General features: G+C 54.0%; 8 protein-coding genes and 1 pseudogene across 54 annotated transcripts in view; 6 read left to right on the plus strand and 3 right to left on the minus strand.

Moving 5' to 3' along the window:
• Positions 1–8,151, minus strand: part of LOC106847144 (proteasome subunit alpha type-1-like) — a 12,790-nt pseudogene extending 4,639 nt beyond the window's left edge.
• Positions 8,152–16,248: 8,097 nt separating this feature from the next.
• LOC106847146 (glutathione S-transferase theta-4) lies at positions 16,249–24,412 on the plus strand. The gene is made up of 5 exons (XM_014866305.3): positions 16,249–16,773; positions 17,755–17,842; positions 22,071–22,221; positions 22,714–22,890; positions 24,051–24,412. The coding sequence occupies exons 1-5, from the start codon at positions 16,662–16,664 to the stop codon at positions 24,246–24,248; spliced, it is 726 nt and encodes a 241-aa protein (XP_014721791.1). The 5' UTR covers positions 16,249–16,661; the 3' UTR covers positions 24,249–24,412.
• A 3,898-nt stretch (positions 24,413–28,310) lies between these two features.
• Positions 28,311–37,200, plus strand: LOC106847117 (glutathione S-transferase theta-1). 5 transcript variants are annotated; one of them, XM_014866262.3, is made up of 5 exons: positions 28,317–28,551; positions 30,422–30,509; positions 32,254–32,404; positions 36,402–36,578; positions 36,762–37,200. In XM_014866262.3, the coding sequence occupies exons 1-5, from the start codon at positions 28,440–28,442 to the stop codon at positions 36,954–36,956; spliced, it is 723 nt and encodes a 240-aa protein (XP_014721748.3). In that variant the 5' UTR covers positions 28,317–28,439; the 3' UTR covers positions 36,957–37,200. The 5 variants fall into 5 exon arrangements, with proteins under 5 accessions (XP_014721749.1, XP_014721748.3, XP_070372629.1 ...); XM_070516527.1 differs by having other exon boundaries at positions 28,330–28,655; XM_070516526.1 differs by lacking the exon at positions 28,317–28,551 and adding an exon at positions 29,991–30,104.
• Positions 37,201–39,205: 2,005 nt separating this feature from the next.
• LOC123275597 (glutathione S-transferase theta-3-like) lies at positions 39,206–42,838 on the plus strand. Its single transcript, XM_044775395.2, has 5 exons — positions 39,206–39,456; positions 39,548–39,635; positions 40,184–40,334; positions 41,914–42,090; positions 42,414–42,838. Exons 1-5 carry the CDS (start codon positions 39,345–39,347, stop codon positions 42,606–42,608), a joined length of 723 nt encoding a protein of 240 aa, XP_044631330.1. The 5' UTR covers positions 39,206–39,344; the 3' UTR covers positions 42,609–42,838.
• Positions 42,839–44,281: 1,443 nt separating this feature from the next.
• Positions 44,282–46,826, plus strand: LOC106847118 (D-dopachrome decarboxylase-like). 2 transcript variants are annotated; one of them, XM_014866264.3, is made up of 3 exons: positions 44,282–44,629; positions 44,979–45,154; positions 46,574–46,826. In XM_014866264.3, exons 1-3 carry the CDS (start codon positions 44,522–44,524, stop codon positions 46,644–46,646), a joined length of 357 nt encoding a protein of 118 aa, XP_014721750.1. In that variant the 5' UTR covers positions 44,282–44,521; the 3' UTR covers positions 46,647–46,826. The 2 variants fall into 2 exon arrangements, 1 of the variants encoding a protein (XP_014721750.1); XR_011505500.1 differs by having other exon boundaries at positions 44,432–44,629; positions 44,979–46,031.
• A 2,183-nt stretch (positions 46,827–49,009) lies between these two features.
• On the plus strand, positions 49,010–198,510 carry CABIN1 (calcineurin binding protein 1). Of its 6 annotated transcripts, none has more exons than XM_014866265.3 (38): positions 49,010–49,087; positions 59,125–59,207; positions 60,770–60,846; positions 61,381–61,473; positions 62,604–62,717; positions 66,012–66,146; positions 67,272–67,452; positions 70,710–70,839; positions 72,308–72,457; positions 75,454–75,740; positions 76,810–76,978; positions 79,195–79,331; positions 79,907–80,124; positions 81,489–81,567; positions 82,165–82,352; positions 83,237–83,389; positions 84,307–84,501; positions 88,205–88,447; positions 89,814–89,970; positions 94,807–94,922; positions 101,379–101,540; positions 102,372–102,578; positions 102,792–102,937; positions 106,577–106,838; positions 112,531–112,791; positions 115,876–116,027; positions 117,783–117,961; positions 133,272–133,457; positions 138,544–138,875; positions 150,434–150,547; positions 183,688–183,851; positions 184,837–184,933; positions 185,890–186,558; positions 187,754–187,828; positions 191,153–191,435; positions 196,369–196,533; positions 197,665–197,891; positions 198,013–198,510. In XM_014866265.3, exons 3-38 carry the CDS (start codon positions 60,844–60,846, stop codon positions 198,154–198,156), a joined length of 6,573 nt encoding a protein of 2,190 aa, XP_014721751.2. In that variant the 5' UTR covers positions 49,010–49,087; positions 59,125–59,207; positions 60,770–60,843; the 3' UTR covers positions 198,157–198,510. The 6 variants fall into 6 exon arrangements, with proteins under 6 accessions (XP_014721751.2, XP_070372631.1, XP_070372632.1 ...); XM_070516530.1 differs by having other exon boundaries at positions 117,783–117,874; XM_044775392.2 differs by having other exon boundaries at positions 49,038–49,087; positions 59,125–59,349.
• A 2,000-nt stretch (positions 198,511–200,510) lies between these two features.
• SUSD2 (sushi domain containing 2) lies at positions 200,511–211,281 on the plus strand. Of its 2 annotated transcripts, none has more exons than XM_044775391.2 (15): positions 200,511–201,094; positions 202,494–202,701; positions 202,900–203,051; positions 203,504–203,671; positions 204,232–204,406; positions 204,525–204,726; positions 204,904–204,989; positions 205,072–205,340; positions 205,412–205,555; positions 205,646–205,804; positions 206,562–206,810; positions 206,927–207,199; positions 207,310–207,486; positions 207,588–207,690; positions 207,797–211,281. In XM_044775391.2, exons 1-15 carry the CDS (start codon positions 201,019–201,021, stop codon positions 207,819–207,821), a joined length of 2,466 nt encoding a protein of 821 aa, XP_044631326.1. In that variant the 5' UTR covers positions 200,511–201,018; the 3' UTR covers positions 207,822–211,281. The 2 variants fall into 2 exon arrangements, with proteins under 2 accessions (XP_044631326.1, XP_044631325.1); XM_044775390.2 differs by having other exon boundaries at positions 200,943–201,094; positions 204,142–204,406.
• Positions 211,282–229,850: 18,569 nt separating this feature from the next.
• Positions 229,851–250,910, minus strand: GGT5 (gamma-glutamyltransferase 5). 2 transcript variants are annotated; one of them, XM_014866272.3, is made up of 13 exons: positions 250,452–250,910; positions 250,001–250,184; positions 238,079–238,209; positions 237,655–237,750; positions 236,932–237,127; positions 236,142–236,299; positions 235,465–235,611; positions 234,543–234,679; positions 233,987–234,177; positions 233,477–233,583; positions 233,198–233,316; positions 232,947–233,057; positions 229,851–230,270 (listed from the first exon to the last, which is right to left on the minus strand). In XM_014866272.3, exons 2-13 carry the CDS (start codon positions 250,171–250,173, stop codon positions 230,124–230,126), a joined length of 1,713 nt encoding a protein of 570 aa, XP_014721758.1. In that variant the 5' UTR covers positions 250,174–250,184; positions 250,452–250,910; the 3' UTR covers positions 229,851–230,123. The 2 variants fall into 2 exon arrangements, with proteins under 2 accessions (XP_014721758.1, XP_070372668.1); XM_070516567.1 differs by lacking the exons at positions 250,001–250,184; positions 250,452–250,910 and adding an exon at positions 240,247–240,346.
• Positions 250,911–253,280: 2,370 nt separating this feature from the next.
• GGT1 (gamma-glutamyltransferase 1) overlaps positions 253,281–275,709 on the minus strand; it is a 33,242-nt gene continuing 10,813 nt past the window's right edge. Inside the window, exons 1-16 of one of the 35 annotated variants that reach the window (XM_070516541.1) lie at positions 270,219–270,328; positions 266,835–266,932; positions 264,743–264,903; positions 264,254–264,425; positions 263,535–263,699; positions 262,859–262,989; positions 262,624–262,710; positions 259,675–259,867; positions 259,157–259,314; positions 258,094–258,243; positions 257,475–257,611; positions 254,642–254,829; positions 254,312–254,439; positions 254,104–254,216; positions 253,916–254,029; positions 253,281–253,605 (exon numbers count right to left, since the gene is read on the minus strand). In XM_070516541.1, coding sequence (XP_070372642.1) covers positions 253,459–253,605; positions 253,916–254,029; positions 254,104–254,216; positions 254,312–254,439; positions 254,642–254,829; positions 257,475–257,611; positions 258,094–258,243; positions 259,157–259,314; positions 259,675–259,867; positions 262,624–262,710; positions 262,859–262,989; positions 263,535–263,695 — 1,707 coding nt within the window. In that variant the 5' untranslated portion in view covers positions 263,696–263,699; positions 264,254–264,425; positions 264,743–264,903; positions 266,835–266,932; positions 270,219–270,328 and the 3' untranslated portion in view covers positions 253,281–253,458. Of the gene's footprint in view, positions 253,606–253,915; positions 254,030–254,103; positions 254,217–254,311; positions 254,440–254,641; positions 254,852–257,474; positions 257,612–258,093; positions 258,244–259,156; positions 259,315–259,674; positions 259,868–262,623; positions 262,711–262,858; positions 262,990–263,534; positions 263,700–264,253; positions 264,426–264,742; positions 265,008–266,567; positions 266,974–269,214; positions 269,394–270,208; positions 270,329–275,709 lie in introns of those variants that run through there. The other 34 variants (XM_070516545.1, XM_070516542.1, XM_070516554.1 and 31 more) reach the window with 34 other exon arrangements.

Genomic DNA, 275,709 nt, shown 5'->3' on the forward strand with positions numbered 1-275,709 from the left:
TTTGGTAGAATTCCCCAGGAAAGCCATCTGGTCCTGGGGTTTTATTCTTTGGGATGCTTTTGATTGCTGTTTCAATCTCTTTCCTTGTGATTGGTCTGTTCAAATTGTCTGCCTCTTCTTGAGTGAGCTTTGGGAGATTGTAGGAGTCCAGGAATTTATCCATTTCCTCTAGGTTATCCATTCTGTTGGCATATAGTTTTTTGTAGTATTCTCTTATAATCTGTTGTATTTCTGCAGAGTCTGTTGTTATTTCTCCTCGCTCATTTCTGATTTTGTATATTTGAGCTTTCTCCCTTTTTTTCTTTGTAAGTCTGGCTAGTGGTTTGTCAATTTTATTTATCTTCTCAAAACACCAGCTCTTTGTCTCATTGATCCTTTCTACTGCCTTTTTCGTTTCAATAGTATTTATTTATGCTCTGATTTTTATTATTTCTCTCCTTCTGCTGACTTTGGGCTTCATTTGTTCTTTTTTCTCTAGTTCAGTTAGGTGTGCTTTAAGGTTGCTTATTTGGGATTTTTCTTGTTTGTTAAGATGTGCCTGTATTGCGATGAATTTTCCTCTTAATACAGCTTTTGCTGTATCCCCATATGAATTGGTATGGCATGCTATCATTTTCATTTGTTTCCAGGTATTTTTTTATTTCTTCTTTAATTTCTTCAATGATCCATTGCTTGTTCAGTAGTGTGTTGTTTAGTCTCCACATCTTTGTGCCTTTCTCAGCTTTTTTCTTGTAATTAATCTCTAGCCTTATAGCACTATGATCTCCGAGAAGATGCTTGTTATTATTTCAACTTTTTTAAATTTGTAGAGGCTTGCCTTGTTTCCCAACATATGGTCTATCCTAGAGAATGTTCCATGTGCACTTGAGAAGAATGTGTATTCAGCTCCTTCAGGGTGGAGTGATCTATATATGTCTATTAAGTCCAATTGTTTTAGTTTTTCATTCAGCTCCACTATTTCCTTGTTGATTTTCTGTCTGGATGATCTGTCCATTGATGTGAGTGGGGTGTTGAGGTCCCCTACTATTATTGTGTTGTTATTAACATCTTCCTTCAGGTCTGTTAATAGTTGCTTTATGAATCTTGGTGCTCCTGTGTTGGGTGCATAGATATTTATAAGCATTATTTCTTCTTGATGAAGTGTCCCTTTCATCATTATATGTTGTCCCTCTGTGTCTCTCTTTACCTGTCTTATTTTGAAATCCACTTGGTCTGATATGAGAATTGCAACACCTGCCTTTTTTTCCTTGCTATTTGCTTGAAGTATTGTCCTCCACCCCTTCACCCTGAGTCTGTGTTTGTCCTTGGGGCTGAGGTGTGTGTCCTGGAGGCAACAAATTGTTGGATCTTGTTCTTTAATCCATTTTGCCACTCTGTGTCTTTTTATTGGAGAGTTCAATCCGTTCACATTGAGAGTGATTATTGATGCATGTGGACTTAATGCTGTCAATCTGTCGCTCATTATCTTGTTTTCCTGTGTTTCTTTTCCTGTGTGCTTTAGACTACCCATTTAATGCTGCAATTTCTTATGCTGGGTTTCTTAGATTTTTCCTTATCTACGATTTGTGACTCTGTTCTGTACTTTATTTTAGTGTCTACCTTGAAGTTTGTATTTAGAATCTCGTGTATAATATAGTCTATTCTCTGGTGGTCTCTTACTTACTCGACCAACACTGATTTAGACCCTTTGCTCTTCCCCTCCTAAATAATTATTTTCATTTTTTATTCCAACTCGTCTTATTAATTTGTAGTTAGAGTGCTAAGATCGTCCTTGTTTTGGTAGTTTCCTTACTTTTACCTTAATGCTATAATTGAATATTTGCTATCCAGTTCTGGTTCTATCCATCGGTCTCCCTAGTCTGTGGATTGTGTCCCCTTTCTCCCTTTTTTCTTTTTTCAAGTATGAGAGCCTTCTTGAGGATTTCTTGTAATCGAGGGCTTTTAGTTACAAATTCCCTTAACTTTTGTTTGTCTGGAAAAGATTTAATTTCTCCCTCATATCTGAAGGAAATTCTTGCTGGATAGAGTATTCTTGGCTGAAGATTTTTATCCTTTAAAGCTTTGAATATATCACTCCATTCTCTCCTAGCTTGTAGGGTTTCTGTAGAGAAATCCCCTGACAGTCTGATAGGGGCTCCTTTATAGGTTATTCTCTTTTTTTTTCTTACTTCCCTGAGTATTCTTTCCTTATCATTCCTATTTGCCAACTTTACTATTATGTGCTATGCGGTGGGTCTTTTTACATTGACAAATCAAGGAGATCTAAAACCCTCCTCTACACACATTTCTCCGTTGATCCCTAGATTTGGGAAATTCTCTTCAATAATTTCATTAAGCACACTTTCTGCTCCATTTTCCTTTTCCATATTCTCAGGAATTCCTATGATCCTTATGTTCTTACTCCTCATTGAATCCATTATCTCTCGGAGATTTTCCTCTTTTTTTAAATTCTTAGTTCTCTTTCTTCCTCTGTCTGGCGCCATTCAGCCTGTCTATCTTCGATTATGCTGATTTGCTCCTCTAGATTGTCTACACGGGCATTCAGGGAATCCGTATTCTATTTTATCTGGTCCATTGTGTTTTTCATCTCAAGTAATTCTGTTTGATTCTTCTTTATGATTTCAATCTCTTTTGTGAAGTAACTCCAGAACTCGGCTTGTTTCTCTATCTTTCTCTCTGCCTCATTGAGTTTTTTGATTATAGCTGCTCTGAATTCATTATCACTTAGTTTACCTAATTCCAAGTCCTCAGGACTTAATTCTGTGTTTTTATTGTTTTCCTTCTGGTCCGGGGCTTTTATAAATTGCTGGATGGTAGAGGAGCGGTTTTTTCTCATGGTGGTAGAATTCAGTTGCAGTTACAGCCTGTCGCCACTAGATGGGGGTCGAGAGCGGCGTGTTAGCTCTCCGCCTTCGGGGCAAGATGGCTGCGCCCACTGGCTTTGTTGGGGGCAGGGGCTGTTACACGCGCCGGTCTGGGTTCAGATCAGTTCTGTTCTCTGGTCTCCCAAGGCCCTTCATTCATAGGGTCCCCGCGTATGGAAGCTTTCCCCCCGTCAGCGGGTCTCCACTGAATCAGTGGCAGGAGTCCTGGATGATCCCCCGGTCACGCGGCCCCTCCCCCACTCCTTCCCGACCGGCGCCGCAGCGATCGCAGACTCTAGGGGAGGGAGCGATGTTCTCTCCTACCGTTCCAGCGCCTCCGAAGGTGTAAGCAAGGTTTATGATCTCCACCTTCTTGGTATTGTAGGTCTCTAACGAGCTGGCATTATGTTTATTCTCTGAAATTCAGTTCTTCCAATCTTTTGTTGTATTTTGGAGGGGAGAGAATCCCGGGTCAGCTCACCCCGCCATTTTGCTCCCCACAGCAGTCAGGGCTGACCAGAAACTTTTAAGTTTATCTGCTGCCCAGTGGGTCATCTGATGGGTCATTTCATGGTCTTTGGTAAGACAGGCTTTTTGTTTGGCTCATACCATGCATTGGTTAATAGGCTGAAATACAACCGTTACCTGTCCAATAAAAACCTTTCTTTAAGCAGTGCCTTAGATGGGGCATCTTTGATCATTTTCATTAGCTCCCCTTTCGAAATATAGTCAAAATCTGCCGTAATTGCTTCAAGATTCGTGGCTCATAAGGCAGCTGTCCTTGTGACCTGATCAGCCATATTATTTCCTTTAGCTTCCTCTGAAATTGACTGAACGCCTGGGGCAATGGCTAGGCTGGTGGAAGTTGTACCAATTCTAGCAATTCATTAACAAGGGATCCGTTTTTAATTTGGGGTCCTCAAGAGATTAGAAATCCTGTTTCCAGAGCGGGCCAAAATCATGAACGACCCTGAAGCCATAATGACTGTCTATATAAATGTTTGCAGGTTTTTTTTGCCGACGTGCAAGCTCTAGCCAAGGCATGTGGTTCCGCTTGCTGAGCTGAAGTGACTGTCAGCAGTGGAGCTGCTTCGATCACCTGGAAAGGAGTTGCAAAAGCATATCCAGCGCATTATCTTCCCTTATCATTTCTTAAATAGGAACCATCAGTAAACCTTGAGAGCTCGGCATGTGTAATAGGAATTTCCCATCAATCAACCCTAGGTGTCAGTAGTTGGTCAGTCAAAGTTAAACAGTCAGGATGTGTATTGTTGGAAAGCAGAGGAAGGAGAGTTGCAGGGTCAAGATTGTTACAGCAAGAGCGTACTATGGGGAGAAGTTGACAAGGGGATCTTGTAAGAGGTAAGTCAAGTTGCAGAATGATGTTGAGAGTGATAAGAACTGAGTACGCCTTCCACAGCATGAGGAACACAGATAGTGAGGGGCGAGCCCGTAATAATTTCCTCTGTTGATTTGATATGAGCTGCTGTAGCTGATATTGCTCTCATGCAAAGGGAGACCTTTGGCTCCTGGATCCGATCGTTGACCACAGTAACCAAGCAGTCTCTGTTGTCCTCCATGTTTCTGAGTAAGGACACCAAGGCATTTCCTTCCTTCCTGCGTGTGAAAAGGAAAAAAAGTTGATCCTTTGGATGTCCCAGCACAGGTGGGCTGAGAAGCCTTCCCTTTAGTTGGCCACAGGAGCCATTTCGTTCCATTCTATGGGGTCAGGCTCAATAGACTTTAAAAAGGTGAAAAAAAGCTTGGGCTATTAGGGAAAAGCTTGGTATCCAATTTCTACAATATCCTGCAGGGCCTAGAAATCTTCTCAGTTGTCTCTTAATCTTTGGGTGGGGCAAACTTGACATGCTCTGAAGCCTGTCAGGGTCTAGAAGCAATCCCTTATCTGAGATTAAATATCCCAGATATTTAACTGGAGTTTCCTGTAGGGATCTTGGGCCCTTTGGTTGGTAGCAGTTTAAGGACGTGGAGGCTGTGGTGCTTACATGCTTCCTTACCAGGGGAGCAAAGGAGGAGACAGTCCATGTACTGCAGGAGAGTCGACCCCTCAGGACAGGTGACATCTGCCAAATCTCCCTTTAAAATCTGTGAAGAGTAGGCAGGACTTTCTCTGTAACTGTGCAGACGGCGGTGTGGCTCTGTGACCGGGTAATGAACCAGGCTGCTGAAGCAGTGACAGCAATGAACTGTAACTATTAAGTGATCAGGACTAGCTCAGATATATGCCAATTTGATGAAACATTCTGCAGCCATTCAAATTACAAATAGATGGACTTTGTAATATGAAAAGTGTGCATACAAAACAGGGATAAAAATACAAGCACACTAGAAAGAAGTGAACCTCTATTGAGGCACAGGGCTCAGAGATTTTTACAGATATTTTGAAAATTATGCCTTACAACAGGCCTGTGAGTGGAGGAATTATCATCCTATTTGAAGAGCAACATTCATCAGGACTCAGAGAAGTTAATGACATGCTGGAGGTCAAGTAACGAATGAGTGACAGCCAGGATTGAAACTCAGGTTCTATCTACCGTACCCTCCATGCTCCCAACATGCACCCCCATACATCCCCCCCCTCACCACAAGCGCCCTCACACACCACACACAAACACCCCCACACCTCTCATACATACACACCACTTACACACACACAACCACACCCCACACCACACATACACATCCCTTTCGAGCCCATAGAGGCCTAGGTGTGCGTGGCTAAGGGTCCTCAGTGACCCTCAGGACAGAGAGAAAGTTGTGCTTTCCTGACTTAGCATTTTTTGCAATCTGGATAAACTGAAAATTTCCCAAATCACCAAGTCCTGACTCTTTTTTTGCTTGACAGTTCTCCTCAGTTCATCTCTCTCCTCACATGACCGACTACAAGCAGTAAGAATTAACCAGGCCACACCTTCACCTCTTTGCTCAGAAATCTCAGCTGCATATCAAAGTTCAGGCCCTCCATGTTCTGCCTATCACACACCTGTAGGACACAGTTCAGCGAAGTTTCTGCCACTGTGTAACAAGGACCCCCTAGAAACTCTTTGCTATTTCTCAGAAGTCTTTTCCTTAGAAGGGACAGAAACTCAATATCAACCGGTTTAGGTGAAAAGAGGGATTTCCCTGAAAGCCTGCCAGTGAGGGGTGGGGGCGTGCTGTAAGTGGCTGGCAGGGAGAACTGGGATCAGAAGCTGCTTCTCTGCCCACATGTCCTTTTCTTTGAGTAAGCTCCTTTCTGTCAGGCCAGCCTGCTTAGGGAACTCTGGAAATGTGAGCGTCAGTGGTCCCAGCTCCTGACGCCCATATGTACCTCCCCCGTAGGACCTCCTCTGTCCTGAATCCTAGTTTCAAAAATCCCAGGGAAGCATTCTGATCGGCCAGCTTGGGTCACCAGCCAGAGGGATGGGCTATTCTGAAAGATTTGCTAGAGCCCGGCTGCCTAGCCCCAACCATCACTGCGGCCACTGGGAGGATGGCTGGTGGTGGGCGGGGGGGTGGGGGGGGGTGGCTGGAGGGAGATGGGGGACAGTGAGAAGAGTGCAATTTGAATGAGCTGGTTAAGCACGGTGTGTGTGCATTACTCAAGGTACTTCCTGCAGAAGAGGGCCTAATGACAAAGAATATTTCCATTGGAATTGCTGGCAAAGACTGGAGTTTATGATTTATGACGGTGATATGTCTCCATTCCTGGAAGCTCTTGAAGAAAGATAAGAGAGAAAGGCATAGCCTGCTCAACCTGCTGATGGATCTGCAGGAAAGGCTGACAAACCAACAGAACATTAAGTGATAAACCAGTCTATGTGTGTAGTATCAAGTATGCAATAATGGCTATTTGAGGTGGGTATAAAATCTTATGTGGGAAACCCATTTTCCTCAAAATTGTTTTGCTCTTCTAGCATTCCAGTTCAGGCTCATCTGAATGACCAAATATATATTTCTTATGAATCACAATATTGCACCTATACTTTCTAGAAAATGTAAAGTTTTTTAGAATTCTAAAAATCTAGAAAATTATATTTTTAGACTCTTTCAAAGAAAAATGCATCCCATTATATGGTTTTAGTGTGGTTGCTTAGAAAAAAATCACATCTGGACTGATTCTTAAAACTTACCATCCCACCACTCTGCATCTTTTGATTCAAAGTATAAATTGTTGTCATCAGTATGTGTTCCACATTCTTGCATATCTGATACTACACACATAGACCGGTTTATCACTTTATGTTCCATTGGTTCATCAGCCTTTCCTGCAGGTTCATCAGCAGGTTGAGCAGGCTATGCCTTTCTCTGTGATCTTTCTTCAAGAACTTCCGGGAATGGAGACACATCACCATCATAAATCATAAACTCCAGTCTTTACCAACAATTCCAATGGAAATATTGTCTTTAGGCCCTGTTCTGCAGGAAGTGTCTTGAGTAATGCACACACACCACGCTTAACCAGTTCATCCAAATTGCACTCCATAAATTCAGACATATGTCTCTCCAAGTCAGTACGAGCTGATTGAGTGTGGGTTCCAATGGTCATTGCTCTGCAGTCAAAATAGTTAGCATGTGGATAGGTTTGGAAAACATAGGGGCCCCTATCATCATAACCAGCAATAAGCAGCCTGACACCGTATGGTCTCCAGCCACATTGTTGCCTTGGTATCTGGATCTTGCTTCCTGTTAGAGATACAAGAAGAGACACAGGGAGAGGTCTGTCAAATACAAATCTAGAATCCAAACACTGCAGGTGCAGGGAATTACACAACAGTCTGGCATCAGCAGCAAGTCCTCCAACCGAGATACCACTGTGGTTGTCAGCATGGGGAATTTTTTTTTTTTTTTTAAAGATTGGCACCTGGGCTAACAACTGTTGCCAATCTTTTTTTTTTTTTCTGCTTTATCTCCCCAAACCCCCCCGTACACAGCTGTATATCTTAGTTGCATGTCCTTCTAGTTGTGGGATGTGGGACGCAACCTCTAAGTGGCCTGACAAGAGGTACCATGTCCGCGCCCCAGATCCGAACCCTGGGCCCCCGCAGCGGAGCACACGAACTTAACCACTCAGCCACGGAGCCGGCCCAGCATGGGGAATTTTTTTTCTGATGAGTTGCAAGCTCTGCTGGGCTCTCCTGAATGCAGCCGACCCTGTATGGGTTTTCAGTTTCAGACCAGCTGTGGCTGAACCTTGTTTGACAGCTTCCATAGCATATTCAATTTGATGAATCTTGCCCAGAGGGCTCCAAACAGTGAGGTCATTGTCATACTTGTTTCAAAACATGTTTCTTGTGGCCTCTTGCAAAACTTGGGATCAAAGTATCACTCCCATTATCTTGTGAAATTCTCTATCTTTTGAAAGATTTGCAACTGTATTTGAATTAGAAAATATCAGTGAAATATTTTGACCTGTCAAGATGTTGACACGATGAGTCAGGAGACGCCGGTGTCAGGAAGGCACTAGTTATTGGGAAATATTTTGATACATGGCCATTTCCTTAGTGAACACTTTATTTTGAAGAACTGGGGCAGCTAAGGTGTAGAGCGTGCTTTTGACTTGCCAGGTCCAGCTCTGAGCACACTGCACGTACGAACTCACTGAGTCTCCCCAACAGCCTGGCACACCAAGTGTGCCCACCCTTTGCCACAGTGCACAGCAGCCACTGCACCTACAGACCATGGTTCCCTCTGCTGGAGCGGCAATCTGTGACTTACTGTGAGAGCCCTAGTGGGTCACTGCTGAGAGCGGTCAGGGGACACTCCCACAAATGGCATTGCTGAGCAAGGGCATCATATGCTTTTTTTGACAGATATTGTCACATTGCTGTCTGTGGAGGTTGTCCTAATCAATACCCATGTTAGCGTGCTTGGGCTGCCGTAATAAAATATCACAGATGAGAGGCTTAAACAGCAGAAATTTAATTCTTACATTTCTGCGGGCTGGAAGTCCAAGATCAAGGCGTCAGCAGTGTTGGTTTCTTCTGAGGCCTCTCTCCTTGGCTCACAGATGGCCGCCTTCTCCCTGTGTCCTCACATGGCCTTCCCTCTGTACATGTGCGTTCCTGGCGTCTCTGTGTGTCCTGATCTCTCCTTCCTATAGGGACATCAGGCATAGGGTCCACCCCAAGGCCTCATTTTGACCTAATCACCTCTTTAACCCTATCTCCAAATCAGTCACATTCTGAGGTGCCGGGGTGAGGGTGTCAACACAGGACTTTAGGAGGGACTCAAGGCGCTTCTGTCTGCAGCGACCCTCCGCCAGCGGTGTCTGACAGTGACCTGCCCCCGCGCGCATGCCCACACGCCGTGCTGAGAAGCTCTCACTGTGGCAAGGTGACGGCGGCAGAGCAGATTCTCAGGCTAGATTTACTGGGGATTTTCATTTTTAGGAATCAACCTGGGTACTTTTCAAGAGTTTAGGAGCCATTTGCACTTCCTCTCCTGTGACCTTTCCTATCATTTGTGAAGGGCCCTCATGTGTTGCCTAAGGAAGGTGTTTGGGACATGGATGGAAAAGCATCTTGAAACTCCAAGGTCCTGACTTGGGAGGTCCATGTCCCTGTAGCAGCGAATGCCCTGAGCTCCCCCAGCCCCAGCTGCTGCTGGCTTCCCTGAGGCCTGAGCCCTGGGGGGCTGTGCCAGGCTACAGTCCTGTCACCTCACCGTTTGCACCCCCTCTTTCATACCCCACCCCTGCCCTGTGGGACTGGAGCCTGGGGCTCCTCCCACCCCCTGCCCCAGCTCCTCATCTCCGATGAAACTTGCCCACTGAAGCCCCCTCCCACTCTCTTTTCCTCCTGAGTGACACCTTGTTATTCCATAGCTGGCAGCTCAGCAGGGTCTCTGGAGGAAACAATCTCAAATCATCACAAGTCTATACCCTGAGCTATAATCATGGGCTCCTCACAACCAGCCATGTGCCTGAACACACAACATTTGGGAAATTGCATGTAAGCACCAGAAACAGCACAGGTCAAAGGACACCACACTTCCAAGTTTCTCACAGTTCCACTTGTCTCCCGGGCTGCCCACAGGAGGCTGGCATGGCCAGACTTCTTGGATGTGACGGTAGATGTCACCACCGACCAGTAAATGGGCTCCTTAACAGCATGCTCTGAGCCCACCTCGCCTGGGGCCTTGGTGCCCCACTGTGCTCATCCTGGGCTGTTCCCGGGAGCACCCTGCATGGCTCCCTGTTGCAGCTATCCTGTCCTGGGGTGTCTGGTGGGACCTCCCTCTTAGGTCCTGTCCTGGCTGCCTCCCTTTCAGAGAGTCCTGTACTTACTTGCTGTCCTGGGCCTTTTCCATCACCTCCTAGGGGGGTTGGGGACAGGCAACAGCAGCCTGTGCCTTCTTGATCCACACCGGCTGCTTGTTTATCGTTCACGACTGGACAGTTTTGCCTTCAGCAGATGCTCCAGTAAAGTATGAGAAGTAAACAAACAATCTAGTTAAACAGTCACTCTGAGAGCAGTGTGGGTGACAGGTAAGTCCTGGAGGGTGACCACAGCTGAACTAGCCATGCTGTGCACCAACACAGTGGGGCAAGGGAAACCACAGGTCACCTGGCAGGAGAAGTGGCAGAAAAGAACCTCTGGAAGTGACCTTGAATCCTGAACTGGTGCTCTTGGCAGAGGAAGGGACAAGCTAACGCTGGAAGCATGAAGACCTAGTGTGTTTGGGACACTTGAGCAGCCAGGCACGGCGAAGGGGATGCTGGGAGGCGAAAGCAGAGGTGAGGCACTGGGACAGCAATCACGGCGAGATGAACACAGGCTTTGGAGCCATGCTGAGGAGGGGGTGTGAGTTCCTGGGAACTACTGCCTGGGTATGTGACCGGCTGTGGGGAGATGGTCTGACCACTGGACGATGGAGTGGGATGGGAGAGCTGGGTGGAGGAGAGGGGTCTGTCAATGGTAGAGACCTCTTCTGCCACAGGCCTGCCAGCTTCTGAGAGAGGAGGGAGTGACTGGGTAACAGGGTCCTCAAGGCCACTGCCCCCACCCTGTCCACCCTGAGCTGCAAATACCAGACAGTGGCCCACGGGCATCATCCCACCTGCAGGCCTCTACCCGTGACAATGAGTGCCCAAGCTTTCATGACAACTGTGTCCAGGGCATCTTGGGCATGCCTGTGTGGACCGGGGTGAGAAGGGTGACAAGGGAAGAGGACATGACAGGGTGTGGGCAGGGCTTAGGTGCTGGGGAGGGGGCGCCACATGATGGGTGCTGGCTCTGCCCATCTGCATGCAGGTCCCCAAGGGGAAGCTGGGCAGGACCAGGGACAAACAAGTCCCTGGGGGTCAGGGATCTCCCCTCCGGCCCCAGGTGACACTGGCTGACCACACAGTGCTGCTGCAGGTGTGGGCTTGGAACAACCAGGCAGCCTCCCTCCGCTGACCCTACCCGGGGGTCCTGCGGGGCCACCTCTGTTTGACAGATGGCAACTGCACCGGCCCCCCCCCCCACCTCTTGCCTGCCCCTGGAAGGGGGCAGTAGGATCCCTCCCTCACTTCTCTCAGGTCCTGTGGCTGTCACCCTGCCCCAGGCATCAGGTGGGGGTCAGTGATATGGCTGTCCCTGCCTCCTGTGCTGGTGTCCCCAGAACTAAGGCCTCAGCGCTGGCCATTCCATGACCCGGCAGCCCGCGGCTCTTGGCTGTGATGTGTCAGGAGGGGTGGCCGTGGCTGGCGGCACGGCATGAGTGAGTGAAGTCTTTCCTGGGTTTGGAACAGCCAGGAACAGCCCTTTCCTGGGTTTCTGGTGCCAGGAGGACCCTGCCCCATCCTGAGCGTCCTGGGGCAGATAGTCATCAAAATCCCTCCAGGGTCCCCGCCAGAGCTCCATCCACAGGCCCTGCTTGGAGAGCTAGGAGACATAATAAAGACTACTCTCTGGTCACCTGTCCTTGTCCTTCTCCTGCCATTGTTCTGTCTGTCTCTGAGTCACACTCTCTGTTGAATGAATGAAGGAATGAGTGAGTGAATGAATGCAGAAATAAGTGAGTGAATGAATGAGTACCTTGCTGCTCTCCTCCCTGTCTCCTGTCTCTCTCTCTCCATCTGTTCCTCCCCTCCCTCACTCCTCCTCTTTACCGCTGAGCTGTGGCCCAGGATCCAAGATGTCAAACCCAGATGGGGACTTCCTGCCCAGAATGGGGTTGCGGGGCCAGGGCAGTGGGCCAAGGGCTCCCTGAGGGCTCTGGGCGTGCCAGGCCTGGGCCCAGCTTCCACTACAGGCTTGCTGGGCAGCAGCTGGCTCTGCCAGGCCTGCCTGGCTCCACTCCCTGGCTGCCTGGGCTCCAGGATGGCTGGTTCTGCAAAGCCTGGCTCCTAGGGGCTGCCCTGCACTGGCCCTCCCTCTCCACTGGGGAAAGGTCTAGCCAGCTGTGCACCCCCTGCAGCCTGGTGGCCTCACCAGGGAGCCTACTACCATCCCAGGACTCACTCGCAGTGGCCCTGCCTGATCCAATCAGAGTGGCCAAGGGGTACAGGGTCTTTACTGGCTGGGTTGGGCCGTGTGCTGTCCCTGGAACCAAGGGTAGGATCAGCCTTGCTCAAGTCACACAGCCTGTGAGTACATGGGCCGGGGGAGGTATGTCCCCAACAGTCCTAGCCACTAGCAAACTTCAGTTCTCCAGGCCAGATTGTGGCTCTGAGCTCCTTGGGCCCCAGAATGGGGCTGGGTGCCCAGGAGGGCCAGGTCTCCTTTGGCTTGCTGCCTGCTCCATGACCTGCCCAACCAGCACGGCCAGTGTGGAGGCCAGGTCCTGGCTGTCCTCCCCACCCACGGAGGCCCTTCCCTCAATCCAGCACCCGGTGTCCCGAGACCTGGGCCCCGAGAGAAGAGAGGTGCACAGGGCCGCTCGGGAGGAAGGCCCGTGCAGGCCGAGAGGCAAACGGACAGGGCTGGCGAGTGCAGCCCCAGCGGCTGAGGCGGTGCAAGGGTGCAGGGGTTGGGGGCTGGCCATGGAATGGTGTTGGGCAGGGAGCATGGGGTGAGATTTGGACTTTCACAATCCCTTGTAGCTTTTGGAGCCTCCCCAAGAGCTGTCGTATCCCTCCTCTCTTCCAGTTACTGTTGCAACCAACAGAGGCTGTTTGTACCACTAAAACAAAAGAAATCCCCTCTGGTCCTGTGCTGTGTGGACCAGGCCAAGGGCGGGGAATGGAGGCGGGGCAGCTGGTCTGGGAGCTGGAAAGGTCGGCCGGGACACCCAGAGGCTGGGGCGGGAAGAGGGCCGGCTCCCGGGGGTCTGGCCTGAGCCTTAGGGGTTGCAGATGCCACAGCTGAGGTGGGGGACACTGGACAAGGGCAGTTGAGAGGGCTTTATGGTTACTCAGAGTGGAGAGAGGAGAGGCCTGGGTTGGGAGGCATGTAGTGTGTGACTATGTGTGAGTGAGTGTGTGTGTGTGGCACAGGCACAGTGGGAGGGGAGACACGGAAAGCCCGAAAGACCGGAAGCCTGTGCCTGCCAGCAGGTCTCCTAGCCCGCTGGTCACCCCCACGGGAGGATTGTGGAAGCTCCCTGGCCTCCGGAAGCTGGGGTGGGGGTGGGGGACAGCCAGAGAGAGGGAGAGAGAGGGATGGACAAGTATCCGCAGGCTTGCAACACCCTGTGAAGAAGGAGGAGGGCCAGTCTGGTGACCCTGCTTTGGGGAAACCAGTGACCAACCCCCAAGAGAGGCATGGGCCAGCCCACCTCCACTCCCCAGAGCCAGGAGGGGTGGCAGCTTGGCAGGGCACCCAGCAGGTCGTGGAGGAAGCAGTCTTCCAGGCTGGAGGTTAGCCCCTCCCCAGAGGTCCCAAACATGTCCTTTCAGAGTCAGAGGAGCCGGACAGCCCAGGGTGGCACTGGGCTCTGAATCTCAGCTCCCTCCGCCCTCACTCTCTGCCCAGGGCAGGTCGCAGAACTTCACACCCAGGATTCTCCTCCGTAAAATGGGGTAATTACACAACCAACCCCCAGGGCTTGCCCCACAATGGAAACTGGGCACCAAGTGCTGGGAACCCAAGGGGGATCGAGAGAGGGGGACCCTCTGAGCCTCCCCCAGACCCTGGGCACTAGGGAGAACCGGCCCAAGAGGGAAACTTGGAGGCCCCCTGGGCAGAGAGGGCGTCCACGGCAGGTCGGCCCCCTCCCTCTGCGTAGGGACCCTGAAGCCAGAGAGCTGGGCCTGGAGGCAGAGGGCAGGCCGGAGAGCTGCAGCGGGGAGAGGAGGTTGAAACGTGGGCCCAGGGAAAAGCAGAGTTTGGAAATGGAGGAATGGAGCCGTTCAGCGGGGGAAGATGCCGCCTGGAGGGGGATGTGGGAGTAGGGAGGTCCTCCCCTGGGGGTGGAGCCGGAGAGAAACCCAGTCAAATCACCCTATTGTGGGAGATGGAGCTGCCCAGTCCTGGAGGGGTGGGGAGATCTCTGACCCCCCCACCCACAGTGTGGCCATCCTTTTATATCTCAACGGAAGTACCAGATGGAGGCACAGTGGTACCCACCTGAGCTGCAGGCCCGTGCCCACATGGATGAGTACCTGGCATGGCAGCATGTCGCCATCCAGCTGCAAGCTATCATGCAGGCTTGGGCCAGGACCCCTAGGGCTGGAAGGGACCAGTTGGCCCATATCCCACCTACCATCCACTGCCCCCGGCAGACATGGCTAATCTATCACAGCACTCTTTCCCCTGAGCCTGAACGAAACTTCAGAATCCTGAACACAGAGCCCACAGGGCACCACTAATGGGTGGTGGCTGGAGAGGGCGGAGAGGAGGCTGAGGAGGTTTGGAGGGGCCCAAGATAAGCTGCCCCTCTCTTCCCCACCCAGTCTCTCCTGCTCCACTTCTTGGGGCAGCCTGTGGACACCACAAAGCCGGAGCAGCTGTTGGGGAAGCTGACAGCTGCTCTGTAACACCTGGATCGGCAAGTCCTGGTGGCCAAGGCTTTCTTGGTGACCGAGCAAGTCTCCCCTGATGAGGATTTTAGGCTGGTTAATTTTAAAACTGCAGATGAGAAGCAGGCTCCGAGGAGTGGAATTTGCTCGCCCTTTGATGAGAGACAGTTGCATTTGTGAAGGAAATCTCCATGCCTCCCTCTCTGCACCAGGAGGAAGTAGGGATGGCCTTATCTATGAAAACTCTTAATGGGGAAGGCAAGAACTTAAGTTGTTTACTGTCTGGCAACCTCATGTAACTGCCCCCCCCCACTCCTCCCCCCCCAAAATCCTCTTTTGTGTTTAGCTGAGGATAATATTTAAGCGGTGACTTCTGCCATTTACTCAATCCGGTTTGATTCTTACCTAAAAGTTGTGGGACCGGCCAATGGCCGGGCCCTACCAGCACTGGTACCATTTTAACTTTTTTTTTTGTCTTGTAAAGAGATAACTCACATACCCATGCCTTAAATTTAGCCTTACTCTCCACCCAACTTTGCAGCAGAGGCTGCAGCAGCAGAGGCTGCAGCAGCAGCGGCTCCTCCTGCCCGTGGGCCCTGTCCCCACGTGGCAGAAGCTCTGACTGCCCATGGGTCCTGTCCCCGTGCTATTCTATACTATTCTCTAAATAAAAGAGCACTACTGCCAGATCTTGAGTCCAAGAAATCTTTCTTTCGACTCCTCAGCTCACCGACCCCGCATCATCCCTGGCGGGTCTGATGGCATTCACAGAGCTAATGCAGGTGAGGTTCTTCTGCCTGTGCACCCTCTGGGGAGCACACTGGGCACCAGGCTGAGCCAACGACCCAGCTCTCCTCTCTCCCCAGCCCACTGCCATTGGCTGCGATCTCTTCCAAGACCGGCCCCGGCTGGCAGCTTGGCGGGCCCACGTAGAGGCCACCCTGGGACCCGAGCTCGCCCAGGAAGCCCATAGGCTTGTGCTCCAGCCTCGGGACCCCCAAGAGGCCCAGTGGGACCCCCAGCTAGCCCAGAAGCTGGCGCAGCGGCTGCAGGAGTGGCTCCGCTGAGAGGGGTGTGCCCGCTCCCCGGCACTCTGCCATCCACAGGAAACATGCCATGTGCCCTGACTCGTCTGCAGCCTCTCTCTACCCCAGGAAGTGGTGCCCCCCATTTCTGAGCAGACAGGGAATCTCCCAAGATCACCCAGCATGAAGTGAGTGGCACTCAGCCCTCGCCGCGGTGTCTAGTTACCTCCCTTACCATTGGGTGCTGAGTTCCAGGTGTCCAGCCAGGCCACTGCCCGTCCCCTCTCAGTTTCTGGGGTCCTCTGCATGGCACAACCCAGCTGGCCACTCTTGACTGACTCCCTGTGGTGTTGTCCCCTACGCCCTGACATCTCCCCAGGCCCCTGTTTCTCTTTCTCCCAATCCTTTCCTAGCCAATGTTCAGGCTAGGTTGACCTGTGAATACTCTCAGTCTCTGTTCTGGAACCCTCCAGGGGTTCTCATCGCCCCACCCTCCTTCTGGACCGGCCAAGCCCATTTGGTCACATTCCACAGTGAAGGCCTGGCCCCGGGAATTCCCATGCATAAGCAGACAGGGCCATGTGCCCCGAGGGTGGGAAGGGCAGGGTCGCAGTTGCCCCAACACCATGACCCCAGGCCAGGGGCCTCTCCCCAGTCTACTCTTGGATCTCCTCAGAATCCTTGCTGCTCTGAGAATTCCAGGCTTCCTAGCCTCATGACAACACAAAGTGAAACAAGAAGTTCCAGAACATGGGGGCCTGGGTCTGGGTTGGAGAGAGCAAGCCAAGGGCTGGCTGGCGGGCACAGGGCCAGGGGCTCAGGTAGCATACAGGCTGCAGTTCAGGGCCTGCAGCCTGGGCTGGAGGGGCTCAGCACAGTCTCAGCATGGGCCTGGAGCTCTACCTGGACCTGCTGTCGGCCTCCTGCCGTGCCGTCTACATCTTTGCCAAGAAGAACAACATCCCCTTCGACTTCCAGTTTGTGGATCTGCTGAAAGGTCGGCACTGCAGCTGCCCAGGCGGCCTGGTCCTGGGAGTAGGCAGAGCACAAGGCCGGGCATTTCCGAGAAGTGGAGGCACACACTGAGGAGACCCCACCCCAAAGTCCACGGGGGGAGAAAACGTTCCCAAGGGGATTGCAGGCTGTGCACCTGTCCAGCTTACCTTCACCAGTCCCAATTATTCTGCCCGACTGTGAAGAACGGGCTTTATAGGGTAAAGTGGAAGGAAGAGCTTCAGAGGGGCTCCCAGACCCCCACCCAGCACCCTCGCCTTCTCCTTGTGGGAGTCCAGCATCTTGTAAGCTGCGGCACCTGCCGATTAGGTTGGCAAAGGTTGCCCAGTCGTGCAGTCACTCTGCATCTGAGGGTTGAGATGCAGCTTTGATCCACACCTGTCCTCCCCAGGTGCTCAGGGTGACACAGACCCCTGGGTGCAGTTTAGGGCACTGGGCTCCAGCACCAACCTGAGCGGGGAGGGGGCTGTAAAGTTCAACTTGCAGAGGCAGCAGCCTCTGGAACACAGAGGAGGAGACAGAAGCTCCAGAATCTGATGGGGTGTGAGTGGAGCCCCCGGAAATATTTCCAACTGGAGGCAGGTGGTCAAGAAAGAGTTAAAACTCCCACGTTGGGTTGATTGCGTGTGCTGGAGATTCGGGGTGGGACCCAGGCTCAAAGGGCTTCTGCTGATTCCCAGGCTGTGGTTTCAGGCCAGGAGTTGGGGGTGGGGCTGGAGGCCTCCAGCTTCTGTGAGCCAAAGGGTTGTCTTGGTCACTGAGCCTGGGGTGGGGGCAGGAGTCCCGATCCTGGTCCCTGTTCTGCCACTGACTTGCTCTGTGACCCGCGGTAAGACACAGTATCCTCCGGGCCTCTGTTTCCCCTTTTATGGAAAATGGAGAGAAAGGCACTGCTGCCTCTGGGATACCTGAATGACTCTTCCTTGACGTGCCAGCAGCCTCAGACCTTCCCTGCCCCTCTCAGGCCACCATCACAGCAAGGAATACATCGAGATCAACCCCCTGAGGAAGCTGCCCTGCCTCAAAGATGGAAAATTTATCTTATCTGAAAGGTAACAGTCTTTCCCGGGGCCCTCCCACCATCCATCCCTGGTCCTCCTGGGAGATTCAGCTGGAGCCAACCTCCTAGCACTTATTTATTTTTCCTACTATGGGAAATTTCACACTCACACTAACGCAGAACCAATATCAACTGATGAGGAGTATAACCATCGCCGGGCTAGCCACCACCGAGCTCCCACGGTGTCCACTCAGGGGCTCAATTTGCCTCATCTGTACCCCACTCTGTTCCTCTGCTTCCCAGCCGCCCCATCATTTCATCCATAAATGTTTAGGAATGTACTTCTAAGAGATAAGGGCTCTCTAAAAAAAAAGGCACCATCACGATACCATGACGACGACTAATAAAATTAACAATAATTCCTGGATTTCATCCAATATCCAGTTTGTATTCAAAAGTCCCTGGGTATCGCATAAATATTTTCTTTGCACTTTGTGCATTTGAATCAGGGTCCAAATAAGCTGCAAGTGTTGCAACTAGTCGATCTGTCTCTTAGATCTCTTTTAATCTACAGCCCGCTCCACGCCCCACCTTTTGCTTTTGAATTTTTGTTGTGGTTGAAGAAACGGGGCCCTTTATCCAGTGGAGTTTCCCACAGTCTGAATTCTGTGGATTGCATTTTCATGTAACTCGTGGCGTCATGAGTTTCTATCCCTTTATTTCCTGTAAATTGCTAGTTGGATCTAGAGGTTTGGTAAGATGCAAGGTTGATGGTTTTTCAGACTGCTTTACACGCGGTCTCATAATTTTAGCGTATGTCCCCCAAGTGGACCTTGGAGGTATGGGTGGCCCAGGGCCGGGTACTGTCCAAGGGCTGCCATAGCAAAGTGCCACGAACTGGGCAGCCTAGAACCACAGAAGTCAAGGTGTCAGTGGGGCCAAGCTCCCCCTGAAGGGGCCGGGAAGGATCTGTTCTCGGTATCTCTCCTAGATCCTGGGAGCCTCAGGCATTCCTCGGGTGGTGGATGGCCATCTTCTCCCTGCGTCTCTGCACATTGCTTTCCCTCTGTGCCCATTTCTGTGTCCAAATTTCCCCTTTCTTTAAGGACACCCGTCACATTGGGTTGGAGTCTATCCTAATGACCTCATTTTAACCTGATCACCCCTGTAAAGATCCTATTTCCAAATAAGGTCACATTCTGAGTTACTGGGGGTTAGGACTTCAAGATATCTTTTTTGGGGGACACAATTCAATGCATAACAGTCTGCCCTCTGGTCCCCCCAAATTCACCTCCTTCTCATGCACAAAATAAGTCCACCTCATCCCAACATCTCCAAAAGTCTTGATCACCCCAGCATCAACACTAAGGTCACCGTGCCAGCATCTAAATTGTCCAAATCAGGTTTGCGTGAAATCCAAGGCATGATTCATCCTGTGTCAAAATTCCCCTTCATCTGTGAACCTATGAAACCAGACAACAAGTCATCCTGCTGCCAAAGCACAACGGGGGACAGGCACAGGATGGCCATTCCCACTCCGAAACAGAAAATTAGGAAGGAAAAAGGCGTTCACACACCTCAATGGAGTCTGAAATCTAGTAGGGCAAATTCCAGTAGATTTGAAGGCTTGAGAATCATCCTGTGTGACTCCACGCTCTGTCCTCCAGGCCTATCAGGGTGCCAGGCCCACCCTTGGGAACTAGGGAAGCCAAGGCCCGGCCCCCACCCCCACTGTCCTCCCTGGGGCCTGTGGCAGCAGGACAGCCCTGCTGGCCTCTGAACCCCCCTCCAGGTCATCCTTCCCTTTTCTGGAAGGCTAACACATGTCTGCAGTTGACTCGCTCCGTCAGTCTGGTTCACAGAAGTCCCACAGCCTTCCTGCACTTTACCATGTCTCTGTCCCCTTACAAGTCCACAAATCACCTGCCCAATCTCTTTAGCAAATGGTTGTCCAGCTATACCCTCGGTGTTCTCTCCGGAACAGGGTCCCAACCTCGAGCCCCAACCTCCTCCCCTCTGGCTTTGGCCTTCTTATTACGCCATGTTGTCACCCTGGCCTCCCAGCTCCCAGTCCTGGGCCCTAGAACGAGGGCCTGGTGAATCCACTCCCATTTCCTCAATGACCCCCCCACCCCCAGCCTCCCAGGCACCTCTCCCAAGGTGTGTCAATGAGAGCACTGAGTCAGGGGCTGAGGACAATGGCTGCAAATCGCAGAAACCCAAGCCAACTAATTTGAGTTTCTTGGCAGGCTTAATAAGCCAGGGGAATCTGGGCCCCCAGCCCTGGCTACTGCCGTTTTCATGCTCTTCCCCACCCATCTCACCTGTCAGCTTCTCTGTGGGTGTGTCGGCCTCCATCCCTCAGCCTTCTGTGTATACTCACGGCCAATGGCAGCCCTGTAGCCACATCTTTGGAGCTCCTGGTCCTCGGGCAAGGAGTGACCGCTCCTTCTCAGGTTATCCGAAGTTCCCAGCAAAGGACACAGATGGGCCCAGGCTGAGTCACCCCCTTACCTGTGAACCACTCACTGGCTGGGGCACAGGGCCCTGTGACTGCCAGCACCCCACCAGAATCGCTGGATTAAAGATGGTTGAGGAGGTCCCTGCCGGAAAAGTGAGGGAAAGGTGCTGGGCAGACAGAAGGCCAGATGCCCTTTCTAGATCATCTCAGGGACTGTGATGCCAGTAGGGTGCCTTTCCCCTGAGATGAGTCTCCCCTAGTCACAGCAAGCTCTGGTCTGCTCTGGGGGCAGGAGGTGTTCGAGAATAGGCTGGTGTGCACGGGCCCCCTTTGGCCCTGGCACTCCCAGTGTGGGAGCCAGGAGGGCTGATGTCACGGAATAAGCGTTGGAGGCCCCTACCTCAAAGTGCAGGACAAAGAGAGTGTGCAGCGGTGAGCTCGTGCAGACAAACCAGGAGGAACCAGTGCGGGATGGGAGTGGCTGGCAGGTCTGCCCAGAGCAGTCATGACCCAGGGACTGGCCACCAAAGGTGGTGCTCCCAGAGGTCACAGAATGTGTTGGGGACTCTTCCTGCCTTTCAACCCTCCCTCAGTGGCTGGAGACCATCTCATCCCCTTGCTGCCAATTCAAACTCTTACCTCCCTCCCCCGAGTTCTCGAGTCTCCTGCCCCACCTGGCCAAGGTCACCAGCTATGCCAAGAGGTTGAGAACAGCAGGGCTTGGCCCGGGACCAGGCTGCTGGGGTCAAACTCCAATCCTACTGCTAATGGGCTGTGTCTTTGCCAAGTTAGTTGTATCTCTGAGCCTCAGTTTCCTCAGATGCAGATAGGGAATACACTGGGACCCATCTTGCAGGCTTACTGTGGGGTCAGCCGAGCTGATTCAGGATTTAGGATTTCCCTCCTTGATCTCTCAGCCATATTTCCCCCTTTCCTGTATAGCTCGGCCTCGGGGCCTCCCTCCCCGCTCCTCCCTCCTTCTTCTCTTCCTCTGCCTTCACCCATCTCTGCTCCCTTCTCACCTGCTGACTGTGCCCTGAGATCCGCCTGCTCCTCAGACTTCGATGTCATGTCAGACTCTGCCTCAGGACTTTCTGGGACCCACATGTCCCAGACACCTCAAACACCAGCGTCAACCCTGAGTTCCTCCTTTCCCTCCCCCCACCAGCTGGCAGCAAGTCCTGGGACATCCTCTCCAAAGGCTGCCTCTAATCTATACCCTCCCCAGCCCCCACAGCCTCTGCCCTCCCCAGACCCCAGCACCGCTTGCTTGGGCATTGGGGCGGCCGCCGTCTCTGTTGTTGCTTCTGCCCTCTCTGGCTCACTCTCCATCCAGCACCAGAGCGACCCTTCTAAACTTCAAGGTGGATCTCCTTGTCCCGCTGCTTACATAACCCATAACCTTGAGGATTAAGTCCATGGCCTCCTGCATCTCTGGGGGCCTCCCCGTGTGGCCTGCACAGCATCTCTGGCTGTCTCCCGCCGCTCCTTGCCCGCCTACGTGCATCTTCCAGTCACACTCACCACCTCCTTTCTCCAGATTTACCACTCTCCTTCTCAGCCCTGTATTTCCACACCTGTTGTTCCCGGTCTAGACTGCACTTCCTGATGCCATCTGCCAACTCCCACACACTGCAGGTCTCCCCTCCCACCCTTGCTGACTGGTGGGCTGACTGCCTTTGTCCAGGCCCTTTGGGCTCCTCCTCCTCACGAAGAAGGTCAGAGCCTGAAGCCCGCCTATGGCCAGGCCACGCTGGGGTGGTGGGTGTAGCGGCGTTGGGGAAGGCAGGAGCCGTGCTCTGACCTGCCCTTTCTGCAGCGCGGCCATCCTCTTCTACCTGTGCCGCAAGTACAGTGCACCCTCGCACTGGTACCCGCCAGACCTGCACACTCGCGCCCGCGTGGATGAGTTCATGGCCTGGCAGCACACGGGCATTCAGCTGCCTATGAGCAAGATGCTCTGGATCAAGGTGAGTGGGGCCACAGCTGGGGCTGACCACTGGTGAGCTCAAGCCAGTGTCCCTCCTGCCCCCAGCCTTGTTTCCTCTGCTCCCTCTCCTGCCTGCCTTGCAGAGCTGTTGGGAATGTGGAGTGAACCACTGGGTATGAAAGAGCTTTGTAAAGGCAAGGGGAAGGGCACCCAGGAGGGCTGGTGTTACTCAAGTCAAGGGGCCCATAGAGACTACCAATCTGAAGATGACAACTGGCACGTGTGCGCATGCTTCTTAGCGTATGCCTATGACAGACATTGCTAATCAATTACAGGATTCTTTCCTGCTGGGATCTCAAAATCCTTCTGAACATTGGCCCCAGGCAACTTCTACCAACCAGAAGAGGTGAAACCACTTTATATCCTTGGTTCTGTCCAACACCTCTCTAGCAGAAAAGGGTACTGAGGCCTGGAGGGTCAGACGGCACTGGGGTGCAGCCTCTTCTTCCCTCCTCTCCCCCACCCTGGCCAGCTGCTGATCCCCATGATCACAGGTGAGGAGGTTCCAGCTGAGAAGACAGAGCGGATGCTGGCAGAGGTGAAGAACACCCTGCAGCTCTTTGAGGAGAAGTTTCTGCAGGACAAGATGTTCATCACGGGGGACCATGTCTCACTGGCCGACTTGGTGGCCCTGGTGGAGATGATGCAGGTGTGGAGTGGAGTGGAGCGGGGGACAGAGGCCGGGCAGAGGTGGGACTCCTCTGTGACCAGTAGGGCCATAACTTAAGGATAGGCTGGCAAAGGGGGAGACATAGGGGCTGTGGGAGCCGGGTCTGGGTACACGGACTTGATCTGGGCCACAGGAAACACAGAAGGTTTGAACCTGGGAGGATCATGATCATCCGTGCTTCACAAGGAGCCTCAGTGTTTGTGGCACTGGAGGGTGTGCCTGGGGTAGCGAGAAGAACACATCATTTCTGGTCAGTCAGCCAGGATCCCGGATGCCTCCTTCTCCCGCTGGACTCTCCAGGAAGTGTCCAGATACTTCCAAAGTGTCCTTCTTGCTGACGTACCTCTTTTTCAGAGCTCCAGACACATAGCTGTACAGAGCAGCTTCCCTGGCTGTAGGACTGAGGGACATCTGCTGTGCATTTGGGGGCATACCTGAGTCTGGGACATTTATGTGGTTCCTACATGCAGGAGGGGTGGCCAGTTCAGACCTAGCTAGTGTGCCAATGTCTTGAGAGGTCAGCATAATCTCTGGCCAATATGAAAAGTGGCCACTTTGGTCCCTGATCAGTGTGCAGTGCAGACCAGCACTGGGAAAAGCCATTCCAGTTTTTCTGTCCCATGTGGTGCAGTCCTCTAGTTTCACCCTCCTCCTTACTTTTCACCCACACTCACCCCATTTTGGGCCTCCCAAATATCTTGGGCACATACTTCTTGGGCTGCCTCCTGAGTGTCCTGTTCCAGCCCCTGTGCTCGATAACAGAGGGAGGTTCAACATCAGGAAAAAGTAACCAAATTCCTCCCACCCTCATCTGGGGACAAGGGGTTTCCCTGGAAGAAGGCAGGACCCATGGGAGGTTTCATGCAGGAGAAGTAGGACCCACCTAGGCCAGGGGTCCCCTCGGAGAGGGATTCAGGAGCCCTGAAGCAAGATCAGTGACCAAGAATCTTGGGGGATTCTGGATCTTCTATCCCCACCCCGTATCTATGACATAGCCTATGACTCCTTTCCCAGGCCTCGGGGGTCAGCAGACCCACTTTTTGCAGAAGTAGACAGGGAAAGTGCTTGAGGCTATAGGAGGGGACCCAGGTGAGGCTGGTCCCCAGGCTGACTACTCCTTCCTCTGTGTCTATCCACAGCCCATGGGGGGCAACCATAATGTCTTCCTCAACAGCTCCAAGCTGGCTGAATGGCGCATGAGGGTGGAGCTGGCCATTGGTTCCGGTCTCTTCTGGGAGGCCCACGACCGGCTGGTGAAGTTGGAAGAGTGGGACTGTTCAACCCTGGACCCGCTGGTCAAGGAGAGGATCTGCGAGCTGCTGCAGAAGTTCAAATAGAAGCAGCCCCTCCTGCAGGGCCTGGGTGGCTCAGCCCTCGGAGCCTCCTTCTTAGGGGAGACGCTGAAAACACCTCTGTTTCTTTGTCTAATAAACAACAGCCACCACTGCTGCTGAGCCTGGGACAGTTGGTATGAGCATAGCGTCCGATGTGGGAGTGGGTGGTGGTCATGGGTCCTCCCAGCTTCCAAAAAGACCTTAAAAATTAAAGGTTAAATGTGATTAACTGTCAATAACAATAGTTGATGACGTCAATACTTCACTTTCAATGATGGACAGAATAATGAGACAGAAGAGCATCAAGGAACTAGAGGACTTGAAACACTATAAACCAACTGAAACTACCAGATACATACAGAGCCCGCCACCCGACAACAGCAGAATAAACATTCTTCTCAAGAGCACATGCAATATTCTCCAGGATAGACCATAAGTTAGGCCATAAAATACACTTCAATAAATTTAAACAGACTGCAATCATACAATGTATGTTCTCTGAACACAATGGAATGAAATCAGAAATCAATAACAGAAGGAAACTAGAAAACTCACAAATATCTAGAAATTAAACAATACACTCTTAAACAACAATCAATGAGTCAAAGAACAAATCACAAGGGAAGTTAGAATGCACCTTGAACAAACGAAAACAAAACCACAACACACCAAAACTTACGAGGTGCAGCAGAAGCAGAACCAAGAGGGAAATTTATAGCTGTAAATGCATACATTAAAACAGAAGACAGATCTCAAATCACTACCTAACTTTACACCTTAAGAACTAGAAAAAGAAAAGCAAACCAAACCCAACAACAGCAAAAGAAAGGAAATGATAAAGATTAGAGTGGGGAAATAGAGAATAGCCTAACAGTAGAGAAAAATTAACGAAACCAAAAATTGGATTTTTGAGAAGATCCGCAAAATGAACCAACCTTTAGCTAGAATGATGAAGAAAAAAATCAGACTTGAATTACTCAGATCAGGAGTGAAAGGGGGCCTGTCACTACTGATCTTACAGAAGTGCAAAGGATTATAAAGAAATACTATGAACGACAGTATGTGAATAAATTAGATGACCTAGGCGAAATGGAAAATTCCTAGAAACACACATCTAGGTCTGGGGTTTAGGATGGGGGCCTGAGATTCTGCATTTCTAACAAGCTCATGGGCAAGGCTGCATTTCTAACAAGCTCATGCTGCTGCAAGGACCACAATGGGAGTAGCAAGCAGCTAGGCCCTTCTTCAAAGGGAAAAATGTTTTCTCTTGAGGAAATTTGAGTGCACCCATGTTCCCTGCTAAAGACGGTTTCAGTTTAAATGTGAAGAATGTGAGATGCCACAGGAGAAGATGTGGGCCTAGGAAAGGGGCTGGAGGGCAGCTCTTAGTCAGGTGGTCCCATCGCTGCCCAGAGCAGACAGTGCCTTGTCCAGCCTTGTGAGCTCTCTGGACTCCTTGGATGGGACTGGCTACAAGTGAAAATGGGGGGCCCTTGTTCAAAATTTATTAAGCATTTCTAGACAGCAATAGCAAAGCATTAGACCAAGTGTGGGGCCCTTCTAAGTGCAGGGCCGTGTGCAACTGCACAGGTTGCAGGCCCATGACACTCTCCTGCCCTTGGAAGGTGTGAGAGACAGATTCTAAGCTGACCCAGCGATCTCCCCTTCTGGTAGTCACATCGGTGTATAATCCCCTCCCCTTTAGTGTGGCCAGGGTGACTTGCTTCTAAGCAATAGAATACGGCAAGGGCACATCATGTCCTTCTGAGATGACGTTCTGTTATACGAGACTCCATCTTGCTAGCAGACTGGCTCTAGAGACTCTCTCCCTTGCTGGCTTTGAAAAAGTAAGCAACCATTTTAGAAGGTCCAGGTGAAAGGAGCTGAGAGTGGCCTCCAGCCAACAGCCAGTAGGAAGCCAGGATGCTCAGTCCTACAACTAAAAGGAAATGAATTCTGCCACAACCCAAGTGAGCTTCAAAGTGGATCCTTCCCCAGTTGAGCCTCAGATGAGAACCCAGCCCTGGCTAACGTCTGAACTGCAGCCTTGCTGAGGACCCAGCTAAGTGCTGCCCACACCCCGACCCACAGAGAGGGTGAGATAATCAGTGTGTGTTGTCTTAAGCCATTATGTTTGAAGTACTTTGTTATGTAGCAATAGACGATTAATACAGAAGGTCTCGTCTGCACTCTCTACAGCCTCAGCTGCAAGGTGCCTTGCAAGCTGTTTGGCTCCCTTCACTCTCCGGCCCCTACCAGGCTTTTTGGGAGACGGCACTTCAAAGAGTGCTGTGAGCAACAGGTGGGAGCGTTCTGTCTGAATGCCCTTTATTTTTTCTTCTATAAATTAATAAATCCGTCAGTCTCTTGTGACTTGGTTTATGTGAGTCAGGCCCAAAGTAAAGGATCAGTCCCGGAATATGGACCAAATTAGGTTTCGAACCTTCCAGACTGAGGCTGAGCCCTAGCCCAGGATCCCGCCCAGCTCCTCCCTGGATGCTGTCTGGGGTCCGCGGGAGGTGGGGATAAGGGAACTGTCACCTCCTCTGAGTATCTAGCTGCTTTTTAAAACTTCCACATGGAAATCTGAATTTCTCAGCTTAACATTTTTTTTTCAGTTAAAACCCATTATTACCAGCCTTCCTTTTCTTTGTGGAAATGTTCCTTATTGTGTAGAACATTATGGTCCTGCTGATGCATTTTCAGCTGGACTTGTTTTAGAAAGTGACAGGTGACACTGATACCATCTGACCAGCCAGGTGGCAGGCCCTGGGGGTCTCTCAGTGGCAAGGAGCAGGCCTGGGCTTGAGGCTCAGCCGAGGAGTCCCGGGGTGTTGACTTGCAAGGGTCCTGGAGGGCGCTAGCCTCTCCATCATTTTATTTATTCTTTTATTTAAAGAACTGAGATATAATTGATGCATAACTGTGTAAGATGTACGACGATGTTGACTTGATACATTTATATGTTGCAAACGATTACCACGGTGGCATTAACTAACACCCCTATTACATCATACAATTGTAATTTCTTTTTTGTAGTGAGAACTACAAAGATTAAGTCTCTTAGCAACTGTGAAGTTTAAATACGATGTTGTTGACTGTAATCATTATGATGTGCATTAGATCTCCAGAACTTATTTATCTACTAGTTACAAGTTTGTCTCCTTAAACAACGTCTCCCCAATTTCCCCAGCCCCTGGTAACCACTATTCTATTCTCTGTTTCTACGAGTTTGGCTTTTTTGGATTTCACGTATAAGTGACATCATACAGTATGGGTCTTTCTGTCTGACTTATGTCACTTAGCATAACGCCCTCACGGTCCATCCACGTTGTTGCGAACGGCAGGATTGCTTTCTTTCTCATGGCTGATAGTATTTCCTTGTCCATATATACCACATCTTCTTTATCCACTCATCCACTGACAAACACTTAGGTTGTTTCCAAATCTTGGCTATCGTGACTAACGCTACAATCTACGTGGGGTGCAAATATCTTTTGGATATCCTGTTTTCATTTCCTTTGAACACATGCCCAGAAGTGAGATTGCTGAACCTCTCCCCATCATTTTAAAGACAGAGAAACAGAGGCCCAGAACAGGGAAGAAACAAACCCTGGGAATGTGACTGAGGCACTGGGCTGGCAGGAGCAGGGGCCAGCCTGTGGAATTCCATGGTGCCCAGTTGGAGTGAAATGAGTTACCACAAACCCTGAACACAAGACCAGAGGCTTTGCCACTTGCTAGAACCAGGGTCTCTGGAGTGTGGCGCTAAGAGCGTGGACTCTGGAGCCAGACTTTCTGGGTCTATAATCATTGCGTGCCTCAATTTCCTTATCTGTAAAATGCGGACTATAGGAAATTCCGATACACCTTTACAACGTGGATGAACCTTGACGACATTATGCCAAGTGAAAGGAGCCAGTCACAAAAGGAATGGGACTGGGGGCCCTCGGCGGGACTCTCCGAGGGGCGACCATCCTGTTGCCGCCTCGGTGGCCAGGCCCTGAGCCCCTTAGACACGCCCCGGGCCGCGCCAGCGATTGGACCAAAGTGTCCGGGCCCCGGAGCCGCCCACTGGGGAGCCGCATCCGAGAGGCGTGGCCGCGCCGCCCGGTCCGTCCGGTGTCCCAGCGCTCGGGTTCCCTGTGTCCCTTGAGTGGTTCGCCTGGTCCTGCCGCCCCCGCTGGCCCCACCATGGGCCTGGAGCTCTACCTGGACCTGCTGTCCCAGCCCTGCCGCGCCGTCTACATCTTCGCCAAGAAGAACGGCATCCCCTTCGAGCTGCGCACCGTGGAGCTGCTCAAAGGTGGGCCCGGGCAGGGTTTGGGGAACCGAGAGATCGGGAGGTCAAACATCGCTTAGCGGGACCCCTGCCGACACCTGACCGTTCCTGGGACCATCACTGAAAAGGTGAGCCACCAGGAAGATCCGAGATTTGGGAATCTCCCAAACTCTGCCAGTCCCCTGAACAGACGGTAAGGCTCAGCCGAGGCTGAATAAAGGGACAGGGGCTGGGGGGCCGAGGGACATGAGGAAAGGAGGAGAGACCTGGCCAACAGAAAAAGGCGCACCTGGGCATAGGGATAGAGACCTCAGAAAAGAGATGGGGCAGGAAGATAGAGCTTAAAGGGGCCGAGCACAGAGATGGGGTCAGAGTCCAGCCCCAAACTGCTGAATTCTGCCACAGCAGGCACTGCCCCAGGGCTCTGACTGTCCAGCCCTGCTTTCTGCACATGCCCAGTCTGCACGGGAGCCCCCTCTGTCTCCTTCTCTTCTCCTGCTTTGCCTTGGGTTGCCATGTTCTCTGGCTCTCTTACTCCTGCTGGAATGGGGCACCCCCCTAGTGTGCTGGGAGCAGGAGGGGGACTGCAGGGGTTGGTGAGCCCTGCATCCTAAGCGAGAGGGTTTGTTTCTTTGGCAGGGCCCCCAAGGACACAGCTGGCAGGCCAAGGCCTGGCACTTGGGGGGTAATAGCGAGGCAGAAGGCATGTATTGCCAGGGAGCAAGTAGGGTGACTCTGCTGGGCTCCCCCGCCAGTCGGCCCTCGCCGACCCTTGTGCCTTTGCCCTGTCCTCTGCCTGAATCATCATCTCCTCCCAGCCTCCTCTGTGGACTGCCCCCTTGTCCTGCCTAGAGGTTACCTCTGCAGAGGCTGGGGCAGGGGTGAGGGAAGGGGACAAGGGGCTGTCCCATCCAGGCTGTCGAATGGAGGGCTGCAGTTGGAGGTGTGTTTCACCAGGAGAGGAGGGAGGGTGTCGCTGGTGAAGGAAGAGTCTGAAGGGAGGGACAAGGGAGGGTAGCAGGTGTGATTGAGGCGAGAGGGTTAAGGCTTCTTTGTGGCTTTGAGGAGCTTCCATCTAATCCTGGGGTAATGGGGAGCCACTGAAGGCTGTTGCACAGGGTAGCGATCAGACTTAAGCATCCTTCACCAGCTTCTCTCTGGCTGCATCTGCAGGAGCAGAAACCTCTCAGACAAACTCAAGGAGAGGCCAGGGTTCCAGGGGACACTGGGCTGCAACCTTCAGGAGGTGTGGGTGGGACAAGAACGTGACTGTTTCATCTCCAGCAGAGCCTAGAGGCAGGGCCAGCTCTTTGTCCCCAGTGCCCAGGGCAGGGTGAGCAAGGAGACACAGAGAAGCCAGTAGAACTTGCTTGCAAATAAATAGATACCAGAGGAAGGCCACTTCTTCGTGTTTAGTGACTCTGCCTTAGAGTTCACAGGGAAAGCGGCTCTGTAGGAAGTCAGAGCTCCACTCAGGTGGCCAGCCACCCTGCCCCTGCTTTCTGCACATGCCCACATGTCCCCGGCTTGGGACACCTTGAATGGGAGCTCATGAAGCTGCTGATGGTGTAAAGGTGGTAGGTAGGGAGCATGTGAAGGTCCGGCTGGAGCACCACACCCTGTGTCTTGGGCTCTGTTGCAGAGTGGTGGGCTGTGGGGGGAGGTTATGTCCGTGGGGACTTGGCAAGGGATGTCGAGGTCTACTTTGCACCATCCAGCAGCGCAGCCTCCTGCTCCTCCCACTGAGGCCTCCGCCAGCCTTTGCCGTGCAGGAGAGCAGCAAGGGCTGGAGAAGAGTCGTAAAAGTGGGGCCTGGGCGTTGCAGAGAATGGGCACAGGCCATGCAGGGTTCAGGGTTCCCCTCCCACTAGCCACCACGATGGGCTTTCTGCAGGTCAGCACTTCAGCGCCGACTTTGCCCAGCTGAACCCCCTGAAGAAGGTGCCTGTCCTGAAGGATGGGGACTTCACCTTGACCGAGAGGTAAGCGGGATTCCGGGGCTGCTCCCAGACCTTGCTGGAACCATCTTGTTCTAACTCTCTATTTTATAGACAACAAACCAAAGTCCTCAGAGGTGAAGGATCTTTTGCCCAACATCCCACAGAGTCACAGCTGGAACCCAGGCCCCTGATTGCCCATACTCCACTTCACAGGGATGGGTGGAAAAGCAAGCATCTACTTCTGTACAATCCTGTGGGTGTTGGTGGGAGTACCCCACAGCAGGGGGGCAGCACAGAGTGGGGGATGGCAGCTTTGCTCCCTGGGGGGCAGCCCTCTGGCCAAGCTTGCATCCAGATGGCCCACGAGCATCTGGGCTCCCCAGTGGCTCCAGCTCTGGGCTGCAGCTTCGCTGCGTGGGTGGGTGATGTTTTACATCCCAACAGGTCTCAAGAAGTGGGAACGTCTTTAGGGAAGGTTAGCCTTTTCCCAGTCCTGCCCCTTTTGTCACCTAAGTCACTCCTCCCACAACAAGGAGACCCTGGAGCTGTAGAACTCATGTGTGGAATCTCAAGATGGGTATCCCCCCAAAAAGAATTCTTCTGGCATTCTGCCAGTGCCATTCGTCCTTCGTGCTGCCCACTACTGACCTGAGTCCTTGTGTTGCCCAGTGTGGAGCACCCTAGCGTACCTGCCAGGAGCGGTGTGCAGTCTCTGCATTTCTCTGTGTCTTGTCTCACCCTTGGGAAGTCTGTGGCTCCCAGGGCCCTGCAGCCTTCCTCAGAGGTGGCTTGAACAATTAGCTGGGAGCAAAAGGAGCCCAGGGTATCTTGCACAGAGAAGTGAGTTGTTAAGCTGGGGCATGGGTGCAGGATTCCTAATAAAGGAACACGGGCAGATACAGAGGTTTTCTGCCCTTGCGGCTGGGATGCCCAGACCTTGAGGTACCCCAACTTCCTCAGAGCTGTCCTATGGACCCTAATGATGCATCCCTAGTACCCTTCCAGATCCATTCCTGACCCAACACCATGGCAGCCCTTATAACCCAGGGCGGCAGGAGATCGCCAGTGGCCTAGTCTGTTCTGCTGCCCCATGATCCTGCAGCACCCAGAATGCTCCAGGGAGAACGAAGGGATGACAGGAAAGCCTTTTTGAGCAATCAGACCATCTGGGCTTGTCTTAATGCAAGACGATGAGAGTAGATGCAGGCTGGAAAGAAAGGAGCTTCTTTAAGGCTCAGCTTCAATGCCGTCTCCTCTGGGAAGCTCTCTCTGGCCCTCTGATCAGAAACCGTCTTTGAACACTTGGCAGGATGCTCTGCTGTTGGATTTTGCCTGGCGTAGGATGACCTTGGGTATTAGCCACAGAAATACTCTCAGCTCTGCCACCAAAGGCTGTGTGCCCTGGGCAAGTCCCTTCACTGTTCTAGGCCTGGCTTCCTCGTCTAGAAAATGAGGCAAAAACTTTGGCACATTGTCGGTAAGATTAAAGAAGGGACTCTGGGGCCAGCCCTGGTGGCCTGGTGTTTAAGTTTGGCACTCTCTGCTTTGGCAGCCCGGGTTCAGTTCCTGGGTGCAGACCTATGCCACCATCAGTCAGTAGCCATAATGTGGTGGTGGCTCATGTTACAAAAAAAGAGGAAGATTGGCAACAGATGTTAGCTCAGGGTGAATCTTCCTCAGCAAAAAAAAAAAAAAAAGAAGAAAGAAAGAAAAAAAGAAGGGACTCTGTATAAAGCCCCTACGCAGTGCCCTTCCCCAACCCATCATGTCCTCCCCACCCCGACAGTGTGGCCATCCTGCTCTACCTGACCCGCAAGTATAAGACCCCTGACCACTGGTACCCTCAGGACCTGCAGGCCCGTGCCCGTGTGGATGAGTACCTGGCATGGCAACACACAGCTCTTCGAAGAAACTGCCTCCGGACCCTGTGGCATAAGGTGAGGTCCAGAGGGGGATTCAGTGAGGGTGTCGCCCCCAGAGGGGCTAAGGCACCATTGCATTCTTCTTTTCAGTTTGGATGGTTTCTGTTGACCTGACTTTGATTTCACTGATTCTTCCTTCGGTTGTGCCCAGGTTACTGTTAAGACCACCCAAAACATTCTGTATTTGTGATATGTATTTTTTAGTTATAGAAATTCCTTTGTATTCTTTTTTAGGGCTTTCCACTTCTGTGCTGAAATTCACCATCTGTTCACCCATTTGGTCCATCTTTTCTTCTAAATTCTTTAAGATATTTATAATAGTCACTGAAAAGTCTTTGTCAGCTAACTTTAACACCTAGGTCCTCTGTGGGTCTGTTTCTATTGGTCCTTCTTTACCCTCTTGATTATGCATCACATTTTCCTCTTATTTTGCATGTCATAATTTATTATTGTGTGCCAGCCATTACGTATAAAAGAGAGGAAGTCCATAATAAGTACCCCTAGAAGGGGCTTGCACTTTCCTCCGTCAGGCAGCCACAGTGCGAGGTGAATTTCTTCAGCTAATCGGGAGGTGGCTGGGTTGTGGCTTTAGTTAGCTTCAGTTCATCTCTAGGTTCAGATATCTTGAGGGTGGGATCAGATCCCTCGCTTGCTCTTGCAGGGATCTGGAATCTAAGCACCGCTACGACCATGGCTGTGATCTCGGCCCCGCCCTCAGCCCCCACAGTGCTGCTTAGTTGGAACAGCCCTTTGCTGATGGCAGCCTTGCACTCCTGCCTGCTTGGAGCCCAGGGATGAAAGCAGCTTACCTAGGAGGGGCTCGCATGCGCTCCTCTGGAATTTAGTTCATTTAGTCCAGTGCCACATGAGAGAAGTATAAAGTGAGGCACATATGTAGTTTTAAATTTTCCAGTAGCCACATTTAAAAAGTATAGAAAAACAGGTGAAATGAATATATTTTACTTAATACAATATTCAAAATATTACCATTTTGGCCAATAAGCACGTGAAAAGATGCTCAACATCACTAATCATTAGGGAAATGCAAATTAAAACTACAATGAGAAACCACTTCACACCCATTAGAATGGCTATTATATAAGAAAAACAAAACAAAACAGGAAATGACGAGTGTTGGTGAGGGTGTGAAGAAATTGAACCCTTCTCCACTGTTGGTATGAATGTAAAATGGTGCAGCTGCTGTGAAAAATGGTATGGTGGGCCCTCAAAAAATTAAACATAGAATTACTAAATGATAGCAACCCACTTCTGTGTATAGACCCAAAGTCATTGAAAGCAGGCTCTTGAAGAAATATTTGTTCATGTTCCTAACGGCATTATTCACCACAGCCGAGAGGTGGAAACATCCCCAGTGCCCACTGACAGATGATGGATAAACAAACTGTGGTGGATACACACAATGGAATATTATTCAGCCGTAAAAAATGAATGAAATGCTGACACATGTTACAACATAGATGAACCTTGAAAAAACATTATGCTAAGTGAAGTAAGCCAGTGGCAAGGACAAATATTGTATGATTCCACTTATATGAGGTACCTAGAGTAGTCAAATTCATAGAGACAGAAAGTAGAATGGTGGCTGCCAGGAGCTGGGTGGAGGGGGAGAATGAGAAGTTGTTATTTACTGAGGACAGAGTTTCAATTTTGCCAGATGAACAGAGTTCTGGAGATGGTGGTGATGGTTGCACAGCAATGTGAATTACCTGATGCCATTGAACTGTACACTTAAAATAATAAATAATAAATTAATAATAAAGTTAATAAATGAGTGTGACCTCAATAAAATACTTAATTTAAAAAAATGGTTAAGGTGGTAAATTTTATGTTATGTGTTTTTAACCATAGTTAAACATTTAAAAATTATCATTTCAATATGTAATCAATAGAGAAATTATTAATGAAATAGTTTGCATTCTTTTTTTTGGTACTAAGTCCTCAGAATCTGGTGTGTCTGCTACATGTGCAGCATGGCTCAGCTGGGACCAGCCACATTTCAAGAGCTCAGTAGCCTTGTGGCTAGCAACTACCATATCGGACAGCACGGGTTTAGGCTTCGTTTTTCTCTTTTTTGTTCTTTTAATTTCCTTTCAAGAAAAATAAGATTATTTTCTTTCCAGTGTTATTGTTATGGTGGGGGCAGTGTTTTTTGGTGACTGTCGCTATCTGAATCAGAAGTGGAACACCTCGTATTTGAAAGTGTATGGCTAATTCTGGGTCATGGGCTTTATTTTCTGTCTCCTATCATTTCGTATATGAAAAAGAAATACTGGGGGCCGGCCCCATGGCCAATTAGTTAAGTTCACATGCTCTGCTTCAGCAGCCCAGGGTTCACGGGTTTGGATCCCAGGTGCAGATCTACACCACTCATCAAGCCATGCTGTGGCAGCGTCCCACATACAAAATAGAAGAAGATTGGCACAGATGTTAGCTCAGTGACAATCTTCCTTACCAAAAAAAAAGAAAGAAAGAGAGAAAAAGAAACGTTAGAGGACAAAAGGCAAAAGACCTCTTTGTTGCCCTCACTCCTTCCTGAGAGGCCACCCTCCCTCTGGGATCTGGTACATGTGCTTCCAGTTCATGATTTTATACATTATTACATTTATGTGTAGTCATTAGCAAAATCGAGCTTTGCTTTGAGTGTTTAAAATTTTATATAAATGCTCTCATACCATTCTGCAACTTGCATTTTTCCGTATTGCTATGGGTGGGTCTAATTTATTCATTTTTAACTACTCTATAGTATTTCATTATATGAATAAATCAGAATTTATTTATTACCCTATTATGTTTTTTATATTTAAAGAGAAACAAAAACACTTTTTAAGACACTAAGAACTTGGAAACCACCAAATCAGAATAGAAGGGAAAAGCAGACAGTCTCTTGCAGGGGCGAGGCAGATAATCCATGAGAGAGGCCGACTAGGTGGTGTTCGGCTGACTGGGAGCCCACTGTCCCCCGCTGAAGGGGCAGCTCCTCCCAAGCATTGGCCTTAGATGCTGGGCAGGGATACCAGGTAGGAACGCTGGCCCCAAGTGGCCAGCACCCTTTATGTTAAAAGGAAGCCAGAAATCCAGACTTTTTATGAAATGTCTCTATTTTTACCGGCCTCCAGGCAACAGTAGTGGGCTACTGCTGATCCTGTCCACCTTGCTGGATGGGGAGGAAACTGAAGCCTTAAGCCAGGGCTCGTGTATAATTCTAGTCCTGCTTACCTTGCCTGTATCCCAGGCTCCCCCAGGCAACTTCACCAAGCAAAGCACAAAGCCTCTGTCCCTTGCTTGCCGTCCACTGGGTCTCCTGGCAGCTCAGCCAAGCCTGAGGCTGTAGACAGTTTCCCCCCAAAATGCCCTCCTCCCGGAGGCTTGGACACCACTTTCCCTGGCTCCCTCCTTAGTCCCTGGTATCTCATTGGGTCAGAAGATGCTGTTGGTTCTACGCTTGGCTTAGACTTTTCTTGGCTGTGCTGTCTCCGGCAACTGACTGTCCTTCTCTGGGCCTCATTTTTCTATTTACAAGATGAGTCATGTACTATTATTCTTATATTATAGATGAAGTTGAGGTTCAGAGGATTGGAGTATTTTGCTGTAGGTCATTCAGTTTATAATTGACATGGTGGGGACCTTAAAAGCCCATTCTCCTAATTACTTACACTGTAAGAGGTACTGATTTTATATTCAGGGGAAAAGGGGTTATAAAATAGATACTTCCTAAGCCAGCTCCCCGCCCCCCCAAGTATGAAACTCATTGTTCAGCCTCTGTTTGAGTCATTCTGTCAGATGCCCCCAAGGCTTAGCCAATCAGAGATCATGGAAGCAGGAATATCTCTGGGAAAGGGGGTTGTTCGGGAATTTCCCTGCAGGCCTAGCCAGGCCATGGAAGAAAGGTGTAGGGAACCAGGAAGCAGCTCCAAGGAGGGGAAGGGGCTTACCTTCCTGTCCCTGAGGCAGGGCTGGCCCCAACCTCCCACTTTGCCTGCCCACCCACCAGTTGATGTTGCCTGTGTTCATGGGTGAGCCGGTAGCTGCTGAGATGCTGGCAGCCACACTGGCAGAGTTGGAGGGAAGCCTGCAGCTGCTTGAAGACAAGTTCCTCCAGAACAAGGCCTTTTTCGCTGGGCCCCACATCTCCCTGGCTGACCTGGTAGCCATCACGGAGCTGATGCACGTGAGTGCTGTGGGCAGTGTGGGCCTGCTAGGCAGGGGGGCCCTGGGTGGTCGCTGAAGTCCTGCTCATGCGCCCCTACCTGGCCTGTGCTTATGTGTGGAAACCTCTTCTCACAAATCAAGCAGATGCTGCCATCCTTGGCCTCACCCATCCACCCCCATCCCTACCCCTTTCTCCATACAGGCCGTGGGTGCTGGCTGCCAAGTCTTCGAAGGCCGACCCAAGCTGGCTGCATGGCGCCAGCGCGTGGAGGCGGCAGTGGGGGCAGTCCTCTTCCAGGAGGCCCATGAGGTCATCCTGAAGGTTAAGGACTCTCCACCTGCAGACCCCACCATAAAGCAGAAGCTGATGCCTAGCATCCTGGCCCTGATCCAGTGAGCCGAGAAGCCTCGCCCCTGCACTGCCCTTGGCCGTTCACCAAGCACCTTCATTTCCAGTGTCCCTTGGAGAGATTTGCCCAAGTCCCACTGCACCCAGGCCGGGTCCCTACCCCACCTTATCTTCCACAGCTGCCTGAAAACCACGATGAGAACGGCATACCCAGACCTGTCTCCTTTAATCACTGCATTTCATTTTCAGTTTGGGAAATAAACCTGGGCTCAGCCTGAACCTCTGCTTCTAACTCGGATGTGTGGTTGATTTGACCTTCTTTCTCTCCTGGCCCTGGTCTTGGTCTCTATCCAAAAGACAACTCCCCTGGCTAAGCCCTGTGGGTCCACTTCCCCAGATGGTTGCCAAGAACAAAATTAACAATGCCCACTAGACTTCTAGTTCTTGGAGAAAGAGATTTATCAGACAGCTTGGGGGTCGGCAGGCATCCCTCATGTATTGGCTGTAGACACGGTGATTGATCAGTTGGCTGGGCCAGCCCCCAGGGACATGGCCCTTTGCCATCAGGTACTGTGGATCCAGGTCCTGCATCTGTCCTGAGGAATTGCTCAGAAGGGAAAAATCTAGACAGCAACTCTCCTGGTCAGGACTCAGTCGTGCAGGGCCTTAAGTGCCATCCCAGGAGCTGTAAACCATAAGGAAGAATGGCACACTCAGATTTCGTTTTGGAATAATATTCTGGCTGCTGGGGTTGGACTGGAGGGTGGCCAGGGAGGAAGCAGGGAGCATGGATGATGCTGCAATCCCGCCAAAGGTATCTTGTCAAGGAGGGCAGGCCACTGAAGGGCGTGGAGAACATGGCCCTCCCAGCCTGGAGAGGGCTCAGCACTAGACCAGTGAGGCAGTCCCCAGGCAAGCCCGGTGACATAGTAGTTAAGTTTGTGTGCTCTGCTTCAGCAGCCTGGGATTTGCAGCTTGGGATCCTGGGCACTGACCTGGCACGGCTTGTTAAGCCATGCTGTGGCTGTGGCGGCGTCCCACATAAAATAGAGGAAGATTGGCACAGATGTTAGCTCAGGGGGCAGGGTCTTCTTACCCAGGAGGCTCTCTTAGGGAATGGGGGTGTCATAGCTGATGCGGGCTCGGTGAGGCGAGGAATTGAAAAAAAGATTTCTTAGACTCTCAAGGTCTGGCAGTGGTGCTCTTTTATTTAGAGAATAGTATGGAATAGCATGGGGACAGCATCCATGGGCAGTAAGAGCTGCTGCATGGGTTGAGGGTAGAGCTAAATTTAAGGCATAGGTATGTGAATTATCTCTTTACAAGACAAAGGAAAGAACATGTAAAAAAAAGTCGTTAAAATGGTATCAGTGCAGGTGGGGTCTGATTATTGGGTGGTCCTATAACTTTAGATAAGAATCAGATCGGATTAAGTCAGGACATCCCATGCTTCCCCATTAAGAGTTTCTAGAGATAAGGCCATCCCCCCTTCCTCCTGGTGCAGAGAGGGAGACACCCCCACAAATGGAGACTTCCTTCGCAAATGCAAATGTCTCTTATCAAAGGGCAAGCAAATTCCAACCTTCAGAGTTTCCTTCCTGTCTGCAGCTTTCAAAAATAACCAGCCCAAAATAATCCTCATCAATAGTCACAGGTTTCAGGAGCCCCAGGGCCAAAGTTGGAGGGACTTGGCCCTGTAAAGGAGGTGGGGGAGTTCCAGGCAGCCCTGCAAATTTTCAGATGGGCCCCACAGGGCTTCAGCTTCCTGGTAGGGATTAGTTGCAAGGTGATGAATAGGACCTTAGGGATTGGGAGGATGACTTATTCCTTCCTGGGCTGGGGGCCCAGCCTGTGCAGGGAGCACGGGTCCAGACACCCTCCCCAGCCTCGGGGCACCGGCCCAGGAGAGGCTGCTGCACCTCCTTTCTCCTCCCTTTGTGTTCTCGGGAACTCCGAAGGCCCACCTCTCCCACGCCCCTCCCTGGGAAGGGGAGGTGGCCTGGGACCTCTGCTGGAAGCCCAGCCCTTTTGATCTTAAATTCACTGAGGGTCTGTGCTGGAAGCACCCTTGGCGTCGTTTCCCATTGCCATTCCCCCGTCCCATTCGACGAACGTAGACACTGAGGTCCAGGGAAGGGGTATGACCTGGCAGCGAGACTCGCCCCGCCCGGGGTCAGAGCCCAGGTCTCCCTGTGCGCTCCGCACCAGGGCAGAGACCAGCGGCCCTGACCCCTAGAGAGGGAAGGCGGGAGCGCAGAGGCGCCGCTGATTGGCCCAAAGTTTTCCGGAGCCGTCCAATGGGCGGGGAGGGCGTGGCCGGGCTCGCGCCGGAGGCTGCGCGCGGCTGTACCTGGGTGCCTGGCGATTCCTGCTGGTCGTTCTTGCTCAGCGTCCTGTTCCCCGCGGCTGCCGCCCGCCGGCGCCGCCGCCCCCGCCATGGGCCTGGAGCTCTACCTGGACCTGCTGTCCCAGCCCTGCCGCGCCGTCTACATCTTCGCCAAGAAGAATGGCATCCCCTTCGAGCTGCGCACCGTGGAGCTGCTCAAAGGTGGGGCCGGGAGGGGGGGCGGGGGGGGGGGCGAGGCGGGGCTCAGAGTGCTCAGAGTTCTCCCCACCTGCCTCACTGGTCTCTCCCGCAGGCCAGCAGCACAGCGATGCCTTTGTCCAGGTAAACCCCCTGAGGAAGGTGCCAGCCTTGAAGGATGGGGACTTCACCTTGGCTGAGAGGTAACGGGTCCTGGGCTGCTACTGGGCCTTGTGGGGCCAGTCAGCCACCTGCATGTCCGCTGTTGATGGCTTGGATTGTGGCTTGTGTGTCCTGAACACCTATGCCAGCCTCAGGATAGAGAGTGGGTTAAAGTGGACAGAGGAACCCAGGGCTGGGAGGGACCCCTGGCCTTGCTCCTGGCACGTCCATGCTTTGAATTTGTTGGAGAGTGGTACTGGAGTTGCTCTCATCCTTCAGAACCATGCTGAGTAACTCTTCCTCATGGAAGCTTTCTCTGAGCACACCCCTCACCTTCTGAAACCCCACGACATTTTGTTTTTCACTTGGTCCCCTTGGTTCAGATGATAGGATGGCTCAGTGTAGAGCTGTGTGACCCTGGGCAGTCACCTAACCTCTCTGAGCCTCACATTCCTACTCTGCACCATGGAGATAGTAAAATGCTCCGCCCACTGGAGTTGGGGAAAGACATGTGAGGAGCGGGGGCCTGCCTCAACCAGAGTCCAGCCCCTGTGGAGTAGCTGAAAAGTGACTCTACCGTGTCCCTCAGTGTGGCCATCCTGCTGTATCTGAGCCGAAAGTACAAGGCCCCTGACCACTGGTACCCCCAGGACCTGCAGGCGGGCGCCCGCGTGGATGAGTACCTGGCGTGGCAGCACACAGCTCTGCGGAGTAGCTGTAGCCGGGCCATGTGGCAGAAGGTGAGCTGCAACCCCACGTGTAGCTCATGAGGGGTGGGGACTCTTTCCAGGATGCTCAAGGGATGGTGCTTTCTGTTTAAAAAGTGCCGTTCAGACCTGAGACCTTAGAACACCAAATTCCAGAGTGACAGAGACTCCCTGGCCTAACCAACTTCAGCTTGTTTCTCAGAGGGGAAACTGAGGCACAGAGCCAAGGAGTGACTCTCCCAATGTGCCTTGATTCTGAGCTTCTGGAAACTAATCCTATGCCTTTTTGCACACTCCTGGCTGCCAGGGAATACTGCCTTTTGGGGGAGAAAACAATCAAATGCTCGCTTTGCTACACATATACTTTCCAGATGGAGAGGTGAAGTTACGCGAAAAAACTCAAACTAGGAAGAAATGAGGAGACATTTCAATAAATGTTGGTCTTATTTCTGGGTATGCAAGGATTTCTAAGCCTGAGAACAGTGGCAGACTTAAAGAAGGAGTAATTGATTTTACACAAACAATGACATTTTGTGTAAGGAAAAAAGGATTAAACTTCAGGCAAGCAAAAAACTGGGGAAGATCTTGGCAAAGATATGTTAGAAAGAAGTAACGTTTTTAATATTTAAGATGCTCTTAGAAACCCATCAGACAAAGACACGGGAGAAAAGTGGGCAAAGGAAACCAGCAGAGAGTTAACTGAAGGACAGAGAGAAATGGTCAATAAATGGATGAAAACACATTTAACCTCAGTAAAAATCAAGTAGATACACATTAAAACAGCATGCACGTACCATTTTTACTTATCAAATGTGCAGATGTTTTTGCAATGTGTGCTCTGAGTTATTATTTGTAGAGTGTTTACATAGTGCCTGGCATGAAGTGGGTGCCTTGTGTGTGAGGGAGCGTGATGTGGGCATGCTCATGCCCTGCTGCAGGGAGGGTACCACTATTCTGAAGGGCCATTTGGCAAAAGGTAGTTTCCATAACCTTAACAGTGTCTTCCTTGAGCCTCTAGGGCCTGAGAGAGGAGCTCCCTCCAGCTGGTGGGGGCAGGAGCCTGATGCATTTGAGGGTAGGATGGAGAGAAGTCGAGTAGAGTGAGTGTAGACCTTTGCCACTCAAAGGGTGGTGCATGGACCAGGAGCATCAGCATCATCTAGGAGCTTGTTGGAAATGCAGAGTCTCAGGCCCCACCCGGGCATACTGATTAGGAATGTGCACTTTAACCAGATCCCAGAGGGATTCACATGCGGAGTAGGAGGTTGGGGGTGGGGAGAGGATGGCTGCTGCGCTGGTGAGGGCCTTGTGTTGAGGCCTTTGTTGTGAGGGCAGTGGGGAGCCATGGAAGGCTTTATGCAGGGAGAAGATGTAGGCAGACTGGGATTGCAGAAGGATCCCCTTGGCTGTCCTGTGTGAGGACCCAGGGAGAGGTCGAGGCTGTCCCTTTTGGAGTAGGAGATGAGGCCTGGGCTGATGGTGGCCGTGGGTAGAAAGGGATGGGCAGGAGCATAGAGAAATCTGAAGGACTGGTGATAGATTGGATGAAAGCAGGAACCAGGCTGGGTTTTGTGCAGACCCTGAGCCTTCTGTCTGCTTGCCCACCCACCAGTTGTTGGGCCCTGTGTTACTGGGTGTACAAGTGCCCCCCGAAACGTTGGCGTCTACTCTGGCCGAGCTGGACAGGAACCTGCAGTTGCTTGAGGACAAGTTCCTGAAGGACCAGGCCTTCCTCACCGGGCCCCACATCTCAGTAGCTGACTTGGTGGCCATCACAGAGCTGATGCATGTGAGTGCCCAGGGGTAGAGTGGGCCAATGTGCAGTGGGGTGTCCTAGGAGGGAGCCAAAGTACCAGCTCTTGTTGCCCTTTCTGCTCTGGGACCCTGGGTGAGTCACTTCCCTCTGAGCCTGAGCATCCTTATCTGTGAAAGGAGGCTTCAAAATCCTGCAGGGATATTGAGGAGCTTCCCACTGTCTCCTGGGAGAGAACCCACAGCCTATCACACAGGTGGCAGAAGAGGGAAAACACCCCACGGGAATCCCTAAACCAGGTCAGGCTGCCTTGTACTTGACCGGGCTCAGCCCCTCCACCCGGCTCCCTCTCCCCGTAGCCCGTCAGCGCCGGCTGCCAAGTCTTTAAGAGCCGACCCAAGCTGGCAGTGTGGCGCCAGCGTGTGGAGGCCGCGGTGGGGGAGGACCTCTTCCAGGAGGCCCACGCAGCCCTCATGAAGGCCAAGGACCTGCCTCCACTGGACCTGGCCATGAGGGAGAAGCTGAAGGCTGCGGTGCAGGTTTTGTTGCAGTGAGTAGGGAGCCAGGCCTACAGAGCCACTGACGACAAGGGAGACTCTGTCATCAGAATAAAGAGATGCCTCTCCTTGGCTGTGAGCAAGCATAGTCTCTGGTCCACAGTTCCCTCCATACATCAGGCCTGCATTCCTTCTTTTGTCTGTCTCCTCACTCCACTCTTACCCCTTCCAGTTCAATTTCCATGTGACCTCTGCAGAGAGCTTTAATAAACACATATTTGACCCTGTGCCTTCTCTGTTTTAAATTTTCCATGGTGACTCATTGCCCTGAGACTAAAGTACAGGTTATTAAACTTTGCATTCAAAGCCTTGCTCCCGCCGCTCCAGGCTGCCCGCTTCAGGTTGCACACAGTACTCCTTGCCTTGGCTCAGGCTGTTTCCACTGCTTATAGAGCCCTTCCTCACCTTATTTGCGTGGTGCCTCCCAAGGTCTTTTGGCATTTGTCACCATGTTGCTTCTCCAGGGAGACTTCCCTGACCTCCCCAGCCCCAGGCCGAGTCAGGCGACCCTTCTGGGCTCCTCAGCCCCAGCGCTTTCCTGCTCAGGCCTGGCAGGGAGCTGGTTCCATGCCTCCTGGGCTGAGCACAGGTGGGGGTTGGCCCGGTGAAGAGATGTCTGAATCAGGCCTCAGTGTCGTAGGTGTCTCTCTCCCTCTGGATGACGCTTTCTCCCACAGCTGGGGTGCCGGGCTGGTGCAGGAACCTCCTTGCAGGATGGGAAGTCCCAGGTTAGTTCTTGGCCCTCCGGGAGCTGCTGACAGGCCTTGATCTCCCATACCTACTCATAATCCCCATCACTGTCTTCTCCGTGCCCCACTGTGGGTCCCACCCTTGCCACCTGTCCCTGTCATTTCCCCTCAGAACTGTCACAAACTACCTGCCTTGTGTTCCAGATCCTCTGACACCCGAGTCATCTAATAAACTGCTAATGGACAGGGTCATGAACAGACAGAGCCTCTCGCCCGCCAGCCTGCCTTTCTGTGGGGGGTCCTTTAATGTGTGTGCTTGTGTAGAGTTTTAGATGTGTAATTGAAATTGTTCATATACACCCACACAATTATATTTTCATCTACAATTCAAACAACTTTGCAACACTGATGAGAGTACCACGTTTAGCCATATCAACAGATTTCCACGTTTTAAGTAACACTTGTTTTGCCTGTAAAGATGGAGGGTACCGGAAGCATTGCCGGGAATTCGACTGGGACCTGGCTCTCTCTCACCCCCTGGTGGACAGTACTTGGCTGTGAGGCAAGGTTGCCACAGGCAAGAGGTCACAAAAGCAGACGTCTGTGGGGACCAGGTAGGGATGCAGTGAGCCCGAGGGTCTCCGTCCAGCCCTACCCGAGCCCACACGTGTCACCAGGTCTCCTGATCCAGAGAAGCGCAGATTCCCACAGCGAACGTGAAGTTGCCTGAATTTGAAATAGTGGCAACTCATAAAAAAATTTGTTAAGCCTCTGTGACGATGTGACGTTATTAGGGTCGAGCCTGGGGAAGGCCCCTACGGCATGTGTGTTTGGTGGGTGTTCAGAACTCCATCTAAATGCGCGATAGGTAGCAGACACCGCAGCGCCCGAAAGCCACAGGGGACTGGAACCCCCGCCGGTGTGGCAGCGCGGGGGCGGGACCATGGCTCGGCTGCTGTCTCGTTGGGGGTGGGGTTGCGCGGAGTGGGCGGGGCGACAGGGCTTCCAGAAATCGGAGCCAGCGTGAGCCGAGACTGTCCGCTCAGGCCGGAGGTGCAGCCTAGGCAGCCAATTGGGGGACGCTGCGTGCCTGCCCACCCAATGAGGAGCCCAGGTTCCGCGGCGCCGCCCCTGCTCCCTCTTCTGTGACCCTTGGAACATCCGCCCGGACTGGACGCGTTCTTTCTCCGCGGTGGCCGTTTGCGCGCTCTCCTGCTAGACATGCCGTTCCTTGAGCTGGACACGAACTTGCCCGCAGATCGCGTGCCCGCGGGACTAGAGAAGCGGCTCTGCGCGGCCGCCGCCGCCATCCTGGGCAAACCCGAGAACGTGAGCCTGGGCCTGGGAGCACGGGGCTGGGGGAGGTTGGTGGACCAGGGGTCGGGCTCTGCCCACGCCCCGGCTGCCCCACCGTAACCAACTCCTCCTCCCAGGGACCCTCGCGAGCCTGCCCGCCAAGCTCTGACCTCCTGCTCTTCGTGACCTCGCGGTCCCACGCTTCCCGTCTGCTCTTTGTAGCTTTCCCCACCCATGACCCCAACGTGACCTTCAGGGACCCCGGCCCGTGTCCCTAGCCCTGATCCCGCGGGGCCCGTGCACCTCGGACCCCGCGCTGTTCGGTCCCCAGCGCGAGCCCGGCCTGCAGCGGCTTCAGGCGAGACTTTCGTGTCCCCTGCAGCGCGTGAACGCGACCCTGCGGCCGGGCCTGGCCATGGCGGTGAACGGCTCACCGGAGCCCTGCGCGCAGCTGCTCGTCTCCTCCATCGGTGTGGTGGGCACGGCCGAGGAGAACCGCGGTCACAGCGCCCGCCTCTTCGAGTTCCTCACCAAGGAGCTGGGGCTGGACCAGGACCGGTGGGTAGGGGCAGGGAGAGGACCCTCTTGGGCCTGCTGCGCGACCAGGAGCAGTGATCCTACCTCAAGACCCCTCCTAAAGTTGGAGGAAAAAAATAAATTCCTCCCACTGCAGAAGACTTGACCCTTAACCCCTCTGGCCCCTTGGTGGTGTGGGTCGACCTTCAGCGTGGTATCAGAATTGAATGAATTCCTGGCTCTGCAGCTGTCTCTCTGACACCTGGGCAAGGCGTGGCCTTTTAAACCTCAGTGTTTCCATCTGTGAAGTGGGAAGGCTCTTTTTTAACCACTCCCTCGGGGCACTGCTTGGGGTGGCAGGTTAGGATGTTGTTACCCTGACAAAGCCATAGCCATTTATCATCTGCTTACACCTTAGAAAATCACGAGTGATTTTCTAGGAGAACTTCTCGAGGCTGGTGAGGAAGAATTCTGGGTATGTCCTGAGGCTGACCTTTGGGCCTGTGGCCCAACCAGGTCCCAGGTAAGGCTCCTTGCAGGGTCACAGAGTAGTGGAAAGAGCATTGGTCTGGATGTCTGGAGACCTGGGTTCTCAGTCCAGCATAGCTGAGGAACCCCAGACAAACCTGGAAATGAACCATCTCTGGTTTGTTGCCTTCTCTTCTGTGAAGAGAGGCATGGATTAAATTACACCCCCCCCCCCCCGCCCAAGAAGCCCCTAGAGCTCCCAGACCTGGGATTCTGTGGCAAGGTTAAAGTTTCTTCCTGGGGGAAAAATATTCCTGAGCCAAGTCTGTGCCTATGAGGATCTAAGGGCATGAGAAGCTTGAAAGAACCTTCCAGAATGGAGCCTTTGTTGGCCCACAAAGTCTGATGAGGAATGGTCACTCCTGGGAGATGCGTGGACCTGGTCCTCAAGGTGAGGAGAGAGAATAATTCTAACAACCATAAGTAACATGCGAATATTTACAATGTGCTAGGTGCTCTATAGATAGCTTACATGCATCATCCCATTTGATCCTCACAAGCTCTGTCCCCCTGTCCACACCCCCTCATGCAGACATGCTATCCCCATGAGGTAGATACCTCCATCATGCCCCTTTACAGATGAGAAAACTGAGCTTGTCACACATACTCCCCCCAAAGGGGATATTGGGAGCCTGCAGTTTGGAAGAGGGAGGGCTGCCCCTCTGAGTGCATAGACAGAGCATACAGTGACCACAGAGGCCTGCTGTGTTGAGTATCCTTCCTGGGTGGGTCACAGTGACGTGCAGCCACCATCCTGCCCCTGACAGACCCACTGCTTTGTTGGAGGTTGGGAGGAGAGGCAGGTTTGTGAAATGCCTGGTGGGCCAAGGCAGGCTGGCTTAGGAGCCCATGATGGGAATGCCTAGCTAGGGGTCTTGGTATAGAAGGCTTTAGCCAAGGAGCTGATGACATCTTTTTCTTTGTCTCCTGAAGGATAATAATCCGCTTCTTCCCCCTGGAGCCCTGGCAGATTGGCAAGAAGGGGACCGTCATGACTTTTTTATGATTGGCATGGAGAGCATCCAGGGCATCTGTGAGCTGGTGGCCCCTTCCAAAGAGGCCTCCTGGCAGTGAGGGCCTGGTGGATACCAGTGTCTGGCACACCTACATGCAGACATGCCTGTGACCTCATGATCCTCTTCTTCCCCATTGTCATCCAAATAAATGAAGAGAGCTTCGTCTTTCAGACATGACTTCTTTTCCTCCCTTTACCCCTCCCCGGCATTCTGGGCCACCTGGGCAGCACCGGGTTGGTTTATGAGGTGGGGACTTTAGGGACCCTGGGAGGTGGGAGGTTTCCTGTCTTCAGGGTTGCTCTTTCATGTATTGTATTTAGACTGCTCAAATCTGAGGGTGGGGGGCTCAGCCTGGAGGCCTTGCTCTCTATGCCCATGTGCAGGCTGGTAGGGAGGGGGCGGAAGCTTGGTCTAGCCTGGGCCTCCCTGCAGACTCTGCTGACCAGATGTTCCCATTCTCAGCCTGGGCTGGTCTGGGCAGTTTCCTGCCCATGGACTGCTGTGCCCAGCAGGAGAGCAGGGCGGCCTGGGCTTCAGGGACCTTCCCTGGGCATTGCCAAACTCTTGTCTTCTCCCATGAGTCTTGCTGAGAGTTCTCTGTAGCTGTGCATCTTGTAAAATCCATGTCCCAGAATGGCAAATCCAGCAACACAGTGTCTGCCACTGGAAACTTAATGAATGGGATCCCCCCCCCCCAGCTAAATACCATATCATGCTTTTGCATTTCAGTGGATATACAGGTAGAGTGAGGGGAGCCCAAAGGAAGCCTCCTTTTCTGTTTCCTTCCAGATGTTCAATGAAGAGTTTACGTCTCTTAGACAGTGTGGTGGGCACTGCTTCCCTGCACAGTTAAAGTTTGATCATCCTTGTCTAGTGCACCAATGAAATACCAAGTTGAGGTTTTCAGTCTATGCAGCCCACCTAGTTAATAAAGTTAGTTTCCAACAGCATGTGCCTGTGCCTGCTGTGTTTGTACCTGACCATCGCTGAGGACTCCTTAAAACCTAGAGCTTGGGGTTCCTTCTCCTGGCTCCCTGTCCCAACTGTTTTCGCACTCATTCGTTCTGCCAACACGGGTGTCCTGCTTCCCAGAGGAACACGGGAAAGATTTGTGGATTGAATGTAAATGAATGGTTGAAGTGCCCAAGGAGGAATTCAGGCCTAACCCTCACCAGGACCATAAGGCAGCACCCTCCAATCTGGTCTCCTCACCTTAAATCTCTCACCCCCACCGTAGTGAGAGTAATGTTACCTGCTTGCTGTGGGAACTGGCCCCTCCTCCCTCTCCAGCATTCTCCCTCCCCATTGTGGCCCTGAGCTTTGTCCTTGATAATACTGTACTGGCCAAGGCTCCTCATGGACTGCACTGTGTCTCACCTTCAAACCCTTGCCTACACAGCTCCCTGCTGCTTGGATAGCCCTTCCCATCTTTCTTCTACTGTTTTACTCCAGAGCACCCTCCAAGATACAACTCAGAGGGGTGGGAGCTGCATCCAAGGTTGCATATTGTCCATGAAACTTTGAAACCTTCTGTTTATGCTGTTCATTGCCTCTGTCCCCCAAGGCTGTATGCCTCTCAAAATCAAGGTTGGTGACTCAATTATTTTTGTACCTCTCGTATATCAGTAAAGCTTTATTGTCCTAAACTGACTCCATGAGTTCTTCACAAGGATTTTACAGCCTTTAAAGTTAGAAAGCCATAACATTCATTCCTATTTAAATCATCCTTGCTGGACTCAAGCAGCTATGAAGTTCAACCACGGTGTGAGGCTTTTCCCTAAAATGCTTAGCTCCCAGGAGAGTAACCTCGCTCAGCCCAGAGCCGTTGTCAGCAACCCTTCAATGCTGGACCCTCTTTTTGGCTCTGGAAATGTCACTCCCTCGTTCACTGGGTCTTTGGTTGTCGCCCCACCCCCTTTGTTTCAATAGTTGATTGTATTTGTGCCTTTGGGCTTCAAATCCTTTCGGGAAAGACGTGATGCACAGGTAATATGAAGAATGCTCCTCCTCCCCCGGTCCCCTCTAAATGTTCCCCAAGTTTCCACTGCCTTCAGAGCACCTGTCTCAGGTTGTAACAACAAAGACACAGCCCATCATGTAGCGACTGCTCGGACCCAGGCACCGCGCCTGGCTTTTCGCATGTATGGAACCGAGAGTCCGAGCGCGAGCCGGCACTCCGAGCCCACAGCACTGCAGGCACCGTTTGCCCACGAAACTTTAAGACGCGCTCCAGGACCCTGCGCCGCACCCCACGCCGCTGCGTGGGCCCAGCTGGCCGGCGGGGCAGGCGAGCGGGCGGCTGCCGCGTGCGCGCTCGCTGATTGGCTGGCGGAGCCGGCACCGGAGCCAATGGGAGCGCGCCTTGTTGTCAGGCGCGCCGCCGGCCGGCGCGGGGGTCGGGGCGGACGGGCCGTTGCCGTGGAGATGCCTGGTGAGTGCGGGGGGGCGGGGGGCGGCCCCCGGGGGGCGCGACTCCGCCGATCCCCGGCGGAGGCGGGGGCGCGGGCCTGAGGGGCGGCCGGCGCAGGGGGCTCCTCGGCAGCCCCAGTGCTGCCGTTGGGGAAACCGAGGCCGGAGCGCGGGAGCGACGAGGTTGGGCTTCCCGGCCTCCCCGCGGGCCTGCTCGCGGCGGGTGCCCAGCACGGGCCGGGCCTCGGGAGTGGTTCGCAGGGCACACAGCAGGAGTCTCCATAGCTTCTGTGTCCGCCGGGGCAGAGCCGGCGCTGCCTGCTGCTCGCGTCCTTGCGCTTCACCTTCACGGCAGCCCCGCGAGGTGAGTGCGGTGATTCACGCCTTTGCGCGGTGGGAACCGAGGCCGAGAAGGTGCGGGGACTCGTCCACAGTCACCCAGCTTAGCAGTGGGTCGGGCCGGCTCCGGGCCGCCTTGAGCGCGCTGCCTCCCCGGAGGCGGCGGCCCTGGCTGGGGAGAGCTCTGCGCTCGCGGGGTCCGCGCCCCTGGCCCGGGCGCCGCCGAAGTCTGCGGGGCCTGGGCTGCTGCAGGTCGTCACCGCGGGACGGTCGCCTTCCCGGCTCCCAGGTGCCTTCCATGTGGCTCACACCGTGGCTAGAACTAAAATGTCCTTGGAGAGGACTGGTTCAAGGGCCTGCAAACTTTTGTTTCAAATATAAGACTATAATACTGTTGTAATATGTTGTGAATATAAGTATAATTATACCTTTAAGAGTATTTTAGGCTTTGTGGGCCAGACTCTGCTCAGCTCTGGTGTCTACTGTGGATACAGCCAAGACAATACGAAAGAGAGTGGCCGTTTTCCAATAAAATTTTATTTATGGACACTTGAATTTGAATTTTGTGTAATTTTCATGTGTCACGAGGTTTTTCAACCATTTAAAAATGTAAAAGCCATTCTTTGCTCCTCAGCTGTGTAAAAACAGTGGGCTAGTTAGCATGTGGACCCCTGGTCTAGTTCAAAGCCTCATGCAGTGGAGGCAACTGAGACCCAGAGAGGGGCATCTTATGCCAAGTCAGTCACTCAACCTGGTAGTGCCACACTGAACAGAAGACCTAGACGTGGCGACTTGCAGGCCCGAGCACACCAGGGAACATCGCCACTTATCGCTGGATCAGGGTGTGAGGTGCGCAGAGTGTGCTGTTCTTTATCATGTGTTCTTAAGGCCATGAAGACCACACTCTGAAGAGTTTGGAAACTTGTAGGATTTAGCTCCTGAATGTGTTGTTCTGACAAAGTGCCGCTGCTGGGCTGGGAATCTGAGAGATGAGTAGATACTTTCTTTCTCATCTTTGTAAATGGCTGCTTTTTTTTTTTCTTTTCCTTTTTAAATCTCCTTTTAGTGGGTTTTTGGTGAACAGTACAGACGGGGTCCCCATCCTCATATTGCTTACAGACGATAAATACCTAATCTCAAATGGTTATTTCTTTTTAAACTTTTTTGAAAAACTAATTTTAGAGAAAAGTTGCAACAATAATGCTACGAGTTCCAGTATTTCCCTCACCCTACTTCCCCTCGTTAATATCTTGCATAATTGTAGTATAATTATCAACAACAGGAAAGTAATATTGGTGCAATATTATTAACTCAGCTACAGACCTAGTTTGAATTTCACCTGTCTTTCCACCAGTGTTCTATTTTCATTCCAGGATCCTGTCCAAGATCCCGTGTTGCATTTAGTCATTTCTTCTTAGTCTCCTTAGTCCTTAACTGTTCCTTAGTCTTTTGTCTTTCTTGGACTTGCTACTTTTGAAGAGTAGTGACCAGTTATTTTGTCTAATATCCCTGAATTTGGGTTTGTCCAGTGTTTTCTCATGATTGGAGTGAGGTTATGCATTTTCAGGTGGAATAACAAACATTGTGTTCTCAGTTTGTCATATCGAGGAGTTCAAGATGTTGTGTCTTATTACTGGTGATATTTACTTTGATCGCTTGATTTAGTTGGTGTCTGCTGGGTTTGTGCATTGTGAAGTTGCTATCTTTCCCTTTCTAGTTGTAAGTATCTTGGGGGAGATACTTTGAGAGGATGCAGATTCTGTTTACCACTGACCTTAGCATCTACAGGATTTTTGTGGTGTTTGCCTAAAGGTAATTATCTATTTCTCTCTTTCCTTCTACATTTATTTGTTGAAATTCAATTGAAGAAGGAGCTATCCCTTCTCTCATTTATTTATTTGATTATTTATTTGTATTAGGATGGACCCCATGGATATTCATATTATTCTATGGGTTAAAATCTAATATTCTCATTATTTTGTTGAACATTATCCTGGCTGTGGCTATTTAGGATCTCCTTCAGGTTAGCTACTGTGTCCTGTCAACAAAACCCTCAGCATTTTTTTGACCACTTACTTTGTGGCACCACAAGATGTTCCAGGTTCATCTTGTATTTCCTCCGCCCCAGCCCTGGAATCACAGTTCTTTTTGTCCTTAGCCTTACAGTATCCAGTTAAGCTGCTGTTTTCCACAGTTGCTTAGGTTAGTTCTTTTCTTCCTTATGCCCTTCAGCGTGCTTATGTTATTTGCCATACAGTAGGTTCGCTGTTCGTGTATTCCATTTGGGGTTCCCCCTAGATCTTAGTTAATTTTAATTGTTTTCTTTTGGAGTGGGAAACATGACTGTGGTTCTGAGAGTCAGAGCTCTGCACAGAGGTATTCTCAGAGAAGTGTCGCTCCTCCTCAGCCCTGCCACCCTGTGCCCTTCTACCCTTCTTTTCACCCTTCCCCCTCACCCGCGGCAGCTAAGTGGTCTCTTTAGGCTTGGATTAGCCTCTCTGTGTTTCTTTTGCACAAATGAGCAGATGGTCGTGTATTTTCTTATAGCCTCTTCTTTCTTGTATGAAAGGTCCATGCAATAGATAATTGTGTTTACTTTTTTCGCTTAACAGTTTGTCTTAAAATCACCTCATATCTGTTCATAGAGATCCTGTTCATTTTTAAAAAGTTTTATTGATATATGATTTACATCCATACAATCACCCATTTAAAGTGTACAATTCAGCAGTTTTTAGTATATTCACAGAGTTGTGCAAGCATCACCACAATCAATTTTAGAACATTTTTATCACCCCCAAAAGAAACTCTGTAACTATTAACAGTCACTTCCTATTACCTCCTCCCCTAGCCCTAGGAAACCACTAATCTACTTTCTGTCTGTATAGATTTGCCTCTTCTGGACATTGCATATAGATAGGATCATGCAGTGTGTGATCTGTGACTGGCTTCTTTTACTTACCATAATGTTTTCATGGTTCATGTATGTTGTTAAAAGTTCATTACGTTTTTATGGCTGAATAATATTCTGTTGTATGGATATACCACATTTTATTCATTCATCAGTTGATGGACATTTGGGTTGTTTCCACTGTTTGGTTCTCAGGAATAATGCTGCTGTTGACATTCTTGCATTAATTTTTTTTTTTTTTTTTTTTTGAGGAAGATTAGCCCTGAGCTAACATCTGCTGCCAGTCCTCCTCTTTTTGCTGAGGAAGACTGGCCCTGAGCTAACATCTGTGCCCATCTTCCTCTACTTTATGTGTGGGATGCCTACCACAGCATGGCGTGCCAAGCAGTGCCATGTCTGTGCCCGGGATCTGAACTGGCAAACACCAGGCCATTGAAGCAGAACGTGTGAACTTAACCGCTGTGCCACCGGGCTGGCCCCCTCGCATTAATTTTTACAGCTGCATATTACTTCATTGTGTGGATGTACCATAGTTTATTTATTCACTCTACTGTCCATAGCCATTTAGGTTGTTTCTAATATCTTGCAATTACAAACAGTGCTGCAGTGAATAACCCTGTGCATGTGCATTTTCGTATTGTTGGAGGTAAATTGAATGTTCAGGGTAGATTCCTAGAAGTGGAATTGCTGAGTTGAAAGGCTGTTACGTATTGTCAAATTTCCCTCAAGAGGCATTGCTTTTTTTTTTCTGATGCTTTCATTGTGAATTGTTTATAGTACTCATATCACCAAAGAAATGTCACAGCTTTCTTTTTTTTTTTTTTTTGGTGAGGAAATTGGCCCTGAGCTAACATCAGTTGCCAGTCTTCCTTGTTTTGCTTGAGCAAGGCTGTCCTTGAGCTATCATCTCTGCCAGTCTTCCTCTATTTTGTATGTGGGATGCCACCTCAGCATGGCCTGATGAACCCTGTGTAGGTCCGTGCTTGGGATCCAAATTGATGAACCCCAGACCACTGAAGTGGAGCAAGTGAACTTAACCACTATACCACCAGCCAGCACCTCAAGTTCGGTTGTAATTGCACTCCCACCAACAATGTATAAGAATAGTGCTTGTTTCCCTACTTCCTCACCAGCAGAGTGTGCTGTCTGTCCTACCTTAATTTTTGCTACTGCGATAGCTGAGAAATGGTGTCTCAGTGCTGTTTTAATTTGCATTTCTCTAATTATGAGTGAGTTTGAACATTTTTTCATATGTTTTCATGTGTATGTCTTTTTTGGTGAGTTGTCTGTTCATATCTTTTCCCCATTTTTCTATCAGGTTTTTGGGGTTTTTTTGTCCCTCAGGTTTTTTCTCTTTTTTTTTTATTTGTGGTAAAATACACTTAACATGAAATGTACCGTTTTAACTTTTTTTTTCCCCTGAGGAAGATTGGCCCTGAGCTAAAATTCGTTGCCCATCTTCCTCTTTTTGCTTGAGGAGGATTCACCCTGAGCTAACATCTGTGCCAGTCTTCCTGTCTCCTGTATGTGTGTTGCTGCCATGGCATGGCTGCCGATGAGTGATGCAGTTCTGTGCCTGGAACGGAACCTGGGCCACTGAAGTGGAGTGCGCTGAACATAACCACTAGGCAACAAGGCCCTTAACTATTTTTAATAGTTCTATGGTGTTAAGTATATCCACATTGTTGTGCAGCGATACCAGCATCCACCTCCAGAACTTTTTTTCATTTTCCCAAACTAGCACTCTGTACCCATTAAACAATAACTCCCCATTCTTCTCTCCCTGCAGCCCTTGGCAGCCACCATTCTGCTTTCTGTCTCTGTGAAAGTGCCTGTTCTAGGGACCGCTTGTAAATAGAATCCTATGGTATTTGTCCTTTTGTGACTAGCTTATTTCGCTTAGCATAATGTCTTCAGGGTTCGTCCATGTTGCAGCATGTGTTAGAAAGTCTTTCCTTTTTAAGGCTGAATGATACTTCATTGCATGGATATACCACATTTTCTTTATCCGTTCATCTGTCAGTGGACACTGGGATTGCTTCCACCTTTTGGTTATTGTGAATAATGCTGCGTCCCTTAGTTTTTAAGAGCTCTTTATATATTAGAAATATTAGCCCTGTGTCTGTGGTATATGTTGCAAATATTTTCTTCCAATTTATCAGTTGTCTTTTCACTTTTTTCTGATTTTTTTGTCATACAAAATTTTAAAAATTTTTATGTAGTTAAATTTATTCATCTTTTCTTTCACTGCCTTTGGATTTTAAATCATAATGAGAAAGGCTTTCCCTATACCAGGATTAAAGAGAAATTCATCCATGTTTTCTTTTAGTACTTGTATAGATTAACTTTTCGTTTAGATCTCTAATCCACTTGGAGTTTATTTATGTATATGGTGTGAGGTATGGATCTAATTTTATCTTCTTCCAAATGGCTACTAATTTGTCCCAGCACCACTTGTTACAAAGTTCATCTTAATCCCAGTAATTTGAGATGCCACCTTTGCCATATTTTGAATTTCCATATGTACTCGAGTCTAATTCCAGACTGGGTTTCTCTGTCTCTGCTGTACCAGTACCACTGTTTTAATTATTAAGGCTTTGTATAGTGTGTTTTAGCATCTGGTAGTGCTCATCCCCTCTTGTGGCTTTTCTTTTTCACTATTTTCCTAGCTATGCTTACATTTTTGTTTTTCTGTGTGACCTTTAGTGTCAACTTGTCTAATATCTTGTTGGTATTGTTATTGGGATTGCATGAATTTATAAATTAACTTAGGCAGAACTGACATCTTGATAATGTTGAGTCATGTCCAAGAACAGAGTGTCTCTCTGTTTGTTCAAGTTTACTTTAGTATCTTTCAGTAGAGTTTTTAAATTTTCCATGCATAGCTTGCACATTTCTCTTAACTTTATTCCCAAGTATTTAATCATCTTCTTGCTATTGCAAATGGTATTTTTCTCTACCGTAATGTCTTCTGTTTGTTTGTGTATGTGAAAGCTATTGATTTTTGTATGTTAATTTTTTTTGGTAGGAAGATAGGCCCTGAGCTAACATCCATGCCAGTCTTCCTCTGTTTTGTATGTGGGATGCTGCCACAGCATGGCTCGATGAGCAGTGTGTAGGTCTACTCCTGGGATCCAAACTCACAAACCCCGGGACGCCAAAGCAGAGCACGTGAACTTAACCACTGTGCCATTGAGCCAGCCCTGTATGTTAATTTTATACTGTGTTACTTAACTGAGTTGTTTTATCATTGATTTTGGGGTTTTCCAGGTCCTTTATGATATTATCTGCAATAAATGCTAGTTTTACTTCTTCTCTACCCATTCTTATACCTCTAACTGGTTTCCCTTTTCTAACTGCATTGCTGGTACTCCTAGTACGATGGTGGATAGTAGCAGATGTAACGGTAACTTGCTTTGCTCTTGATATTAATGGAAATGCCTCTAGTGTTTTTCCATTAAACAAGATTTTGGTTTTAGGACTAAGGTATACATATTGTACCTTGTTGAAAAAGCATCCATCAATTTGTATTTCTCGGGTGTCAGAGGCTTTCTCTTCTATGGAGATAATCATATGATTTTTTTTCCCCTTAATTTCATTGTGTTTTCACACATGTGATGTGTGTTTTTGTTGTTAGTATTTCTTTAAATTTCTCCAATTTTAGTTGCATTTCCTTTCACCGAGAAGTTGTTTAATAGGAGGTTCTTAATTTTTTAGATAGAAGAACCTTTCTTCTGTTGTTGGTGGTGATGGTGTTAGTAAATTCTAGATGTATTGTGCTCAGGGAGTGTTGTTTTTAATATTTTTACTTTATAGAAGGTGTTTTCTTTGTGAACTAACATATGATCAGATTTTTGTGGATTCGCTGTGAGCTCTGGAGTAGAATATGTAGTCTCTGTCGTTAGGGTGTAGAGTTTGATACACATCCGTAAGATCTCCTCTATTTGTTTTCTTGTTTAGATCTTCTCTCTTCTCACTTATTTTTTCTCCACTTGATCTGTCTTGTATTGAGAGTGGTGAACGAAAGTCTCTTATTATTACTGTGTTTCTGTCTATGTCCTTGCATTTGTTGTGGTTTTTGCTGCTTAAAATTGGATGCTGTGTTATTTGGTGTAAATTCTTTTTTTTTTTTTAAGATTTTATTTTTTTCCTTTTTCTCCCCAAAGCCCCCCGGTACATAGTTGTATATTCTTCGTTGTGGGTCCTTCTAGTTGTGGCATGTGGGACGCTGCCTCAGTGTGGCTTGATGAGCAGTGCCACATCCGCGCCCAGGATTCGAACCAACGAAACACTGGGCTGTCTGTAGCGGAGCACGCGAACTTAACCACTCGGCCATGGGGCCAGCCCCTGGTGTAAATTCTTAAGTGTTATATCATCAGTGTGAATTGTGCCTTTTGTCACGTTTAATACTTTTGGGCTTGAATTGTACTTTATCTGATAGCCAGATCGCTCCCCTGCACTCTTTTAAAAAATTGTATTTATTTTTATTAAAATATTTTTATATTTATTAAATTTAATTCAATGAGTTATTTGACTTTTTTGGGGTGTACAGTTTGATGACTTTCAACATGTATATACATTTGTGTAACCAGTACCACAATCAAGATACAGAACAGTTCCATCACCCCCTAGAATGCCCTTATGCTACCCCATTATAGATGCCATTCCCTGCCCACCACTGATGTGTTCTCCATCACTATAGTTTTGTCATTTCGAAAATGTCACATGACTGGAATCATACAGGATGCAACCTTTTGAGACTGGCTTCTTTCGCTCTGCATAAGACCTCTGAGATTCATCCAAGTTGTTACGTGTATCAATTGTTGGTTCCTTTCAATTGGTCGTAGTATTCCATTGTACAAGCTGTAGTCCCTTTTTTTTTTTTAAAGATTGGCACCTGAGCTAACATCTGTTGCCAATCTTCTTCTTTTTCTTCTTCTTCTCCCCAAAGCCCCGCAGTACACAGTTGTGTATTCTAGTTGTGAGCGCCTCTGGTTGTGCTATGTGGGATGCCGTCTCAATGTGGCCTGCCAGTCCTCCTCTTTTTGCTGAGAAAGCCTGGCCCTGAGCTAACATCTGTGCCCATCTTCCTCTACTTTATATGTGGGATGCCTACCACAGCATGGCGTGCCAAGTGGTGCCATGTTGGCACCCGGGATCTGAACCGGCGAACCCCGGGCCACTAAGAAGCTGAACTTGCGAACTTAACCACTGCACCACCGGGCCGGCCCCACAAGCAGTATTTTTATTGAGCAGTTTTCATTTATATGATCTATCACAACAGTTTATCCTCTGACCTGTTGAAGGATATTTGGTTTGTTTCCACTTTTTGGTAATTTGAATGGAGCTGCTATACACATTTATGTGTAAGTTTTGTGTGAACATTTCTTTGGGGGCAAATAGGAGTGAGATTGCTGTGTCATGTGGTAAGTGCACTTTATGTCATATGGTATGTTGAACTTGATAAGAAGCTGTTTTCCAGCATAGCTGTACCATTTTCCATTCCTGTCAGCAATGTATGAGAGTTCTGGTTGGTCTGTATCCTCACTGGGACTTGGCATTATCAGTTTTTTTAAAAAATGTGGCCATTCTGATAGGTGTGTAACAGTAGCTCATCCTGGTTTTAATCTGCATTTCCTTGATGGCTAGTGATGTTGAACATCTTTTCATGCACTTTCTTGCAGTCTATGTGTCTTCTTTGCTGAGGTGTCTGTTCAAGTCTTTTGTTCACTTTTTAGTTGGTAATTTTTTAAATTGTGGTAAAATATAGACAACATAAAATTTGCCATTTTACCATTGGAAAAATATAATTCAGTGGCATTAAATACATTCAAAATGTTGTATAACCATCACGACTATCTATTTCCAGAAATTTTTCATCATCCCAAACAGAAACTGCACCCATTTGGCAGTAACTCCCGATTCCCTCTGTCTCTTAGCCCCTGGTAATTACCATTCTACTTTCTGTCTCTATGAATTTACCAATTCTGGATACCTTATGTAAGTGGAACCATACAGTATTTGCCCTTTTGTGACTGGCTTATTTCACTTAGTATAATATTCTGAAATAATATTCATGTTGTAGCATGTGTCAGAATTTCCTTCCTTTTTAAGGCTGAATCATGTTCCGTTATATATATATACCACATTTTGCTTATCCATTCATCTGTCAATGGGCACTTGGGTTGCTTCCACATTTTAGCTGTTGTGAATAGTGCTGCTGTGAACGTGGGTGTACAAATATCTCTTTGAGACCCTGCTTTCTGTTCCTTTGTGTATATAATCCAGAAGTGGAAACACTGGGTCGTATGGTAACTTTGTGTTTAATTTTCTGAGGGACTGCGTTACTGTTTTCCACAGTGGCGGCACAATTTTATATTCCCACCAGCAATGCACAAGGGTTCCAATTTCTCCACATACTTGCCTACACTCATTTTCTCTGTGAGTGTGTTTTTTAAAAATAATAGCTTAGGTGCAGAGTTTTAATGCTATAGTTTCTACTTTTCTCTCACTTTTTTTTTTTTTGTTTTCATATTGTATGGTGGTCACAGTGTCCATCGTGGCATAGCTTATGGTGAAGCAGCAGTTTCCAGACTTAATCCACAGCATTCTTTTTTTCTAATTGTAGAACCCAGGAGATAAAATAGCTGTCGGCCTGGGTGAGGTTTGAGTCTTCCTTGTCTGTGAAACAGATGATACTTCCTTCTTTATAAGAACCACTGGAGAACTCAGAGCCCATTGTGGAAGCCCATGCTCCAAGTCATTGCTGTAAACACTGTTGGTGATAGTAGTGGTTGTTTTATTTTATCTAGGTGGAGCACGTGTTCAGTCTCGCTGCCAAAGCTCATTCTCACTGCCTGCTGGGCCCTTCCAGGACCTTCTGTCAGCCTCTCAGGTGGGACTTTTTCTGGCTTCTTCCTCTGCCCTCTCTGGCTTGTTTGGTGGTGCCGCCTCCCCATCCCAGCCCCTCAGGCCAGAACCCCTGGGGTCACCGAGAACCTGTGCTGCTCCCTGCAGCCTGCCGGGCGCCGAATTCTGTGAGTCTGCCTCCAGAAGTGGGTCCCCTCCATCCCCACTGTCCCTGCCCCTGCCCCATCCAGGCTGCTGGCATCTCTTTGTTTAATCATAGCACATAATTCATACACCATACAGTTCATCTATGTAAGGTGTCCAATTCAGTGGCTTTTAGTGTATTCACAGAGTGCTGTAACCATCACCACAGTCATTTTAGAACGTTTTCATCACTCCAGGAAGAAACCCTGTGCCTGTTAGTAGTCACTCCCCATTTGTCCTTCTCTCCCGGCCCACTAACTGCTTTCTGTCTCTATAAATTTGCTTGTTCTGGACATTTCATATAAATGGAATCAGACATATGTGGCCTTTTGTAACTGGCTCCTTTCCTTTAGCGTGTTTTCAAAGTTTGTGTTGTAGCATGTACCGGTACTGTAGTCTGTTTTATGACTGAATAATAATCCATTGTATAGATATACCACATTTTATTTATCCATTCATCAGTTGACAGATGCTTGGGTTGTTTCCACCTTTAAACTGTTACGAATAATGCTGCTATGAACATTCGTGAACAAGTTTTGCGTGGACACACATTTTCATTTCTCTTGAGTAGATACCTAGGAGCGGAATTTCTGGGTTGTCTGGTAACTCTGTGTTTAACATTCTGAGCAGCTGCTAGACTGGTTTCCACAGTGTCTGCACCATTTTACATTGCTGTTAGTAGTGTATGAGGTTCTAATTTCTCCACATCCTCACCAATCCTGTTGTTTTTTGCAGACTTCAAACTGGCCTGCCCACTTCTAATTTTTTTTTCCTTTACATTTCTAGAATTTGTTCTCTCGAAAACTTGTTGCCTCCAGAATAAAGTTCCGATTTCCTGGCATGGCATCCTGCCGTCCTCCACGCCCAACCCTGCTCTGAGGCCCGGCTCTGTTGGCTGTCACTTGTCTCCCTGTTTCCCCATCACACCACGCCCTCCCTGCCTCTGCTTCACCACCCTCTACTGCAGTGCTGTGCAGTCCTCAAGGCTTCATGCAAGGGCTTACTCCTTCACCTTCCTTGATGCCTTCAAATGCATTGTTCTTCTCCACCCTTCGATGTTACCTGTATTTCTTTTTATTTCATTCAACTTTTGGAAAAAGTAGTTGTTTCTAGGCCTCTTGCTTCTGCTGAGCAATGAGCCCTGGGGGCAAGAGTTGGTTTCACCCTTCTGTGTCCCCAGCACCTGGTGTCTTTCCTGGCAAGGGCAGATGCTCTGGCCGAGGGACTGAGGGGCTCCATGGGTGACAGCACACACAGCTGTCCCGAGGCATTTGCTCACCAGCCTGTGTGCCTAGAGCTAGGGAGGCCTGTGGGTTTGGGGACTGGTTCCCGGTGGGCCCCTGGTGCTGGGACATTCCTGGCTCTTCATGGGCCCTCTCTCAGTCTGTCCTGCTTCTGCTCTAGGAGATTTGTGGAATGGCACACCCCTGCCAGTGATGGGAAGCAGTGCTGAGCAGCAGTGCTGAAGCTCTCTGAGTATGGTAAGGACTGATGCTTGCATATTTCACTTCACTCCTGGCAGGGAGGGACGTTTTCCTGGGTGGACCCTGCAGGCTCTCAATATGGGGCAGCCTTCCTCCTGGGAGAGCCGTTGGCACATTCAAGGGTGTGGATGCTTGACTTTCTGTTGAAGTGGCTTGCCGGGTATCCTCACTGTTACTGGAAAGGTACAAAGTTAATATGTCTTGTTGGAACCTGCAATTCTGCATGCCCGGGTCTTCTGCTGTGTCGGGCCATTGCTGGGTGTCCCCAGCCTCTGTTCCTTTCGCAGTGGACAGTACCCAGAACATGCTTCCTGAACAGACGTCATGGTTCCCCCAGACATGTTCTGTTCCTTATTTTTTCCTTCGATGATCATTTGTTGTTCATTCCCCACATTCTGTGAAGGCCGTAGCTGGTCGAGGCAGAATAGATTATATGATGGAGCAGAGTTGTATTTATTGTGGGTTGTTGAAGAGACAAGTGACATCGCAACTAAAGGCAACTCTTCTCTTCCCCCAAACCCTTGTTTCTAGATTCGAATTGCAGCCTTAAATGCCAGCTCCACGGTTGAGGATGATCATGAAGGAAGCTTTAAAAGTCACAAAACCCAGACAAAGGAGGCCCAGGTATGTAATCCTTGGTCTTTCTCTGCAGGTAGACCTTGCTTCTCATTTCTGTAGATGGCATCTCATTTTAAATGCATTCAGATGTCTCTTTAATGAGGCTTTAGAGGAAAATCCCATTTGGAAACATGGCCAGCTCTCTATGTCATGTTAAACTTGCTTCACTTAGAGATGGTCACACTGAAGAGAAATTCTTAATTATTCTGTGAGTGTATGTTTGGGCCAGTTCAGCCCCTGGGCCACTTCTCCGGCCAGGGCTGGCTTTCCATGTGGCCCATTCTTTGTGCAGGCCTTGGGAGTTGGCACCCCCAGGGGCTAGTAGCATAGTAATGTAGGTGCTGTCTTGACTCTCCACTCACTCTCCAGTGTGAGGAGGCCCTTGAGGATGCTGCCTTGCTTGGGTCTTCCTGAAGGTTGGTAGGGGAGCCAGGTTCGACTTCAGTTCTCTAGATTTTTGGTCTTTCCTCTCTACCATGAGGCCTGGCAATGCTTCCGTTTCAGCCTTCCTTCCTTCCATCTCTCCACCCACATCCTACCTTAATATTATAAGGGTTCACGCCTATCTGTGTTTTTTCTGAAATAAACATATACCTCCCCCTTCACAGGAGAAACCAGGACAAACCGGAGCCTTCTCAGAAGTCTACTTGTCAGCTGTCCCTGATTCTCAAGGGACGTCACTGCCCCGTCTATCCTAGAGGAGGTTGTCACCCTCCCTGGGCAATGATCAGGTTAGGGCAGAGTGGCAGATAGAAAGCAGTGGAAACCATCCATACTCTCTAGGAATCTCTGGGTTATTCTAGCTGTTGTGGCCACTCTCCAGAGTTCAACTGAAAAGGGCCAGTTGGCTCATAACCTTGGCGTTGCTCTGACTCCGTGTCCTGGGTCTATGTTTTTTGCTGTTGTTTAGACGCAGGTGAGCCTGTGTTGCTCGCATCTCCTTGAGGGGCTCCTGAGGGGTTCTTCTCCCAAGTTTGAGCTCCTGGGAGATTATAGTGTTAGGATTGTCTCCACTACAGAGGGTGCAGCTGACAGTTAACAACATGGCCTTGACTGCAGCCTCCTTTAAATACGTTTTTGGCTTAAAAAGACAAACCTTTATACTGTGTGAAAACATTTTCTGTCTTGGTTCGTAGGAGGCAGAGGCTTTTGCCTTGTACCACAAGGCGCTGGATCTGCAGAAACATGACCGTTTTGAGGAGTCTGCCAAGGCCTACCATGAGCTCCTGGAGGCGCGCCTGCTGCGAGAGGTGAGGCACCAGCAGACCAGGTGCTGCACCCTGGAGCCACGGAGCCTGGGTCTCACCTCTGCCCTCCCACTTCTTGACTGGATAACCTTGGACACCTGTTTCCCCTCCCTGTCCCTCAGCTTCCTGCCCGTGGAGTGTCTGCTTCACTGGGTTGCTGTGCCAGTTGGGTGAATCCAGCGAAGTATGTAGAGTGGTTCTTGGTGCATAGTAAGAGCTCCCTAAGTGTCAACTCTCATTATTACTTAATATTCACAGCTACTCTGCCAGGTAGGTAGGAGTATTGTCCCCATTTTACAGATGTAGAAATGGAGGCTTAGTGAGGTGTTGATGGCTCAAAGCTACCCAACTATGAAGTGTTAGAGACAGGATTGGAACCCATGGTTTTGTAATACCTAATCTGTTGGCAGCACGTTTTTGTGAACACCATTTGGATGGCGGCCCATAAACGCAGGGAGCCTTTGAAAAACATAGTTGGAGAGAAGGGTTGGGAGAGCAACACAGAGCCACCTTAGGACGTGGTGTGGCGAAGAGGGGCAGGCAGGGCCAGACCTGGATCCAGGGTAGGGATCATGCTAGTGGTGAGTGCATTAAGCCTGAGTTGGCTGGGTCATGGAGCTGTCACTTGGAGGTTCGTTGAATGAATCGCAACCTGAAATTGATTTAGGAAGTTGTGTATTTCATTAGGAGGAAAGCTTTTGTTTTCAGCTACCCAAACACCAAACACAGAGGCGATAAGCGTAAGGACAGACTCCATCACGGGCATTTTCTGGAACACAGTCCTTCAGTTGAGCAGAGTCTCCTCCAGGCCCAGGAAGGCAGACACTTGTGTCTTAAGCCTTGCCCCTGGATGATTTACATCACTGATGAGGCAATGCTAACTGAGTTTTAATTGTCAGCAGAACCTGTCTATCCCTTCTCTCACTCAAGGGATCTGTTCATATTTCTAATTGTATAGCTTGTCAAGATTCTCTGGTGCTGGTTTGGTGTCTTGGAATTAGGACCGTGGGGATTGTGACCCACTACTCTCCTGTTAGTGGGAAGTGAGTGAGGGCCCAGAGAGGAGAGATGACTTTATCCACTTTTACTGAGCTCCACCTATCAAGGGCCAGGTGCTGCACATGTTTCAGGAGTGAGTCTTCCCTCTCAGGCCACAGCGGAGGGCACCTTGGAGATGTGAGCAGGTAAGCAGAGCCCTGAGCCAACAGTCTAAATACAGAGCTGATGCCAGGTCGGCCCAGCACCTGACAGGCCAGGCACAGGCCTTCCCTTGAAGAGCTCTGGCTGTGTGTCAGCCAGTCACAGCTGTGTCCATCTCTCTTTATGGACAGAGCCTTAAAAGATATTTTAAGGGGTCAGCCCCGTGGCATAGAGGTTGGGTTTGTGCACTCCGCTTTGGTGGCCCAGGGTTTGCCCATTTGGATCCCAGGTGTGGACCTACATACCACCCATCAAGCCATGCTGTGGTGGCATCCCACATACGAAAAATAGAGAAAGATTGACGTAGATGTTAGCTCAGGGACCAATCTTCCTCAAGCAAAAAAAAAGGAGGGGCGTTGTTTTAGCACTTTCCTCCTTTGCTTATAAAAGTAAAACATGCTCGTTGTAAACAAAAAGTCCAGAAAACATACAGAAAAGTTTTCTTTCACACTCATCTGGCGTTAGTGTACCTAATATTAAACTAACTTACATAATTACGGTCTTACAAACACTTGGCATAAACAGGCCTTGGAACACAGGTGACTTCTAAGAATCGTATAGCTTAGCTGGTGAGGATGCTGGAGGGGGCTTGTTGGGGTGAACCTTTTGTCTCCCGAGGGCATCGGCGTTCTTTTTAGGGAGAATGGAGAGTGTTGCTGAATCCAGCTGGTTAGTTAATCACAAGAGCATCCACTGCTGTGTGTGGATGTATCACTGACCATCTAGTCTCTGAAGTAGACCCATCCTCTGTAACTGTTCACACAAGTTTTTGGACAGTTCTGTACCTGGAAGGGCAAAGGTACCTGGAGTCCAGCCCTGGTTAGCCCGTTCTTGGAGATATTTCTGCAGTATAAGCCAGACGACGGTAGAAGAGAGTGAATGAGGTTTGATTTGAGCTTTTCAGTCTTCTTGATGGAATCCTTAAGAGCTCTGGGGTAGATTTCTTGGGTTAGTCAAGGGGTGCATCCTGGAAGAGTATATGTCCTTTAGTCTTGCCTGTTCCAAACATGAATGACGAGTGAATGTGACCTGTCCCAGGACAAAGCTGGAATGTGGACCTGACCCTGGAAAGAACTTCTTTGAGCCAGTGAGTTTTTCTCTTAGAAAATGTTTTACTCTTTGTCGTGTGGTTAGAGCAATAGTTTTTCTTTTTTTTTGAGGAGGAGGAGGATTAGCCCTGAGCTAACATCTCTGGCCAGTCCTCCTCTTTTTGCTGAGGAAGATTGGCCCTGAGCTAACATCTGTGCCCATCTTCCTCTATTTTATGTCTGGGACACCTGCCACAGCATGGCTTGATAAGTGATGCATAGGTCTGTGCCAGGGATCTGAGCTGGCGAACCCTGGGCCACCGAAGCAGAGTGTGCGAACTTAACTGTTTATGCCACCGGGCCAGCCTTAGAGCAATAATTTTTCTAATCAGTGGTTTCTTAGAAGTCATAAGCTTTTTTAGGAGTTGTCATAAAAGCTGTAGTGAGAGAACTTTTTCTATAAAGCATGTTTACAATCTTTATTCTCTTTTGGCTCACTTTCGTTTTTGATATTTAGGGTAGGAATTGTTGTCATATGACAGAGGTCCTTGGGACACTAACTTTTTTAGATAAAGTAACTTGTCCATGGTCATGTGACGAGTTAGAGTTGGGAGCTCATCCTCCTGACTCCAAGTCTGGTGCTCTTCCTGCTGCAGGATTTGTAGGGAGGTATAAGTTGGCTGCCTGGGCACCTGCCTGCTGCCCCAAGGCAGCCTTCTTGTACCCTCTCCTCCCGTCTTCACACCTGCCATGGGGAGCTGCTGGCTCCAGGCTTGAACTCTCAGGCATGGCAGGAGCGGTGAGAGGGTTCTTCCCTCTCTCTCTTTTTGTGTCCAAACTGCCTGAAAACTGCCTCTTGGTGGTCTGGCCTTTCTTCTCTGTGTGCTCAGAGCTGGAGGGGTCCTCTAACAGCATCTGGTGTAGCACTTTGATTCTCCAATGAGGATGGCCCAGACAGGCCTAAGGGCCTGTGGCAGAGGCCAGCTCAGAAGCCAGGTGTCCTGCAGACTGCCTGCTGAGCTTCAGGGCCTAGGTGTCACTTCTGCTCCTCTGTTTGTTTTGTTCACAGGCAGTTTCATCGGGTGATGAGAAAGAGGGCTTGAAACACCCTGGGCTGATGCTGAAATATTCCACATATAAGAACCTGGCCCAGCTGGCAGCCCAGCGAGAGGACCTGGAGACAGCCATGGAGTTCTACTTGGAGGTGCGTTTTTAGCAATGCTCAGCTCTCTTGGTGTGTTTGAAGGCTCTTGCTGCAGGGGGCGAGGTTCTGGTCTTGTTGGCTGAAAAGAAGAGTTTGTAGTGGTGCATCACCAAGCTGTAGTGCCTGAGGCCCTGGTCAGTGAGTGACAACAGCAAGTTTAGAGCCTACATATGAGTTCTTTCTCTGCCACTCAAGGCACATGTAACTGTGGGTGGGTTGCTTAATCTCTCTGGGCCTCCAGGTCTACACCAATATAGTGGGAGTAATAAAAGAAAAGGATGGTTGGGGGCCGGCCCTGTGGCCAAGTGGTTAAGTTTGTTCGCTCCGCTTCAGCAGCCCAGAGTTTCGCCGATTCGGATTCTGGGCATAGACATGGCACTGCTCATCAAGCCATGCTGCGGCAGCGTGCCACACAGCACAACCAGAAGGACGTGCAACTAGAATATTCAACTATGTACTGGGGGGCTTTGGGGAGAAGAAGAAGAAAGAGAGAAAAAAAAAATTGGCAAGAGATGTGAGCTCAGGTGTCAATCTAAAAAAAAAAGAAGAGGATGGTTGTGAATGAATGAATGAAATGAATTGGTACATTTACAAGTGCTAAGAACAGAGCCTGACACTGGGTACTCTGTACTCATTCATAATAGTATTGCCATTATATTCTGTGGGCGCCTCTGATGTGCCAGACACTGTGCTAGCTGCTTTCCGTTCATATGCTCATCCTCACGCCGTCTGGCAAGGAACGTGTTTTTATCCTCATTTCAGTGATGAGATGAAGGCTCAGGATCATGCTGCTGGTCACTGTAGGAGCAGGAATGTGACCTGAGGTCTGTCTCCAGAGCCCAGAATCTTTCCAGAATCCCACAAGACCCTCATGTTTTCTTTTAATTCCACTTCTTTCGCTGTTTTTACCTGTCAAATATGTAAGGAATACAGATGTTCAGAATGACAAAATATATCAAGAAACTGTTCTGAATCAGATGAGTTGGTCCACGTGGCTTCTCTTGGCCATTTGCCTGGGTGGTTTGAGCGGCTAGGCTGATGCTGCGCCCCTCCCGTCACCATGGGACCCTGCTCAGGAGAGAGCCCACTGAGTGTGTCTGCGCTCCCTGCTTGTGCTGCTTCCAGGCAGTCATGCTGGACTCCACGGATGTCAACCTCTGGTATAAAATCGGACACGTGGCCCTGAGGCTCATCCGGGTCCCCCTGGCTCGCCATGCTTTTGAGGAAGGTCTGCGGTGCAATCCTGATCACTGGCCCTGCTTGGACAACCTCATCACTGTCCTGTACACCCTCAGCGACTACACGAGTGAGTTAGACTTGGGTGCTTTCTCCCATGTGCTTGTGTTTTTGGGACAGAAGGAGGGTGGCTTGGGTAAGTTGGAAGCCAAAGAAAACACAGAGGAGCTTTCTGCCCACTGTCAGGGAGAATGGAGTTGTTTTTGCATCCCTGCTTTATTCTGCGTGTCTTTCTTACTCAATTGAGATTTATCAAGTGTATGGTAGTAGTAAGTAGCATGTTCTCTGAGTGGTTTTCCCTTTGGTGGTTTCATTTTTATACCTGCATCATCCCATCCTGTGCCAGAACCCATTTCTATAACTTGCTGACAGACAGCCTAGCAGTTATAGCTTGACTCCTTCTGGTGCCGGGGACCTCACTACCTCTTGAGGCAGCCCATTCCCTTGCAGAGCAGCAGGGCTACTGGAAAGGTCTCTGCCAGACAGAGCCCCAGTCTGCGTTCTAGTTGCTTCAGCTCCCTGGCCCAACCTTGCCCTCTGCTCTGCAGAGAACGCATCTGCCCCTTGCATGGGCTGGTCCTGAGGCAGATACTGCTCAGGTGTTCTGGGCCTCCCATGCGGTCAGCCTCTTCTGGGTGCCCTCTGAGGCCAGAACAGAGGCTGGCTTTCCAGGAGCACTCTGAGCAGGGCTGAGTCCATGGGAGCAGGCTGTGCCTGCTGCAGACTGGTCCTGGCAGAGCCCAGTTATTCTCTTCAGGGCAGACGTGCTGACGAGCACTTACCACTTTGAAGGTTTAAGCCTGGAAGCCTGACTTGCAGAGGCTTTTTCCTTCCTTTTTTAAAGAAATAGCACCAGGATGGAGTATGTCGAAGACCACTAGGACCTGCTCACTCATCCTCACCTTCAGTTCTTGTTCTTCATAACCACTTGTTAAATCTTTTTAATTGAGGTAAAGTATATACACAATAAAGTGCACAAGTTTGAGATCCATCGCTTTGTACAAGTCAAGATGTACGGAACACTTGCAGAGCCCACAGGCAGGCTGCTTTGGGTCCTGTTCCAGTCATTACCACCCCCTGAGGTGACCTTGATTGCTCCCTTGTGTCACAAGAGATGAGCTCTGCCTGTTGTCGTTGTCGAGCCTCCTCTGGGTGGTGTCAGCTGGTGGCATGTGCTCTTCTCGGCCTGGCACCCTGGATGTGGCCGTCCTCTCTGAGTGCAGCTGTGCAGGGTGTGGCAGTCTCTGGGTTCTCTCATGGCAGCGTGGTCTGCTGTGTGCATCTACACGTCTGGCCATTCTGCGCTGCCCTTCTGCGTTCTTTCCAGGCTTGGGCTCTTGCATCATGCTGCTGTGAATGTTCTATACACTTCCTCCACTGTATGTAGGCACTTGCTCTGTTGGTTGCCCGAGTTTTCACTCCTACCAGCAGAATATGATAGTCCCTGTGGGGCACTGTTTTGTCTCTAGCAGCGTCTTCTTCCGGAGGCTGTTAGTTTCTTCTTGGACACTCTTCCCACAGTTCGAGTGCCACCTTGAGGTGGACAGTCTTGTGTTCAGCCTTCTTTCCCTGGCCACCTGGTTTAGTTCTCTGCACCCCTCTCTCATGATAGGAGAAACTGTGCTTGGGAAACTTATGTCCTTGTGGGAAAAACAGGTTTGGGGATTGGGCTGATGCATATATCTTTGAGAGTCCTGATAGATTTTACACTCATCTAAACCCAGAAGTAAAAGCAGCCTGTTAAATTGACAGCCAGTGTCACGTTCACGTTTGAGGTGAGTGGGCAGGGGTTCATGAGAAGGCCTGGGGTTCATGCCTTCTCTCCGCTGAAGTGTTGTGTGGTGCACTTAGCGTGGTGAGCTTTACTGCCGCTAAAATGCCTGCCGAGAACGAGCTTCATCCAAATGCTCAGCGCCTCCCTGCTTTTCTCTCTGGAAGTCTCTAATGGCCACTCTCTTGTCCCCTGTGGTCCCAGAGAAGCTATGACTTTGTTTGTGTGAGGCAGGAACCTCTGGGCCACCTACCTAGCCATTCAGTAGCAGCTTACTGGGCCAGCGCTGAGACTGCCGGGCCCTCCCTCCTCACGGGTTGCACAGTCTTCCTGTGCCTTGGGCATGCGGTCCCTGCAGAGCCTTGTGACCAGGCTCTGTTCTCTCCCGCATAGCACACTAGGAGGACACTGCTGCTTTCTCTTTCCCAAAGCTTCCGTGCCTGAATCTCTATTCTGCCCTGGCTTTCCTTCCTCCTCACCCCTGGCTCCTTCTTTTTCTGGTTATTCTTGAGAGGAGTGACTTGCACCCACACTTAGAAGTGGAGTAGGGCACAGTAATGGTGTGTGCCTGGGCAGAGTGGAGCTGGCACTCTGCTGCACTGTGTCGTTTCCCCGTGTGTTCACATCACCTGTGACATGCCTGGCAGCACCAAGCCTGCTGGGGACTCAGAGCAGCCACCTTTGTCAGGGGCTCTTGCCACTTGCCAGTACTAAAGGCTTTCATAATTCGTGTTCTGGCTCTGCCTCGTGCATCCACACTGTCCCATTTTTCTCTGTGCATTAGTTTCCCTGTTACCGTCTCACTCCTGGAGGAGCCAGAGTTAGCATGTGCTCTCCATGTTATTAATTTGAGAAGGCTCGTTTATTGACATGAATGAGGTCCATGTTTTCAACTGCAGGCATTAACTTTGTTTTTTTTTTAAAGAACTTTCTTTTTTTAAAAAAAAGAAAAAGAAAAGGAGAAAAATTGGAAAATACAGGTAGGCAAAAGGAATAGAAGCCAGTCTTGTGTGTACATCTGGAGTCACACTATATGGCCTGTTTGGTCCCCCACCTCTTCCCCAGGCTGTCTTGTGGTCTTCCTTCTGGTCAGTAAGCACACCCTTCAACTGTCTGTACAGTGGCTGCTCAGTAACCCAGTGTGGGGATCGGGGAAACCTTCTTACTGGGCCATATGGTGGGCACTGAGTGGTTTCCTGATTTTTTGAAGGCTCTTCCAGTTAGTCAATAGCTAATCACTGTGAGACCTGTAGGTTTTTTGCAGCAATTCCTAGAAGTGGATTATTGGGTCAGAAGTGTCTGTGTGTAATGCCTGTGGTTCTCCAGGAAGGTCGTGCAGCCTGCCCTCCGCTGGTAGCGTTTGGGTTTGCCCCGTCTACGGTGGGTAGTGGTACTTACAGAAATCTTTCCTGGTTGAATGAGTTACAGTGGTATCTTGTTATTGTTTACCATGCATTTCTTTGATTCTGGAGTGGGCACATTTCCTTGGTGTTAGCTGGCAAGGCTGGAGGTTTAGAGTGCACACTCAGAAGTCATACTGTTTCTTTCCCCGCCAGCATGTCTGTACTTCATCTGCAAAGCTTTGGAGAAAGATTGCCGGTACAGCAAAGGGCTGGTTCTCAAGGAGAAGATCTTTGAGGAGCAGCCTTGTCTCAGGAAGGACTCTCTCCGAATGTTCCTCAAATGGTGGGTCCTGCCTCTTCCCGTGCTGGGCCTGCACACACTCCCTGCCCCCGTGTGGTTGGTGACTGTCAGAAGGCGTGTGCACCTTGTTCTCTCAGGTCCTGATCTCCTGGTGGAGGAGTCCCTGCACTTCCTCCCCTGCTGCACCCCCTCATCTGGGAACTGGCTTTCATCTGCCTTCTTTATTACTCAGCTGTGTGCCTGATCTTGGTGATGCCTCCTTGGCTGTCTGCTGCCTCATTTCCCACTGCCCTGCCTGGCTCTTGGCATTCACTAGCTCTCCTCTGGATGCTTGCAGCAGTCTGCTACCCACCTTGCCACTTGCCACTCGCCATTCCCCTTTCCAGGGGTTTGCTCCCAGTGCTGCCCAAGCTCACTGTCCCAAACACGACTCTGACCCTGTGCCACCCATGCCTTGCCTCCAGGATGAAGGTCATGTTCAGGAGCATCACCCAGGAGGTCCTTTATTGTCTGACCTTCCCCCCCCCCCCCCCCCCCCCCCCCGCTTAGTTCTTCTCCTCGCCTCCTGCTTCTCCCTTCCACAGGAGAAGAGCTGTCCCCGGTCCCTGGCAGATTCCAGGCCTGGCCCCATTGTGCACTCTGGCTCCCACTGTGCCGTCACCTGGAATGCCCTCTTCCCACCACTCCACCTGTCATGCCATTGCTCCTTTTTTTGTGTTCCAGCTCCCAGGTCACCTCTTGGCAGCTTTCCCAACTCTGGCTGCCACCCTCCCTGAACCTTCCAGCTAAACCAACTCCTCTGCGGTCTGGTGTTTCCTTGGCCCCTGGAACTCACCTGTTGGGAAATTAGTGGTTACTTACCTCTGTGTCTGTCCTTTATAAGACTATGCCTCTTGTTCATATCTGTCCTGAAGGAACTAACCTTCTTTGGAGAGATAGACAAAACAGATATGTGAGACCATAAGGGAGTGACTCTGTGGAGCCATGTTGGGAGGCATCGGGGCAGTCTGGGCAGGAGGGCAGGAACTGCTGGGCCACCTCAGACAGAGCTGTGTCTGTGCGAGGGCACCTGAGGCTTCAAAGCCCCCACCGTTTCTGTAGTTTGGGGACACCATAGACTTTGGTGAGCTTGCCTGGTCTGGTAACATTTTGTTGGGATGGGCAGGATGGGTTAGTTAAATTCTTTAAAAATTTTCTATAAATAATTGAGAGCAAGATTTTATTTTTCTGTGGTTTTTCTGACATTATTAAAATACTATTAATACACATGAAAACCCTTTGCTCAATTTTGAATTATAGAAGGAACAAAGGGTATTAGTCATTTCTAGTATATGTGTGCATTAAGAATGCTAATTATTACCCTTTCAAGGCCAGACTCAAGTGGTTATTTTATTTGTAAGAAGAATTAATATAGATTAAAGGGTGTTAACTTAACTGCATCCCGTCTATAAAATTTAAGCCTCAGCTCTAGTTTTTAACATAGTAATTTCTCCTTGTTTTATGCTGTTAGTGACATGTCGATTCATGATGTGTCCGTGAGCGCAGCTGAGACACAGGCCATCGTGGACGAGGCCTTGGGGCTGCGGAAGAAGAGGCAGGCACTGACTGTGCGGGAGAAGGAGCCAGACCTGAAGCTGGTGCAGCCCATCCCCTTCTTCACGTAGGTAGTCTGGGTCTCTGGGGATGCTGGGTCGGCCAGTGGGCCCTGCAGACCCCGAGAGACCCCGAGGCCTGACCCTGGGCTGGTGGCATGGGTGGGAGCTGGATGCGTGTTCAGTAGATGGCTGGAGGCGTGCACTTACTTGTTGACTGCTAAGAAGGCCTCTGCCAAGTACATCCAGTCTAAATCCCTCTTTGCTGTGTGTTCTTGACCCCAGCTACCTACCCCATTCTTGTTAGCACCCCCTCAGTCTGCCCTACCCAGGGGGAAGAGGAACTAACATTTGCCAAGCAACTGACAGGAGGAAACCAGGTTCAGAGCAGTCACACAGTGAATGGGAGCCTGGAACTGATTCCAGTTCGGGCTTCCCTGCGCTCGAGTTCATGCTCTCCCTCCAGGACCGCATGGGGTGCCCAGGAAGCTGGGCCTCTGCATAGCCCTTGTGAATCTCACAGCGCCTGGGAGCTTCCCCTCACGGGAAGGGCAAGCTGGTATTGGCAGCCCTCTGGAGTTCGGGTAATTCAGACTCTTAGTGAGATCTGGTGTGCAGTTTCTGTTTTTAAAATTCTGACATTGAGTCTTGAATCTTTAAAGATTTGGCAGCAGCATTCCTTCCCCTTTCTCATACTCAGAGGCATTGTCACATAGTGCTCTGCAGCTGCCGCCCTGGATCAGACAGAGCTGGGTCATTATATGCCACTCTCTAAAAAAGGGAGTACAACATCCCTCTTTTGTAAGGTCGTCATGATAGTTCAGTAGAACACATGGGGGCCAGCACTCAGCTCACAGTCAGGAAGAGCTGGCTGTGCTCCATATTGTTCTCCTGTTGTCCGTTCCCTCATGCTGAGTTTCCCAGGAATATCTTCCCCGCCGTGGGCTGAGACAGGAAGATGGGGCTGTTCTCTGGGCTGCTCTCAGACTCACGTCAGGTGCCCTTCCTGTTGTTTTGTCAGCTGGGTCAGGAGCCCCATCCCGTCTGAGTGTGGGCTTCCCAACCAATAGGGTTGAGGATTTTGGAAGGGCCCTGGGTGCCTCCCTCTTACAGTGAAGGAGCCAAAGGCCTGAGGATGATCCAAGCGACGGTGGCGATGTGACTGAAGAAGAGAAGCTGTAAACTGGCCTCACGGCCACCCTCCGTAGCACAGGGTGAAGGCCAAGTGGAAGCCTGAGGGAGATAGGATCGGCTGAAGGAAGTGTTGCTTGGTGGTTAGGTGTGGGATTGAGTTATCAGAGGAAGAGTGTAGAGATTCCCTCTCTGGGAACAAAGGGTGTGTGGCCTGTAAAATAACCACCATCCACTCCAGGGCTAGGCACACTTTTCCTGTAAAAGGCCAGATGGTCAGTGCTGTAGGTTTATGGCCCAGGTACCATCTCTGTTGTATATTCTTCTTTGTATGTGTGTTTTTTTAACAACCCTTTAAAAATGTAAAACCATTCTTAGCTTGTGGGCTATACAAAGCAGGCCATGAGCCACAGTTTGCTGCCCTCTGCGTCTGTTCACTGCCCACTAGGCATGAGCAAGGCACTAGTAAATGAAGGTGTGTTTAAGGCATCTGACACACACAGCTGGCGAGCAGATTCTTCCTGTCTGAATGTAACCCTTACTGAAGGCAGGAGAAAATAGGTAAGAAATCCCTTCCAGTCCTAGGAGCCTTCACTTGGTTAGATTTTGGATTTTGAAGCACTGTCCTTTTATTCCTTGCATACATTTACTACTAGCTTCATGCCGACATGCAGTGAGGGCTCAGTGGTGGGGTCTGGTCTCTCACTGGGGGTAGTCAGTCCCCCAGTCTAAATTGATTGATCCCTGGGGTAGTCAGTCCCCCAGAAGGAGGATCACATGCACCAAGCTGGTGGCCACCCTTTGGAGAGAAGCACAGCACTCGGGGAGCTTATAATGGGGTCCACACTGCTCTGGGGCTCTGGAGGAGTGGGCATTGACCAGGTCGAGGGGCTGGGGCATGGGTAGAGGCATTGTTTCTGGGCAGAGGGAACCCTATGTGAAGGTCATATGGTATGCAGGAGTGTGATTTTGTTGGCAGAACAAACAAAAGAAAAAAGGCTAGCATGATGAGAGTACAGGGGGAGGTATGAGACGAGGCTGGGCCATTTGGCTCGGCCTGGTGGTGCAGCACCATGAAGATTTGGTTTTTAGCTTGAGGGTGTGGGAAGCCATTCAAGGATGGATAGATGGATATATCATGCCACACCATATCATCCCACAACACAGCATAACACACAACATAATATACTACAAAACATGAAACAACAGACAGCATATGATATAACACACCACACAATATTAAAACACATGCACAGTACACCACGTACCACACAACATACAATAGAACATAGGCTACACCATAACAACACACAACACACCATACCCATAATAAAACATAAATGTGACATGCAACTTAACACATGCTAGACCTGACCACAACCTAACATATAACACAAGCACACCACAACATACCACATAACAAAACATGCAACAGTCTTGGTTTGCCATCCAGCAGGCCCCAGCTCAAATGGGGACCCACTGAGATGCTGCTACTTACGGTCCCTGTCCAAGGCCCCTTTAGACCATGTCCCTGTTAGCAGCCCTTCTCCCAAAAACCAGATTAGTGGCAGCAGAGAAATGCCACAGATGTTTTAAAGATTCGGCTTTGTGGGGAGGGGTTTTTGAATTGAGTCAGTGGTTTTCATGCCTGCCTGGTTGAGTCTGAAGGTGCCTGAGGCTGAGATGCTCAGGGCTTCTGCCAGGGAGGGAGAGGGTGTGCAGCCCCTGCTCCTGCTCCTGCTCTGGCTGCTCCACCTCAGCTGTGTTAGACTCAAGACTGTCAGTAATGACAATGACAAAACTGACCCTCCCCCACCCTCGTGGAGATGGCAGCCCTGGGCTAGCTCTGCTGTGTGTCTACGGGCCAACTGGCCTATGCTTGGACTCCCCTATGATGGGGTGCTGAGCAGATGCAGGGACCCTCTCCTTGCAGTTGGAAGTGCCTCGGAGAAAGTTTGTTGGCCATGTACAACCACCTCACCACCTGTGAGCCCCCACGGCCCAGCCTTGGCAAGAAGATCGACCTGTCTGACTACCAGGACCCCAGCCAGCCTCTGGTGTCCTCTGTGGTGGTGGCACCTGTCAGCGTGATCCAGCCGAGCCCTGTCAGTGCCAACACGACTGTGCCTGTGGCGGAGCCGGTGCTCTCCTATGCCCCCGTGGCCACAGCCAGTTTCCCACTGCACAGTCCCAGCCTGCTGGAGACAGGCATTCCTGCAGGTGAGCAGGCCTCCTGGGGTCAGCTTCTGGGGACACCCTGTTTGCTGAGCAGAAGTGAGTGTTGGGGTGCCCTGGCCTCTCCAGAGGGATAGGTCCTGCTCATGCTCTTGGCTTGAGGTTTAAGTAAGAGCCCCCGGCCCCACAGGGAAGTGTCTTAGGCTGCTCATGGGGCTGTCACTCGTCAGGGCCACTTTAGTAATGAAGCCCCCACAGGGAAGGGGTGGGGGCTCAGGGGTACAGCTCCTTGGGACTACTCAGCACCAGCTGATAAGTCCTGGCCTACAGGGCACTCTTCCTGTCTGTGGTGTGGGAGCTGGCAGGTCCCTCTGCTGGTTTTGCTCTGTTGCTGGCCACATGCCACAGCACCCAGCACTGCTGTGCACTGATATCCTGAGTTCTTTGGCCTTAAAAAACAGTCAGCAAAGTTAGCACCGTATGTGGTAGTATATTTTTGAATGGTTTTATTGATTTTTGTTATCGTTGGAGTTGTACAAAATGTCAGACAATGCTCCCACGCCTTTTCTTGATTTCTGTGTCACTGAGAAAAGAATATCTGGCTGTTAAAAAGTTTCTGAATGAACATGTATGTTATTGTTTCTAACTTTTGTAGTTAATCATATGTGACACTCCTCTGCTCTCAAGATAATTCACACAGTTCTCTTGCCCACATCATGTCATTGGGTGCTCACAGGGTCCTGGGCGATGGATAGAGTCAGTGTCGCTGACACTTGCTCTGTCCCATACCAGGTACAACACTGAGGCCCCAGAGGCTCTCGGAGCCAGCCAGCTGTGAATGTGTGACTGTGAGTCCCTGGTGTTCTGTAGCTATGGAAAGCAGTCTTGAGATCTGGCTTGTGGGTTCTGTGAATTCGAGAAAGATGCAAGAGTTAGGTGGATTGAAATTAACTTTACTCAGGAGTCGTTGTGGTTAAAGAAGAGATGGGAGACTTCTTGAATGTCAAAGATTAAACGTGCCGGTAGACTTATAAAAGAGGGGGACTGACGTGCCTGTGTGGTGCATTTTCTTATGCCCCTCCCTGTAAGATTTCAATTTGCACTCTTTGTGAAGGCGATGTTTCTGGGGGAGATAAATCCAAGAAAGGAGTAAAGCGGAAGAAGATTTCAGAAGAGAGTGGAGAGACGGCAAAGCGGCGATCTGCCCGCGTCCGAAACACCAAGTGCAAAAAAGAAGAGAAAGTCGACTTCCAGGAGCTTCTTATGAAGTTCTTGCCGTCCAGGTACTGTGCACACTTTTTCTGATTTGCAAACACATGAACCTCCAGCCTACACCACCAATAACGTTTCTCATTCTCTTGCCACCCTCTCCTCTGGTACATCCTTATTTCCCATGACATCTGTGCAAACGGGTGAAGCACAGATCTCACTGGACGGGGATCTTGGCTTTTTCTCGCCTCTCCTGCTTCTGAACTTCCTGAAGGCAGGAACCATGACCTGTGCATCTTTCGAGGATCAGGCACTTCCTGTACCCTCAGGTGATGAATGGCTCCTGGAGCTGGAGTGACATGCTCATGTCCCTGTGCTCTCACAGACAACCACTTGCTGGGTGGCCTGGGGCCGCTGCTCCTTGGATGCTGACACTGGGAAACCCTGCAGAAGGGGCCCCCCTCCTGCTTTCAGGGACAGTACCTGCTTGGTTTCTCCAAGCTTAGACGGATTCCCTGGAATTCTGAGAAGGTGGAGGACGATCTCGTAAATGTTCGTTGGTTTCGCTGGTTGTTGGTGTTCCTCAGAGAAGCCTCAGGAGGAGAACCACAGCTGGGGGTCCTGGGCCCTAATGTTCCTTTCGTAGATTTTCACGAGCCCTCCGGCTTTTCATCCTTGCCTTCTCACCTCCTTCAGAGGCTCCAGGGCACTCATTTTCTGAGCTTTCCCAGGGTTTATGGTGTCAATGAATGGACATCTTGATGCTCCCCTTCCTCTGCCCTTAGCTAAGTGGAGAAAGCCATTCGGTTTCCGCTAGTCCGTCATCTTTCTGCCTTCTAACATTTGGTGGGCACATTTCTTATCTGCTGGGGCTTCCTCTCCCATCCCCTGTATCTTTGAGACTTTATACCTTTTTATACCTTCATGGTTCCTGGAGTGGAGTTTGGGAGGTAACCATGTGTGTTCAATGTATATCTTTGCCCAGAAGTCTTCAACTGGTGTTTTGGCTCATGACAGTTTTTTTCAGTGGTGACGATATCCAAGTGGAGGAGGAGCCAGAAGCTTTAGGTGGATTGTAAATCCGTTTTGTGGCAAGATTCCAATTTTCCTAATTTGTTGCCTTTCTGTCTTTCTGTGGTGAAAATGAAATGCTTAGAGATCGAGGTTGTTCTCAGTGAGTAGAGCATGCAGTCCTCTCTGATAAATCCCTCCTAAGGCACAGGACCAGGACCAGGTTTCCCTTCCAGCGGGGAGAGCTGCAGGAACATGCTGTGGTTGATGATGCCAAGAGGTCTGAGTGACCCATTTCCCCATCTTCCCCTCAGCCCTGCCATCCCACCTCAAGGTCTTGTTCCCAGCCCCCCTTTATGTGGAATGGTTTCTGCCTTCTTTTTTTAACTTTAAGTGTTGGATCCTGTGTAGTTTTCACATCTTCGAATAGTCAAGCAAGAGCAATGTGACTGCTTGCCTGGAGTAGTCACCCTGGGGGTGTGTGCAGTCGGTGAATGAAGACATTGAAAAGTGCCCTGAGTGTTTGTGCTGCAGGGCTGCTTGGTTGAGGGAGAGCTACAAGGACGCTAAACCATGGTCTTTGGAGGAGTTTGGAAGAATGGTGCCTGCTGGGAGAGACCTCCCAGGTCCAGCTCTGTGAGGAGCCATAGAGGGACCCGGCTCAGAAGGGCCCAATGTGCCTCCATACTCCACGCCCCCCTACCTTCCTCCTTACTCACTAGGCTCCTCTCAGGTGTTAGAACATACCAGGTGCTCTTCTGGCCTGTGCCTCTGTACCTGTCCTTGTCCTGCTACTTTGCATGGCCTGTCCCTTACCCTTCTCCACTGTCATTATGAACATCACCCCCTCTGAGTGACCTTCCTGACTCTGCTCTCTAAAGGAGGTCCCTTGTGACAAGCACTCTGTTGTGGTTGGTCCCTATTTGGGTTCTTTGTTGTTGTGTATCTGTTTATTGTCTGTCTCTCCCATTAGAAGATAAGGCTACTGTGGGCCGAGTCTGCCACACTTATGACTGATTCTGGTACTTGGCACATGCCAATGCTTAGTGATTGCCTGTTGATGGAATGAATGAACAAGTGAACGTACAGACCAGACGCCAGCTGACAAGGGCCTGGGGAGAGGCAGAGCCTCTTGGAGGCCTGGGTTCTAGACCCTGCTGCTCACTTACTCTGGTTTTCTTCTGCCTGGCTCAAATTTCGTTTCTCTAATAGGAAGAATTCAGATGCTGTGTCAGAATGTGTGGTGTGGCTTTTTGTGACTCTGGTGTATTTCATGCAGGCTAAGAAAGCTGGACCCCGAGGAGGAAGATGACCCCTTTAATAACTACGAAGTCCAGTCAGAAGCCAAACTGGAAAGCTTCCCAAGTGTTGGGCCTCATAGACTGTCATTCGACTCTGCCACGTTCATGGAATCTGGTACGAATCCAGCAATGTGATGATTCACTGTTGGGAACTCTTCCTCCCATTATGCTATGACCTGCCTAGGTTTTCTTCTGTGAGAATGTTTCTGGTGTTTAAAAGTGTGGTCAGGAGGCTGCCTGGATTTTTCTTGGGCATCAGCTCCATGGTCAGTTGGAAGGTCTGCTGAAACGTCCACGCTCATACTTGACTGTGGTGCCTGAAGGACGTGTGCTTCAGGCCAGACCCAGAGGCTTGGCTTTGCAGGTCAGATGCACCTGACACAACTGTTGCGTGTTTGTGTGCCAGTTATTATGCTTGTGTTTTTTGCTCATGGTCTCACTCAGTGCACACGACATCACTTGGAGGATTCAGAGAGGCTTGCTCAGAGCTGGTGAGGGCTGGAGCTAGGATTAGAAGCCAGCAGCCTGACCTCGGCACCACCCAGTGGTGGGAGGACGCAGGCTCTCTTCTGCCTCTGCCCCCTCCCTGCCCCTGCTATTGCTTTCCTCTCTCCTCTTCCAAAGAAAATGGGAGACTCTGACATGAGAGGTCCTTCATTCAAGTCAGGTTGTTTCTCCCTCCCTGGGCAGAGAAGCAGGACGTACATGCGTTCCTGCTGGAGAACCTGACCAATGGGGGCATCCTGGAGCTGATGATGCGCTACCTGAAGGGCATGGGCCACAAGTTTTTGCTGAGGTGGCCACCAGGCCTGGCAGAGGTCGTGCTCAGCATCTACCACAGCTGGCGGAGGCACAGCACCAGCCTGCCCAACCCACTGCTGAGGGACTGCAGCAACAAGCACATCAAGGTTGGATGGGCGGGGGGCCTTGAAAGGGCCAGCATCAGACTGGGACCAGGGAGGGGCATAGTCACCTTCAGTGGATGTGGGGCTGCTGCTGTATTGAACCTACTCGGCTCTCTTTACTTGTGGGCCTGGAACCTGGGCACCTGGGAGCTTTGAAGCAGTAAGTCACAGGATCTGGTTTGTGCCTAGAAAGATCCCTGGTGGCTGAGTGGAGGATATACTTGGGGGTGAGAGTGGGCTCAGGGCCGTCAGTAAGCTCTTGCCAGGTGAGCCATGGTGGTAGCAGTGGGGTAGGAGGTTCTGGAGGCAGAGCTGAAGGATGAGCTGTGAGTATAGGTGAGGGGATGAGATGGGGAGGGCTTCTAGGGCTGGCCCAAATGCCAGGGCTGGGGACAGGGATGGTTTACTGGGATGGAGGAAGGCCAGCAGAGAGGCTGGGGGACAAGGAAGGTTCAGCTGTGTTCAAGGGGCTAGGGACTGTTACCAGTTTTTTTAATAGGTGAGAAAACATAAGTGCGGAGGCCGAGTAGGGTTGCTTAGGGGACTGGGGGGGCCTCCAGCAATAAGGGGCCAAGCTGAACTCAGCCCTCCTGCTTGCTATGCTCGGCACCCCAGGCTCCTCCACTCAGTGCCTCCCAAGGCTCAAGGGAATCCAGGTGCTCCGGCCCCCTTGTCCCATTGGAGGAAGAAGGCTGAGTGCTGAGGAGGGAGCATGGGGGCTTTCAGGGCTCACCCAGGTAGTATTTCTGGCTGGCTGCACAGAGTGTGGAGGAGCTCAGGTTGACAGGTCTTAGGGCCATGTGAATCAGTGCTCCCTGGCCACGCAGCCTTTGCTGGAACACCTCGGGGACTGCCTCCTGGAAGCTTCTGCCCATTGGGCCTGCTCCCCTGGGGGCAGTGTGGAGTGGTGGGAGGAGCCATGGCTTTGGTCCCCAGACAAGCCAGGTTGGTCATTTCCTTGCTGTGCCCCCTCGACTAGTACCTCCTTATCTCCAAGCCTCAGCTTTCTCGTGTGTCCTGGGATCAATAGCCAACCTCAGGCACTTTTAAGGGTTAAGTGCTCTAGTGTGGATCCAGTGTCTGGACTGGCACTTGGGAGGTGACAGGGCTGCCTCTTCCATAGGGGAGTCTCTCAGGACTGAAGACAGGTGTCCCAGCTCCTCCCAAGTCTTGTCCCAGTGTAGATCCATGTACCTCTTTTACCTCCTGGCAAGTAGCTGTCGATTATCTTTTATGAAATGGTAAGATAGAAAGTAGGTAGAATCATATTTTTATCAAAGTAAATTTTAGTTTAGTTTCATTCCATCTGCCACCCTTTGATGACAACTCGTGACTCCATTCCTGACTTTCTGGTGCCTGTCCTGCAGGACATGATGCTGATGTCTCTCTCCTGCATGGAGCTCCAGCTGGACCAGTGGCTGCTGACCAAGGGCAGAAGCTCTGCAGGTAGGAGGCATTCTGTGTTCTGTGGCAGGGGTAACTTTCTGAACCCTCAGTAGCCAGGAGGAAGCGGGAGTGAGGAGGCTGAGTCATGGAATTCAGACTTACATCTGCAAGGGGCATGTTTCCTGGGTTGGCTTGTCAGGCCAGGAAAATCCAGGGTCTTAGAGAAGTCCCTTGGACACTTGAGAAGTAGTTAGCAGCAACTGAGCCCCCATCTGCCTGCTTTTCTGTTACTCATGATCAAAAGAAGTAGGGTTTCAATTTTCTCAGGTTATCACTTGACACTTTATGTGTCCCCAATAATTTTCCCAGATGATGTGGATCATTCTGACTTTTAAACCACCACCCAGTGAATAAAGATATGTTCAAAGTTCAGTCTGCAAAATGAAGGCCCTCCAGCTCTTAGGGTCTCTGCATCTACACCTGAGTTGTCTGATTGCTCTGATGCCTGCCACTCAGGGGGCTGTAAGGCTCCGAGGGGCTCAGGGCACTCATGGACACTGAGGCAGGTGCCAAAGGCTGAGGGTGACCTCTGCGGGGAGCAGAAGGGCATTTGAACTTTACATGAAATTGACTTGTCCTGGCCTGATTGGTTTTCAGTGTCTCCTCGGAACTGCCCTGCTGGTGTGGTGAATGGCAGGTTTGGGCCTGATTTCCCGGGAACTCACTTCCTGGGTGACCTCCTGCAGCTGTCATTTGCTTCCTCCCAGCGGGACCTGTTTGAGGATGGCTGGCTAGAGTTTGTGGTCCGCGTGTACTGGTTGAAGGCTCGGTTCCTAGCACTGCAGGTTGGTTCTGTTGTCGGCTGCTTGGGGAGCATGCCCTGGCACCCAAAAGGGAAGGAGAGAGCTGGATGCATTGTTGAGGATGTTTGTGTGTGTGTGTGTGTGTGTGTGTGTGTGCACATGTGGCACCTGCCCGGCACCGTGTGAGGAAGCAGGACGTGTTGGGGAATTTTCAGCATCTCAGAAATCCCAGCATGGCCACCAGTCTGCAAAGCACATCAGCACAACTACAGAACCCTGGAATGGGTCACCTGTGCCCCCTAGAAACTCCCCACTCAAGATTGCCTTGGGATCGTGACCCTTTGCTTATGTTTTCCTGCGAGAGCCTGAGCAAGTCCATGAATGGAAGTAGAGCTTTCTAGAAGGGAATTAATCACCTGTTTGTGTGAATTCTCGGACAGCTTCCCCTCAGAGCCTGCTCCGAAAGGCCAGGGTGGACTGGCTGTTACTCAGCACCTTGCATGTGGTGATACCCAGTGTGCTGTGATAGAATGAGAAAAGAGTGCCACAGTCAGTTCTAGAATTGGGAGAGGCCTAGGTTCTAATCCTGGCTCTGTCGTTTATGAGCTAATGCTCATGATCTTGAACAAGATACTCGGCCTTGCTTAAGTGTTCTCAGTGTCCTTACCTGCCACATGGGGTTAATGATACCTCCCCTTAAAGTTGTGGTGTGAACCAATCAGTCATTCGTTCATTCGTTCATTCAGCAAATACTTATTGAGCTCCAGCCACGTGCCAGGCACCTTTTTAGGGAGTATAGCAGTAATTGGATAAAAGCCCGCCCTCACAGTGCCTACAGTCTAGTGGGATCAGGAAGGTGAGGCACCTTGCATAGCACAGCGAGGTCCCGTCCTGCCTCTATCTCTTGACTGCTTTTCTCTGATCAGGGAGACATGGAGCAGGCCCTGGAGAACTATGACATCTGCACAGAGATGCTCCAGAGCTCCACTGCCATCCAGGCGGAGGCAGGGGCTGAGCAGAGAGACATCATCATCCGTCTGCCCAACCTCCACAACGACTCAGTAGTTTCCCTGGAGGAGGTGAGTGGGAGTTTTTTTATGGTGTTTTCTTGGTCAAAGATTTGTGCTGGGTTGGACCAGTTAGACCAGGCCTGACCTGTCCCTGAGGACCAAAAGAGCAGTCCACATGCTGAGCATGGCTCCTTCCTTCCTGGGGAGGGTGGAGGGGCTGGAGAGAGGCGACTCTGGCACACAAGGGCCCCTTGGGCTTGCAGGGACATCCCCAGGATGGAAAGTTCTTCCAGATGGGAGGTGGCAGGAGTGGAGACGTGTGCTGGCACAATTTAAAGTGATTATTGCTTAACTCCCTGGGCTGCGTGTGTTAGCAACCCCAGTGGAATTAGAGGGAAACACCAGCAGAGGCAGACCAGTGCTGGTCTGGCCATGGGTCTGGGTCAGCAGCGTGTGGCACGTATGCCAGGCTCTGTGGGGTCCTGATCCTGTTCTCATTGCCCAGCCACAGACCCTGCTGCAGTTCCACGTCTGTGATGTGTCCACTTTGACTGAAAGTGGCCTTCAGACTCTTACAGAATTGTTTCTGGGCACGACCAAGAAAGAGTTGCCCCTCTTGCCTACATTGTGGGGGCCACCTGTGGGGACAGGGTTCTGTGGGTCAATGGCATGTGCCAACCTCTGGCCCGGGGTTCGCCGAACCATGACCACAAGGCTGTCCAGCTATTTTGGTAGACGCTTCTCTGGAACCTCTCTGTTTCCAGAGTAGTATTTTGGGGTTTTTTTTTTGGTAATTTGGTTTTTAAAGAGTTGAATGCCTTGAGCTTAACAGAAATATATTTTTATTGGCTTAATGTAAACGGTGATATATTAAGAAGGAGTCTAATTTTGTATTCCTCATCTGGGTCTGACAATGCAAACACTGGCCAAATTCAGGGGGAGTGTGAGGGGTTTGTCATCAGGCAGCAATTCCAGGCTTCTTCCAGATCGATAAGAACCTGAAGTCGCTGGAGCGGTGCCAGTCCCTAGAGGAGATTCAGCGGCTGTATGAGGCTGGTGACTACAAGGCTGTCGTGCATCTGCTCCGCCCCACCTTGTGCACCAGTGGCTTTAACCGGGCCAAACACCTGGAGTTTATGACTTCCATTCCCGAGAGGCCAGCCCAGCTTCTGCTGCTGCAGGTATGTGCTGCCTGTGTCCCCCTCGCCCACTCCTACCATCTCTGCTTGGTGTGGGTTTATTCTCTGGAGGTTCTGAGGTAGCCCTCGAAAACATGTACCTAGAAGAGAAAAGTGAGAGTGAAAAACCACTAACTCAGCACCCAGGAAGATGCTAGTCAGAAGATACAGGGGATAGTTGGAACCTAGGAGTGCAGGTTCTAGGGTTCTGTGTGGCTACCTGTCTTTATTACTTTTTAAATTAAGTATTGAGTAGATATAAAAATGGATAAAATATCTGTACAATGTAAAGAGTCAAGATAAAATAAATACCCTTGTACAAACATATAGTTGAAGAAAAAGAACACCAGTGTGGTATTTGAAGCCATGTGCCCTTGCAGCTCCCTCCACGCCTTGTTCTTCGGGAAGTAATCCCTTACTGAGAGCTCACCAGGCACCAGGATATCTGCTGGGCACTGGACAGTTACTCACTCTCTCTGTGCCTCACTTCCTCATCTCTAGAATGGGGGTGATCATGTCCTGGCCTCAGAGACCTGTCATGGGGATTATAGAAGTTAGTGTGTATTGACATTACCCTTGGCATGTAGCAAGCACCATATGGGTGCCAGCTACCATCGTTGCCACCATCCTCAGGAAGCGTGGAGTCCGACACAGAGACAGACATGGAAGATGATAAACATGGTGTGTGTAGTGGTGTTGGGTGGGCTGGCGTCCCATAGCTTATGGTTCACACATTAATCACATTATATTTATTATCTTACTGGGCCCTTCGCTTTCAGTTTGGAGAGAAAGTCCAGTAGGTTCCCAGGCTTTTTGCTGAGATTACATGAGACATTGTAATTATTAACTTTCTTGAACTGGGAAATAGTCAAGAGATGTGACTGTGGAACAAATGGAGGCATCTCTGCCCTGGTGAATGGGGAGGAAAGGGTTCATTCTAGGAAGGAAAGGAGGGAGGGAGAGAGAGGGGAGAAGGGAAGCTGGTTCCAGTTCCTGGCAGAGAGATTCAGGCAGGCTCAAGCTGAGATCAAGGGATGAGATGTGTCTGGCCTCAGTGACCATGGCAGGCTGAGGAGAGCTGGGCCAGCATTTCTATGTCTACTCAATAGTTAATTTAAAAATTAATAAAGACAGGTAGATAACAAACAGGTAGATGGGTGGGTGACATCCTGACTATCCTCCTCCTTCCTCTGCCATGCAGAAGTTCAGAGTCAAGTGTGGGCTTACCTTGAGCCACACAGAACCCTAGAAGCTGCACTCCTGGGTTCCAACTATACCCTGTATCTTCTGATTAGCATTTTCCTGGGTGGGAGGGACAGCTGGGTGTACCCAGGGAGGCCAGTGGGTGGGGAGAAGGAGGAAAGGCCAGCCCTCTCTGCCTCCGTACGATGGCCTCAATGGCTCAGATGCTGTTTTGCTCCTGTCTTCTAGAACTCCTGGTGTCGCAGGATGCCCCATTGATGGGGGAGGCGCTGCTCTTTGGCTGGGCATTGAGCAGTGCTGAGGGCTGTGATAGGGCCTGGGCCAAGTGCTGGGGAAGCTCCTGGTTTTTGCTCAATTTCCTATTGAGGGGGTGTATTTTCTTATTGATTTGGAGTGCTTTTTATATATTAAAGATACTAATCTTTTTCTCATCAAATGTTGCAAATATTTTTTTTCCAGTTTGTTGTTTGCTTGTAAATTGCACCTTTTATTGTTTTTTTTCCGGCATACAGAAGTTTTGAATTCTTGTGTTGTCAAATTTTTTGATGTTTTCAAATGTTTGTGATTTTGTTCACTATGCTTAGACAGCCTTTCTAAGACTGGGAAAATATTCATCCACTCATTCTGCACACATGGATTGAGTTGCTACAGTGTGCTGGGCACTGGACATGGGAGAGGCCTGCTCTGGTGGAACCTGTATTCTAGAAGGGAGGCCGATGAGAAACGTGTCAGCACATGGATGAGAAGCGTATTTGCCTTGTTTTCTTCTAGTGGTGTCAGTGTTTTGCGTGGTGCATCTAACTGGCTTCATCCAGCTTTTATGGGGGTCTGACTTGGAAGCCTCCCTCTGGAAGTTGGATGGCTCTCTCTACTGAGGCAGCTGCCATTCATGTTCTTCAATATAGTCGTGTAGTTTTCTTACGGCTGACTTGATTTTTAGTCCTTAATGTTTCCGGTTGCCATTTTAAGCAGGATCTTTTTGTTGGTCATTGTGTTTCCTAATTGTACATTTCTGGTTTATAGGAACCATGTTGAATGTTGCATGTTTATTTTGATTCTAGCTACTTCACCGAATTCCCGTTATTTCTGATAGTTTCTGTTTTGTTTTGTTTTGAGTAGACGATCATGTTGCCCACAGTCAGTGGTAATTTGGTCTTCTCATTTGTTGGCAGTTATTCTTCTGCTTTCTGACTCTTTCTGGCCTTGGGCCCTGGGGATTATGTCATGTTGGAGCACCGCTGGCAGGTCTTTGTCTTCTGCCTGACTTTCACACAACTCTGGCTGCAGTTTAGAGTCAATAGTCTTTGTCCTGCTAGAAAATAACCCCCTACCCCTCACATGTTTGGTGTTTGATCAGGATGGGTCAGCTCGGGCCCTGGGGCTCCATGTCTGCACCCTAGAGGCTCCTCAGTGGCTTCCTGCTCAAGACTGCTGGTCTTTAAAAAAGCACAGGCCTCATGTTCCTGGCGATTAGCGCTAATAAATGGGGAGTGGTTTTGATCTGTGTTCAGGTTTTGCAACACATCCCAAAGGCAGTTTGGGGTGTTTCTGCCCCCACACCTGTCTGTGTCAGCTCAGAGCGTGGCAGCTGTGTGTGTTGAGGCAGGCAGGAGCCACTGCGTGCCTTAGCTCTTGCGGGGTCGGAGCCCGATGTGGCGCCGGGCAGCAGGTGCTTCCTGCTAGTCTAACAGGCTGCCCGCCAGATCTGCAAATCCACAGCCAGGCTGAGTGTCCCTACACTGGTTCGGTGATGGAAGAGGCTGAGACCCGAGGTGGTTCAGTGGGTTTGTTCTAGAGCAGAAGGAAGGCAGCTTCACAAAAAGCGATGGCTTCCAAAGAGGGGATTCTAAAACAGCTGTCAGGGTGCAGGGGGTGTGCTGAGAGCTGCCCGCCCTGCGGGGTGCTGTGCACATCACTCTGAATGCTCAGGGAAGTTCAGTACCTTGCCCCACCTGTCTCCTAGGGAAGGAGGGGGCTCAAAACGATGGCGTCAGAGCTGCCTGGCCAGTTGCCCCTGCCATGGCCTTGGCTCAGGCCCCCTTCCACAGAGGTAGTCCGTCCCTGGCAGCCTGCCCTCCCTGCTGAGACCCTCCAGAGCCTGGCACTGGATGAGCGTATGACTGGGTGGCCCGGGGCATGGTGGCTTGGCTTGGGGTGAGAGTTGACAGGAGGTGGAATCACTTAGCCTCACCTTGGTGGTTTGCCAGCCCTTAGGCTCATCCCGGCTTCCAGCTGTGTAAATGAGGAAACTGAAGTGCAGAGGTTCAGCACCTTTCTGAAAGCCCCTTGGCTGGTGGCCTGCCATGCTGTGATTGCACACAGGTCACCGTGTGCCCTGGCAGACACCTTGAGGCCATGGGGGGCCCACACCATCCCTTTTCTTTGGACTGCCCCACGTGTCTTTTCCCTCAGCTACCTACCCCTCAGTCCTGAGGACCGGGTGTAATGAGTGTTGTCACAGTCCTCTCAGTGCACCTTCCTCCTCGCTCCTTCCTGTGCTCAGGACTCCTTGCTCCGGTTGAAGGACCACCGGCAGTGTTTTGAGTGCTCTGATGTGGCTCTTAACGAGGCGGTCCAGCAGATGGTCAATGCGAGTGATGCTGCCGCCAAGGAGGAGTGGGTGGCCACAGTGACCCAGCTGCTGCTGGGCATTGAGCAGGCACTCTCAGCAGATAGCAGTGGCAGCATTTTGAAGGAATCATCTTCCGGCACTGGCCTCATCCGGCTCACCAGCAACCTCATCCAGGTGACGCTAAGCCCCTTCCTGCCCTGCCCCAGCAGGTATGGCTCTCTGGCGGCCCCCTTCCTCATAGTTCACCAGCTTTCATGGCGAGTTAGGCACCCCAAGGGGGTGCATTGGCTTCTCTTGCAGGAGGAGGTGGGTGCCTTGGGGTGGGTGGTTGTGCACTGGCTGCAAACCTTCCTGGGGCTGGTAATGTCTGGGGCTTAGAGCCTGTAGCACTGGGCACCACAGGGTTCTTCAGACCACCCATCTCAGAGGGGAGGAAGTAGGCTCAGAGCAGGAGACCCTGGCCTGTGTGTCATGAGCCAGAGGCAGAGCTGGGGCTGGAACCCAGGCCCCTGTCTCCCACCAGGGCTCTCCACCACCCCTGTTGTCTTGGCCCTTGTAGCTGAGGGGTGGTCACAGCACCCTGCACTGTCCAGGCAGCCTTCGTGGCAGGGAACCTTCCTCTGAGCCACCCTCAGCTCTTTCCTGCCAACTCCCATGGGCTGTCAGCAGGTCCTGCCAAATCCTTGTCCTTAACATCCTTATCCTTTGTTCCTTCCTTCCTTCGCCGCTCTGCCTTAGCCCAGGCCACTGCCATCTCTTGCCTGAACTGTGGCAGCATGCTTCCCGCTGTCCTCTCTGCCCCCTCTACCCTTCCAGTCCAGCCACCACCCTGCCATGGAGTCACTTTTCCAAAATGGAGACATAAATGTGCTCCTCCCACTTTTTAACCCTTCACATTTCCTCCAGAGTACCTGTCACCCAGGGCGCACTGATCCACTGGCCTCCCTCTCCACCGTCATCTTCCACTTCCTTGGCCACCTCTCAGGCCTCTGTGACCTCTGCTTGCACTCTTGTCCTCTGCCCCCATTCCCTGGCTTCTCTTGGGGTCAGGCACACCACAGCCATTCACCTGGAAACCTTCTCTCAAGGTCTCTCTTCACTCTGTCCCCCGCCCTCCTCTGCGACCTTATTACGGCCCTCATTTGCTTTCATGCAGCAGCCATACTGATCCTTAGCTCTCCTATGGCTTGTCTCTAGTTCTCTTTCCCCTAGGCTGTCCACTCCCCCATGCCCCGTTTACCTCTGTCACCCTCACATCTGGCACAGGGCCCAACCCACAGTGGATGTCGAGGGCATCAGGAACTGCATGTGGCCTCAGGCATCAGAACTGGCTCCTCTGATGCTTGGGCATACTTCTTGTGAGGCTCTGTGACACTCTGGTTGATGACATGCTGGGATGCTGCTAGGTCAGTGTTCCCACATCAAAGCAGTGGGGATGGGCAGGCACCATGTCCCCTGCCCCCAGCCCTGGTCTGCCCTGAGGACTCCTCCCTAGCTGGGAGAAGAGCTAGCCCTCCTGTGACATTCTCTATTTCCCCAGGTCATTGACTGTAGCATGGCTGTGCAGGAGGAGCCCAAAGAGCCACACGTCTCCTCGGTGCTGCCCTGGATCATCCTGCACCGGATCATCTGGCAGGAGGAGGACACCTTCCACTCCCTATGTCACCAGCAACAGCTCCAGAACCCGGCGGATGAAGGTGGTGGGAAGTGGGTCCAGGTGGAGGCGGGCTTTGACCTATGTGTCCTTGCCTCTGGGCCCTGTGGCCCTACGGCCCTGTCCAGGTGCCATGAGTGGACTTGGGGCTCAGTCGACAGGATTTTTCATGGCACTTGGATGGAGGCATAAGTTTCCCCTGTATCCTCCCTCAGGGAGCTCACTGTGCAGTGGGGTCAGGAGGCAGTAGGCATTTGAAGTGTTTCACGTCTGGTGCTAGTGGCAACACAGAGGAAATGACAGTGTGGTGAGTGCTTACAAGGAGGGCCAACACTGCTCTAAGAGGCCTCATGCCTGCTAACTCCTTTAACCCCCACGACAGCCCTTGTACTTAACTTCTGTACCCCACAGCCCCTCCTGGGTGTGGGCCACTGAGGCCAGGGGTTGTGGGCAGCTGGAGGGCAGCATGGAGCAAGCGCAGGTTCTGAATCCCAACAGTCACCTCTTGGCCGTGTGACCTCGGCCAAGTCATGTAACCTCTTATCCTCTATTCCCCATGTCCAAGCTGGGAATGAAAGTACCTTACTCAGAGGGTTGTTCTGAGGACAAAATGACATAATAAAGCCATCACTTGCCGTAGCAAATCAGTGCTGGCACATGGGGCTCCTGAGTGATGAGGAGTCGCTGTAAGTGGAGAAGCCGGAGAGGGCCAGCGCATGACCCCTCATGGAGATGGCACTTGAGCCAGGTCAACGCAGTGGTAGGAAATGTGGTTAATTAAGTAAATTACGTAACAACAGCAGCTAAAAGACGTTTAAGCAAAGATTGCCTATAATTCTACCAAATGGATTTTTTCCCCTTTGGTTTTTTGCAGTTTCTGTCTAAACTTGGCCGTATGCATATGCTTTTTATGTAGCTGTAATTATAATGCACATGTTTATGTATTCATTCAACTAACTTAAATTTATTGGGGGTTTTTCATCAGTAATTTGAAAAATCAGAAGAGTGGAGAGGGAAGGAACTCATCCCTATTCCAGTAACCACAGAGTTAATGTGTGATTTGTTTCCTTTCATTCATTCTTTCTGCTCAGTTCATTTACTCGCCGGTTATCAGCTGCTCACTGCATGTCAGGCCTCTGTGACTCTGGCCCTGACAGGTTTGTGGTGGGAGGAGACAGACAGGAACTCCAACAGCGCCAAGCCAGTGTGGCCTTCTGGGAGGAGTGCCTCATGCACTGGCATGGGGGCAGGGTTTGGGCTGAGGCCTGATGGGCGAGCAGGGGCAGAGGAGGACACTGGGAACATGCGGCAGTATGAGCAGGGACACAAGAGAGCCATGGGTTGGACGTAGGAAGGAGCCAGACTGAGAAGAGCTTTTATACCTTGTTTTATGAAGCTGTTTCCATTTTGCTCCATAGTGTTTGTCGTGCTGGTGGACCCTGCTTTGCTGAACCCTCTGGATGGCTGCGTTACTTCTCTCTTACAGGCCAAACTTTAGTGAACACCTCATGCATCCCTATTTGCTTCTGCTGAATTGATTTTTTTGGATAAATTTCTAGGATGAATATCTTTAGAGCTCTTAACAAATAGAACCTCTCTGTTTTCCAGAAGGGTTTTAGTGGTGAAAAAAAATCAGGGTTTACAACTATAAATGTTTATTATTTTTGTTATAAAAATAATCCAAAAAGGCTTCTAGAGGGTCTCTTTTCCCCCTAATTAATTATGCAAACAATATAGTTCTTTATAAAAACTGCCAGTAAGCAAACAAGGAATGGGGAATAGTCAGATGCCATAAACTTTGAAAATGTAGGCCAAGGAAAGAAATTAGAGATTCTGGTGGCTGGCAGCAGGTGTGGCTCCTATCCCCTCCTCTAGCCTCAGTAGGAGAACTGAGGGAAGATGGTAAATTGACAAACTCCTGGGAAATAGTAATATCCTCTCGTTTGTAGAGTAGGCTGGTGGGGAAGGCCCTCCCTATTGCCCTGGGCTTTGGCAGAGGCAGGAAAGACTCCTGGGTCCAGCCATCTTCCAGTGACCGGACTGTGTGGATGGAGGTGGCCCAGGGATAAAGCACACTTCTGGCCAGGTGGTGAGGGGCCTGGCAGAGGACATTGTCACATATTGAGGTCTCTGGAACCAGACTGAGGCTGTTTATTAGGGATCACTGCCTGTGAAAGGAAGCAGGAGGAAGCACAGTGAGGGCAGAGGGGGAAGTTGAACTGTGATGCAGGCCTGACAATGCCTCGGGTAACCTGGCAGGGAGCCCTGGAGTGAGAGTTGCCCATTCAAATTGCTGCGCCATGTTAGACAGAAGTAGCCAGGCCTTTCCACTCCTATCTCACTCAGTCACTTGATGTGGGCTTCCACAGGGAGTGTGTGACCTTGGGTAAGGTGAGTCTCTGCAGCTGCAGCAGACCCTGCAGGAGCCGACAGCTGGGGGCTGTCTGCTGACTGCACTCCTCTCCCTGGGCAGCAAGTCCTACTTCAGAGGGGACCTCAGAAGAGAGAACAAAGCCTGGGTCCTCCAGCAAGAGCTATACACAGCCCTTGCCAGGCAATCTCCCTTCTACCTCTGCAGACACAGGCTACAGAAAAGTGGATTGAGAGCAATACCTGCTTTAAAATTATGGCTTTAAGGAAAGGGAAAATTCATTTTATATTATGTGGGAAAGTGCCACAGCAAATTCATTCATGATGTATTAGAGCACGTACATAGTCTGGAGGAACTGCCCTAGCTGACCATGAGCAGTGTAGAAAGGAATGACATGGCCAAGTATGCTCACATTTTGTAGCCTGCCCTACCCCGAGAGGGGACAACAGGGAAAGAAGGGAGATAGCACGTGAAAAACAGATGAACTCAGTCTGGAAGAAGACATACACCAAGGAACAGGAGCAGAGGCCCTCTAAATCTCTGCGCAAGGAGATTGTTTTTTTTTTTAAAGATTGGCACATGAGCTGGCAAGTGTTGGCGATCTTTTTTTTCCCCCCTTCTTCTTTTCCCCAAAGCCCCCTAGTACATAGTTGTATATTCTAGTTGTGAGTGCCTCTGATTGTGGCATGTGGGATGCCGCCTCAGCATGGCCTGATGAGCAGTGCCATGTCTGCACCTAGGATCCAAACCAGCGAAACCCTGGGCCACAAAAGTGGAGTGCACGAACTTAACCACTCGGCCCGGGGCAGCCCCAAGGAGATAATTTATTTAAAAATTTGAGCTGATAAACAGAATGAAATGAAAAGGAAAAATGCAGAACTAAAGGGAAACACTGCAAACCAAGTCTCACTGTTATAAACTAATAAAACCAAAACAGCAAGGAGTAGAGTGAATGTGACTGAAACTGAAATGAGTGGATGTGATTAAGAGCCAAAAGCATCAGAGAGAAGATGACAGATGCAGAAAACAAAGATCATGCCGTGTAAGGATAAGCAGTGCCCCTGATGGAGGGACTCCAAAAATGAGAAAGGAGAAGCAACCAACCAGTCTCCAATACAGGGAAATTTCTCCCAATTGTAATAAAACTGAATCTGCCCATTCAGTGTACAGTATATGCCAAGAAAGACGGATACACAACAACCTATATCAAGATACATCCTGGTTAAGGATCTACTTTAAGAATAAAGATTTTTTAGGTTTCTAAACTGAAAAAGCATTTTATCCTCATGGGACGGAAAAGTGAGACTCATTTCAGATTTCTTCAGTGCTGTCGCAGTAGTGTCTGTATGTCTGCACAGTTCTCAAGGAAAGAGAGTATGGCTTAAGACATCTCGCCAAGTTGTTTGTAATTGCAGTGGTAAGAGACACTTATAAACAGCCATTCTACCTCCTATGAGTGCTTCTTAAAAACACCCCTGGAGGATGAGGTCAGTAAACCACATGAGTCAGAATGAAATTCCTGAGGAACAGAAGAGCCATGGGAAAGAACTTGTGATAAGCATCAAATCCACTTAAAACTGGAATTGAGAGACGGCAACTGGGCTAGTCATGGTTGCAGAACAGGGTGTAAATGTTATAAACCTTTAAGTGCTACAAATAATATGCACAACAGAACTGGGAAATGGGGGAAGAAGGAAGTGTTAAAAAGCTGTCACCCATCTTGTATGATAGTTGTTTGATGCTGTTGAAAGTGGAAACTAACTTAACAGACCTTAAAAAACTGGCATGGCTTGAACTTAATGATTTTATGACATTTTTTAACCATTGCTTTTCATACCTCTTTGCCTGGGACTGACTGATAGTGAAAAGTATGAAACCAGTTTCATGAAAGAATCCTTAACTTTCTCAGGTGTGGTCCCCTCTAGTATTTTCTATTCTAATGGATTCTATCCTAATTCTCAAAAATTTTAGTATGAATTACAACCACTAATGGGTTATGACCCAGAGTTTCAAAAGCACCGGGGGATCTTTAAAGAAACTTTAATAGTTCTAGTGTTGAACAAACATTTAACTGAAATTTTATAGTTCTTTTTAAAAGCTCTGTAATATTCAAGTAGACCTAAATATAAGAATTTTTAATTCAAGAATGGTGAATGTAGTGTGGCTTCCATTGTTCTGAGTTATTTCTCTCTCCTTCACAATGTCTCATGTATGCACAGAAAGATGCTTCCAGTGATGTTCCCTGAATGTTACTGGGGCTGGCAGTTGGTGGATGAAGCATTCCTTCTTCATACTTTCCTGTATGATTTGAATTGCTTTTTGATAAGCATGTGTTACTTTAGTAAAACCAGTCAAGTCATTACTTATTTAAAAAGATAAAAAAGGAAAGAAAGAACAATCTGTGGCCACCCTGGTGAAAACAGAAAAGCCCAGAAGAGGGCCTGAGCCCCACAGCTCCCACACGTCCCTGCACTGACTCTGTGTCTGTCGGTCTGGTCTTTTCCCCAGCGATGGCCGAGACGCCCATGCTCCCGTCCTCCCTCATGCTGCTCAACACAGCCCATGAATACTTGGGCAGGAGGTCCTGGTGCTGCAATTCAGATGGCGCTCTGCTGCGATTCTACGTAAGTGCTGCTGGGGCTCGCCTGGCCTTCGCTTGTGCTCTGGGGACTGGTGTTGAACCACAGGTGGATTTCAATCCACTAGTCGTTACTGAGTCTGTCACATGTCGGGCACAGGGCCAGGCCCTTGATAGTAGTTTGAGAAGTAATAATTATGTTCACTATCGCCTTCTGCTGTGTCTGTTTCCTGAGTACCACTCATCATACCAGGCTGTAGGTGCTCAGTGAATAGCTGTTGCATTCATTCAGTCAGTAAATACTGAGTGAGCGCAAACAGGCTTCCTGTCACTTGCCAGCTGTGATTGACTGAGCTTACTGGGGATAAGCAGTGTGATCCCAGTCGTCAAATCTGTCTGTTGAGTGTGAGGCCAGGCAGCACATAGATGAGTTACAGAGCATGGGAGGGGCACCCAGCTCACTCTGTCAAGTCTATTAGTAAATGTTTTAGTGACATATAGACACATCTGTCTATTTACATGTTAACTCTGGCTGCTTTTGCAATACAGTGGCAGAGTTGAGTAGCTCTGATAGAGTCCATATGGTCTGCGAAGCCTAAAATATTTACTATTTGGCCCTTTAAGAAAAGATTTGCTGAGTCCTGCTCTATACATTTTCAGTGAACATACCCGCCCTACAACTGCAGCCTCCCTCCCCAGGCCTCCTGATCTTCGTCATCTGCCCTGTGCTTTCCCCATGGCTCTCATCACCTTCTAGCCTGCCTTAGAATGTATTATGTTTATTGTGTGTCTCTTCTCCGTTGAAATGTAACTTCCACGAAGGAGAGATTTTTGTTAGTTTTGTTCACTGCTGGACCTAGCACAACATATAGCACATAGTAAGTGCTAAATATGTATGGGCTGAATGAATGAACAAGACTGAGAATATGTATAGAGCTCATGTATGTGTAGGCCGTGATAGTGTGCACAGCACTTGTGCTGAGGGCCTGGAGACTTGGCCAGGAGACCTGTCTAGCTGGCTCAGGGCCTGAGCTGGTTAGTGCCCAAGGTGGGCTCCAACCCCAGCTGTCAGTGCCTAAGTGTGTGCCCCACCCATGAGCCCCGAGGGCCTCCGTGGTGCTCACCCCATGTCAGCTCTGCTCTCCAGGACCAATTTTGGAAGAATTGTGCCAGGCTGAGTCTGTAATGCTGCCCAGGAATTGGCAACTCCCTTCTGCCACCTTCCCTCTCCCAGTTAGGGCTGAGACACTGTTTATGTCCACAGGGTCCCCTCCACAAGGCAATCACCCTTATGCTGAGTGGGGACAAGTTGAGAATAAGTTAGTACCTTTGCAAGCTGGTGTCAGGCGGGAGTGGCTCTGAGAGGGAAGGGCAGGCTGAAGAGACGAAGGTGGGATGGTCCCACTCCTGATTTTTCTTAGTCTGTGTCTTTTTTCGTTGAGCATGAATTCTAGCTGCCAGGATCTGCCAAGTGAATTTGAGGGAGTAGAAGTGATAGGAGTACTGCTACATTTCATTTTATAGCTCCTAATTTTCCTGCCCAGGATCCTCTGACTCCTGCAGCAACTTCATCTTTGTGTGAAGTTGACAAAGACCCTGCTTATTAACTGTGTCCTCTCTTTGCACAGTGCCTGGTCACCCCCATGCCCTCCACCTGCCACACTGTCTCCCAGGGCCTGCATGTCTGGCTCGTCCTTTCCTTCTTGCCATGCAGGTCTCAGCTGAGAAGGCACCTTCTCAAAGAGGTCTTCCCTGGCCTTATCACTCTCTGTCCCATCTACTACTGTACAGCTTGCTATTTGTTTCTGTCATGTGCGCCTCCCCCAGCAGATGGCATCCCTGAAACCAGGGACCTTTTCTGTCTTGCCGTCTAACATCTAAGGATCCCTGGTGCCCTGAGCAGTGCGTGATGTAGATTACTGCTCAGTTATGTTTCTTGAATAGATGAACTTAAAGACATTCATTCATTTATCCGGAAGTGCTTGCTGAGCACTCATCATTCTGGGTGCTGTGGGGGTTATGAAGGTGAGTACTTTATTGTTGCCTCTTCTCATTGCCCAGGCTCATGGTCTGCAGGTGAAGGAAGGATTGTGTCTTGAGAGTGCTTTGTGGTTGACATAAGGGAGACCTTTTGTGTGGATTGTTTTCTTTTCTTGGATGGATTGGAAATGTTCTCTGAGGGAGAAATCCTCTTGGATCTCATCTTTTCTTGAGTTGATGTTTCTTTTCATATATTGTGTTTGGGTTGATGAGTTCTTATCCATTCATCCACACTCAGCTCAATGGCCCCTCTCCTGTGGAGCCTTCACTAACTTCTGGACAGTCGTCTTACGCTATGTCCCATGTACCACCACCCAGATTGTGTACAAGTTAACCCTCTGCTGTATTTGCTGCAAACCTGTCTCCTAATAGAAATAAGTAACGGGAAAGACAGCACGCTCATTACCCTCACTCTCTTGAAGTTGGTGTGTATCTTTTCATCCATGTTTTTCTATCTATTACGTATTGTGTATCAGTAAACAGTACATAGTCGCATGTGTTTTTAAGTTTTGTATACAAAATAGCTTATTAGGGGCCTGCCCGGTGGCATAGTGGTTAAGTTTGCTTCGGTGGCCTGGGGTTTGCTAATTCGGATCCTGGGCAATCTTCCTCACCAAAAAACCTACCTTTGAAAAAAATGTCACTTAGGGGCCAGCCCAGTGATGTAGCGGTTGAGTTTGTGCTCTCCACTTCGTGGCCAGGGGTTCGCCAGACCTACACACTGCTTATTGAGCCATGCTGTGGCAGCATCCCAAATATAAAACAGAGGAAGAGGGCACGGATGTTAGCTCAGCACCAGTCTTCCTCACCAAAAACAAAACAAAACAAAAAACCCCACAAAGTTTTAAATTTTGGTGTACTCACACAATAGGATCCTACAGAGCAATGAAAATAAATGAACCAGATTTACTTGTATCAGTGTGAATGTATCTTAGTGAACTGAGATGAATAAAAGCAAGCTGCGTAAAAAAAGAAAATCTTACTATAACAATTTGAGATTTTTTTTTTTTTGAGGAAGATTAGCCCTGAGCTAACATCCACCACCAACCCTCCTCATAAAAAAAGAAAAAAAAAAGAAAAAAGAATCCACACTAGAGAAACTGTCACATGTACACATAAAACAACTTCTGGTAGATGTTAACCATGATACAGTTTATAACAAAAACTGGATAAACAATCTTAATGCCATCATTAGGAGAATAGATAAAAAAAATTTATGGTAACAAATATTTACAGCTGAAGTGATATGATATCTAGGATTTACTTCAAAATAACATGGGATGGATGGGGAAAGGTTAGATGGGGGAATGGCTGTGCCAATCTTCCTTTACTTTATGTGGGATGCCGCCACAGCATGGCTTGACGAGCTGCACTAGGTGTGCGCCCAGGATCTGAACCTGCAAACTCAGGGCCACAGAAGCAGAGGGCGAACTTAACCACTGCACCACCCTGCCGGCCCTCTAGTGTGGATTCTTATGAAAGGAATTACTAGGTTGCAGGATTTGCACATTTTCAACTTTAAAAACTACTTTCGAATTGTTCTCCAAAATAATTTTATACTTTTCATGGCAGTATGGGAATTCCCGCATGTCTCTGTCAGCTCTAGGTACTACAGACCTAAGTGTTGATACCTATCTGAGAGGCTGAAGTGATATTTCATTGTTCTTAAGTCTTCTTTTTAATAGTTTATGATTATTAGTGAGATTGAGTATCTTTTTGTGTTTACTGGCCCTTTGGGTTTCCTCTTTGGTAATTTGCTTGTTCATATAATTTGCCCATTTTTCTGTTGTGGTGTTTTTCTTTTTCCTGTTGACTTGTGGAGTTCTTTATGTGCTCTGAATTCCAGTCTTTTGTCTGATATATATGTTTCACCAGTTTTACGTGTATGTGTGTGTGTGTGTATTTAGTTCTGTCTCTATGCAATTTTATGTGGCATATCTTTTAGCTTTATATATAGTGTTTGTTTTACAAAATTTTAAATTTTAATGTCAAATTTATCAGTCCTTTCCTTTATGATTTCTGGAGGGTTTGTTGTTGTTGTTGCTTTATTTAAGAACTCCTTTCCTCACACAAGATTATAAAGATATTCTCTATGTTAATCTAAAACTTCACTTTTATTTTTCACATCTGGTCTTTATTCCACCTGGATTTTATTTTTGTTTATAAGATAAGGTAGCGATCTGTTTTACATTCCATGTGGATGACCAGTTGGTTCCTTTTCTTGAAGAGTCTGTCCTCTGCATTGGTTTGTAAGGTCCCTCCATTCTCTGTCCTTGTGTGTGATTGTTTGTAGTTGGGCTCTCTTCTTTCTGTTGGTTTAGTGTCTTTTCCTGTGCCAATACTGTATTGTCTTTGAGACATCTTGGTACCTGCTAGGATTGATCTGCTCACCAACTATTCGTCACATTCTCTTGGCTATTCCTGGCCCTTTCTTCTTCCAGAACGTTGAAGATCAGTCTGTAAAGTTTTGTGACCACCCCGTCCCCACGGAATTTGATTGGAATAGCATTGACCTCGTGGATTAATTTGGGGGAGAGTTGCCATGTTTGTGTGATTCTTTCCAGTTGTGAACATAGTATCTCTCTGTATATTTAGGTCTTATACTTTCGTATCCCTTAACACAGTTTTATAATTTTTTCCTTAAAACTCTTCTGTTTATTTTGTTAGATTTATACCCAGGTATCATTTTTTTGTTACTATTGTAAATATTTAAAAATTAAATTTTCTGCTTTGTGTTAGCAAGCCTATAGGGACACTTTAAAAAAAAGTTTCTCTTATGCACAGCTCCCTTGCTGTTGCTTTTATTAATTCTAGTAGATTGTAGATTTCTCTGATTTTTCTATGTAGACATTCGTTGTCCATGAATAACTGTTTTTTCCCCTCCTTTTCCATCCTTATAGCTCTTTTTTTTTCTCTTATGCTCTTGGCCAGGGGTCAGGAAAAGTTTTTCTGTAAAGAGACGGGTAGTAAGTCTTTTAGGCTTTGTAGGCCATAGGGTCCCTGTCGCGACTACTCAGCGCTCCCATTGTAAAATGCACAAAAGCTGCCACAGACTATATGTGAAGCAACATGGAAAAACTTATGGATGCTGAAATAAGAGTTTCATACAATTTTATTGTGTTACAAAGTAGTATTATTCTTTTGATTTTTCTCAATCATTTAAAAATGTCAAAAATAAATAAATAAAATAAAATTGTCAGTGCCATTCTTATCTCCTGGGCTGTATAGAAACAGGCGATGGCCCGAACTGCCCCATTGGCCGTCATTTGTCACCCTGGTCTAGAGCTCGCTCGCTCTCTTTTTTTTTTGAGTAAATTGTAAACTGTTGACTCTTTCTTTGCTGATTTTCTCTTCTTAAGTCAATTATATTTTTGGAATAGTGCCCACATAAGCATAAAGTTGTTCACGGTGTTTGCTTGTGATTTAAAAAGTCCCTGTGGTACCTCTAGTTATGCCCGCTTTTGCATTGCTAAAGTTATTTATTTGTGCTTCCTCTCTCCTTTTTTAAAAAAGAACAATCTTTACTGAGGTTTATCTAAATTAGTTTTTTCAAACTATCAGGTTTTGGTTTATTGATCTATTTTTTCTTTGCTTTCTAGTTCGTTAATTGCCACTTTAAATATTATTTCCTTTCGATTTACTTGGTGTTTTTTCTGACTTACTGAGGTGAAAGGTTATTTCAGTGTTCACATTTCTAATACATGTGTTGAAAGTTATAAGTTTTCCCCAAGTACATTTTTAGCTGCATGCCATCACTTTTGACATTTGATATTTGCTGTCTTTATGTGATTGATTTCTAATTTTATTGAATTATGTTCAGAGGATGTAGTCTGTATTATATCTTATCTTTGGTATTTGTTGAGACTTACTTTTTATCTGGTTGTGGTAAAATTCCCGTGGATGCTTCAAAATAATGTGTATTTGCTAATAGTTGGGCATAACAGTAGCCGTTGGCTCTCACATCCATAGACATCATGTATTGTTCACATCCTTGTGATCCTCACTACTGTTTGTCTGAGAGAGATTCCCTCAGCCCTAATGGGTCTTAGCATCTTACATTATAACTATTTGTGTAATTAACTTCCCCTCCAATGGAATCTGAGCTTCTTAAAAGTGGGGACTATGTCGCACCATGCTTAGCATAAGGAGGTGCTCAGTAAATGGGAGCGAGTGAATGGCTAAACAAATGAGTGAAGAAGTTCCTAGATGGCATACGGTATCTTCTAGCAGCTGGTAGAAACTGATTGGGTATACTAGAAGGAAGGCAGCTTGGCAGGCCCCTGAGGATGCCAATGCCAGAGGTGGGTCCGCAACAGCTCCCGCTGTGAGTGACAGGTGCTTTCCAGGAAACAGCCCCAGCAGACATGCCTCCTCAGACTTAAAGAGCTGATAGAGTGGTGGTCTCCTTGGGGTCCCCGCTATGCCAAGCCTCTCCTCAGGCGTCTCTTCCTGCCTGCCGTAGGTGAGAGTTCTCCAGAAGGAGCTTGCTGTGTCCGCCTCTGAAGACACACACCCCTACAAGGAGGAGCTGGAGACAGCCTTGGAGCAGTGCTTCTACTGCCTGTACAGCTTTCCCAGCAAGAAGAGCAAGGCCAGGTACCTGGAGGAGCACTCGGTCCAGCAGGTGAGGACACTGCCCCTGCCCCTGCCCCAAGAGTGGGACTCGGGAAAGCAGGGGCTCTGAGCAGTCGCAGAGGATGTCATGTTGGCCAGCGTTCAGCTCTGAGGACCCAGGTTGGACTTGCGTCAGGAGGATGAGAGAAGATGTGTCTGATCAAAGGAAAAGGGTCTTCCTTGCAAAAACCAGCTTCATAAATGTTGACTAATCATTCAAAAATGCAGCACGGCAGTCGTCAATAGGTTTTTTTCTGATTTGGATATTACAAATAATTCGTTAGAGGTTTCTCATTTTTTTGTGGTTTTGGTTTTCAGAGCACTGTTGGGTATATTATCTCATGGCTCCTCAATACTGTCAGTTAGTTTCTGATCTTATAGATTCCATGCTCTGAATGTAAGCTGCTTTGGACAGGGCTCCTGCTGCAGCCCCTTCACAGAGTGTGGACCCCCGGGCCCAGAGCAAGCACTTGGTCAGTCTTTGTCGACCAAGTGACCAAGGGGGCAGCTAAGGTGTGGAGAGGGTCAGTAACCTGCCCAAAGTCCCCACTGGTGATTGATCCCACCCTCTGGTTCAGCCATGTGGACTCATAAAGTGCAGCCCTCAGTCTCTAACATTTGTTTTTATAAAGACCACGCTTCTACCAGTTCACTTTTCTGCGCTTCAGACACTTGAGTTTGAGGATTACAGTGGGCACACAGATTTTTTAAAGGATCCAGGACTTGTTTTAGCCTAATATATTATAACCTTGTCTGCCTTGACACTGCATTTCTGTGGAAGAACTTTCCCTTTGTGCTTTACCCTGACTGCACTGTGATCTGCCTTCTGTCTTTTTTCAAGGTGGACCTTATATGGGAGGATGCCCTGTTTATGTTTGAGTATTTTAAGCCCAAGACCCTTCCTGAATTTGACAGTTACAAAACCAGCACTGTGTCTGCTGACTTGGCCAACCTCCTGAAGAGAATTGCCACCATTGTGCCCCGCACCGAGAGGCCAGCCCTGAGCCTAGACAGAGTCTCAGCCTACATTGAGGGGACCTCAGCTGAGGTAGGCACTGATGGGGAGGGTGATGGGGCTGCGTCCCATCCCCTTCTCCTCCAGCACTGCTGCTTCCGTGCTTTGGCTTCTTTCTTTGCACCAAAAGCCAGGCCATGAGAATCTGTTCCCTCCTGATGTGAATGATCCTGGGTTTGCAGCATAACTGGTCACGCCAGAGTCCCTGCCTCCACTTTCCCTTATCCTTGCCCTCTCACCTGCCAGGTACCCTGCCTCCCAGAAGGGGCTGACCCCTCCCCTCCAGTGGTGAATGAGCTGTACTACCTCCTGGCTGATTACCATTTCAAAAACAAGGAGCAGTCCAAGGCCATCAAGTTCTACATGCACGACATCTGCGTCTGCCCCAACAGGTTGGTGACTGAGTGTGGGGCCAGGCTGGCTGCAGGGAGCTCAGCACACTCTTCCCTAGACCAGTTTGGGATTTCCCTGCCCATAGCACAGAGACCAGGGAGAAAGGAAGGAGGAGGTGATTTAGCATCTGCTGTTACTAGGAAAGGCAGGTTCTCTGTAAAAAGAAGACCAGCAGAGAAGGCTTCTTTCCAGAAAACCCCTGAGATGGGCATTGGAATCAAAGAAGGTAGGAGGTATCTATCTGGGTCCAGGCCTGCAGGGCAAGGAGGTACTGCCTGGCTCCCTTCTGTTGGTTTTGTGCTGCCTCCTTTCCTGGGAAGTTGGCTGATATGTACCCTTGCTTCTTCCACTGCAGTGTCTTAAATTGTGGTGGTTTTCTTATTTTTTGGGTGAGGAGGAAGGGTAATGGAAACCACTCAAGGGAGAAGTTCTCTTTCCTTGTTCTGATGCAGTGTGTTGTTGGCAGTAGCGATTGTCACGAAGGTCTATGTAGGAGAGCTCATTGTACGTGAGGCTCATGCTTTCTTCCCACTCAGCCCTGGTGGCTTTTTCTTACAATGTAGTGATTGGCCTGCTCATCCTGAAGGGCCCTGCTAAGCTCAAAAAGTCTGATTTGCTTAATTGAAAGGGAATATTTTCTCATTGCTGCCACAGCCTTAGGTCATGGTCAAAACAAGGCCACCCTCTGTGGCTGACCTGCATCTGAAGGATCCAGAGTAGCCTCTATAGGCAGCCCTCCCAGAAGTAGCAGGGGTCAGCCCACAGTGGCCGCCCTTGGACTATGGGTGAGCATGGAGCCTCCTTCACTCAGGGGAAGCTGGAGAGCTCTACCTTGTCAGGACCCACCGGGCCAAGGGGAGAGGAGCTGGGATCTGAGGGGAGAAGCCAGTTTGCACAACTCTGTAGCTGTGGGAAAGGTTCTCCCAGGTCCCCTTTTGCTCAGCCTGTGGTTTCCTCCAGGCTAGAGCTGTGTGCTGGGCCCTGGCTGTCCTCCCCAGGCTCACTGTGGATCAGTGCGGTGGAGCAGATCTGCGCTCAGGCTGGCTGGTGCTCAGTGCGCGAGACAGCGAGTAGCCGCCACCTCTGCACCGCTGCTCCATGTCTGAAAAGTGAGGGGGGTAACAACCGCCTGTCCATGGGAAGGTGGGAGCCTCGTGTGGCATCTCTCACCTGACAGCCCTCTGTCAACGACGTGAGGGTCATGATGGCTCAACTGGGCCTCTCTCCAACCTGCACACCCACCTGCTCAGGTAGTATCGCCCCATCAGGCCTGGCTTGCTGAGAGCCCTGCTGGAGAGGCGGGGTCTCCTCTGAGCACTGGCCTCTGGGCCTCCTCCGGTCTCACCCCAACAGGCAGGTGCCAGGGGAGACTTGGGCTCAGTCTGATCTTCTGTGCTAGGTAAAGGGGAAGTTCAGATTTTGATTTTTTTCCTTTAAATCTTCTGAGCGCACTGGCTGCAGGTGAAGCCCACAGGAGATGGCTGGGTGGATAGTAGAGTGTTCTGGCTGCAGTGTTTGTTCGTGATTCCTGCAGGAAAACAGAGTTGTGAGGACACTAGTGATAGTGTTTTTCTCTACCAGTGTTCACCATTCCTTCTGCTCTTGCTGAACTGGAAGTGGGCCAACTTGGCAGGCATTTTGTGGAGTGGCATTTGGAAGGGGGAGGCTGGGAGGGGCCCAGTACGGCTCATCCCTCTGCTGTAGAAACCACTCTGAGCCCAGCCCAGACCAGGCCTGCCCTGCAGGAGTAAGAGCCCAGTGCAGGGGAGAGAGAGAAGAGAAGAGATACTTGATTTGTTTTTAAAAAGTTAATGGCAAGTTAGGTAATATTTGGCCTTACCTAGTCCAATATAGCTTTCCTTAATTTAAATTCCAGGTTAACGTTTTTGTTTGCTTTACCACAGAGGGGGAGTAAACAAGGCAACAAGATTTTTGTGTTCTACCATTTCGTATTAATTTCCTAAAGATTTTTACAAGACTTTTAAAAGAATAAATAAAAAACAAAATAAGTAAATAAAGCCCAGTGCAGCGGCTCTGGACACGTCCTCCTTCTGAGCTCACATTGTCACCAGCCCTCAGGCCCCGCACGTCCCTGTAGGTGAGCACTCCTCAAGTGTGGGTTTTGCACTGCTCTGCTAGGACTGGGGACTCACAGCAGGACATGGCTCTTGGTGGCACACAGAGGAGCATTTTAAGTTTTCATGATGACACGTCTGTGTCCTTATCTGTGGCAGGAGATAGCAGTTTCCATTTTGGTACTCATGCAGGCACGTGGGCACGCGCCGTGACTTGGTCTCTTCCCTCAAGGCGAGGGCAAAGGGAGTTGCTGAAGGCACTCCGGGAGTTGAGAGAGGAGACTCCTCAGTGTGCAAGGAGCGCTGACCCTGGTGGAAGGGCCCTGACAGGGTTCCTGGCCGAAGGGGAGTTTGACGTCTACCCCCATGCTCCCTGCCCCAGGGTGGCCTGAGCTACGGGGAAGACTCTGTAGCCCCAGATCCGCAGGCCCCTGAGGAGGAAAGGGTACGTTCAGGACCCCCCACACAAGGGGTGAAGCCTTCAGTTGTGCTGTCCTCCTGTCATTGTCAAGCCTTCAGGTCTCTCACTGTTCCTTTGTTCTCACCTTCTCTTCTTTGGGTGCCTGGAGCAGCAAAAGCACGTGTGAGCTTCACAAGGTTCCTCTGTCCTTACCCCACCTCAGGGACTGTCCAATGGTTCAGGAAGCCAGTTAGCCAGTGTTCAGGTTAGTGTAGCAGCCGGTTAAGAATTGTTGGCACGTGGAAGGTAGCATCAGTCCACATGATTGCTGCCTTTTCTGTTCTCTGTAGTGGTGCTCAGAAAATTCCAGACTGTCTCGAGTCCCCGGAAATGGTTTTGTTCTTGGTATCTCTGTGACTCTTCATTCTGTCAGAGAGACTTCTGCATTCTCATCCTAGGTTTCTTTCAGGTGATCTCAGAATGGTAGGGTCTCAGCCATCTTGTGGTCCCCTCACTCTACATCTTGCTGCTGGGATCTAAACTGGAGACGGCAGGGTCTACTCAAGGTCCCAGAGGGAGAACAGGGTAGAAGCCGGGTGGTGGCAGTCTCAGGGGCCTCGGCTGCCCTGTGCTTGTAGTCAGTGAGTGAGCTGACGGCAGGCTCTGCCAGTGTGGGGTTAGGTAAGCTGGAGTGGAGCCTCCCCGTTGTCTTGGCTGGGCCACTACTGCGATGCCTTCTGGAACACCCCTTTTCCTTTCCATCAGAGACATTCTCTGGGTAACCTCTCAAAGCAGGGGAGCAGAGTCCAGGAGCCCATCGGTGCTGGGGAGCACAGTTTGGGCTTGGGTTGGTGATGATTCTCTGAGAGCAGTTGCTGAGTGCCTGTGAGGCACTGGCTGACTTAACATGCATGTCTTGTGGTGCCCCAGCAGCTCTTCTCGTGAGGTAGGTCATCTTAGATATATTTTGTGGGTTAGGAACTGAGGCTCAGAGACACAGTTGGTCAGGTCATGGTCACGGATTAGTGAATGGCAGAACTGGGCTCTGAGCCTGGTCTGGGAGATGGGCTCCCACGGTGATGTCTGCCTTGTCCTCCAGGCTGTCGTGTCTGCACCGCTGTAAGGGGAGTGGTCTGTTTATAGTGCTTTTGTCATGACCACAGGTTTGATTCCTGGGCAGGCATGGCCCTGGCCCGGGCCAGTCGCATTCAGGACAAGCTGAACTCCAATGAGCTGAAGAGTGATGGGCCCATCTGGAAGCATGCCACACCTGTCCTGAACTGCTTCCGGCGGGCCCTGGAGATTGACAGCTCTAACCTGTCCCTGTGGATTGAGTACGGCACCATGTCCTACGCCTTGCACTCCTTCGCCTCACGCCAGCTGAAGCAGTGGAGAGCTGAACTGCCCCCTGAGCTCGTGCAGCAGGTGAGGAGGGCTGCCACGGGGGGCTGCCATCCTTCTGTGTGACTGGAGCGCTCTCGGGGTCAACAAAGTCCTGTCCTGTCCATTCTTTGCTCTTGTCTTTACAACTTTGCTGGGAGCTCACAGGTGATTCTCCCCGGAGACTCAAGCCATGCTGTGGTCAGTAACAGTGTGGTCCCTGGTCTTTGGACACCCCGTCCAGTGTGGGTGAATTCAGGGCCAGGCTCTTGTGACCTGGCTGGTCAGCTATCAGTTTTAGGGCAGTTGAGAGGCAGGGGAGGGGCTTGACCACCGGAAGTAGCTGTTTCTTTCCTCTTCCCTCAGAGTTGCTGATTGAGTCCTTGTAAAATCCTTGACACTGTGTTGGGAATTGTGAAGTCCCTCTTGGTAGGGGCTTCCCCTGGTGTGGGATGCCGAGGTCTGTGTTCAGCAAGGTGCCCCTGACTCCTTGAGATGGAAGTGAAGGAGTCACACCAGCACACTTAGGCTGGTGTGGCAGTAGGACACCACAGCCCAGAACGGCGTCCCAGGAAAGCAGAATGCCGAAGGGATCTGTATCTTGTAGTGACATCTGCAGTCAAAACCCAAAACAAGATGATGGCCTTGTTAACACTGTCATGGGATTGCTAGGAGGACTAGATGAGAGAGACTAAGACTCATCACTGAGACTCTCAGCCACAGCCCTGCCGCCATTGTCCTCTGAAAGCCCCTCTATCCTCGAGGGGGGCCTGTGTCATCATGCCCGGGGCCCTGCTGCCCCCTGCTACCCTACAGAGCAAGACACAGGCTCCCACACTCCTTGGCCTCGCGATGCCCCTGACCTCCTAGCGTTGTGCTAATAAGTAGGGAAGGTCCCAGCCCTGCAGAGAGGTAACAGCTCTGTGTCACTTCTTCTGATTATGAAAGTGAGGTGTGCTTAGTGTACAAGTTCAAATGGTGATTAAGTTTGGTTGGTTTGGGGGAGTTTAATTTTCCAAGTCTTAGGATAACATGATATGACCTCCTTCACCTCTGCAACGTAAATCCACGAGGTTACTTTTGTAGAAATATGCAAGGGCTACATCCCTCTGCCAGGATTCTGTGAGCCCTTTGTGCCTTTGAAGATCGTGTTGTGGTCTTTTCCTTGGCCAGTTGTCCTCCCTTCTTTGGGAAGTTGTCAATCATGTTAATTGTGCCTGGTCCTCAGGTGTAAAGGCTTTGCCTTCATCATTTTCATCAACTTCATGAAATCCCACATCTTTCACAAGATTTGCAAAAAAAAGTTTTACTTTGCAGTAGATTTGTATTATATTATCAGATTAAATATGAAAATCAGTGAGAGACTGACTGAAAAACTAATGAAATCAACTGGGCAGGAATGGGCCTTCGTGAAAATGCTGGATGGAGGTACTGCAAACTCAAACAGTGAACATTTTTGTGCTGTAATGGCTGTCGCCTCCGTGTCCTTTCCTGCTCCAACAGCTGTGAGGCCTTGGATTTTTTTTTTTTTTTTTGGAGGAAGATTAGCCCTGAGCTAACTACTGCCAATCCTCCTCTTTTTGCTGAGGAGGACTGGCCTTGAGCTAACATCCATGCCCATCTTCCTCTACTCTATACATGGGACGCCTACCACAGCATGGCTTTTGCCAAGCGGTGCCACGTCCGCACCCAGGATCTGAACCAGCGAACCCCGGGCCGCCAAGAAGCGGAACATGCGAACTTAACCTCTGTGCCACCGGGCCAGCCCCTGGGGCCTTGGATTTTTCAGACATGGGGTCCTGCTGGACGTCATTGTGCTGTGGGGATACACTTTGAGAAAGCCTTGAAAAGGCTGAGATCCCCTTCTCTCTCTGCATATTTTACAGTCTCTCCACATCACCCACACTTGCAAGGGCAGGCCGGAAGCACGACCCTGGGCCCCACCCTGGGCTGCTGTTTGAGGTCTCGTCCAGTGACCTCACCTTCTTCCCATGAGCTCTAGGTATCACCACCCCTGAGCCCAGAAGGGGTTGTCTCAGGGTTCCAGGCTCTTGGCACCTTGGCCCCAAGGTTTTCCTACTCTTTCTTGGCCCAGATTGTGTGAGCCCTACAGGTCAGCAAGGACGCTGGCTCCCACACCTGTCTGGGCGTCAGAACCTCTTTTGGTGGGAGAGGGAAGCTTGTTAAAAGGCCTCACCAGGGGGAAAAAAATGGGGGGAGGAGAGCCAGTGTGCCCCTTGTTTTAACTGTCCTCTCCTTTAAAAAATGACTCTTAAGTTATACAAGGGACACATTCTTCTTTAAAACAATTACAACAGTGAGGATAAATCCACAATCTTTTGACTGCCCCCAAACCCCAATCTGGTTAGTCCTTTCACGCCTGCCTCAGAGGGACAGAAGGACTTGTATCTTTCCAGATATCTTTTAAAAAATACTGTTTCATGCATACATGTGTACTCCTAGAAAAAACCCCATGATTAACCGTTAGTTTCTTTCTTCTAGCCTAAATGCTGCCGTACTGTATGTGGTGTTCAGCTTCCTTTTCCACTCAGCACCATGTTATTGAGCTCTGCCCATGCCCGTGCAACCCTGTGTCTCTGTGACTGACCTGTGCAGAGGCCCCTCACTTGATTCTGTTTGTGTTGCAGTGGCCCCAGGGCCAGGCAGGCCTTCCCTGCAACAAACACCAGGAACACCATTACCCTCCACAGGGGCTCAGTGAGGGGTGGGGCACCATCCTTGGTATGCTTCCCCTCACCTTCTGCCAGTGATGCCCAGTGAGGTTGAACAGAATGGAGGTTTTCCAAGAAATACATGTGATGAGAAGTCTGAGTGCCCTTTCTGCCATTAGCACTTGTGGATTTTGTTTGTAGGGCTCCTCAAGAAGAGGGAACTTGTGGCTCCCCCAGGAAGGGGCAGGGAAGGCAAGAAGTGGGTGGCAGACAAGAGGCCCATGTCGACTCCCCACACACCTCTTCTGCTTGCCTTGTTCTTCCGCTGAGTAGTTCCTGGCCTCTGCAGCTGAGCTCCATGTTGATCCGTTGGAAGCCGTTGACCTGGGTAGCTCAAGTCCTGAAACTGGGCTCCCTCGCCATCTCTTGGGAGTGTCAGGGGTGGCAGGAGAGAGATGGAAATCTGCCAGGGGTGTAGCTGTCCCTGCAGGCAGGGAGGGAGGGAGGGAGGTTTCACATCATTGCCAGGGGGAAAACTGCCTCACAGGGCTGCCCTGTGCCTCCTGGGTTCTGTCCACCTCTGGGGTGGCAGTTTCCCACCCACACGTGTGTCCCGGGGACACAGCCCCTTGGTTGCTAGAGCTATGTCTGGATTTGTTGTGTCTGATTGGATGGGCTGTAGGACACCTGTTGACAGTTACCTGAGCTGCTGTGCGCTTAAGCTTCTGCCTTCAAACTCGCCGAAGGTGTCTATTGTAGGAAAACAAATGGTTTCCCCATGTTGTCAATTCTCAGGCAAGGGGAGAGGCTTTGGAGGCAGAACCTTCTAGCTGTGGCCTGAGGGAGGAACTTGACATCCCTGCTGTGGTTTTGGCTGCAAATGGGCTGACCATTCCTTCTCTGCAGCAGTGTTGTGAGAGCTGACATCTTCTGAGCCACAAGGTGAATGAGGTACCATAGCGGAGGCTGCACATCCGGCTCTGAGGATGGAGAGGCAGTCTGTGGGTGTGCAGCAGAGCTTCTAGAACACAGTGGACCCTCAGTGGCCGTCCCGCCTCTTCCTGTCTGAAGCATTCTCACTGTTACACCTACCAAGGACGGGGACAGTGGTGGTGTGTGCTTTATGTGGGGCAGGGAGGGGACTCGGTCTCTTGGTGGGGATCTGTGTGGTGTCAGTCCAGGTCGCGGCTCTTCACAGTTGCCCTCCCTTTCTCAGTAAGTGGCCATATGAGCCCCAGTGGCAGAGCTGGGTGGGCAGAGGGCTAGTGACTTGGTCAAGGCCACACGGCTGTGGAGCAGTGAGAGTAGAAGGACTCCATTTAAGCAATCACCTCTTATTTACACAGATTTGTCCCAGAATCCCATTTTGGAGGGAAGGTGAAGGAGTCACTTGGTTTGTGCTGTGTTTTGGCCCTGGACTGTGATTCTTTCTACCCTATTTCACCCAGTGATGGTCTGTCAATTCCTAGGTGCTAAGTTTCTTTCCCAAGAAGTATCTGGCAGAGCAGTTGGGTAGCACTCAGCTCCTTGTGTCAGCCCCAGGGCCGTTGCTACAGATGATTCACATAAATAAGCATCTCCTGGAAGACATCCAGAGGGCCGCCTGCCTGTGTGCAGCAGGGAATAGGTACTGCTCTCACAGGCTGCCAGCAGCACCTCTGTCACAGCCTAGCGCCTGCAGCCTCTCCCTTCCTCTGTCCCCTGGGATGAGATGAGAAGAGTCCACAGTTACCCTGCTGTTGAGCTGGGGCCATGGAGAAGAGGGGCCAGAGACCTGGGACGCCTGGAGCAGCTGCCTTTGCAGCCCCACAGAGGCAGTCTTCGCTCCAGCTCCCAGCCCAGGAGCTCGGGGATGAAGGGACGTGTGTGCATCTGATAGTGGACATCCTGCATGAATAGCACCCAGAATGCTGGCCCGGAGCCCCTCAGACAGGGACTGGAAAAAGTGGTTCTCTGAGTGGAAAAGCCTCTTGGAAGCTGACCTTCTGTCCTCGCTGTCTGCGCCTTTTACTGTGTGAGAGGGCGGGTGGAGACGCTGTGACAAAGTCACAGGCTCTGAGTTGGTGGGTCTTGCATGGGTCTCAAGGAGCCTCCCTTTACAAGCACCCTAGGTTCCTCTGGAAGGGTATGGAGGAGGTGAGAAGTCCTGTTGTACCCCAGAGGTGCACGTCTTTTCCAGTGCTGTGGAGCTGGGTCTTGGGTGCACGTCCTCTCCAGTGCTGTGGGCTGGGTGCTGGGTGTACGTCCTCTCCGGTACTGTAGAGCTAGGTGCACATCCTCTCCAGCTCTGCTTGCCCACCCTTGTGCAAGGGCAGCAGAACAAGGTGTTCACTGCCTGCAATGGATGCTCATCTCAGAACGTCAGTTCTGGGGCCGGCCCTGTGGCTGAATGATTAAGTTCGTGCACTCCACTATGGTGGCCCAGGATTTCACTGGTTCAGATCCTGAACAACCCGCAGACATGGTACTGCTCATCAAGCCATGCTGAGACAGCATCCCACATGCCACAACTAGAAGGACCCACAACTAAAAAAATGTACAGCTGTATACTAGGGGGCTTTGGGGAGAAAAAGGAAAAATAAAATCTTTAAAAAAAAAAAACATCAGTTCTGGCTGCCTGGTGTTCTCAGACTGACGTAGCAGAGCTGCTGTTGGCCTGGTCCTCCTGGCAGTGATGGCAGGCAGCCCCAGCCCCATGCTATCTCCCCTTCCCAGGCATAGGGCCTCACTGCAGCCACATAAGTCATAGTTGGGGCCTTTGTGGGGGGTCAGTAGGTACTTCATACATGCAAACTGTGTTAGATACTGTGGGGGGAAGGTCGAAGAAAGAACACGAGTTGATGTGAGGTGACTTGGGTTTCAGTCCAGCTCTGTGCCTTACTCGATGTGTGCTTTTGAGGAGTCCCCAGGCCTCTCCACACTCGGTGTCCCCAGCTGTGGAATGGTGATAGCACTTCTGTGTCTTCGGGTTGTTGAGAGGATTATAAATTTGCAGACAAGGCAGCAGGCCTTCCTGCAGGATACCGTGTGTTCCTGCACAGGTTAAGGCCATGGTCTCATTTCAGATGGAGAGCCGGCGGGACAGCATGCTGGAGACAGCCAGGCACTGTTTCACGTCAGCGGCCCACTGTGAGGGCGATGGCGATGAGGAGGAGTGGCTCATTCACTACATGCTGGGCAAGGTGGCCGAGAAGCAGCAGCAGCCGCCTGCCGTGTACCTGCTGCACTACAGGCAGGCTGGCCACTACCTGCACGAGGAGGCCGCCCGCTATCCCAAGAAGATCCACTACCACAATCCGCCTGAGTTGGCCATGGAGGCCCTGGAGGTGACACTGTGCCCGCCTGGGGCAGGGAAGCAGGGCAGGGGTGGGCCGGTCTCTCTGTCTCCCTGGGACTGGGGCACAAGGTCCCCATGACTCCCCTGCAACCTGCTGGAAACTTCTCTGTGTTCAGCAACTTTATGTACAATTAAATTAAAACAGCGTTTCCTCTCTCTTTCCAAGGGGTGCTTACTATCCTTTCTGGGAGAGTGAGCCTTTTTTTTCTTATCTCCCAGGAGAAAATCGTCTTTCCTTATTAGCACATACAAGTTCCAAGAACCTGGCTTGATGATGGCATCAGCGCAGTCCCCAGTGCATTCACACCCTGCAGGCTAGTAGGAGGAGGGCAGGCACCCTTGTCCCCGGGGTGCACATGAGACATCCGAGGCCCACTGAGGCCACAGGGTGTAACCGGAGCACCAGTTGGCAGGATAGAGCCAGGGAAGCAACCTGCTCTCTCGACCACAGATTCAGGGTCTCCCACTGCTCCTCAAGAGCAGAGCACTTGTTTAGTGCTTGGATTTGCCTTTACGATTTCGAGGACATTTCACATGATGCTCTCACTGAGGCTCGTGGCAGTCCTGTGAGGCGGGCTGAGTGGCCATGACAGTGCATTTTGTACGGAGGAAACCAAGGACACAGGTGTGGACCCAGATATGCTTGGCCTGGCCCAGGACTCTCCACTTTGAGGCCCTGAGCACGTTGACTTCACCCACCCTTTCTGAGGCCGTGTGCCCAGCCCCTGCCAATCCCACATGCCCAGCAAGCTTCTTGGAATTTGGGGCAGAATCTGCTTGCTTATGCTTTTTCTGCCTTTATGTATTTTTTTCTGATTACAAAATTTTTTTGTGTGATATTCCTGATTAAAAGGATTATAAGAATCAAACAATTCAGAAGTATTTAAGATGAAAATTTAAAGTCCTCAGTGATCCTAGTCCTCCTACTCCAATAATCCCTGTTAATTGTTTGGCCATGTCCTTTTCTTTCTATATTTTTTTCATATTAACATATAGATATGTAGTAACATTTTCTTAGCCATTTTGCAACTTGCCTTTTTGTAAGATGTAGCAGGAGTTGTGGGCTTTCTTCCTTGTCCTTGTGCCCTCTAGTCTGGCTGGGCATCCACTTAATGCCCAGTCCCTTCTGCATGAGTTTGGCCTTCTCTTCCACTTGTTCCGTGATGGTACAGGTGGCATGGCCTTGCACACATATCAGGGAGCACTCACAAAAGTATTTCCAAAGGTCATTTAACAGTAGATCAACAACGTCCCATTGTTCCATTGTGCTGAAAGGCTATACTGATCTATGACCATTGTGAGCAAACAAAAAAGTCTCATTTTTAAAAATTTGCCTTCTTAAAATGATTCATGCTGAGTGGTTTATAGCAACTGTTTTGGGGCCACATTTGTGGGATTCATTAAGAAGTGTGGAAGTCCAGCTTCCTATCAAGCGTGTCTTCAGCAGCTTTCTGGTTGCTGTCATTCCCGCCCCAGGTCCCACGACCTTCCCCATCAGTTCTTTCATGCTTTCCACTTGGGCTAACGTGCCTGTCCTTGGAGGGACTTACACCTTAGCGACGAGAAGCCTGAGGCCCAGAGGACTGGCCTGACTTGCCCGAAGTCAGCAGCAGGAGAGAAAGGCAGCTGAGCCGGGGCGTTCACGCAGCACAGCGGCACTGAACCCTCCTGTGATGGGAGGTGACCGAGCCCTCAGGAACACAACTCTGCTTTTCCTGCATGTTTTCTTCTTCAACTTTTGGCCTCTGCTGCTGCCTGATAGAACCAGTGAGCAGGCAAGATGGTGGCCCTGAGAGGCCTTGGGGACTTCCAGATGAGGAACCGAGGCCTTAGATGTGTAGGCTGCCCTCCCCCAGCACACCACACTAGCTCTCAGCATAGTGGGCGCTCAGCTGGAACATGTTTATATCTTGCTTTAAAAATGACTTTTCTCTTAAGAATTTAACCTTGCCCTGGTGAAAATTTCCCTCTGCTGTTGAGCCTTCATTCAAAATACTTTACCTGCCACAAGGATAAACTTTGCCAGTTGAACACTTTGCCCTCCCCCATGTATGGCGGCCTGGGCATGCTTGGGTGCCTCAAGGGTTTCCTACATCTAAAAACAGAGTTGCTGGACCCATTTCTCTGGGGTCCACAGGTAGAGGTGTAGGGATTCTGGATGTGAGAGTACTTGAGAGTGCTTCCCAGGCTGGACCAGCGGGCATCTCACCCGGGGAGGTCCTCGGTGATGTCTCTTGAGAAGCCCCTCTGGGTGAGGGAGGCTGGTTAATCAGGGCCTGCAGCCACAGTGGTTCTCAGGCCTGTGGCACCCATCGTGCCATCCGTGGGAGTGTGTGCCACATGTGGGAGCCTGCATTGCACCCACACCTGGGTGGGAAGGTCAGGCCATGTCACCTGTGGAGGTAGCTGTGTGTGGTGTGGCATTTACTTGGGGGCAGTAGAGGGCAGGAGACAGGACGGACCTAGGTTTAACCTGGCCCTGGACTTTCCTGGCTTGGGGCCTTGGGCAGCTCATGTCACACATTTGTAAATGGAGGAATCTGGTGAGGACTTTGGGAAGTGAAGGGAAGCACAGGCCCCAAGTGATGGAGTGCACATCCCACCTGCCCTGTACACACTGGGGGGTTTCTCGAGGCCTGTGGCACCTGGCTTGCCCCGGTGCTGGGACACAAACAGAAATCCAGCCTACTTCTCACCTCAGGGAGTTCCACAGTCCAGTTGGGAAACAGAAGGGGAGGCTCACTTTCTCAGGATGCCAGGAGAGGGGTGCACTCGAGCGGGCAGGAGGTGCCCAGTGAGTGGAGCTGAGCGTGGTACTCTTGTTATCTTACCATGATGTTCTGGGTTACTGGGTAAACATTTAGGCCAGACTGCTGACAGCTCGTGTCCTTTTTAATCATAAGAGCTTTCTTTGAATGAGTTAAAAGTTGGCTGGTTTAAAGGCTAATGATAAAAGGCAGTCTGTCGTGGCCTGTCTCCCTTGTCAGGGGCCAGTTTCGAGTGTGGCTGACCCGCCTGTGGGATGAACCTTAGCAACTAGGAAGGCTTCTCACACCGAGTGTCACTTTCCTAGGTGTACTTCCGGCTCCACGCTTCCATCCTGAAGCTCCTGGGGAAGCCTGATTCTGGGGTTGGTGCAGAGGTCCTTGTCAGCTTTATGAAGGAGGCTGCAGAAGGACCCTTTGCCAGGGGCGAGGAGAAGAATACACCCAAAGCTTCAGAAAAGTGAGTAGCACACTCTCACCCAGCCACCCAGCCCGCATACACCCTAACTGGCTCATTTACAGCAAGGTGGTGTGCAGGGGGTTCTACTGAGCAGCCCAGAGCTCATGGAGTCTTGGATCTCGTCTGGAGACTCCCAAGGGCTGGGCCAGGGTACTTCTGTGGAACTTGAGAAGGAGAGGCTGAGTGTGCAGTTCCTTGTCCCCTCACCCTGTGGCCATGCCTCGTGCTGCCCCATCCTCAGGGGCAGGTCTTGGGGGTGGAGCCGACTCCCTCCCTCATCCTGGGGCACAGCTCTGCCCTGTGCAGAACACTGTAGGAAAGCAGTTTTCACGTTGCAGGCCCTTACCCTTGCGTCCTCTTCCAGGGCCTCTGCCAAGGGTGGGGTCCCTCTGAGGGCCTGGTCTGGTGCCTTTTCTCCCGAGAAGCTGGGAGGGGTGTGAGGGGTGTGGGCTCCTCCTCTGGTGCCAGAGAGCTTGGGGACACTGGTGCCCTAACGTGGTCCTCTCAATGGGCCTGGGAAAGACCCCTGTGCCACCCCTTGATGGTGAGTCGTCTCTGTGACCCAGATTTCTTTCACCCTGGTGTCTGCATCCTGGAGCTTCAGCTCAGCTGGCTCCATCTCTGAGCCCCTGCCTGTCCAGGCACTGTGCAGGGCTCAGACAAGTGCCAGAGAGACCCGTGCCAGGGCCTGTCCTCAAGGCCCCTCGGCTTATGTGGCAGATGGGCACACACGAGGCATGCAGGGCAGGTGGACACAGGGTGCCGAGAAGTTATAGATATGTATTTTTTTAGTGACAAAGGGCCCAGAAGGTACAATGATTTTGTCTTTTATTGATCAGGATTCTTTTTTTTAATTTAAAAATTATACAAATAATACACAAATATATTCTAGTTATAGAAAATTCTGGCAGTCTATATGGACATATAGACTAAAATGTGACAAGTCCCTTCTCTCCAGAGTTAGCCACTATTCAGTTTAGTTCCTCGGATCGTTGTCTGTGCATTTACACACGCTTATGTGTACACGTACAATTACAGGTTTTCTTTTATTTCCTTACAGTGAACTACTGAAGGTGTTGTTATAGAGCTTGCTTTTCCCTCATGATGATTTGGGACCAGTCCATAGAGATAGTGCCCCATTCATTCCATTCTTTCTAGTTGCTCCTGGGGGTCTGTGGCTGTGGATTATTCCATTGCACAGATGCACCATGTTTTCTGTAACCATTTTGAGGGACATTTGGGGTGTTGCTAACATTTTTGCTCAACAGTGTTGTAGCAGATGTCCTTGTACATGGGTGAGCATGCAGTAAATCCAGATGTTTGCTATCTGCACGCTTGTCGGAGATTAAATCTGTCAGGCTTCAGGCGTCACACAGCAGGTCACTGACTTGGCTTGGAGAGGTGCTGGGGTGGGTGCTTCTGAAGAAGGGCTCATCAGGTCCCCTGTAGTCTCCTGGGGCCTGAGACCCGAGATTCCAGCAGAGCCCAGCCGCAAGGGTTGGGTACTGCCTGGTTAGGGCTGGAGCCCAAGTGGATGCTGTGGGGGTGGCTCCCTCAGCACTGCAGAACACCAGCCAGAGGGGGTGAATGTCACCAGAGGTGCGTGAGAGCAGCAGGCCCTGGGGAGGGTGGAGGAGGCCCTTGAAGGTGGCATGGGGTTCAGCAGCCAGGAAGGACACTGTCCCAGACTGGCACACATCCTTTTTCAGTTGTGTGTGGAGATTCTGACCTGCACCTCAACCCTCTATTCCACAGGGAGAAGGCCTGCCTGGTGGATGAGGACTCCCACTCTTCAGCTGGGACACTGCCGGGCCCCGGAGCCTCCCTCCCCTCCTCCTCTGGCCCAGGTCTGACATCCCCACCTTACACAGCCACTCCGATTGACCACGATTACGTCAAATGTAAAAAACCCCACCAGCAGGCGACGCCGGACGGTACAGTCCCTGTTCTCCCTACTGCCAGCCCAGGGCGGCACACCAATCTCGGGGGAGGGTGCTTTGGGTGATGAGTCGCTTTGTTTTGGTGAGGGGGGGTGCTGGGTCTGGGGTGACACGGGCAATGTTGCGGCTGTTCATTAACCTCATGGACTCACGGTGATTCTGTGCTTCCAAGACATGCTCAGGGTTGCCACCTGCCAGCTAGCCCACCTGGGAGCCATGGAGGACCAGGGCGGGCTAAAGCACCTTACCTTTCTGTGCCTGCATTTTCCCACCTGCAAAATGGGGACACTGACGGGCCGTCAGAAGTCTTCATGGACTGGCTGTTGGTGTCTGTGGCCGCCTAGAGCAGCTCCTGTGCAGTCAGCCCTGGGATGCCTGCCTCACACCTGCATCATTATGGCACGTTCTTCTGATGGTCATAGGAAGGTTGTGACTGGTGCTGGGTTCATCACCCTTGGGAATCCAGATAGGTTGATGGTGGGGGTCACTGGGGACCATGTGCCAGGCCATCCCACGTGGGAGGGGGCAGGTGGCAACCGTTCAACCACATTCCCTACTAACATTAGGAGGTTGCATGCTGACCTCGTAGCTTGATTTCTTCATGTTCTCTTCACCTTTACAGTGATATGCTGGTGACAAAATATTTGCTGAAATGAGCCAAATTGGTGGACTTAGAGGACCATTAACATGGAGCCCTGGGGAGGTAGTGACAGTGTTGAAAGGCCCCGGGCCCTTGTTCACATGGCACTCATCTCACCAGGGCTGTGGGGACACGGGCCTTGCTCCTCCTTCCCTGATGGGATGGGAACCACTGGGTGGGTGGGATTGGCCCCAGGGCTGTGCCTCCTGCCAAATGGCCTTTATAGAATGGCTCCTTGGAGGAAGGACGTGCCTCTAGGGCACTGTGGTAGTCTTGAAGTTGGGGACCAGCACAGGGCTGGGTAGAAGGGGGTCAGGGACCATGCCGCCTTGTTCCAGCACCCTGCTGAGGCCCCCCGCCCAGTGCATGGGTCCCTAGAGAAGAGCTGTGAAGGATGAGAAGGTGGCAGTGTTCGACTTCAGGGGCATTTTGTGGTCTGAGAGGAGAGGAGACTTGCAGTGTCCCCTCCTGTGTTTGGTTTGGCCTATAGCATGTGTGTTGAGACAGAGGCTGTGAATCTGAGTGTGTGCTGCGTGCCTCCATCCCCTTCCTGTGGTCCCGGCTGTTGGCACCTCCCTGCCTGCCCCAGAGGGTTGAGCAGAGATGGGAGGAGCTGATCCCCCGCTCTTCTGCACTTTAGTCCTGCAGACGTTCCCAAAGTGAGGCGCTCCCTCCTTATGTAACTCAAGTTAGACAGGAAAACCTCCCTGTTCCCAACCATTTACTCTTGGGAATATTGAGAAGACACCCTGGGAATAAATCTCTGCTCTGGGAATTCATTCCTGCCAGGTACTTTCTGTGAGGGTTTGGCGCCATGCTGGTTTTCAGGAGAGGAATGCCTCTCAGGGTTGTCTGCAGCCCCGTGGCCAGCATCCCCTCCCCAGCCCTGCAGGCTGGAGCTAGCTCAGCAGCAGGAGCTGTGCTGGGCTCTGTCAGCCCACAGAGTTGGATCTGCCTCCCCTGGCATGGGTACCCTGTGGGAGCAGAGAAGGAGGGAGACAGGGCTGCCTCAGAAAGGGACCACGATGCTGCCTGGCACTGCTGCCCTGCCATCCTCTGGTGGCACACATGCATTTGCATGGAGCCATGGGGAAGCAGAGTGCTGGGGGCTCGTGCTGTATGACATGCCTTGGGTGCCAACATAATGGTTATTTGTTCTGGAAGTTTGCAACGGCACCCATACAAATAGGCTCAAATATAATTTCAGTGGTTGTACTGAAATGGTTGTAAAAAATTGGGATCGTTGTAAAAAATTTTTTTCAAAGTGATTCTTGTCAATGATGTAGAGCCATGAAAATCCCATGGCCCACCTTTGCCCAGTCCTAGCCCTATGTGCCAGGAAGCCCAACATGCCCTGCTGTGCTCCGCCTGGGCCTAGCTGCGTGCTGCGTTCGGGCACTTGCACCCTCTGCGCCTCTGAGAGAAAACAGTGTCTAACACAAACGTGTTTGGAGCTCCAAAACTGCCCTGATTTGAGAAGCTTAGGTGGCCTTTTCAGCAGCTGCACCAGCTCCTACGGAAAGGCTCTGGCTCCGGCAGAAGCAACAGACTGTTGGTGTCAGGGGATACACTGGTAGCCTCAAAGGTCCGCAAGACCCACCTCCACCCCTGCCTCCTGGGACCCGGCTAGGGCTGGCTGACCCAGCCCTGGGAGGAGAACATGTGGCCTCACATTTGCGGCTCCGCTCCTTGGCCTGAGAGCAGCCTCGAGTCTCCTGTTGTGGGAGAATAGGGGCATTGCTTCTCATGCCAGGGCAGAGGGGAGCCCTTCTGCAGCAAGAAGGGTAGCAAGCGCTTCCGGCCCTGGTACAGATGGAGAGAAGCAGGCGTGGAGAGGTTCGGGATCTGCTCGGGCTCAGACAGAGAGGCTAGGGCAGAGCGGGCCTTGGAGTCAGGGAAGCTGAGTTCCAGGCTCAGCTTCACTGCTGACTTGCTCGGGAACCTTGAGCAGGGACTTCACTTCTCCAAGCCTCTGTTTCCTCACCCGTAGAATGAGGTTAATGTTTCCTCACAACTATTAAACAAAGTTGCTTTCACGTCGCAGCTGCCTCCTGGGTGCAGTCATCCCAGGTGGTTGTTGCTGGCATGAAGGCCAGGCAGCACTTGACAGCGGGAGGGGCCTGGGCTTTGGGCCAGTCACTCTCCTTTTGCACCCTGCCTCTCTCCAGCCAGTGATGTGGCCTCAGAAGATGGGTAGGCAGTGTCCTTTGAAGCAGCAGCCCTGAGTGGGCCTGGGCCTTAGGCTTTCTGGGTCCAAGTCTCCTCCAACACGGAGGCTAATTGGCCACCAGCTGGATTGGGAGCCAAGTTTCAGGACTTCCCTTGGGTGCATTCAGGAGACCCTGCCTTAGAGCTGCCTCTCCACTTTCGTATGTCTTTGCTTCAAAACCAGAAATCAACCGGGGTCAATTCTTTTTTCTTTTTCTTTTTCGTTCGTTCTTTCTTTCTTTCTTTTTTTTTTTTTTTTTGCTGAGGAAGATTATCCCTGAGCTAACATCTGTGCCAGTCTTCCTCCACTTTTTTTTATATGTGGGTTGCTGCCACAGCATGGTGGACACAGCAGGCTAGTGGTATAGGTCCGTGCCCAGGATCCAAACCCATGAACACAGGCTGCCAAAGCAGAGCTCACCAAACTTAACCATTATGCCACGGGAGCAGCCTGTCAATTCTTACTTGGTATAAGATTTAGAAAAATAGCTCCCAGTGCATGTAAGTAGGTCAACATTTGATAGTGACTGCTTAGTCAGACCCAGATTTGCTCTCTGAACCGGCTCACCTGCACCCTTGTGCTGCCCCACACTAGGGTTGGAAGCTTCCTGCAGCCCATCTACAGCTCTAGTTAAAAGCCCTTGGAAGTGGCCCTTGATCGCTTTGAAACTCCACCACAGCTGGTGCCACAGTCAGTCCTTCTTGGGGCAGTTGAGGGGGCGCCCACAGCTGACCTGGGGAGGGGCCCTCTGGCCCAGCTGAGAGAGACCAGACAGAGAAGACACTAAGACACGAGCTGCCGCTCCTCCCTGCCTGACTTCCCCCGTACATCAGCTTGCTATTTGCCCTCGGTGCTGAAATCTTGAGTGTTCAAGTTTCCTGACCAGGAAAAAAAGTCACTTGGGGAGCACGTTGTGACCTTCAAGGGGCGCCCAATAATTGCTGTTTACGCATGTTCAAACACAGCATAATGAGAGTTCTGAGCAAAATCCCTACCCCTCTCCCACATGCAGTGCACATGTGTGTGCGTGTGTGCGTGTGCGTGCTTGGGCCCCACAAGGCAGTGCATGCTTGCCCTGTGCTGGGCCCTGGGCTGGGTGCCTGCAGTGGAGTAGCATGTTCCTCACAGTCGCCCTGCAGGCTTGGTCACATGTCCTCTTCCCCAAGAGGAAGCCGAGCTGAGGGCAGGTGGGTGCTCATCCAGGGCTCAGGCTAGTTGGGGCGGAGCCAAGGAAGAGCTGGGGTCTAAGTCTCTTTCTCTCCAGACCAGGGGTGAGGCTAACACGAGGAGTGTCCCTGTGCCCACTCACCTGGATCCGTGACTGGATCTGGAGACTGGATCCATGTGCGTTTCCCTCCCTGTTGGAGGTTCATTGGTGGCAGGGCCCAGGGAGCAGAGTTGTTGCAGAACGCCTTGGTCCATAACTTGGCCTGGCTCCACTGGCCTTTGGGATATGTCCATGATGGCTCTGGTGGATTGGCCAAGATCCTTGCTGTCTTCCTGTCATGCTCCATGTCACCTCAGAATGCTAGAGCCAAAAAGGGCCTCAGAGGTTGGAGGCCTTGCCCTGTGGTCAGTCTGAGGCTGAGGCTTCTGTGGGGTTCTTCAGCCAGCTTGTGGCCATGCCCATCAGGTGCTGTGTCAGCACTATGCCAGGTACATGGGACAGTCCTGGTCCCTCCTGTAGGCTCTTAGCAGGGGAGGCAGGTGCAAATCAGTGAATTACACAGCTGAGGGTTGGGGTATAACTGAAACCAACCTGAAGAGACCTGGCCTGGCCTCTTGGTGGGGAGGGAGGCCTTCCTGAGGAGGCCAACTTTAGCCAAGATCTGAGTGATGTGTTGGTGTTTTTCTTGAGGGGTGGGGAGAGAGAGAACAAGTTGGGGGCCAGAAGAGTGGGCACCATGGGAGCTGGTGTCCATGGTTGCTGGATGCCCATCCGATCCCATTGACAGCATGAACAGAGGCTGCCCTCAGCCCCAGGTTGTAGGGTGTGGGCCGTCTGGGCCTTCTGGGGGAGTCCAAGGTGCCCTGTGCCAAGCCCTCTATGTGACCATCCATCCTCACCTGCCATGCTGTCACAGTCTGTGTCGTGTCCCATCTGTGCTCATCTCGTCTGCTCGCCTACACTGCCTCCACCAATATTGCCCGTGCTGCCCCTAACCCTGACCACACTCTGTTCTCCAGGCTTTGTCTTCTGCTTGCACCTGTCACGGCTCGCTTCAGGGGTCAGCACAGACCGCATGCTCAGTCCTCAGTCCGGCTCCCTGCTTCCCCTGTGACTAGGAGCACCTCCACATCTGCTGGTCCTGTGATTTGGAGAGTGTGTGTTTGATGTGCTTGGCTTCTGCCCATGGCCCATCTTCCCAGTTCTGGCCAGATGCAGATGCAGCAGTGGCCTCCCCCTCAGTGCCCGCCTGCCCAGCAGGTGACTCAGTCCTGGTTCCCATTGCTTTGGTCTTTCTTGCTTTAAAAAAATAACAAAGGCAACAGACTCTAAGATACCAGGTTATCTTTGCAAGGACAAGTGTGTAAAAATGCATATCGTGCACAGTAGCCAGGATGCTCTGAGGTGGTCTACAGTCCACAGTGTCCCTTTGGGCAGGAAGCCACATGTAGCAGTCAGTCCTGGAGGGCAGGCCTGGCCTCGTCTTTGCCCACCGGCCTCCCTTCCCACGGCCAAGAGGGAGTCAGCTTCTGGTGGGCAGCTGTGTTCCTGTGAACAGACCTTCTCAAGGTGGGAGAGGCTCTGAGTAGAGTTTAGGTTGTCCTGCGTGTCCCCCACAGGCGCTGGGACAGAGAAAGAGGGTGTAAGAGGGCAGAGCCAGTCACCTCCTTTGTTCTCTTCCCTCTCATTCTTACCTTTTAAAAAATCTTCGGGCCACAGCTGGTCGTGGCATTTATCGCATGCCTGCTGTGTGCTGGACGTGAAAGAGGGCCCTGTGGGGAAAGCCAAGGTAAGGGCGCCCTGATCCTTGCTGCCTGGTTGGATGTGTGTGTCCCTGGGGCAGTGGTTGGTGCCAAGAGGGAGTACTATCAGCTGGCTCTGGGGCTTGGTGGGTTGGGGGCACTTCCTGGAGGAGGCAGGCCTCTAGACAGGCCTGCGGGGCCATCTCACATGAGGGGCAATGGGAGCAAAGACATGGAGGTTGGAGAGAGCTACGGTGTTTGGTGACTGAGGCGCCTGAGGTGACTTTGAGGGGAGAGAGCATGGGAAACCAGCTGGGCCCGAAGCAGGGGCTCTTTCCTGCAGGCAGGAAGGCAAGTGTCTTGGTCACAGCGTCGCCCTCTTTTTTGGCTCTGAGTAAGATAGATTCTCCCAGTCATCCTTTCTTTGAAGCACCTTTCTGGGAACCTCACCAGGTAGCTGCAGGGGCACTAGGCTCTCACCTAACAGAGCTGCTGCTCTTCCCTTGACATTTGTGTCGAGAGACAGCTGCCCACCTGCCTTTGGCTAGGAAAATACTTCACGTTCCCCAAGGCCTCTCTGGTCAGTGCCTTACCTGGCTCCAGGAACAGAGTGACACGTGGTGAGGGGTTTGGAGCGAGAGGCATGTGGTGAGAGATGCACAGTGAGGCCAAGTCTTATCCTTGCTCTAAGCATCGGGGTCCTGGCAGGCGCAGCACTGCTGTCAGAGCGCGTTGGGGCTACCAGGTGCCTGGTGCTATGGGTCAGCCCTCACCTGCAAGCACTGGCAGAGAAGGGTCGGGGGCTGAGCCCGTGCCCTGTGTGGTGCCCTCATGCCTGCCTGCTGCCTCTTGTCTGTGTGCCTTTCTTTTGGGGCCCCCAAGTATCTGGTGTCTCTTCTCTTGGGCATCTGTCCAGTCTCCTTGGCCTGCAGGAGGGCACCCTGTCCCACACAGCCAGCCCCATTCCTGGTGGACATGTCCTTTCCCAGGGGACATCAAGGACCGAATGGGGCAGATTTTGTCTAGTTGAAAGCTTTCTCAAAATAGTGATTCCACCCAAGTTTATTGTTCTTAGAAACCTGTTGTTTTCTAGTTGGTGGAACATTTGTGATCTTTTCAGGGTTCACTAGTCAGAGTTGCTGCAGTTTTTGATGGCACAACCCCATGTCTTTTTCTTCAAACATTGGTTGAGCTGAGCTGATGGAATAAATGGTCACACACTATTTCTGTTCTTCCTACTGGAGTAAATAGAGAAGACACATATACAGAGACACCAGAACCTTGTGTCTTGTAACTAAAGAGCTCTCATAGGCTGGCTTGGAAATCCTGAGAGTGTCCAAGGGCTTTGCACTGAGTCAAACCTGAACACAGAAAGACCCAGAACACAGTCTGCTCTTGCCCCCGGTAGGACGGGCAGCCTTTCTGTCACCAGGCCAGATCCCTTTCCCTCTGCGTCCTCAGCTCTTGTTCCTTTGCAGTTGGCCCTGCAGTCCCACCCTGGAAGTGGAGGGTGCCAGGGCTTAGAAGCAGGCGGTGTCATCAGCAGTTGGCTGGCAAATGTACATCCCTCCAAGAATTCAGAGGAGGGGCTGGAGTGGCCCAGAGGCGTGGAAGGAAACATTCCAGTGATCAACAGTAAGCGAATGAAATATTTATAATCTTGCTGCAAATATTAATTAATGTGAGCAGGTTTTGTGTGGGCAGACTTTAAAAAGAACATTCTGAAAAGAAGAGCAGGGCTGGCCTGTATAGCCTGCCTACTAGTGCCAGTCTTTTTTCCTGTTGTCTTCTAGGCAGCTCCTTCAGGAGATCAGGAGCCTGGGTAGTCCCTGGGGTCCCATTCGGTGTGCATGTTTCCCCAGAAGGCCCGCTCCACCGAGCCCTGGGAGAAGTCTGGCTCTTCAGCTGAGTCCGGCTCAACTATGCACAAGAAGTTTCTATCTGTCTCCTGCTCTGCCTCAGGACCAGGGGGCCCAGGACAACCCACCACAGAACCTCCAGTTAGTGGCTAAGGCAGGATAGCAGCCAGTTCTGCCTGCCTCTGCCTCCTGCTTCTGGCCCTCCTTCAGCAGGCAGGCAGGAGAACAGAGGGCTGCTGCCACCTGACGTGGCAGCCTTTGCCTGCCAAGCATTGGCAGACCCACCTGGTCCTTCTGTGAATGCCAGCACAGGCCAGTACCTTGGGGATGTCCCCCTGTGCCTGGCCTGCACCCAGACCTCTGGGATGTAGAGGAACCACCCCTGGCCTTCACACACACACTTACACAAAGCCGTATGTCAGCCCATTTGGACCTTTCGTCTGCAGGGTCCCAAATAAGGACACCCAGGGCCACCTTTGTGGGGGAGGCGGGACTGGAGCCAGGCCTGGAAGTTCAGCTCACAACCAATGGAGGCTGCATGTTCTCCGGGCCAGAACGTGCCCCCCACCCCGCTCCCCACACACATACAGGCTCCTTGCTTCCCTTCATCAGGGTCCTTTGGCAGCATGAGGGTTGTGCATGGTGGTGCTTGAGCCCATGCTGAATTCACTTGACTAGGAGGCAGGCAGAGTGTGGTTCAGGGAGGGTGAGTCCTTGCCCAGAGGCCCTCGGCTGCAGGGTAGAGTCCATGGCTGTGTGCTCCCTCACCCCAGAGGAGCCTTTGCCTCTGCTCTCCCAGAGGTTTCCCCCATTTGTGGCCTTCCCTGGGTGCACAGGCCTTTCCTTGGCAGTTAACACACTTCCTGGGGCCTTCTGCGAGTGGGGAGAGGAAAGGGGTCAGTGGCACCCTTCCTTCTCCTGCCCCACTGCAGAGGCCCGTGGGGCAGGAGCTTCCCATTTCAGCGGCCTGCTCTCGGTTGCACACCGCAAGTCCAAATAGCCCTCTAGTCTCTGTCCGGGTCCCGTTCTCCCTGCCTGCTGCCTGCCCGGCCAGCTCATCTGGCTTCAGGCCTCTTGTTCTCCGAGAGCTTCTTCCTAGCCCTGAGAACCTGTTGTCCTCCCTGTCCTGCCCCGCCCAGCCCTGAACTGTCCCACCTACAGCAGCTCGGCTGATGACAGGAAGATGGTCCTCCCGGCAAACCTCACCCACCGTCTCTCTGTCTGAAGTCTTGCTGAGGTCCTTGGTCAGCTGCACAGGAAGGTCTGATTTACCAGGAGAGCAGGGAAAGGGGTAGGTGCCATCTGCATAGATCGATAGTCATTCTTTACTTATTTTTTTTTTTTGGTGGAAGATTAGCCCTGAGCTAACAGCCATAGCCAATCCTCCTCTTTTTGCTGAGGAAGAGTGGCCCTGAGCTAACAGCCATAGCCAATCCTCCTCTTTTTGCTGAGGAAGAGTGGCCCTGAGCTAACAGCCATAGCCAGTCCTCCTCTTTTTGCTGAGGAAGAGTGGCCCTGAGCTAACATCCATAGCCAATCCTCTTTTTGCTGAGGAAGAGTGGTCCTGAGCTAACATCTAAGCCCATCTTCCTCTGTTTTATGTATGGGACACTTGCCACAGCATGGCTTGACAAGCGGTGTGTAGGTCCACACCCAGGATCCAAACCAGTGAACCCTGGGCCTCTGAGATGGAGCATGCGAACTTAACCGCTCAGCCACCTGGCTGGCCTTAGGGAGTCATTCTTTTTTTTTTTTTTTTTTCCTGAGGAAGATTAGCCCTGAGCTAACATCCGCTGCCAATCCTCCTTTTTTGCTGAGGAAGACTAGCCCTGAGCTAACATCCATGCTCATCTTCCTCTACTTTATATGTGGGACACCTACCACAGCATGGCTTGCCAAGCGGTGCCATGTCTGCACCCGGGATCCAAACCAATGAACCCTGGACCGCCAAAGCGGAACATGTGAACTTAACCTCTGCGCCACTGGGCTGGCCTCAGGGAGTCATTCTTTAAGAGCTCTTTCATTCTTCTCTTTGTACCCTATGGATGTAAAAGGAATGAAACTGAGTTTTCATTTGGTCTGACTTGCTTCTTGGTGTGAAACTTTGGGTTACTTCATAGTATTTAAAATCAGGATTATTTTAAATACCTTGTGCCAATCCTCTGAGACACGCAAGACCTGAAAGGATCAGAGAGAAACTTGACCCTGGGCCTTCTGAGTCCCCACTGGTAGCTTGTTTGCAGGGATGTACCCGTTCTCTCTTTTCCAAGCACGAGTACCACCCCCACCCTCTGCTTCACAGGCCTGGTGAGGAGAGGGTCGCAGCTCCAGCCAGGGCGCCCCAGTCTGCACAGCCCCTGCCTCTCCAGATCTGACCCAGCAGCCCGTCTATAGGGGTGCCACATGACCTGGTGGCTCCTGAAGGTTTCCAGACCCTTTTCATGTCCCTCCTGAGCATTGGCCTTCTTCAGGGCTCCTTAGGTGCCCGTGGTCACCCCTAGGATGAAGGCTTGTCCAGAGTCATGACACTGCCACTCAGGGCCAGTGCTGGCTTCTGCTCTCTGCTGTTTCGGAGAGTCAGATGTTGTGGTTCTCACTCGCAGGTCTGAGAGGCTCGAGGGGAGTGTGGTTGCAGCCCCTGTTCCTGCGCAGTCCCTTGGCTTATACGTCTTGCTCCTGGGCTCTGGTGGTTGTTGCTGTGGGTGTTATTTTAAAAGAGGCTCAGCGGGAGGCCCCACCTGCCGGGTGTTGCTCCCCAGGGCAGCAGACAGTCCGAGGCACACTGCTGCCCTTTCTTGCCCACACCACTCGTGGTGCACTCTGCCTCCATGCACGCATGAGAGGTTCCTGCCCTTACCGGCAGTATCCAGAGGGCGATAGACATCAGGAGTAAATATCCATTTGCTTAAGCCAATCCTTGGCTTTTGTAGTGATCACAGCTGGGATTCCACCAAGTTAGCAACTCTTTCAGGCCCCAAGCCCAACAGCTTGTGAGCGCGTGAGCTCATCGGGCAGGGCGCCAGTTCTCGTGAGAGCCTCCCAGCTAGGCTTGCTTCCTGGACCCTCCCTGTCCGGTGTGCTGCTCAGCCGTGCAGGGTCTTCATCTGGGCCGGTGCTCACTGAGGAGCGCCTGCCCTGGCCTGACTTCCAGGAGGACTTCTTAAACTGTGGGGACATGACCTGCTGTCTTGTTCAAGCCATCAGTGTTCTCTTTGTCAGAATCCCAGTAAATGCTACAGGACAGGTGGTCACTGGGCCATCAGTCCTGTGTGCCAGCACTGGGCCAGGCCCCTGTGGGGATCCCATGTGTGTCTCGGGGACAGAGCCAGGGAGAGAAGTGACAATCGTATTAAACAGTATAAAGTGGAGGCCTGGAGAAGCCTGAGTGGCAGATCTGGAATTGGAATGCAGGTGTGGGACTCTTGAGTCCTGAGCACCTGCAGTGACCCTGTGTGGCCTCTGGAGCCAAGGGTCTCTGTTGCTAGCCCTCCCTTTCCACACGGACGGTGAATGGGCTGCCCCTGCCACTTCCCTGGGAGAAGTGATCCTCTCACTACTGGGGACTCTGGCGTGAGACTTCTCGTGAGATTTGCAGGCCTGCCTGTAATCCCCGTTTGGTGCTCCTGGCACCTTGGGGTTTGGCCTTAGGAGTCAGAGAAGAGCACCTCACTGAGTGTGAGGCAGAGGAGTCTGGCCAGGTCCCTGCTCCCCTGTTAGTCACAGAGCTTCTGGGTTGGCCACTCAGGGGTCTCCACACATGCCTCACATCCCAGATGGAGCAGTTTCTTATGCTCCATCAGCCCAGGTGATACTGATGACCTACCAGGTACTGGGCAGTGGACATCGTAAAGGCAGCTACAGAGGAAAGGCTGCGGCAGGCTTCATGGGGCTGCGTGAGAGGTTGCTGTCCCCAGACCCTGGTCTGTGACCAGACGTCAGTGCAGAGGCCTGAGCGATGGAGCTGCCTTTGGAAGCACAGGCCTGGTCTCAGTGTTCCTCTGTGCAGGCAGGCCCACTTTGGACAGGCCTGTCGTGTCAGTGTGTAGGAAGTGGTTCCCACCCCGTGGACATGGTGCTCTCAGGCGTGGTCTCCAGTGTGGCATAAGCTCCCCTCTGCCCATTCAGAACCAAATCTCCGTTAAGTCAAGTTGGAGACATTAGAAAATCGGTCCAGGTTCTCTGAAATAACAATACTGATAATTGAGCTGATGTTTCAGGAACATGTACTGTGTATCAGGCCCTGTTTCAAGCACTTTACATGTATTAACCTGTTTAATCATCATAACAATTCTACGACGTGGGCACTTGTATTATCATAATTTTATGTGTGAGGAAACTGAAGTGTAGAGAAATTCTGGCACTTGCATAGACTCTCGGACCTAGTAAGTGCCAGAGCAGGATTTGAACTCAGGCAGCCTGGATCGCCTAGAGTCCAGGCTTTCAACTTTGTTGAAACAACATTACATTTTGTTGCAAGTTTGTCTGCCCACCAGCAGCTGTGTTTGGCCTCCCAGTGGGCCCCGCATAATTGCCTGGTGGGCGCTAATGTGTCCTCTGATCCCAGGTTTTTAAGGTAGATTAGCAAAGGGTTGGAGGTTCCTGTGGTCTGCGTCTGCCTCTCTCCATATGTCCCCAGAAGCCACTGTGGCCTGGACCTGTTTGAGATGATACGTGGTTGCAGTTCATAGATGAGGAAGGGACTTACCTGTTCAAGGTCACACAGCTCGTGAGTGGCACAAGGGGAACTTGCACTTACCTCTCTAGATTCCTATTTCATTGAGCTTCACCTTCAGATACAAAGAGTTCAAGACAAAACAAAGTTTTATTTTTTTAATGGTTGCATTTTATCTTTACTATTGGTTTGTTATTTATACCTTTTTGTTGTTGTTGTTGTTTTTTGAGGAAGATTAACCCTGAGCTAACATCTACCACCAATCCTCCTCTTTTTGCTGCAGAAGACTGGCCCTGAGCTAACATCCGTGCCCATCTTTCTCTAAAATTTTATATATGAAACACCTGCCACACCATGGCTTGATAAGTGGTACGTAGGTCTGCACCCGGGATCTGAACCAGTGAACCCCAGGCTGGCCAAGCAGAATGTGTGAACTTAACCGCTGTGCCACTGGGCCGGCCCCTATACCTCTTTTTTAAAAAATATGCAGTGACTGCCTTAGGGTTTACAAAAATACATCTTTAAGTGATCACCGTCTACCTTCAAATGATATTGTACAACTTCACGTGTAGCGTAAGAACCTCCCACCTTTGTACTCTCGTTTTCATTCATCTTACTTTTACATATACCTTAAACCCACAGTATGTTACAGTAGTCAGTAATATTTTAGAGGAATTACAAATGTGAAAACAGTGTCTTTTGTATTTATTGTTACTTTGACCATTTCCAAGGAACTTTATTTCTTTTTATGTACTTTTTCTTTTTATGTATGTTTCTTTTATATTTCTTGTAACTCAGATCTGATGGTAAGGAATCCAGTTTTTGTTTGTCTGGAAAAGTCTTTATTACTCCTTCATTTTTGAGAGATATTTTCACTGGATGTATAATTCTAGGTTGACTTTTTTCTTTCAGCACTTCATAAATGTTGTCTGATTTGCATGGTTCCTGATAAGAAGTCGGCTAAAATTCTTAACTTTGTCTATATGTGATGTGTCTTTCTCCACCTTCCAGATTTTCTATGTATCTTTGGTTTTCACCAGTTTGAATATGATGCATCTAGGTGTGATTTTTTTTTCCTTTAATGTGTGTAGAGGAATCTTTGCCTGCTTGATGTTCTCTGAGATTTTTTGTGATTTAATATCTTTCATTATTTTTGGAAAATCCTCAGTCATTATCTCTTAAAATATTTCTTCTGTCCTGTTTCTGTCTCATCTTCTTCTGGGATTCCATTTTAATATGTTAGGTCATTGGATGCTCTTGGATAATCTGTTCTGCTTTCCACCTACTCTTTTCTCTCTGTTTGGATTATTTCTACTGACCCATCCCCAGGTTTTGATTATTTTCCCCTCAGCTGTATCAAGTCTGCTGAGAAGCCTGACAAAGGCATTCTTTGTCTCTCTTACTGTGTTTTTAGTTTCTAGCATTTCTGTTTCACTCTTGCTTATAGTTTCCATCTCACTCCTGAAATTCCCCTTGTGTTCATGCGTATATCCACCTTTTCCACTAGAGGCTTTTAAAATACTAATCATATTTATGAGTCGTATTAATCTTAGTTATTTTAAATTCCCAGTTGGATAGTTCCAACATCTGGGTTATTTCTGAGTCTGGTTCTGTTGATTAGTCTCTTGACAATGTTCTTTTCTTTTGTGTGCGTGCCTTATCATTTTTATATTGAATACCATATATCATGTGTGGGACAGAAGAGACTGAAATAACTAATGTTTATGCCTGGAATGGGCTTCCTTCTTCTGTTTCTAGGCTGTTGGGAGGGGAAGGTGAGTCCGACTGTCCATGTCGAGCTGGGGCTGGTGGTGGTGTTGCTGTGGTTCCCGTCAGTGCACCACTGGCTTTACATTCTGAGGGTGTTACCTTACACTTGGAGTGGGGGCTGGTTTGCTAGAAGATTTTCTCAGTTTCCACCTTCAGCTTTAGGTCTTTTATGTGCCCCCCAGGGAGGGTCACTCGCCATGTTCTTGCCCGTCTTCCTCTGCTTTGCATGTTACTCATGCTTGCAAGCCAGCGGCAGGGGTGGGTTGGTTCTCTGTTGTCTTAGTTTGACCTCAGACTTAGGCAGCCTCTGCCCCTGCGTCTCAGGAGTGGGGCTCTCTCAGTCATCTGGCCCTTCTCTCAGGGGTGGGAGACCTCAAATGTTTAGGCCCTGGATGATTTCCTGCCTCTTTCTCAGGGGAGGATTTTTTCTTTTCCCTTCCCCCAACTGCATGAGTCTTCACCTGTATCCTAGAGGCAGCAAGGCTTGCTGCTCCTCCCTGCCCCTGCTGGCTTAAGGCTGTTGTTCTTTAGGGGAGAGAGGTCCTGCCAGGGCCTCATGCCTTTCCCACAGCAGCAGCCACTCCTCTTCTCCAGGCCTGCACCCCAGGAAGGTCTCCTCCAGTCTTCCTCCCTGCCCTGCCCTGATCTTCCTCATGAGCACCTGTAGAGGTCAAAGGGGAGGAGCTGGCAGGGGGATAACAACGTCCACTGTGTCTGTGACTCCCAGGGGTCTCTGCTCTTGTTCTAGACCACACTTGGCCTTTAGCAACTAGTTAAACATTTTTGTTGAATTCTTACCTGCTTCGGTAATTTATGCCTATTATGTCTTTGTGGTGGAAATACTATATAATGGTGTACTACTGTGCATCTCTTCCCAACTCCATGTTCAGCAACATCATGTTGGTAGCTTAAAATTGGCCGTGGTAGCAGTATTTATACCACAGAAATCAGTAAATGCTACAAATGAGGGCTTTTTCCCCTCGAGAGCCAATTGTTAAATATTTACCAGAACACCGCTGTTGGAGGAAACCCCAGAAGGTTGACCATGGAGATTGGTGCCTTTGGTGAGTGGCTCGGTGGCCTCCAGGGCAGGTCGGGCTCGACAGTGTCAGAGTGTACCCAGGCTGTCTCCTCTGCAGGGCAGTCACCAGGCCTCCAGCAGGGAGACTCACCCGGGAGTCCGCTCTGTGTTGGAGACGGCGTGGATTCATGCTGCCGCTCTCTCTCCCTCCTTCTCCCCTCAGAGCGCAGCCAGGACAGCACGGCCGTGGCTCTCTCCGACTCCAGCTCGACGCAGGACTTCTTTAACGAACCCGCCAGCTCGTTGGAGGGCTCACGGAAGCCCTATGTGGAGAAGAGGCCGCCGTCGATTCCTAGTTCCCAAGCAGGACTAACCAGTAAAGACCTTCAGGGGGCCACAGAGGAAAGAGGTATGAGACCTAACTGGGGAATTAGAACTGCTTTGATGTCCAGTCTGGGCAGTGCTAAAGATTGTGGGTGGCCTGACTTCCATCCTCGCACCTCCACCCGCTCTCCTGGGACCTCGGTTGGGCAAGTTACTCACCTGGGCTCTCCCTTGTAGGATGGGAGTGATCCCAAGGCTCATGCCCAGGGTTGTGAGGATTGACTAGGCAGCTCAGGGAGGAGCTCACACGGTGCCTGGTACACAGTGTTTGCTCAGTGACACTTGGCGTTATTGTGACCCCACCACAGCCCCATGTGAGAAAGCCATGGCCACAACAGGAGTGTCCCCTACTTTTTTTCTCGATGAATGGTTATTAAAAAAGCCTTTCGATCCTAAATGTTACAAATGTGTTTTCTTTTTAGTGTGAATCACATCAAGCCTTTAGGGCAAAAATCCCCCTTTTTTGGCAGGGGGCTCTGATCTAACCCTGGGATACACCCAGCTCTTGTGGGGTCCCAGGTCCCTTTTGTGGAAATCAGCAGGCAGAGCCGCACACCTGGGCTTGCTGGGAGATCCCTGGCACTGCTCTGAAGCTGTGCCTGGCCAGCCAGCCTGGATTTTGAAAGCTTTCCCATCTGGCCAGGGCCAGCGCACACAGGTGCCCGCCAAACAGTAACAATCACCACCTAGACTCATGCTTGGTGGCCTGTGCCAGGCACTGTTTTAACTCATTTGGTCCTTCCAACCTCCCAGGAGCACTGTGACTGTTCCCATTTTACGGTGAAGAACCTGACATTCAGGGAGGGTCAGGAATTTGCCCACGGTCAGTCTGCACCCTTAACCACTACCTGTGCTGCCTCTCTGGGTGGACTGAATGGGGCAGGTGGGGTTGGGGATAACCTGCTCACTCTGGGGGCCCTGGCCCAGCCCCAGGAAGTTGCGCACTGGCCCTGGATAGGCAAGTCGAGGTTCAGCAGCTTGTGTAGGTGTGGCAGTGGGGCCCTTCACGCTAGGAGAGGCTTCTCCTGGCTCTGTGCACCTTGCCGGCCTACCTTAGCTGGCCTTAGAAGGGGGTAAGGCCACAACTCCTGTAGGCCCATTAGGTCAGGTAAAGGGATGCAGAACAGGGGTGCATTTACCTGTCCTGGGCCTCCGTCAAGATGTGAGACCAGGGCCTGGCCTGTGGCCGAGGGATTAAGTTCGTGTGCTGCACTTTGGCGACCTTCCGATCCTGGGCGCAGACCTAGCACACTCATCAAGCCACACTGAGGCGGCGTCCCACACAGCAGAACTAGAAGGACCTACAACTAGAATATACAACTGTATACTGGGGGGGGAGGGGAGCTTTGGGGAGAAGGGGAAAAAAGAGGCGAGGCCAGTACCCGCTTTCTCACCGGGCAGTCATTATGCTATCCCAAACCAATGTTGACATTCTGCAGCCGACATAAACATGCTATAGGGAGTTTGGAAGGGGAAGGAACCGGTATCCCCAATACTCTACTATAGCAATTGTTGTTCACGTCCAGTGAAAAATCAAGATCATGTTTACTGTTGGGCAAGTGAGGCCTGTTGTCTGTCTCTACGGCTCATCAAGTGGTGAACTGCTGTGGGTGCTGTTGTGTCATCATGGGCCTCTCTCCGCCATGCTTGGGGAAGAGTGGGGACAGGGGCTGCTGAGCTAAGCTGAGAGAAGGTCGGCTTTGGTCCAGCCCAGCCTGTGCAGGGCTTTCCAGACACATGAGGAACAAGCATCCTGCCTCTTCCTTCCATTCAGAGCCGAAGGTTTCAGCAAACAGCGTTTGGGGCTGGCCACTGGTAAAGAAAGCGAAGGTAGAATCAGTCACCACAGTAGCTGGTGGGCTTGAAAGGAAGCCTCTTTCCTCCGTGGACACGTTCCTCCCTTCTGAGCCCAGCTTTTCCCGATGACCACAGTGGTGAACTTCTGTTGGGAGAGTGGGTGCAGCAGAGAATGTGTTCTGAGCCTGTGCCCAGCAGACAGCTCGAGGAGCAGAGTGCTCCCCCAGGCCTGGCCTGGTAGGGGCAGCCTCTGGCATGCACTCCTCTGGGCTCCCCGTGAGCAGCAGCCATGGCCAGCAGCCATGGCCGCCACGGCTCCAGCAGCTTTCAACCTCTGCAGGGAGCCAGGATGTGCTGGCAGGCCAGCTGGGTGTGCCCGGAGTGTGCTCCACACCCCTGGCTCTCCAGGCACACCCTTGTTGGGGCCCTGCCACAGCCTGCTGCTTCTTTCACAGTCACTGTTGCCAGGCTCACTCACAACTTTTGTGTCCATTGTTGAGCAGCGGAGTCTAACGGAGCCCAGGTCTGCACCAGGCAGCAGGTGCCAAGGGGCAGCAGGGATGGATCTGACTGCCACACCCTGCCTGACCCCGAGGTGCACTCCCTCCCATGGTGTCGAGCAGGCGCGAGCTGGCCTGCTTCCCGAGGACTCCCCTCCCTTCTTTAATTCTCCCCTCTGGTCCGTGCCCAGCTGCCTCGAGGAAAGAGGTTTCTTCATAGGTAGCTCACCTTTTCAAGGGTCAGAGCTTAAAAAAATGTCCAAAATGTGAATGTAGCAAGAGTAAAGATTTATTTTCTTAATAGAGAAAAAAGCTGCCCACAGTCTCACCACCTAAACACAAGCCCACTGTTCTTATCACTCTGAGGCTAGCCAAGTTGTCAAGGACCTGTGTGGTCCAGACAGGACCTCCCAACCAGCTGGGCCCAGGGCAGGATATGGCCTGAGGGTGCTGGTACAGCCACTAGGCACCTCCTCCAAGGCCCACCATGCTGTGTCTACCTGCCCCTTCCTGGTCAGGTCGCGGCCTGGGGACTGCCTGAGTGTGTTTGCGGGGCGGGGTGGGCGTCGCTAGTGGGGTGAGGTGGATCCCACGGCTCCTGCGCTCTGCTTGCCTGGTGCGTGTACCGTGCACATCCAAGCCAGTCCTCATTGCCAGCAGCAGGCACTGGTCTAGGCCAGGGTAGCCAGAGCATGCGCTTCACTTGCTTTCTGTCAGCAGGAGGAAGTCTTCCCATCTTCATGCTTCTAGGGTTAGAATTGGACTTCTGGTTGGGGAGTGTTTTGTGGGTTTGTTGACATTTCTGATCCTCTTTCCATTAATGTGATCCGTGAGGCCCATTCAGCAGGGGGAGTGGATGCTGTGGGCGAGGCATGTCACCCATTTCTCCTGGGCTTCGTTGGGTCACCCAAACTCCTGAGCAACAGGAGTTTCAACTCACTCTGGTATTGGTTTTTTTTTTTGTTTTCCTCTTTATATGTCTTCAGACATGCATTCTGAACTCTCTGGGTTAATTCTTGACCTTCTGCTCTCTTTCCATTAGAAATGTCTTCCTGTGTGTATTTGTGTCTGAGTACTTAGCGCCTTATTTGAGCCCCTGGGAGGCCTGCATCTTCCTCCGATTTTCCTGTCTCCCCTGCGCCTAGCATAGGGCTGGGCCCAGAGTCTTTGCTCAGACCATGTTTGTTGAGCTATGTTTGAAATGTGTCCTTCAAACTGAGCGCACTAGAACCTGGCATGTTTGTGAGAAAGGCACTAGTATCCCCTGTAAGATGGGTGCCAGCCCTACGCAGGCCCCTGGTTGCTGTCGTGGGGCTGTGACTAGGGCTGTGAGTGGGTGCATGTGGGACCTAGGCAGTTTCCTGAGCTCCGTAGTTTCAAGATCAGATATGACCTGTCACTCAGTCATTCAGTCAGCTTCAAATGGCAGGTGGGGCTGGGCTCTGGGTAACAAGGGAGAAGGAGACACTTATGGGCATAAATAAATGCAGTAGGATCGGTGACCCCAGACAGGTGGGCACAGGAGGCACTCTGCAGACACCACCCTAGGGCTGGGCAGGGGGTCGGGGGGAGGTGGCCCTGAAAGAGGAAGTGATGCTGAGTAGAGTCCTGAGAGATGAGAGCAAGTGGGCGAGGCAGGGGAGGGAGGAGGGCAGAGAGTGCGTCCAGGAGAAGAAGCGACAGCAGAGAGGCAGGAACACAGAGTGAGATATTCCAAGTGTCTGCTCGCAGGGTGTGAGGCCAGGAGGGGAGCTGGAGGGATGGCAGGTGGCCTCATGTGCCCTGCTCAGGAGCTTGGCTTTGTCTTGGCAGCCGAGGGGGTCACAAGGAGTGACTGCTCAGATTCTTTCCTTGCAAGAAGAGTGAGGGTGGGCAAGCTTGACACGCACCTGACATCTGCACAGTTTGGCTTGGTCTTGGCAGAAGGGGACCTTGGGGCCTTAGTCCTTGCCCACTCTGCATGCCCACAGGCCCCTCTTCTCCTGCCTGCTGCTACAGCAGGGAAAGGGCAGTAACAGACTCAGCCCACAGTGACCGACAGGCTTCAGAGTTGGTGCCAGGCTGCTTCTCTGGCATCCTCCAGACAGGCTGTGCCAAACTCCTGGGTGCCCAAGGGGCCACCTTGCCCTTGACACTTGCTGCCACCCACTCCTTCCATCCCTCCTTCCCGGGCCAGACAGTCTCATTCTGCAGCCCCTGCTGTCCAGCCCAGGCTCTCCTGTGCTGTCTGCCCTGCCATCCCTGGTGGAGCAGGCCTGGATGTTGAGGTGCTGAGCTCACATCAGGTCAGGGCTGGTGTGGGCGCTCGTGGTTCATACGAGGCAACAGCTCTGGAGGAGTGTTGGGCGGGCTGTGGGCTGAAGGCTGAACAGTGGAGCAGGTGCAGCCCCGTGTTCACCCTTTCCCAGCTGTTCGAGCCCATGGTGGTGGCAGCCACACCTGCCTTCTGTGGGCTGCTTTTCCATGTACCTACACAGGCCCAAGAGGCAGGACAGCCCTGTGCCACCATTCAGAGGGGGACCCAGAGCCCAGCTTGTAACCCCTGCTCTCTGCAGCCTCAGGGCTCCTCCGCTGCGTGCCAGCTGGGACATCCTGTTGAGACTGGGGGGCCGTCGAGGCCTCAGTCAGTGGAGGCAGAGCCAGCTCCAGGCCCTGTGCCTCCCACTGCTAGGTTGGTTGGGTTGAGCACCCATCCAGCAAGGGCATGGACCCAGCTGTGCCAGTCACCTCACTGAGGTGCCTCTATCGCTGGTGGTAGGCTGCTGCAGGGAGACAGCCTAAAACTGACTTTCTTTTCCTTCTTCTCAACTGTAGGAAAGACTGAGGAGTCCTTGGAGAGCACAGAAGGTTTCCGAGCCACAGAGCAAGGCGGCCAGAAGCCTGCTACAGACCCCCCAGCCTCTGCGTGTATCCCCGTCAAACCCCCAGCGTCTGCACCCACCCTGTGGGATGGGAAGAAGAGAGGGGAACCCCCGGGGGAGCCAGCAGCCTTCCCCCAAGGGCTGCCGGCCGGTGCAGAGGAGCAGCGCCAGTTCCTCACAGAGCAGTGCATTGCCTCCTTCCGCCTGTGCCTCAGCCGCTTCCCCCAGCACTACAAGAGCCTCTACCGGCTGGCCTTCCTCTACACCTACAGCAAGACCCACCGGGTGAGTGGCCGTAGGCCTCACAGCTCAGTACAGGGCATTTAGCTTGCCAGGGCCCACAGGTGTCTTCAAGGGTGGTGGGCAAAACAAACATAGATTGGAGCTGCTAAAGGTCTTGGGTGGCAGCGTTTGGGAGGGATGGGAGAGGAGAGATGCAGGAGGCAGGGTTGGTACAAAGAATGGTCCACCCTTCCAGGTGAGAGGTCAGGGCAGCAGGTCACAGCTAGGCATCTGGGGAAGAGCAGGTGTGGGAGCTGCTCCTGCAGCAGGAATCACAGGCTTGGGTACTAGATGTGGGTGAAGGATGAGAGCCAACAGGTTCATCAGCTCTCGCCTGTGAGGACCTGTGCAGTGACTCTCACTCCACTGTCGGACTCCGTCACCCCTGGTGCTTACTGTCATCCTTAGCCCCAGCATGTACATCCACCAGATTCCAGAAGGCCCCCTCCTCTCTGTCCCAGGGCCTTGCTTGGCCTAGGCCCCATTTGCTCTGGCTGCATCTTGCAGAGGCCTCCTTGCCATCACCCTGCTCCTGGACTTGCCCCTCTGGAGCAGCTGCCAGAACCATCTTGACAGCCTCTGCTGCATGGGGGTTGGGTGCTGACAGCCTCCTCTAGCTCTTTTTGGAAAGCACATGATGTAGCAATTCTTAACAGCTGTGCCCTGGGCTTAAATGCTCCCAGGGGCTTCCCAACCAGACTTCTGCTGGCAGTTAGCATTTGCAGAGGGAGTGTGGCATACTGTGCCTTCTCTCACTCACCCAGGAGGCACTGGGGAGACACTGCCCCTGACCGTGGCGCCTGCTCCCATGGAGCTACATTCTAACGGGCAGACAGATTAAGAAATGTGCAAATGAGCAAATAAAGCAAGTCCCATTATGACAGGTCCTACAGAGACGATAAGGGGGTGTGCACAGGGGTGAGGGGTGCCACTGGGCTCTGCGAAGGCACTCATTTATGCTAAGACCTGTAGGGTGGCCATGGATGGAGTAGGGGGTAGTGGTGGGCTGGAGGAGAGGGAGAGCACCCAGCCTGGGCAAGCACCCTGGGCATGTGGTGGTTTTGGGCAAGCAACCCTGGTCTAGTTGGGGGCCATTGAGGACCAGGATAGGGGGACAAGCAGGGGCAGCCTTTGGAGTCTGGCTGTGGTCTCTGCTTTTATCCGGCTCTCCTACTCAGTGAGGTCCAGGCTGAGAAACTTCCTCCTCCTGGAGGCCCCCTGCTGGCCCCCCTCACCACCCTCTGTGAGAAGTTTGAAGAACCAGGAAGGACAGTTTGCCAGAGAGACAGACCCTGGCTTGACATTGGTTATGTGACAGGAAGCTGTTACTTGACAGAGTTCTGTTTGGGGACAAGGCACAGGTAAGTGTCCTGTCACAGTAGTGACTGTCCAGCACACTCATGTGGCTTGGTTGATTTTCTCAGAGCAGAGCAGGTGAAGCTGCTGGTGTCGGCAGGCCTTGGAAGGGAGTGGGTCTTGTCTGGGTCCGGGGCTTCATCTCTGCTGCAAGGCGTCTGGCTTTCCCAGCTGCCACTGTCCATCGTTGCTGCTGGCGGCATGCCCGAGCCTGGCTTGCCCACTGCCCAGCCTGCACTTCACAGTGGACCTTACCTTCGGTGCCCTGGACTTTCTGAACCCAGGTAGACCTGGGTTTTAATAAACCGCCCTCTGTAGCAGTCTTTGGGGGCCTGATGGCTGATGCCTCCATCCCGTCCCCTACCGTGCTCCAGTGCTGCTTTGGGAAGTTTCCTCCCTTCTTCTTTCAGGAGCAGCAGAGCCCAGTGCAGGAGCTCTCACGAGTCTTGGTGGAGTTGATGCTAGCAACCATCATCCAAACCACCCCCACCTTAGGCCCCCCCCGACTTCAGATGCTCCCCCAAGTAGCCATGCAGCCCCTACCAGGTCAGCTCTGAGCAGGACTCGGGGTTTCCTGTGCTGAACTCAAACCTCCAGCATGCAGGTTGCCTTCTCCAGAAGTTGACGCTGAGACAGAATTTGGGGTACAAAATGCGATGAGGGATCAGCCCCTGTGGAAGGGAGAGGGAAGACGCAGGGTTGAGAGAATTGGTCTGCGATACCAGGCCCCACAGAGCCCCCGGCGCCCAGCCTCCGCCTCCCCATTAAGTGGCTTTATTCTGAGCACAGGGGAGCCGGTGCATGTAAAGGGCTCCATGCAGCACCAGGCACAGGCTGCTATTATCAAAACCTGTCCCCTCCCTGGGTGAATTTTTTTAAAGTGGAAAACAGTATTTATGTCAAAATTAAAGAAAAACTGGGGAGGGAGGATATCCCCAGTTCTGCCACCCTAAAACAAAAGCCATGTGGTATGTGGATTTCTTCCCAGCTCTTGTGTACATGCGCTGTTGACTGTTACTTCTGAGGCACCAGGTGCTTCCATGTCTAGGAGATAGAGATCATGTCCTTTCTACTTTACATCTGGACACCTGGCTCAGGGTCACACAGGGATGAGTGACAGCCTCATGTCAGCTTATGCTGCCTCACCCAGGCCCATTCGCTCCACTGCCCCACACACACCTTTAGAGTTTTCGTGCTCACAGTTTGCCATTTAGCTCTTTCCCTGAATGCCCCCCAGGCCCTTTTGGTTACTCTGTGATGGCCCATGGGGTGGGTGGACCCTGGCTGACCCAGCCATCCCTGGTAGCGGGGACAAAGGCTGCCTTGGCTGGACGTCAGTGTTCCCAGAAAACAGCCCACAGCCGCCACGCTCCATCTGTTGGTTCTCCTGTTAGCTGCATTCCCAGGTTGGGTTCCTTGGTTTTCTGAAATGGAATCCTGGTCTTGATTCTGAGAGAGACCCTCTTCTTATGCAGCAGCTGTGTGTGGGTGCCTGATGTGCCTCAGGCACTCTCCAGGCCACTGTGCACCCTAAGCCCTGACTGCCCCACTGAACTGAATGCTGCGCCAGCTCTTTTGCTTTATTCAGAGACCTTTGCTGAGCAGCAGTTGCTACCCCACCTTGAATGGCAGTTTGTTAACACCTCCACTGAGCCTGGTTAACGCCCACGCTGCCTGGGGTGTGCCACCGTCCTAGGGGCTAGCGTGGTTCTGCCCAGGCCCCCGGTGTCAGCTTGTCCACAGATCTAGGGGACACAATGAGTGCTCTCAATGACTAGTGGAACCATTAAGTGACAATCAGGGACTGCTTTTCTTTTTTTTTTTTTAAAGATCGGCACCTGAGCTAACAACTGTTGCCAATCTTTTTTTTTTTTCCCTGCTTTTTCTCCCCAAATCCCCCCAGTACATAGTTGTGTATTTTTTTCTAGTTGTGGGTCCTTCTAGTTGTGGCATGTGGGATGCTGCCTCAGCATGGCCTGACAAGCAGTGTCATGTCCATGCCCAGGATCCAAATCAGTGAAACCCCAGGCTGCTGAAGCGGAACGCACGAACTTAACCACTTGGCCACAGGGCCAACCCCAGGGACTGCTTTTCAAACACAGCTTAACAAACACTTCCTGCTGTGTATGTTTAACAGCAGCACATTTCTTCATAGAGTTCGCCTGTGGGCTTGGCAGTGGCATTTTCCTCTTGCCATCTCCTGCCTCACTGGCTGGCCAGAGCGTCCATCATCCACATCTTCAGAGAGACCCCAGGGGCTATGCAGGTTGACTCCAGAGCCATCTGGTCTTTCACAAATGCCCCCAAATGAGGCTCTGCTTGTTCAGAGCCCGCCCAGGCCTCTCTGCAAAGAAACTGCCTTCAGGGCACAGGGTGCTACTTGCTTAGCTGCTGGCAGCAGGATGGGGAGTGACTGTGGGCTCTGAAGCCTGCCTCACCTGGGCTCTGCATGGGAACTCTAGTAGCTCAGGGCTCTTTTCTTCTGATGATCCCACAGAATTACTGTGATGACGAGGAGAGAGAGAGGGTGCCAGGCAGTGCTCCGCACACCAGGCACCAGCCCTCAGCCTACAGTCCTTCTCTCCCCTCTCACCTCCAGTTGGGCTTCTCCCCAGGACCAGGGCACATTTCCTTAGTGTCAGCATTTCCCATGGGTCCTAGCCCTTCTACCAGGTCTTCTCAGGTCTGAGTCTGCCCTTGACAGACTCTTGACGCCTTCCTAAGGCTGCCCTCTTGCTCAGTGTTGGCTTTGCTGCACCCAGACTGACCCCTGGGCCCCCCAAGGCAAGCCTCCTGCTGGCCTACACAGAGAGCCAGGGTGTCTGAGGAAGCAGTGCTCCCTAACGCTCTCCACACCCTTGACAGGGAAGATGATGTCTGCTGATGGCCACAAGGGCCCTCAGTCTAGCTGTTAGATGACTTACAATCTCTGAAATCACAGTCTTCACTAGGATTTTAAGTGCTGGACTATCAGTCCATGGTCATAAAAACCTGGCTTCTTGGAGCTAGCTCTGTGGCATAGTGGTTAAAGTTCAGCACACTCCACTTCAGCGATATGGGTTTGCAGGTTCAGATCCCAGGCACAGACCTACACCACTCGTCAGCCACGCTGTGGTGGCACCCAGCATATAAAGTGGAGGAAGATTGGCACAGATGTTAGCTCAGGGCTAATCTTCCTCAGCAAAAAAAAAAAAAAACCCTGGCTCCTTGAGCCCATGTGGGCAGCCTAGGCGAGAGACCACATGGTGTTGAGACACCTCTCATCATGAGGGTTCTGGTTTCATCATGGGATCCAGGGAAAAGGCTGAGGTGTGGATGCCCTGCCCTGACCCCCCCAAACCACTGCCTCTGGCTCAGCTGGGGAACTGAGCCCCCACCTCCTGCTGCAGGAAGTCTGGGACAGAGTGGGTTATAAGATGGTTCCTGGAGCCAAACAGTCTGGAAAAAGAACAACCTTGGAAGATTCACACTTCCCAATTTCAAAACCTACTGCAAATCTACAGTAATCAAACAGTGTGGGATATTATTCAGCCTTAAGAAAGGAGGAAATTCTGACACGTGCTTCAGCATGGATGCACCTTGAGGACATTCTGCTAAATGAGATAAGCCAGTCACTAAAAGACAAATACTGTTGGAGAGTATCTAAAATCGCCAGAGTCCTGGAGACAGAAAATACACTGGTGGTTGTGAGGGCTGGGGAAGGGAGAAGTGAAGAGTTGTTTAATAGGTAGAGTTGCAGTTTTATGAGATGAAAAAGTTCTGGAGATCTGTTGCACAACGGTGTGAATACACTTAACACTGCTGAAGTGTACACTTAAAAATGGTTAAGACGGTAAGTTTTATGTTGTGTGTTTTGTACCACAATTAAAAATAAAAAATAAGCAGTGTGGTACTGGCCTAAGGATAAACATATAGATCAGTGGAATAGAACTGGGAGTCCAGAAATAAACGCATACGTTTGTGGTCAGTTGATTTCCAATAAGGAGGCCAAGATACTTGAGCGGTGTAGGGAAAGTCTTCTCAACAAATGGACCTGGGATAACTAGATAGCCACACACAAAAGAAAGAGGTTGGACCCTGTCTCATACCATATACAACAATTAACTCAAAATGGATCAAAGAGAGCCAGCCCTGTGGCCTAGTGCTTAAGTTCAGTACACTCTGCCTTGGCAGCCTGGGTTCAGTTCCTGGGTGCAGACCTATACCACTTGTTGGCCATGCTGTGGCAGGGACCCACATACAAAATAGAGGAAGATTGGCAGCAGATGTTAGCTCAGGGCGAATCTTCCTCAGGAAAAATAAAAAGGTTCAAAGACCTAAATTTCAGAACTAAAACCATAAGACACTTGAAAGAAAACATGTAAATCTTCATAACATCGAATTAGGCAATAGTCTTTTAGATATGACACCACAAGCACAGGTGACCAAATAAATAAGTAAGTAAACTGGACACCATCAAAATTAAAAACCTTTGTAATTCAAAAGACACTATCAAAGTGAAAAGACAATCCACAGAATGGGAGAAATACTTACAAATCGTGTATCTGATAAGGGACTTGTATCTAAAATATAGAAAGAACTCTTACAATTCAATAACTAAAAGACAACCCAATTTTAAAATGGGCAAAGGCTCCAAATTGATATTTCTGCAAAGAAGCTATATAAATGGCCAGTAAGCACAGGAAAAGATGCTCAGCACCACTATCTGTCAGGGAAATGCGACTTCAAACCACGTTGAGATACCACTTCATACCCAGTAGGACAGCTAGAATCACAAAGACTTCAGTCTCTCCCCAGGGGCGCCTGGTGGTGCCAGGCCTGGAGGTGCGAGAGAGGCCATCGCCTGTTGCAGTCCTGGGGGTGAGGGATGGGCGTACCAGGGCTGTGTGCCTGCTGCGTGGATGCTGGCGGTGCTTTCCAGAGCTTGTTCCCCCCAGGCGGGGAAACCTCTTGATTAGGTTGCTGCCTCTCCTCAAACCTGCTTTGTTTTGTGGCTGTTGCTCCATCTCAACTCCGGACGTTCTTCCCATTCTTTGCTCTCTCTGGTGCCCCCAGGTTACTCCATGTCTTAAGAGAAAGAAGCCAAGATCTCCTGCTCCAGTCTTCCCAGCACAGGAGCTCTCAAGCAGTCCCTTTTCCCTACAACTTCCTTGAATGAATTAGCCCCAAGGCAACAGTTCTGTCCCCAACACTCCCACCAGCAGCCCCCTGGGCTCCCCTCATCCCCTCCCTGTGCTGTCCTCACCTTCCTGCCCCTGTGCCTCAAACTGTCCCCTCCACCTGACAGGCCACTCATTTTCTGCAACTTCAAAATCTGCCCATCTTCCTTTCATTCTTTCCCTAAATATCTGTCACATCCCGTCTGGGGACCCCATGCTGGTCTGGCCTCTGAGGAGCCAGCGGTGAAGTCAGATGGTGTCTCTGCCCTCATGGGGCTGACGGACAGGTGGGGCAAACAGCAAAGCCGTCGGTGAATCAGTGAAAGAGGCTGTTTGAAGTGGCGGTGGGGCTATAGAGACAGTACTGGGGGGCCTGTTGGAGGTGGGGTGAGATGGCACCCCGCTGATAGACAGGGATCAACATGGGGCAGAGGCAAGTGTGGCTGGAGGGCCAGGCATGAGGGGAGAGGGGAGGAGACAAGCTGATGTGTGCAGGTAGACTGAGGTGTGGAGCTGGCCCTCCCTCTGAGTGCCATGAGGCCTTTAAGCAAAGGAGTTAGATGGGTCCCTCTGCCTATGCCAGGACAGGGCTGTTCAGGCGACAGGTGGTGGAAGACATCGAGGTGCCGCGTGCTTCTGGGATTTCCCCCACCCCTCCTCAGGAGCCCTCCGCCCTTCATCTGCCCCTTTAGGGTGTTTCATGCATTCTGTGCTCTGTCGGTTGACATCTGGGCACAAGCCTCGGGGGACCCATGGATCCCAAGAAGGTCGGTGCCGGTATCTGGCAAGCAGGCTCCCTGGCGGTCCTCCCATTCCTAGAGACGTCGGTGAGCAAGAGGCTGGGCCAGGGGCTTGGTGACAGGTTGCAGGAGGCCTGAGAGAAGACTGCCCAGGAGCTGCTCCTGGTGGGCAGCACATAGCACGAGCCCAGGCAGATTTGTAAAGTGATTTGCTCACCCTGTGGGGGGCAGGGGAAGAGCCCAGGCCTAGGTGTTCCTCTGGCCTGGATCAGAGTGCAAGACTGGCTCTGCCACTGCCTGGCTCTGGAACCTTGGGCCAGCTCTTGAACCTCACTGAGCCTCAGTTTCCTTGTTGGTAAGCTGGCGATTACGTGGGATGAGGAGTTGCAGCGCTGTGCTCAGCCCAGGTGGCATCCTGTCTCCTCGTCTCAGCGTACCATGGAGCTTCAGGGCAGACTCTGTGGTGCAGGTACGCCCCTTGTAGAGGCCCAGCAGGGGCCCAACTCAGTCTGCCCCACCCCTCCCCCCAACAGCCTGGCACCCGTCAGTTCCCCAGGCGGGTTTCCTTGTCCCTGGCAGCCCCCGTCGGGGCCTCAGACATGAATTCGCTGAGGTCGCCATGAGCTGTCTGTACACTCGTGCCTTAGCCATCGATCGGCTCGCTCTGTGGCAGGCCTAGGAGATGACGGTTGGGGAGCCTTGCTCTCTGCCGGTGTGCAGCAGCGGGTCTGCAGGAGGCTAATTCACAGTCCTTGTTGGCTTCAGCAGGCCAGTGCTTTCTGCACTCTTCTCAAGGGCTGGGTGTCAGGTCTCTAAGGGCCCTGGGCATCTCCCACAGCCTCCTCCCTGGTCCTCCATGCTCTGCCCAACCTTCCGGGCGAGAAGGGCCCTGTGTGCTGGGGTCATTGGAGAAGCTGCAGGGTGGTGGCAGACACAGAAGCCATAGAGGGATGTGCATTCCTGTCCCCACAGCCTTGGGGGCTGGAACAAGGCACCTGGCTCAGGGAAGCAGGGTCTCCCACTCTCTGCCCTGGCCTCGGCACTACTCTCTTGTTTGTCCCCAGCTACTTGGAAGTCTTTGTTGGCTTTATTTTCTCGATGTTCTTATGAAAATGGTGGCCACCATGGAGATGCTTCTTCAAGCCTTGTTTTCCCCATGCCCCGCCCCCACAAACCACTGCTACTTAAAGAGGTCACCCAGACACTTCCCCCAGAAGAGGCTTTAGGGTCACGGCTCTGGGGTAGCTTCTCTGAGGCAGCCTGTGCAGTACAGGTCAAGCCTGTGCCCTGGGTCTCCCAGGGTCACTCAGCTGGAGAAGTTGGCCTGGGGCCAGAGAGGAGGGAAGGGCATCCACAGACTCAGATCCCTGGGTGGCCCCTCAGCCTGTGGTCAGAGCAGGTCCTCCCCTGCCTCGCAGCCTCCTGGCTCCCCACTGGCCTTGCAGGCAGCCACATTTGGGCTCCCCACTGCCTCGGCTGGGGCCTGTCTGCCCTACCTGTCTGGCCTCTTGCCTCAGTGAGTCCTCCAGCCCCGTGCAAACCACAGCTCAGGTGTCACTTCCTCTGGAAGCCTCCTCAGCCTCCTCAGGCTGGACTTGAGGTGGGTCTCCTTTGTGCCTTGCCTCCATGGTCATGGTCAGATGAGCTCACCTGTCATATTTGAAGTGTAGGTAGTGGTCACCTGTCCCATACCCCCTCCTCTCAGGGTCCACTCGTGGCTGATTAGACCGACAGTGGACTCGTGCTTGGGCTGAGCCTCTCAGATCTCCCTCAGGAGAGGCTTTGAACCAAGTGGCACTAAGACCAAGGGGTCATGGCCTAAGCACTGACGCAGATCGTGAACCTCTCTCCTGGGCTTCCTGAGCTGCCGCCCTGCCTGCCTGAGGCCTGAGGCTTGACCTTCTCTTAAGATCCCCTGAGTCCCAGGGCACCGAGGAGCCAGCTTGAGCTAACCTGAGTTGGATTTATTCCTTGTAATGAAGTGCGCCCACCCCACCCTGTTTCCCCTCTCTGCACTCAATTTCTCTTTGGCCGACCCTCCCTCCCCTGGTCTGCTGTGGAGCAGGGGTGTGTGGAAAAGGGCAGGCAGGCACCAGAAAGCCTCGGGCCAGGACTTGTAACTGGCTCAGGAGGCTTCCTCATGGACTGGTCTGGGAGGCGGGCTCCCTGAGCCAGACTGCTGGACACTGCTGGGGCATGTGGATGTGAACTGCAAGTTGAGCGCCCTGGTGCGTTGGAGCTCGAAAGTTGAGGGCTGGGGCTGGATAGTTGCTCTTTTTGAGTGAGGAGTAGAGTAGCCCCTGTGCTCCTGATTACGGGAGCCTGCTCGAGATCTGAGACTCTTTCTGTCCAGGTAGCCCCTTTCTGCCCACTTCTGCCTCTCCCCAGGTTGGGACAAACAGGGGCGCCTTGGCTAGCAGGAAGCCTCGTTGCTCACCCAGAACTGCTGCAGCATCAGTCCCAAGGCCCTGGAAAGGCCTGTGAGTCCTGGAGCAAAAATGTCTTAGCACACTGCAGCTGCCACTCCCTCATAGCCGCTGAGCCTCGGCAAGAGCAGCCCCCCACAGCCCTTGGCACGATTCCTACCCCGACTCCCCTTGCTCTTTCAGTTGGAGTCTATAAGAAAGGCAGTCCCGATCTGCTGTGGATCTCAGCAGGTCAATGTGTTGGACTCTGAGTAAGAAATTAAGCCTCCTGAGTCAGGCTAAAGCAGTCAGCCACACAGAGGACTCTGGACGGCATGTGCCCTCTCATCCAGCTGTGGCTGTCCCTGCTCTCCTGGTGTGCTGCGGCACCCATGGCCGTCTAGCCCCCGGCCTATGTGGAGCCTGCGTAGAGCAGGCCAGGCTGTAGCCCTGCTGGGCAACTTTACAGGGCCTCAGCCTTGGGCCGCTCTCAGAGCCAGGCCATGCCCCTGTAGAAAATGAGCCTTGGAGTCAATGTTAGGCTTAATCTTCCAGGCTTCCCCTAGGAGATGCATCTCTCCCTCGGCCTTCCATGGAAGATCCAGCTTTGTCTGCTGTGGCTGTGTCATCTGGGAGATGTGTGCTTGAAACCGCACCTGTCCCTGTCCCAGAGGGATCTTCATTTCTGTGTGCCCTACTGCCACTCGGCTGCAGGGTCCTGCCTGGTGCTGGATGCACAGCAGCCCTCTGGGGCGTGTCCCTCTGTGCAGTGGTGGGAGCAGAGGCTCAGAGGCAGACCAGTGGGAGGCCCCAGCCACCAAGCCAGGGAGCTGGGGTTTGCACTTTTGCCTGAAGTTGCAACAAGGGGAACTATTTCATAAGTTCAGCCTGACTGGTAGTGAGCAGAATGGGAGCAGGTGGGACAGGCTTGCAAGGATGAGAAGTGAGAGGGCGTTCACAGCAATTGGGATGTGAGGTGATGAAGGCCTGTCTCCCTGGAGCAAGGAAGTGAGGGGGAGGGTGGGCATTGTTGGAAAGATGAGGGTCTGGCATTGTGCAGTCCCCAGTTCCAGTCCCAGCTCTGCCCCCTGCTGGCCTCCCGTGTAGGATAGCACTAAGGCGGGGTGAGATACTGCATGCGGGGTGCTTAGCACTGGTCCTGGCCATGGGAACCACTGTGGTGAAGACCTGAGGGGAAGCTGGCTGGCCAGGCAGCTGGTAGGGAAGGGCTGCTCCCTGGGTCAGTGAGAAGGCCCCAGAGAAGGCCAAGGCAGCCAAGCCCATGCCCAGCCTCTCAACCTGCCTCCCGGCCCCACCTGGGCTAGCAGGCTCTTGTTCCCACCTGCCAGGCCCCCAGGCCTGGGTTCCACCAAGAGGCATCATTGCCCAGAGAGCATTGGCCTGAACACTGTGGACAGAGCTCCCTCTACCCCCAAGCACGTGAGCCGCTAGCATTCTGCAGGGCCTCCCTTCTACCAAGCCTGAGGCCACTGTGTCACTGGCTGTGATAAGGAGCACTGCTGATGTCGCGACAAGTCATAGCTGACCGTTTGGGCCAGTGGAGGTCCCCCTGACAAAAGACAGGGCGCTGGGTCCATGCAGCAGCTTTGCAAGCTTGGTCAGGGTAAGGGGTCCCTGTTTGTGCCCTCTTCAGGCAGTCTGAGGCCACGCTTTCCTGTCAGCTGTGCTAGGTGAGAAATCAGTTCTGGAAATGTACCCCACAGCCCGGTGATCAGAGCCGGCTGCCAGAGCTGCCCAGAGCTGCGGGATGGATGTCTGCAGGAGCTACTGCTCATCACCGTTTTGCCACTGCAGCCAGGAAGGAGGGGACTGCCTCCCTTCCCCGTGGGTGCCGTGAGCTGCCCACACACTCACTTCCAACCTACTTCTTGTTTCCCCAGAACCTCCAGTGGGCCCGCGACGTGTTGCTAGGCAGCAGTATCCCTTGGCAACAGCTGCAGCACATGCCGGCACAGGGGCTCTTCTGCGAGAGGAACAAGACCAATTTCTTTAACGTGAGTACTTTGCCTTGTTGATTTCTGAGGCTGCTTGCCGCCACTGCTTTTCACTGAAGGCGTGCGATGTGCGCATGGACCCCCTGGGTGGGCGTTCCCAGGACCACGGGTTTGCAGCATCCCCACAGGGCAAGCATGGTGGCGCAGTTGAGTGTGCGCCAGACTTGGGGGTCGGGCCATGCTTGCCAAGTGACTTCTGGCAAGTCGCTGCCCTCTTTGGGCACCAGTTTGCCCATCTGTGGGGAGAGGCATGGACAAGCTCAGTGCATTCTGTGGAGCCCCAGGTATTGTGGGGCCACAGCAGGCAGTGGTGAGGGGCTCTGGGTCCACAACCCCGCTTTCCCTGGAGTGGCTCTGCATGCTGGTCTTGGGTACCTGGAGATTCTGATCGGAGCTGGATCTACTGCTTAAAAAGCAAATTTGGCCACTGCTGGGCTTGAGGTGCTCTTCTAGCCCTGACATTCCATGCCGGGTGGAAACCCACTGCTTGAGCCGGACATGGCCCATCACCAAGGCCCATCTGCCTCCTGTCCCTGAGGCCCTCAAGGGCCCACATCTGTCCCTCCTGGCCCCTCCGCCCATGCCCAGGCCTCCCTCATTCACTCTGCCCTGTACAGAGACAGCTGCTGCTCACTCCACTCCACCTCCAAGTCCTCACCCATCCTCTGCCCCCCCTCCCAGCATGGCCGGCTCACAGCTAGCTGGCTTCAGCAAGTCACACAGACCCTCTGAGCTTTGATTTCTTCTGTATTTTCTCTGATTCCCTGTACGTGTAGGGAAACTGAAGGGCAGGATTGGCCTGGACAGGAGCCAAGGAGGGCAGGTCTTGGGTCTGGAGGAGTGTGGCAGAGGCTGGTTCTTGAGGCACGTGGGCAGGGTGAGGTCCCCAGAGAGAGCCGGCCAGGTGGCAGGGTGACTGGACCCATAGTTCTTCTCCTCTCCCAGGCTGTGACCTTCTGGGGACCAAGCAGGGGTTCTGGATCCTGGGTATTTCTCTGTGGGTATTTCATGGACAAGTAGGAGATGTAATCTGTAATGAGTCTGCATGATACCAAGGGGTTTGCATTGAAAGAGAAGCTCCCAGACACCCACTTACCTGTAGCAGCTGCTGTTCCTCATCCTGCATGTGTCCTTCCAGAGGGTTTCTGCCCATTGAAAAGTCAGCACACAGAGATGTACCCAAAGGACAAAGGACACATGGTTCTGCCCCTTGTTTTTTTTTTTTTTACATAAGAGTATATCTTAGAGAATGTTTTAGGACTTGCTTGTTCTTTTTAATAGCTGCATAGTACTCCCAACATATGGATGTGTTACGATTTTCATACCCATCCCCTATTGATGGGCATTTAGATTGTTTCCAGTCTTTTGTTATTACAAACAACACTCTGTAAATACATCTTTGCACATATGTGGGAATCCATTCATAGGGTGAGATCCTAGAGACAATTCCCAGGTCAAAGGGTTTGTGATGCCTTTAAAGGTTTAGTAGATACTACCCTCCAAAGATCAGCCCACACTCCCAACCTCAGCCCTTATTTTTTCAGACCTCATCAGCACTCTGTATTATTGAGCTGTTTCATCTTTGCTTTTCAGTAGGTGAAAAATGTCATTGTGTTTCATTCCTTATGAGTGAGATTGATCATGACATCAGGTTAGCAGTTTTAATTTCTTCTTCTGTGCAGTTTCTACTCATGTTCATTTTCCTATTTGATTATTGGTTCCTTTCTTATTGATTTATAAGAACTCTTTGTATACTAATGAAATGGGCCCTTTCTTAGTGCTTTGCAAACCTTTTTTTTGACGTTGCTAAATCAAAGTTAGAGCCGGGCAAGCAGCTTAGTTTCCCTGAGCTCCTGGGCTACTTTTCTTGTAAAATGGGCTCCTATTACCTGCCTTGAAGAGTAATTGTAGGGATCAAGTTAGATAATGGGGTAATGTCCCTAACTCGGGATCTGGCATATGATAGGAGCTCAGGAAGACAGTTTCCCTCCCAATCCCCTCTGCCAGTGTTGGTGCTTTTCCCTTACAGACCGTGCAGTGATGCTGGCAGGAGAGACCCAGCCCCCTGTTCTTCCCCTGGGGGAAGCACCCAGCCTTCCTAGTGAGGAAGTTTAGGAGACTGGCAGCCCAGATGTCTGCTCCCCGCTGAGTACATCCAAGCTGTTGGCTGGGTGCTCCAGGCCCCTTCCTCGCTGGGCTTCCTCCCTGCAGCTCTTCCTGTGGTTTCCGGGACCTTCCAGAAAATGACCTGCAGAAAGGCAGTCAGGCTGTACATGTGGGAGGAAAGCCGCAGAGCCCTGGGTGGGCCTGGCACATGGGCACTGCCTCCCTGAAGCCGGAGGCCCTGCAGATACCGGCCACCCCAGGCTGGACAGGATGTTTTGGGTGGTTCTGCCTCTTCTGGGGCAGCTGTTTGTCCATCGGTGCTTCCCAGTGACCCCCTGCTTTTATCATCCTCAGGGCCCTCTCCCAGCCCACGTCCTGGCCACCTCTGCTTTCTCAACTTCTGTCTTTGGAGATGGGTTGGGGTTTCTGATGCTCCTTGAGCCCAAAAGGTTAACCTCTAGGCAGAGGACAGACACACTCACACCCCCATTTACAAAATACCCAAGGGACAGATGTCCCCAGCTGGTTGGTGACAGCATGGCCGTTGCCGAGCCCACCCCTCCCTGTCTTCCCCGCTGCTGCAGGTGGACCCTCAGGGTGGACACCTCCTCCGGCCGTGCCTTGCACTCAGCGCATCAGGAAGTGCTGACCTGCATGCTCTCAACACGTGAGCCTGTCCCCCCGATTCTACCAAGTGTGTGGAGATCGCTTCCTCCAATGTGTGTGGAGGAGCATTTAGGGCAGCCTTGGCTGACGGCTGGGATGGGGCTGTGTCTCTAATGGCACGGGCTGTCCTATCTCTGACAGATTGCCATGAGCAGGCTGGCACTTCTCCCATCTGGTGTGCACTGGGGTTTACTGCCTTGGCCTGGGAGTAGTGGGACTGGCCCTTGTGAGGAGGTACAGGGAGGGCGAGGGCAGGGTCATCAGGCACCCTGACTGCCATCCCTCTAAGCCCCCACTCTCTTGGGCCGCCCACCCTTGGTGTCACTCATGGAGCTGTTGGGGCAGCGCCACTCATCCTCAGGGCCTGGGCTATTGAACCCTTCTATTATTTTTAACATAGGTTACATAGGACCACAATGTCACTGCAGACAGTCCAGATACAAAGCAGAGCCCAGACCCCTGGTTTGTCCCCACCAGGTGCCGTGCCCTTCTCAGAGGTACTTCTCTGAGCAGACAGGCTGTTCTCTTTCCTCAGGTGTGTGTGTACAAAATCAGACAAGTTTGCCATGCAGCTTTAAGGTGTGTGTGGGGGGGGGTGCTTCTCCACACCTTGCTTTTTTCACTGACACTAGGCCTTGGAGAAGTTTCCCCATAAGAAGTGCTCTTTGCAGCTGCTCCCAGTATTGTGTCGTGCACAGGGCCACAGTCTCCTCAGGTGGGCGTAAACATGGGGCCCATCTTTGTGCTCACAAGTGGGCTGCGGTGGGCCCCCCTGTGTGTGCGTCTCTTTGCTGTTGCCTGTTCCTCTTAAAGTCCCTGGCCTGTCCCAGCCTGGTCCAGAGGAGGTGCTCACTGAGTATTTGGGGATGATTTCCATTCATGTCTTCTCCCTTAACAGATGGGCTCCCAGCACGTTCTCTTGGTCGTGGGGCCCCTGTCACAGGACACTCGAAGGCTTGCAGTAGAGCCCCACACACACGTCCCTTTGTGGGAGAGACGGGGAACCCTCAAAGAGCCCAGGTGGGCTGGAACCGGGGCCCCCACAGGTGCAGTGGGTGCAGCTCTGCCAGGAAGAGGGCAGGAGAGGGAGGCCAGAGTTGGAGGCACCCTCGGGGGAGCTCATCAAGGCTGGACCATGCCTGAGGCAGTGCAGGCTGAGCCTTCCTGGGGAGCATGACGGATGGGTGCTGAAGGGCATGTGAGTATGACCTGGAGCTCTGGTCAGCTTTCTTTCTTTCTTTCTTTTTTGGTGTGGAAGATTGGCCCTGAGCTAATATCTGTGCTTGTCTTTCTCTATTTCGTATGTGGGATGCCTGCCACAGCGTGGCTGGATAAGCGGTTCGTAGGTCCATGCCTGGGATCCAAACCTGCGAACCCTGGGCCGCCGAAGTGAAGCTCGCAAACTCAACCACTATGCCACTGGGCAAGACCCTGGTCAGCTTTCTTGACAGGACCTCCTTGCACATGGGGCCTACCTCACAGCTGGCTGGAGCCCTGCAGTGGAAGATGCATGGCGTGTAGCAGGGCCCAGCGGTGTGATTGGGCGAGCATTTGAGAGAGAGAGAAGTGAACTTGGTGCATCTCCAGTCCACCGTTGCACAACTTGACTGAGAGGGAACAGCTCCCAGCCCGCCCCTTTCCTCTGTGGAAAATCCCTGCGTGTGGGCTGTCTGCCAAGCAGGTCGGAGCTCTGGGCTGTTGCTCATGCTCCAGGGCAGGCTGGAGTCCCTGCTGAATGCCCCATTACCCCAGCCCTCTCGCACCAGACAGAAGCCTGGTCTTTGCCATGACACAGCTGGAGTTGTTAGGTGTTGTTGGTTGAGGTCCTGTGGCCCTCCCTGCCCTGGTATGGCCTGGCCCGGGCCCTGGTGCCTGTCCTTTCAGAGCATTGGGGGGGACTGGCAGAAGGCATGTGGCCAGGCCAGTCAGGGGCGGCTCCTCAAGCTGACTGTGCAGAGCTGGGGGCCCAGGGTAGACATGGAGGCTTGGGGTGGGAGGCAGTGAGGCCAGGGTTCGGCCAAGGGGTGTAGGAGCCCTCCTGAGCTAGTAGCATCCCCAAGGGGGCTGCAGAGAGAGGGAGCCAGGGAGCTATCCCTCCCTGGGCATAGGGGGCCAGAAAAGCAGGCACTGAGCACACCTTGGAAGCCAAGGGCTCTTCTCCACATGCCCAGAAGCTTCCACAGCTTCCTGTGCAGGTGTGTGCACCTCTGGGCAGGTGGGCTTGCGTGGGCTGGAGCTGGGCTCATCTGTCCAGGGTGGACTTCTCTCTCTCTTGTAGTTGATTCAGAAATGTTCCCATAGTAACCGAGCCAGAGCTGGCTCTCCCTCCTTCCCCAAAATGTTTGCTATTTTAGCAGACAGGATTTTCTCTTGTTTCAACCCAGTTTCCAGCCACCGTGAAAGAAGCAAAGGGAGCCGAGGGCCCAGCTTCCTTCATCTGAGGCTGTGTTTGAGGGAGTACAGCAGAAGTGCTGGCCTGCTGCAACGTGGCTGCCCTGCCATGGTGCCCCCTCCACAGCCACTCCCGCTCCACCTGGGGGTCTGCAGCTCAGGCAAGCAGCCTGTGGCCAGCGGCACCCAGGGGTGGGTCCCTGGGCCCCAGAATCACTGAGAAGAGCACAGACTTTGGGCTCGGGTGGACTTGGCTCCCAGCCACAATGCCTCTTACTTGGCCCCACACAGGGTACAGGGCTGACCACAGGCAAGGTGGTCACAACAGGTGGACAGGAGCCCTTGGATCACTCTTGGCACATCACGCAACTCACCCTTAAGACCACAAATCATCCTGCAGGGGGCTTTGGGGCTTATCTGTGGACACTGGTGGTGCTTCAGGAGGGTAGTGCTGGTACCAGAAGGGACATGGCTGGAGTGGGGATGCTGGGAGCTCCAGTTCTTACCTGACCAGGGCCCTTCAGAGGCTCAAGTAGGCAGTCTGAGACGGGACATGGCCATCCCTGCTTGCCACATGGTGTTCTTTCTGCACAGCCTGCCTCAGCCATTGGTGGCTGTGGGTTCAAGTCGTGCTTGCTTCTTCTTGGTCACTGCTGCATAGTGCTCTGCTGTCTGACTGTCCTATGGCTTATCTCCATGCCGTCTTCCCGGTGGATAGGTGACTTCCAATTCTTGACTAGGACAAAAATCCTGCCTTCCACGGTCACCTTCCTCTCCTGTGCGAGAGTGTCCAGGCCGAGTGCCTGGAAATGGAGGCCAGGTCACAAGCCCTCTATACTCAATGCTGCCATACGTTGCCAGGTGTCTGCAGAGCCGGGCCAGGTTCTCTCCCACTAGCCACTGCTCTGCCTCCTCCTGGCATTCAGAGCCACAGATGACTCTCATTTTGGTCCATCTGTGGTGAGCAGGGAGGCTGAGCCCCTTCCTACGCCCATGGCGACTCCCTTTGTCTGCCCAGGCTCAGGCACATGTTCCTAACTGGCAGCCGCCACACAGGCCCGGAGGTTCTGTTTGTCCTGACTCTGTGTTGCTTGAACTGATGGAAGATACAGTCAGCATGAGCTGTCTGTGTTTCTTTAAGCATTTGTGCTGTGTAGCCCCCAGCCCTGGAGCCTGAGCACTCACTGAGGGCCCTGAGGTGAGAGGAAGGGCCCCCACTGGTCGAGCAGCCAGCTGCAGGGTGGGCCACCTGCCAGAGCTGAGGGGAAGAAGGGAAAGTCTCTAAGGCCCCTGGCAACCCAACCTTCTTGGCAGAATCACTCACACCTATTCAACTCTGACTCGCTGCCAGTCGGCTGTGTGATTTTCGGGGAGTCTCCCTCCCCTGACCAGTGAGCAGTTGCCAGGTGTGGGGGGCAGCAAGCACAGCAGGCTCACCTCCCAAGCGGGGGCCTTTGCAGAGACTGGTGGGCATCCCAGCCTTTGAGCCCAGCACACGGCCTAGCCCAAGATGGTGCCCATGTACAGGCCAGGCCTCAGCCACTGCCCCTCTGCCTCGGGAGAGAGCTGGTGGTCCAGATGGAGGCTGGTGGTGCCAGGCAGGGCACAGCCTCTGGATCCTAGCACATCCAGGCACCCCCAGGTAGGGACCTCATCTAGAACAGCATTGCCATCACCCTCCCAGCACATCTCCCTGGCACATTGCCCTGCATGTGGGGCATTCCTAGTGATTGTGAATTCCTCCCACCCTTGAGAGTTCGCTGGGACAAGGTTAACTAGGAAACAGCAGCCCCAGAGCAAGGGAGAACAGATACCATCCTAGCTTCAGTGCCCAGGAGCCCAGTCCTGGCCAGGCCCTGAGGTGTGTGTCCCAGACATCGCCTCCTGTTGCAGGGCCACACTTGGCTCTTCTCTCCCACCACCCTTTCAGCTCCCGAGAGGCACCATGCCTGGTGGGCCTACAGGCAGCCCCTGCCTTGCTGGCATCCACCCCTGGGGCTGAGTCACTTTGCCTACCCCTAGATGCCCAAAGTTCAGGGCCTTTTGCAGGCTGACTCAGCGAAGACCAACGCATGATCCAGGGATGAGGTGTTGGTCCCCACCCAGTTAGTTATACCCCACACTGCCTGCAGGGTGCCCCAGTGCAGCATCTCCAGCTCTGAGTCCCACTTGCCCTCTCTAGTAAGGGCCAGGGAACATTGGGATAGGAAGGGCCCAGTTGGCAACAGACCCACACCTTTCCTGAAGTCGGTCCCATGTCACCTTGTCTCCCTCAGGACCAGTTGTGACCAGTTCACATTCCACCTCTGCTTGTCCCTCTGCCCACACCTCAAGGAGCATGTTGCCCTGCTATTAAACCCAGGCCCTGGGCTAGCTGCGTTGTCAGCAAAGTCCGGGGTCCACAGGCCAACCCACAAGGCTGGATTATTAGCCCCATTTCATGGAGGTGCCAGGAGGTAGGGTGCCTTGGCTGAAGTCCCACAACCGGTTGGTGCTGGAGGAAGGATGTGAGCCACACTCTGTCTAGTGCTGAAACCCGTGGGTGGTATCCAGCAGCCTCATGTGAGCAAGGAAGGGCAGAAAGCCAGGGACCCACTGGCTCCTACATGGGATTGGCCCAGCTGCTCCCAAGCGGGTGTGTTGCCCGAATGGCCCACTGGCTGGATGGGGAGGATAGAGTGGCAGTGGACAGGGGGACATGGGCATCTAGCCCTGTCCCAGGACTTGAGGCCAGGATTCCAGGTTGATGGGGGGCTGGGCTTAGTAGCTATGCCATGGTATAGACCAGGGTCACTCCTGGGGGCCAGGACTGCACTGTTAACTGGCTTGGGCACCAGGCCAGTGTTGGCATGGCCTCAAGTGGCCAGCTAGCTGAGTTGGCTCTCCCCTCTATGGTAGACCCCCCAGGCCCACCCTCAGACGTGCTCCTGAGGCAGAGTGTAGTGACAGTGGAGGCTGCCGCCCTGCTCCAAGTGCCAAAGCATCTGTGCCTGGCCCAGCCTGGCCTTGTGGGGCAAGGGTGGGGGAAGCCCACGGCAGCTGTGGCAGGACCAGCCCCGTTTACAAGCACTCACTGGGAGCTTCATTTGGGGGACCTCCTCTTGTCCTCCATAGGTCTGCGAGGCTTGGGTACTGTTGTTATCCCCGTGTACAGATGGGGAAGGTGACACCAATGGGCGCCAAAGGCTCTGAAAACCAAAAGCTCTTTTCTTCCCTCTGCTGACCAGGCTGACCAGAGGCCTGGCCCCTCCCCTTAGCCAGCAGAGCCTGTAGCCCTGTTTTCAGGCCCTGTTCCTAGGCCTCTCCGAGGTGCTTGGTTGCTCTGGGTACTCGGGAGAATTGGAGAGGGCACTGATCCAGTGTGTTTCTGCCACTGCAGTTGCCAGCAGTCATGGCATGGCTGCCAGGGCCCTGCAGGAGGCCAGCCTTGTCACCCCCCTGTACAAGGTGTGGAAGCTGAGGCCGTGGCCCAAGACCACACAGCTAGCAAGTGGCCAGGCTGGGATTCAAATCCAGGTCTGTCCTGCGTAAGGCCTGCACCCTTAGCTGCTACATCTCATTGGGAATTCAGGGGCCGGATCCAGGCTCTCTCTGTTGCACTAGTGATGTCTGCCAAGGGCATGGGGAGGGACTGTGAAAGTGACAGATTGTGTCCTCACGCCCCTGTCCCCATCCTTCAGGGGGTCAAGTCCCCTGCCCCTCCCTTGCTCTGAGACCTCCTGGTGGTGAAGCACTCTGCATAGCCCTTGGTCATCTTGTGGCACGTTTCATCTTCCATCAAGACATTAGAGAGATCTATTCTTGAGGGACACCCAGGTCCCTGGAGGAGGTGATCAGGTGAACAGAGGCCATGGGAGCCCAGAGCTCCTGGTGGTTTCGGGTCAGGCTGGGTAGGTGAGGAAGGACGTAGGAACCAGGGGCGGGTTTGTCGAAGCCACGGTAAGTACTTCTACCCTTGGGCCTCCCTTTGCAACCTGGCTTGGCTGTCCTTGTCTCTGCTGCCCACAGGCCTTTGTCCTCCCTCAGGACCTTGCTCAGCCTCTTAAAACATGCAGGTTGGGGGCCATTTTTGCAGTAAGAGTTTCCTTCTGGTCCCCTCACAAGCTTTTCCATAGCAGTGTCACTGTACAGCCCAGCCTTCCTGAGCTTGGCCCACCTTCTCCTGAGCCCTCCAGCGCTGCCTGAGGCCAGCTCCCCGAGGCAGGCGTTGAGCCCCAACCTGGGCCCCACCATTGCAGTCACTTCTGCACACATGCTCTCTGAGACCCCCCTGCCCAGGCCTGAACAAACACCCACCCCTCCTGGAGCTCAGACCCCAGAACCTGAGGGAGAGTGAAGGGTGTGAGAAAGGCAGAGGAGGTATGTTGGAGGAGGTGCCTGCAGGACAGAGTGGGGACAGGCTTCTGAATAGAGGGCGCAGCATGAGCCAGCTTGAGGGCCCACAGGGTGGCTGGCTGGACACCACTGGGCCCTGCCATTCTGGGCCGGGTGCAGAGTGTAGACGTCCTCAGAAGGCAGGATGGCTGGGGTGGAGGAGTTCTTTGAGAGGTCACACCAGCTGGCACAGACATACTGGAGGGGCCAGGCTGGGGCAGGGCCAGGGAACGCTGCTAACCCGCTGCTTCTCCGGGCTCCACTGCACACAGTAGCTCATTGACACCTAACCCATGAGGTGTAGGCAGTGCCACTATCCCCTCCATACAGACAGAGAGACTCGGGCTTCGCCACAGAGCAACGTGGCACCTGAGCCGGGCTCTAGGCATTTTGAACCAAGTCAGGGGCAGTGGGACTGGCAATGAGGGCATGGGCACCAGAGACGGGCAGAGGAATGACCCAGGGCACCCGTGGACTGATGGGATGACAGGCAGGGCCATAAGGACAAGGGAGTACATGGGGCGGGTGGAGGTGGGCCTGGGGAGCCCAGCCTGCGCACTCAGCTCTGCCCTGGTGTCCCAGGGCCACGTGTCTCTGCCTGGTGTCTGGGTTCTGGGTCTGTGTAGGGGGGGACACCAAGATGGCCACTGAAGGGCTGTAGCTGTCCTCCCACATTTTCTCCAAGGGTGGCCTACACACCAATGTCATCTGATTCTCAGAAGAAATTATCTGGGATTTGTTGTGGGTTTTCCTCTTCCCCCATGATACCGAGTCACTGATGGCTGTGGACATCCTGCCCCTGACCCCACCCTTGATGGAAGTGACTGTGGCAGGTCACCCACCCTCCATCTCCTCCTCCTAGAATCACTGGAGCTGTGCAGTAGCGCCATCCTAACCTCAGGGTTAAAGGAAACCCAGTCACATCACAGTGGGAATTAGAGGACAGAAAAAAAGGGAAAAGTTTAAATTGAGGAAATATGAGCTCCTTGGCTGTAGTAGGAATTGCGGCAATAGCTCTATTTTTAGCGTTGTTGAGATGATCTACGGGCCAGTTGCAAAAGCAGAGTAAACAAAAGAATCAGTTCAACTTCTCCAGGGAAAAAAGGTCCTGTTTTTAAGAGTCTTAAGAAGGATAGCAAACTCTTGTGGCTTCTTCGCCTGTCCCCGAGCTCTCTCCTTCCTTCCCTTTCCTGGGCTCTGCAAGTTTTGTTGAGTTTCACCAGGTCCCAAAGGCCTCCCTGTCCACATCCCTGCCTCTGTCTTTGGGGACTGTGTGCGCCCAAGAGGTGGCGGGTGGGAGGGGCTGGTTCCCACCTGAGAAGCTGTGGGGTATCCTTGCCCAGGGGCCTGGCAGGAAGCATGCAGTGGGCCAGTGGGGACAGAGCCACAAGATGCCCAGGTCCTGCCCTGACAGGACCACAGCACAGTCATAAATCCCTGTCAAAACCAAGCCTCCCGGGGACCAGCCCCGTGGCTGAGTGGTTAAGGTCGTGCTCTCCTCTGCAGTGGCCCAGGGTTTCGTTGGTTCGGATCCTGGGTGCGGACATGGCACAACTCATCAGGCCATGCTGAGGCAGCATCCCATATGCCATAACTAGAAGGACCCACAACTAAAATATACAACTATGTACTGGGGGGATTGGGACAGAAAAAGCAGAAAGGAAAAAAAAAGAAGATGATTGGCAACAGTTGTTAGCTCAGGTGCCAATCTTTAAAAAAAAAAAAAAAAGCACCAAGCCTCCCTTATTCACAGCTAGGATTAAAAAAGAAAAAAGTCAAATGTAAGCAGCCTTTAGATGGTCATCCCCCTGCATTCTTTTCTGGTCATTGGAGACAGTTTCCATCTCCAGATGTGGATTCACAGTTGTGGCAATGCCAGGATGCTTGGGCAGACAGAGATGGTGTGCTTAATTCAGCCCTTAGCAGTCTCACTCCCAGCGTGACAGTCCTGCAAGGGTGTATAGAGACCCCTGCAGCCTACACAGCTATGACTTGCCCTCGGTCACACAGCTGGTAAATGGCAGAGCCTAGGCCCAGGGCCTACCTCCTGCGGCTGGCCTCCACACCAGAGTTTCTAGCCAGCCTGTAGGACAGCAGCGTTTGTATACATGTCCAGAACTGACCTCAGCCCACAGCCCCCTCCACCCAGCCACTCGAGGTGCTCTGTCAAGAGCTTGCTGTTTAACATTCCTGGAGGGAAGGACATTTTTCAGCGTAGACTTCTTTTCCCACTGCAAGGTATTTCTCGGAGGTTTGCTCTTGGAATAAGTGTCCCTACCGCGTCCTTTTGAGGCACACACATAACCATCTCAGCTTGGGCAGAGCCCCGTCCTCTGAGCTTCATCCTTCTGGGACGTGCCCCAGGCCCAGGCATGCAGTCTGGAGGCCAGCAGCCTGCTGCCAAGTGCGGTGGGGGAGGCGCGGGGCCTTTTGGAGCCTTTGGCAAGTGAAGCAGGGCAGGTGGCTCTCTCACACCAGGGCCTGAGTTTAGCTGGGAGTGAGGGGGGAGAGGCTGAGGGAGGGCTGAGGCTGCTGAGGCTGCAGGACCCAGCAGGGGCTGCAGGCATCCCATCCCAGGGCCAGGAGGAAGAGGGGGCTCCCTGGCAGGCCCTCACTGTGGCAGTCACTGCTGGAACATGCCCTTTGGAAAGGAGAAGGCTTGACAGCACCAGTCTCTGTGTTTTTCCCTCAGCCCACTGAGTGCTGGGCCCTCATACCCCCCCAAGCCTGCAGAGGGCGGTGGGTGTGGCCTGGCTCCCAAGCTGAGGTGGGAAAGAATGTCAGTGAGTGGGCCTCTGCTAAGCGGGGGAGGCCACAGGGCTTGCTTGCATGGGGCGCAGAGGATCCTTGAGAGTGGCAAGCACCTCCCAGACACTCTCCCGTTTACTCCTCCCTGCAGCCCCATGATACCCATCTCAGGATGAGTAAGCTGAGGTGAGGGCAATGGCAGCACAGGCCCAGCCTCACGGGGCCTGCGAGGAGCAGGGCTGGGATTCCCACCCCATGGAGCCTGGCTGCAGAGAGCTCGGGCCTCTCCCTGCACCCCTATACCACCCACCTGCACCCAACCAGGCAGGATTTAACGTCAGAGCCCACGCTGTGTGGCTGTGGTGCCCAGGCAGAGAGGAGAGCACCTGCAGGTGCTGCTGTGACTGCTCACCTCTGCTCACCTGGCCCCAACCAGCTGGCCCATCCAAACCCAGCAGGAAGGGGCAGCGTTATGTTACCTTATTTGCAGACAGGGAAACTGAGGTAGTGAGCCCTGGGCCACAGAGCCAGGGAGTGGTGGGGGTGGGAGCTGAGTAGGGCTCTCTGCTTCCTGCCACAGTGCCGCCTGCCATGGGCCTGGCGCGCCCAATGACTGAGCTAGCATGTGGAGACGCCATGTCCTCTTCAGGGTGCTATGTGACCACTCGATTCATTCTCCTCATCTGTGAGATGGGAGATGTGAGTGTCCAGCACTTGGCGCTTGAGAGCCCTGTGGTCCCAACACTGTTGAGGTGGCTACGAGCCACACATCTGAGCCCCAAGGAACAGCCTGGTTCAGCCAGGACATGGCCTGTTCTAGGCCTCCCCACCCGCCCCAGAGTGTGTGACTGCCCTGTTCTGGGAAGGTGAGCAAGGGCCCCAGGTCACTCAGGACGGACCCTCCCTGCCCTGCCTGGCCCTTGACACAGCTCTGCTGACTGGTGGGCTGTTCTTGCCCCAACTTAATATTCCCATTCTGCCTCCAAAAAATCTGCCTGGACAATAAGAACAGTGAGCAATAGCATCCCCCACTAGGGAAGATTCTGGGTGTGGTGGGGGTGCAGAGGAGCTGAGGGTCCCAAAGGGGTCAGGCAACAGGGGTGGGGGCAGAAGACAGGGCAGGGTGTGTTCAGTGGCCTTTTCCTGTCACCCATCCCCACCCCGGAGCTATGCCATAACTGCTGCCCTTTGAGCACCTCCTATCCATTCACCTCCCCTTCCTTGCCAAGGCTTCCTGGGCATTCCTCCAGGCAGGTCATTAGTGCCCTCAGGGGAGCTCAGAGTGGCAGCCCCCAGCTCCCCTGAGGCATCCTAAGCTAGAGAGGAGGCCCCCAAGGGAGGCTGGATTTCCTGAGGGCAGTGGGCATTGGCCACAGGAGCTGAGTGAGGGGCCCAGGCACTACCTCCCATGGCCCAGGGACAGCACTGTTGCAGTTGCTCCAATATGAGAGTCTCTGACGGCAGGGCAACCAGGTTTTGTTTGTGTTGGATTCTGGTGAGCCGGGCCTGCCTGAAGGTCTCTGGGGCCCTGGCTGCCCTTGAACTCCGGGGTTGAAGGGCACACTCTGGTCTAAGGGCTCCCTTCCTTTGCTGAGCATAATGCTGCGGTTAGGCTTTGCTCTGTGTGGGGGCCTCGAGCAGGGAGCCTCTGTAGCTGTGGCCAGGGCTCGTGGACAGCAGGTGTCCAGAGTGTGATGGGCACTCAGGACACCACAGCACCTATTCCAAGCTGGGCCCAACCCACAGATGTTCCTTGAGCACCCACCCCAGGCCAGGCAGACGCTGCCCTGCCCTCAGAGTTTAGTCCTGCTGTTCACTTCTGGTCCCAGCCTCTCTGACTTCAGTTTCCCCATCTCCAAAGGTGGGCCAGTTGGATGAGGTCAGTGGTTTTCCAGCCCTTTTTCCAAAGGAGCCCTTTCTCACCCGCCTCCACTGGGAAAAGTGAAAGGGCGGCCTCTCCCACACAGGCAGGCAGGCTGGGCATCCCACCCCACCCGGGCACCCGGAAGGAGGGCATCGCCCTAGCCTGCTGCAGGGTCTCTGCCCTGCTGCCACTCTGCCGACCCAGACAAGGCCTCCCAGGCTCAGGGGCCAGCCCTTCTTTCTGGGGTGGCTTCAGTCCTGGAATTTCTCTCTCTCTCTCTCTTGCTCTTTTTTTTTTTTTTTTTTTTTTCCGCTTTTCCTATTTGGAAAGTTTGACCAAGTTGCTTCAGAGAGAGCAGCACTGGGTTTGAAATCCAAACCAGATCTTCGGGCTCCAGGAGCCCCTGCCTGGTTTCCTTGGTGACAAGCTGTGGCCTCCGGGCACCCCTGGGGGTGGAGTGAGGACTCACTCATGGATGTGGGCCTCTTGTGCTCTGCTGTCCCCTACTCACCCTCGCTGCCTTTGAGCTGAGGGAGGAGCATCAGCCAGCCCCAGGTCCGCTCCACGCCTGGCTCCACCCACACAGCTGAGTGGCTTTGGGCAAGCCAATCAGTATTTGTAAAGCTTAATTTCTTCTTTTACAAAGTGGGGCTGACCAGACCTACCCCATGGGGAGTTGGAAGGCACTTTATAGCCATGTGCCCCAGGGCGTTGTGGTCCAGGAGTGGGTAGGAAGGCCGCTGCAGGAGAAGGAGGGAGCTGAGGGAAGGGACCTGTGGATAAGGGTACAGGGTGATGGCTCACTGGGGTCAGTGGAGGGGAAGGTGAGATGGATCCGGGCCAATTGGGAAGGCTTCTTGAAGGAAGTGCAGGGATTGGGTTGATTAAAAACACAAATTTTGAAATGCTGATCTCTAAATATGTATAAGAAGTCTAAAATTAGGGTATGTCAGAAGCAGGTAGAACGACGTGGAACTTCCCCGTGAACCTCAGCCCATCACTGGTGGTGGCACGACTTGAAGACTCTGTCCAACCATACATACACTGCTCCCCGCATAGGGACGTTGGGAAAATTGCCCAACCAGCACAAGTGAGGGCCGGCTCTGGGCTGCAGGGGAGGCCAACCCAGCACTGGCCACAGGGAACCCCAGGCAGCAGGAGCATTGGCAGAAAATAGCCACCTGAGCCCCATCAGCTCAGTACTGGGCTTTATTTCCAGAGAGGGACCTACCTGGCCCTACTCAGAGGAAGAGTGAGGGAGCCTTGGGCTCTAGGCCATGCTTCACCTCAGGCCCAGGCTCCTCATGGGTGGCAAGTGAACCTGGCCCTACTTCTGGAGTGTGGGAAACCCAGTGAGGTGGTGCTATGGAGCCTGTGAAATGGAGGGCTGGCCCCCAAGGGCTGCAGATGGGGAGCCCTCTCCTGGGAGACAGGAGATAGCTGTGGTCAGGGCCACAATGAGTGCTGAGAGGGAGGGCTCCGGCTGGCTCCGAGCCCATTGCCCTCAGCTTCATTTCCTTGTGAGGTGGGTGTGAGCACCCACCGCAGCACTTAGCACAGGCACTGGGAGTGTACTACTGCATGAGTTGCAGGGTGCTGTGGGTGCGGGGCACTCCTTGGCAAGTGGAAGGGGGCAGATGGTCAGGAGCTCTCCTGGAGGCCTGCACTGACCTTGAAGTGGGCCATATTGTCAGACAGATCTGGGAGAAGGCTTTCCAGGAGGGAGAACCCAGGGAGGCAGGGTGGGGTGGGAGAATCAGCACAGGGCTGGGGGCAGGCGGTGGTGGAGAGGGTGGAGCAGGCCCATCCTGAGGGCCGCCTGCATCCACGGTCAGCAGACCAGCTCTGTCCTGCAGCAGTGGGGTCCACTCTGGTGTGGCCAGGTGGGACTTCCATGGTCAGAGGGGGAGCTCTCAGAGCAGTGGGCTGCGTAGCTTGGAGGGCAGGCCTGGGGGGTAGAGAGACTGGGGAGACCATTGAGGTGGGACGAGAAGAGCCTGTGCTTGAGTGGTGGAGGGGAGTCTGGAGGAGGGATGTTTTGGCCACAGAGTAATCAGACACATATTTGCTGTGGCTGTGTGGCGCCACTCGCTCATGGAAGAGCACTGCGTTTGGAGTTAGACCTACACCAAGTTTGGCCATTGGCGAGCAGGCGCATCCTGCAGGTGTGGGAGCTGCCCTGAACAGTGCCCCCACTCCCAGGGGATGGAGCCCTGTCGCGTTCCGTCAGAGCATGGGTGGGGGGCCCCTGTGCTGTAACAGAGGCTGCTCATTGCTCTAGAGAGGGGAGGGGTGCTGTGCCTGGGTCGCATCTTTTGGTCACATCTCGAATTTGTTGTTCTAGTTTGGGGGCACCTCTGCAGATTAGTGACTGAGCTCTGCTCTGCAGGGTGAGCCTAAGTGAGTTTGTTCCCCTTCTTATGCTACACACAGGATTTGAAGAGTTTCTCTCTGTGGCTGTCACTGGCAGAAGGTGGTGGGTGTGAGCTGCTTGGGAGCCTGAATGCCCAGGGAGGCTCTAGCTCTGCCTAGGCCCTCCCTCCCCTCTGGCTCGGGGCCTGGCCAGCCCGTCCCCTCAGAGTGTCTGCTCACTGCTGCCTGCTCACTGGCCCTTCCCTGCACGAGTGTCCCATGGAGGCCATCCAGGGGAGACACCTGGCAAGGCCCATGGCCCCTGCTACCACTTGTGGCCTGAATCTTGGTCTGGACCCATCACTCCCCCCTCACTTTGCAACCCCACCAGAGGAGCCAGAGCCCCCAAGTCCACCAAGGCCATTCATTAGGGACCAGGGGTCAGGTGATAGATGGACTGTCCTAGTTTTCTCAATGTGCATGTCAGACATGGCTTTTCTAGGCTGTGGGCTCCCCTCCTGAGATGAAACAGAAGCAGCTCAGCAGTCCTCCAAAGAGTGGGCTATTCTAGAAGCCTGGACAGCGGTTCTCATTTCCAACCCTGACATGGGGGCGGGCTCAGAGGAGCCCGGTGTTCTTGTTCTGAGGAGGCTCTCCTGGGCCCCATTGGATTACATCGTGGGTCCCACCTCACCCTGAGGGGCCTCGGAGCCTGCTGGCCCCCTCTTGTCTGCCCTCCCTTTCCCCAGGCCCCTGTAACCCCACTCTCCACAGAGGCCACATGCAGCCCTGTTGCACACACTAAGCACCCCTCCCCCTCCATGTAGTCCCATTGTCTGTCCCTGATTGTCCCAGGTTCCCCACCTGTCCCTTCTCCACTCTGTCCCTCTGTATGGAGAGATTCCTGTCCAGCAGCACCTAGCCCAGACATCTGCTGTTTCTTCCCCCGGAAGCCACCCTGTCCCCCTCCTTGTCCTTGTTTCTCTCCTTCTATGGTCGGCTCTGCTCCTGAGCCCCAAGCTGAGGTGGAAGTGCCAGGTGAGCTGAGCTGACAAAGACCGTGGCTGCATCAGTGCTTGCCCACGAAAGCCCTGGTATCTGTGACTGAGACCCCAGCTCTGGCTCATGGTGACCGGGGACTTGGGCACGGCCCTCCTGAAGCATCCATTTCCCTCTCGGTAAGGTGCTGATGGGAACTTGTGCACACCAAGGCTCGAGAGCGGGTCCCCATGGTGTGTGGCATGGGCTCTGTTGAGGTGGACACAGCCCTAGGCTGAGGGACAAGGATCCTTGCGTCAAGCTTTGCCCGTGGCAGCCAGGCCTTGTTTCCCTGGGCAGGTCATTTCCCTGTTCCCCACCTGTGTCCTCACTCAGGGGTCAAACAGGCAAAGCAGCTGGACTCAATGACGTCAAAGACACCTGGCAGTTGCAGAGTGCAGTCTGCACAATTTCTGAGAGCCAGAAGCTCTAGCATCTGGGAATGAAGGGGGCTATAGCTGGAGGTCCGTGTGTCTGGGGAGGAGAGGCACGTTTCGCTGTCTCAGCCATCAGGGAAGGAAGAGGAAGCTGGCTGGGGTGGGACTGTAAGGCCCTGCAGCCTCCAGTTGGCACACTCTCAGCAGAGAGGTTGCCCAGGCACACGTCACACAGAGCCAGTGTCCCACAGCAAGGAGGCAGGCAAATAGCAGCAAGGCTGGTGCCTCCAAAGCAGTTGGCAGCTCAAAGCTGCAAGGCTGAGAATTTGGACTGTTAACTCTACTAAGTATTCTTGCCACCTGAAAGGCAGCATTGGGCCCAGGCTGGGGGAAGACTGGAGTTAGCTCAAGTGGGGACTGTGGTAACAGCCAGCAGAAAGGAACCAGGAGTGACCTGCAGGTCTGCATTGGCTCGGGCCTTGGGAAGGGATGGCTGCAGGGGTCCTCTGGACAGCTCAGCCATGGCAGCTCAGGCAGCAGCCCAGCTCTGGGGTCTGGGCCTTGGCTTTGCAGGGCCAGTAGCCCACCTCTGCTTAGGGTAGGGGCTTATGGAGTGCTTACCCTCACCAGCCGCGTGAGCCCAAGGCCAAGCACATATTTGCAAGGAGAGCTGTGGCCACTCAAGGGAGCTATGCAGCCAAGGTGACCAGAACGTGGCTAGGAGAGGTGTGAGCAGTGCCTTGTCTGCCTTCTCTGCTGGCTCGCCCCAGGCACATTCCCTCCATTAGTCTGGGTACACACCCAGGTGCATAGCATGCCTCTTGACCTTGGAATAGCATGGGATAACGGCAGCTGCCCCCAGGGTCATCGTTCATCTTTCTCTGCTGCTCCTCACTCCACACCAACACCTTGCGACAGATCTGGACTTTGCCCTCTGACTCCACTCATTCTCCTCTACCTGTCTGCCTCTGCCAGGGGCTACACACACAGACAAGGTCAGGCCATCTGGTCTCACTTTCTCTGGTTCCTTCTGGTTTAGGGGACCATCCAGGCTCCTGATTGCCAGCTCAGTCTCCCTCTCTGCAGGCACCCATAGGAGTGCGTGCACCTTTGGGGAGGCTAAGATAAGAGCAGCAGGCATTTTGCATTTCAGAACTGGCTGCGGTGTAGACAGTAAATGGTGGCAGCCAGCATAGGCTGAGGAGTGGCAAGCCAGGTGGGAGCTGGAAGAGGAATGCTGACCATTCCAACTTCTCAGTGTGGGATTGGTGAAGCCCTGGCCCGCCTGTGTCCCTGTTGGCTGCCAGGGTATGCTGGGTGGGCAGCAGTTGGGGGATGTGAAGGGTCAGGACTTCCCAGGGCTAGCCCTTGACTGGGGCTGGGCCAGAGCCTCTCCCTTGGGGCCAAGGAGAAGGGCAAGGAGAAGACAGAGCTAGGCCATGCAGGTAGTGAGGGTGATGGCAGGGAAGGCCTGGGGTCTGGACAGAGGGCAGGAGGATGGGCTTGTGCAGGCAGGCCATTTCTGTCTCCAGCTCCGCCCTGGCCACCTCTTCTTCCTGGACCCCAGCCCTCTCATCTAGAAGAGATCAGCAAGTAAGGCCCTGGCAGGGGGCCGTGGCCAGGGGGTTGGGGAAGTGACTCTGAAGGCCAACTACTTGTTGCCCTTGCCACCATCCTCCCCCTCTCTGTGGTGACCCACCTGTCCTGGAGCTGGAGTGGGGAGAGGGGTCTGCCTGGGAAACCCCTGTGGTGACCAGGCGAGGTCCTTGGGACATTTGTTTTCTTCTTATGCTCAATTGTTGAAGTTGGTGCTGGGAGGTTAAGGTCAGAGGTCCCCTGGAGAGGCACTTAGACCCCCTGAGAGTGTAGGGCTCATCCTGCCTTGAGGGCCAGGGGGCTTCTCAGAGGGCCAGCACACCCCCCACTAATGTCAGTCCTCTTTCCAAGAGCATGCCCAGGCTCAGGGAGTCTCTGGGCACTCGTGGTGACTAGGGCAATGAGCAAGAGCAACACTACAGGGAAAGGCTGGAGCACGCCCTCCAGCACCCAGGAATGTGGCCAGGGACACCCCCAACCTCCAGGGTTGACCCAGAGTAGCCAGCTCAGGTTAGACCAGCCCCTCCCTGCTTGCCAGGGCTCCTGCTGGCCTGCAGGTGAGCATGGTCAGGGTGGCCTGGCCTCCTGGGCCCCCGAGGGTGGCAGAGTGCTGCAGGAGCCCCCAATCTCTTAGGTCTTCAGGGGTGGCCTTGACGTGGGTCAGTGGCTTTCTCTCCTGGGCAGTGGTCAGAGGCCTGTATCCTGCATATCCAGGTGCTTTGTGGGCAGTTAGGACCCACAGAGCTCTCCTGCATGGGGTGCTAACAAGTCCCAGGAGGGGCACAAAGCTATTTTGGGCCCAGAGAATTCTCGAGAATCTAGTGCAGGTAGGTCCACTGGTATCCACTGTCACAGCGCTCTCACCTGAAGCCCCAGGGGGGTCCCATTGTACACAGGAGTGCTTCCCCTTGGGGGTCAGGGAAGGTGACCCTCCCGTCCCTGTTCTGAGCCCCGGTGCTGTGGCCTGTCAGCTAGAGACGGCAATGCCCCATCTCATGGGGCTGGAGAGGGCTGGGACAAACCAGGGCTCAGGGTGCAGGGCATTGTGTGATGCTGGAGCAGGGCTGAGGAAGCCAGAGACCACCAGGAGCAGACATTCGCCCAGGGCAGTCTCCCCAGGGGCCTTGCTTAGTGGGGGCTTGGCACAGAACCCTTGAGTTCCCCTCACCCACTGCAGGCCTCCCTCCTGTTGTGACAGCCAAGACCCGGGGACCCAGGGCTGCCCCAGCTTACCTTGGCCTCAGCGTGCTTCTGAGAGCACCAGTCCCAAGCTCTGTGTAGGAGGGCTTGTGTGCTGGGGAGAGCTGGGTGCTGCCAATGCTCAGACCCAGAGGCCTCCTGAATGCAGGGCTGGATTCCAAAGAACCAGACGCTCAACACAGCCCATTTCTTCCTGGCCTAGGTGTGATGAGCACATGTCCTCAGCCTCCTTTGCTCTGACTCAGTGTTACAGGAAGTGGATAAGGTATGAAGTGAGGTCATGAGCTGTGTGCAAGGTACAAGCATCGAGTGTCTGCCCCAGCCCTGGGGGCAGCCGGGAGGAGTGGCCCAACCATCTCTGGAGCCATCTAGGCTTGGGGGCAGGTCCCAACCATACAGGCCATACTGCTGTGTGACTCTGAACCAGTGCCCACCCTCTCTGAACCCGTCCTCCTATGTGGGTGTCAAGTAACAATACAAATATAGATGGTGAGGGGCTTTTAGGGCTTGAGCAACACGTACATTTAGAACTTGATGAAACCCAACCAATGGTGAGCACTCAGATAGGAGCCCCTTGTCATTCTTACACAGCCCTGGGGGGGCTTGTGCTCATGCGTGTCTTCCTGTAGGTGAGTGACCTCCAGGAGCCCTGGCCTGGTTGTGCCTGCACCTGGCAGGGCGTGGTAATCCTCCAGGGGGTGCCAAGACACTGCCTCTGTGCCCCCAGGAGGGAGGGAGGGCAGAAGGCAGAGAGCATGTCATCACCCCAGCTGAAGGGGTAGGTTGGTCTGGGGCCAGTTTGGACTGGGGGCATGTGGCAAGCCTGGGAATGCTAGGTGTAGGACTGGTAGAAACTAGCCAGCTCACAGAGATGTCACCAGGACGAGTGTCACCAGGATAGGGGCCAGGTGGGTCTGAGACCTCTGGGTGTGTAGGGAGGGCAAAGAGAGAGGAGCTCATGGGCTGAGGTGGTGAGAGAGAAACCTGGTGGGGCAGTGGGGCGGGAGGGGGCATGGTGCCAAGCGAGGGCTTCGAGCAGCATTTCTCCATCCAGCCCTGACCCAGCCTGTGCTTGGCCTCTCCTCAGCTGGGACAGGAGGGTCAGCTAGGAGTTGGTGGACAGTTTGGGGCAGCCTGCCTCACAGGAAATTGGGGAGGGAGGTGCTGTGGGCACACTGGAGCTGTGGGTGTGGGCATGGCGGTGTCCTCTTGGGTGAGGCTCTTCTCTTCTGAGCTCGTCCCTCATCTGCAGAATGGGCACAGTACCCACTTCCAGGCATCAGCAGAGAGAATGTGCTGGAGAGCTGCCCTCCCAGAGCTCGGCCCAGCTGCCCTGGGCTGAGAGGGAGGGGTGCTGCTGCTGTTCTTGGAATGCAGCGGCTGAAGGGGGAACCCGCAATCCACCTGGCTTCCGCCCAGCCCCACCACTCCCACCCCTTAGCCCAGCATCTGCTCCTTGCTGGGCCTCAACTTCCAGCCCAACTGGAAAATTAGGCCCCTGCCAGCTGTGAAGCCCCCTGGGGGACTGACATGGCGTCTCAGTTCTGCCCTCCCCTCAGGATGTTACTGGGGACGTTTTCACTTCAGCTCCCACCGCCCCACTGGATCAGCAAGGACAGGATAGTGCGATTGCGTGTCCCTCACATACCCACACCTTTGCCCTCACGGGGCCCTCGCGTGGCACAACTCCAGGGGGCGCCGTTCACGTCACTACCGCGTGCAGGGTGAGGACAGCCCGGCCCGGCCCTCCGCACTCCTGGCCCCCATACGCCTCTCGGTCCGGGCTGCCCCGTCCCACAGCCTCCTGCGGTGAAGGCTGCGCCCACCGGCGGCTCAGCGACCCACCACCGCCTCGCCGGCGGCCGGGCCAGGGGACCCGCCAGGATTGGCCGGCCAAAGTCAGTTGTGCTGCTGGGCCCGCTTCCAGACCCAGCGAGCGAGCGAGCGCCCGCGCCCCGTCCGGCTCTGCCCGCCCCGCCCCGGCCCGCCGCGAGCGAGCGAGCGAGCGAGCCTCCGCGGCCATGGCCCGGCGCCCGCCCTGGCCCCGCTGCACAGATGCCACGGCGGAGTCGGCGGGTAGGAACTTGCCGGGGCCGGGGGGCGGGGGCCTGGGCCGCGACCGCCCCTCCTCTGCCCACCTGGCCCCTGCGCTCCCCGGAGCTTTGGCCCAGTCCTCCCCGGGTCTGCTCGGGCGGCCGCCCCCCGGCCCGCCGGGCGCAGCAGGAAGCCCGCGGGCCGTGGTTTCCCGGGCGCCGCGGCGGAGGAAGTCGGCGGGCGGCGGCGCCGCGGCGCCCCCATGCCCCTGGGCCGGCGCCCTGCACAGCGTCAGGTGGGCGGCCGGCCGGGCCGGGGCGGCGGCGCGCGCGGGGGCGGCGGGCACCGGCGGAGCCCGCACACGCGCCCGCGCTCCGGGGGGAGAAGCCTACGCGGCGAGCCCAGCCCGACCCAGCCCGGGGCCGCGAGCGGGCGCGCGGGGGTGTGCGCCGCGCCGTGCGAAAGCGAAAGCCGCTCTCCCGGCCGCCGGCCCAAGCAACTTCGCGGCGGGCGGCGCCGACGAGGAGCTGCGCGGGGCCGCGCTCGGGGATGGTGAGCGGGCCGGCCGGGTGGGCAGCGGCGCCCGGGCGCGGTGCTTCCCCGGCTATAAATAGCTGCTGTGCGGGGGCGGGAGGATGGTGCCGGCCTGCTTAGAGCCCTGAGCTGGGCCAGGACCTTGCCCCGAGGCAGAGTGGGAGGGAGGAGATAGAGGGGCTCAGGGCGGGGGTGCAGCACACGCCGGCGGCGGGGCCACGGCGGAGTTGTCGGGCCGGGCTCCCCCACGCACTTAGTTGTTTGTCGTTTCTGCTTTTCCCCGGGAGGGGGAGGGGAGGGATAGCCCGCCAGTTGGGGATCCAGTGTGCGACGTCTCTTTTGGCAGAAGAGCCTGGAAACGGGCGGGCGCCGGCTGCAGGCAAATTGCAGGCTTCCCCAGCCCCTGCCTGCGCTGGGGACTCATTACCTGTGGATGGCGCGGGGAATCCCTTGCCCTCCTTAGCCCAGCGAGGACCGCTTGTGGGGGGAAGGCAACGGCGCCCCTGGCGGCCTCAGTACAACCCTGCGGCCAGTGAGGCCGGCCTTGATGGGTTTGCAGTAGAAGCTGCAGGACTTCCTGCCCCCAGGGGTGTTCATCCTAGCCTGGAACCCAGCTGTGGCTGCAACCGCTCTGGGAGGGGCAGGGCCCTCAACTCCTCAAGACATCAGGCAGATGGCTTGGTCCCAAAGGGCTCAGGACTCCCAAGCAGGGCGGCTCCTGAAGGAGATGGAGCCATCTGGGCCCCCTGGGCATAGAGGTGCTGCCCTGCTGGCCTAGCTCTGTCTGTGATGCTCACCTTACTTGGGGACAGGGTGGGTGGAGTAGGAAGAGCCGGGCACGCTGAGTTCTGCTGTAGTCTCGCTCCCTGCTGGCTGTGTGCCCTGGAACAAGGCTCTCCCTGTGAGGTGTGAGTGAAATTGTGTGTTGGAGAAGCTGGACACCCACCCCGTGAGTACTCTTGGCCCCAGGGACTCACAGGCACCGAGTGCAGCTCTACACACCCCTCTCCTGCCCCTCTCCAAGTGGTCTTGCTGTTTGAGAGGTTTGGATGGGTTTGCGGGTGACAGATGTCTCCCTGAGACTGTGGAGGACGCTGATGTTCTCCCCATCGCTGCTCTTGACCTCAGGGTCTATGGGTAGATTCCATCACATTCCTGTCTCAGCTCTTGGAAACCGAAGAAAGTTTTTGTGCTTTTGGGGTGGGGAGGGCAGTCCCCTAATCTGTCCTAGCACCCCTCCCTGCTGAGGGGCTCCCTCATTCTCTCCAACTCCAGCCACCCCTGTGGCAGCTGGTCCTCAGCTCGCAGCAGCCTGCTCCTCTAGCCCCAAGCCTGCTGCTCCTGGGAATGGGATGCCAGCCGGCTCCCCGCCCTCGCCTGTTTGGAGCGCTGAGTCACCGCTGCACCCATGCCAAGGGGGGCTGCAGGAATCCCTCTGCCAGGGGGACGGGCTTGCCTTTGGGTGCTGTGCAGCACGTGTTCTCTGTGAACAGGGATGTTGGAGCTGAGCGCCCTGGGAAGCCTCCCTCGTAGTTTCTTGTTGGGCTGCCTTGGGGCTGGGAGGGCCTGGGAAGACAAAGTACTTACCCACTGTGTTAGGTCAGACCCCAGGTCTGGCCTCCAAGAGAGCTCCTTCTGCTGCCTGCCCACCCTGGGTCCCCTCCAAGGAGAGGGAGAAAAGATCTGTGGAGAAGGCTGTTCAGCTGGCATTCTTCATAATAACCCTGAAGACTAGGACCCAGATGCCCTTGGGTGGGGACTGGATGAATTAGGGTATGCCTCTGGGGAGCTGTGCTGTGGTTGCTTTAAATGATGGGGGTTATTCAACGACAGGAGAATACGTGTGCTCTGTTTTCTGAGTTAAAAATTAAGGTAAAGATTACACTCTTCTTTGTTCCTTCTGCTCAGGGCACCCAGGGTGATGAGGTCAGTCCTATGGGCTACCCATTCTCTCCCCACTTGTCAGAGGCTCCTCTCCTCCTCCTTCTCTGGCTCCTGCTCCTTCCTGACTTTTCTTTGGCTGTTCTTGAACACCCTCCCTGAAGTCCATGCTCTCGTATCCCATTTGTCCTTGTACCAGCCTCTCTTTTCTCCCCTCACTCTGGATGGCAACTATGTGTGTCTGTCCCACTAGCAGGGACCTCCTTTGGTTGGGTGTGCCTGACCCGTCCACATGATCCCCTGATCCCTGGGATGCACTTGGCTTTCTGAACAATTGCCAGGCTGATCTCCCGTGGGGCACCCAGGGGCCACTCCAGAACAACTCTCGAATTGGGCCTCCCTAGCACCATAAGGGGATTAATCTGGGGTGTAAACTCTCCCGAGCCTGTTCAGGCTTGGCAGACGCAGCGCTGAGTACTCACTCAGAGCTGTCCTAGAGCTGCACCGAGCTGGAGGAGGCTTGGAGGCCAGGGTTTGTGGCTTTGACCTTGAACATTCCTTTACTGGAGGGTCAGCAGGCAGTCACAGTGGGCCTGCATCCCTGTCTACCTGGCCTGAGTCTCAGGTGGCAGGTTTCCCTTCCCCCCGGGGGCTCCAGGAGCTCCCTGAGACTTACCTCACAGGTCGTGAGCCCCCCTAGGAGGCCAGGCTCTGTTGAGAGAGCCAGAGGTGCCAGTGAGCAAGAGAGACACAGTCTTTCCTGCCTGCTGTCCCCACCCGCCCCTGAGCAGTTCAGAGTCCAGGAGGTCGTGGCAGGGCAGGCCAGGATTCAGGCCCTTGGGACTGGCTGGGGATCTCAAGAGGTAGATCAGCCCTTGAAACCACCCTGTGGCAGCCCTTGCTGAGGCTGGGCCGGGCCTGAGAAGGCCCCAAGCAGACACAAGTTCCTCTGGATCAGGCAGCCTGGGGCAAGCTGGAGAGGAGAATCCACTGCATATGGCAGACCACCACCTGCCCAGCTTCCTACTTGCTGCCTCGTCAGGCTGAGAGCCCTGGGTCTCCCCACAGTGTGTTGGCACCTCATTGCCTTTCCCTCCTCAGTTCTTTCACAAGGCACCCAGGCCTGGCTCCTGTGCGGCCTTTCTGCATGCCCCTAGATGTGATTACTCCCTCCACTGCCCTCCTGTTTAAGTCTCGTTTGGGGCCCCAGCTGGGCATGGCCCAGGCATAGCAGAATGAGAAATGGTCTGCAACCGAGTCCTGTGGGTTTAGCAGCAGGGGACAGCAGGAGGAGCCCAGCAGAGTTCCCGAAGACCAAGGCTGGAGGCCGTTCCGACAACAGGGGCCCAAGGGACTTGGTTATGAAGCTGCAGAGGCACCCAGGGGTACTGGTGGAGAACGCTGGCTCCCCACTCCTCCACGGGCAGGCGTTCCACTCCCAGCCTGCTCTGCAAGGGGGCCTTCTCAGATCTTCAAAGGCCCTGGCTCAAAACTGAAGTGAGCTGGTATCGTTGCCTGGTTCTCTGTGCCTTCGTTTCTCTGTCTCTAAATCACAGGTCACGTTGCTGACTTCTTGTTCCTTTGTAAGCGTTCAGGGAGGGCATGGGGAGAGACCTGAGGAGGAAGAGTCTGGCACCTGCATCCTGGTCCCACCCCAGGGTCACTGGGCAGCCTTGGGCAGGTTGTCTGAACTCAGTATCCCCCTGTGGAAAATGAGCAGTGGGTTAATGACGTACTTCAACTGTTGCTGCCAGGGAGGATGTAGGATGAATCTGAGTCCCCCAGCCCCCATGGCCTGAGCCTCATCCACTCTGTGACAAGCCAATGCCCTGGGTCTGAGTGCAGCTCAGACCAAGCAGAGCCCAACCAGGCCACGCCTCTCCCCCCGCTGCCTTTTCTGCTCTGGCATTTCTGGACCACTTGTTTTCCTGCAGGCCTCAGCCTGTGCCCTCCGAGTGGAGGAGGTTCCAGGAGGATCCGAGACTGCAAAGTGGGGTCCATGAGAGTGACAGGTGCCACTGGGAGCCCCGAACAACCTTGGGGGCTGCCGTTGAGACTGGCCTGAGCAGTGTCCCAGCAGAGGGCAAGTGGGTTTACTGTGAGAGCCAGAACTGTGTCTGGATCTGTGGCCTCAGGCTGTCAAGCTCGGAGTTGGCCCTGGGCTGGGTAAAGAGGTTGTGCTGGCAGCTCCGCTGATGTCCAGGGAGCTGGGGGTCCAGGAGTATGGATGGATGGGGCCTTCCAGCCCACACTGAGGCGGTTAGGGAGGTATGGACCTGCTAGCTGATCAGGAATCTGGGGGGAGAGGAGTCCCTTCCCCTCTAGCATGAGCTGTGGGCCTAAGCACAGCCTTGGCAACTGGAAGCCAGGAGCAGTGCTCCATGCCATTGGGGCATCTGCTGTCCAACATCTCCCTGGGGTGCCACCTGCCAGGATTGCAGTGACCAGAGGCCAAAGCCTCATAGCCCTCCTGCCCAGGCACCGGCCTTGCCCTGCTTGCCAGCCCCCATTGTGATTGGACAGTGCATTCGTGGGCAAGAGCACAGACTGGCCCAGCAGCACCCACCCCCTCCACTGACCCAGCTCTCAGCTCCCCCAGAAAAGTCTCTGAGGGCCCCCAACCACAGCGGCCGGCTCCACCCACCATGGATGCCTAGGCTCCCCCCACTTTGGGGCTCAGCTTCTGAAGCTGTGTTTCCTCAAGAGCAGCAAGAGGATGCCTGAGTCTCAAGGCTGCAGGTTGGTAACTTGTATCAAGCACCTGGCCAGAGTCTGGGGCTCCATGAATTATTCAGGTGGTTATTAGGGTCTCGGTGACCTCATCTGTCAGCCAGGAGTCCAGAACCACTCCAACGAGCTGAGAGGCAGCTGAGATGCTCCAGGTAAGACACTTGGCGCAGGGGCAGAGCTTTGAGCACATCCCAGTGTTTCTAAGTGCTCTGAGGCTGCTGCTGTGCGCCCCCAACTGCCGGCATCTCTCCAGGCAGGCACCACCCAGGCAGGGACTGGGACCCAGGAAGAGGGGAGTCTGCAGGGAGGCCAGAGCAGCAGGACAGGAGGGCAGCCAGGCAGGGGCGCAGGGGGAGAACCAGGAGAACTAGCCTGGCACCAGTGCTGCCTTCCTCCCTCAACGCTGAGCCCCATCTCAGCCCCTCCTCATGGGGTCCCTGCTGCCCCTGGCTCCCACTCGTGCTCTCATCCATTTCTGATCCTGCTTCAGCCTTTCCTTCAGGCCCCCAGTGCTGCCTCCCTCAGTCTGTTCTTGCCCAGTCCTCCTCTCAGGCACTGCTGCCCACTCCCTTCTCATCAGCCTCTGGCTTGCTCTCCCTCAGCCACCCCCTGGCACGTCCCCGCACCCTCCCTAATACCTCCATGCATGCCCCCTAGGGTGGGTACATTGGGGTCGTCCGCCCCCCAGTGCCTGTGCCCTCCGAGGCAACCCTACCTAGTGCCCTGGCTCACTCAGGGCTTCATAGCCCTCCGCAGGCACAGTGTGGGAGGGTTGTCTTTTCCTGAGGGGCACTGTGGGAGGTGTGTTTTGGCTTCTTCCCCTCCCCTGTGGAGGACGGGACGTATCCCACCCATCTTGGGGCCGCTGGTGTCTTTGGGGCTTTGGCTACAAACAAGCCCAGCATTGCCTGCTTAGGCAGAAAGCAGAGTTGACTTGCTCGCCACGCTGCCAGTTTGTCACTCTGCCTCGTGGTTCTGCACCCTCAGGCCAGCTGTCCCTGGAGGCCAGCCTCATGGCTGCAGGAACCTCCCCAGGGCTTATGGTGTCAGTGGTTCCCTTTTGGTTTTCTGTGAACTCACTGCCTGGTTTGTTTGGTCTACCAGCCTTTCTGAAATAGGTGGTACTACATTACGTCTGTGCACACACGTCTGGAAAAGAAGTGGATAATAGCCCGCATGTGAAGGGATCCAAACTGTGCCCTGACGCATGTGATGCAAACTAGACCTGTCCTCACAGGGTGCATCCTGGCCCGTGGAGAGGCTGCTCTGCCAGGCGCTCCATCAGTAGCTGTGGTGGAAGGTGGCCCCGTGACCATGGACGTGAGGAGGGAATCCATGTGCAGTCCGGGCTTGGCTGCAGTCCAGCAGTATGGCTGGAGGCAGGGACCCGTCACTGGGCAGAGTGGCCAGGGACAGACTGCCCTTCCCTGGGCCTCAGGTTCCCACCTATACAACGAGCAAGTTCAGCCAGCTAAGTGTGCTTAAAAACATTCATGTTTGTGTAACTCTGATGCCACCAGATGGATCAGTGCCCAGAGCAGCATCCTAGGAATTGGGAAGGGGTCACAGGAGGAAGGTGGGGGTGGAGAAGGCAGTCCCAGAGGGTGGGACAGGCAGGCGAGCCGTTCCGTGGCATGATGGGGAGCAGGTGGCAGGCAGACCCACCTCAGTGTGCCAGAAAGCGTCTTAACTGAGGCACTGCCTGGCTTCAAGGAATGGATGACAGCCCCCACCTCCATCCCATTCCCAGGGGGCTGCAATGTCAGGCCGCCCCTCACAGTCACTTCAGGGGGTGGCATGATGGGGCCTTTAGGGAGTTTCTTCAGCGTACTCATTGGCTCATTTTGGCACATCCCACCCACCCCCAAAGGAAAAAAACCAGGTAAATGCCCTGGATCTTTGATTCCAGAACTTGGGAGCAAGAGCAGGAGTTTGGGATCCCTCTCTGCAGGGGCCCTACCCATGCCCCGTGCCATCTGTTGAGTCCATTATGCCTGCCTGGCCCACCCTGCAGAGGACCAGAGGCATTTAACCTCGGCAGCGCCTCCTTGGGCCCATTTTCAAGGGAGAGAGAAGAGCCGGCCCTCGCCTGACCGGGAGCCTGTCCAGTGCAGCCCGAGGTCCTGCCAGCCCCTGGTGAGCGTGCTGCTCACTGTGGGGCGTTAGCAACTTCTTGTCATTGCCTTTTCAGCCACGAGGCGCCCCACCCAGTGTAGGGCCCACATGCACACCCAGAGCTCTGAAGAGCATTAGTTTCTCTGTGAGGAGAACTCTTCTGCCGCCCTTGGAGATCTCCAGGGTGGGGGCTGGCAGGGAGATGTGGGCGCTAGGCTTCCCCGAGCAGAAAACCCTTTTCAAACCAGGCACCTTGCCTGCTCTGCCAGGATTGTGTCAGGGCCCTGGGGACCCAGAGCTGAAGCAGACCCACTTCTAGCCCAGATGCATTCCCAGGCACAGACCTGCCCCACAACATCTGAAGGGCTGACCTCTGGTGGTCTTGGCAGTCTTAGGAGGGCAGCAAGCCAGGAGGGCTTCAGAGAGGAGACAGCATCACAGCCAGGCCCAGAGGATGCAGGAGAGCTGGCTGGGCAGAGGAGGGAGGAGGACCCCAGAAAAGGTGTGCAGCACGAAATGCACGGCTGTGAGAGGGGGTGGTGAGTGTCTAGAGGCGAAGGAGGAGAGGTGCGAGGGCCGTATGGCTCCAGCTTTAGCAGAGGTGGGAGAAGGGAGCTGTCTAGGGCGTGAGCAGGCGAGGGATGCAGCCACATTATCCTTTTCCAAACTTACCCTGGCCCCAGTGGGGCGGTGGTGTGAGGGACGAGAGTGGAAGGCTGGGGCGGGGTGGGGGGGGCCTGGGCTGGGGCAGAGGGTTACCGGGGTGCAGGGGGCAGGCACACCCTGTGCGTTCCAGCACAGTGTGAAGAAGGAGCCTTTTCTGATAATTAACAAAAGATGCAGTGGGCCCGCTCCAGAAGTGGGAGCCTCCTGAGGCGCAGGCTGAGGTATGCGCCCCACTGGCACGGTGTGGGGGACAGGCATTGATGCCTCGGCCCGCCACATGCCTGGGAGCCTTTCGAGGCATTGGCACCGTGTCTGAGGCCCCCTGCCTTGCCCACCCCACAGCCAGGATGAGTCCCTGGCAGGCCTGTCTGCAGACCTCCTCACCTCCCCTAGCCTCTGCCCTGGCTCCACTGGCCTGGAGGGCAGGGGTGGCATGGGAGGAAGAGTAACCTCTACGTGTCCTTTGAGTCTTGAGAGCCTCTGTGGGGAAAAGGGGGGTTGAGTGACACTAAGGGTCGTTCTGGACCCTGGTTGACAGGGCTGAGCAGAGCACGTCCCTCTGTGCCTGAGGAGGAGTGAGGTTCTGGAGCAGCGGAGTCACACCCAGATCCCCAGCTTAGCCTGTGGCCCTGAGCCAGCCCTGGCACGCGCCCACAGCCTCGGCACGTGGTCGGCCGTGCTTCAGGCTTTTCCTCTCCTGCCAGGTGTGGAGAGGAGCTCCAGACTGGCAGTGGAGGGCCAGAGCAGGTGGTGGATGCTTCCCTTGGGGCTCAGTGAGCTCCTCCTCCCTGTCTTCAGAGCTGCAGGGTGGTGAGAGGCCAACCCTGGGGCCACCCTTCACCTGTATGACCCTGAGGGAGTCCCTCCTCGTCTCTGAGCTCCACCCTCCCTGGCATTGCTGTGTACTCTGCGAGGCTGTGGTGAGGCCCACGGTGATTTCTGTAGTGCCTCAGAAGGGCCAGGCACTTCCTTACTCTTATACTGCTGAGCCTGGCAGGTGACAGAAAGCACCTTCCTGGCTGCTGCCATCATACCTGGAGGCAGGTGCTGGGGCCACCCTGCTTGAGTTGTCCATCAGCCCCTCTAGTGGCAACTTTTCCTGAGCTGTTGCAGAAGCCGTGTCTGCCTGGTAGGAAGATGCAGCTGCAGTGTCAGTGCCCTGGGCGAGGGTGGCCGCAGCCTGCTGGTTTTGTCTGGATGGCACAGGGGCAGCTGGTGCCTCGTTTGGCACTGCTGGAGATGGCAGGTAGCTGCAGCCTCCCCACGAACCCCCAGCCTGCCCGGGCGAGCCCAGTGCCACAGCGTGCAAGCTCCAGGGACCCAGAGCTGAGGGTTTTCAGCTCCTCTCTTGCCTGAGTGGCTCAGGACTGGAGGTGCCCTGGCTTCCCTCCCGGGACTGCTGGAGCAGGGTGGGTGCTGTGAACGGTCATCGAGCACCCACAGAAACAGGGCCCTGGGAGGGGCACCACCTGGACACCCGCCATGGGCCCCATGCGGAGGAGGCAGTGTCACTCTGGACCATTCTGGGCAGGAATTTCTCTAAGGTATTGGCTACAGGGACCCAGCTGGGAGCCTGCCAGCTCCTTTCAGGCCCCGAGGTCCTGCCCCAGAGACATGATTCCTAATATCCAGGCCCCACAGCCTCAGGCCTGCTCAGGAGGTAGAGCTTCCATTTACTTGTCATTCACTCTGTTGGTCATCCATGTCTTTCCCACATATTGACTGGACCCAAGTGGGTGTCAGACGCCATGGTGGGCGCGGGGACACTGCAAGGACCCACCCTGGAGCTGGTGATGGGCAGGGTGCCCGGTGCTGCAGCAGGCCAAGCACAGACAGGGAGACGGTGGTGGCACTCCCCAGAGCCAGCCCTGCCCCAGGTCAGCCTTCAGACAGTGGGGTTGGATGGTCAAGACATGAGGGAGAGGGTCCCAGCCAGAGCTGCTGGACAAAGGTGGGAGCCTGGGAGTTACAAGTCCTTTTCGGCCGGCGCTGCTAGAGGGAGTGCACGTGGACGGGACATGCGGGAGCCTATCTAGTCAGCACCAGGGCTGGACATTCAGACGTTCACCTTTTGGCACAGGGATGTTCGTTCAGGCGGCCACCTTTTGATCCATCAGTTCACCACTAGGAATGGATCCCGTGGCTGAGTCAGCATCTGTGCGGAGATGCATGGGCACTGGGCTTTGGGTCTGTTGTTCATTTAGTCAGCACAACCTGCGTGCTTCCCCCAGGGGCGGATCAGGTACACTTGTGCCACGCAGCTGTCGAAAAGAGGAGGGTGCGGAACAGTGGGGGTATCCTTTGCTACCGTTTGTGGGAAGAAGTAAGTGGGGATGGCTGCATTCCATGCCCCTCGGAACAGCAAGAGGGATTCGAGGAGCCCTTGATTGGGCAGAGTCCCCTCCAGCACTGTGGCAGGCTCCAGTTGCGGCAGCCCTCCTCACTCGCCTGCCCTGTCCATCCCACAGGGCATCTGGCGGATCCCCGTGGACGAGATTGACCGGCCAGGCAGCTTTGCCTGGCACATGAACCGCTCCATCGTGCTGCTGCTCAAGGTGCTGGCCCAGCTCCGGGACCACAGCACCCTGCTGAAGGTGTCCTCCATGCTGCAGCGGACCCCGGACCAGGGCAAGTGAGTGCAGCAGCCTGGCATGGCAAGCCAGCCTGGCACTGTCAGTCAGCCCCTGGGAGCGGCTGCCAGTGCTGTAGGTCAGTGGGAGCACACGCACTGGCTGGAGCCTTCCATCCTGTCCGTCTGGGGCCTCTGGTGGATACTGGCCTGGGAGCCCAGCCCAGCCGTTATCCTCAGGAGCCTTTCTGTGCCAGTATCTGGAACCAAAACACTATCTCCCCCGCCACCAGGCACGCCTGCCCTGGGCACCCAGCGTGAACACAAGCTCTCCCCATTGAATTTGGTTTCCACTTTGAGATTCTGGACACTCCAGCCCTTCTTAACTCCTGCTAGCCCCCAACTTGGGGCTCTCAGGGGTGCTGTCAGGTTGTGGGGAAAATAGGTGTCCAAATGATAGCTAGGCACCCCAGGTGGGGCTAGCAACAGTGAGCCAGGCAACAGGGGGCCTGGGCCTCAGAGGTAACCAGGGATCCCTCTGCCAGAAAGGATGGGACACCCAGGACTGAGGAACGTCTGCTGCAGATGCCACTTGTAGGGATTGTAGCAGGATCCCGGGAAAGATGCAGCTCAGACGTGGTCCGGCCCAGCTGTGAGGCCTTGTGCTGCCAACTAGGCCAGCCACTGTCCTGCATACCTGCACCGCCTCACCTTCTCACTGTCTCATTCCCCTACAGCGTGCCAGGAGCTTGGGAGGGGCCATCAGCTGGGGCCTGGGGCACAGTGGAGACAGGCTTGTCTCACTGAGCCTGGCACTGCCCACCGTGCTCACAGCCAGGCCCAGAGGGCCCAGGATAGCCTGTGCTAGGTGTGAAGGGAAGAGGCTCAGGGCAGGCTTCTGGGGACTGGACCCAAAGCAGGTGAGCAAGTGGAATGCTGAGGGACCAGCAGGCTTTCTGAGGGCAAGGAGGGGCACAGGCCACCATCCAGGACTGCTGTGTGGCTCTGACACTCTGCCGTCCCTTCTGACCACCCCGTGTGTCTGCAGGAAGTATCTACGAGATGCTGACCGCCAGGTCCTGGCTCAGCGGGCCTTCATCCTCACTGTGAAGGTGCTGGAGGACACACTGAGCGAGCTTGCAGAGGTATGCCACCCGCAACCCCTCTCCTCTCCCAGAAGTTGGCACCGGCCCTGCCACTCACACCGGTGCCTTTGGCAGGTCCCCTGTCCCCAGCTGTGAAGTAGCACCCTCCTACCTTTCCAGGTTGGCAAGGTCAGCACGATAACGAATTTGCAGGCACTTAATGAGGTGCTTAGTCACCGTGGACTCATGGTCAATGAGGACGATAGTGATGCTCCCTGAGACTGCTACCTGAGCAGTGCACCCCCTGCTCAAAGGACTTCTAATAATGAAGCAGATGGCGAAGTTGGCCGGCCCCCTGCCTTCACCCAGCCAGCTCAGGGTGGCCTGAGGCAAGGCCACTGAGAGCACCATGCGCACAGTTCCTTTTCACCCTTCAAAGTAGCTGCAGTCCTTGCCCCATTTCATAGCTGAGCACCCTGAGACCTGGGAGGTTAGATCACCAGCCTAGCAGCTGGGGCCCTGAGCCGGGCAGGCTGGCTGCAGATCCCCTGCCCAGTAGGACTAGCTCGGCTGTGGTGCAGGGGCTCAGGGTGTCACTCCCTGAGATCCGCACCCTAGCCTCTGTGCATTAGGGGCACGAGAGTGCAGAACAGGAGGACTCGGCTCTGCAGCGAGCACGCCTGGTGGCCCCTGGCAGATCACCTCCCTGTCAGATACCCAGGGCTGCTCTGAGGCCCACATTTAGAGGAAGTCCCCCAGGCAGGCCAGGCCTGTTCTTCCGGAGCAATGCCAGCCGTTAGAGCCCCATGAGCCCCTCTCCAGGCCGGAGGTCCAGAGCAGGGAGGGCCTTCCACAGGCAGGTCTCTGGGTCTAGGCCTGGCCAGCTAGCAGATGGGCAGAACGAGAGTGGCCTTGGGTGGGAGACCCCCAGGGTGGGCACACCTGGTGTCCAGGGATGCATCATCATCGCAGAGACACCAAAGACATGGAGTCTTTGACCTTCGGTTTTCTCACAGGGGTCAGAACGCCCAGGGCCCACGGCCTGTGGCTTCCCTGGAGCCAGGATGACCACTGACATCTCCCACAAGGCCAGTCCCGAAGATGGCCAAGAGGGCCTCCCCCACCCCAAGAAGCCCCCTCTGGCTGATGGCTCAGGGCCAGGGGCCGAGCCAGGGGGCAAAGTGGGCCCCCTCAACCACCGGCCAGTGGCCGTGGATGCAGGAGACAGCACAGACCAAGGTGGGGAGCGGAAAGACAAGGAGAACCCCCGGGCTGGGCCCACCGAGCCCATGGACACGGGTGAGGCCACTGCTCGCCGCTTGGACTCAGAACGGGCATCACCCCTGCTGCCAGGCCGCCCCCCGAGGGATCGGGTCCCGGATAGCCGACCCACGGAGCTGTCCCTGGAAGAGCTGAGCATCAGTGCCCGGCAGCAGCCCAGCCCACTCCCACCAGCCCAGCCAGCCCCCACCACCGCCACTACCACTGTGGCCCGGGGCGGGAACCACCCCGAGGAGCCAGCCCCACGGCCCAGCCGCAAGAGGAAGCTCTTGGAGGACACAGAGTCAGGCAAGACGCTCCTACTGGACGCCTACCGCGTGTGGCAGCAGGGCCAGAAGGGCGTGGCCTATGACCTGGGCCGCATTGAGAGGATCATGTCCGAGACCTACATGCTTATCAAGCAGGTAGGTGGCCATGGGGTGGGTCTGGCGGCTCTGTTCTCGTGGAGGGTCCAGGGATGCCAGGCCCTGCCCATGAGCATGGGGGTTAGGTACCGTTCCCACCCACCCCTGCTGTTCACTGCCCTACATTTGAGGTTTCCTACAGTGTGCCTGTCAGGTCATCATGTTGTACGCTTCAAATATACTATAGTTTCATGTCAGCTATACCTCGGTAAAGCTAGGGAAAATGTACAAGGAAAAACAACGAGCTTTAAAGCCCATATGCAACTTTAAAGGAACTAAAGCCCTCTGCAAAGATCTTACCAAATCCAGAGCAGGAAGACAGGCCCCGACCCCACGGCCGTCAGAGACCTCTGTGGCCATCATCCGAAGGTGGCGGCAGCGCCCTGAGTCTGTCAGGTGGCTCTAATGCTCTTCTTGTTTTGCCTTCGTTTTTTTCACTGCATTGGGCATAGCTTTTTCTCTATTTAAAGTGATTTCCAAAGAAGAACCCCGAGATCTGCAGTGACTGGCTCAAATGGGGTGACCGTCCTAATATGCAACTTCTTCCTAAATTGTTTCAATTTGCAGTGCCGCTTCGAGAGTGTCTGTTTTATCACCACCTCACTAGTGTCCAATATTAACTTTTATTTGTTCTTGTTACTGATTAATTAGAAAAAAACCAAGCACTGCATTGGCTGCTGGTGAGGGCGGGCCCTTTCCCCACGCTGCCTACCCCACGCTGCCTACCCCACGCTGCCGGCCTGGCCACTCCCAACACTCTGCTGTCCCCTTCCCACCCCGCCCGCTGCCCATCCAGGGCGGCCCCATGCCTCCAGGGCGTCCTTCCACCTCCCTGTGCCTTGGGCTCTTGGGCTCCGGTCGAATCAGACCTGCCACCACCCAGACCTCAGATTCTTAAAGACCCTCCCTCCATCCTGCATGCTTGAGGGGCAGGGTCTGGCTCAGATCCTGCCAGCCTCAGCCCCTGAGGACAAACATCGTAGGGCCACAGAAGTCAACTTGGCGTGGCCAGATGGGCCCATAGCAGTGGCCCTGGGAGGTAGGTGTGCACCTGCCCGTGCTTCCCAGGCAGGGCTGGGACCCCAGGGGCTCAGCAGCAGGAGGGCTCTTGGGAGCTGGTCTGCACACTCCAGGGGCCGGGAGGAGGCTGGCCACCACAGCCTGGGTCCTCTGACCTCGGCATCTGCTTGCTCAGGTGGACGAGGAGGCTGCGCTGGAGCAGGCCGTGAAGTTCTGTCAAGTCCACCTCGGGGCTGCTGCCCAGAGACAGGTAAGCCTGATCCCGCCTGTGCCAGCCTCATTGTACAGGGCCTACCGTACACCAACACCCTGGCTGCAGGCTGAGAAGCAAATGTGCCCCAGGCAGGGACATTCCTGTGGTCACCATGGGCCAAGAAGAGATGGGCATTAGGCATCTGAACCTCAGGGAGCCCCAGAGCCCGCTCTGTGTGTGTGACCTGAGGAGCCTCCTCACCTCAGTTACCTGTTCTCTAAACGGGGTGCTCCCTACTCAGCTGACCTCCCCTGGAAAGCTCACTCCGTTTGGGACAGAGGTGGAAGAAGTGATGGAGCTGGGATGTGCAGGTGATTCGGAGCAGAGTAGGTGCCAGTTCTGGTGTTTATTCAGCAGGGGAAGGAGCGTGGCAGTGACAGGATCTCACTGTGTCTTGGAAAGACTCCCTACTGTTGGGTGGAAAGGATGGGCTGGTGTTGAGGCCAGGTGAACGACAAGCGGACAGGTGGGTCCAAGAGACATGAGAAGGTGTCACAAGAAGTGTCACTTGGTGACAGGGAAGAGGGGTGAGCCCCCACTGGGTTCTGGTGGACGGATCTTCTCCTGGGAAGGCCCCAAGCTGGGGTCAACACTGGGTTTGTGTTGAGTCTGAGACTCTCTCAGAAAGGCAGAAAGGTCGGGGACCCACGCCCAGAGGGATGGTCAGGCTGGAGCCCTGGGTATGGGTACCCCTGAAGCCACTGATGTGGGGCCAGCAGAGGGCAGGCAGGGCCGAGCACCGTGGCCAGGCTCTTGGCTCAGGGAGAATCAGGACAGGACAGAGTGGTGTCCGGGAAGGAGAGCACACCCAGGGGCTGGCCGGCCAGCACACCAGGGCAGCAAGGCTGGGGCCCGCTGGATTTGGGCTCAGAGGCCAGGGTGTTGAAGAGTGATGGGGCTGGGGCTGAAGGAGAGGTGTCTCCTGGGAGAGGCCCAGCTCAAAGGAAGGCCTGTGGGTAGGATCTGGCCAGCAGAAAAAGAGGTGCCCTGTCTAAAGTGGGGTTGGCGGCACCACAGTGCCCCTATTAAATAGTACCAAGGGGACATCTTCCTACACCAAACATGGGCATCTCTGCAGGAGTAACCCCCAGGCAGGGGTTGCTAGGTCAAAAGGCAGGTGCTTGCCATTTGAATAAGTGCGGTCTCTTGTCCCCCAGTGGTGGCCCAACTGTGCCTGCCCCAGCAGCACAAAGGAGCAGACCTTGCCCTCCCCCACTTGACCACACCGCAGCCCGCCCTCAGTGCTTTCCCCTGGGGCAGTGCGTCACCAGGGAATCCCGGGTCCAAGGCAGGAGCTCAGGGCAGTGGGCATGTAGCTGCAGCCCAGGGGACCACATCCCAGGTCTCCCAGCAGCTGGCTGGTGGCCACCCTTGGTGTCCAGACAGGCTTCCTGTCAGTGGAATAGAGCATTGGGCCACTACCTCCGCCTGGGCTCAAGGTCTGAGGAATCCCAGGGCCTCAACCTTGACCAGGCGGGCTGTAGGCCACACAGGTGGGACTGATCCCCCAGCTGAGGGCTGGAATCCCTGGAGAGACGTGCCCCAGCCCATGGGCAGTCCCCACCACTCTGTTGTTGCCAAGTCGCCAGAGTTCACAATGCAGCCACCATGCTTCCCATGGTCTGCATGGGCCTCCCCGCAGCTTCTGCTGCATGAGACAGGAGTAACTGCCCCTGGTCCTGATCCAGGGCTCAGACCCAGGGGTCCCCTTCTTCCTCCTCTGCCAACTCAGATGGGGGCAGGTGGGCAGTAGGGCAGTGACCACTCCAGAGAGAGGAGGGCTGTTTCTGATGTTGACTTTTAAGGTGCCCAAAATGATAGAATTACACAGGAAACCCCCAAATACCTTACCCCTTCCCTGGGCTGAGGAGAAAGGGGTGCTGAGCTGACAGGAGACAAGGGCAAGGAGGAGGTCCCATTTCTTACGGGAGGAGGTTGAGGCCCAAAGAGGACCAGCAGCCTGCTGGGGCCTGGCCTGTCAGAGGAGCCTGGGAAGTGACCTCAGGGAAGGTGAGTGGACCATCACAGCTGTCCTGGGCCTGCCTATGGACAGTGCTGGGGAGGAGGCGGCTGCTGCTCCCGCCCCTCAGGGAGTGTCTGTTTTACTGGAGGCATGTCCCAGTTGCCATGGCAGCCCGGTGCACACCTGGAGGGCGCTCAGGACATAATTAGAGGCTCAGTGCTGTCAAGGCAGGGCCTGCTCCCGCAAGGACAGGAACACGGCACTCACCTTTTCCCTGCGTGTCTGCCCTTGAGATACAGGTCTGTCACGCCTGCCTGTCTTCCCACTGGAGGCCCGGCGTCATCCCAGACACCACAGCACAACAAAGTTGCAGGGGCCCGTGTCCTGCACGACACAGAGCTGGGGACAGGCATCTCAAGCATAACAAATGTCAGAAGAGCCAGGGTCATTGCGGCGGGCGTGAGACTCTCCAGCACTCACAGCCGCAGTGAGGGGTCCCACTGGTCCTGGTGGGACCGGCTCAGATAGTCCAGTGGGCTGGGGGCTGGGGGCCTGAGGCCTGGGGCCAGTGGCTCTGTGCTGGGGCCCAGCCTCTGAGCTCTGCTGCCAGCAGGCTGGGTGGGACCCCCTGCCCGACCTTGCAGCCCACCCTCAGGAGCTGCAGCCATCAAACTGGTCCCCAGAGGATGGGCTTTGGGTGCAGATTAGAAGGGGCCTGGTGGCAGAAGGAACTGTGTGGACAAGACCAGGGGAGCCCCAAAGGTCCTGGCTTGCCTGAGAACCCAAAGCCTGTGGCAGGGAGCTGCAAGGGTGTCCGAGGGCGGGCTGCAGGCAGGATGGGCATGGCTGGGGGCTGCACCAGGTGCCATAGCTTTGGGGCTGCAGTCTTCAGCCCAGGGACCTGACTTTTGTGGTGTCACCCCCGCTCCCTCAGGACCCTCTCCCAGTTGGCCCTTTAGAAGTCATCTTCCAGACTGACCTCCCATTACTGTAGTCCCCACATCAGGCACTACGAGCCCGTGATCTGAGTCGTGACCAACATGCTCCTCTCAGGCTGGCACCCAGGAGTGGGCAGATGAGGCTAGCTGGAGTTCAAGCCACCTGAGGCCTTTCCACTGAGTCCCCACCAGTACAGCCTGGACATCCTCCCAGGCAGGGATCCTGGGTCTCCAGCAGTGTCCTAGCATTAGCAGAATCCTGAAGGGCTGCCTATGGGCCTTGTTGGCAGCATCGGGAGCCAAGAGTATGGCACCATGAGGGCCATGTTGGTGGTCCTGGGCCCAGATAGGTGTCCTGTGGGACAGTGTGGGCTCAGGGCCGACCAGCTGACTTTCCTCACCTCCTCTTTGTCCTCACAGGCTGCGGGGGACACACCCACCACTCCAAAGCACCCCAAGGACAGCCGAGAGAACTTCTTTCCGGCAGCTGTGGCCCCCACAGCCCCTGACCCTATCCCAGCCGATGGGCTCCAACGGCCCAGTGACACCCACACCAAGCCTCGCCCTGTGCCGGCTGCTACCACAGCCGTCATCACCTGCCCTCCCTCAGTGTCAGCCTCTACTCCAGACCTGTCCAAAGACCCCAGGCCCCCCCAGCCACCCAGGACTGAGGCCACTCCCAGCATGGCTTCTCTGAGCCCAGGTGAGTCCCGTCCTATCCACCTGGCAGTGAGGTCCCACTTTTTACATGGATATCTGGCGGGGGCGGGAGGGGGGCATGGACTTGGCCGATGTACTTCTTCTCCCTCTGGTGAAGCACGTCCTAGGAGCCTGAGGGGGGATTTGCTGGTCTGCTCATCGGCCACTCACCCCAGGAGCACATTCTGCGCCCAGCAGTCTCTTCCCCTAGCTCCAGCACCTCAATCTTCCCATCCGTAAAGGGAGTGGTGAGGGGGGGTAGTGAGCTCTGACATCCACTGTTGGCAGCTGCCTTTGCTCTCTGCCCCACGAAACCTTATGACCAATAGATCAGTAGGGGAGATGGATTTGGGAGAGGGGAGGAGTCCTGACCCTGGGCACAGGCCTGCGAGCCATCCCTGGGCACCTGCTAGGGTGTGGGGCAGACCTGCCCAGGCCCCTGCGCCCCGTGGGCAAGACAGAAAGAAGCCAGCCAGCTGGGGACTTGTGCAGGAAAAGGGACAGGGCAAGGCAGTGCCACCCGCAGGAGGGGGTCCTTCTACCCCAGGCCGCCCCTAGGAATGGCAGCCTGCAGCAGGGGCAGCCGGCACACCAGGGAGGGGCAGGCAGGCCTGCGGCTTTCTAGGATGGGCACTGAGGAGGCGCCTCACAGGCTGGCGGGCTGGAGGGCAGCTGGCAAGGCGCTATACTGACCCTCCGTCCCGGCCCCCGCCTCTCCCACCCTGCCCCTTGGACCCGGCCTACATCCTTGCCGAGCCCTGCATAGGCCCTTCCTCCATGAAGGCCTGTCTGCCCTCCTGGTTCCAGTCCCACATGGAGGCTAACATCTGGGGCTCCCGCTTTCAGCCCTGCCACCTTGGTTGTGCCATTTCCTGACCCACTGCACAATGAGACAGCCACCCCTGGCGGAAATGCCAGCAGGAGCCAGAGCTGACCAGGCCACTCTGCCTGAATGGAGGCCACGGGTAGCATTCCCCCTCTCTCAGCTCTTCCCTGCATCTCAGATCTCAAGCGCTGACGTTTTCACCTAAAGCCATTCCCATGGAGGATCGTGGAAGCGTAGGGACCCTCTGCCCAGTCAGTGACAGTTGCCATGGGTCTTGGCCCCATGAGATGAAGAATCGCTCCCCCTTGGGTCAGTTCCTGCAGCCATTTGTTCTGAGAGGAGCCTCTGAAGGCTACAGAACAAAGAGCAGTCGAAGAACTGTAAGTGGTGGTTCACCAACCGGTTGACCTGGGCTGTCCCTGTTCTCCTGCATCTCTCATTGTAGCTCAGTTTCCAGCACACGATGTGTGAGATGGAGGTGATGGTACCATGGAGTTCAGAGCAGTGCTTGGCGGGAGCATAGCCACAGTGTGGGTCTTTGTAGTGGTGGTGATTTCAGAGGGCAGTGGCAGTGAGAGTCCATGCCCAGGGAGGAAAGTCACTCCATAAAGACCCAGCTCCTGTCCCTCCCTTGTTTCTCCACCTCAGGCTGCCCTCCATGATCTTGTAGTCTCTGTGGATCAGGAATTCTGGAGCATCCAGCGCTTAGCTGGTCACCTGGGTTCACCCAGCTGGTGGGCAGGCCTCAGGTCTCGCCAGCTCTCTACTAGAGGCCTCAGTTCCCCACTGCAGGCCTCTCCATACATAGGCTGCTGAGTGTCCCCGCATTGTGGCTGCTGCGTCCTCCAGAACCCGTGATCCCAGAGACAGAGAGACAGTGTGCACGAAGGAGCCGCTGTGCCCTTTATAACCTGCTATCAGAGGTGACTGCCCCTCACTGGTGTTGGCCACACGTGACCTGGCACGTGGGTGGGAGGTTCTCAGTACCAGGACGGGGGCCTCCCTGGAACCTACCTGCCTTCCCTCTCCTGCTTGCCCGGTCCCACCGCAAGCAGGCCCAAAACTGTGATTGACATCTTTCTTCGTCTGCTAGATCTGTGGAAGAGTGTATATTTCCTGGTGTATATTCTTCAGCCTGGAGAGTCGATTGTCTTTTGTTTCCTTCCCCAAAACTAAATGAAAGAGTGTTTTGCTAGGATGGAACTCTCACATGACACACGAGTTGGGGAGCGGCCCTGGGCTGAGCATATGTGCCACGTGGCCTTGCACTGGGGCCTCCTGTTGAGCCAGGCGTTGGGCACACAACCCGACCAGCCCTCCCTGCACCGCCACACCTGCCGTGAGGAGTGACTGCCCGCCTCCCGGGGCTGCTGCGGGGTCCACCAGCAGGTGGCATTTGGCTGGCCATGTTGGGGTGGGTGTCCTCGATGGTTCCCAGAGCTCCCAGAGCTTTCTGGGGTGGGATCAGGGCCAAGCTGTCGTGGGCACCCTCTCCCCAGAGCCCACCTCTCACAACCGCCAGAACGGGGAAAGTGCCAGGAAGGAGCCACCCAGCAAGGTCCTGCTTCCCTACATGTGACAGGTGGCTTGGCAGTGTGACCACATCTGCCGCTCTGGGCAAGCAGCCCAGAATCGGGCATAGATTTGGCTGGACAGTCCTGCAGAGCGCCCCGTGGTGGGGGGGATCTGCAGGCCTGGAGCTGAAGCCGGGGATGGCAGCACGTGAGGTCGTGAGCCACCTAGGAAAGCAGGCTTGAGGACAGATTCTCCCAGGATGCCTTCCCCAAGGTCCAAGAGAGTGGGGAGAGGCCACAGAAGAGACCTTGACAGGTGCTCTGCCAGGGTGAGTAGCCCTGGCTCCCACCAGGGGCTCCCTCACACAGGCCTTCCAGCTCCAGCCAAGGGAAGGTGGCTGGCAGCAGCCGACAGTGTCTGGTCCCACCTTATCCCGCCTGCTGCGGCCTGCAGGTGGGCGGGGGTGCACTCCGGTTTCCCTGGTCACTGGCAAAGACCTCCCCTCATCTGCCCAGTCTGTGCTGACCAGAGCTGCTGGCCCTGTGCAGCAGGTCACTTCCTCTGGGGGCTCAGGGTCACTCGTGAGCAGCCAGGCAGGCTCCTGAACATGTCTCCCCCAGAGGGGCCATGGTTTCGTGCTGACTGCCCAGCCACTAGAACAGTGCCTGGCTCACAGGTGAGTGCAAGTACCTCTCACTGAGGCCAGCAGGCCTTCCAGAGTGGGCAGAGTGGAACAGGATGGTGCGTAGAGTGCCACTGCAGGCCGTGTGACCAGCCTGTGAAAGGACTCAGATCCTGGGAGTGCCTGCCTGTGCTGGGTGCCTGTGCCGCAGGGTTGCAGGGGCTGGAATGCAGACTCGAGGCCAGTTCTGAGAAGCCAGGGCGGGGGCATCTAGGACAACAGGCCTTGGGGACCCAGTACCCAGCTCAGTAGTCTGCCCCAGGGAGCAGGCAGAGTTGCCCAATTACACAGGACTCCAGCCTGGCCACCTGCTTCCCACAGACAGAGAACCTGAGGCCTGGAGGTCTAGGGGTGCCTCAGATGGCCTTTCTCTGAAGACTGAGCCCCCAGCCAGGTCCCCTCCTCACAGAGCCACCTGGGTGGCCTGGGGGAGGGGAGGGGGGGGAGGGGGCCACCTGGCCTGGGGAGCACCTCCCCGTGTGCTTGAGTCTCTGTGGGACACCCTGTCCCAAGTATCCCTCCGCCTTTTGGAGGCCCACCAAGCAGGAAGGGCCTGGGAAGGGCAGACAGACCCCGGGGTGAGAGGAAGCAAATGCCTGACATCTGCCCCCACTGGGGGCAGCCTCCGCCCCTCCTGCCAGCCCCAGGCCCTGCTCTGCTGCTCCCAGCCCCCTCATTACAGCCCTGTCCTGTAGATTCCTATCAGTGAGGCAGCCAGGTGCACGTCCTCCAGCCCACCCCACCCTAGCAGCCCCTCCAGGCCACTTGGCCAGGCCCTCAGGGAACCGCCGTGTGAAGAGAGTGTTGGGCCCAGGCAGGCAGGGTGTTGCTGCCCATTGAAGGGCCTGGGCCAGACATCCACGGGCCTGCTTCGTGGGTGCATGCCCAGATATGGTGACTAGAGCCCTGCCCCAATGCCACAGGCTGTTCTCTCTACTCCCTGGGGTCCAGGAGGGCAGCTGGAGGAGCCTTCCAAGGTGTGCATTCCTGCCTGCCATGGTGTATGGGGCTGGACCCTGGGGACAAAGGCTGAAACCGTGATTGCCAGGTGATGAGACCCAAGGTGGAGAAGTAGTGGCTCCTGGCTCAGCCAGGGAAGGCTCTGTCCTCCAGGAGCTGGAAGCCAACAGGCAGGAGGCCAGGGCTACTCTGTGGCCCGTCTTTGTCCCCACCCCAGGAGCTGTCACTCCTGCTGGACAAGGAGGCAGGCTGGCTTCACCGGCTGGAGAACGGCAAGGTGCTTGATGGGCAGAGTTGGGGAGTAGAAGAGTAGTGGGGCGATGGCTGAGTGGCAGCAGATTCTGAGCCCCAGTGAGAAGGAAGAGGAGAGCAACGCAAGGAACAGGAGTGCCAGGAGGCCTGGACACCGCCGGGCGCGAGCGGAAGGTGGAGGCAGGGCCTGGGAGCCAGTGCGAGCCACACTGACTGACGGCCTGGCTGGCGGCCATGGCACAGGCTTTACCCATGGGCCCATCCAGGCCTTGGCGCGACTGAGGCCAGTTCCCGGGGCAGGTGTAGCCTGGCAGGAGGGTGTGGAACCAGCACACTTCTCCATCCGCTTTGTCTTAGCGGGGTGGTTTGGTTTGGGGTCCTGACGGTCTTTCTGATGGCCACTCCCGTGAACAGGGGAGTTGGGCACAGTCTTGGTGTTGCCCCTGCTGTGTCAGGTGCACAGCAGTCCCGGTGGGGAGCTGGCCCCGCCAGTGTCCACCAGGGCATGAGCGGTTTCCTGCCAGTACCAGCCTGGCCCCACCAAGCAATTGTTCCAAGGAGCCTCTGCTGGCCCACAGGCCACTCAGGTGGAGGTGGACAGCTGCCTCGGCACAGGTCCCTGCCGGGTGCCCCAGGGCAAGGAGGGAGCCTGTCCCACAGGCTGGCGGAGGACGTAACCCAAGCCGCCCTGTGTCCCCACAGAGGGAGAAGAGCTGGCAGGAGGGGCAGAGGGTGCCAGCTTCCCACCCCAGGAGCCACAGTGCTGTGAGCAGGTGAAGATGGCCCCTGAGGGCCCCCAAGCAGAGCCGCGCTGCTGGCCAGCAGAGGCCACCCCCCGGACAGGCACCGAGCCCACCTGCAGCCAAGGTAACAGAGCCACTCGGGAGCAGCCCAGCACTGCCCCCACAGCCAGCAGGCAGGGTGGGCTTCCCTGCAGAGGCACCTCCCTCCCCTGGAAGAGTGGCCGTGGGGCTGGCAGGGCGGGGCCTGAGGAGGGCCCAGTGATGAGGCAGACGGGGAAGGTGGCTGGGCGGGGAGGCCAGGCTGAAGAGCTCGGTGGGGAGCATTGTGGCAGGAGGGGGTGCGGGTGGAGGAGAAGGGCCCCAAGAGCCCCATGTTTCACCCTCGGCTTCACACAGGGAGCAGCGGGGGCAGACGGCCAGCCCATTGCAGAACGCAGGCTGAGGCTGCTCAGCGAGGGGGAGGGCTGCCCCTGCCCCGATAGGGCCAGAGGAGGGGCAGGCAGAGGGGCGGCCGGTTGGGCTGGGCCAGGCCAGACAGGCATCTGCGTCCAAGGCAGAGCCTGTTCCCACCAGCTGCCCCACCAGCCAGGCCCCTTGGGGACTCCTCAGGGCTGGGGCCTCTCACAGACCTCACTCAAGACAGCAGCGGCTGGCGCCAGCCCAAGGGGGCCAGGCTCAGGCTCTGAGTAAGCCCCACTCCTTTTAAAGCCATGGGGCCGCGGAGGAATGTGGAGATCAGCCAGGCTGTGGGTTGCTCCCAGCTCATGCAGCTCCCCAGAGACTGTGGCCCCAGGGCTGCTGCCTTGGGGCTCTGGGCCTCAGCGTCCCCTGTGGTGTTGACACCACTAGGACATGCGTCCTAGGATGGTCACAGGGATGTAAGAGTTAATGCTATGTGCTTGGAGTGCCTGTGGAATCCCTGGGAAAGCTCAGGGGGGTTCACCCGTGTCCCAGGCCCTGGGCTCCCAGAGTGCACCGTGCTCCTGTTGGTGGAGGCGGTGCGTCCTAGTCCCCACACCCCACGGCCCAGAGCCAGAGCCAGGCAGCTGGGGAGGCAAAGAGAGACAAGGAAGCCTGGAGCCTGCCTGCCAGCACAGGCAGAAAGGCCCAGGGAATACACCCTTGATCTGATGTAGCGGGAGGAGGTATTCTTGGTGCCTGTCTTCCAGAGGGGAAACTGAGGCCCGAGTGGGGGAGAGGCTGGCAGGCCTGGGAGGCTGTGAGCGAGGTTCAGCCTCTTCCGGTTACCCCACAGTCACCAGCTCCAAGGTGCCCAGCAGCGGGAGTGCCCAGCCACCTGAGGGCCACCCAGGCAAGGCAGAGCCCAACCGGGCCAAGTCGCGTCTCCTGCCCAACATGCCAAAGCTGGTAATCCCCTCGGCTGCCACCAAGTTCCCCCCTGAGATCACCGTCACGCCGCCCACCCCAACCCTGCTCTCGCCCAAAGGCAGTATCTCGGAGGAGACCAAGCAGAAGCTGAAGGTGACCTTGGGTGCCACGTAGGGGGCAGGGGCGTGGGCAACAGGGGGGCACAGGCAGGGGCGTGGGCTACAGGGAGCCTGGGGCCAGGCCTCCTGACCAGTGCCCTGCCTGGTCTGCGCAGTCGGCCATCTTGTCTGCCCAGTCGGCCGCCAATGTGAGGAAGGAGAGCCTGTGCCAGCCAGCCCTGGAGGTGCTGGAGACATCGAGCCAGGAGTCCTCGCTGGAGAGCGAGACAGATGAGGATGACGACTACATGGACATCTGAGGAGGGCCACCCGCCCCCCGCCCCACTGTTCCCCACACAGCCCTCGGTGTGCTCTGCCTTCCCCCGTGCGGTGTCCTCCCTGCCCACCTGGGTGGGGCTGTCCCCACCATGGCTGAGGGGCCCAGAGGCTGGGCTCAGCCACACGGAGATGGATGGGTTGAAGTCTGCACAGCAGGGCCACCTCCTTTTCTATGAAATGTTGACTTTGTAAATGCCCACCCTGCCCAGGTGGCCGTGTCCACACCCCGCCGCCCGGAGAATCCGGCCTTCGCTTCAGTCATAGTGGAGGTCGCATTTAGGGTCGGGCTCACCCCTGCCCTTTTTTTGTTTTTTTCTAATAAAGATGGAACAGTTTCTGCTTCTTTGTTCGCTGCAGGGCCTGCCTCAGCAGATTGCGGGCCAGTTTCTGGTCCTCTCTTCCCATGGGTCAGGCCCGGCCCTTGCGCACCCCAGGGAGCAGGTCGGGGAGCACTTAGTGGGGTGCGAGGTGAGCACAGGTCAGGGAACCCAGCAGGGCAGACCCTTCCAGATAAGGCTGGAGGTGAGCCTGTCAGGGACGCCCCCGTAGGACACAGGTGTGAGGGCGTGTCCCTCTGGAGTTGGGGTCAGGGGCAGGCAGGTCCAGGCCGTGCTGAGGAGCTGACTTGCACCCTGATGAGACAGGGCCCCTGGGGGCTCCTGAGAGGCAGAGTCCGTGTCAGGAAGGGTGAACTGGGGGGAGGGGAAGGGAGGCACAGTGGGGGCCACTTACCTCCCACCACACTCGTCCTCTGATAAAACCGGCTACATAAGTTGTGGGGCCCCTTGTTCAACAATTAAGAATGTTTTAAAGGTGACAGCAGAGCATTGGACAAGCCCACGATGCTGGCTCTGCTCTCCCAGGCGCCAGCCCGTCTGTTTTGAGGAGGCACAGGTTTTAGGGGCCCCAAGCTGCCCTTCTGCACAATATCAAGCCCCAGTGCCTTGGGGGCCCAGCCGCCACCCCACAGCTCTGGACTGGCCCCCATCCGCTGGGGCATCCCCTGAAATGGTCTTTGTCCAGAATGAAGATGAGGACTCTCCTTGCACTGCTGGGGTCCCCAGCCCGGGCCTGGCACAACCACCATGGGAACCCAGAAGCACGGCAGCCTTGAATGGGTCCTCGCTGAACCTGCCCTGATCAGGCCCTTCGCAAGGCAGCCTCAGCTAACGGGGCCAGGAGTTGGTTACTCAGGTGCCCGCTCACCCGGCAGGGCCCAGGGCATGGAGACCCTCAACTGTACTCCTGGCTTCTCTTTTTCATTCTCTCATTCGTGTGGCCAGAGTGCCCAGGTTAGAAAGAGGAAGGGGCAACCTTCCTCCAGGGCCCAGCCCCCTTCCTGGGAACAACCTGGCAGTCTCCCAGGGCCCTTTCTGGTTCTCGGACCTGCAGGACCCCTGGACCCGCCCAGGAGCATGCCCACCGTCTCCCCTAAACTGTGCCCTAGAGCACCCTCAGCCCTGAGCCTGGGATGAGCCCCAGCACCAGCCCCCAGGCCAGATCCGGGCTGCCCCCCAGCTCAGGACCTCAGTATTCACACCCAGGGCACCCGCCCACAGAGGTGCCCGAGTGGCCAGCAAGCAACTTGTGAGTTGTGGTTCCCCACTTACCCAGCTGGCTTCCCTGACACCTGTAGGAGCCTGCCTCTCTGGAGCAACTGCAGGCACACCCACCAGGCAAGAGGGGCGGTGCCCAGGAAACAGGGCTGGCCTGACCCTAAGAGCTGAGGCTGTCATGGCCAGACAGCCTCAGCTCATGCCCCCGGCCAGCTTCAGCTCCCTACGAGGTCCCAGGACGTGTCCCCTTTGGACATCTTGAGAAGCTGCCACTGGGGAGAGGACTGTCTGCCTGTCCCGATGCCCAACCCAGGTGGCAGGGCCCCAAAGAGTCTCAGGCCTGAGCCCTCCCAGGGGCCTGGCCCAGCCTGGCTGCCTCTCCCGGTGACCTTGGCCCCACCCATCTCAGTCTGGGTCTCAGTTTCCACACCTGCACAATGAGAAGGGAGGGGAAGAGTGAAGAGATTATGCAAACTCCATGAGTGACAGTGCAGGGGCTGCTGGGGCTGGGTGGCTCCTCTCCAAGTTCCCCTGCCCAGGGAGCTGGGGGACTGGCCTAGTTTTGTGAGCACCCAGGGGACCTAGCCCAACCTCCTGGGGGAAACACACAGTTCTGATCTAAGCCCCCCCAGCCCACCCCCGCCACGGTTACCCACCCCTCCCAAGGGGATGCCTGTGAAGCTGTGGCTGATCTGACAGCTCCACCCTCCCCGAGAGGGAGCCCTCCTCTAGAACCCAGACTCTCGGGGCCGAGGCAGGCGCCCTGTGTGACGTTACTTGCTCCTTCGCCCCACCAGGCTGTGCACAAGAATTGGGAACTCCTGCTCCCTGCAGGGAAGCCGAGGACTAGAGATGCAAGTCTGCAGCTGGATGCCTTGGGGCTGGAATCCTGGGATTGCAGGGACAATCCCGCCTTAGCCTTACCCACCCTGCGGCGTCCCCTCCTCTGTGTGAGCCCTACCCTGGACGCCCAGAACAGGGCCCGTTTGGGATCCAGAGGTCTGAGCTGCAGCCTCTGGACATCCGGCTTCTCGAGTGCCAGAAATCCAGCAGCTGGAGGCTTGGGCTCCCTTCCCTTGTCCGAGGCCAATGGGCCAGGAATGTGCTAACAGGGCAGGTTGGGCCCTGTTGGCCCACGCGGGCGGGCGGGCACCTGTGGACTTTGAGAAGGGACCGGACAGGGTGGGGTGGGGCGGGGCGACAGGCAGGCGGGGCGGGCCATGAGGAGTGAGCTGGTCTGCCGCCTCCACAGCTTCTGCTGCTCCAGCTGCAGACACAGGCCGCACGATGAAGCTGCTCCTCCTGCCCTGGGCCCTGCTGCTGCTGGTGACGGCCCCCAGCCCAGGCCGCTGGCCTGCAGCAGGTACGCCCCTACTCTGCCCTTCTGTCCCCCTGTCTGTCCGTCTGCCTGCTGCAGCCAAGCCCAGGGCAGACAACCCTCTAGGCTCAGCTTCTGACCATCTGTCAGGCCATCTGTGACTGTAGTTGGCGTGGTAAGAAGTTCTGGGGATCCCAAGATCAAGGGGCCGCCAGCAGGAATGGGGGTCTGGGTCGTGCCCACCCCAAACTCCCTGGGAGCCAGGAGGCAGTGGCTGCCTCAGAGGGAGGGAGCTAGGTGGTGGCGGGCTCAGGAGAGCTGCACTCGCACATGGAGGAGCCTCCCAGCCCCACTGGGCCCTCTGCCCAGCGACAGGCAGGATTGTGGGTCCTTATGGGGAGGGAGGTGAACTAAGACAATCCCAGGGAAGGCCCACACTCCCGTCTCAGAGGAGAGAGGAGTGCCACCACCCTCCTGCACTTATCTCACCTTTACCAGCATCACTCAGCCTCCCCACCCCCGTGAGTCCTCATATCCTCAGTCAATAAATATTTATTGATGCTCTTGAGTGCCAGGCCGGCACTGGGTGAAGTGGGGCCACCAGGCTGGCTCAGGCCCAGATCTGGCCCTTGACTAGCCCTCTTTGGGGGAGTGGCAGGGAAGGGCCGGGTGGGATGTGTGATTTCAACCTCAGTGCCTGCTTCCCGCGCCAGTCTGTACCCTCTAACCCACCTGGCCATGCCAGGTCTAGAGGGATGGATCCCCTGAAAATATGGCCCTGTCACGAGTCCCCACAGCAGAAAAGGCTGGGGCCTATGTCCAAAGCCCCCCACTAGACCGCTCTCTCCCCATCCTGGCCCTGCTGGGCCTTCTGCTAGAAATGCCCCTCCTCCCCCTGAGAGGAGGGGGGCACACTTTGCCATCTCCTGCCTGGGCACCAGCCCCTACCAGCCTCCAATGGACTCTTGGTAGCCATGTCCCCAGATCCGGACCAGGCAAGCCAGAAGGGTCCTTCTTCAGGCTGCAGGGCCAGAGACCTTCAGGGAGTGGAGACAGCTCCTTGACCCATGTCAAGGACAGGCACCTGTGGCTGTCTGAGGACGCCCTTGGGTTAGGGACTTGGTAGCTGAGGGTCAGCCCTGCCCTGGGGGCTCCTTCTGATGCTGCAAAGTTGTACGCCTGGAGGCATTTCCCTTATCTCTCCTTGTTCAAGCTGGTGGGTCATTCAAGCCAACTGTTGGATTATCTGCACTGAGAATTACCACACCCCACAGGCCTTGTGGGTTTCCACTGTGTCCACGTGGTGGTCAGGGCAATTCTGGCCAGCATTCTCCCAGGCATGCTTCTCCCTAATGGGCTCCAAGGGAAAAAGACGTGGGCCCTGGGCATGGGGCAGCTGGCCCAGCACCCGCCCGGGCCAGGCGCTCAGGGCCCTCTCCTCCAGATGCCCAGGAAAGCTGCTCCCACCGCTGTGGGGAGTGGAACGAGCTATGCTCCTGCCACCCGACCTGCTTCGGCCTGGACTCCTGCTGCAAGGACTTTCGGGACTTCTGCCTGGAGATCTTGCCCTACTCGGGCTCCATGATGGGCGGCAAGGACTTCGTAGTGCAGCATCTCAACTGGTTCAGCCCCACAGATGGCGTGATCTGCAGGTGGGAGATCTGAGGGGCTGGGCAGCCAGGGCTCCGTGCATGCTGAGGGCCCAGACCCACTGGCCGGCAGGGTGGAGCCCCTCGGACCGAGAACAGGGACAGCTGGCCTGATGGGGTCCCCAGGAGGTTGGGGGCCCACGTCTCAGAGAGGGTCAGCCCACCCTGGCCCAGCCTCTCCTGCCACCTCCACCACCACAGGTTTAATGAGAGCGTCCAGACGCGTGGCCACGTGGACTCCTTGGGACACGTGCACTGTGTGTCACCGTTGCTCTATGAGACTGGCCGCATTCCCTTCACACTCTCCATGGACAATGGCAGCTCCTTCCCGCGCTCGGGCACCTGGCTGGCTGGTGAGCTCCACTGCGCCCATCCAGGCGTGGGCAGCAGGCCCCACCCTCCGTGGGCCCTGGGCCCCCACAGGGAATTTCCCCAGTGCTAACATATGCAGGCCGGGCTAGCCTCCGTGCCCTGCCGCTCTGGCTGAACCAGTCCCTCAGCAGGCCCGCCCAACCATGGGGTCGTGGGTTCCCACAGCTCCTCTCCCCACATCCTGGCATCCGGACAGGAGTCGAGGTCCAGAGGGAGTAGGGAGGGGCTGCAGGTGTCACCCAGCAAGGTGGGCCAGTGTCTGCCGGCTCTGCTCGCCCAGGCCGGGGGAGGCCAGAGGCCTGGGCAACAGAAGGCAGGTTCCTGGCTCTCCTGGCTCTCCTTTCCTGCCTGAGGATCTGTAGGAGACCATCACTCCAATGGGACAGCCATGCTTCGGCCCTGAGGGGCTCACCCTTCACCTTCTTCTGCCCAGTGCACCCCAGCAAAGTGTCGCAGACAGAGAAGCTCCAGCTGGAGAACGAGACCCGCTGGCAATACTATGGCACTGCTGGCACAAAGGGTAACCTCACCCTGACCTGGAACACCGCGGCTCTGCCCACGCAGTCCGTCACCATCGAGCTGTGGGGTTACGAGGAGACAGGTGAGGCTGGCAGAGGGCTGATTGGACCAAGGGGCTCTGCAGCTGCCTCTGTGGGGCCTGGTGGGGTCACGAGCTTTGGGCTTGCAGAGATGAGAGCAAGGACATTCCTGGTGGGGGAAGTTCCAGGCAGGGATGGAGAGCGAGGAAAGGGAGCTGATGCGAGTGGGAGCGGGCAGGGAGCAGCACAGGGAGCTGTTTGGGGCCCAGCTCTTGGAGGAGGTGTGGACATTCTCAGCCTTGGGATACGAGGCTTGTCCTGGAAAAGCTTGTCCCACCCCGTCCTCTCTGAGCCCCTGGATGGCTGGCATGGCCCTGGGCCCAGCCTCGAGCAGGGACACGTAGGGGGATGGTGGTGGTCACTGAAATGTAGGGGGAAGAAGGGGTGGTCACTCAAGCCAGGGTCTTTGCTGGATCAGCAGGACAGGCCCTCCAATAGAGATCATCTGTCCATACTTCTGTCCATCTATCAGGCTGCTCTGAGCACCAAGGACTGGTGCCCACCTCTGCTCCAGGGGTCCTTGGACAGGCCCCAGGGCTGACTAAGGACTTCATCCCCTCAGGGAAGCCATACTCAGAGGATTGGACAGCAAAGTGGTCATACCTGTATGCTCTGGCCACAAATGTCTCAAACTCCGGCTTCTTCACGTTCACTCCGGAACCTGCACCTCAAAACTACCAGAGATGGGAAGTGGGTGCCCTTCGGATCATCAACAGCGAATACCATTCTGGGGAGAAGTGAGGACCGTGAGAGGCTGGGCTGGGGGCACCCCCGGCCTGCCTAGTGCCTGCCCAGCCTGACAGGGAACCCAGGGTGGGGCAGCGAGGGCGGCCCTTAGTGTGCGGTCCCCCGCAGGGACGTGCACGCACTCTGGAGCAACGAGCATGCGCTGGCCTGGCACCTGGGCAACGACTTCCGGGCAGACCCCGTGGCCTGGGCCCGTACTCAGTGTCTGGCCTGGGAGGAGCTGGAGGACCAGCTACCCAACTTCCTGGAGGAGCTGCCCGACTGCCCCTGCACCCTGGCCCAGGCCCGGGCCGACTCTGGCCGCTTCCACGTGAGCCCCCACCCAGTCAGGGCCAGGAGGGCACGAGGGGACCCCTGCTCAAGACAGCACCAGGGGAGGCAGATAGAGGCCCCGCGAGGTGGGGTAGGGGTCCGAGGGGTTGGCTCCCAGGGAGGGGCTGGCAGAGCCCAAAGCCAGCACAGTTGACAGCAACCAGCTGCTCTGCAGACGGACTACGGCTGTGACATTGAGCATGGCAGTGAGTGCACCTATCACCCAGGGGCTGTGCACTGCGTGCGCTCCGTGCAAGCCAGGTGAGCCCCCAGATGGTGGGGGTTTTGGGGGTAGCGGCGGGGGCAGACTCCAACGGTGACTCTGACCTGTCTGTGCCCTCAGCCCTCAGTATGCCTCAGGCCAGCAGTGCTGCTACACGGCGGCAGGCACACAGCTCCTGACGGCGGACTCAATGGGCGGCAGCACCCCAGACCGTGGCCACGACTGGGGCGCGCCCCCTTTCCGTGCGCCTCCCCGGGTGCCCGGCCTGTCCCACTGGCTCTACGACGTCATCAGCTTCTACCACTGCTGCCTCTGGGCACCCGAGTGCTCCCGCTACATGCGGCGGCGGCCCTCCAGCGACTGCCGCAGCTACCGGCCCCCGCGCCTGGGTAGGTGCCAGCCGGGGGGTGCCGGGCCCGGCTGGGCCAGGGCGGGCCACCTGACCCTCCGTTCCCCCCAGCCTCTGCCTTCGGGGACCCACACTTTGTCACCTTTGACGGCGCCAACTTCACGTTCAATGGGCACGGCGAGTACGTGCTGCTGGAGGCGTCGCTGACCAACCTAACGGTGCAGGCGCGGGCCCAGCCGGACACGACGCCCGAGGGTGAGGCTGGGCCTGGGGCTTGGGGGTCTCAGGCTCATCCCTGGGGGGAGGCTGGAGCCGAGCAGACCCCCTTCTATACCCACCACCCAGGCACGCAGGCCCGAGGCACGGGGCTGACAGCCGTGGCTGTCCAGGAGGGTGACTCAGACGTGGTGGAGGTCCGGCTGGCTGGCGGGGCTGGGGTCCTGCAGGTGCTGCTGAACCAGGAGGTGCTGAGCTTTGCCGAGCAGAGCTGGATGGACCTGAAGGGTGAGTGGGTGGGGAGCTGCCCCCGCTGGGCTCCACACCTCTCCCCAGCACTGGCTGGGGGTGGGGTGGTAAGCAGGGCACGGGCGCAGAGACAGAGGCCTCTCAGGGCTCACTGGGGGGCGACAGTCAGCCCCACCCCATGCACCTCCCGCGGAGGGAGCCAGCACAATGGTCGCTTGGCCCCAGCCCATGGCTGTCTATGGACAGATGTGGTTCTAGGCCCCGGGTATCGAGGTCCAGCCTGGGGGACCTGGTCTATCTCTTGCCTGCACACCCTGGTCACAGGCCCTAGGGGCCAGGACAGTGGGACGTGTCCTCACGGAGGCCCAGAGGAGCCGGGAGCTGCAATGATAGGACTCTGCCTGCTGCAGGGAAGCTGGCCCTGAGGGTCAGGGAGCCGCAGCTCTTTGTCTGCCCCTCTTCTCACAGTGGTGCTGTCTCAGGAAACTGAACAAATGAAATGGATTGCAGTTGGGGTGGGCAGAGACCTGGGATGGGCCTGTTGGCGCTGAGGGATCCTGGGGAAGGGCAGAGGTGGGCGTGGCTGCTGCCTCCTGTTAGGGAGCAGTGTGGGCGGGGGGGGGCCTCTTCGGGGCCTGGGCAGTTCAGATGCCTCTGGGCATCCCAGCACAGGTGTGGGCCCAGGCTTGGCCTTGGAGACGCCCTCTCCTTCCCCCAAAGTTCACGGGTACCTGCCCACCCATCTAGCACGGTGCCCACAGGAGGCGACCCTGACCCCAGCTCCACTTGTGCCCAGGCATGTTCCTGTCAGTGGCTGCCGAGGACAGAGTATCAATCATGCTGTCATCGGGGGCCGGCCTGGAGGTCAGCATCCAGGGTCCATTTCTGAGTGTGACTGTCCTGCTGCCTGAGCAGTTCCTTACCTATACACGAGGCCTCCTTGGGACGCTCAATGACAACTTCACAGACGACTTCACCCTACGCAGTGGGCAGGTCCTGCCGCCAGATGCCAGTTCCCAAGAGCTGTTCCAATTTGGGGCTGACTGTGAGTGACCATGAGGTGTACACGGTGAGGGGGCATGGGGGACGGGGTCAGTGGAGGTTTGGGGTGGGGAGCCCAGACCCTCGGCCACCAGCCAGGCCTGCTGCATGTCTCCCCAGGGGCCGTGGAGAACGCCTCCTCCCTGCTCACCTATGACTCCCAGCTCCTGGTCAACAACTTCCTGTATGGCCCCAAGCATGACCCTACCTTCAGGCCCCTCTTCCCTGACGAGATCACCCCCAACTCCAGCCAGACGACTGAGGTGGCCAAATTGTGTGGGGACAACCATTTCTGCAGCTTTGACGTGGCAGCCACCGGGAGCCTAAGCGTGGGCAACGCCACGCGGATGGCCTACCAGCTGCACCAGCGTCGCGTACAGAGCCTGCAGTCTGGTGAGGGCGGCGGGGGGCACAGGTGAGGGGGTGGACACTTTGTGCTGGGACGTGGCCCCCCAGGCGGCCAGTGGCTCAAGCCTGTCGTCTGTGTCCTGCCCCCCCCCCAGTGGTGTCCTGCGGCTGGCTGGCCCCGCCCCTCAATGGGCACAAGGATGGCATCAGGTACCTGGTGGGCTCCACCATCCACTTCCACTGTGACAGCGGCTACAGCCTGGCCGGGGCAGAGGCCAGCACCTGTCAAGCTAATGGCACCTGGTCCACGCCCACCCCCACGTGCCAGCCAAGTGAGGATGCCCCGCCCGCGCCCACCCTCGCCCAGCCCCAGCGCCCCCTCCTCTCCCCACCTCCGCCCCGGGTGGCCCTCACCGCTCCGCCCTCTCTCCAGGACGAAGCCACACAGTGCTGCTGAGCATCATCTTTGGAGGCCTGGCAGTGGTGGCTCTGATGGCGGTGGTCTTCGTGGTGCTGCGCCGCAGGAAGGGCAACATGTGAGACCCCCACCCACCCAGACCCAGGGTCCCACCACCAGGGCCCTGGTCTGCGCCCCTCCTCGGCTCCCGTGGGACCCTGCTCTAGACCACGTCTCTGTTGCAGGGCCATCTGGGGTTCACAGCCCTGAGGAGAACGCACTTGGCCTGCGGCACGAGGCATACAGGCCACCCCGGGGCCAAAGACCACCCTCCCAGGAGAAAGCCCTGGACTCCTAAGAACATGCGCCCCGGCACTTGGATCCCCAAATCCCCAGCACCGTACACCTGGGACCCGGACACCTGGTACCTGAGCCTCTAATGCCTGTGGACCCGAGGCCCCATGCCCTGCTCTGTCTCCTCAGACCTGGACCCCGAGCTCTAACTGCAGTTCTCGAGGTCGGCACCCAGGGCTCTGTCCCCAAATCCTGGCAGCTCTAATTCCCCAGACCCGAGACTCCACACCCTTGAGCTCTGGCGTGGGTCTCCCGGGCTCCTGAACCCGCAACGCCAGTACCTCAGGGGCCGTGTCCGCGCCCTTGGCCCTGATCCTTATGGATTGAGACCGGGAGCCCCAGCGCCCAGCCGCCTCGATCCCTGGGCCCAGCCTGAGACTGCAGGTGGCCCAGCCAGGGTGTGGGGAGGCCTCAGGACCCCAAAGCAGAGTCACCCTAGGAGCTCCGGGCTTGTAACTCTAACACTTTGGGAACATCATTTGAAACACCCCTCCCTGCCCACGCGAGGAGAAAACAGGCCTGTGGTGCCCCCTCCCTGGTGTCCTCGTGCTCATGCTGCGCCTCGGTTCCGGAGAGTTCCAGGGTTTCCCTGTGGGGTCCACGGCACCCAGGGCAACTGGGTCTGAGTCCGTCCACCACCAGGTCACCTGAGACAGGTCCCTCCCCAGCCTCTGTCTCTCCAAATGGGATCAAAAGTGGGATTGAGAACAGTGACCACTTTGTGGGGTGAGGACAAAGAGTGATGTTTGTGAAGGGCTCACCATGGGGTGCCACGCTGGGTGCCCAGGAGATAGGATGGGGCCAACCTGCCCTCCCCCAACATAGGCACCTGCCCCGGCACCACCCTGAAGGCAGTTACTGGTAGTGCCACGCCCAAGTCCTGAACAGGGTCCCTGGGCCCTTCACTCAGTGTCCAGGAGCCAGGTCCGGAGCACAGGCCTCATCTATCACTGCCCGCCCTGTGGCGAGGGTGTGGGATGGGAGCAACAGGAGCGCCTAGGCAGGGTGGGATGGGGTCAGATTTGCATCGCAGGTCTCAGACAGAGAGAACAGGGGAGGGCGGGGTTGGAGGTGGGCGCTCCTTGGCCCAGGCAGGCGGCTCAGCGGCTTTACCCACAGAATGGAGAGCCTGCGATGGGAGGTGATGAGTGGAGGCCCACACCCCTCTCTATGCCTGCAGTGCCAAGAGTGGCCACGTGGGGGCAGCAGAGGGTAGGAACGGACTGGAGGTGGAGGCTGCAGGGGACCCAGGCCCTCCGCGAGGGCAGTCGTCCCCCGCTCTGCAGCCGGCCAGCGGGCTTGGAGTCACAAGCTTGGCCAGGGCTCATGCAGGCCCATCTCTGCGTCTCCCCTCTGCTGGGAGGTCCTGGTCTCAGGAGGTTGCACAGGTCACTCCAGGTCATCCAGCTAGCACGGGCACCAGGGTCAGAGCCCAGGCCTCCTACCTCCTCTGCCTCACCCTTGGAGGGTCCCAGGCAGAGGTGAGAGAGCTGGGTGGCAGGGGCAGGTCCTGTCTGGAGAGCTTCCTGGACGAGGCAAGTGTGCATGACGGGGTGCATTCAAAGGAACACAGCTGAGAGTGAGGGGCTGGGGGTTTTCCCGGGGACAGTGCCCAGGAGACTAGAGCAGAGGGATAAGGTTGGTGCTTCCTGTCCTTCCAGACCTCAGCCTCCTGCTTCCCCACCTCTCTGGGCTCCCAGCTCAGGACAGGGTGGGGCGGAGCGTCAGCCCCTGGCTGCCGGGCAGGTACTTTCCTCCCTGCAGATGAGGCAAGGCAGGGCTGGCCTCCCAGCGACCTGAGTCCCCAGTGCGTCCCCGTGTCGAACCAGGCCTGGCTGAGCACTCGTCAGGGGTGAGAGGTCAGTGTCCTGGTTGAGGCAGCCTGGATATGTGGGAGCAGGGACATGGGCCCTGAGGGGCAGGGGCAGCTTCATGGTTCCCATAACAGATCTCAAAGGGCAGGTCCAATTCTCAGAGAAGAGATTGGCCAGAGAGGGCATTCCAGGTAGAGGAACAGCCTGAGCGAAGGCTCAAAGGAGAAGTGCGGCTGGGTCTGAAGAAAGCAGGGCCGGCCAGCAACTGAGGCGCCTCCTCGGCCAGGCTTCCTTTATCCCAGCAGTAAAGCATGGCCTCCCTCGGCCGCCGCCCCCAAAAGGAGCTTAGAGCTACCCCACCCTCCCCAGCAGAAGAGGGGGTACACTGTCTACGGCCCTGGTCCCAGACATCAGGCTTTCCAAGTGCCAGGGGCAGGCCGGGCTGGGAAGCCCCAACACCTGACGGGTTTTCCCAGGGGCCCTAGGCAGTCGGGGGTGCTACAGGGCCTGTGTGAGGGCGGAAGGTCCGGGAGCGCAGCACAAGCTCCCTGGAGACATCAAAGGCAGGGACTCCTGCCTCAGGGAGGTGGTCTCCCCAAATGACAGCCTCAGGGAATTATGGCATCGGAAGCCAGTGGCCAGCCCCTACCCCTGTACCAGTCGGGGCTTGGGGACGGTAATCCAGGGACTGGGAAGTGCAGGTGATGGGAGAACCGGGAAGTTAAATGGGAGACAATGAGGCAGCCACAGGGTCCCACCAGCACCCCTGGGCTGAGGGACAAAGGAGGAGGATGGTACCTGGCCGGGCCCAGGTCCCCCAACAGCAGGAACCACACAGGCCCTAGCTGGAGCCACAGGTGGCAACCCCGCCACCCGATGCTCCTGCCCTCCAGCTCCCACTAGGGCCTCCCGTTGGCTGAATGCAGTGGGGAGCGGCTGACGCAGGCACAAGGGACCAATACAGCACTGCAGGGAGCAGGGACCCCCTGCTTGGCCAGGCAGGCTTCTTCCACAAGCCCCAGGGTGGCCAAGTCCCCACCCTGGGCCACTCCATCCTCCCAGGGCTCACGGGCCGATGCCGCCCGAGGAGGAGGGGTGGTCAGTGCAGCACGCAGTGGGAGTGGGAAGTCAGGGGGTGCAGGAAGCACCCAAGGAAGGAGGAGTCCTGTTCAAGCTGAATTTCAAAGAATAAAAACCTTCAGGGAGATGGGGTTGTGTAGGTGCCTGTGAGTTGCTCAGCAGCCCACGATGCCAGGACGCCTCTTCCAACCCCCACTGGACTACATTTCCCAGCCTCCCTTGCAGTTGGGGTAGTCATGTGACTGAGTTCTAGTCAGTGCCATGTGAGCAGAGGGAGGTGGGGCACTTCCAGGCCTAGCTCATAACACCTCCTTCAGGCAGTCCTCCAAGCTCTTTCCTCTGCTGGTGCAAGGATGACTTTGGAAACCCTGGTGACCTGGGTCCCCAGCAAGTGGAAGGGTATCCCCTACCCACTGACCTGTTCGCCCATCCAGTACTGCTATGTGAACGAGAAATAAACTTCTCTTGTGATTAAGCCATAATACATGTTACAATCTATTTCTTGCAGCAATCAGTTCCTCTATACACAAGAGGCAGAGATGTGAAAAGATGGCTTTAGGTTTTTCATTAGTGTTGGAAATGAATGCTATGTGCACAAGGTCTAAAAAAATGCAAACAGATACTCCCATGTTCATTGCAGCGTTATTCACAATGGCCAGAAGGTGGAAGCAACCTAAGTGTCCTTCAACTGATGAATGGGATGTATCCATATGCTGGAATATTATTCAGCCCTAAAAAGGAAGAAAATTCTGACACATGCTACAACATGGATGAACCTTGAGAACATAATGTTAAGTGAAACAAGCCAGACACAAGAAGACAAATACTGTGTATTCCACGTATATGAGGTCCCCAGAGCAGTCAAATCCATAGAGACGGAAAGCAGAATGGTGGTGCCGGGGCTGGGGGAGGGCGAATGGGGAGTTGTTGTTTAATGGGTGCAGAGTTTCAGTTTGGGAAGATGAAAAAGTTCTAGAGATGGATGGTGGTGATGATTGCACAGCAGTGTGACTGTGCTGAATGCCCCTGAGCTGTAGACCTGAAAATGGCTAAGACGGTAAATTTTATGTCATTGGTATTTTATGACAGTTAAAAATAAAAAATTCATACGGAACAATTTGCTGAACAGTCAGTCCCCAGTTGGTGGAAATGAAGGTGTGCTCAGTTTTTTGCTTCTTCCAACACTGTTATCCTTTGTAAATAAGTTCAGGTTTACCTCTGGGAGATATTCACACGAGAGGATTGACTGGTTAAACAGCTCGTATATTTTCCTCCTAGAGTTGCGCCAACTGACACTCACCTCCAACCACCAGGAGAGCCTGATCGCCTCCACCCTCGTGGCCAGCTGGGTGAGACGTGCTGCGGGGCCTGCAGCAACCTGGCTAGGCTGGAAGAGACTCCCACAACCCCCTTTCTGTCTGCTTTGGGTTAGGATGGGCCACCAGGGAGATGCCCTGGCAAGATTGGGAGGGTGGAAGTGAGTCGGCAGTCTTTTCTGTGGCCTATCTACTGACTCGCTCATTCCCACAGGCAGAGGCTAGACTTGCACCGGCTCCACCTGCCCCAGCATCCACCTTCAGCTCCACGCACTCCTGGGCCAAGTATTCCAAGCTTCTACAGGAAACCTTTTTTGTCCTTGGCAACAAGAAGGGACATGGATTTCAGCCTATCCTTGTGGGCTCCAGGCCACACTTGGGGTTCCAGCAGCTCTGGATCCTCCCCTCCACTTTACACCCATCTTCCCTCCTGACTCACTGCCACAAGGATGTCAAGCTCCAGCATCAGACTGAAGCCTTACAGAGGCCCCCGACCAGCATCCGCAGTTACGGGTCTTGCTTCTTTGACTGAACCCAGGCTGATATAAATGGGATATCTTTAATTTTTCTTTAAAGTATAAGTTGTATGTGGGAATGTAAATTGGTGCAGCCATTTTCGAAAACAGTATGGACGTTCCTCAAAAAATTAAAAATGCAACCACCATATGATCCACTTCTGAGTATATATCCAAAGGAAATGAAAACAGGATCTTGAGAGATGTCTGCACTCCCGTGTTCATTGCAGCGTTATTCACAACAGCCAAGGTATGGGAACAACCTAAGTGTCTGTCGGTGGATGAGTGGATAAGGAAGATGAGGTATATTTGTGCAATGGAATACTATCAGCCATGAGAAAGAAGGAAATCCTGCTGTTTGTGACAACGTGGATGGACCTTGAGGGCGTTATGCTAAACGAGATAAGATGGACAAACACAGTATGATGTCACTTATATGTGGCACCTAAAAGAGCTGAACTCATAGAAGCAGAGAGTAGAACATGGTTACCAAGGGCTGGGAGGTGGGGGAAAAGGGGAGATATTGGTCAAGGAGTGCAAACTTCCAGCTATAAAAAAAAAATTATAATTAAATAAACAAAATACGAGTTGTAGGCAAGAAAGTGCACTCCTCGGGGTGCAACTCAATGAATTAATCCACAGTGAACGTGCCCGGTTAACCACCACCCAGGTCAAGAAACTGGACAGCACCGACCCCACCTCTGCCACAATGATCTCCATCAGTCACTAGCCACTCCCTCCTCCCCAGATTAACCACTGGCTTCTCACACCGCACGTGAGTTTTGCCTGGTTTTGTACTTCACATAGACAGAATCCCCTGTGGTGTTCTGGCTTCTTTTGTACGTTGTGTTTATGAGAATCATCCACGTTGAGGTGTGATGCAGTAATTGACTTGTTTTCTTTTTGCTGAGTATTATTCTGTCTAATAACTTTGTTCATCCATTTTCCTGTTGGGACACGTTGGGGTGGTTTCCACTTTGGACCTAGGATGGCCTGGTGCTGTAAACATTCTTGCACGTGACTTTTGATGCACAAATGTCTGCATTTAGTTGGGTCCGTTCCGAGGAGCAGCTCTGCTGGGCACGAGGTGCATGAGGCAGCTTTCGTAGACAATGCCAGTTTTCCAAAGTGGTTTTTCCAGTTGGCATTCCCATTGGCAGCCTGCGACAGTTTCGTTTTGCCATAGCTTTGCCAACACGTGGTATTATCAGTCTGTTTCATTTCGGCTCTTCCGAGGGGTGTGGAGTGGCAGCATATTGTGGGCTTACTTTACATTTTTCCGACAACTAGTGAAACTGCACGCCTTTTCATAGGTTCATTGGCCATCTGGAGCCCCTCTTTTTGTGAGGTGTCTGTTCATCTTCTGCCCATTTTCAGTTGAATTGTCTGGATTTCTCTAATTAATCTGTAGGAGTTCTTTGTATATTCTAGATAAGAGTTTATTGTCAGATATAAGTACTGCAAATACTCTCCCTTTTAACTCTTTTAATGATGTCTTTTGTTAAACAGAAGTTCTTCATTTTAATGTAGTCTGATTTATCAATTTTTTCTTTTACAGTTAGTACTTTTTGTGTCCTGTTTGCAAAACATTTGCCTGCTCCAAAGTCACAAAGCTGTTTTGTGTTTTCCTATAAAAGTGGTTTTGGTTGATATTTCATCATTGGGCCTGCAAACCATCTGGAATAGATTTTTGTGCATGGTGTGAGGTAGTGGTCAAGAGACACATTTTTCATGTGAATATGCAGTCAACTCAGCACTATTGATTGAAACAGCATCCCTTCCCCACTGCACTGCTGTGTCCTCTCTGTCAGAGGTCTGGGGACTGTTCCGTCCCATTGCTCAGTGGATCCTTGCACCAATACCAAATTGTCTTAATTACCAGAGCTTGTTCTTGATATCCCATAGTGTAAGTCCTCCATTATGTCCTTCTGCAAGATTGCCTGAGCTAGTCCTGGTCCTTGGCATTTCCATGTGAATTTTGATATCAGCTTACCAATTTCCACAGGAAAACCTGTTAGAATTTTGATTAGTGATGAGGATTTTAGGCTGGTTAATTTTAAAACTGCAGATGAGAAGCAGGCTCCGAGGAGTGGAATTTGCTTGCCCTTTGATGAGAGACATTTGCATTTGTCGGGGGAACCTCCATCTGTGGGGATGCCTCCCTCTCTGTGCCAGGGGGAAGGAGGATGGCCTTGTCTCTGGAAACTCTTAATGGGGAAGGCTAGAACTTAAGTCGGTTACTGTCTGGCAACCTCATGTAACTGATTTAGGGTGGTGGCTTCTGGCCTTTACTTAATCCGATTTGATTCTTATCCAAAAGTTGTGGGACCACCCAATGGCCGAACCCTACCAGCACTGATACCATTTTAACTTTTTTACATATTCTTTCCTTTGTCTTGTAAAGAGATAACTCACATACCTATGCCTTAAATTTAGCCTTACTCTCCACCCATGTTGGCAGCAGAAGTGGCAGCAGCAGCTCCCCATTCCAGCATCACCTCCTCCTGCCCATGGGTCCTGTCCCCACGCAGCAGCTCTGCCTGCCCATGGGTCCTGTCCCCATGCTATTCCATACTATTCTCTAAATAAAAGAGCACTACTGCCAGATTGAAATGATGCGGGGTCGGTGAGCCGAGGAGTCGAAAGAAAGATTTCTTGGACTCTCAAGATCTGGCGGTAGTGCTCTTTTATTTAGAGAATAGTGTGGAATAGCATGGGGACAGGACCCATAGGCAGTCAGGGCTGCTGCGTGGGGACAGGACCCACGGGCAGTCAGAGATGCTGCTGGCATGGGGAGCTGCTGCTGCTGCTTCTGCTGCCAACATGGGTGGAGAGTAAGGCTAAATTTAAGGCATAGGTATGTGAGCCATCTCTTTACAAGACAAAGGAAAGAACATGTAAAAAGTTAAAATGGTATCAGTGCAGGTGGGGTCTGGCCATTGGGTGGTCCCACAACTTTTGGATAAGAATCAAATCGGATTAAGTAAAGGCCAGAAGCCACCACCCTAAATCAGTTACATGAGGTTGCCAGACAGTAACCGACTTAAGTTCTAGCCTTCCCCATTAAGAGTTTCCAGAGACAAGGCCATCCTCCTTCCCCCTGGCACAGAGAGGGAGGCATCCCCACAGATGGAGGTTCCCCCGACAAATGCAAATGCCTCCCAACAAAGGGCAAGCAAATCCCACTCCTCAGAGCCTGCTTCTCATCTGCAGTTTTAAAATTAACCAGCCTAAAATCCTCATCATTAAGAGTCCAAGAAATCTTTCTTTTTTTTTTTTTAAAGATTTTATTTTTTCCTTTTTCTCCCCAAAGCCCCCCGGTACATAGTTGTGTATTCTTCGTTGTGGGTTCCTCTAGCTGTGGCATGTGGGACGCTGCCTCAGCGTGGTCTGACGAGCAGTGCCATGTCTGCGCCCAGGATTCGAACCGACGAAACCCTGGGCCGCCTGCAGCGGAGCGCGCGAACTTAACCACTCGGCCACGGGGCCAGCCCCTCAAGAAATCTTTCTTTCGACTCCTCAGCTCACTGACCCCGCATCAATTAGGATTGCATTGAATCTATAGATGAACGTGGGGAGAATTCACATCTTCACAATGTTAAGCCCTTCTACTCCAAGAACATAGTCTAGGCCTCCATTTACTTACTCTTTAAATTCTCTCTTTATATTTTGTAGCATGCCCGATAGAGCTCTTGCATACCTCTGTTAGTTTTACTTCTAGGCTTTGATTTTTCTGTATACTTTTGTAAATGATTTCAACTCAAAAAAGTGCTTTCCATTTGTGGCTGATATGTAGAAATATCATCGATTTTTGTATGTTTTCCTTGATTCCAGTGATCTTGTTCAATTCACCCATTTCTAACAGTTAACAGATCTAACAGATCTGTAGAGTATCCACAAATAATGACAGTTGTATGTCCTCCTTTCCGGTCCTTATACCTTTTATTTGTTTTTTTCACCTTATTGCCCTGGTGAGGACTTCCCTTACATTACTGAAAGGAAATGATGAAAGCTAGCGATGCTTATCTTGTTCTCAAAAGGAACTGGGCTCCATCTCAAAAGGAAGGCTTTCTTATGTTTTATCGTGAAGTATAATGTTTGCTGTAGGGTTTTGTAACCACAGCTTATCAGATTAAGGAAGTTTCCTTCTACTTCTGTTTACTGAGAGTTTTTAGTGAGTGAAAGCCGGGAAATTTTACCGAACGCCTTTCTGCATTTATTGACATGGTTGGTGATTTGTCTTCTTTATTCCATTAGTTGCTAATGTGGTAAATTACGTCGCTTGACCTCCTGGTGTTTAAGCAATCATGCGTTCCCAGCATAGACCCAAACTGGTGGTGATGCGTTCTCTTTTTGCTGTCTTGCTGGATTTGGTTTGCTCGTATTTTGTTGAGGAGTTTTGCATCTCTGCACATGAGTGAAATCACCCTCTACATTTCCTTCATGAAATTTCTTTGTCGGGTTTTGTTCTCAAGGGTGTGCTGTCCTCGTTGAAAGTGTTGGGCAATCTTTCCTCTTTTCTGTTCTCTGGAACAGTTTGTGTTAGACTGGCGTTTTTCCTCCATCAGTGTTTGGAGGAATTCACAGAGGAAGGCTTCTGGGCCTGGAGTTGTTTACTTTGCTCCAGTGGGACCTCATCATTGTTTGAATTGGCCATGATTATTTATGAGTGGGGTTGAGCAACTTTTTATATGTTGAAACCGCCACTTGGAGTTCTCTTTCTGTCGTCTAATGAGTCACATCCTGTGAATCTTTCTAATGGATACTTGGTCTTTGATAGTAAATATTTAAGCATTTAAGTATTAAAGCTACTAGCCCCATATCCTATTATGTATTGAAACTATTTTTTCCCAAGTTTTTTATTGGTCTTTTAAGATGTTTTCCACGCAAAATTTTAAATTTTTATGTGTTCAAATACCTTCGTTTTTTTTCTCTTACGGCCTTTGGATTTTGTGTCATGCCTAAAAAGGCCTTTCCCACTCTAAGAATGTAAATAAAATTTCCTCGTGCTTTCTTTACATATTTACATGGCTTCATTTTTAACTCAAATCTTTGATCCAACCGGAAATTATTTTGGTGTAACTAGGGATCCCATTTTATTATTTTCCCAGATGACTGTCCGCTTGTTCCAATGCTAATTGTTAACAATTCATCTTTTTTCTACTGCCTTGAAACGTGTCTTTAGCAGAGACGCAATTCCCGTATTTATTCACATCTCTTTACGTGCTTTATGTTCTGGCTGATTGATTTCTTAGGTTTATTCATATGCGATTTCAGCTACTATACGTTTATAATTTGTTTTAAAATCAGATGGATTTGTTTACTTCGTTTTTTTCTCTCTCTTTTTTTTTAAAGATTGGCACCAGAGCCAACATCTGTTACCGATCTTCTTTTTTGTCTTCTTCTTCTCCCCAAAGCCCCCGAGTACACAGTTGTAGGTCCTTCTGGCTCTGCTATGTGGGACACCACCTCAGCGGTACTGTGTCCGCGCCCAGGATCCGAACCAGCAAAACCCTGGGCCGCCAAAGCGGAGTGTGAGAACTGAACCACTCGGCCCCGGGGCCGGCCCCTTTTTTTCTCTTATAAAGGCACCAGTGCAACTCAATAAGGAAAATAAAGGTCTTTATCATAAATGATGCTGGAACAATTGCCAGGCCTTCCTTGCAGTACCAGTGTCGGCTCCATTAGGGTAAGCAGGGCACGTTCTGGTTTTTGTTTGTTTGTTTTTTTAAGATGTTTTATTTTTCCTTTTTTTCCCCAAAGCCCCCGGTACATAGTTGTATATTCTTAATTGTGGCATGTGGGATGCTGCCTCAGCATGGCCTGACGAGCGGTGCCATGTCCGTGCCCAGGATCGAACTGGCGAAACCCTGGGCAGCCTGCAGCAGAGCACGTGAACTTAACCACTTGGCCACAGGGCCGACCCCGAGGACATGTTCTGTTTAACGCGTTACTAGATTCTCCTTGCTAATATTTTATTTAGGAGTTTTGTGTTGAGTTTCACAAACACAACTGGTCTGTGGTTTGCTTTGCCAGCTTTGGGGTGAGTGCTACACTGGCTTTGTAAACTGAATGTGGACATTTTCCTCCTTGCTCTACACCATGGGAGCTTAACTGGCAGGGGAGGTCTCTGGTCCTAACGGCAGGACACACTTCACCTGTGGAACTTTCCGGAAGGTATTTGAAGTAGGCTAGTATTCCTGAAATGTTCTCAACTTTTTAAATGATCATTGACACGTCCGGATATTTGCCGCTTCTTGAATCTGTTTGTCATTCATATTTCAGGTTGCCAGATTTAGCAAATAAAACTAAAAGATGCCAAATCAAATCTAAATTTCAGATAAGCAACAATGTTTATAGTATAGGTATGTCCCAAGTATTGCAATTCTGTTTATGTTTTCCTAGAAAGTAATTTATTTTGTCAGGGTTTCCAAATTTATTTGAGTAAAGATGAGTGAGCTTTTATAACACTTTTAACTTCCACTCTCTCTTAGGTTATTTCCCCATTCTCATTCCTTCTTTCCATCTCTGACCTCTCCCCCGGTGAGCCTGGAGATCTGCAGGCGAGTCCTCCTGGATCTGAACCTCCCAATTTTTAGGGTCAAGATTCAGACCAAGTTGATCTTTATTCAGGTGTTTGTGCTTGTAGTTGACTCTATCTGTCCATTTTGGAAGAAAGATTGTGCCTCTGCTTAAGGCAGGAGGTTTGGATTCAAGGATTTCTGTCCTCGCTCCTTTGGAGGGGGGGTTCTTTCCTGTCTTCACTGGGATGTGTGTTCAAGGACGTTTCTTGGTGAGTGTTATCCGAGCTCAAGTAGTCTTTTGTTTTATTCCAGTGGCCACATTCTCTTACAATTTGAAATTCAGCTGCTCCTGATAACCAACGCAGGCCTCGTAGTTTCTCCTGTTGTCCAAATAAGGGTGCTCTGATTCGAAAGATAAGAGACACTGCTCCTTCCGGCCCCTTTCGGGGTGTTTCTAGGTGATTAGAAACCCAGCAGAAGTGCTGGGACTCCGCCTGTGACATGCAGCGGTCTCAAAGGGCCTCCCAACAGAAAAACACACCCGCTCCCGGGTCAGAAGGAATTCTGTAAGCTCGTCCGGGAGGCCGCCTGAAGGATTGGGCATCCAGTGCCTTGAGCAGCCTGACACCGCCTGGTGTCCAGGAATCTCCCAGACACGCACGAGAGAGACCAACGGCCCATTGGTGACACCCTGGGAAGTGTCCTCACAAGCAGCACATGCCCGATCCAAGACATAGACCCTCCTGCCGTGGTCATCCGAGAACAGCCCCCTCTAAATTATGGGGAACAGTTGTTCCAGAACAACCATAAGTGATCAGCCTCCCTCAGGAACCGCAGCTGGATTTATATTTAAGAACTATGGTCCTTCCTCTTGTAAATTTTTGTCCCAAATACTAAAGATGATTTAAAATTACAATGGCCACTTTGGGATTCCTTCAAGCTTCTAAAACGTGTCTTTCTGTGCACTAGATTTGAGAACTGCAGAGCAGATTCAATGCGCTCTTTTGTTTCTAAAGCGCCAAGCTCGCCACCTTCCAGAACACCTGCTTAAAAAACAAGATCTCAGAAGCTGTAAATTTTAACAAAAGAACATGCAAGATCTTACTAAGCTTGTTTCCTGTCCTGAGAGCTTGGCTTGGTGACCATCAGATTGGAGCCTGCAATGTGGTCAGAAAGAAATGCAGGCTGTGCTCCACTTGTGGCCAGATGTGGCCGCAGAGAAATGTGGGTTGAACCCCACTTCCAGCTAGAGTCCCACAGAATTTCCACCAGCCTCAGGGGAGTTACGCTGATCATTACAAGGAGCATTCCAATTAGATAAGATCACTTAAGACATGCGCTTAAAAGAAAAGTCTTCAAAATTCCAAAATAACCTTATTGAAAGCTTTGTTGCAAAAATATAATGAAAATTTAAGATATAAGAGGTGCCTAAAAGAAAAAACTATACAAATTTTGTTAAGTTAATGGCTTTACAAACACCCCTATATCTACCTTCAAAGGAGGGCCCCATATGAGCTCCTCTCAGAGTTAACAGAACTCTGAGGGATTTTCTAGGAAATTGCTATGTTATTCCCTCAAATAGTCAAGGGGAAACTAAAATTAAAAATTAATGAAATTGAAGGTCAGCCCAGTGGCACAGGGGTTAAGTTCACACGTTCCACTTTGGCAGCCCGGGGTTCGCCAGTTCAGATCCCAGGTGCAGACCTATGCACCACTTGTCAAGCTGTGGCAGGCATCCCACATATAAAGTAGGGGAAGATGGGCACGGATGTTAGCTCAGGGCCTGTCTTCCTCAGCAAAAAAGAGGAGGATTGGCAGCAGATGTTAGCTCAGGGCTAATCTTCCTCAAAAAAAAAAAAAAAATCAATGAAATTGTTTAATACTGCTAGAAATATTTACCACTTGTCCCTGCTGAAACTTGACAAGATATTTGAAAGGATTTAGTAATTTATGATCAGAAATTTGGCCAAATTGGAAACTGATATTCAGAGCCTGATAAGACTTTATATATATATATATATATATATATATATATATATATATACGCCTTCTTCCCTGAGTTAAAATAGAGCTATACACCCAGAGAGAAAGAAGCAAATAGCAAATTAGGGACGATGTAGTTGAACCAGTAGATCAACCTACTATGTCATTTCAGTTACAGCCTGATTTCTGAGGCAGAGAGCAACTGTCCTTACCTTACAAATCTTTGCAAAACTGGAAACGCAGCTCTAGAGGCAGTTCAGATTCCACCCGTTCCCCATCACCAATCTCCAAAATCTCTCCTGTTTATCTCAGAAAGCTTGTAACTTCTCCAGGAACTGATATCTAAACCATCACCAGTTCCTGAGACCAAAAAACAACAACAAAACAAACAAAAAAACCAGCTATAGAAGTACTTTTGCCCAAAATCTAGTATCTTAAGTGTCTTCTCCACAAATATTAGTAGAGAAAAGCTTTAGCCATCCAAGCAGATAACCTTAATTTATTCCACCTGCAGAAACAAAACTTGGATTCAATTGTTTTGTGACTAGTGAGCTTTGTATTCCTGAACCTGATTCATGGCAGTAATTTCAAAACAATAGCTGTGGGGTCTCTATGTGTGTGTGTCTACATATGTGTATGTTAATATATATGTGATATTTTCCTACCTCCAGAGGGTATAAGTTCTAAAAGAGTTCTATTTAATTGGCTTAAAGTAAGTGCTTATATAAATTACTTCTAAATATAATAGAAATTAACCCAAATAAATTTCAGGATCACGTGATCTAGAAAAATATTCAGTATTAAAGAGAGTTTAAGTTTGTTGTCTTTAGAGCTATCAACATTAAATATAAAACTTTTGTTCTACCTGGGTTACTAAAAGTCAAACAAATTCATGTTATCTTTGTTACAAAATTTAGCAGAAAAAAATTGATGGCTAACTTTGTCTGATGACTCATGGAGTTTTTGTTGGTAACCTAAATATGATTATTAGGGGCAAGCAAACTAAATAGATGTAAGTAAAATTGAAGAGTTTTTAGGTGAACTTTTTAACCAATAATTACATGTTATGGTATATATAATTAAAAATAACTTCAAAATATTTTGGTAACTTGAAACCTTAAAGTTTTGCTAAATTAAGTTCAATGATAACTTATTGAGTATCCAGACCATTTCAAAGTAAGATAAAATATTAGACATTAATTACTAAATAAAGGTTTATCTACTTTTGGCTTCTCATTATAGAAAAAGCTAAAATATTGGGTTTATTAATAAACATGCTTTGTGCCACACTGAGGAATTTTCTGAGAAAGCATATCTTTCTAGATGGTATTTATAAATCTGCCAGTCCACAGAATACTAATATAAAAGAATAAGGGAAACATTTCTGTATACAAGGAAAGTGAGATGCGTGTTTCCAGTAAAAGAAGATATAAAGAATAGAGATATATTTTTGTTAAGAAAGAAAATTTGTCCTAAAATAAAACTGGTTATGGGAAAGAAGAAAGGACAAATTCTGAATGTAAAAAAGAACTTCCAAAGGTTTGTGGAAGAGGAACCCTGAAAAAAAGTGTTTTTTGCATAGTCAAGTTGGCTAAGATTGAAATGAATTTAATTAAGTAAATGAGTTTTAATATCAAAAGTAAGCTGGTGTGAAAATTAGAATTTAGCTTTCTCTCTCTTAAAAGGATATTTTTCTTGGACTTTTTGTCTTTTTTTGTGTTTTTTGGGTTTTCTTGCTGAGGAAGATTTGCCCTGAGCTAACATCTGTTGCCAGTCGTCCTCTTTTTATGTGAGCCACCACCACAGCAGGGCCACTGACAAGTGGTGTGGGTCCGTGCCTGGAAACTGAACCCAAGCCGCCAAAGTGGAGCGCACTGAACTTAACCACTAGGCCACTGGGGCTGGCCCTCGTCTGCTTTTGATAAAGAGATTATAAAAGGTTTTCTTTATTTTTGAGTAAGTCTACCTAAAAGGCAAGGATTCTATGTTTTGTCAAAATAATTTCTTATGTTCAAAAAGCTGAGGTCTCTACTAGGAGAGTTGAGGTTTTCAAAAACTGTTTAACTATCTAAGTTTGCCTTTAACATCTTCTGTTGTTACTTTGGTTAAATGGATAACTGAGCACTGTTTCACGGTGACATATGATCCTATTTGACCAAGTGTTTTAAAACATTTTGATGTTTTTGCAAACTTCTCCAAATTCAAATCTTAAAGTCTTTCTTTTGACCAGAAATTAACTTTGAGAATTTCCAGTGTGCCCCTGGGACCTCTCAAAGAATTTGTTCTCTCTTCCTATAAAAAGGGAGATCTTAAACTAAGTAGGCTTATTTGGTATGTTAAATTGCATGAGAAGCATTGTCAGATAAATGATGATAAGCCTTCTTAGGATATGTCGTGTAAATAAATGTTATTAATACGTATTCTAAAGATTATATAAAATTCCTAAAAATCTCATATGTCCTGGTGTAATTCTAGCCATTATCTTAAAATGTGTGTTACAGAAATAACCAAATTTCTTTATCAATTGCATTGTAATCAGATCTTTAGCCATGCCATTTTAAGTCTTTTGTCACTTACAGGCAGTTATTGTTTTACTCTGACGCTTTTGCAGATACGTTTCATCTTCAGAGAGATTCATGGAAGGGGTCTGACGCTGACTCTCTAGAGTAATTCTAACACAGGTTTCTCATAAAATTTCAGATGGCAAAGCTGAACTGGATAAGAAATTACAGAATTCTAATAGAGAAACTGATGGCTTCATAAAACTGTTAACAAAAGATCAAGAATTCATATTTGTTATGAATTACCCGGCACTACAAAAACTGAGGAGGATGCGCTAATGTTTTATTTTTCCAGATTTAAAGAAATCTTTTCTCTTAAGCCATCAACAAACTGCTAAGGCATAGCTTTGTGAACAAAGATGAACATTTACCTTTTCTCCCTACCAGACCCCTTCAGAATTCAGAAACTCTCAGTGGGTATTTTTTTTTTCCCTCCTGCTGGGAAAGATTACTACTCAGCTATCGTCCGTTGCCAATCTTCCTCTTTTTTTTTTCCTCCCCAAAGCCCCAGTGCATGGCTGTATATCCTAGTTGTAGGGCCTCCTAGGTCTTCTGGGTGAGCCACCTCCAGAGCATGGTAACTGACAGACAAGGGATGTGGTTCTGCAACTGGGAAGCGAACTCGGGCCACCGAAGCAGTGAGAGCACCCAACGTTAACCACTAGGCCATGAGGGCTGGCTCTCAGTGAGTACTCTTTTCTTTTTTTCACTTTTTTATTTTATCTATTTTTTATTTATTTTTTGCTGGGAAAGACTTGCCCTGAGCTAATATCTATTGCCAATCTTCCTTTTTTTTCCTCCCCAAAGCCCCAGTGCGTAGCTGTATATTCTAGTTGTAGGTCCTTCTACTTCTTCTATGTGAGCCACCGCCACAGCACGGCTACTGACAGAAGAGTGGTGTGGTTCCACACCTGGGAACTGAACCCAGACCACCGAAGCAGAGCCCACCAAACTTTAACCACTAGGCAATCAGGGCTGGCTCTCTTATTTTCACTTCTGCAAATAATCAGGCCAAGTTTTTTTTTTTCTCTCTCTCTCCCCAAAGCTCAGTACATAATTGCGTATCCTGGTTTTAAGTCATTCTGGTTCTTCTATGTGGGATGCCGCCACAGCATGGCTTGATGAGCAGTGCGTAGGTCTGCACCCAGGATCTGAACTGGCGAACCCCAGGCTGCCGAAGCAGAGCATGTGAACTCAACCACTTGGCCGTGGGGTGGGCCACCAATCAGGCCAAGTTTTTAATGTAAAAAAATTAGTTTTACTATGATTATCTTTGGCAAAAAAATGAGAGTAATTGTGGAGAGAGAAATTATGTGGCACCTTGGTAGGTGTTGGATTCCAATTTTCTTTCAGATTTCTTAATATACCTATAGACTGGACTCCCCTGGCCTAAGGTATTGCCTTCGGCCTTGCTGACTGTTGGCAGTGCCCTCTTTGGAGAACATGGACTAACTCCACATGGACAGTCACCAGCAGATCAGTGTCTGTTGGTCCACAACCTTCTGCGGCTCCCCTGTTGTCTCATGTGAGTGTGACCAGCTCCTGTGAGTCTCCACTGTCTTAGCCCCAGCCCATCACCAACAGGTTAGAGATGCTGTCCCAGATTCCAGTGTAAAGGATCCTGTTGGTCACAGTCTCGAGCCTGGTGACTGGGTATTCTGGAAGCATCAGAGGAAGAGGACAGCCCTCGAGCTCCATGGAAAGGACCTTGCCACGTGCCCCTGACCACTGACACTGCTACAGAACTAGAAGACATTTAACCTTGGAGATACATCTCACAGCTAAAGAGCCGACATCTGGTGCTGTACAGACCCTGGAGACCTCCCAATCGAATTGACTAGGAAGAGAAGAAACCGACATCTGAGGAGACACCTCCTCCCAGACTCAGGACCTTTTGCTCACTGTTGAGTCTTACCTTATTTTCTCCCTCCACATCTCCCAATCTATTACAAAAGGAGGAAATCTTTGTGACAGCTGGGTTTGTCATCAGAAGCCTCATTCTGTACGTGAATCCAGAAATCCTTTAGTACATTTAATTACCAATCTCTCTGCTATTCCTCCCCTAATTCATTGTGCTAAGTGTCTCACCTTTCTGCTGGGAACAAAAAACCCACTCAAAACAAGAGCAACCTAACTGCACTCACGACGTGGGGTGGATACCCCCTGAGTTGTCCAAAAACACCATTAAACTTAAAGAAAGTGACTGATTTGAGACAGACTGATCTTGACGACCAGGCATTTACTGGGTGGCCCCTAATGGAACTCAGTGGCTACGTGGAATAAATCTTTGGCCCTGGCTTCCACTTGGGTGGCTAGGACGTTGCACCCTCGGTTCCCCGTGGATGCAAGGAAGGGCTTGCCCCAAATTAACAACTGTCACTAATCTCCCTCTCCTTAAAGCCAGGTGGACTCGTGCAGGTTTTCACTGGTACAGTCACTTAGCTGCCCCATTTGTTCCTTCTATAGGGTTATAAGATGTCATATTGCATACAGAAGCCTTGACTCAGTTCACCCAACAGGCTCTTAACAGTAGCCGAACTGGAATATCACTATTGAATACTGAAATGTCTTTAATGAGAAAGGCCGTCCTCCAAAATGGAACGGCCCTGGACATGACAAGTGGGTCACAAGGTGGTCCTTGTGCTGTCTTCCAAGCTGAATGTTGTGTTTTTATACCTGATGAATCTTCCAACCTCTCATTTTTGTTAAGTCACGTGAGAAAGTACGGAAGTGCCTTTAGCGATCCTACACCCAGTCTGAACGATTTGTTTAGTTGGCTTCCCACAGGCTTTGGCACATTTCCACAGTCCGGATTACAATTTCTCCTTCTGCTGCTCCTTGGAATTTTTGTATTGATCACAGTATTTAAACTAATCACTGTTTTCTCTACTCAGTGTTGTCAAACCAGCATTCAGGTCAAGTGGCAGTCTCAGGACAGCTAGAGCCAATATGCAGAATTGCGTTCCTAACTTCGACGTCTGTCCAAGATGTTCTTGTGGATGTACAGACGCATCCTCATGAACGTGGCCATGCCTCATCTTGTCTGCCGTGTTGTTCAAATGTGGCCCTCCCTAACGATAAATAAGAGAATACCTGTGCAGACTCGTTCCTATTTCCCCCACCCAAGGACAGAGGGACCCAGGGCAGGTGCCATCCAGGCTGATCCTGAGGGACTAAGGAAATTGATCATCAGTGCTACCATTCTGGTAGATTTCGATCAAAAGGGAGAGACATGGAATTGGGAAAAGATGGAATCCCTCATATTATGGCACTAAAACGGAGCCAGGCGGCCCTGAGGAGGAGAGGAACAAATTCCTCCTTCAGGATGAGCTCTTGAACTCATTAGAAGCCTGAAATGTGTCTGCAGCTTTCTCCCGTTCCTGCCAGAGTCACCTCTGCACATTCCTGAGTTTAATGGCTTGTGTCAACCGACCCTCACCCCCACGACTACCTAGCACCTGGAACTTGTTAAAAAACATTCCTTCTCTTTTTTTCTTTGCCTTTGTTAGTCTCAACAATAAAGCTTGCCTTCTCCCTTCAACCGTCAGAACCCAGCTCAAGTGCTGCTGGAATCCGCATTCCCGGGCTGCACTGCTAACCAGCCCCGAATAAACTTTTTGTTTTAAGTTTACCAGAGTCCACCCCATAATCCATCGACACTGGTGTTCTGGGTGGGATGTGGGCAGGGGCTGGGCAAGCCCCCAGGGTGGGATGCACAGGGAGGGATAGGAGCGGGCCCCCGGGAACCCAGGGCCCCCCAGAACCAGGGAGGAGTCCACGCTGCCTCATGGCAGGATCAGGTGTGCATTTCCCAAGGCTCGTCATTGCTTTGAATAGTGAGTGGATCGAGGTGGCGGCAGCTTGAGGAGGCAGAGAGCGCTAAGGAGATGGAGGTAGAGCCAAGCCACGCAGGTGGAGGGAGAGGACAGGGGAACTAAGACAGGACGGTGAGACGTGGATGCCAGAGAGCTTCCAGCTGCCTCAGAGCTGGCTTCCAGTTTGGCGTGTTGTCGGAGGTGCCTGTGGATCCCAGGTGCTCGGGAGGTGGGTGAGTGAGTGGGTAGGTGCTGCTCTAGAAATCTGGGCCAGAGCTTGGGTGGGGACCCATCAGCTCACAAGTGGTGACAGCTCCAAGGATGGTGAATCAGGAGTGGGGCACAGGGGAGCCCTCCCCTCTGCACAGTGTGCCAGGACACAGTTAACGTGCTCCATGGGTGCAGCCAGGAGGCACTACCAGGAGGGACCGTAAGGCTTTCCCAGGCCCACTCAGGCCTTGCTGGGGTAGGGCAGCCTCCCTGGGCCCTGGGAAGGGGGCAAGTCTGGTCTGGGAGCACAGAAGCAGGCTCCCACCACGGGACAGGTGAGGCTTGCGCCGAGCAGTCTCCTTCTCCCCACGGGGTGGGGACAGCTCTCAGGGTGGGCCCCATGGACCTAAGCCAATCAGCCCCCCTGCCCCATGCCAGGCACACAGATTGCTCAGGGAGGGATCCGCTGGGTCCACAAAAGCTGGGCCTGGGACTCTCGTTAAACTGCAGGGAGCGGGGGAGGGGAGCTGAAGGGAGAAGCTCTGTCACTCCTGCTGGCTGTGAAATTCAGTCAATATGCTAGAGCCCTCGGGATGGTGAGGCCACCCTGTGGAGGGTCCTGACAGGACCGGGTCACCCTCTGGATCCTACTAGGCCCAAAGCCCCCCACTCCTGCTTCTGTCTAAGCCCACTTTTCCTGCGTCCCTGACCCCTGAATCAGACCTGCCCTTTCTGGAAGTCTGCTCCCCGCTCCCTCCCAAACCAGACCCCCAGGAGTGTCTGCAGCCCCAGGGTTCACAGGGGAGCACAGCAATGATGGAGGGACAACCCCCCATCTCAAAGGGAGCCAGCCTTTGTGCCCAGACATCCTGGATTGTGTCCAAATGTCCCGTCCACCTCCCCAGTTAAGCCCAGATAAGGGATTTGCGCCATCCAGACCCCCTCCCCATGTACAGGAGACTAAGTTACTGTCCCTAAATATGTCCACATCCTGATCCCTGGAGCCAGTGAATAATATGGTGAAAGTGACTTTGAGATTCAAGTAAGGGTCTTGAGATGGGAGATCGCCCTGGATTATCCGGGCAGGCCTTATATGCCTACAAGTGTCCTTACACACTTTCTGAGGGTGCCTCCTCCACCCAGACCTGCCGAAGCAGAGGGAGACTTCACGCACATGGAGGAGAAGGCCGTGCGACCACGGGGGAGGGTGGGGGGGGGTGGTGGCAGCGATGCGGCCACCAGCCGGGAGAGGCGGGAAGTCCCCCTGAAACCCCATGGGGAACGCGGCCCTGCCCGCACCTTGGCTTCAGCCGCCAACACTGATCAGACTCCCGCCCGGCCTGTGAGAGGAGGGGCTCCTGGTGTTTTAAGGCGCTCGGTCTGCAGTACTTGGTCTCAGCAGCCACAGGGAACTAACACCGCCCACCCTGCTTGGTGGCCTCCAGGGCAGAGTGGGAGCGACAGCTCAGGAGCAGAGCATCGGCATGTGGGATGTTTGGGGTGAAACAGAAACACTCCAGGCTCCCAGCAACTGTCGCGGGGCAGGTCGCCCAGGTCAGTCCAGTGAGGTGCTCCCAGGGCAGGCAGCCTGTCCAGCAGCAGGAAAGCCCTTCACAGCAGCTGGGGGCTCCTGGGTCCAGAGCAGTGTCTCACGGGGTGATCTGGTGGCATCACAACTGTCTGTGGGGGGCTTGCTGCCGCGTCCAGCAGGTGGAGGACAGGCAGGCTTCTCAACATCTTACCGTGTGGAGACAGCCCCCCAAAAAGAATGCCAACAGTGCCAAGGGTGAGAAATGGGCTGTTGTGGCTGGGGCCAGGTGGGCTCTCAGGTTTTGCTTCATCCAAGCTTCCCCTGGCACGGAGGACAAGATCCAGAGATGGGCCTCGACAAGAGGCAGAGGCTGGCACCCCCAGGCCACATCCCTTCCCACCATAGGCGGGTCGCAGGCAGCCATGCTGTGGAGCCCCAGCAAGTGGGGGACGGGGGGTGCATGCCCCTGTCCAGGGGCGGCCCGGCCCCTCTCTGAGCCTCGGTTTCCCCACCTCCACGGTGGTATGTAGCAGAGGACTGTAGGAGCTCAATGTGTGTACTGAGGGTCCCCTTCCCTACCTCGACCCCAAATCAGCTCATGTCCGGCCTCCTCTTTAATCTTGGACTGCAAGATATACAGATGGGGGTGGGCCACAGTCCTGAGTGAGAGGCCTGGGGAAGGCTGGAGGGGCCAGCGCAGGGCAGGCAGGGCATGAGCCCCCATGGTCCTCCATCTGCCATGCTGTCCCCACCGCTTGCAGCCCCAGGCTGATCCCTCAGTCCAGATCCCACTGGAGCTCTCGGTCTCATGGCCAAGGCCAGCCTGGACACCGATGGCACCCGGACCCTGGCTCTCAGGAGCAGCCTCGTCAGTAGCCCGAGGCCTTCCCCCCCTTCCTCGGGTCCGACGCGGCATACACACAGGCGCCGTCCTGGGACACAGCCTGGACCACGTTCAGGAAAAAGGGCCTCCTGCTCTGGCTCTGGCCCCGGTCCTGAAGCCCCTTCCGCACCTCCTGGAGAGGAGAGAAGGCGGGTGCACAGGTGAGGGCAGCACAGACCCGCCCCTGGAGGGACAGGGCCCAGGCAGGGACCTAAGAACCCTGTGGCCTCCCACTCCTCAGGCGCTAGTGGGGAAGCCTGGCTCCAGGCACGTGGCGGGGAGGACAACACTCAGGCCCGAAGGAGCACGAGGCTCAAGTTTCTTTCTGTCCTGGATCCAAGGACACCAGGGGCCCCAGGGGCAACATCTGAGGAATCTGGGGCCTTCGATGCAGAAGGTGGCTGCTAGGGACTTAGGCTGAGAGGTCTCTAATTTTGAGGACCTTGAAAGCTAAGCCTTCTAGAAGGCGGAGTCCTGGGTCCTCCAGGCATAGGACCTGCCCAACTTGAGATCTCGCTCCACGCCTCAGCGTCTGGGGTGCCCAGGGGCCTCGGGACACGGAGGAGAAGAGGTCCTGGTGCCAGCACTGTCGGGCTGCATAGGACCTTCCATCTCAACACCTGCATGAGCAGACTGGAGATCATAGAACCCAGGAAGGCGGTAGTCAAACTCCTGGCGGCCGGAGGCCTCGCAAGCTTAGGGCCCCATGGGTTGAGGAACCAGCTGGAAGAAGGACCTGAAGCTTCAGATGCCATTTTCTCTGAACATCCACAAGTCCAGGGACATTGACCCCCAGGCTAAAGGCACCAGTGGTCCCCCACGGAGGCGCTCAGAGCACAGGGCCCTAAAGGCTCAGATCTGCGACGCTGCGTGTGTGGGATTTAGGGCATCAGGGCCCCAGGTGTCGGTTTCTAAGACACTAGGTACCTTGCCTTGGGGTTGTGGCCGTCACATACTTGCCACACGTTTGTAAGGGGCACAAATCCTGGAGTGTGGGCACCTGTGCTACTGGGGTCCCTTGTTTCCAGTTACCATTTTGGACTAACAGGCCAAGGACCTTAGCCCACCAGGGCCCTAGATTCCAGAGACCTCCAGGAACAAAGACCCTAGTGCTCTGTAGTCCCCAGGACCAGGGCCTCCAACCTGAGGTCACCTGGTGAGACGTGCGCCCTGAGCCACTGGTGAGGCGAGGTCTCTGGAGCGCTACGCCCTTGAGTTACAAGTTTCTCTGCCTGACGCACTAATTGCCCAATGTCCTTAGATTTGAAGGCCAAGGTCCTCATAGCCAAGGCCACAACAGGGCCCTCAGTGCTTGGAGACTCTGTTCCTAGGTTCTAGTGGCCAAACTCTAAGGCCCCGAGGAATGAAGGCCCCTCTGGCCTCAGTCCCTGGGCCTTGGTTGGTGTGAAAGCCCTTGGAGACTCAAGGTCTCCACCCAGAGTCTAGGATTTTCTCCATGGAATGCCCTAGACCTGCAAGGCCAACACTCTAACTCTCCGAGGATCTTGGGCTCGCAGGTCAACGGATTCCAGGCTATCATTTCTGAATTCCCAGAATCTAAGTTCCTTGGAGAACGATGCTCACAGAGTAAGGAGCTTCAGCCAAGGTCAAGGGGAAGGGCATGAGAGGATGAGGCCTGAGGGAGCACTCAACATCCTTCACAGGGAGGAGCCTAACGAGAGGGAGGGCCTCGGGCTCCGAGAGTTTGAGCTGACGAGCTGACGCCCTTTGTCGCCAGGCCCACAGACTGAGGTTCTCGGGGACTACACACCCCCTTGGAATCAAAACCCCACTCTATGGCTTTCAGAGTTCTAAGGGCTGTGGAGGTGGCCCTGAGACCAAGACACGCTCATCACAGGAAAGCGGCTTGGAGGACTACGAGCCCCAGCAGCTTGGACTGACCCCAGGCATGAAGCGTGGAGCCTTGAAAAGCTGCCAGTCTTTTAAATTAGGTTCTAGTGAAGGGCATCCACCAGCCCAGAGAGCTCTGAGGACGCTGACCGTCTGCTGGGGGCTTGAGGGCAGGGAGTCTCATGAGAGAATTCAGCTCCCCTGGCCTGCTCGTGTCGGGGAACCAAGAAATGTTCAGAAGAACCAGCACCAGGGGCCAGCCTGGTGGCACAGTGGTTAAGTTCACACACTCTGCTTTGGTGTCTTGGGGTTGGCCGGTTCGGATCCCAGGTGCAGACATGGCACCGCTTGTCAAGCCATGCTGTGGTAGGTGTCCCACATATAAAATAGAGGAAGATGGGCACGGATGTTAGCTTAGGGCCAGTCTTCCTCAACAAAAAGAGGAGGAATGGCAGCAGATGTTAGCTCAGGGCTAATCTTCCTCAAAAAAAAAGTATTAAAAAAATTAAAATAGAAATAAATCTATTAAAAAATAATAAAAATAAAATTAAAAAAACCTCAGCACCAATGCGACCGCCAGTGCCCTGGAAGGAAATCCCTCCATGGACTCTCACAGGAATGATACAGTCTTACAAATAAACTCACAAGTAAAAGCTGCAAATCACACGAGGAAACACATCACTACACGCAAGAGCTTGAGAGGCCACAGCAGGAGAACGAGCTTCCGGAGAGAGTGGCCCAGACAGAGCAGGACAAGGGCTCGCCTGGGAGAAGCTCGCACTGCACTCTGTTCTCTGCCTCGGCGGCCACAAGACTGGCCTGGTGCCTTGGCCACTGCGTTCTCAACTCCAGATGGCACCCAAAGCTCAAGTGTGCCCGGCCCGAGACAGCAGCTGAGCTCATCCCCGGGGAAGGGGCTTCGAGCAGCGTGCACTGGCGGCTTGGGCTGCGGCCTCACCTGGCTGAAACTGGGCTCGTAGTCCACCTGGCCCTGGCTGTCGACGTGCAGGATCGGGGCTGCGATGGCTGCTTCCAGGTCAAAGCCAAGCCACAGCTTGTTCACAATGGCCTGGCCGAGAGAATGAGGCCACAGTGAGGGAGGGAGGCGGCACCGGCCCCCCACACCGATCCCTCCCTTCCCCTGGGGGAGGGCAGGACAACAGGGCCTCCCAGAGACGGGACATGCCAGCCAGGAGCCCCCAGACTCACCTGGACCACAGCAGAGATGATGAGCTCCCCCCCAGCCCCGCCAATCACCAGCTTTGACCCCTGAGCTGCGTTGACCAAGATGGAGGGTACCATGGATGATGGGGGCCGCTCACCTGCAACTGGAGGCCAGACAACTGTCATTCGCATCCTGGCTTCCAAGCCAGTGCCCTCCAGGACAGCCTCCACTCCCCCCACGCCCCCCGTCTCCATTCACCGTGGCTGAGCGAGGCGGGCAGCTGCTCCCTTCCCTCCTCTCGCCAATGGGGTCCCCACACTCACCGGGTCGGGGGGTGATACTGGAGCCTGTCAGGCGCCTCCAGCAAAGGTCCAGGAGCTCATTGTTAAGGAGAATCCCTGTGCGCGGTGAGTATACCATCGCTCCGAAGCTGCAGATGGGGAAGCAGAGCCTGGGCTCGGGCCGCACGCCCCACCTCGCACCCCCAGCGTGGATGCTGGCTCGCCAGCCTTCCAGGAGGCCCCCGTTTTAGCAGCTGCCCTCCAGCATGCTGGAGCCGCTATTTTCTCCTTGGCACTGTCCCCAAATATCCACCAGTGCCCACCCTCAGGGCGTCCTTCTGGGTAAGGGCCATCCCCAGGCGGGTCCTGGCTCAGGGCCACCCCATCAACAACCTTTTCAGCCAGAAGTGTCAGGGGTGTAGGACCCCTTTTGATAGAAGAAATAGGCAAACTCAAAGTGCTGCCGCAATGGAGACAAGCAGGGGAGGCCGGGGCTGAGGTCTAGGGAGCAAAGAAGTGGGGCCTGCCTGCTCGCCCCTGGGCCTCACGCACGGCGTGTTGATGGTGCTGGTGGCGGCCACAGCACTACCATCCTCTGCCAGCACAGACACGTGGGCTGTGCCCATCCTGTAGCCCGTGGCCCCGGCCAGGCTGTAGTGGCTGAGCTGGTGGTCCCCCCGGGCGTCGATCTGCTGGCGGACGTGCTTTGCCAGAGCCTCCCCCAGCAGGACCTGGGAGGCATTCTGGGGCGGGTGGGCAGGTGGCAGGGTCAGCGAGAAGCCAAGATGGAGGGCCCATGGAGCAGAGGACCCCCTGGGGGACCCTCTCCAGTCTGTCCTCCCTGCAGCCCAGACCCTGCCCACCCTCCAGGTCCTCTGAGACGCCACTGCCCCCAATACTAGCCATTCAGGGGCCCCTTCCAGTCCCCAGACCCGCTGCACCCTCCCTGCCCTGGGCCACTGCCAGGCTGTCCAGCTCTGGCACCAACCACACATACACCCTCCAATGCCACCTGGCCAGGGATCCACAGAGCACCTGGCCTGATGCTCCCCTCACGCCCAGTCCCGGGGCGGGGAAGGCGGCTCTCCGCCAGCCCAGGCTACCTCACCTGGAGCTCCGGGTGGCTTCGAGGGTCCCACAGCCGCCACCTCTGCCCCCCGGCAAACTTGAGGGTCTCCACGAGGTGATGGTACAAGTTCACGCTCCCCTCGGGCCGGGCCACTGACTCTGCCGAGAAGTTGAACCCTAGGGAGGGAGGGAGCGCAGGTGGGGGTTGAACATTAGCCCCCCCAACAAAAAGATCGGTCCACATCCTGATCCCCAGGACCTGGGAAGACTATCTTCTACGGCAAAATGTGTGCTTAAGTTAAGGCTGTTGAGAGGAGCAGGTTATCTGGGCGAGCTCTAAACGTAATCGTGTGTGTCCTTAGAAGACAGACACTCAGACAAGAGGAGGAGGCAATGTGGGCACGGAGGGGAGGCTGGCGAGCTGGCCACAGGCCTGGGTGTGCCGGCAGCCTCCAGAAGCTGGAGGAGGAGGAACAGATTCGCCCCCAGAGCCCGGGGGGAACGTGGCCCAGCCAACACCTCCATTTTGGACTTGCGGCCTCCAGGACTGTGAGAGAATAAATTTCTCTTGTTTGAAGCCACTAAGTTTGTGGTCATTTGTACGGCGGCCACAGGACTGCTAGGAGCCCCCTCACCACCCTGTAGGCTGCGATGGGTGGGGCCAGGCCTCAGCCCCCTGCACACACTCGCCGGGCAGCTCACTACCTGCATAGCCCGCCTGCTCCTGTGCCCCTGCACTGGGTCAGCTTCAGGGGAGGACTCAGACCCTGCAGCAAAGCCCGTAGTGTGGGCCTCGCCAGAGGCCGCCTCTAGAACACACCATCCTGCCCCATTTCCACAGCCCTGTCTTCCGTGTCATTCGTCTGAGCTGGAAAAAGCAATGGCTTCCAAAGCCCCCGCTGGGCCTGGAGTCTAGCTTCCCAGCGAGGCAGGGCTCTGGGCGGGAGGCCTGGGGGCATCACCTTTGAGCACATTGAGGATGAAGCTGAGAATGGCGCCCCCTGCAGGCGGTGGTGGTGAGTACAGGGTGTAGTCTCCCAGGGGCACCGCCAGGGCGTCCACCACCTCCGGCCGAAACGACGCCAGGTCCTGCAGGGTCAGCCAGCTGCCTGGGGTGAGACAGAGGGGGCTCCATGTACAGATGGGAAAAATGAGGCAGAGAGTGACTGCCACCAACCCCAGGTCACACAGTGGGGCTCCCCTTGTCCCTAGCCTTCTAGACCTAGAGGGGTGATGGCGGGTCTGTGGGCAGTGGCCTCAGGGCTGGACCCTAGAGCCCAGTGGGGGATGGGTGGACAGAGGCCAGAGGCAGGCAGGTTGGGAGGGGGAGGAGGGGGAGGTGGGAGAGGCGAGCTGGCCTCCAAGAGACCGTGAGGGGGGCCAGCTCCAGGCCCAGGAGCCCACTGGGGCCACCATGGCCACTGCTAACTCTCCTAACGGGGGACTCTGCTCCTTGAGGGCCTTGACCACAGGGTCCCTGAGGCCAGCAGTGGGCAGGACCGGGCACATGGCCTCTCCAAGCCCTGGGAGCAGCCGGAACTCCTGTGGGGCCTCAGGAAGGGCCTGCCCCGTCCCAGCACCCAGAAGCCAGATCTTTCTCTGGCAGGGCCGGGGACTTTGGGACCTCAGCGCTGCTGACCTTCCTTGGCAATGTCCTCCAGCAGCGTCTGGCCCAGCCTCCCCGTGTAGAAGACCTCTGCGCCCTCCGTGGCCACAGTCTCCAGAGTGGCAGCCAGCGTGGGCCACGGGAATGGGTCCTGAGGCCTCAGCGGCTCTGTCCCGTTGAAGAAGAGCTGCCTGGGGTTTGGGGAGCAGCCTCAGGGTGGGGCCCAGTCCCAGAGGGCAGCCACAGTGCTGCAGGGGCTCTCGTGCCGGCCTTGGGACACTACAGGGAGGCAGTCCTGGTCTGGGGTCCTGAGGGGCTGGCATGGACATCAGAGGGCCAGTTCTCTAGGACTGGAGGGGGCTGACGCCTCTCTCCTCACTCCTCACCCTGGCCCAGGAAGGCGTGCTCCCCTGTCGGGCCTGCATCCACCCGGGGTCCGTCCTCCCTACACTCCTGCGAGGACCTGGTCAGTGGGCTGGCAGGGCAGGCAAGGGGGCGGCCGAAGCCCTCCTGCCAACCCAGAGAGAGTGAGAAGGAGGGCAGGGCCAGAGGACAGTAGCGGAGCCCAAATCCATGCCCTGGGAGACCCATCGCTAGGCCTAAACTCCCTCTGGCCTGAGCCCCTCCGATTAGGTTCTGCCATGCAGAGCCCAAAGGTCTACAAACTGAGACAGCAAGGTACTGGCCATCCAAGACCCCCGGTACCCCCATGAGGTCAACCCTCTGGTGTGAGGAGGGGCTGGGATGGGGCCCGGCTCAAACAGGCCGCGGCCTGACCCCAGGAGCAGAGGAGGGGCCCCGGGTCCCCCCGGGCGGTGCTCACCTCAGGGACGAGGCATTCAAGGAAGGCCGCAGGAGGCTGTGGTTGAGGAACTGACCGAGGACGGGGGGGAGGCGGTAGCCCCCTCGGAGCAGCGCGATGGTGGGCTGGAACAGCTGCGCCCAGGCCAGGCGGCCGTGGCGGCGGTGGGCCTCGGCGTAGCCACGGAGCTCCCCAGGCACCCCAATCCACTGGGCCCCTGCACAGCACCACGGCATCATGCCCTGGCCCCCCACTACCCCCACCCTGCCCCCAGCCCCGTGGCTCCCAAGCCTGCCCCAGGGGCTCTCCATCACCCCCACAACCGCCCCCCCCAGCCATGGCAGCCAGAGTGAGCATTCACGAGGCCAGGCCTGCCCACATCCCTCCCTGCTCAAACCCACCTTGGCTCCCCAGTGCCCTCCATACAAAGTCCACAGCCAAGGCCCCAGGGCCTAGCGCACACTGGCCCCAAGACCTCCCACGCACCCCCCACCAACCCACCTCCACTGAACCGTCCAGACCTTTGCCTGGGATGGGTCCCCTGCTTGGATCACCCCTCCCCCAGGAAAACTCCCCCACCCCAGTGGGTCAGGACCTGTGGGGGCTCCACACCCCTAGCTGCTGTCCTTCGGTGTCACGGTGTCACAGCCTGTGCATGAAGCATGCTGCCCCTTCAGGGGGCTGTTCTGGTCAGCCCCAATGGCCTGGTGGAGTGGGAGCAGGTGGCCCCGCCCAGGGATTCACCTGTGCCCAGTGGCTGGGCCTGCTCACACTGGTCCAGCAGATCCGGGACGTGTCTGGCAGGCACTGTCTCCCTGGCATTGATGACCTCCACCTTCCCTGGAGCCAGGGCAGGGCGTGCCAGTGGTCAGGGGCACTCCTGCGGCTGCCGGGCCTCGCCCCACCGCCTGGGCCCCTCAGATGGCCCTGGCCCTGCTCTGGGTCTCCCTTCCCGCTCTGCACTGTGAACTGGCCTCTGGGCTAGGACTTGGCATGGGACCTGCCAGGAAGGCTTTGCACAGATGAGGCGGGGGGAGGGGCACCGAGAGGCCCCCTGGGCGGACAGGACAGGACAGGCCTGGCAGCACACTCAGGATGTTCACAAGCACCTCGCCATTAGTGCCTGTGGACAAGCCCACCCTCCTATGGGGGTCCCATATGGGCTCACCTGTGGTCGCATTGTAGATGGTGAAGATGACCCCTCCACCCAGGCCCATGCTCTGGGGGTTGACGACACCTGTGCAGACCAGAGCTGCGATGGTGGCATCCATGGCCGAGCCGTTCTGCTGGAGGATGGCGCTAGGGAACATGGGCAGAGTAAATGGCCTGGCTCCCCTACCCCGGCATCCCCACCTCGGCTTGCTCAGCTACCATTCGCCAGGGAATGGTGACATGTGGGTGGCCCATCTGCTGCCACCAAACCCCAGGTTAGGTCAGAGATCACATCCAGCTGCCCTCTCAAGTGCAACTGCTCACAGGTCCACACACTTTACAGATTGCAAATTATGATGCCATTTACACTGCCCCTTGCCAAATATAAGGCACTTCTCAGTTTGTAAAATGCTTCTGCTGCCGTTACTCCCTAGGTCCTTCGGCAGCACTGGCTCATTTGCAACAGGCAGAACCACGCCGGAGCCAGCCCCTTGGTCCCTCCCAACAGTCCCAGAAGCCCGCCCTGGGCAGCCTCCACTCCTCATCTCACTGGGGACACACAGGCCCCAACCCCTTCAAGATTAGACTTTTTCAAGTGACCCCAGGATCCTGCTCTGCCACCGGGGCTTGGGCTGATGGGCCCCACAGCTTCTCCTGGGGCCCAATGTCTATGGGAAGCCTGTCTGGCCTCAGTTTCCCCATCTGTCCATGGGCGGTGAGAGGTGGGTCCTTCAGCTCTGAGGTGCTGGTCAGACTGGCCTATGTCACAGAAATGACCCCATCCCTGGAGCATAGGCCTGCACAGCTTACCAGGGGCTGCCTCTTCCCTCACACCCAGGAATCCTCCGCAGCACCTCAAGGAAGCCAGCATTTTAACCCCAGTTACAGATGGGGAAACCAAGGCCCAGAGAGGGAGTGGACCTGGGTCCCCCTCCCACACCCCGTGGGACATCTGGGCCCAGCACCCTCTCTCAGCTTGGGCACCTTGGCCTGACCACTCCATCCTGGACTCACACCCTCCCCCAAGCCCGTGTCCCTGCTCCCAGCCCACACATGGGCACACACAGGTGCTACACGGATACACATAATCTTGGGATGGGAAAGTGGGCACGAAGCTGGAAGCATGCGAGAATAAGCCTGCTACGCTCAGGCACAGAGAAACACAAATTTTTTTTAATTTTCTTTTTTCTGCTTTTATCTCCCCAAAGCGCCCCCATACACAGTTGTATATCTTAGTTGCATGTCCTTCTAGTTGTGGGATGTGGGATGCCACCTCAACGTGGCCTGACGAGCGGTGCCATGTCCGCGCCCAGGATCCGAACCCTGGGCCCCCGCAGCAGAGCATGCAAACTTAACCACTCGGCCACGGAGCCGGCCCCTAATTTTTAAATTTTGTGTGTGTTTGTGTGTATGTGTGAGGAAGATTGTTGCTGAGCTAACATCTGTGCCAGTCTTCCTCTATTTTTTTTCATATGGGACACCACCACAGTGTGGCTTGATGAGCGGCGATAGGTCCACGCCCAGGATCTGAACCTGTGAACCCTGGGCTGCTGAAGTAGAACATGCGAACTTAACCGCTGCGCCACTGGGCCGGCCCCCCGAGAAACACAAATTTTAGTAAGGATAGAACACCATAAACAAGGTCAAAAGACAAACTGGAAAAATTTTTTTTTTCAATTTCCATCCAAAACAAAGGCCTCATCTCTCCTGACCCGTTGCTCCCTCCCCTGAAGTGCTTTCGGCTCTCAGCTTCCAGGAAACCGCCCTGCCACAAGCTCTGGTTTGCTTCCCACCACCCCGACCTCATGATGCTGGGGGCGCTGGCCTCAGTCCTTGGTCCTTGTGCATCTGTACCCTCTGGACGAGCTGGTCCAGGCTCAGGGCTGAACACGCAACCTCTAGCTGCTGACCCCCAAGTTTTATCCTCAGCCCAGTCCTCTCCCCCAAACTCCAGACACTTAGACTCAGCCATCCACAGGATACCGCCCCCGCATGTGTAAGAGGCATTTCACTCTTAACTTGACCTAAGCTGCCCTCCCACCGCTCCTCTCCTAGCGTTCACTATCAGAAAAGGATGCAACCACTCACTCCTCGCTCAGGCCGTAAACCTTGGAGTCCTCCTTGATTGGTCATTTTCTCTCATCCCTACGTGCAGTCCACCAGCAAATCCTGCCAGTTCCTTACCTCCAAAAGATACCCAGGTTCTGGTCCCTTCTCATCACTCCACCACCACTACCCTGGTCCACGCCACTTGCATCTCTCACCGGGTTATTGCAATGAGCTCCCACCTGACCCCTTGCATCTGCCTTGCTCTCTTATAGTTTAACAAAATAATCTAAAGTGTAAATCAGATATTCCGGTAATCGGAGATGAAATAACTCAGACGGAACATCCCACAGCCAACCAGCAAAGCCAGATGGGTGGGAGGCCTCTGCTGACAGGCCTCAGAGGCTGGAAGGACTACAGGCCTGGAAGAGAGGTGAGCCCGGCCTCGGAGCTGCCTTCCTCCAGATGACTGCTGGTCCAGGAAGAGGTGGCTGAGAGGCCACGCAGGGCTTCTGACACCCTCGTGTGGCTGGGGGCTGCGCGTGCGGGCGAACCACACTTGGAGACGGGTCCTCACTCTGGGAGTGACAGTAAACTGGAAACAGACCAGCCCTGACAGGCCCAGCGGCCTGGCTTCAGACCATCTCAGTCACTCAGACTGGATGAAGGTGCCCCCAGATTGCTGGTGTCCTAGGCCTCAAATTATTTCTAAAACTTATTTTGAATAACAATTTTTATAACACTTTCCAGTGCTAAATTAAAAATAACCAAGCAAATGAGGAATTGAGGCAGCACAAACAGAGCCCAGAAAAAGCTTAGACAATGACGAAGAAAAAAACCTGTGGGGTCTCCAAATGATGAAACTGTCAGACCACAGGCTTTAAATAATTACCTTCAAGGGTATAAAAGACAAGATTAAGAATTTCACCAGAGGGGGCTGGCCCCGTGGCCGAGTGGTTGAGTTCCCGCGCTCTGCTTCAGAGGCCCAGGGTTTCGCTGGTTCGGATCCTGGGCACGGACATGGCATCACTCATCAGGCCACACTGAGGCGGCATCCCACATGGCACACCCAGAGGGGCCCACAACTAAAATACACAACTATGTACTGGAGGGATTTGGGGAGAAAAAGCAGAAAGAAAAAAAAAAAAAGATTGGCAACAGTTGTTAGCTCAGGCGCCAATCTTAAAAAAAAGAAAAAAAAAGAATTTCACCAGAGAACTGGCAACTATAAAACATAGAATTAGGAGCTCAGTGCTGACAGCAGATTAACAACAGATTAGACACAAAGGGAAAAAAATTAATTCAGTACAAAATATCCAAATTTGAGTGCTGAGAGAAAAGAATAGAACATATAGAAAATAGATGAACAGACATGGAGATAAAATGACAAAAAAAAAATGTATCATGCAGACGCTAACCAAGTTTGTATAACTATATTAATTTCAGACCACGTAGACTTTTAACAAGAAAATTGTCATTAGACATAATGAGGGACACTGTTATTACAAAAAGCTCAATTCAACAGGAAGATATAAAAATCAAAATGTGTGTGCACTTAGTTTTAAATTATAAAAGGCAAAAATTTGCAGAACAAAGAGAAGGAATAGACGAATATACATAGTGGGAGACTGTGACACGCCTCTCAGCGGCTGAGAGAACAAGCGGAAGAAGTCAGCTGGGCTGTGGGAGATTTGAGCGACACCTTCGTAAGAAACTGACTGAACTCACACGTGTAGATCTCTGTGCTCATGATGTGGATTAAGGCTGCCCCAGGTAGACAAGCCCAGGGTGACCTGGCCTACATGCCAAACTATACGACCCCTGGTGGATTTTTATGGTATGAATTAGGGCTGCCCCAGGGAGAGAAGCCCAGGGCATCTTCACCCACATGCTGATCTATATGACCAGATTCGTATCTAAAGTTATATGACCACACAATAACCAGACCCCATCTGCATTGAAATCATTTAATGACTTTTTACATCATCTTTTCTTTTTCCAGTAAAAATAAGTCATGTACCCATGCCTTATAAATTTAGCCCTAACCCTCAACTCAGGGCAGCAGCAGGAGCTCTGACTGCCCATGGGTCCTGTCCCCATGCAGCAGCAGCTCTGACTGCCCATGGGTCCCGTCCCCATGCTATTCCGTACTATTCTCTAAATAGAAGAGCACCATTGCCAGATCTTGAGAGTCCAAGAAATCTTTCTTTCGACTCCTCGGCTCGCCGAGCCCGCATCACTCACAATCACACAGTTGGACACATTCTTTTCCAGAACACATAGAATATTATAAAAATTAATCATTTGCTGGACCTTAAAGTAATCTCAACAAGTTTCAAAGAACTGATATCATATAAATTAATTAGAGGGGCTGGCCCGGTGGTGCAGTGGTTAAGTTCATGTTCCACTTCGGCGGCCTGGGGTTTGCCGGTTTGGATCCCGGGTGTGGACATGGTACCACTTGGCAAGCCATGCTGTGGTGGGTGTCCCACATATAAAGTGGAGGAAGACGGGCACAAATTTAGCTCAGAGTTAATTGTAGAGACCTGAAACTGGCCACCCCAAGATATGTCTCTTTGGTATCAGGATTATTTGAGGCTGATTGCTTTTGATAAACTGGGACAGGGAAGGAGGCTCTGAGGAATGGAACTTGCCCTTTGTTAGGACACATTTACATTTGTAAGGTAAATCTCTATCTGTAAAAGGTGCCTCCCTCTCTGTACCAGGAAGAAGAAAGGCGATGACCTTCTCTCTAGAAACTCTTAATCAATGTCAAAGGCAAGGACTTAAATCTGCATTTTATTGTGCTTCTCTGGTAACCTCCTCTAACTGACTTCCCTCCCCTCCCAACATTGGCATTTCTTTAAGGATTAAGCATCTTTCCTTAGGCTAGGAACTGATTGCTGCGCTCACCTGTGACCGCCCAGCTCCAGACAACAGACTTGCCTCCTGCTACGCCCTCTGAGACAGCAGACCATTACCTGCTGTGTCCATCAAGCACTGTGCCGACAGGGCAATCTTGTGACTATTGTGGGAGGGACATTTCAATCACATGTGAAACGTCCTGTATGGGGGTATATAACCACTTTGTGCACCCCACTTCTTCGGTGTCCTTTCTTCCTTCGGGAAGAGAGGCCCCGGGCCATGGTTCCTCATAAAGCTTTGTTTAATTTTCTCTTGCTATTCTGTCTCATGTGAATTTAATTCCTTCTCCGGCCAGACACACCCACATTTGGGAAGAGGAAATGTCTTCCTCCCCTACATAATCTTCCTCAAAAAAAAAAAATTAATTGGAAAATCACCATGCATTTGAAGATTGAGAAAAATAACTACTAAATAACCCAAGAAACAAAGAAGACATTACAACGGAAATTAGGAAAAAAAATTTTTTTAAGATTTTATTTTTCCTTTTTCTCCCCAAAGCCCCCTGGTACATAGTTGTGTATTTTTTTAGTTGTAGGTCCTTCTAGTTGTGGCATGTGGGATGCCGCCTCAACATGGCCTGGTGAGCAGTGCCACGTCTGTGCCCAGGCTTCGAAACAGTGAAACCCTGGACTGCCGAAGCAGAGCACACGAACTTAACCACTCGGCCATGGGGCCGGCCCCTAGAAAATATTTTGAACCAACTGTAATGAGAATACCGTAGATCAAAAGTTGTGGGGTTGGTCGCCCCCATGGTGGGGGAGGAAGGGGAGGGGAAAAAAACAGGTCTGGTGAACTCCCACACCCCCCACAGGTTCTCACAGGGAAGTCTGCAAGGCCCATCAATCTGAGAACATTTGCTCAGCTGAGCTTTACAGCCTGAATTTGGCAGTCTCCAGCTGCCAGGTGAGTAAGTAGGGGCCAGGGAAGGCTGGATGGTGCTGAAGAGTTCTGGGTCCGGTGACTCTCAGAATCACCAAACTAATGCTATCCTCCAGGGCAGAGGCCGGCACAGGGGTGAAGCTGCCGGGAGGGGAGTCAAGCTGAGCAGGCCAGGAACAGGGCAGAGGGAAAAGAAGACCTAGAGTTTTTTAAAAAGTACTGGAGGCGATCTGAGAAGACAAATATCAGAAAGTACAAGGCCATACAATTTTCAAACCATTTTGTGAAAAAAATAGAAAGAATTGGGCCAGCCCGGTGGCACAGTGGTTAAGTTCACACATTCCACTTCAGCGGCCCAGGGTTCGTCAGTTCGGATCCCGGGTGCAGACCTGCACGCCACTTGTCAGGCCATGCTGTGGCAGGTGTCCCACACATAGGGTAGAGGAGGATGGGCACAGATGTTAGCCCAGGGCTAGTCTTCCTCAGCAAAAAAGAGGAGGATTGGCAGCAGATGTTAGCTCAGGGCTAATTTTCCTCAAAAAACAAAATTAAGTAAATAAGTAAATAACAGTTTAAAAAAAAATAGAAGGAATTAAAGAACCCAAAACTGTAAAAGCTGTTTTGATGCAACTTCCATCCCCAAAGGGAAGGAAAATTCATCCTGCTTAAACATGAACAATAAAAAGGATTGAAGTCACATTGCACCCAGAGTTGTTATAACATAAAAGATAGTAGGGAGCAGAACGATGCCCCGTCAAGGCACACCAAAAAGACAAGCCCACAAGCAGACGTGAACTGCAACTTAATATGTCAAAATGTGCTAAAATATAAGATGCCATGAAAGAACAGGCTACATCAGAATGAGAAAAACCCTAAAGTGAAGTGTTGGAGAAAATGAAGACAGAAAAAACAAGATTACAGAACTCAGGACCAAATGGAGCATAAAAGAAAAAATTCTCAGAAGCAAAGACTACACAAGGATGAACACAGAGCAAACGCCTACAGAGACACCTGCAAAGAAAGATAAGATGAAAAGGGGGAAATTTTTTTAAATCAAAAACAAACGAAGAGAGAGATTTTAAAATAACAATATAGAAGATAGGCAAAGAAGATCAAACATTCCATTAATAGGAGCCCCAGAGAGGAAAGTTGAGTCTATGGAAGAGAATAAATAATAGAAACTACAATTCAAGATAACTTTTCTGATTTAGAAACAAAAAACAAACTCAACACCCTGCATGGAAAGGGCACCCCACTGCATGGCAAAACCCATTCAGAAAAGCCAACACTGAGACGCATTCTAATAAACCTACTGGACTTTAATAAAAATTAGTAATTATTTGGGCATCTAGGTAAAAAGACTAAGTCTCTTACAAGAGAAAGAAAATCAGACTGTCATCAGACTTTCGACATCAATGTTTTACACCAGAGACAATGGCAGTTATAATCAGTACATTCAAGGAAAGAAAACACAAGCCAAGGATTGTATACCCAGCTAAACCAACCTTCCCCTCCAAGGGCCACAGACTGTTACAAACAGGCAAGAAAGCAGTGAATGTCTCCCCAGGAACACTGCCTGTGGAATCTAATAAAAATAAACTTCAGGCAACCAAAATAACTGGAAAGAGTTTGACATAATGAGTAGGAGTAAGAATTAAATATATATTTACCTGGAGAACTAAGGCTAAAAATGATGGTTATAATGGAAACAGTACAGCAATGTAATGGCTGTTGTTCTGAAAATGTAGGTAAACTATAACCATAAAAAATGGGGTGGGGATACTGTTTTGAGGACGTGGCTGCTGTGTTTTACCTATAGGCCAGTCAAATGGCAGGTGAAAAAAGAACTCTTGGCTTTATGGGCCCTGGTATTGATAAAAGTAAACTTGCCTGTGTTATGGCACATAAAATTGGACGTTATGGATATGTTAACTGAACTGGTGAAAATTTTCCTTTTAATGACGGTGTAGACAAAAATCTCATCTGGTGGAAAGGGGGAAAATTAACTGAAAAAAATGGGAGAAATGGCCAAAGCTATTATGGGTGAGGAGGCCTGCTGTGTGGATAAAAAAGGAGAGTAGAGGTGAGAATGGAGAGGATGTATGAAAAATAGAAGCGGCTCATTGATTGACTGATAGGTGTTCCCTTCGGATCCTACGCTGGGAGAGAGGAAGAGGAGGAGGAAGGCCCCCGTCAGGTGGACTTGGACTGGAGATTCAGCACCGATTCATGGCATTCCTCTCATGCAGTTTCCTCTGGCTCCGTGCACTGACACGACCCGTAAGCATGGCAGCCCGGCAGTAACGAGCACTGCCAGCATCCAGAGCTCGCCTTCTAAAATGCCATTCTCTCTTAATTCCTGATTTCAGGGCTGGATGAGGGGATATGCAAGCAGATCCTGGAACATCTCGGGCTGGAAGCCTAGAAAATTCTCCAAGTCTAATGGCAACACGTACAAGAACATAGTTGGTGGCTTAAAGGGGCTCCCACTGTGTCATTGTCAAATCTGTGACAATTCGAGCAACAAAAAGAATAAAAGTGATGGATTGTAATATAATGAATTAAAATAATCCATGAGTCAATAGTGATACTCAGGAATATCAGGCTGGGAGGGGATCTTCACAGAAGGATACTGGCTCACAAATGTTGAAGAAATGACAGGTTTAGAAATCACCTTTTTGCAAACACAAATTTATTTGTATAGACGAGGATCAAAATAGATGTTAAAATATGGGGTAAAATGTTGTTTGAGAAAAAGATATTCACATGGTCTCAAAGTATCAAACCATATGTTACTAATTTAAAAGGGAAAATGGTACCCCATCCAGTGGAGAGATCAGGGGAACAGCACCTGTAGGAAGCGACCCAACTTAGCATCACCGATGATGTGAGAGCCTGCCGTCTGTGCCCTCCTATGTGACACAACTGGAAGGGCGAAACAGCGCCTGTGTTACAGTGTGATTAACCCAAATCTGATCATAAAGAAATAAGCAGACAAATCAAGATTGTGAAGACCGGTTGTGCTACACTGGACTGACTTCTTTAAAAATGTTAATGTCGTAGAAGATCAATTGATTTTTTCCAATAAACAGGGGATTGTTCTAGATTAAAGAAGACTAAAGAAACACGCCAACCACTGATTGAATACTGGATCTGAAGAGATGATAGATAGATAGATAGATAGATAGATAGATAGATAGATAGATGATAGATGACAGATAGATGATAGATAGATGGATAGATAGATAGGTAGGTAGATAGATAGATGATAGATAGATGGGAGATGAAAGAGAGAGAGGCGTGATAGAATTACTGGGTCAATGGGGAAATTTGAACTGGACTAGGTATTAGACACTATTATTGTATCACGGTCCTGAGATGCTGACTCACGTGCAGTCCAAGCCACTGTAACAGACAGTGATCAGAACGATTGCCATCCAGGGCAGGAGCCCTACGTACCAGGCAAGCTCCACGGCCCTCTCACAAGGGGAGTCAGCACTTGACATGAGCCCCATTTCACAGATGGAGAAACTGAGGCTTGTTTTTGACCTTGCCCAAAGTCCCTGCTCTCCTCTGCACCGAGAGTGCAACCCGCAGAGCCCCGGTGGGGTCTGGGGCAGTGACAAGACTCAACTCTTGGGGTTCATCCCACCTCCGAAGCCCAGGGCCAGCCCAGACTGCAGAGCCCTAGAGGGTGGGCACCCTGGGCCCCCCCAGCCTCCTCTACAACTACCTGCCTGATCAGTAAAGCTCTGACCTTTACAGGCCCAGCCTCGGGGCTAGACAAGCATTGGGGTCTGGAGAATTTCCACCCTTGCAGGGGCAGCTGAGGATGACAGTCCCAGCTGGGCATGCTCTCTCCGTGACACCAGGCAGTTCCCTTCTGTGCAGGCCTAGTTTCCTCATAAATCAAGGGAGCAAGGAATCCCACTGGATTGAGCGGGGAGCAAAGACTCCTCCCACGGAGGGTCTTGTGGGAGGGCAGGTGTTTCCGAATGGCCACAGCAGACGGATGCCACAAAGCCTAAGAGTCACCACTGACCCTGAAGCTCAGGCATCTCCCTAGGAGACAAGCACTTACTCGGAGCCTCAGAACACCCAGTCTGCACACAGGCCTAACACACGGGGACCTACGGCGGGAAGATGACCGTCTAGAGGGGAGTGCCCTCACTGTCACCGTGCATCTATTGGATGTCCACTGGACATGGCACTGGGTCCTCACTCCCACAAGCCTTGAGAACCCTCCCCAGGGGCTCTGGCTGCTGCAGAAGGCCCAGCCCCAAAGGAAGAAACCCACGGTGGATAGGGTAGAAGGAGAGGGCGTCTGGAGGCCCTGCGGGTGGGGAGCAGGCAGTGAGGAAGCTGCAGGGAGGAGGGGAGAGCGGGATGCGGGCAGGCGGCCCCATCAGACCCCACAGCAGCAGCGTGACCAAGGCCCTCACGGGAGGCATCTTGGCCTTGGCCAGAGGCCCCAGCCCAGCCAGGGTCACATGACCCCTGTTCCACAGCTGCTGGGGCCAGCTCCAGGCTCCCTCCCACTCTTGGTTTCCTAAAAAAGAACAGGAAGTGGAGAGTGCTGTTTGAAAGTACACAAAACCCAGGGGAGAAACCACATCTGCTCTCCTCACCTGGGGGTGCTTCGGGGAACACGGGCTCAGAGCAGAGACCCCAACCTGGACCCTCACAAGCACAGCAGGGCAAGGCCAAGGAGAACCCCCAACCCCGGAAAGACTCAGGGAGACACAGCAGGCCCAGCCGCCCCCCACCCCCACCCCGAGATACGCGGCAGCAGCCCCCCACCCCTGGCGGCCGCCTTCCCATCAGTGGCCTCTGGTCCCCGTAGCCCCAGCCCTGTTTGCATCTTTGCAGCTATGGGTTCAGGTGGGCACAGAGCCTCTGCCTGTTCTCCAGAGCATGGGGGGCTTACTCCCCTTCCACCCCTGGGAGCTCTGAGGAGACCAAGCAGCCTGTCCCTACTTGTCCCTGAACTGCCATCCTCAGCCACTGTCATCCTGGAAGGAGCCCTGAGGGAGGGGACAGAAAGCCCTGAGAAAAGCCCAGAGGACCAGGGTGGGAGGGAGTAGGGCAAGGACAGGACAGACAGACAAAGGAAGAAAGTAATGAATGAGAAGGTGAATGAATGAAACAGAAAGCACACAGGAGGGGTGGAGCCAGGACGAAAGGCAGAGAAGACCACCCGCCCGGTGGTGGTGGTGGCGCCTGGGCCGGGACTTGGCCACACTGCCCAGCTCTGGGACTGTCCCCTTCGGTTTACAAAGCACTTCTGACCCTGACAATGGCCACGAGACAGATATTCTGGGAAGCAGACCCAGCCTGCAGGGAAGGGGGACGGCTGCCCAGACCACGGCAGGAGGCAGGCCCAGCAGGGGCACCCAGCCATGTCCTGCCCCAGGGGCAGTGGAAGCCTCCCATGGGCTGGGCTTCCTGGAAGAAGGTCAGGAACGCCAGCTGGAGCCGCTCTCCTCTGCCCCCTCACTCACCCGCCAAACATCAAAGTCACTCATGGGCCCACCGCTGGCCTGACTGAGGCCCTGACACCAGGAGGGGAGGCCGTGGGGGCTGGGAGCCAGGGTGGGAGGCTGGCCCTGGGCAGCACTGAGTGCACCCCAGGAGGCCAGTATTCACATACGGAGCCCCTGAGCCCCTGAGCCCCTGAGCCCCCTTGCCCATGCCCCTGGGAGAAGACCCCAGCCCCGGAGAACTCTCCTGGCCTCTCTGAAGGGGCCAGTGCTGGTCATCAGGGTCAGCCTGAGCCAGACCAGTGACACTGTGACGGTGCCATCTCTGGGCCGCCTGAGTCCTGGAGCTGGGAATAGACTCACACACCACCTCCCCTCTGCCCACACTGTCATTACCCCAAACCCCCGTCTGTGACATGCACACACCCACTGCCTACTCTGTGTGAGGGCCCTGGGGCTGCTTTCTTGCTGGAGTCCAAACCCACTTGGCCCCCACATGACAGCTTGCACACATGCGTGCCTTCTCCACGCTCCCGCCACTGGTCACACAGTCTCTGGGAGGGGCCAGCCGCCGAGGACCACCCAGCTCCCACCCACCTCTCACTCACCGTCCAATGTCCGAGCAGACCTTGGAGTCAGCGGCGACCGCAGCGTGGTCAAAGGCCTGGGGGCCGCAGTGGGCGAGGTGGCGAGAGAGGACCACAGCGGGCACGATGATGGCCAGGGCCAGCCCCAGCCCCAGCAGGACCATGCCTACCGTAGCCCTGCGACCCTGGGCCATGGCTCTGCGCCCTGGGGGGAGAGGGGAGGCAGATGGGCAGATGGGCTAGTGGGCAGACAGATGCACAGACAGCTGCGTGGATGAATGAACAAGAAGATGTGCAGATAGACTCACAGATGATTGGACAGATGGATAAATGGATGGGGGCCAGAGACAGACAGACAAACAGATTGACAGACGAGCCAGACAGCTGGAGAGGGGATAGTAAGAGATGGACGGTCAGGGAGACAGTTGGAAAGAAGGGGATGACAGATGGATGGGCAGACAGGCAGGTTTACAGAGGACCAGCGGGCAGCCAGGCGGACGGTGGGCGTGGGGACGGCGGGCACGGCGGCGGCACTCCTGGAGTGCTTCTACAGAGGCAAGGCTGGTCACGCGCCCCAGCTTCCAGCCTTCAGCCCTTGTTTTCGGCCCTGCCGGGAGGCCAGGCAGCACGGCGTTTAGGGGAGTTTTCCTTCCAGACAGGAGAGAGGAACAAGCAGCCGCCTGCCTTTAACTCCCTCACTACTGTTCCCACGGCAAGCCAAGATGGTGCAAACACCCCTCCTGCCTGCTGGCCCGCCCACCCGGCCACAGGCGCCCTGGGCTACCCCATCCCCACGAGCCTGAAGACTTGGCGTCTGCTGCCCCAGAGGAGTGGGAGTGCAGGGCTCCATGGCCCCCAGGGCCACTCCCCGGTTCCCGGCAAAGCTGAGGTAGCCTGGCCCCTCCCCTGGAGCTCAGAAGGACAATGGTCCCAGGACGGGGCCCCTAGTCCCCTCTTGGCGTGCCCCTGCCTAGCAGCAGCTCATCCCAGCATCCTCAGAGCCAGAGGATACCGGGGGTGTGTGGGGCTAAACGGGCCAGAGACAGAGGGAGGGGGGACCCAAGTTGCTGTCACTCAGAACCTGGGTTCAAGTCCCAGCTCAGCCGCAGCCTGGCCTGGGGGCAGGGGAGGTGACATGGGGGCTTCCCGGTCTGCTCAAGGAGCAGGCTGACTCAAGAGCACCTGACGTGGGCACTGTAAGACTCTTTGTGTGGGGAGTGCGGACAGGGCATGCGTCCAGCCCTTGGCAGCCAGTGCCCCCCGGATCGGCCACCTCCAGGGCCTGCTGTCCTGAAATGCCATTGTGGGCCTCCAGGGAGTGAGGCTGCCCTTCTGTCTGCATCTCTGCCCCTCCCTTGCTGTGTTTCTGCTTTCCGGCATCCATCTGTGCTACTCCTGTTATGGCAGTGCCTCCTCTCCTGGGGACACTGGCCTGGGCCCTGCCCTGCTCAGGCCTCAGGGTGCCCAGCTGGGAGGCAGCTGGGCGAACGGGGGCCCACTGCAGGCTGACATCCTACCTACACAGTCCCCCACTGCCCCCCAAGCTCTCCCCATGCCCTTTCCAGTTAAGCATTACCCTCCCCAGGTCTCTTTACACCTCCTGGTACAGCAGAGAAACTGAGGCACAGAGGATTGTGCCTGCACAGCCACACAGCCTGCCAGGCCCCCAGTCCAGAGCCCCCGGTCAGCCTGCACTGGAGAGGCTGCTGGGGGGGCTCTGCCGTAGGCCAGTTCCCACAACTGCCCATTGAGGCGGGAGGCTGCAGGCACCTCCTCCCGCCCCCACCCACCCCCCACCCCTGCAGTGACATTGTGCAACCAGAAACCAAAGCGCATTCCTGGGCCAGGGCCAGCCCACCCGCATGGAGACAGGGACAGCGGGGTCGACAGGCTCAGGGGTGGGACGTCCCCCCTCCTCTCCCCAGCCATTGTGGTCAGGCAGAGGTCAGGATACAGGGACCACTGGAACAAAGGCCCAGGAAAGGAACAGACATCATGACTGCCTGGCCAGAGATGTGGCCAGGGAGGACCAGCCAGGAAGGGCTTGAATGTCCTTGTCCAGGGGGTGAGGGTCATGAGCCGATGGGGAGGAAGGAGAGGAGAAATCGGTTTCCCCAGCCCGGCGGGTGCTCTTGGCTGAACCCTACGGGGCCTGCGTAACCAGGTGCATGCGGCCCGGGCCCAGGGAGCCTCAGGGTCGGCCCCCACCTCCACGGCAAATGGGCTGCCCCTCAGGCCTCAGTCTTCTCCTCTGCAAATGGGCCATGGCCTTTCCTATGGGACCAAAGTGAGGGCTAAGGAGGGACTTGCACACCCCACCAGCCCAGCCTCCATCCCGTTGCCTGCGGACCCCAGAGATGCCACCCTCCAGGCCTCAGGGCTCAGACCTGGGGGTCTCTGCAGGCCAAAACCCGTCTCTCTGTGGGCGCTTTGGAAGCCCCAGGTTTTCCCACCTCATGAAAGAGAGCCGAGACCTGGCCTCTCCTGGCCCCTGCGCCCCCTACCCTCAGGGGCCCCACTTGTGCTCACCAGTCAGGGGGAGACCTGGCTGTGGGGCTGGGGTCCCCTCCTCAGCACCCCCCCCCCCCCACCAGCCTTTCCCAGTGCCTCCCTTCCTGCGCTACAGTTGTGTGTAAAGGATGAGCTAGCAGACCCTGAGCGGGCAGGGGCTGGCCCTCAGTGGAAGGGGCAGGATGCTGTGTCAGGCAGGCCCGTAGAGATCCACCCTCTCTGGGCTAAGCTCTCTGGCCGCCCGCCAGCCCCAGGCCTGACCCTCGGGATCTGGGAACCTCTTCCAGTTCTCTTTTCCCTGAGAACTGGGCTTCCTGGAGCTGATCACAGCTTGGGTGTCATGCTGGGTTTGTGTTGGAAAGCCCCCAGGGCCTGGCTCTCACTAACGTATTCCACTCCAGCTTCTTGTCCAATCCCACTCCTCAGACTCAGCTTCACCTCCCGTGTCCTGGGTGGGGTGAGCCTGGATATCCCAAGAAGGTACCGGGGTTCCCAGCATCTGCTAGTCGCCATCTGCCCAAGTACACACCAGGGTCATGGCACCCCCTGGTGGCCAACACTGGGAAGTGCGGCTGGCCAGCCCAGGAAGGGATGGCCTGGCCCCTGGTCCTGGGGTTCAGAGGGAAAGAACAGTGCTCGGCAGGGACCTGCCCTGCGTGTCCCCCTCCTGCCCCACCCACCAGGCTCTGGTGAAAATGCTGAGGTTAACTCCAGCACCCGAGGTGTAAAAACCTCTGAATCCCGTCTTTGCATCCTTTGCTGCCAGACGACTCCATTTCACACACAGGATGCTAAGGTACAGGGACTGGGAGCTGACTGGCAAAACTGCCCAGAGCCTGGCGCTGTGACCCTTATTTATTGCACTGCTTTGCCACTTACAGGGGAAGCACGTCCCCCAAAGCCCCACTCCTGGCCCCAGTGGGCATCTCTTCCCTGGGTTGCCAGTCAGCCTTCCCCATCCTGGGTACTCAGTAGCCGGCAGGCTCCCCTCCTTTCCTGGAGTCTGAGGCAGCTGCCCAGCCACCAGCCGTGTGGACAATGGCCTGCACCACAGCGATGAAGGTGGGAGTCACTGTCGTTTGGTGGTGCCGGCTCTTCAGGGCTGCAACCACCGCCTGGGGGTGGGATGGGAGAGAGAGGCCTCAGTGGGGCCCAAGACACCATCTGAACCACACCTGTGTGGCCTAGTGGCCAGAAAGAGCAAGCTGGGGGCAGCTGGGTCTATTGGGTCTCATTGGAGCAGATGGCCTGGCACTCACTGCATGGGGGCTCAAGATGGCCCAGGCAGCAGGCGTGAGGGTCATCTGCCCCAGGCAGAAGACACCAGCCATGGGCCACTCTGTGATGACTCAGGAGATCCAGGCCCTCATCCCAAGACACCTTGTAGCTCCCCACTGTGGCTCGGTTTCCCCGCCCCCGCCCCACCTGGTCAATGTCTCTCTCCAGCGTCGTGGTGTTGGGCAGGAGCTGGTTGTGTAGCCGGGGCTCCTCCACCGCCCGCTTCACATCGTAGCCGAACCACAGGCTGTGGATAATGGCCTAGGGGTGGTGGTGGGGATGGGGTCAGCGTGGCCTGGGGGCAGGAGCTGGGGGCACAGGGGGGTGGCACATACCAGCGCGGTGGCCGTGGTGATCTGCGTGCCCCCGGAAGCACCCACCACCATGCGGACCTGGCCGTCCCGGCCCACGATGATCGCCGGGCACATGGAAGAGAGCGGCTGCTTCCCTGTGGCCAGCAGGTGTGCAAAAGGGGACAGAGAGATGGTCAGCTGCCTTTCCGGGACACCAGCCTCCTCCCTGCTCGAGCCCGCCACCCCACACCTGGCTTGATGAAGTTGGCCGGTGAGGGGGGCACCCCAAACTCATTGGTGATGTTGGGGCTGCTGAAGTCATCCATCTCATCGTTGAACAGGATCCCGCTGACCGGCGATCGCACCTTGGAACCGAAGCTACAAGCGGGCTGGGTCAGGCAGCTGTGCCCGCCCAGTGCCCTCCCACCTGACAATGCTCCAGCTTGCTCCCCACGAGGCCTGGGGCAAGCGCTCTACCAAGGTGGGGCCTCAGTTTCCCTCTACGAAAGGGGTTGAGGGAGCCCCCTTCCGGGACACACGGGCAGTCCCTGGCCCACCCAGGCCACCTGGCAGCCCCTACTAGAGGTTGATGGTGCTGGTGGCTGACACGGCGCTGCCGTCCTCCGCAACCACGGACAGGTGGGCGGTACCCCCGCCATCTGGAGTGTAGAACTCAGGCTCATAGTAGGAGGTCGGGTGAGTGGTGTCGTCGGAGATCCGGGCCCGAAGCTGGGCAGCGAAGAACTCAGAGGTCATGTTGTGGATCACCTGCCGAGACCCCAGAGCTGGCCTGAGGAAGTTGGGGGGGGGGGGGGGCAGGGAGGGGGCACAGGCTTGTGCGAGCAGCTCTCAGAAAGCCCCCGACCACAGCTCTGACCACAACCTGCCTGCACCGTCAGCCTCACAAGGCCTGTCTGACCCGCTCTCTCCACCGCTGTCTCTGCTGTAACTCTGAATGTCTGCTTCTCCGTCCCCCAAGCCCCACTCTCGCTGCGTGCAATCATTCATTCATTCAGTGAGCTTGTACTGTGTGCCCAGCCCTGGGGGATCTGCAGGGAACGGACACAGGTCCCTGCCTCATTGCAGGGAAGACAAAGGCAGGCAGGGACAGGCTGGAGAGAACATTCCAGCTAAGGAGGATGGAGAGGAACAGGGTAGGGGATGAAGTGGTTGGGGAGGGCTTCTCGAAGAAGTGACATCTGAAGTGAGCCCTGAATGAGGCCTGGATGGCTAGTGCAAAGGCCCTGAGGTAGGCCTGCGAGTGACAGGCAGACAATGAATGGGGTTAGGAAGAGAGGAGGTTGAAGATCCCAGAGGTGCCGGTCCCATAGGTCCTCACACGCCCCGTAAGCACTTTGGCTTGGCTCTGAGCCACACGGCCTTGGGGCAGAGGTGTGAGCACGCCAGTGGGTATATTCACAGGATCCCTCTGGTGGCCAGGTGGGGCCTTGGGTGGAGCTCAACTGGGAGGCTATGACATCATCCAGGTGAGACAGGATGGTGGCTCACCCAGGGAGGAGAGAAAGAGGAGACAATGGCCCCCAGGTCTTCAGTCCAGAGTGGTTGTTAGCTGGGGAGGTGAACACTGCAGAAGGGGCAGTGCGGGGGACAGTTGGGAACTCAATTTTGGACGGTGCCCCTTGGACACTGAAAAGCCAGCTCAGGTGGGTGGGGGACCCATGCATGTGGGGTTCACGGGCAAGGTCGGGCCGAGGGCTAGATGTGGGGACATTGGCCTCAGGCGCCTGCTTAAAGCCCTGAGCCTGGTCAGAGCCCCAGGGCAGCCAGGCAGACAGAGGAGAAGACAGACGGAGAGAGGAGAGGAGGAGGTGAGGGAGGGGCCGGCAAGTGGGTCCTGGGAGCCGAGCAAAGGAAAGGCCTCCAGAAGTTTCCAGCAATACCCCACGGATTCACTGGCTAATCCAAAGCGAAAATGTTCCGCCTGAATCTCCCAGAGAAACAGAAAGTGAAGCCCAGGATGCAGGAGATTCTGGTGTCAACCGCCCTGGGCTCGAGAGCCAAAGAAGCAGCTGAGGCTCCTGGAGGCAAGGGGCCTGGAGATTCCTAACAGCGCCTGTGAGGCGTGAGCTTCATGGGCCCTGGGCCGAAAAGCCCCCAGGACCCCCAGTGTTCCCGACACAGGCATCTAACGGGTCTCACACCCTCGATGTCAGCGCGTAGGAGTCCCCCTCTGAGGAGACACAGCCTGGAGTCCGGTGTCTGTGACTCACTGCCCACCAGCCCGCAGGAGAGCACGAAGGACAGAGGGATGGAGAGAGGTGGGAGAGGGAGCAAGCGCGGCACAGTGCCCGTGACGTTCAAAGTAAGAAGCTGAGGCGAGAAGGAGGTCAGGGACTGTGTGACTGCTGAGAGGGCCCAGAGGGAAACTGAGGCTGGGGGGGTGGCCTCGCAGCATGGGCATGGAGCAAGGCAGGGCGGCCGTGGGAGGGGCTCCAGATGCAGAGTTTGCTGTGAGGGAGCAGAGGACCGGGCGGGCTGGAGGGTTCTGGAGCAACAGCAGCATGTGTCTCTCTCCAGAATGTTCCACCAGAAAGGGCAGCACGGGAACCCAAGAGGCAGAGCCGCGTTGCAGGACGGGTGTGCTGGGTCAGCGAGGGGGTGAGCAGCAGGGCCGGCCTTAGCCGGGGGGAGGACAGAGGAGGCATGGTACAGTAGCTTCTGTCACCTCAGGGATCCAAGACACCAGGTCACTGGCTGCAGTGAGGAGTAGTGGGGACAGAATGGTCATCGGGAAGGAGAGGAGACCGGGAGGGCATAGGGCTGCTGGATAGCTGGGTCCCTCCTGGGAGGCACAGGTCAGTGTGGGCCTCTGCAGGTCTACCTCAGCATGGGGGGCTCCATGTAGGTAAGGAGGGATGTGATGGGCATGGCAGCGGAGGCCCAGCCTGGAGCTGGGGCACCTGGTGGTAAGTGGGTTGGAAGGTACAGGACCTGGGTAGGGATCTGGGAAGCGTTAGCTCCTGGGTGTGACCAGGAGGCAGGTGGCCAAGGCATCTGCCCACCTGGAACGCTGGTCCTCTCCCCTTACCCATCCCTCTCATCACCCCTGAGGGCTGCAAATCCCTGTGCGTTCCTCACCTCAGCACTGACCACTCCAGAACCCTCCAGGCCAAATGTACAGCATGTGCAAAGGCCCTGAGGTGGGAGTGTGGCCAGACAGGGGTGGGGACACTAATAACTCATTGCCAAGTCTGTCACACTGTAAGCAAAGTGGAGCAGAGGCCAGGACTTGGAGTCACCAATCCATCCCTGCATATAGTAGGACCACCACTGAAGTTGGTAGTAGGAATGAATTGATAAAGCATGCATGAGACTGGGGTGGCCCTAAGGAGCCCTCCTGGCACCTCCACAGCAGGCCCCCTGCCCATCTCAGGCCAGCCCCTGTCCCTCACCTGGGTCACATTGACAAACTTGGGGTCCCCGAGCAGGGTCCTCTTGGCGTAGGCGAACCGGAAGGCCTCCACGATGCGGTGATAGGTCAGGCCCTTCCTCTCAGGGGTCTCCACGCTCTCCCGGGAGAAGTTGTACCCTGGTTGGGCAGAGCCAGATGCACCTTGGCAGCCCCAGGGCCCTTAGGACAGCCCAGCTCAGCCAAGACAACTGGGTGCCCCCGGGACGGGCTCACACCTCCCTGGACCCTGACCCACCTTGAGAAGGGTGACACTTAATAACCAACAGCAGTGGCGGCTTAGGAGGCAGGTAAGGGTGGAATGAGGCAAGGGCCTGGGCCTCACATGTCAAGCCAGAAGGCTACTCAGTCCACGCGGTCACAGATGATGGCTTAGACTGACCAGAAGCACCCTTTGGACCAGCCCCCAGCCGTGAACTTCTGGCATTGGGTGCCTGGGGCAAACCAGCTCCTCACCCCTGCAGCTTTGCACGGGCTGTTCCCACCCCTTGGACTCTGCTCACACCTCTCCCTGCCAACCACTCCTCCTCCTCCAGCCCTGAGCCTGCCCCTCCAGGGTCGCTCTGCACTGCCCCCTACAGGGCCGCGGTGGGACGGCGCACCTTTGAGGATGTTGAGGATGAGGGCCAGCACCGGTCCACTGAGCGGGGCGCTGGGCATGTAGAGCTGGGCGTCCCCGAGGCTGATGCTCAGCGGCTGCTCGATCAGCTCCGCACGGTAGTTGTTCAGGTCCTCGGCTGTCACAATGCCCCCTGTAATGGGACAGCAAATGGTGCAGGGGTGGGAGGCAGACACGAGGATGGGGCTGCACTATTAGGGGCTGGGGATCTGGGAGCCCTGCCGGCCCTGCTCTCAGCCCCTCTGTCCTGCCGACAGTGCCACCTACCCACGGCCAGGCCCAGGCCATCTGCTGTCGACCTGCTTGCCCCCCTGGCCTCCCAGCATGCCACTGCTCTTGGCGGCCAGAGGGTCTTCTCCAAGTGGAAAACACCTGCTTCCGTCTCCCCCTGCTCAGTGCCCTCTTTCCGTGACTAATGGGTGAGTGGAAGTGGGCTCTTAATTCTCCAGGGAAATGCTCCAGACAGACAGCGTATTTACAGGCTAATTTCCAGTGTCAAGATCCTAATCACCCTCCTCTGTGATACGCAGACAAAAATACCATGAAGAAGGCCACAGCTTGGGGAGGGAGGGGCAGCATCAGGCTCCCTGGCCCCAGTCCATCAGAATCTGTCCCACAAGGGCCCGACCGCAGGCCCCTGCCTGCAGCCCCTGCCATGCCTCCTCACCAAGTCCCGCCTCATCCCCGTGACCCTCCCCGAGAATTAAAACCCTCTCTCCAAGCCTTAGCTTGTTCCCTCTGCCAGGAACGCCCTTTCTCTCTCTGCCTACAAAGTCCAACCTCATCTGCAGCTTAGGACCACCTCCTCCAGGAAGTCCTCCCCTCCCAGGTCTGCACTTCATTGCTTCCACTGCCCCAGTTCCTGCCTCTGCCTCCATTCACCCCCTGTGGGCTCTGACCTAACCAGGAGCTGTGGATCCACACGGCCTGTCACTGACTGCAACACATCTGTGACCCTCCTCTGCCAGGCGCTCCCTGAGGGCCTGGTGCCCAGCCCAGGCAGGACTGGAGGACCTTGCCCGAGGCCCCCAGGGTCATCTGCTCACCAGTCGCCTGGATGTCCTTGACGATCTGGGCTGTGAGGCTCCCGTTGTAGAAGGCCTTGGCGCCCTCCGAGGCCAGCGTCTGGTACGTGTCGGCCAGCCGCGACATGGTCACTTTGTCCCCTTCCTGCAGCACTTTTCCATTGCGGCAGAATACCTCGCTGGGGCAGAGCAGGCTCCCGTGAGGCAGGCAGGTGGGGCGGGCTGGGCCAGACCACCCCCACCCCCGACACAAGGAGATGAGAACAAAGGGCCCTCGGCACCTGTCCACAGGTGGGTGGCCCTGTCACTCAGGGCTCGTCCTCCCCATGTCCAGCCCACGCCTCCTAGAGTCCCCTGCCACTCAGGACACACAGGCTCAGAATGTGTCTGCACACAGGTGGTAAGAGGTTTGTGCCTTCTCGACCCCGTCTCCACCAGCACAGGTTCCTGAAGCACTGAGCCAGCCACTCACGGCGGCAGGGACATTGGCCCCTCTGCCCAGCCTGTGCCCCAGGGCAGGCCAACGCCCACAGACTCACCACAGCGAGGGCTGTCCCTCAATCGCAGCCTGACTTTTCGCCAGGGCTGCCGCCAAGCCCTTCCCCACAGGGAAGCCCTCGCGGGCCAGCTGGATGCTGGGCTGGAAGAGGCGGGCCCAGGGCAGCCGCCCGTGCCGCTGGTGCGCCAGCTCATAGCCTCGGATCTCACCGGGAACCGCCACCGACAGCCCCCCTGCAGAGGGAGAGGGACGCGGTGAGTGGCTCCAGGCAGGGGACATCAGGAGAGATGCTGTCCCGGGCAGCACCCCAGGCACAGTCCCCAGATGGTACTAGCGAGGCTCAGGAAAGAAACGGAGTTTTGAGGCCATATGTGGACTCAGCAGGCAGCAGTGCAGCTCGGCTGGGGATGCTGACAAGGGCGCAGGAGGGAGAGGAGGCAGCGCACATGCTGGGTTCTGCTGTTCCCAGACTCAGACGTCTGTCTCTGCAGGGGCCGCCATGTCTGAAATCCTGTGCTAGGCTCTCAGTTGCACGACAAGACTATGAGGAAGCTGGACCCCTACCGTCTCAGTCTGAGCCTCCCGGGCCAAGGCTCTCATCCCCTGAGATGCCAGGGTTCCACCAGAACCTGCCAACGTCCCCAGTGCAAGCCAGGCCACTCTCAACGCTGGGCCGGGCCCTTCCTCTCTTCTACTGTCCCGGAACCCAGACTGAGTCCAAATCCCTGCCCCACAGCACTCTCTGGGCCTCAGTTTCCCCATCTGACCATGAAGAGTTTTGCCTTCCAGCTCTGACCTTCGAGGAGCCCATGACTCCACTGCAAACAGACCCCTGGGTCCCGGTTCCCCGTGGTCCCCTCCCAGGCACCCTCCTGTTTTCTCCTCTGAGACGACCGGGGCCTTTTTGGCCACCCTCGGGCTGCCTCTTCCACCCTAAAGTTGGGCACGCGGTCCTGAGAGCCAGTTGTTACGATTCCTGCACGTCTCGGGAGGGCTCACGCCCAGCACACAAGTCCCCCCACCCTGAGTAAACGCCACACTCACCGCGGGCCTACCCGGCTCTCACGCCACTCTGCTCGCCAGCGTCACCAGTGACCCCCACGCTGCCAGGCCAGGGTCCCTTCTCCACTTCGCCTCCCCTGCCCCATCGCTGTCTCCTCCAAGGCCACCTCTGCGTCCCGCCTGCCTGGCTCTCTTCACGTCCTCTCTGCTCCGTCCACTCTCACTCTCTTGGTGACCTCCTCCAGATCAGCACGTCCATTTACACGCTGGAGACCCCCAAATTACTCTCTGGCCTGGCCTGCTCCCCTGTTGGCCAGATCTGAGGATGTACCTGCCTGCTCAAAAACGGCACCCCAAACTTAACACACCCAGGGCCCAACTCCCGACTGTCACCCAAACCCCCTCCCCCGCAGCCTTGCTGGTCTCTGTTAGGGCCACCCTGTCCTTCTAGGTGCAGACCTAAAACCCGGGGGGCATCTGGGACCCCCAGCACTCGTGTCACACCCAATCCTTCAGCAAATCTGAGGCTTTGCCTTCTGAATGTGTTCAGCACAGCCACCAACCGCCACCCTCCTGACAGATGGCCTGATGGCAGGCAGCTTGCTCTCCTGCCCTCTGAAGCAGCCCGAGCGTCCGATCAGACACAGGCCAGGCCCGTCCCTCCCACTCACACACTCCAGGGGCCCCCTCCTCCTTTAGACAAGAGGCAGGGTCTTCACGATGACCCACAAGCTCCGACACAGCCTGGGCCGTTCCCTCTGACCCTGTGTCACTCATTGCCATCTCACTGGCTCCCACAGGGCTCTGTCCCTGCCCTTCCTGCCTGGGTCACTCGCTCTTCCCCCAGACAGGCTCCCCCCACCCAACCCCTGCCTGTGGGTCTCTGCTCAGATGCCCCTCCGGCCCAGGCCACCCTCGAGAAACCCGGGCACCCTTCCCGCCTCCGCTTTCCCGTCAGCACGCGGCGCGCTCGTGTTGGCTCAGCCGCTCTCCTCCCCACCTGGAATGCCAGCCTGACTAGACCCGATTTCATCTGTTGCCTTCATTTTGTACCCCAGCTTGGGGAACAGCCGTGACACTGTAGACGGTGCCTAACGAGTCCTGCTTAAATAAATGAATTCCAAGCATCCACAAGATTCCGGCAATCTCACACTCCGAATGATTTCATTTCTACACATTCTGAGTTTCCCAACAAGTGCAAAAATTCAAAGCCTCTGTATGTTGGAGAGGACTCCAGAGGGGCTGCTCACAGGGCCCCGCCCAGAGCCCCAGCTTGAGGGGCAGAGCCCGCAGCAGGGGATCAGACACGCTATGGCCTCTGGGCCCTGCCCCTCCTCCCCTCCAGCCTCCCATCCTGTGATCCATTTGGGGGTCCATGGAGCGGCACCTCCTGGTGGCCACGGGTTCCCTTCAGCCTCCTCTCTGCCTAAGGCAGGGTTAGAATAGAGAGAATGTGCCATAATCCAAGGAGCTATCCCACAGGTGAACGAATGAATGAATGATTTGGATGTCTGTTTAGACAGCCTGGGTTCCATCCCAGCTTCACCACCATGCAGCTGTGTGACCTCAGCTGGTCTGTATGACCTCTCTGGGCCTTAACATCCCCACCTGTAAAATGGGAATTAATACAGTGCTCTGCCACCACGCATACAGAGAGGATTCAAGGGGCTCGTTGGTGAAAATGGCTGAGCAGAGGGCTGGCTCCAGTGACCCGAGGATGTGCAAGTTGTTTTAATAATTCTCTTCATGTACCAACACAGGGGGGCCCTGGAGGGGCCTGAGCGGAAATAACAGAAGCTCCATCCCTTTATTCTCCATGAGGATGGTCTTGACCACTCATTGTGGGAGGGGCTTACGGGGCCAGGAAGGGACGGGAGGGCTGGGCATCAGCGACTGCAGAGCTGTGCCTGACCCCGGACAGGGGCATGCTCATGCCTTCCTCGGACCCACCCCAGCTCTGAGTCCACACCCTGAGCTTCTGCCTCACCTTGCTGTGACTGTTCCGAGCTGTTGAACATGCTGGCAAAGGCCCGCCCAGGGGCCACCTCTCGGGCATTGATGATCTCAGCTTTTCCTGGAAGGAGAAGCAGTGGGCAGGCCCGACCAACACCAGCCCCTCCCGCTGCCTGAGCCCGGGGCCCACCCAGCTGTGCCCCAGCCCAAGTGCCCGCCGGGCGCCCCCAGCCACTCCCCTCGCACTCCCGCTGCCGGCCGGCACTCACGCGTGCTGCTGTTGTAGATGGTGAGGAACAGGCCGCCCCCGATGCCCATGCTGTGGGCGTTCATGAGCCCCACGCACAGGAGGGCCGCGATGGCAGCGTCCACCGCCGAGCCGCCCTCTTGCAGCACATCCCTGCACGTGGCATGTGGGGGCGGTGACAATCTGTGGGATCCCCACCACCCACGCGCACCCTACCCAAAGGAGGACGCAAGAGGAGTCTGTAGGGGTTTTGTTTTATAAATGTAACTCTAAAACCGATGGGCTTATATTTTCCTCATTTTCAAGCAAACAGACGTACATGACTTTTATAATTGAAAAAAAAATTGTTACTTTTTATTAATAATATTTTTTTCTGTTTAAGTCTTTAAGTGGGAACTGATGTTTGTATATAACATGAGCCAGGAGTCTAAAATAGCATCAAACGGCAGAGTTTATCCAAAGAGACAGGCACCCTTAGAACCAAGGGAAGGGGTCCCCCTGGGGCTGGGAGACCCGCGCCTGCTCTCGGGGTCAGTGTCCCCTTCTCCACTGACCAGAGGCTGCTGAGAAGGCCCAAGGAAAGGACACGACTTGTCCAGGCAGCCCGCTTATAGGTGAGAGAGCTGTCTCGGAGAGGGGAGAGTATGGCCCTGGTCTGCTTATGGTTGCTGTCCTCCAGGGTCTCTGTCTGCACTCACCTCCCGATCTCCGAGCAGTGCTTGGCATCCGCCGCCACGGCTGCCCTGGCGTACACGTGGGTGGGTGGCCTGGAGGAGGAGGGCAGCCAGAGGCAGAGGCCGACGATGAGGAGCACCAGGGCCGCAGACAGCAGGGCCAGCACCAGGTACCGCTTCTTCATGGCTCTGTGGGCACGAGGCAGGAGCAGGGTCAGGGGACTGCCACTTGCCTGGCCTTGCACACATCCTGACCCCCGCCCCTACAGGGCACAGCCTCAGAAATCTGTCCCTGTCTCCCTCCAGCCGCCCAGAACACATGCGGGCTGGCCAACCTCCTGACCTTCGCTCAGGCCATTCCCTTCGCCAGAAGTCCCTCGCCCCATCTCTGCCTCCCCCAGTCCTCTCTGCTTATCCTCGGGGCCCCATCCCTGTAAGGATCCCATCTCCAGCAGGGACCCCTCCCGGGAGCCCCCAGATTTCAGGTGTCCCTGCTTCTGCAGGGAGGTGTCTGTCTCCTCACAGTGGCCGAGCCCTCCACGGCCCAGCAAGGAGTCCAGGAGGGACAAGCTGGGCCTGGGTCTTTCTGTGGCCCCCACCTCAGCCCAGAGCCCGGCACTGTCCATGCGTCCCCCAGAGCAGCCTGCAGCAGAGCATGGGGTTCAGCCTCCACAGTACCCTCAAAAGGGGCACCCACAGTCTCCTGATGTCCTCAGCGCAGCCGCCGCAGGGCAGGGGCCTACCTTCCTCAGCAGACAGGAGGGGCGCCTTGCCTGGGGAGGTGGCCACGCGAGCTGCAAGGGTTTGCCTGAAATGGCTGGCGAAACAACTGGGTCTCCCTCACGCTCTGCAGGAGACCGTGGCCACAGAACCCGCTCCAGAGAGACACGCCGGCCACGCAGCCTCCTCGTCCTCCTGAAAATCCAGACAGTGTCCCTGAGGCAGCCTGCGCCCCGCCCTCCCCAGGGAGCTCTGCAAGGCTTCCCTGCCTCCAGGGGAACTCTGAAGCCAAGAGGGGGCTGTTCGCTCCCAGGTTGGCGTGAATTCTCCCAGCCTTGCTCCCAGGCACAGCTGGGAGACAGTGTGCAGAGCAGGGAAGGGACGGCGGGGGACTCCTGCGCTAGGCTGGCATTCGCTGGTGAGCACATCGTGTGAGGACGGGGTGAAGCCCACATGCATGCCAGGAGCAGAAGAGCCAGCCTGCCCCATCTGAGCCCAGATCCACCCCTCACCTGCCTGCTGCGGGGCCTCGGACGAGTCAACCAACCATCTGTCCAGTGGGCGTGCCAGAGGCGCCCCGCTCAGGGTGGCGGGAAGATAAGCAGACTGGAAGATATGAAGCGCTAGGTAATTGCTGGCTGCATTGGGCTACGCTGGGGGAAGCCCTGGAGGCCTGCGCGGAGGAGGGAAGCCTATCAGCCTCTTGCTCACTGTTTATTTCCCTGTTGACACCCTTCCAAGACATGCAGGGAAGGACAGCAGTGACTCTTGGGGTCCCTGTGGCGGTGACAGCAGGCAAGGGGTGTGAGGCCAACAGGGAAGGAGAGGTGTGGCGACAGAAGCAGGGATCCCCTCTCCCAGACTCAGTACCCTCTAAAGGATGGATGTTTGCTGGTGAGCCCCAGGCTGGGACCCTTCTGGCTTGCCATGTCCTTTTCAGAGGGTCTTAACTCCAGGGGCCAGACACAGTGCCCCAGAGGTGGTCTAGGTATGGAGTCCCATGGTGGGGGGTGGGGGCACAGACGCCAGCACGGAAGGGCTTTCTCCTCTCGGGGCTCAGCAGGTGGTCATGATGCAGGTCACTACCCCATTCCCCATGTAGGATCAAAGCCAGTCCCTACTCTCCCCCTTGACCACCTTGACTGAATCCAGGTACCACTCTTTCCGGCTGGACTCCCGCACTGCAAGGAGTTCCCCCTCCCACCAGCAAGGCATCCTCTGCTCTTCAGTCCTCCACAAAGCAGCCAGAGGGCTCTCTCCAAAGTGCCAACTAGGCCCTGCACCCCGCCCCACTGCCCTCAGGATAGTCCGTGCCCTCTGTCCCCTGCCAGGCCTGACAGCCCTCGGGGCACACCCTGGGCCCTGGCAGGGAGGCTGGGTTCCTGCGTTAAGAGCACCGTGGCCAAGTGATTAAGTTCACAAGCTCTGCTTCAGCAGCCCAGGCTTTCACCGGTTCGGATCCTGGGCACGGACATGGCACCTGCTGAGGTTGCCTCTCACATGCCACAACTAGAAGGACCCACAGCTAAAATATACAACTATGTACTGGGGGGCGTTGGGGAGAAGAAGTAAAAATAGAAACAATTTAAAAAAAAAAAAAGAGTTCCTGATGGAGACAGCTGTGCCAGGAGGTCTGAGGGACCCCAGGAGCTGGACTGGTAACGGACGGCATCTGTTTCGGACACAGAACTTTCCCATCACATGTGGCAGGGGGCGGGGTGGACAGAGCAGGGGCAGGTGACCTCCTCCCCGACATAGACGCAGCCACACTCGCCAAGGAGGCACTCGAGTCCTGCCCCCTGGGCAAGGCCACACTGGCACCTTGGGGCATAGCCTCAGCTCTCTCAGGCTTGGGGCAGCCAGTGGAGCCCCTCTTCAGGGATCTCCTCTCTCCCCTCAGACTCCTGGGATGAGCCAGCCATGGCCTCCTGAGGTCTGGGTTCCAGCCTCCTCTGTCCATCCGTCCACCCGAGGGCCCAAGTGGGCTCCCCGAGGGGCAGGGGGAACCGGCGAGGCCAAGAAGAGTGTGGGGGGGTGGGCACTGACCCCCATCTCCTCCTCCCTGGGCAAGGCAGCAGGGAGGCCTGGCCCCACACCCCCCGAGGCAGACATCCCCAGCCCTGCGGAAGACACCCTGCTGGGGGATTGGGCTTCCGTTTCCCACCCACCCCCCCACCCCCCCCACCTCACAGTTTTTCTCAAAGACTCGCTAAAACATTGTCCAAGCCCAGAGGCCTGGCTCTCACCCAAATCGGTGAGGGGAAACTGAGGCCAGAGTACGGGTCGGGCTCAGCGCTTGGCCTCAAACCCCACTCCTTGTGACCCTGGTGGGCTTACCTGAGGCCGGGAGCAGTGGAGGCCCAGGAGAGCCCCTGTTCCTCAGAAGACAGCTCTGGGCTGGGGCACTGGCCGGGAGGAGGAGGCAGAAGTGTCTGCCTGGGAAAGTCTCAGCCGCAGGGCCAGCTGGGCCTCCGTGAGGAGCTGCCCGGAGCCACGCCTCGGCCCCTGCAGAGCTCCTCAGGGGGCCTCAGCACTAGGATTGGGATCTGGGGGTGGGGACCTCCAAGGAGGAGCAGAGGCAGGAAAGGGGCAAGAGGAACTCACGTGCTCACCCGGTCCCAAGGGGCAAGAGGCCGGCGGGGCGCCCCGTCGAAGGCGTCTGAGCAGGGTAGGAGGAGGCAGTCCTCTGAGAGAGGTCCAGCCTGACAGGGAGGACGGCCAGATGCTGATGTCACTACAGCACGGAAGTGCCGTGTTTGGCCTGTCAGCAGGTGATTAAAGTTCACATAGACCTGGGAGGGCCCTGGGCGGGTGGTGGGAGGGGCCGTGACAGCAGTGACCCTTGGGGTCCCCGTGGCAGTGGCAGCAGACAAGGAGTGTGGCCCCAACAGTGAAGGAGAGTTGTGGTGACAGAGCAGGTGGGCCCCCTCTCCTGGACTCAGTTCCCTCCAAAGGGTAGTCTGCTGGCAAGCCCCTCAGGTGAGATGCAGGCTGGGGACCCCACTGGCTCGCCCTGTTCCTGCTCAGAACATCTGAACCCCAGGGCCACCCCAGTGTCCCAGAGATGGTTCCTGAGGCAGTGGAGCAGGAGTGCTGCCGGCACCAGACCAGAACCCAGATCTGAGAGGCCTCACCTCACCCCACAGCCAGATGCCCAGGACGCCTCGCTGGAACACAGCCTGGGGCTGCACGCCCAGACTGGTTCTACAGCCGATCCAGGAAGGTTAGTTCCCCAGGCCCAAGGAACCACCTGAACAGCCTGGAACGGCAGGGCCCAGAGAAGGCCAGAGCTGGTCCAAACTTACACAGCCCAGCAGTGCCATCCCAGCCACCCTGAACCTGCCCCCGAGTTGCTGCATGTCCCTGACCAGCCGGCCAAGGAGGTCCCAAGTCAGAAGCAGTTGCAGGCTCAGCCCAGGAGACCTTGAACACTGTTCTCCATTCCCCCTTAGCCTTTATCTGCCAAGGACAAGGAGTCCTTCCTGGTCATGGCTCCCTCCACTGCTCCCTGGCCAGCTGTGTCGGGGCCCCCTGGGAGCCCCCCACTCCCCGTCTGTAACACCTAACCCACAGCCACCCTGCGAGGCTGCGCCATCTGATAGATAGAAGGAGACACAGAGCCACCCAGATAGTGCTGCCCACACTGGCCTTGTCCTGTCACCCACTGCCCCTGAGCAGGCTCAGGATGAAACTCACCAAATGTACTCCTGTGAAATCCTCAATAGCCCCCATGTGGGGTGCTACGACTGAGCTCTTCCCCTGGATATTGCCCCCTAACCCCCGCAGACCCAGGTGACTGGGAAGATGAGCAGTGCAGGAGCCAGGAACCAGCTGGGGGTTTGGCCCTGCCTGAGTGGCTGCATTGCAGGGCAGTCGGCTGGGAGGGGTCTGCAGTGGAGAGCCACAGGGCTCTGTCCCCAGCCTGAGCCTGCTCTGCAGTTTTCTCCCTGCCTGGAATGGTAAGAGGCACAGTGGTATCAGCAGCAGCGTGAAGACAGGAAGCCTGTCTGAGTGGTCAGAGCACGGCCCAGACCCCACAGGTGACCCCAGCAGGAAAACCCTGGGAAGGGATAAGTTAGAGGACAGAGAGCTGCCTTTGATGGGGCACAGATGCAGCCTAGAAGCACCTGCAGGTTCCAGGGAGGGGAGACAGGAAGGAAGGTGTCTCAACAAAGGCTGTGTCAACAGAGGCATGAGTACAGAACAAAGAAGGCCCTTCCTCACATTTCGAGCGGGTCAGTTTCTGTCCCAGTCAGCCCCAAACCCCCTTCATGCAGAGAGGGGAACTGGGGGCAGTGGGTCTGCCCAGGAAAGGTCATCCCAGGAAAGGCTACAGGAGTGGGGTTGGAGCTCTTCTCCAGACCCCATGGCTCCTGTCCTAGGCACAACAGGTGGTGAGCTCCCTGTCCCCAGGAATGTGCAAGCCTCATCCACCAGAGATACTGACTCTGGCAACAGCATCACCCCCTCCTAACACACACACACAAACACTCACACACAAGCTGAATTTAGGCTAAGTGGAGCAGGCTCCCGGGACACAGCAGAGAAGGGAGCATGAGAAGAGGAAGACAGACCAGCCAGCCTGGAGTTTCTCTGTTAATCCTCCAACCCAGCTCGACAGCTGTGTCACCACAACCCCAGAGCCACAAGGGTGAAACCAGGGTACAGGCCCAAACCCATTCACAGACAGGAAATGGAGCTTAGGTAGAAGCAAACTGGCCAAGGTCAGCTGGCCCCAGGACGCACGAGGCCCAGCAGGCAAGCCCAGGACCCATCACCCTGGCCCTGTCACTGCCAGCTCACAGTGAGGAGTCACTCCCCTGGGTATGAGAATGCAGCTCCCTGAGCCCTGCCCACACCTCTGGACAGGGAGCTTAACACTATCCAGACCCAAATTGGGATCTGTCTCCCTCGCTGCCTACCTTGGCGGCATAGGCTTGAGAATTAGAAAAAGGCCCCCTCCCCAAGACTTGATAAGTACTACCTGCCGCAAACCTGTCGAAAGAGCCAAACACGCCAGCAATGACTGGAGAGTGGCAGGCGCCCCCTAGAGTTGTGCAATGACTCCTTGTACAACCGACCCTGCTCCATGCACCACAGCCACAACCAGAACTCCAGAGCGGGGGCCGGCCCGGTGGCGTAGCAGTTAAGTTCTCACGTTCTGCTTCGGTGGCCCAGGGTTCACCGGTTTGGACCCCGGGTGTGCACCTTCACACTGCTTGTTAAGCCATGCTGTGGCAGGTGTCCCACATATAAAAAAGTAGAGGAGGATGAGCACGGATGTGAACTCAGGGCCAGTCTTCCTCAGCAAAAAGAGGAGTACTGGTGGCAGATGTTAGCTCAGGGCTAATCTTCCTCAAAAAAAAAAAAAAAAGAACTCTAGAGGGGTAAGCACGGCCTGAGGACACAGTGTCTCAGCCCCCATCACAGCTCCAGCTCCACTCCAGACCTGACCCCCCAGCAACTCTCCCCACCCTGGGCTCCCAGATCCTCCTGGGCCTCAGTTTCTCCACGCTGCACTCCTCTCTCTTAATTCCAAGAAGTCCACTTCCTGGGTGCTGCGGCTTCTTCAGAGAAGTCAGGCGGCTCCACCCGGCGCCCCCCCCCCCCCCGCCCCCGACCCATCCCTCACTCGTGGCAGAGTGAGCCAGAAGGCAGTCTCAAACCTCCTTACCCTCAAGAAACAGAAGCACACAGCTCAGATACAGTCAGACAGAGAACCTAAGACTCTGCCCATCTGTGCAAACCCTCTGCAGGATCCGTCCACACAAGCCCCAACCCGCCACCCTGAAGGGCAGCTCACTCCCGTTACGCATGTGCATAAACTGAGGCTTGAGCGCAAGAGGGACTCCTCCAGAGCAGGCCAGCACACAGCAGAGCTGGGGCCGGAACCTAGGCCTCCAGACGCTCCTGGGATGCCCCAAGCCTGAGCTTCCCCCACCTATGAGGTCCAGCAGCTCAGAGAGGGTAAGCCATACTTGGACTCACACAGCACTGGGTTCCAGCCAGACACCGGTTAGGCTTACTCGCTCCTGAGCTGGTCAGTCTTCTTGCTCTGCGCACAGAGCACAGAGCTGCGTCCCCAGTGCGCCTGCTGTGACCCAGCTCCTCCCCACCTTCCCCCTGCTGGCCTGGGCGCGGGGAGGGGGGTGGGGGGGGGTGGGAGACGCTTTAAAGGCACAGGAACCTTTCTAGGTGGCAGGAGGGCTGGCTCCTGGTCCTGACCCTAGGGCTGTGTGGCCCAGGACAGCTGCCAGCCTCTCTGAGCCCAGTGGGGTCCCAACCTTGAATGAGAAACCTGAGCTTTGAGGGCCTCAGTGGGGCTGAATGAGGTTGGGTTTCAGGGAGAGGCAGGTCAGACCAAGGGTCTCCCTGGAGGTGGGCTCCCCCTACTTAGGATGTCCGGAGAGGGGTCACATAGCACTGGGTGCAGCCAGATGCCTGCACCAGTGGGGGTTGGGACACAAGCATCTGAGGCTGCACTGGACCTGAGAAGCCTGAGACCCTCTCCACAACTCCGGGGGTAGGGGGTGCCCCTCCAAACACGCCCTCTCCCTGACCCTCAGGCTGCAGGTAGGGTGGAAGGCACTGTCACTCCAAGGCCCCTGGTCACCTGGACTGAAGGGAGTCACCTGACCCAGGGGAGCCTTTCCTCATCCCCCGACTTTCTGGGGCCATGAGCAGGCAGGTTGATGGAGGACACAAGGCAGTGGGGGCGGGGGACAGAGCCGTCGCTTGTGCCCCCACCGGCCCCGGCCCATCCAATGAGATGGAGCGGGTGTCCCCACAGGGCGGGCAATCTCACGCCTCCCTGTGCCTCTGAGGTCCGCACATGGCCTGCTGCTGGCCAGAATGGCTGCTACCAGCATGGCCCTGGCTTAAACTGATTCATTGACCATTCATCATTCATTCATTCATTTATTCATCCTCCCACCCAATCCTGGCCTGTCCAGATTCTTCTCTCAAGGAGCCCCCAGCAGGCCTGGAGAAGTACTAGTATGGTCAGCCAAGGAGGAGGAGAAGCCCAGGGCCCCGAGGAAGAGGGGGCTTGAGGATCAGGGCAGAGCAGCGATTGGATTGCCGAGGACACACCAGGTGGAGGGAAACACTTGAGCCTGGAGGCCAGGCACTGGAGTCATCTCCGGGAGCAGCGAGGGTACAGGAAAGACTCTTGACCTCCCTAGGCCCTTCCTGAACCCTGAGGCATCAAGGCCGGGAAGGGAAGTGGCTGAGCTCAGATCGTGAAGGCCAGGCCAGTGCGTCTGGACTTTGAGAGCCTGGAGGCTGGTGAATATATCACCGGGCCGGGTAACCCATTAACCCTGGCTCACTCATTAAGACCCTGGTGGGTGACCATTAGCTCTTCAGCCAGGCAGAGGGCAGGGGCCATGGGAAGAAGGGAGCATTGATGGGGGCGCTGGCTGGGGACTGGTCAAGCAGGGCTCTCTGTGTCCTTGTTCCTTGAGGAGATTTCCTGGGCTGGGCTGGCCTTCAGCCAGGGGCAACTGCCAAGGCAGCACGGGGGACACCACCCCACCATCCGGATGCCTTTCATCTCCTAATCATCCCTGCTGTGCAGGCACCAGCAACCGAAAGCACCTCGGGGGCCTTGGCCAGATGGGAGGCTGAAGGCACTGGTCCAGTGTGTGGGGGCGGCTGGGCACCTGGCCCATCTCCCACTCTGAGAAATGGGCCCAAGTGGCCTCCAAGGCCCTTCTTGTTCTGACAGGCTCAGTCTGCCCCATCTCTGTGCATGGGAAAACAAGGCACTGGTGGAACAAGAAGGGTGCTACTGGCACAGGAACCACAGCCCAAGAGGGGAAGGGACTAGCTCAAAGTTACTCAGGACAGGGACCCATGAAAAGGCGAAGGCGCTACAAACTACTTCCTGCAAGTGGCATCTCATTGCAGCCGCGGCCATGCCCTGCCCTGCTGTCAGGTCCTGGGAGCACCTGTGCCTGAGCTCAGGAGGTGCCGAGGGAGCCTCATGCCCCGGGAGGGACCCAGGTGGGAGACACACAACATCCCAAAATGCAGTGGTGAGGCTCCCAGTGAGTGGGCCAGGCAGGCTGGTCCTGATGCGAGCAGCGTCTGACCCATCCTTCAGAACTGCAGGGACAGGCTCTCAGGACCCGCTGGGAGCCAGGAAACCTGCTGTCAGCCAGGACCTTTGGTGTCCCCTGGTATCTGCACCAAGGAGGTATTTGGTAAACGGGCTGAACCAAAGTGACTTCAAATCCAAGCACTGGAAGTCTTAATCAACTTAAAGATCACAGAGTCTCAAACATTTAGTCTGTGATCTCCCCTCTCCGGCCCCCGAGAAGGGTCAACTTGGACAAGTGTCCTGAGGGGGAGCTCAGTACCTCTAAAGACAGCAAGACCATGGTTGGTTGGCAAGTTCTTCCCAACTTTAGGCCCCGATTTGCCTTCTTGGAATGCTTTCTGCAGGCTGCAAGAGTCGGCCTGCTTCAGGTGGGCCTGGCCTCACACCCTGCCCGCTATCCTGAGGCCACAGAGCAGAGGAGCAGGGGCCACCCCAGACCCTTTGGCTACCTGGCCACAGCCTCTCAGAGCCATGTAGGCCCCATTAAAGGGACGGAAGGAAGACTCAAGCTTGGTGAAGGGCTGGCACTGCCCCGTGGTGGAGGGGCGGGGTGTGCTCTGGCCGTCCGCAGGCCCAGGCAGAGCCCCGGTGGCCCCAGGGCCTGGCCCACACCCCCTGGAGCCATTTGCAGCATTCACCATTTCAGCACCCACCTTTGACGAGGTTGGAGCCTAGCCAAGTGCGTGGGCTTCCAGAGATGTGAGCTTGTTAACACCTGGGAACGGCCGGCAGAGGGGCCAGTCTGGCACCTGGTGGACCATAGTCCAACTCCCAAACTCAGAGCAGGATGGCAGCTCGGCCTAGCGCATGGGCTCCAGAGGCCCTAGGTTCAAATTTGTCCCAGGGTCTCCTCTTCCTGCCCTCAGATGTCTATCTGGAGAGCAGGATCATTAAGACAGGTGTTGGAGAGAGTCACTGAGGCAGCCATGTGCAGGCTGCGTGAGCCCCGGCCCTCCGTGGCTCTGACATGCGGGCCTTCAGCTGCCTCTGTCCCTGTCTGATGAGCAGCTCAGAGCCTAGAACTGGTAAGGGCCCCTCTCCAGCCACCCTGTCTGCGCTGCCCACAGACCGTGCACAGGTAGCATTTATCACATCATCTCATAATTACCCTCCGCGGTGTCTGGGAGCTCCAGGGGGTCGGGGAGGAAGGCTGAGTCGCATCCACACCCCAGCCCCACTCCAGCTGACGCACTCTTGTCTCCACGGCCTCAGGTCGACATGCCCAAACCTGGGCTAAGGAGACCCTCCCCAGACCTCCACCAGCCACATTAGCCAGAGTCTGGCCCTGAGCAGCCACCCCTGCTCCTCATTGGCCCATCCAGCTACACCTCCACACCGCGTCCCGGCCACACCTGACCCCAGCCCCCCCCGGACCACCCCCTCACCTGGTAACTCTTCCTCACAGATCCCCAGCCTGCCAGTTACCCCATGGCAGCCCCAGCGCTCAGCCTGCAAACTTGAGCATGTGCTTCCCCCACAGAACATCTCTTCAAAGGCCCCCTTCGCCTCCCAGATAAATTCCTGCTGTGCTGGGGCCCCGCCTCTTCCTCCCTGCGGTTCACCCACTGCTCTCCCAGCTGGGATCGAATGCTATCACTCTTCCTTCAGACCCCAACCTCAATGCCACCTCCTCCGGGAGCCCTCCTCCGCCCCTGGTCAAGTGACTTCCTCGGTTCCCGCAGTGCCTGGGGGCCCCCATCACAGCTCCCCACCTCTGTGTGGTAGCTGTTTGACTTCCGGTGTCTGTCTTAGTCTCCACAGGGCCCAGTGATCATCACTGAATGGACACACGATGGCCGTCAGGTGGCTGGGTGGATTCAGTATAAAGCCACTAAAGATTCGATAGTAAAAAGAGCTCACATACGTCCAAAACTGCTGTGTGCCTGACTCTTTCCTTGTTGTGCCTAAGCCCACAACATCTTTCCCAGATGGGCATTTGAGTTTTCCCCATTTTACTGATGAAGAAACTGAGGTTTGCAGAAACTACTATAGTGGGTTGAAGAGCGTCCCCCTAAATTCATATCCACCCAGGAGCTCCAAATGTGACCTCATTTGGAAATAGAGTCTTTGTAGATGTCATTAGTTAAGATGAGATCACAATCACACTGAATTGGGGGGCCCTAAATCCAACAACCAATGTCCTTATAAGAAGGCGATGTGAAGAGAGACGCACAGACACAGGGGAGAAGGCAGGTGACCAGGGAGGCAGAGACCAGAGTGATGCAGCCACAAGCCGAGGAGGCCAAGGACTGCCAGTAACCACCAGACGCTAGGGAAAGGCACAGAAGGATCCTCCCCTCGCACCTTTAGAGAGAGCACGGCCTGCTGCCACCTTCGTTTCAGACCTCTGGCCTCCAGAACTGTGAGAGAATCAATTTCTGTCATTTTAAGCGACCCAGTTTGTGGTGATTTGTTATGACAGCCACAGAAAACTAATACAGCAACCTACTTTGCCTATGTTTGTACCCCCAAAAAGGAGCAGGTCCAGGCCAGCCCCAGGGACCTAGTGGTTAAGTTCAGCATGCTCCACTTCAGCTCCCCAGGTTCAGTTCCCAGGCGCAGACCTATACCACTGGTCTATCAGTGGCCATGTTGTGGCGATGGCTCACATACAAAAAGAGGAAGATTGGCGACAGATGTTAGCTCAGGGCAAATCTTCTTCAGAAAAAAAAAAAAACAGAGCAGGTCCAGGGGATGCAAATCCAGGTCCTGAGCCTACACTTGTGACACCCATGGTGATTCCTGGCCCTGCAGAAGGCTCACAACCTGTCCCTGTAGAGCCAGCTCTAGGGGAAACTGTCTCTATAGAACGTCTGTCTGCTTTCTTCCCCCTAGTGAGTTCCAAAACCATCCTGTGTCCTTCTTTGCAGTGGCTGCCAGGAGGCTCAGTGTCACGTGGCTACTTGCTGAGGTACTGTCAGCCCTGGGCTGGCGTTCCTCCTCCTGGGCTTGGACTATCCCACTGGGTGGGTAGAGAAGAGGCCCAAAGTGGGGGCAGGTCCAGTTCTAGCTCCAGCTGCAGGCCTCCACCTCGCCTGCTGGGTCACGTGGACCTTGGTTCCCTGTCACTCCAGCTGGGCCACCACATGGGTGGCCGAGGGCTTGGGAAGCCAGGGGTGTGGCTGTCGCTGCTACTTGTCTCCTGGCAGGCCCCTCTTGGGGCCCAAGATGCCCCCAGCAGGGCCTGGGGTCTAGTCGTGTTCCTCCCATCTGCCTCTCTGGCTCACCCACCTCCCACCTCCCTGGCTGCCCCGGGGTGGCCGGGCTGCCCCAAGAGACTCAGTACAGGCCCCTGAACCCCCACATCAGCCCTGGGGGCTGAGAGGGCAACATCACAGCCCACCTCTCCCACCCCATGGGGTCTCCACAAAAACA

This window comes from Equus asinus, chromosome 8 (assembly GCF_041296235.1).
Source record: "Equus asinus isolate D_3611 breed Donkey chromosome 8, EquAss-T2T_v2, whole genome shotgun sequence".
In the NCBI taxonomy this organism is placed as follows: Eukaryota; Metazoa; Chordata; class Mammalia; order Perissodactyla; family Equidae; genus Equus; species Equus asinus.

What these genes read in the sequence shown, in the direction of transcription:
- LOC106847146 (XM_014866305.3), top strand. Translation starts at nt 16,662, where the DNA reads ATGGGCCTGGAGCTCTACCTGGACCTGCTGTCGGCCTCCTGCCGTGCC. An exon ending in AAATTTATCTTATCTGAAAG is followed by an intron (nt 17,843 to 22,070) that starts GTAACAGTCTTT and finishes CCCTTTCTGCAG; the next exon opens with CGCGGCCATCCTCTTCTACC. An exon ending in CCCTGGTGGAGATGATGCAG is followed by an intron (nt 22,891 to 24,050) that starts GTGTGGAGTGGA and finishes GTCTATCCACAG; the next exon opens with CCCATGGGGGGCAACCATAA.
- LOC106847117 (XM_014866262.3), top strand. Translation starts at nt 28,440, where the DNA reads ATGGGCCTGGAGCTCTACCTGGACCTGCTGTCCCAGCCCTGCCGCGCC. An exon ending in CACCGTGGAGCTGCTCAAAG is followed by an intron (nt 28,552 to 30,421) that starts GTGGGCCCGGGC and finishes GGCTTTCTGCAG; the next exon opens with GTCAGCACTTCAGCGCCGAC. An exon ending in CCATCACGGAGCTGATGCAC is followed by an intron (nt 36,579 to 36,761) that starts GTGAGTGCTGTG and finishes TTCTCCATACAG; the next exon opens with GCCGTGGGTGCTGGCTGCCA.
- LOC123275597 (XM_044775395.2), top strand. Translation starts at nt 39,345, where the DNA reads ATGGGCCTGGAGCTCTACCTGGACCTGCTGTCCCAGCCCTGCCGCGCC. An exon ending in GACTTCACCTTGGCTGAGAG is followed by an intron (nt 39,636 to 40,183) that starts GTAACGGGTCCT and finishes CGTGTCCCTCAG; the next exon opens with TGTGGCCATCCTGCTGTATC. An exon ending in CCATCACAGAGCTGATGCAT is followed by an intron (nt 42,091 to 42,413) that starts GTGAGTGCCCAG and finishes CTCTCCCCGTAG; the next exon opens with CCCGTCAGCGCCGGCTGCCA.
- LOC106847118 (XM_014866264.3), top strand. Translation starts at nt 44,522, where the DNA reads ATGCCGTTCCTTGAGCTGGACACGAACTTGCCCGCAGATCGCGTGCCC. An exon ending in TCCTGGGCAAACCCGAGAAC is followed by an intron (nt 44,630 to 44,978) that starts GTGAGCCTGGGC and finishes TGTCCCCTGCAG; the next exon opens with CGCGTGAACGCGACCCTGCG. An exon ending in CTGGGGCTGGACCAGGACCG is followed by an intron (nt 45,155 to 46,573) that starts GTGGGTAGGGGC and finishes TGTCTCCTGAAG; the next exon opens with GATAATAATCCGCTTCTTCC.
- CABIN1 (XM_014866265.3), top strand. An exon ending in CTCCGAATGTTCCTCAAATG is followed by an intron (nt 70,840 to 72,307) that starts GTGGGTCCTGCC and finishes TTATGCTGTTAG; the next exon opens with TGACATGTCGATTCATGATG. An exon ending in TCACCAGCAACCTCATCCAG is followed by an intron (nt 88,448 to 89,813) that starts GTGACGCTAAGC and finishes CTATTTCCCCAG; the next exon opens with GTCATTGACTGTAGCATGGC.
- SUSD2 (XM_044775390.2), top strand. Translation starts at nt 201,019, where the DNA reads ATGAAGCTGCTCCTCCTGCCCTGGGCCCTGCTGCTGCTGGTGACGGCC. An exon ending in AGGCCGCTGGCCTGCAGCAG is followed by an intron (nt 201,095 to 202,493) that starts GTACGCCCCTAC and finishes CCTCTCCTCCAG; the next exon opens with ATGCCCAGGAAAGCTGCTCC. An exon ending in GTGCGCTCCGTGCAAGCCAG is followed by an intron (nt 204,990 to 205,071) that starts GTGAGCCCCCAG and finishes CTGTGCCCTCAG; the next exon opens with CCCTCAGTATGCCTCAGGCC.
- GGT5 (XM_014866272.3), bottom strand. Translation starts at nt 250,173, where the DNA reads ATGGCCCAGGGTCGCAGGGCTACGGTAGGCATGGTCCTGCTGGGGCTG. An exon ending in GTCTGCTCGGACATTGGACG is followed by an intron (nt 238,210 to 250,000) that starts GTGAGTGAGAGG and finishes CATGTTCCCTAG; the next exon opens with CGCCATCCTCCAGCAGAACG. An exon ending in ACGAGCCCAGTTTCAGCCAG is followed by an intron (nt 230,271 to 232,946) that starts GTGAGGCCGCAG and finishes TCTCCTCTCCAG; the next exon opens with GAGGTGCGGAAGGGGCTTCA.